Source organism: Enoplosus armatus, chromosome 17, assembly GCF_043641665.1.
Source record: "Enoplosus armatus isolate fEnoArm2 chromosome 17, fEnoArm2.hap1, whole genome shotgun sequence".
NCBI lineage: Eukaryota > Metazoa > Chordata > Actinopteri > Centrarchiformes > Enoplosidae > Enoplosus > Enoplosus armatus.
Genome location: NC_092196.1, coordinates 13,979,803 through 14,265,736, shown reverse-complemented (window position 1 = coordinate 14,265,736; position 285,934 = coordinate 13,979,803). Strand labels below are relative to the sequence as shown.

Below are 285,934 nucleotides of genomic sequence, written 5' to 3'. Positions count from 1 at the left end.
TTCATTTCATTTCATTTTAACTATAAGTAATTCCCATTCTCATGTTAGTTATACAGTACAAACAGATGGATAATACACATTGTCAACACTTTTCACTACACCATTAACAAAAATATGTTCAGCATTCTACAATACATGGAATCAAATATTTTATTTATGGATAGAGAATGCCTTTAATGAATCTCTGACCTGTGATATCGTCATATACAACAGAACAGAACTGCACATATTTCAAGAATATATTGGCTTGAAATGAAGTTGGAGTAGTCTAGATATAACAGCATATAGAATATCTACTTCTGGATGGATTTTGGAAAGCTGTGCTCAATAATGCCACAAATTCATGGGTAAATCCAACAAAAAGTGCCACAATAACACCATATGCTTTATTGTATCTGGACAGTCTTCCAGTATCCAATTAGTGCTAAATATGAAAACTCTGCTCTGACAAAATCCACAATTAGTTTTTGAAAGTTGTCAGTCAGGGTAATCCAGGTGAGGAGCTAACTAAAAACTGTTATTGATGTAAGACTGTTACAACCCTAAAATGTCTAACTTGTTGCACAGTCAGTCCTTGTAAACTACAGTAAACCAGTTTAGTTTATGAAATTACTGTCGAAAAATCAGAAATGTTGCTGTGATGATGCTCTAATGATCTGTGTGAATATACTAACTTGCATTCTGCATTTCACAGCAAAAATACCAATTGCACAGTATATAGTTAATTTAGCAACAATCACAGAAAAACAAGAAAACAAAGCCAAAACATCTGCAAACATCATCAAATGCTACTTCAAACACTTACTGTACAAAGAATAAATTCTAAATCCATTGTTTATACACATAATTGTATCTCCCTGGAAGTAAAACAGGACATATAGTTGTAGTTAAAACAGAAGTCACACATTTCTGATACTGACTAAATCAGCCAACTACGCAGGCATGTAACACCTTATCTACCACCTTATTTGTACAGAAGTCCCTGTCATTAGGTTTATGCTTACTGACACATGAGGCCAGGCTTGCAATGCCTTTCTATTTTTAATCATGCTGTACAACCTTAACCTTATTGAAAATGTGGGCTCATCAAATACAAACTCTAATATATCCCTCACAGCATACCTCATTCCCATTTTAAGAGTTAAACATTGAGATTTAAAAGTTGACATACCTTAATATAGGGAAACATTAGACACAGTTACAGAGAATGGGTTTCATAAATAAAAGCTAATGGCAGGCCCGCTTTTATACACTAATACTTTTTCAGTGTTTCACTAAAATCAAACAATTTTCACTTTCACTTCACCTTCCTGATTCATCATGCTTTTCAGTTTTTAAATACGTGGACCATTTCAGCTTCAGCCTTGCTGAGTCCCCACAACATTTTTATGCAATCCATCCAAACTATAGTGATCCACCAAATGTGAGTTATTGTGAATCTGATTTAAACTGGTTTGACAGTTGCTCCATTTGGTGAATTACATATTTTTTAATTACATTACATTACGTATATTTAGCTTGGTTTTCTAAGTAGAATGTAAGCTGTTTATATAGAATTATTATTCATATAGAATTTCTAAATATATAACGGATGTTTTGCTCCGTGTCTTCCAATTACAACTCTTTAGTAGTTGAGAAGGACGTGTCTCAATAATGTCCTTAAAGTACATTTCTGACATTACCTGACATGGTTCAAGTATGTAGTCAATTAATGAATTGTTGGTAACTCTATATTATGGCCCGCAACATACAGCATGATTCCCAGTTTACAGTGTAATTATTTGGACTAATGTAATTAAGTGTTCCAATATAGTATGTACCAATACATAAATGTATGGTACAGGTACAAGGGAAAAAGATGTGAAGTTAGAGAATAAGGGGGTAATAATGTGGGAATTTATACTATAGATACATTTCCTATTATAATATTATGGGGTACAGTATGGCCCACAGTGCAATAATCTGGCATTTGGGAGGAAATTAAACAGAACTTATCTTTCAACTACCGGGCACATTTTAAATATGAGCCTGATCATCCTTGAGAGCCACACACAGGTCACAAATGAGCATCCACCATCCAAGAGAGACCACCAAGTGTGTCTTCCTTGGAACAATTGGTAAGGGACGCTATAGAGATGTTTTGTATACAGAGAGATGTTTGCCTATGGTATTTGTCAATTTTCACTGGACACCATATTGAACTTATAACAATATAAAAAAAACGAAAAGCTGATGTAAATGATCACACTGGAGAAGCTAGAAGTACAGAATGTTTGGATTCATAGATTATCAAAATGGTTCCCAATCATTTGTCAATTGACTAATTGAGTAATTGTTTCAGCTCTAGCTGAAGGTGTACATTCATCCATTTTCCAGCCACCTTCCAATGGATCAAAGTTACATGTGAGTTGGCTCCGGAAAGTGTATGAGTCATGTCAGTCATTTTGTTACACACATTCTGCCATTAATGAAGTTGCTGTAAGAGTTCTCAGGGGTGAACTGGTGACCTCTCTCCTCAGTACATTTAATCTGTCAGTTGCCTTTGAAAGATGTGCTTATGTGATTGACCATTTTTGAAGCATGCCCCAAATTCACCAGCAATTGTTTTATTCTTTCTTATTATTAATGTATTCAGCATCAATATTGTACCACACTGCACCAGGATTTTGCAACCACCGATGGTCACCAAAATGGCAATAATCACACCTGCATGTACTTTCCCCTGTAGTTTGCATTTGCATTTCTGCTGTCAGGAAAATAGGTTTATTCTAGTCTCGTCTATAATTTGCTTAATTGAGCATTCTAAGAGAAAATTGGGAGCTGGATCAAATCTATCCTGTATGTGTGTTAGCGACCAACATACATGACCTAGGTTAGGGTACAATGGCCATTTACACTGTGTGTTGAGAAGCGTTGGTAGATCCATCCTGATTGACCCACAAATTTCACTGTCCCTCTCCACTAAGAAGAGCAAGCCAGTGGGATCTAAGGGAGCTCCATCTGTGCTCATAGAACCAGGGCTACAATGCAGAACCTTCATTATACTTATCATTTCAGGACTATAATAATTTTAACTACAGCAACACTTGATGCTGCACACCTGGTAAAGCACTTCATCATTAGACATTATCTGTAAAATACTCTAGTGTAATACCAAAGCTAAACCCAAGTAGAGCAAGTTAGTCATTTTCCTGTTTTGGTTGTGGCCCCTGCTTAATGCTGTGTGTCAGCTCAGCACTTTTCTGGCAATTCTACCCGACTGTAGGACAACTGCAATAACCATACAGAATACATTGTACTTAATATATCCCTGGAAATGGCTTTACCATACCTACACAGTCATTATTCTTTTTACTGAAATGCATTTGAGAAATAAATATTACATATTAATAATTATATATTATCATATAAATAATATATATAATATAAAAATAAAAAATTGGGATATGGTGTTAACAAGATATCTAAATGTGTCCTATAAATATATCCTTCTCTCTATGCCAAACATGAATCACTGCTCCCTCCCTTAGCTGGATTTATTTTTGACCATAGTAATACCTTGTGATCTGCTGGTAAGATGGCAAATAATAAGCCAAGTCTGTGCAAAACTTGGAAATGAAAGTTGCTCCTGGAGATGATCCCAGAATTCATCAAACATAATCAAATCATTTGTCAGCCTGTCAGTATGTCTAACCTTTCCTCTAAAAAACATGAATCTCTTTCATTTCGTACAGCAAAATATTAACGGTATTTGTGAGGAACATATTTCTGGTGTTAAATTATCTAAGTTGGCAATCCTTCTTAAAGTCTGTTCCCAGGAGATATATAACACTTCTACAGCGTTAATGGAAAGACCATCAGCCTGAATTTTATTTCAGATATCTGAGATTTCCATGCCCTGTAACCATACACCAGTGACATTTCAGTTCTTCTCCAAATTTAAAACCTATTACTGGCTGTGATATCAAACGTAACAGGACACAGCTGCCTACCATTAACTGTGTCAACTTAAAATGATTTCATCCTCCTTTTTGGAACAATTAATCCACAAATGATGCAGTGAAATTTACTACTGGGTATACTGTGGACATTATGTGTACAAAATATGTCAACCTAATAATATTATAATAATATTGTCATAATGTTATTGGCTACTGAGTGCAATGTACAATGAATAATTCATTTTCAAGATTGTGTTAGAGGTATTCATGTTGTGTTAGAATACAGGAATTTGAGTTATATATCAACAATGTGGATATAAATGTAATATAAAAATTACAATATTTACATCTTTAGAGTATAATTCATTTGACACTATACTTTGGTGTATTTTGGTGCACATCATGAGACTATTCAATTAAATCCAATATGCCTAAATATTTAGATGGAGTTATACTGTATTTGTTATGTCATAAAAAGTACTAAATGTTAACATATGTAGAAAATGAAACACGCTTATACATTTATACGCACAGAACATATCACTATCAAGCAACAAGATGTCAAGGATTCCTGACCAAATTGAGTAAGGCACTCATGCAGAGGAAGCAGACTCGCTGTGTATAAAAACAGCAGCTCAGGACATCTGCTCCAACTGATTGGCATTTAAGATGGGTGAGTGTGGTCAACTGTTCCTATAGCATGTCTCTATGACATTGTTATATTATATCACTGTTAATTACTGTAATAATATGCTGCTTCAATGTGTCACTTTTCAATTACTTTGCTTAATTTAATACAGGAAATATCTTGAGACTTTTTTTGTTGCTGAATTACAAAAACTGATGTTATTGATGATCTGGCTGTACAGGGTAAATTCATCAGGATCCACTTTGGCTCTTCAGGCAAGCTGGCTTCAGCTGATATTGAAACATGTAAGTTTCAGCAAGTTGAAAGTTACATACAGGTTTGGCACACTGAAACTTAGGGGTTGCATTATGGATGAATGAGGGTGATTGCAATTTAAGTACTAGAAGGAAGAACGTTTTATTTGTTATTTATTTATGTTTACAGTCTGTCTATAATTTTGTCATTCTGATTGTCCATACTGTAATTTTGCTATGTTGGTCTATTCTGTTCACACAACATCTATTGCATGTCTGTGCGTCCTGGAAGAGGAATCCCTCCTCTGTTGCTCTTCCTTAGGTGTCTTCCATTTTTTTCCCCTGTTAAAGGGTTTTTGGGGAGTTTTTCCTTATCTGAATCAAGGACAGAGGGTGTCGTCAGTTATACAAATTGTAAAGCCCCTTGAGGCAAATTTGTGATTCGTGATATTGGACTATATAAATGAATTTATTTGACTTGACTCATTCAGATATGGTATTATGTTAGAGATGGTACAGCTGATGCATACGATTATACATGTTTATACATGTATAATCAGAGCTATGATTCGGTTTTGTTTTGAGAACACAAATTGTTATGCTGTGATGAAGCTTAAGCATGGGTATAGTGTGGTTGTAGCCACGGTTATATATATGAGCATGCAGCTAGAAAGTGATATATACTGTACATTTACACAGTAACTGACAGCCATCTTTTGGTTGGCAGCATTTCCTGCCATAATGCAGAGGGATAAGAGTGTAAGGCAAATGCAAAGAGACAAGTGATACACTGGTTTTAAATATAAACAGTGTTATTTGTTAATGCCATAATTTTACAATATCCAATTTAACTTGTTATTCCTAGATCTGCTGGAGAGGTCCCGTGTCACCTTCCAGTTGTCTGCTGAGAGGAGCTACCATATCTTCTATCAGCTGCTGATGACTGGCCACATCCTGGGTATGTTAACAGACAATTTGAACTTAAAAATGTAACAAATCTAGGCACAATGTGCTACCCAGGAGTCAATGTTGGAAATGAGATGGTGACCAAAGGTCAGACCCTGCCACAGGTAATAAAAAGAAATGTTTGAAAAAATCAGGGAAATATTTGAATTTTGATATGAAAAGATTATTCTGATATACATCTGTTTCTAGATCAACAATGCTGTCAGTGCTCTGTGCAAGTGCCAAGACAGTTCTTCATTGGAGTGTTGGACATCGCTGCATTTGAGATCTTTGATGTGAGTAGTTGAAAAATATCTGAGCAGTTTTAAAGTTCAACCATATTTTGCCATGAAAATAAATATTTTTATTTATTGGTATATATTTATGAAGGTATTGATTGGGAGTTCATTGACTTTGGTATGGACTTGGCAGCCTGCATTGAGCTTATCGAGAAGGTAAGTAACCACTTTGGTAGACGTGATTTCTTGATTCATGTACAAGTGTTTTCTCAGTTTAATTTTTAACATGAAATGTAAATTCCTCTCAGCCAATGGGCATCTTCTCCATCCTTGAAGAGGAGTGCATGTTCCCCAAGGCCTCTGACACAACTTTCAAGAACAAGCTGCATGATCAGCATCTGGGCAAGACCAAGGCCTTGAGAAGCCAAAGCCTGGAAAGGGCAAGGCTGAGGCTCACTTCTCCCTGGTTCACTATGCCGGCACAGTGGACTACAATGTCACTGGCTGGCTGGACAAGAACAGCTCTACCAGCTCTACTTCAGCTCTACCAGAAGTCTTCGAACAAACTGCTTGTATTACTGTATGCAACCCACGCTGCAGCTGAGGGTAAGAAATAAAAGCTCTGAGTATCCAGTACAGATGGTATGCTTCATTTTCTTCACTTTTTTCATTAACACTGTCACTACTATTTTCTACTATTAATGGTATAAAATATGGAGTAACGTGGTTGAATTGCTATTAGCAGTTAATTAGAAAGTGCAGTTTATAATGCTACCTGATATGCAGCATGAAGCTACTGCAGCAGCTCTCCACAAGAAGCAGGCTGACAGTGTTGCAGAGCTGGGAGAGCAGATCGACAACCTTCAATGTGTCAAGCAGAAGCTGGAGAAGGAGAAGAGTGAGTACAAGATGGAGACTGATGACCTGTCCAGCAACATGGAGGCTGTTGCCAAAGCAAAGGTGAAAAGCAGTTAAGTGTTTGTGTTTCTTAAATACATATTTTTTCAAATATAGCACATTTATTTTTGATAGGGCAACTTGGAGAAAATGTGCAGAACTCTTGAGGACCTGTTGAGTGAACTCAAAGCCAAAAATGATGAGAATGTCCGCCAACTGAATGACATTAATGCACAGAAGGCCAGACTGCAGACGGAGAATGGTAAGTCACCTGAAATAAAAACCATTCTGTAGGTAGAGTTTGTCACATATGATACATTAACACACTAAATTGCAACATGTATGTTTAATAGTGTCCTGTATTGTAGAAATAAATACTTAAATGAAAATGATCTTAATTAATAACACATGAACATTTTGTCATTCAGGTGAGTATTCCCGCCAGCTTGAGGAGAAGGGAGCTCTTGTTTCCCAGCTGACCAGGGGCAAGCAGGCCTTCACTCAGCAGATTGAGGAGTTGAAGAGGCACGTTGAGGGGGAAGTGAAGGTATAACAAGTTTATATCTTCTCTTATTTTTTTCCAAGGTATGACTCAGCTTAGTTAGTTACATCAAAATATACATATACAGTATACAGCAAAAAATTCCACTCACATTATTGTCCTTGCAAAACTGAGAAAGTCGAATTACATATTTATTGTTATTACAACATAAATTATGTATAGACTCTATTTTAAGGTCATGAATTTATCACAAGACTTATATTAATGGATCAATTAAGAGTTGTCATAAGAAAGTAAGTAAGAAGAAGAGTAAGAAAGATCATCAGAGAAGATGTTCTCAACCACAGCCTCCTTGAGAAAAAAGTGCTTTAGATCTGATTTAACACAGACAGGAATACTGTTCAAGAGCTGGGATGATAATAAGGAGAGAGATGAAATGTAAAACAAAAAAACATTCCTCTGCATACCTTAATACTAAGAAGAACAAAAAATAGTATTAAACAATTAAGTGAAGGGAGTCACTAAGAGAGAATGCTCCCTAATATGGCTCAGTTTCACTTATTCACACAGCATTTGGATTACATACATTAGGTTGATTAAAATGTCCCCCTGACATGGATCGGGTGCTCAACAGGCCAAGAATGCCCTGGCCCATGCTGTTCAGTCAGCCCACCATGACTGTGATCTGCTCAGAGAGCAGTTAGAGGAGAAGCAGGAGGCCAAGGCTGAGTTGCAGCGAGGAATGTCCAAGGCCAACAGCGAGGTGGCTCAGTGGAGATCCAAATATGAGACAAATGCTATCCAACGCACTGAGGAGCTGGAGGAGGCCAAGTATAAAACCCTTTCTACTTTTTAAGTACAAGCAAATTCATCTCCACTTCAGGAAAAAGCTTGCTCGGCGTCTGCAGGAGGCTGAGGAATCCATTGAGGCTGTGAACTCCAAATGTGCCTCTTTGGAGAAGGCCAAGCAGAGGCTGCAGGGTGAGGTGGAAGACCTCATGATTGATGTGGAGAGAGCTAATTCTATGGCTGCCAATCTTGACAAGAAGCAGAGGAACTTTGATAAGGTAAATGGTTAAATTTGTAATCAAAACCAAGATACACACACCTGTATAATAAACTAACCATTTAATTAACCTGTACAATTCTAGGTCCTTGCAGAATGGAAACAGTATGAGGAGGGTCAGGCAGAGCTGGAAGGAGCCCAGAAGGAAGCTCGTTCTCTCAGCACTGAAGTGTTTAAGATGAAGAACTCTTACGAGGAGGCTCTGGATCAGCTGGAGACCATGAAGAGAGAGAACAAGAACCTGCAGCGTATGTCAATCTCACTATATTTTATGTGCCTATCATAGCAATTGTAAGGGTTCGTCTTTGATTTCTAGTAGTGTAGTTTATTAGCTTTAGTGGTGGTAAAAGCCTTGACACCATTTGCTAGATATAATGTATAATGCATAATCTAAGTTACTCAAAATATATTTGGCTTTGATCGCTCTATAGAGGAGATCTCAGACCTGACTGAACAGATCGGTGAGACTGGAAAGAGTATCCATGAGCTGGAGAAAGCAAAGAAGACTGTGGAGACTGAGAAGAGTGAAATTCAGTCAGCGCTGGAGGAAGTTGAGGTTAAATCTTGATTACAATTGGACCACTTATATTATATATTACAACAGCATTTATACAACCATGTGTTCATTTTAATATTGTTTCTGCAAATGGTAAATGTTCACCTCGAGCTCAACCAGATCAAAGGTGAGGTTGACAGGAAGCTGGCAGAGAAGAATGAGGAGATGGAGCAAATCAAGAGAAACAGCCAGAGTGATAGACTCCATGCAGAGCACTCTTGATTCCGAGGTCAGGAGCAGGAATGATGCCCTGAGAGTCAAGAAGAAGATGGAGGGAGACCTGAATGAGATGGAGATTCAGCTGAGCCATGCCAACAGGCAGGCTGCTGAGGCCCAGAAACAACTGAGGAATGTCCAGGGACAGCTCAAGGTGAGTTTTGTGCAATTGCTAAATGACGAAAAACAGTAAAGAAAGTTGAGATTACCTCTTTATTTTATATTGGCAGGATGCCCAACTGCACCTTGATGATGCTGTCAGAGGACAGGAAGGCATGAAGGAGCAGGTTGCCATGGTGGAGCGCAGAAATGGCCTGATGCTGGCTGAGATTGAGGAGCTGAGAGTCGCTCTGGAACAGACAGAGAGAGGACGCAAAGTGGCTGAGCAGGAGTTGGTTGATGCCAGTGAGCGTGTCGGACTGCTTCACTCTCAGGTGTGTTTTCAATAACTGACATAATGAATATACATATGGGCTTTGTTATACATAACAAATAAATATCAAATTAAATGTGACTCTTTTTTAACATTCAGAACACCAGTCTTATGAACACCAAGAAGAAGTTGGAGTCTGACCTTGTCCAGGTTCAGGGTGAAGTGGAAGATTCTGTTCAGGAAGCATAAAATATGAACCAACTGTTGAATCATTTTTACACTGTAACATTTCAATAAACATTACGCATCTCAATACCATTTACTCTGTATTTACTCTATTACAAAAACGTGCATACAGCTAAATGAGTTCAACATGGCCACAATTGATTGTTACATTGTTACATTATTTGCATTTCATGTATTTTATGTATTTTATTTCTGGTGGACAAGCTCCAGTCCAGGCATACAAAACACATGCTGATGAGACTGTAAGTCAACTACATTAATGTGACTGCTAAGTTACAGCTGTAATAATAATGTCACTATTAACTGTCTTCTAGCTAAGTAAGTATAACTAAAGTTTAAATTGTATACCAGGACACCTCAAAAATAATTCCAGTAAATAGTTTGACCACTGATCTAAATAAGTGCGCAAGGTATCCCAATAGTATGCACTGAGGTGTACTGATTGAAAAAAAAAAAAAATGTCCACGACTCCTTCATTATTTAATATCTAGTCTATCACTATGATAATATACTATCTACTATAAAGATGTATTATTATTATTATTACTATTATTGTTATCATCATCATCATCATCATTATTATTATTATTGTCATTATTATCATTATTATTATGCTACTATTCATTAGCCTACTGTTACTACTGGTACTGTTACTACTTACCTACTGGTAAGAATAGGCCTATATGGATTGAGGCAATGTGTAATGTAAAACTGAAACCACTGGCAAGTTGCTGTCTGAGATTATGGTAGGACTTAACAGTGAGGTAATGACACTTGTAACAGTGAGACACACACTGTTGTGGAATGACAATTGGCTTAGTAGAAGCTCAAAACCATTGCAGGAATTGAAGTACTCCCCTGCGGCTACTTGTTGGCTGTGTTCAGTGCTCTCAGTGTTCAGAGAGGCTACAGTCAGTATAAATTAATAGGAATCCTAATGGCACTCTAAATTTATGACCAGCCCTACTTGTTGCCAACAGGGTCCATTCATACACTGGCTTATTAGAAATCAAACCAAGATGATAAAAGTCACATCCGCCAGCAGCAGTTACTCAAGTGTTGCATTTCTCAAGTGATTTCAAAATTGTCATTGACTGACACTGTTGATAATAAAAATAGTATTTTCTTAATTTCAGTCTGAGAATGCTGATTAAGAGACAACATCTGGTGGACAACTTTTGATCATAAAACATGATCAACCTGTTGTGACATGTACAAATGAATCAAAGCTTTTCTTGACTATACTGTGTCTTTTTTTCCTTAACTGGAATAAGACCAGGTTTAGTATGAGGGAGAAGCATCTGCCAGGAGTGTTCAGAGGGTAACACAAGGGTTTTTCTAAGGGTTCTTATCATACCAGATTAAAGCAAAAAAATAAAAAGCAAAAAAAATAAAGAAAATAATAATAATATATATAATTATATATATAATTATATATACTGGATTGTTCATTTAGACAGACAAGGTATTGAAACTTGGTGGTAACTTGGTTGTGGTACCAAACCCTCACAGTCTGCACAGGAAGCACATGTGTTGTTGGACCTTGGGGCAGATGCTATTTATGTGGACACTTCACACTAACTGGTTGTCCATTTGAGTACCAAGATATTTTTAGGAGTTGACTTGGCCTTTCTTGTGCTTATTGACAACTGCAGGGGAATGGCCACCAAGGCATTTGATGTAGACAATTTCCCTTGTTTAAAATGACAAAGACAGTATCATATGACCATAAAACACAGCCATTGTTGATGAATGATTGACTGATTTGACATGCTACAATGATATCCTTAAACTGTGAAGAAAATAACTTCTGTTTAATATTGTCTCAAGTCTCACTCTTAACACAGTTGTTAAGGAGTTTTTGATAGAGCTGCTTCAATTTATGCCAGACATTCTCGTGATCAAAGTGTCAACTAGGAGGCGAATGCAATTTATTTAGGGTTCACAAAAATATTCCGGTTAACCACTGTGGCGCATATGTAAGATAATAAATCAAAACACAACAATGAAGATTATTTGAATGTAATGTAAAGTTTTGGTTACAACATGCTAATCAGCAGTAAGCTTTACTGTTAGGCTCACTTCCAACTCTTTCAACTTTCTTTTTCCTCCTTGTTATTCATTATCTCTTCACATATTATTGCATTTCATTTTTGTTGTCAATTACATAAATCCTGAAAACTCAACCTTAAAAGGTAAGCACACCGGACCCCTGTTCTGTCTGTGCCCTTTATTCTAATAGCATAAAACAAGAACAACTAAATGAAACAAATAAGAACAGAGAGAGCTTAAAGCACACCACCTTTGGTTCTCTCAGTGTTACTACCCTGTTATGGAAGACTCTAACACTCTTTTAAACCCTCTCAGGCTCCTCCTCGCCAGACATATTTGGCATGTTATATTTCAGTTCAAGGGCTTCATGCAGAGGCTCATCTATAAAAATCTACTTGACTCAAGGACATACAAAGGAGAGGGTCAGTCGGGACAATCTGTCCCCACTTGGGTCCGTCTTCTCTCCACCTTCAAAATGTTTAGTTCACTTGCATTATAGCCTAATTGATAAACAGACTCATATTTAATTTTACAGTTTACATTAATACCACATAATGCAAAATATATTTTAACTCAAATGCTAATATGTACATGCTGCATTTGAACCAAAATGTGCTACTGTGTTACTACAAGTAAAGGTAAGCTGAAAGTATCGCCAGAAAGTACGTTGCAAGTTAGTGAAATTATTTTTATTTTTAATGATATAATTCTGTATCTCTTATACTTTAATAATTGTATTGTAACTATCATCCTGAAGCACAAAATACATAATAATTTATCAAAGATTTTTCTTTGAGGTTGCAACTGGACTAATTAAATGGCAAACTTAGTTTGGGATATCATTGTTTAACCACTAAAAGGGTTAAATACAATTCAAATCAGCTGAGGCATTTAGTCACCAGAGATGAGACTGTACAATAATGGTCCCTGTGTGCACAACATGTTATGTATTCAAGGTGACACAGCACATAGCCATACATAGCGTCTGCAACAAACTCAGCCTTAGAAAATGAACAATTTCTTACTACATTAACGTTCTTCTGTTGTGCAAAAATAGCATCTTATGTATTTCAGCTTACCAAGGCTTGCCTCAAACAAGCTGTCTAGAAAAACGACTGAAGACCTTTGACCTCACTTGAATAGCTTGTGTGCAACTCATGTTTGCACAATAGCCCACCTGTCTAGTGAGGTCACATGGGTGACATTCCTCAAGGTCATCTCCTTTTTTGAACAAAGAAGGATAAGTAAATATAAAAGGCAATAATACAACTTTACTCAACAATCCAGATTTACAAAAATACATCAAAGTAATTACGAGAAAGTATTAGTAGATTTTTTTTTCCCTTGTATATTATACATTAAAATTTTAACTTGGATACACCTTTCATTCATAGTACTATTACAGTTCTGGCATCTCTAACATCTTGTTTATTGGTGCAGGACTTATTTTGGGTCTTATCCCAGCCTAGATGGCAACTGTTCATCCACTCTGTTCCAAGGCGATATGCAATCCCTCCTCAGCTTTTATGGAATGGCGGTCCAGCTCCATTTTATTTCAGACATCTGAGATGTGTGGTTGTCCTGCAACTGTATACCAGTGACATTTAAATGCTTCTCCAAAACCACAGCCTGTGCCTGCCATAACATACTCCAGTAAGATTATTACTATTTACACTGAAGATCATTAAGGAGGTGACAGACCTGTCTGTTAATGAAAAGCATATATTTTCTAGTGTGCAAACACTTAAAATCTGTGCTCAACAAATGTCTTACTAATTACCGAGTGATATTTGATGACACATACTTGTCCTGTGACTTGTACTGTGAAATAATAAAATCATCAAAATAAATAATTAGTAATACATTAATAATACATTTTAGAACTGTACCTGTGACCCTGAATGGAATGACTCTGACTCTATTCTGTAGAATAGTACACTCTGTTTTGTTGGACTAAAAAATCTGACATGTGTGAATATCCTGCAACCAGTGACATTTGGGTGCTTCTCCAAAACTGAAAAAAGAACAACGAAAATAATCATAATAATAAATCCATACCTCCATATTTTACATCAATTTACAAACGGTAATCATGATTGTAATCATCATTCATCATTCAGTTTGTGCACAGAGAACAAATACTTACTGCAACAAATGTGAGTACAAGGCAATATCCATCAATGTAAATGTCAATGTCACAGGATTAGCGACATGACAAGAATGCATGACCAAACTGAGCAGGGCACACCTACTGAGGAGACAGTCCTCCCTCTATAAAAGAGTCTGCTTAGGACTCAGTGGATAACTGGTAGGCTTCCAACTCAGGTAAGTACATCAGCTTTAATTAATTAGTATTGTGTAAGGAAGTAATGTAATTTTATTTCATTTTCTATCATTTACTTATTTCCACTGGGTGTGCTATACACAAATATGATGCCAGTTAATAGTTTTTAAAAATAATATATAGTTATTTTAGTGATGAATATACAATATTTCTCTATAGATTTATGTACTCATGCTTGACCATTTATTCATAGGATCAAAAGAACAGACCTGACTGTATTTCATCTTCTGCTGGGACCAAAGAAGGTACATTATAGTTTATTTCAGATGATATCCACAATTTCAAAACACACCTCCCCTGATAGGCCTACCAACAGCATGTTAACATTTATTAAAACAAATACTAGAGAAATGTAGTATGTATGACCTCCCCTTTTTTCAGTCGCTTAAGGTGCCATCATGAGCACAGATGCAGAGATGGAGGCCTATGGGCCTGCAGCCGTTTACCTCCGAAAACCAGAGAAGGAGAGGATAGAGGCTCAGACTGCTCCATTCGATGCCAAAACAGCTTTCTTTGTGGCTGATCCTGAAAACATGTATTCCAAGGGTAAAGTCATCAAAAGAGAGGGTGGCAAAGCCACAGTAGAGACACTGACAGGAAAGGTAAGTGTAATCATGTCTACAATGAAAGTCAAATGACCCTAGGAAGGAAGACAAACTGATGACAGTTCTCTAAAACATTTAGATATTTGCTTTTTCACTTCACAGACTCAGCAAAAGAAAATGTAATTTCTTTAAACTACTTTATGACTATGTTTTTTTCTTTATTGTATTTCCTATTCAGACTCTCACTGTAAAAGAGGATGACATCCATCCCATGAACCCTCCCAAGTACGATAAAATGGAAGACATGGCTATGATGACCCATCTCAATGAGCCTGCTGTGCTGTATAACCTCAAAGAGCGTTTTGCATCATGGATGATCTACGTAAGCTTCAATCTTATATAGTGTGTAGTGTGTGTCTTGTATCTGTAAAGCCTGTGCATCAAATGTGATAGTGTTTCTCTCTTTCCTGCAACAGACCTACTCTGGCCTGTTCTGTGTCGTCGTAAACCCCTACAAGTGGCTTCCTGTGTACGAGGCTCAAGTTGTTGGGGCATACAGAGGCAAGAAGAGGATTGAGGCACCACCCCACATCTTCTCCATCTCTGACAATGCCTATCAGTTCATGCTCACTGGTAAGATCAACGTTACCACAGAATTTGAGGGGATGAGACAAAGAAAGCTCTCAACTATAGGTTTAACTTGAGCTTGTATGCTTATATTACAGATCGTGAGAACCAGTCTGTTCTCATCACGTAAGTTTGACACAACTTGTCAAGACAATTCTTAAGACTCTTCTTCATGACTATCTTGCTAAAAAAATTATATTTTCATTACCCAGTGGAGAATCTGGTGCAGGAAAGACTGTCAACACCAAGCGTGTCATCCAGTACTTTGCAACAATTGCAGTGGCTGGAGCTAAGAAAGAGACTAGTAAAATTCAGGTAAATTGGTTGTTGCTAAAATTCTTTGCCACAGTTGATTGTTGTTGAATAGTTTTATACAGCTTCATAATGTTTCTATGTAGGGTTCACTGGAAGATCAAATCATTGCAGCCAACCCTCTGCTAGAGGCCTATGGTAATGCCAAGACAGTAAGGAATGACAACTCCTCTCGTTTTGTAAGTATTTATATTATGGACCTTCACATAACTTTCTTATGCTTATTGTTACTTAGAGTCAAACTGACATTTTCTGGTAAATGTTTAGGGTAAATTCATCAGAATCCACTTTGGCTCAAGTGGCAAGCTGGCCTCAGCTGATATTGAAACATGTAAGTTCTAGTTATTTTCCTTTCCTGTAGTTGGCAACATTGACAGCATTAGTAGTGTACATATGTAGTGTCTTGGATTCATCATCAGTTCTTTATATCTGACAAATACTCACAGATCTGCTGGAGAAGTCCCGTGTCACCTTCCAGTTGTCTGCTGAGAGGAGTTACCATATCTTCTATCAGCTGATGACTGGCCACAAGCCTGAGCTCCTGGGTATGTTATGATACAATAAACAAACAATTTTAAAAAAGCATATGTGCTCACTTATGCATTTCCTCTACTTTCTTCCAGAGGCCCTTCTAATTACCACAAACCCCTATGACTACCACATGATCAGTCAGGGGGAAATCACTGTCAAAAGCATTAATGATGTGGAGGAGTTCATTGCAACCGATGTAAGTTAATAGTAGTCTGTAGAATAACAGCAGATGAATGTCAGAATAACTGATTTTCTAAAATAATTTGTTGTGCATGAATTTTAGACTGCTATCAACATCTTGGGCTTCAGTGGTGATGAAAAGATTGCCATCTACAAGCTGACCGGTGCTGTGATGCATCATGGCAACATGAAATTCAAGCAGAAGCAGCGTGAGGAGCAGGCTGAACCTGATTGCACTGAGGGTAATTGGATTAATAGTGTGATATAACATCATCATATTATATCATATTACATCAAAGGGCATTAAGCAGGTAAACTAAAAATACAAATACCTCACATCACAAGTTTTTTGCATAAACTTACATAGACTGCAAGAATGTAATCACAACTTAAATACAATGCTACAACAGTGGGTTATATTGGTTAAATGCCAATTAGCATCACTCACCTACAAAGAAGGTCTGGCAGTCAGCACTGTGATGTATTAGCTGTCAGAGCAACATGAGATAACTTATAGAGCAGTAAAGAGGCCATGTCATCAAACTGATAACCAAACGATATATGACAGACAAACAGTACAGAGTGAGTGACAAATTAACTGCCGTTAACTGCCAACAAACATTCTACATACAATACAACTTGTAGCAGCAGTGTTTTCAATGGTGATTTTAGTAATGTTACAGTTAACATTTTTGCTTCATAATGTTAACATCGCTTTGTTAGATCCTGCGCGTTTCTTTGCATTAATGGACACATTTTTCTTTCAATCAGACGCTGATAAAATTGCCTACCTCATGGGCCTAAACTCAGCTGATATGCTTAAAGCTCTGTGCTACCCCAGAGTCAAGGTTGGAAACGAGATGGTGACCAAAGGTCAGACCGTGCCACAGGTAATAAAAAGAAAATTTGATGTCTTAAAAAATTAGGGAAATATTTGCATTTTGATATGAACTTATTATTCTGAGAAATCAATCTTCTGTCCTAAACTCATTATTTCTAGGTCAACAATGCTGTCAGTGCTCTGTGTAAGTCTGTCTATGAGAAAATGTTCTTGTGGATGGTCGTCCGTATCAATGAGATGCTGGACACAAAGCAGCCAAGACAGTTCTTCATTGGAGTGTTGGATATCGCTGGATTTGAGATCTTTGATGTAAGTAATTTGAAGAACATTTCAGTTGCATCACATATCATCATCATCATCATCAATGTTTTTCCATGGGACTGATTTTCAAATTACAGTACAACAGCTTGGAGCAACTCTGTATCAACTTCACCAATGAGAAACTGCAGCAGTTTTTCAACCACCACATGTTTGTTCTGGAGCAAGAGGAGTACAAGAAAGAAGGCATTGATTGGGAGTTCATCGATTTTGGTATGGACTTGGCTGCCTGCATTGAGCTTATTGAGAAGGTAAGACAATTCTGTCAGGTAGAATTGAAATGAAACCTGTTTTCTGACTACCTGCTAAGTTGTTGATTCTTTTTAATATGACATAATGTCCTTTCAGCCAATGGGCATCTTCTCCATCCTTGAAGAGGAGTGCATGTTCCCCAAGGCAACAGACACTTCTTTCAAGAACAAGCTGCATGATCAGCATCTGGGCAAGACCAAGGCCTTTGAGAAGCCAAAACCCGCTAAGGGCAAGGCTGAGGCTCACTTCTCCCTGGTTCACTATGCCGGCACAGTGGACTACAATATCACTGGCTGGCTGGACAAGAACAAGGACCCCCTGAATGACTCAGTTGTTCAGCTCTACCAGAAGTCTTCGAACAAACTGCTTGCTCTTCTGTATGCAGCCCATTTTTCAGCTGATGGTAAGAAGCTAATACTGTAAAACCTGCGTGGCAATTCAGTTTCACTTACTTAAAGCATGTGGTTTCCTTTGGGAAATAAACATGAACACTGAAGAAAGAGTTAATTATTTGCTGGCACTATGTTTTAAAAACAGATACTGCTGGTGGTGGCAAGAAGGGTGGTGGAAAGAAGAAGGGTGGTTCCTTCCAGACTGTGTCTGCTCTTTTCAGGGTATGTTCAACATCCACAAAAGATCCAATTTAATCTGATTGGGTTATGTTTTGAAGTTTGTTTGTTGTTTTTAATGATAATATTTCACATCCCAGGAGAACTTGGGCAAGCTGATGACCAACCTGAGGAGCACTCATCCTCATTTTGTGCGCTGTCTGATTCCCAATGAAACAAAGACCCCAGGTTTGGTGTTATTGTGTTGTCTTTTTAAAAAAGACTAGCCAAAATGAATCCCAAAAATACTTATTACTGTTTTGTGCAATGTGCAGGTCTTATGGAGAACCACTTGGTCATCCACCAGCTGAGGTGTAACGGTGTGCTGGAAGGAATCAGAATCTGCAGAAAGGGCTTCCCCAGCAGAATCCTCTACGGTGACTTTAAGCAGAGGTGACTTTTCAGTAGGAGTCATTCAAGCTGATTTCAGTTGAGTTGTTATGGTGTAAAACACCAGGGAAATGGGAGGTAAATATAAGTAACAATATCATTTTCTCTTGCAGATACAAAGTATTGAATGCAAGTGTCATCCCTGAGGGACAGTTCATTGACAACAAGAAAGCTTCAGAGAAGCTGCTGGGCTCCATTGATGTGGACCACACTCAGTACAAGTTTGGACATACAAAGGTTCATTCTTATAAACAATGTTAACAGATTTTTACTTGTGCAGTTTTTCTGTTGTATCTATGTGTCCTGATGAGTCATTTCCTTCACTTGACAACATAGGTGTTCTTCAAAGCTGGTCTGCTTGGCACCCTGGAGGAGATGAGAGATGATAAACTGGCTACGCTGGTGACCATGACTCAGGCTCTCTGCAGAGGATACCTCATGAGGAAGGAGTTTGTTAAGATGATGGAGAGGAGGTAGGACTATCATGCAGTATACTGCATGGCCTCTTAAATTCCAGTGTGATGTTAAACAAAAGCAATACTGATACAATAATTTATGTTATTTTTTATTAGAGATGCAATCTTCACCATCCAGTACAACATCCGTTCATTCATGAATGTGAAGAACTGGCCATGGATGCATCTGTACTTCAAGATCAAGCCTCTTCTGAAGAGTGCTGAGACTGAGAAGGAGCTGCAGCAGATGAAGGAGAACTATGATAAGATGAAGACAGACCTGGCTGCTGCCCTGGCCAAAAAGAAGGAACTGGAGGAGAAGATGGTTTCCCTGCTGCAGGAAAAGAATGACCTGCAACTGCAAGTTGCAGCTGTGAGTAGAATGCAAGAGCAGCAAAATGTTCTATTTGCAGTCAGATGTTTCGCTTTACCAAAGAAATCCACTGAATATAATTTTTAAAAACATGTTTTAATCAAAATAATACCATGTGTATGTTCAAACTATAGGAAGGTGAGAACCTCTCTGATGCTGAAGAAAGGTGTGAAGGGCTCATTAAGAGCAAGATCCAGCTCGAGGCCAAACTCAAAGAGACAACTGAGAGACTGGAGGATGAAGAGGAAATCAATGCTGAGCTGACAGCCAAGAAGAGGAAACTGGAGGATGAATGCTCTGAGCTGAAGAAAGACATTGATGACTTGGAGCTCACTTTGGCTAAAGTGGAAAAGGAGAAACATGCCACAGAAAACAAGGTTCACATAACTTGAAATATACACTGATAAAAAAATAATAAAATGTTTCTACCGAGGTTTCAAACATGTATAGGCATTAAGTCAAAAATCCATTCATTCCTTTTTCAGGTGAAAAACCTGACAGAGGAAATGGCATCTCAAGATGAGTCAATTGCCAAGTTAACCAAGGAGAAGAAAGCCCTCCAAGAGGCCCATCAGCAAACACTTGATGATCTCCAGGCAGAGGAAGACAAAGTCAACTCTCTGACCAAGGCCAAGACAAAGCTGGAACAGCAAGTGGACGACGTAAGAAAACAAATCTTTTGATAGTGTGTTTTTATTGTCAATTAGCTTGTGTTGTCAAGTTGACAACCTATGAAACAAATGCAAAACAACATATAATGTCAACATTCATTTAATGTCAACAGCAAGTAGATGATGTGAGAAAACATTGCTTTTGAAATTATTAAAGTATAAAGCAGTTTGAGTCTCAGGATTGATGTTCCATTGTACAAATAGATTATTTTTTATTAAAAAGCTTGAAGGATCACTGGAGCAAGAGAAGAAGCTTCGCATGGACCTTGAAAGAGCCAAGAGGAAGCTTGAAGGAGATCTGAAACTGGCCCAGGAATCCATAATGGATCTGGAGAATGACAAGCAGCAATCTGAGGAGAAAATCAAAAAGTAAGTAAAAAATAAGTTATTGATGAAATTCCTGCCTTCACATACAGAAAGAAAAATCACAAATTTAACATTTATTTTGTTGAACACATTAAGGAAAGACTTTGAGACCAGTCAGCTCCTCAGCAAAATTGAGGATGAACAGTCCCTTGGTGCTCAGCTTCAGAAGAAGATCAAGGAACTCCAGGTAAGTATTTGACATGAACAGTAAACTCAGTGAATCAAAAACAACATGCTCAAGTTAATAAGCCTTCTTGATATTACTGTCATCAAATCTAGGCTCGTATTGAGGAGCTGGAAGAAGAGATTGAGGCTGAGAGGGCTGCTCGGGCTAAGGTAGAGAAGCAGAGGGCTGACCTCTCCAGGGAGCTTGAGGAGATCAGTGAGAGGCTTGAGGAAGCTGGTGGAGCAACAGCTGCCCAGATTGAGATGAACAAGAAGCGCGAAGCTGAGTTCCAGAAGTTGCGTCGTGATCTTGAAGAGTCAACCCTGCAGCATGAAGCTACTGCAGCAGCTCTCCGCAAGAAGCAGGCTGACAGTGTTGCAGAGCTGGGAGAGCAGATCGACAACCTTCAGCGTGTCAAGCAGAAGCTGGAGAAAGAGAAGAGCGAGTACAAGATGGAGATTGATGACCTGTCCAGCAACATGGAGGCTGTTGCCAAAGCAAAGGTATGCACTGTTTTTCAGGAAAACTTAATTACATAAGATTTCAGCAAATATCCAAATAATAAAGGTGGATAATAAATACAAAGTACCTGATCAGTAAGTAAGTTCCATTTCCTCTGCATTTAAGTCATGTAAATTTCATGTTAATTACAGGCCAATCTGGAGAAAATGTGCCGAACTCTTGAAGACCAATTAAGTGAAATCAAGTCCAAAAATGATGAAAACGTTCGCCAGCTAAATGACATGAGTGCACAGAGGGCAAGACTGCAAACAGAGAATGGTGTGTATCCAACGATGTGAAATGTGTAATACTATATTAATTAGTACCTTTTTTTAAGTTAGATATGACATATATGATTCATTCCCATGGTCCAAAATAATGATTGGGTTGTGTGTTTAAAAGGATACAGTATGATTTATATAGGTATACTAATTATTATTAAACTGACAATTCCTTATGTATAATTTGTCTCTTACTTGAGTATTGTGCTATCATTTCAAATGATTTGTTTTCTTTTTAATGAAAAGCACTTTCAGCTATATTTCAGGTGTGAAAAAAGCCATCCAAATCTTATTCATACTCGTATTTGTTTAGGTGAGTTTTCCCGCCAGCTTGAGGAGAAGGAAGCTCTTATTTCCCAGCTCACAAGAGGCAAACAGGCTTACACTCAGCAGATTGAAGAGCTTAAGAGACACATTGAGGAGGAAGTGAAGGTACAAGATATCATTTGTGCATTGTCCACTTTCTAATGCAATGTGTGCTTGGGCTGTCTATTTATCAGGTATGATATCTCCAGTTATAGCTCAGACACGACTATTTTGAGTTGAGGGTAGTTTGTTTAAGAAAAGATGTTCTGTATTTTTTGTATGTACTACAGTATATTAACAGAATCAATTAAGGCTTTAATGATTCTAATGATGAATTTATAGGCCAAGAATGCCCTGGCCCATGCTGTTCAGTCAGCCCGCCATGACTGTGATCTGCTCAGAGAGCAGTTTGAGGAGGAGCAGGAGGCCAAGGCTGAGTTGCAGCGAGGAATGTCCAAGGCCAACAGCGAGGTGGCTCAGTGGAGAACCAAATATGAGACTGATGCTATCCAACGCACTGAGGAGCTGGAGGAGGCAAAGTACATAAAAACCTTTCTACTTTTTCATAAATAAATAGGTTTATAATTTAATATTTCATATATTATTGCAAAATTACATAAAAAAAATACTTCTTCACCACAGGAAAAAGCTTGCCCAGCGTCTGCAGGAGGCTGAGGAATCCATTGAGGCTGTGAACTCCAAGTGTGCCTCTTTGGAGAAGACCAAGCAGAGGCTGCAGGGTGAAGTGGAGGACCTCATGATTGATGTGGAGAGAGCTAATTCTCTGGCTGCCAACCTTGACAAGAAGCAGAGGAACTTTGATAAGGTAAGTAGTTGTAGTGGAAAACAAAACAAGGCTCAACACAAGGCCAGGCCAATCTCAAACACAATTCTATCTTTGTGATATTTTTAATTCCTCTATATGATTCTAGGTCCTGTCAGAGTGGAAACAGAAGTATGAGGAGAGCCAGGCAGAGCTGGAAGGAGCCCAGAAGGAGGCTCGTTCTCTCAGCACTGAATTGTTCAAGATGAAGAACTCTTATGAGGAGGCTCTTGATCAGCTGGAGACCATGAAGAGAGAGAACAAGAACCTGCAGCGTATGTCAACTGCTATCTACATTAAAGGCAAATAATTATTTGTTATCAATTGGCAAGAGTCTAAGAATGTTTATCTTTCTTTAATTAACTCTGCAGAGGAGATCTCAGATCTGACTGAACAAATTGGAGAGACTGGAAAAAGCATCCACGAGCTGGAAAAAGCCAAGAAAGCTGTAGAAAGTGAGAAAACTGAAATTCAAACTGCCCTGGAGGAAGCAGAGGTATTATCTTTTATACTTCATTTGTTTTTTTATTGCAACAATTCAGTTAACTGTGTTCTATACCATTATTTAACTAATTTCAAATGTGTTTTGTTAAAATGATAGAACAGTCATTTTGGTTCTTAGCTATACTCAGCTGACTTTTCTTGCAGGGTACACTGGAGCATGAGGAGTCCAAGATTCTCCGTGTTCAGCTTGAGCTCAACCAGATCAAAGGTGAGGTTGACAGGAAGCTGGCAGAGAAGGATGAAGAGATGGAGCAAATCAAGAGGAACAGCCAGAGGGTGATAGACTCCATGCAGAGCACTCTTGATTCCGAGGTCAGGAGCAGGAATGATGCCCTGAGAGTCAAGAAGAAGATGGAGGGAGACCTGAATGAGATGGAGATTCAGCTGAGCCATGCCAACAGGCAGGCTGCTGAGGCCCAGAAACAACTGAGGAATGTCCAGGGACAGCTCAAGGTGAGTTTTGTGCGATTGCTAAATGAAAAAAAATGTTCAAGAAAGTTCAAATGAACTCTTTATTTTATGTTGTCAGGATGCACAACTGCACCTTGATGATGCTGTCAGAGGACAGGAAGACATGAGGGAGCAGGTTGCCATGGTGGAGCGCAGAAATGGCCTGATGCTGGCTGAGATTGAGGAGCTGAGAGCCGCTCTGGAACAGACAGAGAGAGGACGCAAAGTGGCTGAGCAGGAGTTGGTTGATGCCAGTGAGCGTGTCGGACTGCTTCACTCTCAGGTTTGTTATTAGTTTGTCATTAATTCACAAGAAACTGGTATTTTGAAAATACATTACAAATATCATATTAAACACGGCTTTTCTTAAACATTCAGAACACCAGTCTTCTGAACACCAAGAAGAAGCTGGAGTCTGACCTTGTCCAGGTTCAGGGTGAAGTGGATGATTCTGTTCAGGAAGCAAGAAATGCTGAGGAGAAAGCCAAAAAGGCTATCACTGATGTGAGTTTACATCTCTAACTGATCAATGTTGTGTTTTTCGTCTACCTCAATGCACTGATAATGTTAGGTTTATTATAGATTATGAATGAATTAGAGAACATTTTATAATTTCAGGCTGCCATGATGGCTGAGGAGCTGAAGAAGGAGCAGGACACCAGCGCTCATCTGGAGAGGATGAAGAAGAACCTGGAGATCACAGTCAAGGACCTGCAGCACCGACTGGATGAGGCTGAGAACCTCGCCATGAAGGGTGGCAAGAAGCAGCTCCAGAAACTGGAGTCCAGGGTATGAACTGAATATAAATGGTCAGATGGTCACAGATCAGTTTAAGAATAAAAACATCACTTCAAATGCATCAAATAAACTTGACTTCTGTCTCTGCACTCACATCCTCATACAAAACTTTGATTATTTATCATTACAGGTGCGTGAGCTGGAGGCTGAAGTTGAAGCCGAGCAGAGACGTGGAGCTGATGCTGTTAAAGGAGTCCGCAAATATGAGAGGAGGGTGAAGGAGCTGACCTATCAGGTACATTTTATTTAATAATATAATTTAATAATTACTCCTTGATTCTAGGGGTACATTTACCCATGTACTGTACTTAAGTACAATTATGAGGTTTTTTTTGGTAGTTTATACTTCTGCTCCACGACATTTCACAGGCAAGTATTGACCTTTTGTATTATCCAGTTATAACTGGGTAGGTTGCCCTGCCCTGCAGCATAGCACTAATTAGGCAATATAAGTGAACACACCTGTATGGGTGGACTATGAGTGTGCAGGGTCTTTAAGATTTTACATACAAATTATGTAGTACCTTTATAAAATAAGATGCATTAAAGATAAACCTCCAAACCCAAGCAGTATAACAAGTAGTTTGCTTTTGCTCCTTCCTGACTAGCTACAATATTACAGTGCTGCTTCTACTTAAATGCATCAGTAATAAATCATAAATATGTAATATAACGTTGAATAGGTCCACTCTGCTTAATGTGTTATTTTACTTTTGATACCTTTGATATTTCTGATAATACTTTGACTTTTACTTAAATATATATTTTGAATGCAGGACTTTTACTTGTAACAGAATATTGTTATACTGTGGTATTACTACTTTTATTCAAATAAAACATCTAAATACTTCTTCTGAAACTGCTCCATTGTGCTTGCAACACTCCATAAGTTACCATTCTTTATCTGTACAGACTGAGGAGGACAAGAAGAATGTGACTAGACTTCAGGATCTGGTGGACAAGCTGCAGCTCAAAGTCAAGGCTTACAAGAGACAGGCTGAGGAGGCTGTGAGTGATACATTAATGTGACTAATTATTTGCAGTTGAATGAATAATGATATCAGCATAAACAGCTAAATTAATATAACTCTAAACCTTTCACAGGAGGAGCAGGCCAACACTCACATGTCCAGGCACAGAAAGGCCCAGCATGAGCTGGAGGAAGCTCAGGAGCGCGCTGACATCGCTGAGTCCCAGGTCAACAAGCTGAGAGCCAAGAGCCGTGATGCTGGAAAGGTGTCTTTTTCATTCTCTTTGACCGTGTCATGTATTATCCATATGAATACAGTATACTTCATCTATATATCCATGATTTTTACATTCCAATGTTAAATACACTTGAAAATAACTGTATACATAATGACCTCTGAAATGAATGACCAGTTGCAGTATGGTATTACACAAGTTATACTATCTTTCTGAAAAAATATCCAAACTCTATTGTCATTCCATAAAATGTTGCACTGAATGTTATTGTATTCCTTCTATAATACATTCCTACAAACACAGTATATAAGAACTAATTATCTTTCTTTTTTCCAGGGAAGTGACTCTGCTGAATGAGATACAAGATCCAGCTGAGGCCTTTTAACAGAGTTCATACAATATGAGCCCCTGAGAATTTTCTTCTGCAAATCTTCAATAAATGTTATACATTTCTCAAGTGTTTCCTTTTCTTTTCACATCTTGTTTTCATATTCAACCTTAGATAACCAATTTAGCTTAGATAAGTTACAAGAAACTGTCTTAGAACACTGTGTGTCAATATGAAGACCAAACTGGCAAATCATTGCTCATATTAATTGATTAATCAATTTCTGTTAAGATCAAATGTTACACCTCTTTTTCATCATGTGCTGTAGTTGAGATGCACCTATGATTTATTGAAAACAGTTGTTTCCAGTGTAGCGAATCAATAGCTCTGTAAAACTTACTAACTAAAATGTTACAAGTAGGCTCTAGGCTCATTTGTCAATTATGTGGTTCAACTAATCAAGGGAAAACATGAATTGGCAATCAGGTTTAATTTAGGTTTGTTATACGATGATTTTCATAGTTTCATACAGTATGCCAGAGTACTGGGTTTAATTCCAACCAACAATTTCTCTCTTTGGATAAGTAGTTAAAACAGTATTACTGTATCTTTAACTGTTCACAATGCATTTACATTTGAAAAGGACACACATATATACTTATGTGTGTGTGTGTGTGTGTGTGTGTGTGTGTGTGTGTACGAAATATTTAACTGACAAAGAAGAAAAAAAATGCCTCAACAAATAACCTGTCCTGAAAATAAAAACAGAATAAACTTCTACTCCAGCACGAGCTTCTAATTAGTGTGGGCATATGAAAAATACAAATACAATTTCATACATTGAACATCATAACATTGTTCAATAAATTATTTTCCAAGCCAATTACTGAGACCTCATATTTCATCTCTATTGAGGGAAACAATAGAACATTTACAATGTGGTATGTGTACCTGACTAGTGTTTATTGCCACCATCCTTCTTATCTTTCTTTCCACCCCCCTTTCCCTTTCCTTGCTCTGTCTTTTCCTTCCCTTTTCCAGGATCCCCTTTCCCTTGTTGTCCTCCATGAGCCATCCCCTTCTGCAGCTGGGCTGTGTGAACCTTCTCAATCAGAGAGAAGCAGTCTTCATCTGGAGTGATAGGGCTGGTAGGGTTGGGAGATGAAGGCCTTGAGTGGGCTTTTCTGGGACTTGTATGGCTTGGAGAGCTGTGCCTGGACTTAACATCTTCTTTTGGGACAAGGTTTAAGTTGAAGGACAAGGGTCTGCCAGGTTCTGGGCTCAGAGGGATCACAAAGTTATCTCCAGGGGCTCCTAGAGTGAGGAAGACTTCTGGGAATGTACATGGTTGGTCGATATTCTTCTGTCCCTTTGACAGATAAGAGTCAAATAAGCATTGATGATCTTTTATTGAGACAATGACCTTGTGCAATTAGCTCAGAGTCTATACAAGCTGTGATACAGCTTACCTGCTGTGGTGTGAAGCTCATGGACACCCTCACTGTCACCTGTAAGTAAATAGCATGTCATTGTTCTATACAAAGTGTTTGTGTGACTATTGCTTAGCCTTTCATTCATTGGTGGCCAAATGCAAAACAGTTCAAAGACTAAACTTAAAAATCACTTCAAGCAGAAACTGGCAAGATGTCCATCAGTGAAACTCACACATGGGCCTCTAAGAAAGGAACATCACTTCCTCCCTAACTGAAACCCTTAACTGGGTGACTTTGTATACATGAAGTAATAATTCAAATCATTAAAAGCTGGACTCGCCTCTAGATCTTTTCACTGTCATCAATTTCGTGTCCTTCAGTGCAAGCCATTACAGAACAACATGATTGGTAAATGCATGCAGCAGTACCACTTCTAATGAAATTAAAACACAGTAATATTTGAGTTGAACAATTTACCTGTGCTGGGGAATTTAGCTTCTTCTGATATTCTGTCTCTGGGGTAAATGAAGCAGATTTGGGTAGGGCTCTGGGGGAGCCAGATTCTGCATAAGCCATGTGGGGTTGAGAGGTAGGTCTGGAACAGTCTTTCCTTGATGTTGTTGGTGTACTTTCAGCCACAGTGATGTGTGGTGGAGAAGTCTTGCAGAAGAAAAAATAAAACAAAAGGCAGTTGAACCTTCAAGTATTCCGCCATAATAGCTGTGATTTATTAAATCATAATCAATTGTGGGTATACAGCTGTTTATTGAGCAAATATTACATTTCAACATATTTTTCTTCTTAACATGAAATGCAGATGGTACAAATATGCTCCATATCTTGAATTGAGAGCCATATCTGAAGTTGGAGCCATAATGGTGCTCCAAAATCTTTTCAGCTCAGCTATTCAGTAGGGGGAACCTGTGGTCCAAGTTCATCAATCCTTCAGTATGACATTTCTGGCATGAAAGGTTCTTGAGTTACAGTATTGTAGACACAAGAGTGTGTCTGCACACTGACATACAAACATCATGTCCTGCATTTCACTTTGTGTGAAATAAAAATAACAAGGAACTAAATTTAGCAACATTTTCTTCATGTTCACACCACCAATAATTTGAAAGTTGTGTTAACTTACTGGGATTCTAGCCTTTGTATTTCCACCATTTTCTTTTCCTTTAGAATTCCCACTTATCCCTGGCAGGGTAGGAAGTGCAACACGCTGACTGTCTAGCCGTCCTGCCTGACTGGAGGCAATCATTTTGAAGAATGCGTCAGCTTCTGCACCTGTTACAGAGAGTCAAGAGTTATTGCTGTGACGTCTCAGAGACAGAAAACACATACTTGACATACTCTGTATGTTTTTCTGACCTTTGGGTGCATTATTTAAAGCACTTCCATTGTGTGTGGGTGTAGCAGGTGTACTTCTGCTGGGTTGTAAAGAGCAACGCTGCTCTTCCATACGTCCACCTTGTGCATGACTTATCATTTTAAAGAACTGATCCTGCTCAGCTGGAGATGCCTCCTTAAAAAGATTTAAAGAAAGAAAAGCAAGGAGAAGTGAAACAACTCAGAAACAACTTAGCCAACAGAGGTTGCCACTCAAATTAATCAGGAGGATAACCACATCTTTTCTTCAAAAGACTGTGGAGGATGAACCTCCCTATCCATCAGTGATATAATTTCAATATCTTACTTGAAAGAATACAGGATTACAAGACAATAGAAGTATTGGCAAAACTAAAAGCTGTGTATTGTGCAGCATGATATCTCACCTGCTGATGTTGGTCAGTTTTGGCACGGTTTTGGGGAGGTTTATCCGATGTGTCTGAAATTAGATGATCTTTGCGCTGAGTAGATGGGGTACCCAGATTCTGGAGGATTTGGGGTGCAGAACATCTCTGTTCATCAATCCTTGAGCCCTGTGGGACGAAAATAGGATTCATGTTGTAATGTTGGATCAAAGCTGTTGGATGTATTGTTAAACATATTCTATATATGCAAAAAAATGTCTGTGTGGAACACAATGACAAAAACTTTCAATAACTTCTCACAATGGTCTTTACACCATATGTGTGGGGCCAACCTGGACTTTGGAGACCATGTAACACAAGTAGCTTGCATCCTTCTCTGTAGCAGTTGATGTTGATGTGGTACCTCCATTCTGTATCCCTGGCAATGAAGGAAGAGACACTCGCTGGTCATCAAGCCGTCGGCCCTGAGAGTTGGCCAGCAGGCTGAAAAACTTTTCAGAATCTGGACCTGGGAAGGTGTAAGAAAAGACACATTAGTTTATGATCAGATATGTAAATAATTATTACATTATAACATGTAATAGTATTGAAATGATCATTGTAAAAACATTAAATAGAAGAAAAAACAGGAAGGCTATATTCAGTATTCTAACCTTTGGGCACGGTGCTCTGACTGGGCTTTTTGGGTATGGACTGGGGACTAACATTTAAGACACATCGCTGCTCGTCCAATCGTCCACGCTGAGAATGACTCATTAAGGTAAAAAAATCTTCCTGTTCAGCTGAATTCGCGACCTAGATGTAAAGTACATATTTAGGTCAGTAAATAAATAATTTGAAATATAAATTACATGCAAACCCAAACGGGCATTCAGATTGCTGATTGATATCTAAGACCTCATTGTTTTAAAATGTTGTCATTTAATGTAATTTGTCTCCTGGGGTTAAAAATTATAGCAGTAACTTGATCATATACCTGTTTTTGAGATACTTCATCTTTACTCTTAGGTCGTTCTACGTCTGAGCTGGGGCTGAAGGAGGCTGAACGTGGAGGGCCTAAACCAGACACAGACGTATCCTTTTTTGGTGAACACTGGTTCCCCGGGGTTTTGATTTGAGGTAGCGAGCATCTTTGGTCATCCATTCTGGAACCCTGAAAACATATTAGGCCAGCATTCATCAGTATTTTTGATCAGGAGGCACATTACTTTAACACATACATTTCCACAGAACATTAAAGTAAAGGCTTCAACGCCATAGAAAGCCTCACTGTCACCTGATTTGAATTTTACAAATTACATATCATGGTTTTCAAGAAATGTCCCATGATGATGGCATGCGTTCACATGACATTTCCATGAAAACAGACTTTGAAGAACTATATATTCCAAACAGTGAAGAGTGAAACTGCTTTCTGTGAATTTATGGCTGTTTGGCTTTTTGTAGAATCCTAAAATCACATTTTATTTGTGTAACATGTTGTCCACATTCTAGTTTCATGTTTGTGAAACATTTAAAGACAGAGCCGACATCACTCCAGTATTTTGGTACTTGAATCAATTGCTGTTAAAAATGTAAAACATTTTGTTATTTGAAAAAGAACTAACCTGGACTTTAGAGACCATGTAACACATGTAGCTTGAATCTCCTCCTGCAGCAGGTTTTGCAGAGGCATTTTCATTTTTTAATCCTGGTAATGACGGAAGAGACACTCGCTGGTCGTCGAGCCGTTGGCTCTGAGTGTTGGCCAAGAGGCTGAACAACATTTCAGAATCTGGAGGTGAAATTGCCAACTATTCAGACAGTGAACTTTAAAATAAAAATGGAAGAAAAGTAAGAAAAATGTTTACAGAGACAGGGATTTATGAACACAGCTAGTTTCAATTATCACCTGTGTTTAATGTACTTGCAGCAGGCTTTCTGTCTGTGTGTTTGGGTGTGCAGGGAGCACTCTTGCTAGGATCCAAGGAACAGCGCTGGTCATCCATGCGTCCACGCTGGCCATGGCTGATCATATTAATGAACTTCTGTTTTTCATCGGGTGATTCTTCCTATTGGACAAAAACAGTGTGATATAGATTTGACCAAATGAAGAACATTTAACAACACATGGTCAAACAAGTCAGTAGAAGACACCTGATCATTAAGGCAACCAGAATGACACAGTAGGACAAAACAGACCTTTATGGAATTGGAGCTGTCACGCTGAGGGGGGACCTGTAATTGGTTGGCAGGTACCAACAGAAGTTTCCTGTTTCTATCTGGAGTACTCTCTGTCACAGAGATGTGAGGTGCAGAGCCATGATGGTTATTACTCCCAGGTTCCTGAGAAAACAAGTCACATTTGGAGTAGACTTCAGTCATTTACTCATCACACCACCTGTGCAGCACTAAGCCCTTTACAACCTGTAGTCTCGTACCTTGTAGTTAAACCCTGGCAATGACAACCGCAGTTCATCAAGGTGTTGTCCCTGTTTGTTGTTCAAAGTATGGGAGAGCTCCTCATGGTTTGAACCTGTAGGGAGCAGGGATGAAACTATCATGAATCAATCTACAAAAGGATTCATACAATGCAGATGGTATCTTTGTGTCTGCTGTCCCAACCTGCAGGTGTAGTTTTGATTTGTCCAGTTTTAACAGGACTCAAGGCGCAACACTGTTCATCCATTCGTCCACGCTGTGAGTAACTCATTATGTTGAGGATCTGCTCATGTTCTGGGGTTTCCTGTTGAACGTCAGCCAAAACAAAACGCAAATAGTGTGAACTATCACAACTTATAGTCAATGTTCTCCTTGGCACTAAATCAGTTGTCCTAAACCTTTTTACGTAAATCTTAACATGAAAATAATTATTCCTAAAAGTTCTTCTCTTTTCACACTCCACAGTAAAGGTCCTGGAACACATCTTGGGGATCAATGTAATATCAAAATGTTATCAATTAATTACATTGCCAACAAATAATATACAATAAAATAAATGTATAATAGCTTAAAATATTTACTTATTTTGGTCACTTTCGAGAATTAAATAAAATTCTATAAACAAATATCTCAACAATGCAATACAATACTTTATACTATACAATAAGAACCAAAATATCAATCAGTAATATAAGGCATCAAGGCAAAAATGCGGGAATGTTACAAAGGTCTTACCAGCACAGCGTCGGTAGCTTCTGATTTGGAGTCCACCTCAGCAGCTGCCATCATGAAAAATAATACAAAAAGTGAAACTGAAAACTAGATAAAATGTGAAACAGTAAAGAAAGTTACACAAAAGCACTTCCTGTAATTGATGGAGAATCCATTCAATACTTTAATGGAACTATTGTATGTGCAATGGAAATGATGATCCTGACTGATGCTACTCCAAATGTGTACTGGATGTGGCTTGATGGCAGGCTTTTAAATAGAGTTAAGTCCTGAGTATTAACCCATTAACTTTAAGACCCCAGCCAGTGCCCCGAATTTAATATTACCATCTGTAATCCCAGATGAAAACATAATCCTCAGCATGGAGGGATGATCTTTTTTACTGGTAGGTGTACATATTCTCCCTTCTGACCTAACACTGTACTTAAAGTTCATGTCTGTCAAGCATAGTTGTGAATATTCAGATTAGAGACAGATACAACACAGTTGAGTGCATTTTCTTAAAGGTAAGGATATTAGGAGAGCAAATTAAAGGTGGCTGAATAAGCTACCAATGTCAAAGGACCTCAACTATGACTTAAAATAATTCTGAGCATGAAAGTTAATTCTTCATTCTTTTGGATCAGCATGTGTGACAAAGCTATAGGTGAACTATGAGTTGAGATTGTTTTGTCACACATTTAAAGTAACTTTTTATGTCGATTGAAAGTCCTCTGGAATACTACACACAACACACAATTTAAAGTGAATATTATGTTTCTTTTATTTCTCATTTTAACTACAAAGAAACAAACACCCACAACACTTGCTCCTAGCAATATATTAAAGTACGTGGTAAATGTGCAAGAATTCATAAGACAGCAGTTAAGACATTTTGTCTGAGATGAAATTTCAGAGATAAGGAGGAAAAGAAAAAGGTACCAAGAAAAAAAACCAAAAAAACATATCCCACGCTTACAAAACATACTTCTATTGAGTTACATACATCTACAATAGACTTGAATAAGATTTTTGGTGTGAGATGATCCAGTTTGGTGAGAAGGATGCAATTTTTTGTGTACAAAATTAGGGAAATCAAATATCTCATAGTAACAAAAATAAGAATTTTAATGAGAACAGTAAAATAATCAAAATATTAATAATGTCTAATTAAATATTTTAATACAATTTCAATCACAGCAGTATACATAACCCAATTAACAACAAACACTAAAAAGAACATTCTAAAATAAAATAAAGAATCACAAATGTTTCCTTCCATGGCTACATCTGAAATTTCTCTTCATGTTTCACTTCAGATGTTGGAGATGCTGAGACAGTCCAGCAACCTATCATCTCAAATGAAAGACTAAACCCTTATTCCAGTGTGCTCTTCCCAGTTCAGGGCCAAACTCTCAAACTCAACAATCAGGATTAGGAACTTGGTCCAGACTCTTCAGGTCAGTAAGGAAGCTGGTTGGGGTCAGGATGTGAGATGACCCTGTCAAGAAGAAAATACTATTTATAATAAAAGCCTCTTGAATTCTGCATTTTTGGGACAAAATCATGGCCTCATCAACAGTGATTGCTTACCAATCAGCACTTCCCATTTTCCATCAGTGGCTCGAGTGACTTCATAGGCAGAGCGCATCTCTGATAGGGACACCCCGCCAATCACAAATATAATAAGCCGAGGGCCAGAGCGATATTCTGTTGGAGATTTATTCTTGTGCCAGTGTCCAAAACGTGCACTGCTGTAAAAGAATTGAAACAATAATTCAGCAACAAGTAATTAAGACTAAAACTAAGGCCTGTTTGTGAGCAGCCAGTTTCATTACACTGAAATGATCCATCAATAACCATATCCGTTTCCAATAATAGCAAATACTTCAAATAGTATGCAATGCTTCTCTTTGATGTGGTACTCACATTAAATTGACCCTGGTAAATAAATGTGAATGTAAAGATCCTATAAATCATCCTATTGGCAGCATGTCAGAACTCCTGTCTTTTTCCAGTCTGGATGCAAATAGCTCATTAGTCACAATCAGCTGTGAATGTTTAGGGAATAAGTCAATGCACATGTGGTAGAGCGTAAGCAGCCCTGCTGGTCAAACAAGTTTATATTGCATTTATATTTTATTGTAATGCTTTGCTTACTACCTCTGCTAATCAGTTTCATAATGTTACAAAAGAGGCCAAATTAAACTCTTCCAAGTGCCATGTCCGGTATTATATATCAAGCCCTATATAGCCAGCCTATATTCTAGTGTTAATGACTACTCAATTTTAATTCTGTACTTTGCTAAAAAGGAAGGCATTGTGCATTATGCAGATTATGAGTGAACCCAGGTCCGTGAGAGTGGTTTGTATAAGCACTATCATCATGATAGGAATTCCCCGGAGGATTATTATTGAGTATTCAAAGCAAAACTGGCTTAGTTTCAACTTTTCAGCTCACTTTGTGAAAGCTTGACTCCAACTCAGTTAAAGGGATAAAAGCTTTTATTTGACAGCATTAATCTGTCTGATATCCCAGTTGATATTTTTGTTGCTTTATAAAAAACAAACAAAAAGGCAAAACAATAAATTTTTCAAACTAATATTTCCTTGGAACATAAGAAAAAAAGCCCCTTGGAAATGTCTTTCTAGTTGTCATGTTTTTCCTTTTCAAAGTGCCTATTGTGTATTACTCATTAACCAATTATTTTGTTATATACATTGTGAACTCTAATGAAGTAACAATGTGCTGTTCATACATGATAAAAAAAAAACATATTTTCTGCTTCCAGCACCCACCTGACTGCAGTCTGAGTTGTGTTGATGGGAGCAGGATCAGAGATGAATGGCCACTGCCTTCTGTCCAGTTTGTCCTCTATGGCATTCTGTGATACAGAAACACAGATAGTATAAAAAGCTGAAAATAAAACTGAGCAGGTGTACCAACAACATCAGAAACCTCATTTTGGCTTTAATACCTCCATGACATCTTTGATGATGGGTGTCCATCTCGAGAGCTGATATGTGCTCTCTGTGCGCTCCTGCCGTTCTGGCAGTCTTATCCCAGCATTGCGGCCCTACCAAACAACATGACGCATGTAACATATACTGAGGGAATACATTTCTATTACAACAACATTGAGACTTTAACCAAACTGCAATGAAGAAATTTACCCCATCTATAATGTTACAACCCAGGTTCTGCAGGTTGGTGATGATGTTGCTGTCGGCCTGTATGTTTGCATGCTGGATGAGCTTGGCAAGGTTCTCCTCCCCAATGCCTGCATGAATAATCATACTCTTTATTTAAAAATGGTGAGGGCAATGATAAGACTCGATTCTCTGCTATTCCGCATCAAAGTTTCTGGTCATGTTAACCCTTCTTATTAACGGTGACACACACACACACACACACACACACACACACACACACACACACACAGTGTGCAAGTATGCTGTGCATAAGAACTTTTGTTTTTAAAATGTTAGTTAAGACAGAAATATTTGTGACAAGGGTGCACCTCTTTTCTTGTGGAATATGTACAGCAGTATAATGCGGATTTTGTCATACGCCTCAATTTCATTGTTGAGGAGCACAGGAACAATGCTCTTCATGGCATCCTTTAGAGGTTCCCCTTCTGCATTTGCTCCCATTGCCAGGTCCTGTGGAAGACACCCGTGGTTAACCATCAACTGCAATTGGAATCTGAATGACAAATTACAACTTAAGTCAGCTGAGTCGCAGGGCAGCTGACACAGGAGGATGATTTGCCGTTCAACCTTTTCCTATTTCTTTTCCAAAAACTTCTTGTCTTTCATGACCATACTATGGTTTTAAGAATACTGCATTAGCACTATTGTTCTGATCCTTTCACTAAACCACTTAAAGATTAATGGTGGTGTTACATATATTGTAAAGTGCTCTTTATAATAATCTCAGAATATTTACATTTTTATTTCACTTCAGAAAATACTCTTATTAATGGCAGAAACAGTCCTAAAGTGCAGAGTATACTTCCAGAGTTGCATTTGTAATCCATTAACTATAATCAAAAATAATGACAAATATTGGCCACTTAACTTGGGCTTTTATACTTATATCTAGCTTTGGGATTTCCCTTTAATGCAATCCTGGGCACTGTGTGACCTCCCCAAAAACTCTTGCTAAGCTGTATGATGAATTTGGGCTAAGCCTTGTTAGGGCCAATCAACAACAAAACTTTTTGTGAGCAACTGAAACTAGAGAGTGGCTAGAAGAGCTCATAAAAATACCGTACATCATTTTGCTCATAGCATAACACAAATATATTTGTATTGGCTTGTCCAAACAATGCACAACAAATGACAGCTGACAGAGAGCTGTTGCTGTTTGCATCACACTGTCTATCTTAGAGCCAAAATATGCCCATTGGATTAAAGAGGCAGCTTTCAGACATGTTGACAATCCATTAGTACAGTCGAGTGATTCACTCATACAAAAAGGCCCCATTAACACTTACAATTCATAATACCACAACCATGCATAGCTTATCATTTCCTGTGTGCTTGTGACTGATCTAAATGTGGCAGAATACATCTCTTCAGGGAGACAAAGCATGTCTTGCATATATAAACAACACACTAGAGCTAGGTACTGGTTGAACCGAGCTTTATCCCAGGCTCATGTTGATGGAAGGATTTCTACATTACCAAGTAGTACAGGGATGTGTTATTAAATGCCTTTACACTCAGTAATGACATGACAGCTTCTTCTGCATTTCAGCAGATGTATGGATGCTGATGTCCGGTTCCAAGCTTCTTACGCAATATTACGATTAAGATTCTCCATTAAATATCACCAGACTGTGACAGTGGCATTTGAACAAACCACAGAGAAGCTATAAATAAAGACGCCATCATGTCGAGGTCACTTAGTGTGTGGAGTAAGTGGGACAGAGTAATTCCATGTCAGACATTCCCTCTAAGATACTTACTGTCAGTGACTAACACAGTGGAACATTTTAGTTGATCCCCTGTGATATAAAAACTACAGACTGTCAGGTTGCACTGCCAACAATGCATGAGCAGACAAATTCCAAAAATATTCAGTTAAATGGCCAAATGGTTATCCACAGGTGCCTTTTCTTCAGGGAAAGAAAGAACATGATCATGTTTCTATTTATACCTCCAACTATAGATGTGCAGGACAACTATAGCTTCTCATTTCATTGCGATAATACATACTGTAGATGGATTTAACTGTACCTCTACAGCATACTTAAAGTCAGAGTACAACAATGTTATTATTTGTTTTAATCTATCAGAGCTGTTTGTTGCTCCAATGACAGTGCTGTTTGTGTCCTAATTGCTCTGAGTCAAAATGTTGATGATACTGATTTATTTTAATTGTACACCCCACAAGAGTACTGACCTGTTCCACTTCACAAAGCTTATCAAGAGAGGCCTTGAACTTCTTCATACAAGCTTCAGCTAGGTGCAAGTGAGTAGAGTACTGTGAATGAAAATAAAGATAAAGATGAATTATTATTAAATAATTTGTAGTTATAACAAAGACAGAAACTTTGCGGAGCTACTCCACTGAAAATAAAGGGAGATTCTTGTCATAATGGACAATCAATGTATAAGCAAATGAACTAGAAAATGGGCTTTAAGTCAGACTCAAATTAAAGCTAAGCAAAGCAAAAGGAAACGTGGTGAATCTAAATAATAGTCTAATTTACTGTCAAAAGTGTCTCCTAATAAAATGTTCTAAATACTGATTGAGGGAAAATCCACTGTTGTCATTTGTACAATCCTAATCTTAAACATTTCAGAGAGTACTCCCTTTACAACAGAAAAAGTATCAATAGATGATGATACTAAAAAAGGTGAAGAGTTGGCTTTTTTTCATCCCACTCACAATGCTGAGCTCCTTCTGATACTGTGGCATCTTCTTTAACATCTGAGAGAGATCCTTTATGTTGGCCTGAAATGGAAAACATATTTACAAAAATTGCACTGAATAGTCTAGACTTACAGACATCTGTAATAATAAGTGAACCAAAATGAGTACAGCACATAAACACTCACATTGTCAGTGCACATTCTCTTGCTCTCACAAAAGGTACGAAGAAGCTCTGTCACTTTCCTGCAACAATGGGTTTTGAAAATGATTAGTCACCTTTAAGTTATTTCAGTAATTTAATTAGTTATAATAATATTACTGAGCAACCAAATTGTAATCTGGTTTGATGTTTTTTTTTTAAGTACCTTACCAGGGTCAAAATTTTACCCAACTGTTAAATAAACACATTTATCATACATCCTCAAAAACATTCCACTAACTTTTGCGTTTTAACTTATTGTAAAGAGCCAGATTTTTAGAGGCAGAATGCATTTAACACCACCTTTGGTAAGTGAGTTTCTTACTGCAATCTTACCAGGGGCTACAATATAATTATCATAGATTAATTCATTATTTGCATTACTCTCAACCAAATATGATGTTACAATATAACTTATTACTTAAATCTATTGACAAGGTTTAATATACAATTTCTAACTTTGAGAACACACACAAAGCAAAGTGTGTGTTTTGAAGTTGTAACACAAAACCAAGTGAAAGCAATGACCAGAAGGATGACAGTGAGACACAATCATGTGGAGATATGACAGACATATTCATCAAGTTGAGAAAGACTTACTTAGTGACATCTGCAATGTGCATATGTTTGAGCTGAACCCAGAGCTCATCATCTTCATCCAATAACACTTCTCTCTCTTTTGAATCCCCAATGCCGGTTGTCTTATAACTTAAAAAACATAGAACAAATATACATGTACAACACAAATGAGTATGGAGAAACAGACAGCACAATGACTTGGCAAAGCAAATGAAAAGCAGCCGATAGATATAATAAGATGTTCACTCACGTATAGATGTCCTGTTTGATATCCAGCAAGTCGTAGGCCATTGCCTGGAAGGTCAACTCATGTAGAATAGGCGAGATGGGATCAAACCCACGATCAACAATCAGTAGCTGGGATCGCGCCTTGTCTGCCCCCTAAAAACAATAAACATAAGGGATATAATCTTCTACTAATGAAAGATCTACTTCACAGATGCACAATAAATTAGGATCTAGTCTACAGTACGCATGAAATATAAGGTCCTTCGTTATTTTGTGAATCTGTCATGCAGTGAAAGTCTTTTTATCTTTAAGAATTCAAAATCAAATTAGCACTTTAGCAAACTTGCAATGTCAAGTAAAGTAAAAAAATACAGAGAAAACTGCACAGCATGGTAATGCACTTCAGATGTGTGGGGGCAAAAAGAGAACAGTAATACATGCCTGTTAAGACCCATCTCGAGAACAAGGAAATGTCAGCTAAGAAAGACAGAAAAGAAGAAGGCAAAAAGAGAAAAGGTCCAGCAAAGCGTGAGAAAAATAATCAACAGGAAATAAAACCCAGAAACCACAGAAACGTCTACAACCTGTGAAGGTGAATAGCAGCAGAATCCCAAAGGAAGTGTAAGCCCTTATACAGAAAAGTTGGTTTAGCAGAAAAAAGCAGTATAAGAATTCAGTTCACCATTTTTCTTCAAAGAATTGTATTAATACAGTAGAGCACATAAGAATTGTTTTAGTTGGTGGTCTAAGTAGTTCCTAACCTCTCCCATGCTTGGGTTGTCAGCCTTGTGAGCAGTAAGTCGCTGGTAGACCTCATCAGCCAGTCTAGCATTCTCCTCTGGTCCCCTTAGAGACAGAGGGGTATACAACTGAATCAGCAAATTCAGTAGCAAACTCATTTCTGTGTGCTTTTATGCAAGGCTACCATACTTGCGGTAACGGACTGCAGGGTACTCCTTCAGTGTATCACACAAGGTTGCGATCTGCTCCGCCAGATTTTCCATCATTTTGTCTTTTTCTTCGTTTGGCTTTGAACTATAGAAGGAGTACAAGGAGGTCGGGTCATCCAGGGAGAATACCTGCAGGGATGAGAGGGATTGAGGTTATGTTATGTCATTTTATGTTCACAACAATCATGCAACACTATTCATATTTTTACATTAACAAAAATAAAAAAATGACTGTGTGTAATGTAAAAGGTGTCACTCGTAGTAATAAACCCACTGAGTACTATGACCCAACTCTACAGTTCCCCACTGCTCTAGGGAGCATTTCAGCATCTTCTAGCTCATTGTTTTGGTTTGGTCATAGCTGAAACAAAAGTGAATAAGAACTGTGTGGCCAAAAAATCAAGTTTAAGTAAAAGAAGAGATAGCTACCAACCTGAGACTCATACGGCAGGAAAGCAACGTTGATCTCTTTTAAAGTCTTGACAACCTTGGAAACTCTGGATCTCCCTATCTCAGCAAAGAGACCATCTGGACAAGCTATGAAAGCAAAAATAAATAAATGAATTACAAATGGCAATAACTTAATGTAATGATTAGATATATTTTGAAACTTTAAAATGTTTTGCACAGTACATTTGAAAATAATTGATTGATAAATACGTTTCCAAGGTTTAAACACTGTTTTTCATGGAATTTCGACAACATGAAATGAATGATGCACATATGCACAGTATACTGTACACATACACACACACACACACCCACACACACAAAGACAATCTTACTGTCAGTGAAGAAGATGTGAGCTGCTTTGTAAGTAAAGGCAGCGTCTTTGAAGTCGTTAATGAGAGCACGAACTGACTGTAATTGAAAGCAAAAAATCACAATGAGCAAGGATTATCTCAACATGATAGAGGGAACTCTGAGGAAAAGGCGACAGCTAACCTTCTCCACAGGTGAAATCAAATAAATGGCCTCCAAACTAGAGATGGGCTCCCGTCGTTTATTGATGTCCTCCACAACTGAAAAGGAGAAAACAGAGGACATTTATTTCAATCTAAACAATCTGACTTGATCAATTTTGCGTGCAACTGCAAATAAAACATCATCATCATGTAAAGTGAAACACATGGCATGAATTACAAGTGTGTGTGTGGAACTCCGAGAAGGATATAAATATAAATATAAATATTCCATTAAGAGACAAAGTTATTGCTTTAAATCAGGCTGGGGCTGATCCTCAGATTGCTCTAAGATGACAAAAGTTAAGGAACACTTGACAAATGTGTACTGCCTAACTGTTAAATTTCATCCCTCATGTATACAACTGATCCATTGGATGCAAGTCTATTAATTATCCGCATACTTACTGGTCACCCCCTCTGCCAAAATGTCAGACATCTTGCAGCAAGACGACAGAATTCGCATGCTCATGTGATCCACAATAAGAACCTGAAGAAACAGTGGTTATAAATTCAGTGTGACAAAATCAGAGGATTTCTTCATTCTTACTGGGCAACTGTTACCTTCCATTCTCCATCCTTCTTCACACTCTTGATGACCCCATTGAGGATTTCTGTAGAAGAGAAGAAAAAGATTCATATATGATTACAGACCTATCAGTAACATCTGATTAAACATTTCCTGCTCAGCACAAAAAATGTTAGGTAAAACAGGTAGTTTTTTTTAGCAAAGACTCCTATACAGCAATACTTGGCAATGCTGTTTGTAAAACAGAAGTAACATAACACCATAACAATATCTTGTGTTGTTATTGCTATGATTTACAAAACTCCCAATTTTTGTTACAGCATTCATTCATAGTTTATACAATTATTTTTCCACAGAGTAGCATTTAATCTACTGTGCACCAGTGGCTAAAGAGTAAAATAATACATGTGTGGCTTAAGGTTTTTCTTGATGTCAAAAGTTGAATCACTATTAGTAGATACAAGGGCAAGTGAAATATCAAATTGAAATCTTGTGACAATTAAATAAACATAATGAAAAATGACAGTTGTGCATCTAAATCCTCTAAATCAGGAACCAGGAACCTTCTTGAAACAAACCTATATTTAGCACTTGTATTTACCAACTCAGTCGGTTGGGTGCAACTTCCTTGTGTTATACTCTTTACACTGTATGAATCAGACAAAAGCATAGTTGTTCCAGTGACTTCATAGGCACAAGAGCTGCGGCGTGGTATTACTGGTGAAACAAACTGCAAAACTGAGGGCTTCCTGCTGTGTTTTACAGTGGAGGTGGGCCACCTTTCCCAAAATGCCCTGAAATATTAACCTTCATGGAAAAAGAGCAGAGGTGCTATTTCACATAGAAAAAGCCATTATATGTATTGCTATTATTTAGGCCATCATCGACTCACCAGGATCTCCTTTTAATAGTGTAGAGAAGGAAAGAGAGCATGGGAAAAGACATAAAAATGAAGAACTATGTTGATGTGATATCATGTTCTTCACTAAACACTCAACTTCCTTGTTAAACACAGCAGTGACTCCCTAAGACATATAATGCATTGTTATAAGTTGTATTACTACATCAATTCACATGCTAACTGACATGATAATTGGCTGGTTATGGGAATGACACAAGTTTAATTCAGCAGTTAATAAAAACATTATTGCTCTTCACCTTCTGTTAATGTCCATCGTAATCACTATGTTATTAATTTTTTTCAAAATAATATTTGGTGTTGGTGAAGTTACTATAATCTAGCCTGTACCAATATACATTCAACAATGTAAAACCTATGCCAGAATCACTTAAGAGTAGCTGACAACAAGTTATGTAAATGTAAATACAAAAAAGTGAGGGATTTTCATGTTTTTTTCCATAAAAAATTCCTCACTGATAAATGCCTTGTCTTGCAACGCCCAACTTATTTCCATACAGGGAACTGGAAAGTATGACTACTTGTAACTGGGGTTCCCCACATTAAAGCAGAAAACCATCAAGCCATTTTAGCAATCTTAATCTTAGCCTTTGTATTGGTTAACTTTTAAAATGTACATGTAAAATGTGCTTTCACTCAACGTGCGTCGACAACCCAAATTCAAAGAAAAGAAGGAGCATATTCCAAACTCGCATAAATAAATAGGTTATAGGCCTAGTACAAGCCAATAGCAAGGCAATGTTGGTGTGATTTTTGAATCCTGGGCAAGGTCAGTGTTGCTTGTATTACCAGTACACACCTGAGGATTTCAGCAATTCTGAGTGACAGGTGTGTTCACATTACACTCCTACTCTATACAAGAACAACCCTTGACATAGTGAATAGGTTGCATCAGTGTTCAAAGAAATTTACCTTTAACGTTATAAATTGTTTAGAATAACTGAACTACTTAATTCCACTACTCCAAATGTTATTGGTTACATATAACAAAAGTGTGTAATATAATGTTAAATAAATATTACCATTACATAACGCCATTTGCCTTTGTAGAGATTTGAGTATACATGTGTTAATTAATCATTATTCTATCTAACGTTAGCTACGTTAAATAAATAGCCTAACGTTAAAGCATCATTAATTCTATGACGTTATTTAAATAGTTATTTGTCAAACGACAGAAAACACGAGTTAATATTGAAATATCAGTTTCATTAAAAACATTTTGTAACAAAAGTTCTTATTTAGTTTAGTTTAATCGCTTACAGCATAAATGTACCAACTGATTTAGTCCATCTCAAGCGACGTAGTCTCGCACAGCCAGACCCATCTCCACACTTCCTTTTAGGCTAGCTGGCTAACATTAGCTTAACTATATAACTTGGACTGACACATTTCCCAGTCATTTTCCCTAACGCCGCGACAACAAATCACCATTCCCCCTCAGTAAATGTTATTACTAACACAACAATACTACTTTTTTCCTCCATTGCTTGGTTAGCGATGACATTATTTCCGTCGGTAATGTTAGCATTTTATTTGGGACTGGAACAGGAAGAAACCTTTGGTGGACCAACGTCCCCTGCAGTGTTTTGTGTTGAACGTCAGTATATCAAGCTACTACAAGATAAGTTAAAATAAACTACTTGGATGTTTTAGTTGTAATAACTTCTGAAAGCAGACAATGTTACAACGAATGTGTCACTTACTTTCTCCAACTATCGCTTTCAGCCCACTTGGTGCCATCTTGACAGCAGTCTGCGGGCTAGTCGGTCACTTCCTTGTTGTTAACGCCTGTATGATTCAAGCAGAAAACATTTGACAGGGAAATATTGCCCCCTTTTGTCTGATACTACTTCAGGAACCAATGTCATTCGTTTTTTTGTGTTGTAACCAGTCTATGGCTTTAACAAATACCAAACGTGGGAAATATCGGTTTACATTAATTTATTTTACTATTAAACTAAGCCAAGTGATGCCTGGTCTTTTCTAAAGATTCACTGTCACCAGTAGGCTACCTGTAGTCGTTTTATGTGGGTAAAATATAATCACTTGGCTTCTATCACTTCCATCATTTATCACAAGAGGAATAGTATTTATCAGCCTATCACATCGTAAAACAATATAATGCTATATTTTGAATCGACTTTCAAAATGAATGGCAACCATGAAACAGCTGCAAGAAAGAAATAAACACTCTAATATGCCAGTGCCTCAGGAGAAAGGCTGAGACATCCAACTGACTACTATTTATTGCCAAATATATTTGAGGGTATCATCTGATGAGCCTTGGGAAAAACATGTCATCACTTCATCATGATGGATGAGAAGGTCAGCAGTTTGTTAGGTGTGGTCAGTGCCAGGACACATCCAAGACTTAAGAGTGTCTGGACAAGCCAAGCACAGCCCTCTCAGACATATTCATACTTGAGAGATCATAGATAGCTGTGCTGGTCTGAAGAGACTCATGGTGTAATTTTCTGTTTGATATGACATGTTCAAAATGATTTATGAACTGTTATTCTTAAGCATGTGAGAACAAGTGTTATCTCTTAAAACAAGCATTACCTTGCAATTGTTTCTTTTACACTCCAATCAACGCATAATTGCAGTGACACTCAGTGCCAAATTCACAGATAAAGAGCTTGAGAATCAATAGCATCATATACTATATCATTTTGAGTTACTGAAGCACATACAGAATATCAGTCATGTATATTTTCTGCCTTGTATCAGGAGGTACATTTTGATCACACTACATTTAGATAGCCAATGCCTCTGCTCAAGTTAGTCTTTCACATCCCATTCCTGATTGAAATATTGGCTGCTGGTCCAGGGCATTAAACCAACAATCCTCTGGTCACATGGTGACATCTTTAACCTGAGGTTAAAGAAGTGGCCATAGGATGCAGCACATGAGATACATCTTCATATCCAAACACAACCACATCCAATGGGCAAATAAATGTTTATGTTAAAATAGGTCCAACAAAACCAACAAATAACAACTTTAATGAAAAACAGCATTAAAATAACATCTTAACAAGTATACACATTATCAGTGTCAATTGTGTCAGTTACTTTGTGTTCTAAGTTTGAGCTGAATTCAAATGAGTTTATGGAGATTTGATTTATGCTTTAGTATTAAGATCTCTTTCTGTTGATCATTGTCAAAAATGCCTTACATCCATTATGAATGTTGTAAAACACGGACATGGAAAAACTCCTAGGGGGTGAACACATTTTATAGGCACTGCACCACACCAAATAAATCATGTTAATTACATTAGATCCAACGGGACATAGAATTCAAATAATTATTTTATGACAGTGCAATCACAACAACTCAACTAACCAGGCATTCAAACAAAGAATTCTTGCATTTGAAAAGTCTTGTGTGCAAAAGTCACACATAACATTTGACATAATAAATCCCTGGAAAATGCCCAGCACACCTGTAGGATGTGTTATCTTGTCATAGATTTCCAATGTGTCGTGTTCTTACTCCAGTCTGACCAGTTTTCTTTTTCCCAAAAAAACATTGCCAGATAATCCATTGGTGGTGCTGAGCGCATTTCTCCAACACATAATCCTCAGTTCTCAGACTCCACAGAAATCTCTTTTAATATCCGCTGCTCCTTACGAACACGCATTCGCTCTTTGAAGTCCTCCAATTCTTTCCTCTGGAAAATATAGCACAAATATATGCTGTGCTGTACAGCAGTAGTTCTAAACAGACATAATTAAAAACACTGTTATATATATATAGATATCTATATATAGATATAGATATATACATTTAAAAAAAACCACTCAATTTGAAGTATGGGCTTCAGTATGATCTGAAAGCAGCATCACAAGGAAGCGCTCTAACCTCTATGTGGTTTTATTGTGTTGTTACTGTGTATTGTTTGTTTCAGAATGATATAGTGAGGAAATAATGGCAAAAAAGAATGAGATGCTTGGAACAGTGAGATGAACATATACTCAGATTATACATAGGCTCACTACCAGTCAGTACCACAAACATTTGTGGTTTAATTTTGTCGTCTTATTGTGGTTTTATTTTTCATGGACAGTATGGACTTTATAAAAACATGAGCTCTGGGCATTACACTTACATGCATTCTCTCGTCAGGGGGGAAGATCTCCCTCTGGGTACCATAAAAGATGACGTCAAAGAACAGAGAAAGAGACATTTGTTATTACATGAACACCAAGCCTCAGTGAATGGATCACCATGTATGATCAAACATATAAATAGCATTACTAACCTTTCTCTTTACTACGTACTCTTCAAAGTACTCTGCTTGATTCGAGATCCAGAACATGGTCACAGGAAAAGACAGATACAGCATCATCTGCTCAAAACAAAAACACCAGCTAGTGAGTGATAGTGAAAAACTGTTACATCATGACCACAGTTAGCCTAATGATAATGACTAGCTAGATCGAACCACGACACCTAGGACGATTTATACGATTTCACACCTTAAGACCAATATATATTAAATGTCCACGGACGTTGTTTTAAAATATTTGCTACTTACTCTAAACACCTCTATTTTAACACCCATTTTCACATCGACTCCAGGTCTGCAACAGTGAAATGTTATCTAAACGCCAACCATCACCAGAGACCTTCACTCTACTTCCGGGTGCCTAGAAGGTCCAATCACGAGAAAGCCATGACGCATGCGCTAGGGTTATCAGCCATAAATGTTTTTTATCAGTTAAACATAGACAAACATTTGGTATTGTGTTTCTACATTTTTTTTGTCTCTTGGTGAAATAAAAATTGGAGATCTCAAAATCTAAAGCTTACTTCTGGATCGCAACTGACCTTGGCTTCAACATAAGCATTTTGAACAGTGGTCGTCCACTGAGGGGCGCTGCAAACCATTGATTTTGTCCAGACATTATTCCATCTGTGCATTAAGGTAAGATTTGCAATAATTACCTGCAAAGAACCCCATAGTGGATGTTACCTGACCCATTAATGTAATAAAACATCAACAAACATACAGTAATCTCAGTCAAGTGAGTGAGTGATAGTAACCCTATCTTTCAAATAAATATTTAAATACAGTGGTTTTACTAAACCCATTTTTACTGTATCTTCCAACTCTTTTGAACTCTGATCGGGGTTTTTTTTTGTTTGTCTTTACTCTCGCCCACCTTAGGTTAGATTATGTCTATCAAAAATAGAGAAGATATTCAGCTTCTTAAGGCAAAGGGGTCTAACACTGGACACTGACACTTTTGGGAACAAAATAATATAATAGAAGATAGAAGAACAAAACGGTGAGGACAAATACTGTTAATACTGGTATTTGCTTGTGTGTAATGATGCACAGTGCAGTAAGTCCATAGCAGATTTGTCCCTAAACGTCCCGTCGCCTTTACTTTAAGTTATTTGCGGGTTATCCTGGTGCATAGATATAATTTCTCCTCTCAGTTGCCGCTAAAGTTGCAGTCCGTGACACGCTCTTTACGTCCTCAACGAAAGACCTACGCGTGACGTCATCGACAACGAGAGGTGTTCAGGATCCTCGGAGAGAAAGATCCCGCGCGCCCTGGCAACCTGATAAACCCAGGTAAACGCCGTTGTTTCAAACATTATTCTGCCAGTCATGTTGTCTCGGTAAACCGAATGAGTAGACAGCAAGAGACACGGTAACAGAGATGTAAAGGTTTAAGAGGTAGCGCTGATGCCCGGCGCCCACTGAGACCGTTCACTTGCACGGCGGCCTGCTCTGGCTAACTAGCTTGCTAGCTAAAGCTAGTTGGCAGTTGTCTATTAAAAGACACAATAACCGCACCTACATTGTGTGTCTATCTGACATCCCTTGCCTGTCTCACCCACTGTTGGCCACAATTACGCTACAAATAGTCCAACAACTGCTGCTACGACCACCTTGTTGGGCATCTATTGCTAGTTGCTCGTCGACTGTCTTGTGTTGTGGGAGACGGTGACGCCGTCACGGTGATGATGGCGCACACTCAGACTGAGGCTATTTAATGAGAATGCAGTCAATGGAGCAGATAACACAAAATATAACTGTAATGTTCATTTTCCTAAGCTTGCTGCCATGATCTTGGAGAGAAAATATCTTCGTGCGCTCTCAGTTCTGCTATGCATAGCACTGACGTCCATTACGAAACCCAGGCAATAATCTATGCCCTGTGGCCTAACGTCAGGATCTTGGCTCCTCGACGATGGTCGCTCGCCAGCAGTCATTACATTGCATTTTAACGTTTTATCCACCACATCTGGTAATGGTCAATATCCCAGACAGATGTGTTTGGGTCTGTAGCGTTTATGTGACTAATATGGCTGGGTATTATGTACACAAAGCAGTGGCATTCAGCCGACTGGTGTGTTCAAACAGATTACTCATGCAGAGGCCCGTTACCTAGCATACTATCCCTGCTGTTTTCCTTGTAAGAGGAATCCTCAATTTTACAGGCGTGGAACGAGTGATTTGATTTTTAATGGTTGACCATCGCTTTAGTAGTTGAAAGCCCAATGAATAACAACATGCATATCTCTAATGACAGACACAAGCCTACCTGCAGTCACAAGCTTGTTTGGATATGCTTCTTTGCCTAAAGGTGTAAAAAGACTGAAACAGTTTAACGCTCTAGGCCTACTGCTACCTTTGCCTTTTCTTCGCCATCTTCCTTAAATAGTATAGAACAATAGTCTGTTACCCAGACCTGTATATATTGGAAATGAATGAAAGCCATGGGTCAGTTTTGTGATTAAGTTTTGTGTATCGCTGGTTAGGTTTAAAAAGACTTATCACTGTCTACATCTTCTTTTTAAGTGTGTAAATAAAGAGAATTAATTAGGTTAAAGGGCATACAGTTACCAGTAAATCAAACAAGCTCAGAGGCCTGAGCTATTAATCACATTAGTGCAAATGGATTTTCCTAGTTGAAATTGATTGATCAAGTACACTATAAGTTTGTAAATGAAGACAGGGTCAAAATGCTTGCCGATACCAGTTTAGGGCTCACAGAGCTGGCATACATCAAAATACCAGTATGTAATGATTGTTGGTTTTCCATTTGCAATTATATACTACCCTTAACATTGTGTTCTGGTGTTCTTTTTGCCAGCCAGGTTAATGCGCATGTGTGCTGCTTAATGTACAGACTTAGGTCTGGCTGCCATTTTGGTCATTATCGTATTCTATGCTAATGGACATACCTTTCTTGTCCCTGTATTTCTTCCCTCTTCTTATTTTTTGAATTCCTTTTTTTTGGTTCTGTTCTCTCTGGTTTAGTTTCCATGGTAACACCATCCTTGGCCTAGTTGTGAATGACCTCTGAATGAAAAGGAGAGTGTGGTCAGGGAACAAATGAGCGAGCAAACAAAATCTATTATCGTGTGTGTGAGTGTATGTGCTTCATTTATCACTTTTGAATCATTGGCATGAGTGTCATGAGGTTTACTACAACTGTGTTACTGCAGCTACTGCAAAAACAATATTACAGAGCATGGAGTATTTGGTTTCTCTTCAGCCACATGAAAACTGCATTTTTTTGTGGCATGTTGGAATGTAATAGACGATATTGACTATTTTACCAATAACTTATTGCTTTTTCAGATAAGCAATCTTATCTTTGATAACGTTAATGATGATCTGCTTTCATGGCCCATATTGATCAAGTCTTTAATGTCATTAGAATCAGCCAGTTAATGCCAATCCTCATTCTTTTTATAGAAAGCTTGTGCCTAATAGTTACTTTAAAAACAAAAGTTTCATTTTCAGAGGTCAATGACAGCCTATTCACACAATGATTTTGAAAAAAAAATGCTCAATATAATCATCCTATGTTTATTTAGAGGAAATCCACTACATAGGCTCAATAGCTTTCACTATGAATAATCACAGAGAGCTTGAAAAATTAAATATATTACAGCCATACTCTTGGTTGCCAGGTTATTAGGTCAGGTCCTGACTGCATCTCAACTGCCACTGTTGTCTGCAGTGCTAGGCTGCATGGAATAAGACAGCATGTCTTGTGAAACAGGGTTTAGACATAAGTCCATCAAGTCTGGAACAGGGACTGAAAATTCTCTGTGTTTTACTCAGAATTATGATCTAACGCACCCACTCATGAAGTAGGCCCAGGAACATAAACATCCTGTGTGAATGCCTGTATGTTGGAAATGCTGGATTGGGCAGTGAAAACACTATTTGAATATTACGTTTATATATTTGCTAAACAAGTTGGGAACACAACAACACTTTTGTTGCTAAATGCTCCATGTTTGCCAGCTAGTTGCTAACTGTGTCTGTCTGCTGTTTGGTTCTGAGCAGGTAGTGTACAGTGGGTTTTTAGAGCATTTTTGATCTGCCGTAGCTTAAAATGATGCTATGAGTGAACCAAAACAGTAATGTCACGGGCCGGATAGCTAAACAATGAGCTGAAACTCGCTATAAAGATCCGTAAAGCCGAGGGCAGCTGCAGGTGTGGGTGATAAGTCTCTGTAAGTTCATTGCTATGAGTGACCCCTTTCATTTTGTCATTTGATACATTATTATAAAAATATTGATTCTAGCTGCGTTAAGGACTACAGATTGACTTGTGTAATGATGACTTCCTGGCAATTTCAGGCATTGTCTGATGGATTTGAGCATAATTTAAATATTCAGAAGATATACCTATATAAAGTGCTATCTGAAATGTTTGATATCTCCCTAAATTTTTGCACAATTCTTACCTAATGCTGCTCAGATCAAATATTCAGGTTGGAAAATCTCAAAACAAATCTCAGTAAGAGTAGAGTTCAAGGTATAATGAAGTGAAATCCTTAATCTCTTCTATAATGCATAGGTAATAAGTGTGATGATTCTTAAAGGGGTACTCCAGTGAACTGGTAAGTATTGCACTTCAATAAAGTTGGAGAACTCACAAGAGAGCTTTTAAAAATGAATGGTCAAAATCACTTTTAGTCTTTAGTATATGTCAAGCTTTCTTTCATTGGACCCCCCTACCTCCTAAATTCCCAATTCTTTCAAACACATGCTTTCTGTTTAGATTTTTTAAGTCGCAAGTCCAAGCTGAGCTGATGAAAAGAAACCTGATAATAACTTGTAAAAAAGCAACATTTTATAACGACAGAAGCATTCTTTGTTATATTCAGTTAATTCTCAAATAACAAAAAAGCCTTTGGTCATTATTACTATGACGTACCTCTTTCACCACCCTTCTGTCTATTGTTTTTTTTCCCAACACATAACTGAATATATGCAAGTGCATACTACACCATGTCAAGTTGGCAAATTGCCTGTACCCTGTTTTCTCCACTCTGGGTCCCTGTAGATTTCAGCTGCTCCGGTGCTCTGATGATTAATGGAAGTTCCCTCCGACTTTCTTGCAGAGTCTCATCTCTGTGTGCACTGCTGCCTCTCTGTCTGACCCAACCCCCAGTCTAAATGCAACCCTTTCCTTCGCTTTCCCCCTTCCTCTCAGTATCATCCGTCCCTCCCCGTGTCTGAATACGACCCCCCCACCCCACCACTACCACCACCCTTCCAGTGACAGGGCCATCGGTTTGGCCTCCTTTGAATTGCCGTAGGTTGGAGCTCTGTCACTCTGGCAGCTGCTGTATTGTCTTTGGGAATGGTGCATATGGCACGTGGACAGGGAAGTGGGTCTATGAGGACCATGTCTGTGTCTGGCTGCTGCTTGTGTCATTTGGAAAACCAGTATTGTGTATTGCACTCACTAGTCACCTGACAAGTATACATGGCACAGGATGGCTCTTTACTTACCTGATCTCTTGGGGGTTTGACACCTAACTAATCTTGAAACTGTGTGGGTATGTGCGTATTTGCATGCACATGAGACTTTGACAAGATTGATTAAGAGGTGAGAGGTCAATGATCAACTTGCCTTGTAGTGTACATTAGGTACATATAATACTCTGGTGGACACTCAAATTCAATATTTTATGGTTTAAGGAATTACATAAAGTTGTGAAATACCCATTCACCATTGAACAGTCGTCTCTTGCTTGCCCTTCTTGCCCCTTGTTCTCTCTTGGTGAGTAATGAACAGGAGGTTAAAAGTGTTAGTGTTACTTTAGCAGGGTTAAGAGGCATTATTGTCAGGCGTGTTGGATGATTGGTGCAGAGTAAACAGGGTCTCTGTATGTCACATCTGTCTCTTGAGATTGTATCTTCAGTTATGAATCCTGCCTGGCAGCTATGCCTACATGTTCCCTGATTCTACCATCATCACACACTGTTCCTTTTTTTCCTTTTATAGGTATTAGGTATGTATTATGAGGCAGCACATCTTTATTTTGGATATTATGGTACAAAAATGTTACTTGATATTTACCTGACCTACTAAGAAATTGATTTTTAGTCATGTGAATTATTTATCAGTCATATCTGCTGAAAAGATCTGACTGAACTAAAAGCATAATGCCACAGTTCAATCCAAAGTTGAATTTGTCTACAGCAAAGCATTACAGATTAATATTGGAAATAATCCAGTTCATCTGATTAAAAGAGTTCTGTTCTTCCTGGCGCCAGGGCTGTGTGGTCACTGTACAGTCAAGGACGTCTTGCTGGAGGCTGCTCTGCTACAGGAAGTGGGTGGTCTCACTCTTTTGCACTCTTTCTGTCAAACTCTCCGTCATTCTCTGTGATCACTTTTCCTTCATGTCCCCAGTTTGACCCTTAAGCTGCCCTATGTTATGTCCTGCATCCAGATGGTTCACATTAGTTTACCTGCAGCCTTGAGCTGTCCGATATGCAGCCTCTGCCTTCATGAAAGTTGTTGGTGGCGCAGTGCAGTGAGTTTAATATGTCTATATGGCTTTGTGGTGATGAGATACAAAATGGCTTGCTTTAAGGGTGTCACAAAAAAAATTCTAATTGAACCAATTTCATTTTCAATCATTTGAATTTGTTTGCTCACAGCTCTGCAATAACAACATTGCCCATGGATTTGACCCTATTGGTCAAGTGGTCATTGTGGTAACCCTGATCAAGTTCTCTGGTTGAATTAAATATGATTTAGAGCTGCTGGTTTTTCTGGGTCTGCAGAATTTGTTATTGATCTAGCCCAATATCGGACGTTTTCTCCTCAACAAAAAAAAAAGAACTGTTGTGCAGCTTATATTGTGTAGGGGTATTTCAGCCACACTATGAATGCAAGTGGTATAAGAGGAGAGGATGGAGTGCAGATAAGGGATTCCTTAAATTGGTGGGGGAAGGCATGTATAAGATCATTCTGAGGGAAGAGAGTGAGTGGGGGTGGGGCATGATGAAATGGACGGAGGAAAAGACAGGAAGGGGGTGGGGTGTTAAAGGTGTAACAGAGAGTGAGGAGAGAGCAAGGACCTCAAGCTATTGATGGGGAAAGAGGGGAGGGGTGGAATGAGCAAGCGCGTAGGAGAGAAGGAGGGAGGGGTGTGTGGGCTGAGGCTCCCCTGAATGAGGAAGCAGCAGAGCCATTTTTACTGTTGAGTAACTGCATGCTGGTCTGCCTGTGCTAGAGAGAGGGTGAGAGAGCGAGCTAGAGGAATAAAGAGCTCCTCCTGGATCTTATCGGAGCCCTCTCTCCCCTCTCTCGCCTTCCCCTCTCCTCCGTGTACACTTCTAGCTTGCAGCTTGTGTCCATATAAGTTGGGGAGGCCCTGGAGAGGACACACAATGGAGCGGAGAGCCTGTGGCAACTGGGCCGTTGTACTGCTGAGAGGGGGATGGGGTAGAGAGAGGACCGGTTCACACAGCTAAACAGCCTGCCGGCTGTAGGCTTCCACAGCTTTTCCTCCCCGCCTGAACCCACTGTTTCCAGGCTGGGGCGTTTTTTGTAGAACAGCCACCCTCAAACTCCGCTTGGACTACACTAAGGATTACTCACCGTGTTCTGTGGGATTTTAGGATACATACTGGAGCCTGAAGAAAAAATCCCTCTGTGTTTTGGATGAGAGAAAAGGAAAACAAACTTCTGTGTAATTCTTTTTTGCCTGTTTTTGGTTTCTGTTTAGTGGAGTTCATAAATGGATTACAAGATGCATGCCAAGTCAAACGATTTGCTGGATTTTCAAAAACTGGACGCCCTTCTGGAAAAAATTGCACATTCAGTCTCTGTGAAAAGGTAATGTTATCTTGTGAGATAGACTCTCCTACAGAGTTTTCAGATATTTAACAGAGTCAATGGAGTCTTTACCATTATACATATACAAAATAATTTCAATTGAAATACATGGTTAAAAAGTTAAGGAGAAGGTTAAATTAAAGGCAGCCTGGAGTAATGGTTCTTGGGACCATCATGTGGTTAGCACTATCTCTAGTTTTACATGGCCCAGGGCACAACAATCTAGTTTAGATGTCTTCTGTGTTGTGTTGAGAATAGTATTGTTATCCAGATTTCATCCAGAAGCCATGAACCTACCTCCTGGTGAGAGGGGGGTGTGGGGGAAGGGGGACTACAGAGGAAGAAGGGGGTTGTGTGTGTGGCAGTAGTAGAAATATCTCCTGATTCCTGGTAGGGATTGGCTTCCTTATCCTAACCAGCTGGACGTTTAACTTGAAAGAGGTGGCATGATTCTTGCCTTTTCCTGTTATAATGTGCCTGACTCATGGTTAGTCTATTTGAGTCAGTTTGTGTGCTCATGCACTGACTCATACAGTAAGTGCTTGTAATCAATGCTTTAAGTTTGGACTTTGCAATGAATGATTGGAAACAATGAATCTTGTTAGATTATATAATTTCTGGTTTATATACCTATAAAATAGATGTAAACAAAGGTGTCCATATTTTCTGTGTTTTATAACTGGTACAGTTTTACTTCTCTTACATTTGTCTATAACCACACTCATGTAGCACAGGTCATGGGTGGTTACTATTGAATTGGTAAGCATCCAAAACTAGGATTTGTAACCATCAAGAATAAAAATACACTGGTCAAGAAGAGGAGTGTTACCATAGAAACCTTAGCAACATTTGTTTTTCTTAAAGTTAAAGTTTCAGAGGTACTCGAATAAGGTAGCAACAGACCAATCGCACATGGTACAATGTGGACAAAGAATAGTTAACTCAACATACTTAATGTGCCTTGGAATTATTATGGAATTCCTTTTGGCAGTATTCAGTCCCACACTGTACAGTTTTGAGAAATGTTGGGAGCTTATTATTATACTAATAGTGTACATCACCTTGATACTGTTTTTTATGATTTCTGTACCGTCGTGCAGGGTGTTTTCCAAAACATTACTTTGTTGTGCAGCTATGGATGTTTAGATTGAATCGTTAAATTACTAGTAATAATCTCCCTAATTGTTAAAGATTACCCTAATAGTAGACTGGGACTCTTCTACTTTGAATGGAGAAAGCAATGCACCAGGTCATCCTTTAGCGGGCTGTATGCTCAACACAGTGTCCCTCGCATAAGGGCCATACTCCATACATGAAGGCTCCGCAAGTTGTAGCGGCACTTGGTCGTGCAAACACGGAGCGTTTCATTTAAACATGGACACCTTTGAAGCTAGAATGGCCGAGCAGGTACGCCTTTACAAGCACCTCTATGACCCTTCCATGTGAGACCACAGGGACAGCCAAATGACTCTGAATTCATGGAGAGAGATTGCCACCGCATTTAATAGATAAAAACAGATCAATTCTTCCTCAGCAACAACAGGCTCTAGTGCAGTGTGTGTAGCCATGTTGGGTTATGACAATCTTCCCAACACTCATTGACTTCTTGCTTATTCACAGAATGTTTGCTTTTGTACGCCCCCTGGATTTTCAGAAAATACTGCAACGTATAGCGTGTTAAGCATAATGCCTCTGTGCCAGCTTGTGTCTCGTTCTCAAGCTTCTTGTCACTCTCTTCTGCTGCTGCGGTTGGCGTTGCATTACCGCCACCAACTGTCGGTCTGGTCCTACTGTTCAAATCACGCTACCTTGCGAGTCAGCAGAATTTCCGAGATCACTATGAATCCAGCCCCGAATATTTAGCAGAGACGGCTCCCGCGGTGGAAACGGTATTACTAAATCTTGACCGGTGGACATATTTCTACCATCGCACTGTATGTACAATTTCCTCCCGGGGATCAATAAAGTATTTCTGATATGTACCGGCATAGCTCCCAACCCTAGGCTGACCATTGCCATAACTTTTGGTGTGACTGGTACTGTTGGCACTATTTTACCCTTAACTGGCAGACAGTAAGCATTTTGAATAAGCGGCAGAGACAGTTTGTGTAAGACAGCTCTCTGACTGGCTGTAAAGCCTACCAAATCAATGATTTCACTCATTTAGTGCAATTTCTTGTTATTTTTTCTTCATCTGCGCCTCTTCTTTTCTTATGCATTCTCGTACACAAATCAGAAGACCACAAGATGACAAAGCCACTGCAAAGCAAAACACCACTTTTTACCTGGGTGCTCCTGTCATATTGAAAACATATTGTGGTGTACCCATATCGATGGTTCTGATCACAGTTCTTTATGCTCTGCTCAGTGCAGCTATTTGCTGAATACACTCTGGTAATTGATGTCCCAGGGATACATGACAAGTATTATACCAACTTTGTACAATGTCAGTTTATGTTTCCTAGATCGCTCAATTCCTAATGGAGATCAATCAGTCTACATTTGATAAGGAAATTCAGTGAAGGATGATGTCCTTTGGCTATATTCACTTCATTGGTGTACTCCAGGAGAAAGTGTCCTCCAATATTTTTACATGCAGAACAATTTTTAAATCTCTCTTATTGGAACTGAATGAGCCCAGAACCCATTTGAGTTCATAAAAAATATCTGCAACGTTCCTCATCCACTAACCAATCTACAGGAAAAACTAAAATAGAAACATTTAAAGACATTAGTGCAATTAGACCAATGGATAAGGGCATAAATAGAATTGATACATTGCTGTGTATTGGCAGACATAGTTGCGTTGGAGTAGAGCTGCTCCTTGGAGAGTGGTTGAAGGTGGTTTTATGAAAGAGTAGAAAAGCTGGTGAATAAGCAGGGAATGGTGTTCTTGGCCTTGTCCCCGTGGTCCCATTAATTATTTATTCCCTTGCTTTCAAGCAAAACACAAGCCACCATTCTGACACTTAGTGAGGGCCTCAAGTGGAATCTGCAGGCCTATATTTTTGCCAGAATTCGACCCCCATCTCCATACATGAATGATTAATAGTTTACTTTCATGGGGGATGCAGACCTCTTGCTATTATGGTTTTCTCCCCTTTCCGTGCAGAACAGTCACAGTGATGCTACACACAGGACCAGATTTCCTGGTGTGAGATGTGCATCCCCCATCCCAGTAACAAGAGCCACTTCCTCAACAGAAAACATTCCACAGCAGCTGCAGTAATGTATGTCCAGGTCAAAGGTCAACTGTTATTCCAGAGCTGAGAGCGATGTAGGACATGCAGCAACAGGAAGTAGACCTCTTGATTGACCTCTGTTGTGGGCTTCTGCAAACTTGATTAGTCTCACATGACAACATTGCTCTTACACCAGGACAGCACGTCATTGAGAGTGGTTTATACAAAATGATTATATAAATGAATATCATGTCACTATTGACATTAACATCAGGTATAACTCAATTTCAAAATGAGTTCCTGCACCCAAAAGTGCCTGCTCCTGAGGTAGTGCTGACTTGGCAGCCATAATGTATTTTGGTTTGAGGTTTGTAGTTCTGAATAGCACTAATAGGCCAAAAAGCGTGATTTTGATTTCGTCATGGATTTACTACTTTGACATTTTATAGACTAAACAATTAACAGATTAATCAAAAAATAATGGACAGATTAATCGATAATGAAAATAATTGTGATTTGCAGCCCTATTTGTGTAAATATTAGACTAGGGATGGTTAAATGTAATGCATGTTTTAATGATAATTATACAATTGACTACCATTGGGGGGAAAAAAGAGATAAACCGAAACTGAAACTTCACAGTTGGTATTAAGTTCATTAGGCTTGCCTTTTCACACAGGCCGAACCAAGGCTTGCATTTTTGTTATACATTTGAGCCTGTTAGTTTTGGTTTCACATTACAAGCACAAAGAACTATATATGACATACCTACATCCTGTCGTCATCACCTATGTGAGCTGCGTCTCCCTATACTTGCAATTGATTGGTTTGTAGACGAGTGTGCATCTGATGCTGGCGTCAGTTCAGCAGGTAGCCTTATATCGCAGTTTGAATGAATGGAGAAAAATTAATGAAGAGATTCATTTTGTTGCCCCTCTAATAATAATTATAGTAAATAATTTGGTCTCCTCCTCTCCCCATGTGCCACCACAATGTCAGAATATTCTTAGGAATTAATAGTTAATTGCTCCTTGAAAGGATGTACTTGCATTATTATGCTATTATTATCGGTGGCATAGAATGGTCTTAAAATGACAATAATATTGTTTATCGCAGTTATTTCTGGGACAATATATCGTCCAATAAAAGTAGTTATCGTGACTAGCCTACCGGGGAGGTTTCATACCTCTCGTTTTGGTACGGATCAAACTGAAAAGTCTAAATCTGGACTAAACGAGGAAGGTGTGGAAGGCTCCAAAACATAAAGGGAACAAGAAAAAACAGGTTCAGCAGGTTCCCTTTCCAAATAGTAATCAGTTGTACTATTTTTTAAATTACAAAGAACTACAACCATTCAACATGTTTGCAAACCAAACCGCTGCATTGTAATCATTTAGTATAATCGATAATGTTTCCTGAGGTGCAGTGGTAATGCAAACAAAAATGCACTGAAGAAGCTTTTAGCTCTTGAGTTCTTCTCCTGAAGCTTGTTGTTCCCTGGGACTGTTTGGGGTAAAAGTGCCTAAATGACATTCATGCCAGTAGACTGTCCTTGTGTAATATTGCCACATGATGCACTTACAGTCTATGAGGCTATGCGAGAGGCTATGCCTTGACAAACCGCAATACCTAGATCTGACAGAAAACAATAGAGCAGGCTGTGTACTTGCTGAATAGGCGAAATGTTTGACTCCAGCATTTATAACCCACCAGCAAAATAATGCAATGTACAGTTGTGTAGTCATACAGAAATATAACTATGTTAAGAGGTCAACTGCCTTTCGCCTAGCTTAGCAGGCCCAGGTTAGCCAACTGCCATCATAATAATTGTTGTATAATTGTTGTAACACATGCTCTTGATGACGTTAACATGTTGCAAGGTGATTGAAATGTGTAACCTGATAGCTAAACCTGTCTCCCTCTTTATGACAGGCGATGTGGGATTGTTTTGCACCTGAATTGTTTTCACAAATGGCTTCTCTCTGCATGAAATATGGATAAAGAAATATCAGAATGATAGGAACAAAAACAACGTGTGCAACATGAACACGCAAATCACAAACTTGATGAGTTGGACCAGAGCATTCATGTGTTTGTGCATGCGTGTGGGAGGCCAAACTACTAGCAGCACCACAAGATAGACTGCAGGGAAGTCTGACAAAGTGGAAACCTAATGAGTCATTTGGAAGTATTGCCTCTTTAGATATATTCCTACTACAGATGCCTGAATCCTACAGGAGGTGTTGTTCATGCACCCTCATCTATTACATCTGTCTCTGTGTTCCCAGAAGTTTGTTTACACTTGTCGTTGTTGCAATGCTGTTATGTCAGTGACTGTCATTATGAGTGTGCTTGTCGCTGATGTTAATGAGCTGTTGAGGACCATCTGGCAGTATTTGTGTGTGTGTGTATGATGACTTTGCTCCATGCAGCACTGGAGGCCAGCTGGACCAGGCTCATATTGGTACCTTTTTTTTTTTTTTTTTACTTTGTCTGTGTGGGAGACTTCCTGTAGTGCTGGCTCAGGACCTGTTAATGCTGTAGATGTGTCTGTCTGGTGCCCCTAGCCATCTGTACTGTACCTGCTTGTATTTCTGGCTGTCTCACTTCAGACGGGTTGCTTTTTCTGTGTCCCTAGTAGGCTTTGATTCAGTTGCACAAAACATTTCCTTCAACATCTTCCCTCCAACTTGTGCCATTAAGTCAGCATCCTTCCAGATTTTGTACACAATTATAGCAATAATGAGGGATTGCAACTGGAAGATTACAATTCTCAAGTCTTTGTTTCCTTTTTATCACAGAAAAATCTTCGAAATGTGATCCTTATGAGGAGATTATGCATCAAAAAGATGCATGACAAATTTTCATGTTATGTAGAGAAGAGATCATGACATTCAGGTGTGCATTGCAGTCATCATCAAATTATGCAATGCCAGCCTTATCCTGTACAGTTTCGCCTAAAAAGAATATTCTCATATTGGTTTGAGAAACCATATTAGTCTTCATCTGTAGTTTGCTGTGAGAGACAATTAGATATCCACCTTGTACCTTAGTAAAGCCATTAGTTCTGTCAAAGCATTTCAGACTTTACTGAAGTTATTAAAATGTCCTCACTAATACTTTTAAGATATTGGATTATTTAATGTTAATCAAAAATTACAATGGGTTAAGCATATTGATGGAATAATAAACAAAACTCTCCTTTTTATAGTTCTGATTGCAAGCTTGTCATGTTAGCAATGAGAGTAGGTTATCTAAGTTCATCTTCTTTCAGATTTCCTGATAACTTGTCCAAATGTTGTTAGACTAGTTTGGCTAGGTCAGTTATTTTTGTGTTGCCTTATACTAAACAAGGGCTTTCTACTGACAGGTGCTTTGAAGAGCCAAATGTTCAAGCAAAATGACATTTGTTGCAAGTTGGCTGGACGTTTTGAGTGAAATCTCGTAGGCTATGACTTCAGACATTTTCAGTGGTGTAACAGGGAAACTGGGTATGCTTGTCATCATAGAACTACATCATAAGATAATGTTTATTTCAACTTCAGCAATATCAGATTTTTCTTTTGCTGGAGGACCTGATGACACTTTTTGCCACGGGGGATACTGACATATCAGTGGGTTGAACGGAGATGATGTGCGAATGGACAGATTTGAACGTGTTGCCCTAATTAGCCCCAACTTTCTTCAAATAGTGCACACAGCTTTGTCCATGTTGGCTGGCTCACCGTTATCATCAGGACCAGAGGTGTAGTGCTTGTAATTAGCATGATATTAAGCAAAGGTGGCACTGGCAGCTACCAGCAACTTTTAAGGTGGAATGTCTCTTGCATGTTACTCAATGCATGAGTTGACGTTGTGAATCAGTCAACACACCATAAATATCAATATGACAACTTTGACCATTCCATTTGTTTTATAATTAGTGATGATTGGATCTTCAAATGCTTTAAAAAAAAAAAAAAAAAGTATTTGAATTGCATCCGGATTATGCGAACTGCGAATATTCTATTTCCTCACTTGGAGAAAAAAACTGACTGATGGACATCTGATTGAATAGATGGTTAGGATGAAAGTTGTTGGACTAAGGCTGGTTATTATAAATTATTATCATTTGTTTAATCTCTTTGTAAAGCCAATTCAGCAAAGCTTTGAAATATAAATTCATTAATGTTACCCAGTTTTAAAGTTTTGCTGTATTGAGCCATGGACGGTGCACATTTGTGCTATGGGCCTAGACAAGCTCTGTGCTTGTTTATTTTGGTCTTATTTGTGAGGTCTTTTTGCCTCCAGCCACAAAAGTACCATCTGTATTCGACCGATAGTACTGTTTCTTTTCATGTGTTGTCATTCAACATATTGGTCAGTTAGTCAGATTCTCCACTGCGTTTGAGTGCCTCGGGGAGGCCAAAGCAGCGATCATGTGGTGTGCAAACTGTTTCCCTCTTTTCAGAAAGTGACTCATCAAGAATGAGATTAGTCACAGATATATACAGTGGTGTGTGTTTTATCTTTAAGGCCCTGTTGTGGGGGGTGCATTTCAGTGTGTGAGACTAGAAGACTGACTTGTTTCAAGTGGAGGCTTGAATACACAACCTTATGATCAGTGCTCATTTTCTAGAACGTTGTTGTTCCCCACTCTATTTTTATTTGGCCTTGTTGTGGTCTTAACAGCCTTTGTGTGTATCTTGAATGTGCTGTCCCTGACTGCTTGGGAGAGGACATTATGTAGGACTGAGTGCTGCGTAGTGGAACACACAGTCCCCCAGCTGCCAGATGACGCTAACTCCCCCACACCCTCCACCCCTGTCAGCCCACATCCCTAAACACTCCCAGGTCCTGAGACAGAGTGGGAAGACAAAGATCTACTAAAAGCACACAGACACATGCTAGAGCCAAACCTAAACAACCTCTGAGCTCTTCAGAATACAGTGCAGATCTGTTTTGTCTTTTGAATTAACTAATATCAGTAGTGAGATAATGTCAACTTTTATATCTTAAGTCATAATTAAATGCATGTGATTGGGATCTTTTTGTGAGCTTTCAGTGTGTGTTGATTGTTTTTATGCAAAGTAGAAATTCAAATGATAAACACACTGTGTTGTCTCCCTTTTACTTTTAAGTCCAATTTCTTGTTCTAGCACACACAGTTCCCCATACTGTCAGCTCACTGTTGATGTTTTGAATTAAAATGTGCATCAGTAAGCTGAGAGGAAGTTTTGGGAATTGGGGCACTATAACATAATCCAAGTGTGTATCTTTACTAAAGTAAAGTGAAGTACAGTACAGTGAATGACATTATTGCACTCTACCAGCTTCACTGTTTTCTGTATCGGAACACCTCAGAGTGTATTATCACTGGGGCTGTCCTCAACCAAAGATTATACTAGTTGACTAGTAGTCATTAGTTCAAGCCATTAGTCAACTAGTTGTCGCACATTTATGATATTAATTTCATTATTTAAATATATATTTTTGCTGCATCAGAGCTGAGAAAGTTCTAAGTAACATTGTTAACACTATGCTTCATTACAGAGAAATACAAAACCATAATCATTTTTTAAAATAGGAGTAGGAGCCACCTGTTAATGACAATGCTAACGTCAAAATTGGTAATGATTCTGAATGTGTCGGAACAACCAGCAAGGCGACTGAACATTTTGTTAATTTATTTCAACAGAGTATAACATAGTTCCACCCCTGTCTCCGTCAGCTTTACCCTGGCTAGCACCAGAGATATGCATAATAAATTAAGCCTTCACTGATACTTAGCCTACGGGTAGATCTAACAGATGATATACATTTACAATCTTGGACAAATAAACATTTCCTTTAAAAACAGAAAACACTTCTTTTGTATTTTTTACTTAACAAGTGAAAAAAAAGTTCTGCTGTAACTCTGATAAAACGGATCGGGCTGATTTTCAACTGCGGACTTTTCAACTGCTCTTTTGGACTTCAGTGTTATAAGAGAAAAGGTCTGTGCTGCAACCGTCCCCCTGATACTTCAGTCTCGGCCCTAACAACAAGGTGCAGCTCCAGAATGGAGTTTGAGGTTTTTGTTTTCCTGTGACTGATCAACCAATGAAAACTTGGTCAACTAAGACTCTTCTTATCTCACTTATGGCAAGGGGAATGCTCCAGCAACACTTGTAGTTTACATGGTGTTGTTGGAGTTTTTACCTCTTAAGACTTTTCCCCCATCTCCATGCACCTTGGAAGTAGGAGAGTTTGTGCAAGAAATCCCTACACTTCTTCTACAGACTGTTTATAAAAGTTACAGAAATTAGCCCCACCAGTAAGAATTAGTACTGAACTTGTCCGCTGGTTTACAATAGTGGTTAAAGTGTTGACTAGAATTGTATTTGGGATGTACCTTTTTATACAAGCCGTTCGATAGATAAATAGCCATAGATTGCCAGTGCGTCAGCAATAAGTTATTTTAAGATTTTCTACATGTTGCATGCTTAAGTTTAATAATTGATGTGGGAATAAATTAAACCAGCTTCCCTGAATTTGTGCATTTGTTTTAATGATGCAGGGCTCTAGTCTATCAGGAGAGATGGATTTACATGAGTTTTTACTCGTAAATAAACTTGATACCATTATAATAATCTCCACCAAATACATCTGGGTGGACAGTACAATGGCTGCTGGAAGAGAAAAAACACTAATCTACACTAAAACAGTGGTTAAAGTAAAACTAGTATGATACTATTACTTTTGCAGTGTATCAGAGGTCTGCTTAACCATGTATTGGTTAATGGTTCCAATACACTTTTGTTAATGACTATGTTAACAAAGTGAAATGTTATTGAAGACTGTGTTTATAGACATGCTAATGACAGTATGCTATTTTTCTCTCCCCAGAGAGTCCGGCGAGGAGTGCAATGGGATCAGTGGTGCTCTGTCAGTGGAGTCTGTGCCGGGGCCAAGACTGAACTGGTGTCCTGCCAACACCACTACCCCTGCCCCTGCCCCAGCTCCAGGGCCTGAGCCCACGGCCAACCCTGTTAGAATGGGGGACGGCCTGGATGCAGCGCAGATGTCGGGCAGCAGCAGCAGCAGCAGTAGCAGCAGCCAGGGGCAGGCCCAATCAATGGGCAACCCCCAACCCCCAGAGTACATCAATCCTGACAGGCCAAAGCGCCAGACCAATCAGCTGCAGTACCTGCTCAAGATGGTGGTGAAGGGCCTGTGGAAGCACCAGTTTGCCTGGCCCTTTCATGCACCAGTGGATGCGATCAAACTTAACCTGCCTGTGAGTACCTTGACTCTGTGTAGATGATGCTGCATTCCTTTAAAACTTTCATGGACATATTAGGTATCACATACAAATTGCCACCAGATTTTGTGCATTTACACATTCCAGCTGCACATCTAATACGTTTTTTTTACAATGAAATATTATTCTCCAACTAGGTCACCCCTCTCCTGTTCTGTATGTGTACACATAGCATTGTTTGAGATATCAGGGTTAATTTAACTCCTTTTAGAAGAAGTCAAATGGCACTCATCCTTGTACAATGTAAAAACAATTTTCATATAAATTATATTCTGTGAATGTATCTTCATTTCATTGTTGCAGAGTTGAGTGTTTTTATATCGGTGTGCACATCGATATACCTCCTTTTTTACCTCCTCTGATTAGTCTTGGTTGGTACTTAAAAACACCTTACAAACTTTGTCATACATTTGTTGGAAAAGACAGCAGTGGATTTCAAGGTGGCACTGACAACATTTTTATCAAAAGCAATATTTATCATAACAGATGGTATGCATTGCTGAATGATGAAATGGGTGAAATCCGAATGTTAGTTACTTCAGTTAATTATAAAATTCATGATAGAAAACATTGCTTAATTGCTGAAATTGAGTTTCTTTTTTACTTTTAATTTTATTTTCAAAGCTAACTTCAAATTGAATCACAGCAACTACATCATGCCGACAGAGAATGTCATTCTGAAAAACAGTTCCTTTCTTGCATTGTTGACACACTTGTATGCAACCTTTTCAGGACTACTACACAATAATCAAAAATCCTATGGACATGGGAACAATCAAGAAAAGGCTTGAGAACAGTTACTACTGGAATGCCCAAGAATGTATCCAAGACTTCAACACGATGTTTACCAACTGCTACATATACAACAAGGTAACATAGTTGTACATTGGAGCCATTGTTACCTTAAAGTGCCAAAGATTCTGATAATGCTAAGAGTGTTTGTCTCCCCCTGCAGCCTGGAGATGACATAGTCTTAATGGCTGAGGCTCTAGAGAAGGCTTTCCTCCAAAAGGTCACAGAAATGCCTCAGGAAGAAACTGAGATTGTTGTCATGACAGGCAAGGGACGTGGCCGGGGCCGGAGAGACGGAGGTATGTTATTTACCATTTTTACACTATTGTGCACTATCTTGCAGTCAACACATGTTGAAAATGTTTACATGATGGGATGTTTATCCAAGTGTCTTGTTCTCTCATCAAGGTCTGAACTTGAAACCAGGGGCTATCATTGATTCTTCGTCCACGACTCCTCAAACGCGTGGTCTGTCAAACCTCTCAGCAGCACCGCAGACCAGAGGACCAGTGCAGGGCCCGCCTTCACTACCTCCCCAGCCTTTGATGCAGGCCCTGCCGTCCCACGTGCCCCCAACGTTACCCAGCCATGCACCACAGCTTGGAGCTCCCTACTCCCTCGGCCAGTCAGACTGCGCTCCTCAAGTTCCCATCATGACTTCTGTGCCTCCCCCTGCTCAGACCTCCCTTCCCCCAGCGTCCATCCAGAGCACTGCCCCTATGCTGCAGAACCCTATAACCATGACCAAAGTGAGTGTGATTGACACAGGGAAATATGCTTGGGCAAGTGGGCACATTTTTGACCATGCTTGGTAGCATTAGACAGGTGTGGTTAAGTTTTGGCATCTCATTCTAATCACTTATTCCTTGTGCATTTGCCCCATTTCTGTGCTTTTTTTATATTCACTTCTATCTAGCAAAGAAAGAGCCAGAAAAGAAAAGCAGACACTACAACGCCCACAGCAAATGACCAACTGAGTGAGTCTTCACCAGCAGAGTCCAAATCTGGGAAGACACTACCCAGGCGAGAGAGTACCCGACCTATGAAACTGATGAAGAAGGATGCTCCAGACTCCCAGCATCACATAGGCATCGGGATGGGACTGAGCGGACCAAGTGGAGGTCATAGCCCCAAACCACAGGATCAGCTGGGATACTGCGCTAGTCTGGTTAGGGAGATGCTGTCCAAGAAGCACGCTGCTTATGCTTGGCCATTCTACAAACCTGTTGATGTGGATGCACTGGGACTACATGATTATCATGATATCATCAAACATCCAATGGACCTCAGCACCATCAAGGTGTGTTGAAGACAGCATAGTTTATCAACAGTTCCATACGATATTGAAGAGAGAGGTGTTGTGGCATGGCAAGTAATTCATATCCTTGATGTGTTTAATAGGCCAAGTTGGAGAACAGGCAATACCGGGAACCCCAGGAGTTTGCTGCAGACGTACGATTAATGTTTTCCAACTGCTACAAATATAATCCACCAGACCACGAGGTGGTGGCTATGGCACGCAAATTACAGGTAAATATAGTCTAACATGCAAACAATGTTGCTTAGATAAATAAACGGACAGGCAGTTCATTAATATAGACTTTGATTAATCATTTTAAAAATCAACCATGATATCCGCCATCATACAAACATACACATAAGGTTTTGCTTAGCTTGTTTTTCTTTTTAATTTTATAGGATGTCTTTGAGATGCGCTTTGCCAAGATGCCAGATGAACTTGAGAGCAAGCCCCTGGTTTCTGCCCCAGCTCCTACACTTCACCATCCTGCCCCTGTTAAGCCCCAGCCTCCTTTGGCGCACGTTGCGTCGTCTTCAGACAGCTCCAGTGACTCGTCCTCTGAGTCTGAGTCTTCCACAGATGACTCTGAAGAAGAGAGAGCCCAGAGGTTGGCAGAGCTCCAGGAGCAGGTCAGTGACCAGAAAAGATTTCAAGGTGGCTTCAAATTTGTTGTCATGCCCTTGTTACCCTTTGTTGAGAACTTGTCTCTTCTCTTGATACAGTTGAAGGCTGTCCACGAGCAGCTGGCTGCCCTGTCCCAACCACAAGCCAGCAAACCAAAGAGAAAAGAGAAGGAAAAGAAGGAGAAGAAGAAAGATAAGCATAAGAAGAAAGGAGGCATGCCTTGCCTTGTAGATGAGATCCAGGATGCTACACCTGTTTCGCAGCTCTCTAAGAAGACCAAGACCAGTAACAATAACAACAAAGAGGTTATTCCCAAGAAGAAACCCAGGTGGGTATTAAACTTGTTTGAACATGCTCTATGTCAGGCTGTCGATTAGAGCAATTCCTTGATATTAGATGTTTCTTTAGCCATCAGCTTGGCATTACACAATTCAGTATTACCCTTACTCAATTTCGTATCCCCCCTCTTGCACTGTGTAATTGTGATCATGGTTGAGAGAAAACTACTAGAGGTTTGGTCATCAGAAGACATGTTTTGTATACAGGTGTTTTTCTTTTAAATAAATATTATCCTTAAAAACTGAATCGTTGCATTCCAAGAAGATGATTGGTTGGTATTTGAGTTGACACGGTGGTTTTATGTATGTTGAGAGACCTGTTTCAAGTCTTACAATGCAGCATGTTCCATGATTGATAGGTAATCTTTATTATGTCTTCTTCACCAGTAAGTGTTCAAATGTCTGTTTTTTGTTTTAAAGCCCTTTGAGCTGTGTGACTAGCCTTTTATTTATTCAGTAACCTTCTAGAAAGTGTTAAATACATATGGGTAAATTACACATTTGTGTTTTTCCTTTGTAGTAAAAAGGAAGGGATGAAAATCAATCATCCCTCCAACCTTCAGCCGGTTCCCAGCCTTGAAGACGACCTGGGGGCAGCTGGGTCATCAGCTACAGGGGAAAAGTGCAAGCCTATGACATATGAGGAGAAGAGGCAGCTAAGCTTGGACATCAACAAGCTTCCTGGTGACAAGCTCGGCCGTGTAGTGCATATTATCCAGTCTAGAGAGCCCTCACTCAAAAACTCAAACCCAGATGAGATTGAGATTGACTTTGAGACGCTAAAGCCTTCTACTCTGCGCGAGCTGGAGAGATATGTGTCTTCCTGCCTCCGCAAAAAGAAAAAGGTTCCAGGTAAGCCACTCTAGGAAACCAGCAAGGGGAACTGGTCACTCTCTGTGTAAACACCTGAGTTTATTTAGAAATTGGAATGATGAAATTACTCAAAGTAATCATTATCCTAATTAATGAATTTGTATCAATCAATTGAGCTTTATTCTGGAAATGTATAAACATATAGTTGTTGTTTTGCAGTTGAGAAGCCTGTGGAGTCCATGGCTACCTCCAAAAAGACGGGATCCTCATCAGAGAGCAGTGGCTCCAGCACAGACAGTGAAGCTGAGGCAACAGGTAATTTGCTGCAAATTAGACTGCTCAAATGCCTTTAATCAAAAACTCAGAATTAAGTGCCTAAGCTTTCTTTCACTTTTTTCAGGTATTATAAAGCAACAGAAGAAGAAGGGCCAGCCTGTTAAGGAGGGGAAGAAGACGCACCTTCATATTCAGAGTGGCCCTGCTCAGACTGGGCTTCATTCCCAAGCTGCAGGCCTTCAGTCCAGCAGTCAGATGAAGCAGCATCAGCAGCAACATCAGCCATCTCCTGCAGGCTTCCTTGCTCCCCCTGTAGCTGCTCTGGAGTCTTCCCAGTTATTGGAGAGTAGCTTTGATTCCCTGCCGCCTTTCGGCCAACCCCTCATGCATCTGTCCCACCACACAGGCAACTCCTCCTCACCTGCACCTCCACACCTCAACGCTCATTCTGCTGGGCCAGTGTCCCCCGAGACCCACCCCTTCCTCAACCAGCATCCCATCCTCCCATCTCCAGGTAAGATTGTATGCAGCTTGCTACACTTTTGACGGTCCAATATTAATGGCTACTTCAATTGTCAGTGTTTTTGCAGGTATAACTGCAATCCCTATCAACCAGTCCCCATGCAGTTTTCAAATTAGGCACACATCTGCATAAATAACGAAATAAACATTACAATTCGTGTTCCATTTAAACTATACATAACAAATGTCTGTCTACTTTGATCTTACTCCAACCAACAATTTTACTGTTGAATTTAGGAGAGCAGGCAGAGGGAGAATGGATATTATTATTTACAGTGCACTTTTCTTTCTCGTTTCCTAAATTCCTGTTTTTATCAGTTCCCCCAAAACAAAATTCATATACAAATTTTATTGCTGTTTTATTATTTTTTTATTGTAAACATATTAAGGATCGCAATCACTAAAATGATCTCCTGGAGGTTGTATTAATTATATGCTTTGTTTCTTCTTCCTTTCCTGGAACTGTGAAATCATAGCCTTGCACAGTTCCATGCCTCAGCAGCCCTCTAGACCCAGTCACAAGGCAGCGCCACTTCATCCCAAACTCCCTCAGCAGCAACCAGCTCCTCCTCAGCAGCAGCCAACCCTGCCACAACAACAACAACAACAGCAACAGCAACAGCAGCAGCAGCTCCAGCCCCAGCCCCAGTCAGCAGCACCACCACAGCACCAGCTCTCTTCTCAGATCCTCCACCCTCCTCAGCCCCTGCACCAGCGGCCCATGTCCCCTCCAACACTTACACCCCAGGGCTTGCTGTCTTCCCAACCTCCCCAGATGCTGCTGGAGGATGATGAAGAGCCAGGGTCTACAACGCCTATGAACCAAGTACAATTATACCTGCAGCAGTTCCAACAAGCCCGTCAGCCCCAGCAGTCCATGCAGTCGCTCCAGGCACAGGCTCGTCAGCAGCAGCAGCAGCAGCAGCAGCAACAACAGCAACAACAACCACCACCAGGACAGGCCTCTCTCCTGCAGTCTGTCCAGGCACAATCTCAGCTCTCCTCTCAGACAACGCTGCCTCCTCCCCAGCTCCCTGTTCAGACCCAGGCTCAGCCAGCCCCATTACATCAGGCCCCTCCCCAACAGATTCCTCTACACCAGGCCCGCCACATGCAGCATAGTCAGCAGCAGCAACAACAGCCACAACAGCAGCAACTGAACTACCAGCAGGGTCCTGGACTAGCTGGTCAGTCCCAGGGATCACAACACAAGGTATCCATGCCCACCAACAAAGCACAGCAGATCATTCAGCAGCAGCAAGAGCAGCCCTCCCCTCGCCCGACCAAGGCTGACCCTTACAACACGGGTAAGTCTGAGAAGATGAGATAAAAAAGTAATGTGTAACTGGTTGTACAGGCAAAAATTGTTGCTGTTCAAATTAATTATGTTGGCTGAAGTTTTACGCCCCTCCCTTCTGTTGACAGGTCACATGAGGGACAACCCATCCCCTCTCATGATGCATTCCCCACAACTTCCCCAGTATCCACCTGTGTCTCACCAGTCTCCACCTCACAACATGCAGCCCAAGAAGGTGAGAAACCTGCACAGGTTGGACACAGTATTTTTGGGGGGTTTAGTGCAGGGCTAACGTTATGTCTCCACATACCTGTGTCTGACTTGGAATCCATTTCCTTGTCATGCAGCAGAGGGCCCCTGGGAGTCAAGGTGGGATAAAAGAGGAGAAACTTCCTCCATCACCAGTGATGAGAGGAGAGCCATTTAACCCTGCGATGAGACCAGACCATCACAAACATCCTGATATCAAGTCTTCTCAACCAGGCCACGGCCAACAGAGTGAGTACCCAGACTTCTTGTTTTTCTTCTGGCTTTCTGTGGTTAAAGTGCATAAGAATAAGAAGCTACACAAGATATTGAGGCTATGTGTGCATGTGTGTACTTGTGTTGAGCAGATGTGAAGTCTATGGACAGCTCGCGACCTGTCATCCGCTCCTCTGAGCCAATTGGGCCGCCCTCCTCTCTGCAAGACAAGGATAAGTTCAAGCAGGAGTCCAAGGCGCCCAGTGCCCCCAAAAAGGTACAGGTGGGTGTAATAGTCACTTTTTTAAATCATACAGTCATACAACTCTTTAACATTTCAGTACATGAACTTAATGTAAGATTGCATTTTGCAAGATTTTTGATTTGATCCTGATTGATAATTCATGTGGCGCTTCTCGTCTTTGTGTGTGTTTTCTCAGGATGTGAAACTGAAGAATATGGGCTCATGGGCCAGCCTGGCACAAAAGTCCACATCTACGCCCTTATCTGCAGTGAAGTCATCGAGTGACAGTTTTGAGCAGTTCCGTCGTGCTGCCCGGGAGAAAGAGGAGAGGGAGAAAGCCCTGAAGGCCCAAGCCGAGCAGGCGGAAAAAGACCGACTACGCAGAGAGCAGGACAAACTACGGTAAGGTTGTCCAGAAGAAGACTAGAGACAAAATACCTAGATGTACCACTGGCAAGAAGGGCTCACTTATCATTTAAACTGATAGAAATTGACACACACCATAATGAAGTTGACTGACTTTTTTGCCTGTTGAGTTCATGTAATTACAGATTTGTAACAAAGCTTCAAAGAAGAAAATCTTTAAAGAAATCAGATATTGTTAAGACAAAATGTACTTGGATGGGCAGCCTGATGTTAAATAAGACACATTATGCCCTCTAGTGGCCGTATTATAGGACCACAAACGCCACGGAGAGTCAAGTGTAACTAAGGACTGCAGGAGGGGTTGTTTCAGATGTCAACATATGAACCAGAAAAGATTATAATCACTTGTATCGGTTGGTATATCGGCTAAAACATCTCTATACAGATCCTTATCCATGCTGTATATCTTTCTAAGTGATCTTGTTTTTCTGCCCTTGTAGTTTTATATTTAGCTCAGCCATTTTTCCTGCGAGACATCCAGGATGACACCAGATGTAGCTGTAAGGATATCTCTTTCTCAGATGGGAACCCCCCCACAGCAATGTGAAAAGTATTTGATTTCACCTGGTGTGAATTATTGGTCTAAATGTTTTCCAGAGGGCGAGATGAAGAGGACGTCATGGAGCCAAGCAGAAGGGTGCACGAAGAGCCACGCAGGCGTCTGGAGCAGCAGCACATCCAAGCTCCTTCGCAGCAGCAACAACAGCAGCAGCAGCAGCAGCAGCAACAGCAGCAGGAGCCCCAGCCGGCTGCTATTCAGCAGCCTCCTCAACCCCCAACACCGCCTCAGCCCGCCACACAGAACCCACTAGACCAACAGAGGGAGCTAGCACGCCGCCGAGAGCAGGAGAGGAGGAGGCGAGAAGCGGTGAGATGATTGTCTTTAGCATTCTTTAGTTTCATGGAGTTTAATATGATGCTAATTGCCATGTAATACAAAAAGATGAATTGTCAAAGATGTGTACCGTAGATGAATAGCTCAATTTGAACACAAACAGAAGCAATAACAAATTAGAATTGTGTTTATGTTTGTAGCTGTAGGAGCACTTTTCTAGAAACTGAACATGCACTTTCAGGAGGAATGAATGTAAAAGAAATGCTTACTTGCTCTTTTCTCTCTCCAGATGGCAGCAACTATTGACATGAATTTCCAAAGTGACTTAATGGCTATCTTCGAGGAGAACCTGTTTTGAGGAGAGGAGCAACTGAAACGTAACTGCAAAAAACGAAAAAAAAGAAAAACACTTGGATGATGTAAACTTCCTCTAAAAAGAGATTTGGCGACCACGCACCACAGAGGGACAAGGACTGTATGTAGATGTGACGGGCCCTCGGAGACTGAGTACAAACGCTAGACGGGCAGTCACAGCTTGCTTTGCCCCTGTGGACTGAACACACACGACACATGGGGATAGTCTCGTTGTTTTGGATGTCATTTCCTGGGAATTTGGCATTGCCTGCCTGATATCTCATTACAGGAGAAAGAGGACCCCTGTTGGCACAGTTGCCTTTGTCACACTTGCTTCTTACAGTGTGCGTGGGAGCAACAATAAATTGCAAGAGTAAAGACATCCCATTATGTATGAAAATGCTCTGATAATGTACTGACAGACTGCGCAGAGGCGTTTTGAAACTGCCAGATGTCTGAGGTGGTGAAGAAGACTGGTCTTTTTTTGTTTTGTTTGTTTTGATTGTTGTAAGTGAACACATGAAATGGTTGGGGGGGCAACTTCCATACTGTAAATCATGTATATTTCTCAGCAGAGAAGGTACAGTTTGCCTTACACCTCTTTCCTAAACAGACCATTATGTTCTGTGGCCTGCACACATGGACAAACCAATAACATTTACAACCAGGAGTAGGAGCAGTGCAGACCTTTTTTTCATCATCTAGTATCTACTGTAAAGAAGTATTTTCTTATACTACAATAACTGTTTATTTTGGATCTTTCTTTTTTCCTCTTTAGGTCTTTGAATCTTCAAACCAACACACTCCGCCACCTCTGTCTATGCCAAACAACCCATTATCTTTTATGCTAAATTACTTGTCCTAAAACATGGTAGGTAGCTAGTGACAAAAAACCCTGAATATATGCATTATCATAGTTCCAGCAAGTATTTATCAAAGACGGAATCAGTTGAAGTTTTCATCCTGCCTTGTATTTTTCATTTAAAGCTACAACAGGAACTTGTTAGCAGAAGAAGGGAAAGGTCTGGTCGTTTCTGAGCTTTAGTTGGAATATGATTTCACTACAAGTGTCACAGCATTATTTGTATTACACTTTGAGACATAATGTTGGAAATATTCATATCATTGGCCTGTTCAGAACAGTCACACTACTGGATCAGTTAAGGAATGAGAAGATTGAGGAGCCCCTTGCTGTTCCCTCTGTGTGCTCTCTGATCCTCCCTAAAGGTTTTGATCAAATGTCAACAGGCAGAGTGCTCGAGGCGGGAAGGGGGCAATCAGGTGAATAAGACAAAACACCTAACACATTTCTGTAGCTGTTACTTGAATCAGGTTAGTAAAAATGGCTCAAGGGACTGGAAGGAGCTTCCAGTTGATTTTTGCATCAAATCGTCTTCTAATTCACTGAGGGCACACTGTCGACAGTACAAAATAAAAAGACAAACGATAACAAAAGTTAAGAAACGGAAAACGCTGAAAACAGTTTTGATTTATATCTTTGTTCTTGTTCGATAATAGTGGATGTGAGTTATAATTCTGTTCTTGGAGACATTGTTTGGACCGGGGATGGGTTGAAATCTGAATGCATCTCGTCCTCTTCACTTGTCTCTTATGGTGTTTTTCTCCAGTGCCTGTATTGTATTGCAATTCTCGTTGGCTTATATTACACTTAGAGGGGATTTAGAAAGGGGCGAGCCAGGACTGCGTGGTGTAATATTTGAAAGGGGAGGGAGATTTTTGAAAGAGTTTGTGTAAAAAAAAAAAATAATTAAAAAAAAGGAAAAGACAGCGTTTTATATTTTACCCGTTGTCAATATTCGGGTTTTAAATTTAGTTTTAGCTGGACTTCTATGAGTGTACACACCTGACAACTACTTTCTCATTTTGTTCAATCAGCAGATTTTAGGTAGATACGTTTCAGCGTTGCCACACTAGCGTTTGAGTCTGGTCTGTGAGTGTGACTGTGTAAATTTGGACGGCTGTGTGACTGTGTGTGTTTTTGTTAAATTTTTTTAAAAGTGTGTGGCGCAGGGAGGCATGTTCCCCGATGTAGATAAGCATTCTATTGATGAGGAGAATAAACAGATAAACAGTACTTCAGGAGAACTTGTTTCTGTGCTTAAGTCACCTTTTTAATTTCTATGAAGTCCACCATATATGAATATAGAATTTTTATTATTAGACTGGTTTTGAAAGGGTAAAAAAAAATAACTTCATTCCTTTTTAGCCTTTTTTTTTCCTTTTCACAATAACTGTTGGACATAATGTGCCATGAGTTCTACAGAGAATGTGCTGACCCGCAGCTCAGCCCAGAGTTTGCTTTATTCAGGTATTTTATTTTGTGTTACATTTGTTCTGTTTTGGGGGTTTTGTTGAAACGTTTTCCTCGATTATCGTTTGGTATGTGAGTGGTCTATCGAGGTCTCTGATTCAGTCTGTTATGATCATTGAATAAACTCATCTCTTTTATAGAAAATAAAAAAATAAACAAAATTCTGTCTGTCTTTTTTTATGTGAAATGTCTCTTGGAGCTGGTATGTAGCTCACTCATTTTAAAGAGGCAGCTTTTTTTGTCATTGTCCAGTTTTACACATCTTGCCAGGACAGAAAGTAACAGGAACTGCAGTTCAGTTCATAAACTAAGATCTGATCTCCACTGGGTCTGGTTTTGAGTGTTTTGCATCCATAACACTGAGTGTCCTTGTTTACTTTTAGCAGGATTCATTTATTTGGTTTTGTGTCAGTACAATAGTACAAAGACAAGGTTGAGGACACTTGACTGACAAAAAAGTCAGATTTACACTCCAGTGATCTGACAAACCATCATCAGCCACATTCCTCTACAGAAACTGGGACTGCTAATGTTGTGAGGCAATTGGAAACAAACTACATAAATTATGTTAATTTTGTTCTCTGGTGGTGACAGCTATAGGCTACAACTTCCTATTCGTCAGTAGGAATAATGCAGATATTTAGATGTATCATTATTATTATTCAATATTGCCATAGTTCATTTTGTACAACAAGTAACGTACACCGCAGCACTATGTGTTGCGTTTCAAACAAATGTTTTGACCGCCTCCATTTACATACTTGGACACGGTTTTAGAAACGCTAAGGTACTGACGGGAAGTGTTAGTATGGTATTATGTCTGACTAGAAACTGACAGGTCTTTGCTGCCCTCCAGTGGTCACAGCAACGAACTGCGACACTAAAAATGGCTAACGCACAGTGTTATTTTCAGTATAAAATCGTTATACTTATCAAAATGAAAAAGTCGATATTATATTATTATATTATATATTAGTGTGTTGTCACAAATAACAATTTTGGTAATAATTGTATTAGTAAAGAGCTGCTGGTAAAACAGTACAACCTGGTGATCATACCAACGTCATAGCAAGTTTCAGTGGTACACAGCACAGTATTAGCACCAGTGCTAGTGTAAATGGTACTGTGTGTGTGTCTGACCTGAGAGCATTTAGAGTCATGAGTGTTTACTGCCCTCTAGTGGCCACAGCGGGGAACTATATTTCCTTAATTTGATTAATTTTAATTTAATTATGTCAATACAAATATGTAGGCATGCCAAGACTTCCGGTAATTACTTCCAAATTAAGGTGACCAAACTGAAACAACCCGAAACAAAGCTACGGCAACAATTATAAAATTGTAATTTCAACACTACATTAAATTCATGGCATACACACACAGTTAATATCTGTATAAACGTTATTAATATTATGTATAATATATGTATCACCCGTATCACTATGTACAGTCATTCTTGGTGTAAGTATTATAAATAACATCCGTTTAGGTGTTAATTGCATTAAACCTGTGTTAGACAGATAGACATTTATAAATACACGTACTTAAAAATACTTACCATATTCTACTTACCGCCACCGTCTCCTTTTTTGTTTTTTTATGTTGTTATTTATAAACTACTGGTTGTCATGTATTATCCTTACTATTAACATCTCTTTATTTTATTTTAACATTTCGTCATTTAATTTTATCATCAGTAGATTTTATTTTGTTATCTATGTAATAATGTATAATTTAATTCCTTAACATTGTCTTTCGAAGTGAATTGAATTGCATATTGTTGCAGTTCCTCACTGTGACCACTGGAGGGCGGTGATTTTACAGTGTGGAGCCGAGCTAAGTTGCCGTTTTATTTTGATCATCCCGATGGCTTCCACTACTCAACACAAAAAACACATAATGATAAATATCAGTAGAAGTACCACTGAAGGATGTTACAAACTCCGACTTGACAATAATTTGTATTAGTTTCTGTCGTTTTAAGATTGGTTACTTTATTTCGAGAGTATTCACAGGAAGTATTAGGGTTTTATTATGTCTACATTGACGCACACTTGACAAGTTTAATGTTGCAATTCCTCGCTGTGACCACTAGAGGGCAGCGACCACACGTCCACGCTATATAAATGGAGGTCGACAAGACATGCACGTAGCAGATCAGTTCATAGGAATGCATTACATTGTGTATTTATATTGTTTGAAGAAAAAGTGTACATTAGTAATAAATATACTATGAACATTAGTACTAATTTGAATATGAATACAAAGTCTAATACCTCCATAGAACATTAATATTTAGTATTATTGTCTGTGCTACTCCTAAAGAAGAATGTTGAGTTGTAGACAAATTACACAGATATTTATACTCTATGTTGTTGGGGGGGGGGGTATCATTCAGAGGTATCTGTACAGGTAATCACAGTCATGTTAGTACAACACTTAAACAAACTCCACCTAGTTCAACATAGACATTATACCTTATTTATACTCCTTGCAAATAATTTCGAGATAATAAAACAAATAAAAAAAACTATACTAGTTTACCAATACTGACGTTTCTGTTGTTACTTGTAATAATCACAGTAATAGTGTGTAGTAATGGATCACGATTAAAATGTATTGGCAACTAAGCGAATGTAGGGTTGCAGTTCCTCACCGTGGCCACTGGAGGGAAGTGAACACTCATGGTTCTAAATACATTCAAGTTAGGTCTGACACTTCCGGCAAATACTCTCAAATAAAAGTAACGAAAGACACTAAAACCTTCGGAATTTCAGTTGGTTTTTATGTTCTGTCATGTGATCCTCCCACGATACTTTGGACTGCTTCTGTTCAAGTTCCCAGTGAAAGTAATTTTTGCTTCATGCCTTATTTTCACTGTTTTGACATTTCATTGCTTACTTCAATTGTAGCTCCGAGTCTTTAACTGCTAACTTTAAAAAAGTGTTTAAAACAATTATAATTTAAGCTGAAGCTATTTGAGCAATAACTCAACTTTGGTTAAAAGCAAAATATCTTTTAAAGAGGCACAAAAAGGGTAAAACCGACTGTGTGTGTGTTTTCCCCCGATATTTCAGGCTGCATTTGGAGGCAGCACCTCTACCTGTCCGACGCGTCCAGCTGATCTGAGTGAGAATAATTCAGAGGCGTCGACTTGAAACTGTATCCGCATGGACAAACAGAAGTGAGAACACCTTTCTGTTTCATCGGACGGCAGCTAGCAACTCTGGTTTCATATCGCACCCGTCTGAATGGAGGAGACCTTAAAAACGGCGGTAGGTTCAAAATAATGAAATGTTTCCCGTGTGGAGAGTCTAAACTAAAGTGCCATCAACGCAGTTACCGCTTAAAACTGGGTGAGAGATTCAGTTAAAAATGTTTTTATTGGTTCTCGTGTATGTCTCATATTTTTAAATGTTAACGTTGCCGTTACGTTCCTGCCAAATATTACTCGGCTAAACTGTTTTATCGCAAACGGAGTGCTACGTGTTGGACTGCTGGCTGGACAAAACGAGCAATTTGAAGATGTCAGCATTTCTTATACTATTTTCTAACATTTTATAGACAAAACAATTCACAAAGAGTTAATTTACCTAGCTGCTTTATCAAACCACCCCTTGTCACAGTCTGTACACTACCACTATCGTACTGATGATGGTTATCTGTCACACTGGCAACCACAGTGTTGAGTTTATCCAGTTATGTGAAGATGACAAGTGTCCTGTCCACAGTTCAATATAAAAATGTAGGAACACAACTGAATGCATTTTCCATACAGTAAATAAGTAAGTAAAATAAGAGCCTTATATTACTGTATTCAAGTTGTTATAGCAGTCAATTTGTATAATATTTGAGATAAGTGGATGAAACCGATATCATGATTCTCTTATGTGGTGAATATTGATTGTGTACTGAATGGAAAGCCTTATATTGTACACATACAGTATGGTACATCACCTGTTGTTGCACCTCTTGACTACAGGTGCTGCTTAAATCCTTAAATGTGTGTGTTTTATGTCTGCAGTTATGGCTATGGAGAGCAGTGTGTGGAGTACCTGCAACTACAGCCACAATGTCACTTTCTTCTACGACTGGGTGGGCAAGAAGGTCAGTGTGGAGTGGACGACGCGGGACTTCGTGGTGATCGGGCTGGGCTTGACGGTATGCCTCATCGTGGTCCTGGCCAACCTGATGGTGATGGTGGCCATCTTCATCAACCGCCGCTTCCACTTCCCCATCTACTATCTTCTGGGCAACATGGCTGCAGCAGACCTGTTTGCAGGTATCGCCTACGCCAACCTGATGTTGAACACGGGCCCCTGGACCAGCATGCTCACCAAGGAGCAGTGGTACATCCGCGGGGCTCTGATTGACATCAGCCTGACAGCCTCTGTAGCCAATCTGCTGGCTGTTGCCGTGGAGCGCCACCAGACCATCATCACCATGCAGCTGCACAGCAAGATGACCAAGCGGCGCGTGGTGCTGCTGATAGTCTGCATCTGGGCCGTGGCCATCATCATGGGCCTGGTGCCCTCGACGATTTGGAACTGCGAGTGTGATCTGGATGACTGCTCCACCGTCGCTCCCCTCTACAGTCGCCGCTTCCTCATCTTCTGGGCGGTTCTCAACCTGCTCACTTTCTTTATCATGGTGGCCATGTACACTCGTATCTTCATATATGTGAGATACCAGAGCCAGTACGCATCTCAGCACACCTCCGAGATGCGGCACAACCAGACTGTTGTTAACCTCATGAAAACTATCTCCATGGTTCTTGGTGAGTTTGTGTGCGACCATCCACTGCTGGACGTTAGTTGTGGGTCAAAGGTCAAGTTTGTATGGTTTGGTTTTTAATTAACCACAAAATTAACAAGAGTACTAGCACCAGGTTAAATGGCTTTTTACCTGAATTGACCTCACCACTTCATGCGAAGAGAAACTGTATTTTGAAGATCTCAGTACTAAGTGTGGTTTGATGACCAAGAAAGCTGTAGCGTGTTGTGATGCTTCCTGCAGCTTCCACTTCCCCCACAAACCAGTTTTGCAGCTCTTGCCTTGTTTGTTTGTCAGACCTTATCTGAGTAATAGTATGCGTATTTTAAGTTTGAAAAAAATGTTGTTAGGAATTCCCAGTAAGTCAGTAAAATATAATCCACCTCTTTGATTGCTCAGGTGACTCATCTCCTGGAGGTACATGTGTTGTAACTGGCAGTTAACTTTGATATTAAGCAATCAAGGTACAATATTATCTAACGTAGCTGCACTTTGAGACAACAGGTGTCATATTACATCGCTGCTTTTGTGGAAGATTTGAGTTTGTTGTTGACTCTTTTCTGTCCTCATGTCTGCAGGTGCCTTTGTAATCTGCTGGACGCCCGGCCTTGTGACTCTTTTACTGGACGGGCTGTTGGGTCAAGCCAGCCATGCAAACGCCTTCGAGAAGTTCTGTTTGGTGATAGCGGAGTGCAACTCTCTGGTCAATCCTATCATCTATTCCCTGCGAGACGACGAGATGCGGAGGACGTTCAAGTGGATCCTGTGCTGTCTGTGTCGGAGAAGTGCTGACCAGCAGAGGGAGCTGTCACCTGTCGAGATTGCCTCACCACTGCCAGAGGTACAGAGCTATATTACAGATACAGAAGGTTGTTGACCAGGCAGTGCAAGATACAACCTGTGAAATGTAAACTTTACAACCTCAAAGCACTTTAAAACAGACTTTGTTCCATTTATATTGGTACCTGTGTCCTAGATTAAAAAGAAAAGGCCCATATTCTGATTATTGCCGTTCCGTTACTCCAGGATTTTTGGTTTCTCACATTCCCCCTCAGTGTGTCATGCAGGTTCTCACTTTCCACACCAATGCACATGCTGATTTCCAAAGTAACATATTAAGTACCTGGCACAAGAAGGAACCAGGAAATTCCTCCTCTTGATTTCTTTGTTTTATTTTGTTGATCTTGGAGTCGAGAATACTTTTCTCCTAAAAGTGGCTCGATGGAAAACAGATTTTTTTTTTAGTCACTGTTTGAAAATGGAATCATAACTGAATTTCCTTTATGTCCTGTCACATTCAGTAAATTATGTTTCGTCTCCAGGAAACTCTTGGCTGTGTCCAGAAGTCAGAAGATCAGGCCGTCTGTCCAGAAACAAACAATAAAGAAGACAGTTGGACTATGCGGGGGTATGATGGCTGCAGGCCTGCAATTTAAAAAAAATCTTGCCTTTTACTGTCCTCTAACCAGCACACACTGCAGCTTAATTCTGTCAAACTACCTCTCTTCCATGTTTGCATTTGTGAATTGAATTAAAAAATAATAATTATAGATGCATCTGTTGAAAGGGATTTTATCTATGTAGGACAAATGTTTTCCTCAGTCTCAATGACGCTGACAGATTCACATATTGAGCATCAGATGGTGCAATCTCTCCTTTTATTACATTTGACTATCACAAGAGCATTTGTGACAAATTATAAAATGAAACACTCCTAAATTCTGAAATCAAATACTGAAAAATCACACTAAATCATTTTATTAATTTTCTAATAAGAACACTACAATTTGTCATATTCTTCCTTTTTGTTTTACTCTTTCTAGAACAATTCTAAAGTTGAGGTATAAAAGGAGTTCATACAGACTCACAAGTCTGAAAACAGTGGGGGTTATATACAAGAGAAATGGAAAGACAGAGGTAGAGAGAGGGGTAAATACAAGGGAAAGAGGGGAGATACAAATATACTAATAAAAACAAAGAAATCAAAAAAGGTTTAAGAAGCCATTTGGTGCCGTGGAAGTCATTTAGTCACTTGCAGAATCCAAACAAGACTTAAACATGATTAACAGTAAAACATAACATGAAGTTTCGTGTTTTAGAATTGCAGAAATACAGGTGACCACACAATGTATACATTGCCTCACTTCCTGCAGGCCTTTCTGTTTCAGGATGTCACAAGAATCAAACTAAATTCAGCATTAACTTCCTCTCAGTTGTATGCAAATGTACTGCTTGCATTGTCTCACAACATTTCTGCATTAAAATGATGCACTTGAATACATCTTACTTTACATTTAGTTGTCTGATAGTTGTCTGAAATTTGTATCTCCAAGAGTTTGAATTAACATGTAACTATTAAACTGTTTCCAAACTCCTTTTGCTGCAGACATTTCTGATATAAAGGAATAATTTCAGCAGGTTTCAATAAAAGATTTAGAATTAAATGAAGCACAAATGGGTGAATATTTGGGGAAGTGTCTGTAAGTAACAGAGGGAGTGTGGAAAAGGTAGAAACAAATCTATAAATCTATACGGCAAAATACACCAAATAATGTCCATTGGAGAACCTCAATTGATACAATTATTGTTCCACAGCACCAAATGTTACACCTGTAAACCTTACATTGCCACCCGGGTTATGTAACAAAAGACCTAAATAATATTCAAAATTGATACAGAGTTATCGTGAATCCTGTGACACAAAGGCCAAATAAAACTGGCATCTCAAACAAACAAAGTTTATAAAAGAAAAAAAAAATACTGAAACATTACACAAACTGTACAGTGACATCCATTACAACAGGTAGAAAAAGGGGAGGGGCGGGCATGATAATTTGGTGTGGTGATAACGTTATTCATAAGATACAGTCATATGAACTTCGATGAGTAACAAAACAAGTAATTAGATGCGGGAAATCACTTGTGACCAGCTTATAAGCTCAAGTTTTGTTCTGTAACATATGGTTCAACAAAGTCTTGACTGACACTTAAATCTTCATAAGGCTTTACCTTACTATCAAAATGCTTTGTTATTCACATAACAGTTAATGTATAAAATAGTTCCAAAGAATGAAAATCCCCCAAAAAACGTTGCAGGTTTGTCTTAAACACGAGTTAAGAGTTTTACTACACCCAGTGCTGCCTCTTTTTTTGGTAACAGAGGAGAGAGAGAAGCCCTTGCCCAATTGGCCATATAACTAAAAACAAAAGAGTTGTGGTTTTACCAGAAGGTATTAAAGGATGGGTAAAGGGGAGAGCATACCTTTCTATGCTCACAATCAAATTACAGATGTGATATGACAGTCCTCACTCCACCCACCCTCCCATGACGCCCCACAACAAAAAAAAACCCAAAATATCAAATCAACTTGAGGCATGACAACACCACACAGAGAGACACAGATACAAATATAATTCCCTCCTCTCCTCGAACTGAAAAAGGTGGCTGTGCACCAACTTTAGAGAGACACAGAGTAGCATTATTACATTGCTGAACGTGGTATTTTTGGTTTTGTTACAACAGAAGGTTGTAGTGTGTTGCCTCGGGCTCACAAGCTTACATGTTTCAAGATGGGAGGAGATCTCAGTTGAAACCCCACCTGGTGTGTCATTGGCTGGTGGAAGCACCCAGTCTCTATAATGCTCACAAAAGGTCAGAGGGCGCCAGCCAGTTTGACTAAGACATCCCAAGAACACTGTACACACGCCCACACAGAGACACACACATCATAGCAATACATGATGCACTTTTTCCTTTTTGGTCTGACTGTAATAATTATACCCTTTTATTTTTTTTGTTAATAAAAACGAAGCTAAAAACTCGGAAGGTTAAATGAAAACAATAATATCACGCCTAGAAGTCCTACATGCATGGAAGACAGTCACGTTTCTAAATTCATGTCACGCTTGTCCCAATAACACATCAATGCCCCACAATCTTTCCACCCTTCTCCTAAACGTCTTTAAGATGCTTTATTGAGCTCATTTTTGGTGGTGGCTGGTGCATTCTTGGTGAAACAGCATTAGAAAATAGCCTACAATCAAATAAACTAGTGGACAGAAAGCAAGAAGTTAAGTCTACCAAGCCATCTACCAACACCCTCTATTGGTTAGCAACAAAAAGGGCTATTAGTTACATCCACTCAACCAAAGATATTCTCCTCTCTCTGCCCTTTCCTCCTCTTCTCACCAGCCCTATTATCACCTGTCCTGTCTGGGTTAGAACAGTGATCCCCTTAACTACCCTTTTACAGGTAGAGACACCCATGACAAGGATGCTAACGTTTGTGCTTGACACATCTTTTATGTCAGCTCACTATGAAAACGACTGAAAAGTTGTGAGGTGTGTGTTATGGAAGGAGGGTGCATGCACACTTGTGCATATCTCAATTATTCACCTTGAAATCTCCAACAGAATGGAACATCAAGCTATCAGGACTGGAAGATACAACAGTGTCGAGTGTTGAGTTGGCAGAGGGTGATCTCGGAGGAACAGATGTGTTGACAACTACCGGGGCAGCACTTTGGTACGAGCGAGGTGAGCAGAGCTCCCTGGTGATCCGTATCAACAGTTTGGCTGTCAAACGCCAAGGCTTCAAGAGATACAGGCAATCACACACAGTTTTCCAAAGCAAAGGGTCGAGTGCAGAGGTCAACAGCACATGGACAAGCTGTGTGAGTACTGTGTGAAGTTAACGTGCATATACACATAATGTACAGACATCATGATCATCTACACAGCTGGGTCAGTGGTTTTCAAAAAGTCCTTGAAAGTAAAGATGTTTTCTATCTGTCTCAGCATCAGTAAGCTCCATCCCTCTTTTATTCTGAGTTAACGAGCTTCTAGCATGGAAGTGGAGCTGTGGGGTGGAGGAAGAATTCCTCCTAACTACTGTTCGGCTGTCCTGTGTTCCAGCACAGTGTGTGTTTATGAAATGTGAGTACGGCCTTGTGTGGCTGTCTAGTTGAGAGACGAGGGAATAGTGAAAAATGAGGACAGAGGATGGTAGTCAGAGCAGACCGCAGTGGGAATGAAGAGATGGCGGGGAGAGCCATCGAATCAGTTGGAGGTGTCGGAGTGGACGCTGCCAGGAGGACCGGGAGGGGAGGTGACCGAGGGGGGGTTGGTGGTGTCCTGCCAGCTGTTAGCCTGCAAACAGTCAGAGAAGAGAGTATTCTGCATGAAGAAGGAGTTTTTTAATTAGTAGTTTATATCAGCTATATTTGTGCTTACTAGCCAAATGATGCAGCCTCATGATAGCTTACTGGTTGCAGACAAAATGCTATTCACTCTAAGAAGTCTGTTAAAACATGACGGCAGCTGATTACATTCAGTGTGTTTTCATGCACTTAAGTAACCAGGTTACACAGAGGAATCAGGTTACGAAGATAATCTGAGAATGGTTTTACATGCATTGTGGTAACCTGCTGTAAACATGCAACAGAAATCAGTCTCAATCAATCTCCACTACCCCTGACCATACTACTTTGGGAAGAATTACTTTAAATATGAGGAGGCATGGCCATGTGAAATGATCTCTCCTTTTATCCACCCTCTCTGCTGTGACTTTCCCTATCTTAGTCTTTATCATGCACTTGCACACTTTACTTTATGTTACATGTATACATGGCAGAGAAATTGGATTTCTCAAGGAGAAAGCTGGGGAAATCTGTTTTGTTTCTAATCCCCTACCCCGACAACAGATACCAGGTTTCTGGAGAAAGTTAAGTGCTTAAGTAACTTAAATACTTTCCAAGCAAAAATCCACTGCTGATTTATTTTCACATCCAAGAAAGCATTGACTTGGAGATTTGCAAGTTAAAGACGTCCAGATGTTGAGATTAAAACTGGCTTAAATTTGTTAAAAGTAAACCATGATTGTTTTTTGGACATGTAGGTTACATATAACTGTTGTTCAAAAGCATTTCCATGACAATATTTTAATGTGTAATTAAAATCTTCTTCCCATTGAAAAACAATCATTAAAATGTTGTTCAAACAATTGTTACGCATAACATAGATGGAAAGACATGGAAAAACCTAAATTTGCCTCAAGGGACTTTAGAATCTGTACAGCATACGACCCTCGTTAATGTCAAGCAAACTGAGCAGAGCACAGCATAGCAGGTGTCTTGACTAACTGCAAACCTATTCATCAGCTACACCACAAAATAAGCTTTCAGTTGGTACTCACATCCAGGCGATGAGGGGTGTAGAGGCCACTACCCGACAGCTCCTCATAGCCGCCCGTCAGGTGTGTAGCACGGTGCAGGGTATCCACCTGTCAGAGACAAAACACACCCACAAAATTCAACACAAACTTCAGCATAACATTTAGACAACTAGCTACCAGCTACTGTTTTTTTAACTAAACAACCACAGGCTAAACAGAGTGATAGCGTCCACAAACCTCTACTGTATGCGTCAGAGCCAGTCTGTATTACTCATGGCTGCCTTCCTGCTAGTGAACAATCACGTTTAAATAATTGTTTTTCAGTCGGTGCAACCACTAAACATTGCGGCTCACCACATAACTCTCCACCGAACCACTTCTGACTTCAACTGAAGCCAAAAGCCAATCTTATACTTTTGTTTATTTATTAAATTATATAGCGCCTAACAGCAGAAATCTGTGGATCCCTCCAGAACAACAACACTGTACATGTCTATTAACAGACAACAATCACAAGGTCTTCTTGGTCTACACAAGGGAGTGAACATATGGAGAGATGGGATGGAGGAATGTGTTGAAAGGCGGGTAAAAACGAGGACTAAAAAGACGGGACTGTTGAAGTGTTGGAGGTGCGGGACAACCTAGAGGCTGAGAAATTGACTGAAATTGATTAATCAGAGGGTTCAATGGGAATATTTCTGCCCCATTTTAACAACTACAAGTCTTAAGGGAGGCCGTGATAACCCTAAACTGGTCCAGGGGTTCAGTGCTGAGGCTGACCCTGTGCTCTTTTAAGAAATACTTGTGGATAAGGACTATGTGTACATGTAACTGACATTATTCCTCTCGGGTGAAGCCATAAGCTTCTCAGGGGTCACTGTACAGGGTCAGATTGAATGTGTTGGGGGAGGAATTGATGGGGTCAAAGGTAAAGTCAGGACGGGATCTGAGGAGAGGTCGAGGTCGAAAGGAGCTAGGCTAAGGGTAGGTATCCAGGGATTCTGGGTGGCTGGGTTAACGGCATTGAGGTCAACTCTGCAGCTGTCCTCAGTGCATACCTGCGGCTGGAGAGAGGGGGCGATGTTGAGACCCTCCCCGTTGAGTGAATGCAGGCCGAGGTAGGCGTCGCCTGTGTGAGACAAACTGTATGACCCCGGTGACCCTGCAGGCAATATATATAGCCAATATCCAATCAGCCCCAACACAGTGCCATGGGGTCAAAAGGTCACCATTGGTCATGGACAATGATGGGAAGAATTCTAATAACCAGCTTCAATATGAGGGTCACAGTTCTCAGCCAGTTTATTCTGAATAGATAATTTACAAGTCTAAAAGCCATTGAAAGGTAGATGTAATTCCAATACTTGCAAACACACATTTTATAGCTGCAAAAAGCATTTTGTTAAAAGTAAATTTGGTTTCGTCCTTCTGACTGGAATACAGATTGGGCTTTTGAGAACGGAATGGGACACATTTCAGTTCCCAGGAGTTAGTTCGTCTGTCATCGTGGGCTACAATCAAGTGAGGGCAGGTGGGGCGGGGCAGTCTGACAGTAGTGGAGGACGTGAGGTGTTTCCCTTTGTGGATATATAAAGGCTACAGTACACTTCACACAAACTGCTGCTCAGAAGGCCTGACAGTGATAGAAAGCTACTTTCCAACAGTAGGGGTCATTGCTTGTGTTGAGATCTGCTTTAACCACATTTGAATCCCTCTCCACATCAGGAAAGTCTTGTTGGAAACCTAAAATGTTTACTACAGTTTTGACAAACTGTGTGACATTCAGATTACATAATTATATACATGAGGTGGTTTGTGGTGTTCAATTGTATGTCTTATGGTACAAATTTACTGAAGTAAGATATAGATATAAGATAATTAATTTGGTGTCTGCCTATAGACGTTGCAGTCATATTGCATTCTTATCCAGTATCTCACCATTATGGTTTAAAATTGTGAAATTTGGTTTGGAACATTGCACACATCTGCTCATTCTGTGACTTATGCTATACTCCCTCTTACTAACTTAACATTTTCCTTTTTTCCCCCTCATCCAAAAAGACATATCATCTCGTCAATGCAGCTTGCTGCAACAATGCCATTGGTAGCAAAAAAGAAAATAGTGCATTTCTGACACCATCCAGTCTGTCATGCCTATGATCACTCATTTATAACATACCCCATCTCTTACAGACAGCTTCATGTCCCATCTTTGAATTTAGTTAATCTTATAAAGGTTTTAACAACCTGTCCAAAGGTGTCACCATTTGTTCACTGAAGCTGTAAGAAGGGAACTGACTAACTTAATCTGAATCATTACCTACCTGGTCCATTTCGCTTCCTTAGCAAATTGGGGTTACTACTACCATCACTATGTGCTGTATGTTAAATAATTATTTAAATATATAAAATAGATACAAAGATTGGGGTAACTCACACAACAAAATCAATTAAACAAGCAAATAAATAAATAAATAAATAATGTGGATGATTTGTAGAATGAGATGGACAGAAATCCCTTTAAGTAGGCAAGTCCCTCTAACTGATACTAATGAATATCACAACAGTTCCAAGATATATTAAAGTGTTTCATAATACAATATGGTAGAAAAGCATCTGAAACACAAAACATAGCACAAGATGAATGCAAATCTTAGCTGACAGACAACCAAACTACCACACTGTACATTCCTCAGTTGTCTGGTCCTAATTAACTGTCCTGCACACCACTTTGACAAAACTGAAAACCAAACGAGCGAAACCAAACATTAGCGACTTCATGGAGATGAAGTTAAGAAAAAACAATGCAATCAAATGCTTTCTTGTAAAGTAATGAGACTAACTAAGCCTCCTTAGAAAAATTAAAGTTGACAATACTACATAGTATTGTCTGAATTTTCTGAATCTCTCGTTTTCTTCTTTCGTTAGATTTAGAATAATTGATTTGATGCCATGTCTGAAGACAAATTATGCAGCCAGAATGTAAAAGTGGGCACTACCCTTGACAGCTGGCTTGCAGCAGCAGTACCGAATGAGTAAAGATTGTGTTTAGGTTTCTGATTATACACAAGTATATTATATGCTGTGTTGGCTGAAGATGTTTTTACCAACAATTTCATGCAAAATAAACAGGATAATTTCAGTGTGGCAGCTGGCTGAGAGCACATTTGCAGTGTACAGTGTGGGTTTTCCTTTGAACACTCAAGTCAGCCCTTCATACAATCACAGTGTGGTTCAATCAAGGTTAGTTATGTGTAAGAACAAAAGTGTATGTAGAGGAAGTGAAGCCTGAAGTGGCAGGGATTGTGGTTAGATGGCATGGAGCATGTGGTACCTGAGTTGGGTGTTCCCGGAGAGTTAGCCTGGCTAGCCTGCGCAGACACATTGGCAGCATCCACCGCTGTTTTAACTGCGTAGAGGTTTGCTTCCTCCTGGAACTTACCAATGTTCTTCTTATAACGTATTCTCTTGTTGCCAAACCAATTAGAGACCTGAAGGGCAGATGGACATCAGATATTTGAATGTTGTGTTTCCTTTGCATTCCACAATACCAACTACAGTGTTGTTTTACATAGAGTCCTAGATAATAGTGGTGTAAGAAATGTACCTGAGACACAGTGATCCCACACTTTTTGGCCAGTTCCTCCTTGGCTTCCTCACTAGGGTAAGGGTTAGACAGGTGGGAGTAGAAATACTCGTTCAGCACCTCTGTAGCTTGCTTGTTGAAGTTGCGCCTCTTACGTCTGACACACAGAGAGAAGAAATAATGACCAACATGCTAGGAATGTACATGTCTGACACAAAGTCAACATGCTCAGATCACTTACGCCATCTAGAAAGTAACCACCCATCAACACACACACACACACACACACACACACACACACACACACACACACACACACACACACACACACACACACACACACACACACACAAACACACACACACACACACACGGTGATAATACCAGCTAGACACCCGCAGACAGACCTGGCGTCAAGGAAACGTGAGCGCAGAATCATGACAGCCTCGCAGGTACTCTGTTTGAGCTGCATCTGAATGGAGCTGAACTTGCGGTGGATGATGGCCACCATGCGCTCAATCTCCTTGGGAGAGATGGGCCGTGTGCGAGACTGCTCTCTCAGCAGGTTCATTACATGGTTGGTGAACTCACTGCAGGCCTGGACCGAGAGAGAGAGACAGGAATTGAATGCTATTGTAAAAAAAAAAAAAAATTGCCCAAGCACCGAGTCTGTCCAGTGCCGTGACATAGTTTTTATAAAGACATGTAGGCCTCGGCTGTCTGACTCCTCTGTTGATCAGCTGCCTTCATCTTTTTTAAGTAATAATATGATACTTGGTTTGACGGTTACTAGTAGCATTTGAATCATAAAACACAGTTCTCAAAACTATATCAGTGAAACACCAGGAAAGAGCAGCCTGGTGCCATAAAGTGTGCAGAGCTGAATACCAAGAATGCAGGCTAACAAAATGTATCCATGCCAAAATAAATGTTCATGCTTTATAATTAAGCCATCATCTTTATCCACCCCTGTTATTTTAGCAGTTAAATTTTAAGTAAAGCACACTGTGAAGGACTTAAGTGTACTCAAGAATTAGTTTGAATGATACCTGCAGACTCTCAGCTGCCTGAGGCATGTGGTAGCCAATCCCTGCAGTTTTCATTCCAAACAACACCACAGCAGCTGATAATAGTAATTAAAATACCTCCAAACATGGAAACAGAAGTAATCAATCTTGTAATGTTGCATACTTGGAATAAAATCCTCATATTCTAACAGTACAACAATTTACTGTAAATTTACTTTTATTTAGCCTGATGATTGTAACCCAGTTACAGAGGAATGAAGTTTCTCACTCAAACTGACTGACCTATTTTTTTTACATGTTAATATTTGTGGAGTATATGTTTAATCATTAAGGTCCTCTTTTTACACACCTGCTCGTACTTCTCCAGCTCAGAGTGATAGATCTGGCGGATCTGGGCAAGCTTGGCTCTGTAGTCGGAGTGTTCGATGCTGCTGTCGGTGGGTGAGCCCCCTGCTGCTGCTGCAGCTGCGGCCGCTGCAGCCGATCCGCCACCCTTCTCTGGTCCTGACACACCCTCTGCTAACAACATGTTGTCCAACCGCATGATCTGGGGATCTGGGGGGTCCTCCTCCTGCACACCTCGTATACTCAGCACTGGACAGGAGAAGAGAGAAAGTAGAGGAGTTAGGCAAGCAAGATTAGTATTTACCCATTTAGAAAAAGTTTTTGCTGCACTCTGTCCAAGCTAGAATAGCTTTCTAGGGCTGAGAAAACCTGTTGGATAAAAAGTTTTTGTAAACTGACCACGTACACATTTCCCTTCAAGGAGAAGGCTAATACTGTGGGTTCTAGGGGTGCATAGGAAGACGCTTTATCACTGCTAAAATTCAAAGAAGTCCTGTAGCCCTGTCAAAACCCAGTCAAGTTTCTCCCCTGAGTCATTGCTATGAGAGCCTTGCTGAATTCTCAATGAGCCTGAACTTCCTCTAAATCAACAGCAGAGGGCAGTGTGGTCCCTCTGTGGCAGGCTGCCAGAGATAAGGGCATGAGGCATGGGACCAGTAATGGGAGTGCATGTGCTGTCACTATGAGCCCCAGTGGCCATAAGTATAGTTATCAGTTGCTGCTCTCCACCACTGCATTATACCAGGACCTCTGTCAGCCTGCAGCCATGCTCTCATCTCTCTCTCTCTCTTTCACACATACACACTCGCACTCCCTTACAGATACCACTCTGTTACTGAAAAGTTTTAAGTACAGACAACGATCTTTTCTTCAGAGCCTGAAGCTTTTAACTTAACTAAACTTAACTAAATACCCCCCTTGCTTCTCAATCATTCAACTTCAGAAAGTAAGAGTAGAAACTTGGTACCACAATTCAATGTTTTGGGCAAATCATACGTTGATTAATCAATTAGCCAATCGACAGAAGATTAAACAGCAACTTCTTTAATAATGAAATGTTTTTTGGATTGTTTGTTAATTTTAAACATTTTTCAAGCAAAAATGCTTAACATTCACTGGTTCCAGTTTTTCAAATGTGAAGATTCCCTGATTTCTCTGTTTCATATCACTGTAGACTGAATATCTTTAAGTTTTGGACTGTTGGTCACACAAGGCTCTGAGGAATTGTGATGGGCATTTCTTCTTTTTGTAGACTATACAAATTAATCGATTAATCTAGAAATGACACACTGATCATCAAAAAAAAAAAGAAATTGATAATTAAATTAATAGTTAGTTGGAGACCTACAACATATGTCCATTTGTCAGGAAGAAAACTAAACTAAGGAGACCAGTGCAAAAATGTTAAAATGTGTCATAATTGTGAAATATTGGTTGTGTCACAAATAAAATCAGTGATGTGTCCACATTCATATTGATCTTTGTAACTGGAGACTAAATTAAGGAAGTAAAAGCCAATTTAAACAGCAGTGAAACCAGACAGGATTCTGAAGGAGACAGACGCTAACAATATGGATGACAAGATTAATCCCAGTGGAAACTGGGTTAGGCGCTTGTCCTCTTTAAGGATTACACTAGCTAATCAAAGCTCATCATCAAAGGTTAGGGGGTGCATGAACTCACTCATTCATAGCTTCTCTTGTTAGCACAACTTTAACAATCTTATGAGTCTTTATGTTGCTGTCAAAGTTTCCCCGTAGAGAGTCACGCTGAAAAACAAGTTTGCAGCCATGGAGCAGTCAGAGCTAACAAATGAGTAGAGCTGTACTGTAGGGCTAACAGATGTGAAAGAAATGAGGACAAAAACAGTTTTGCTTAAAGTTTCCAAGTGCTATGGAGCAGATGAGTTTTTGCTTTTTCAAACTTCACTTGATAAATGAGTCTGTTCCACCATTTAAGGCCTCTCGTAGCAAAGCGTCCAAACCCCCCCCCCCCCGCCTTTTTTCTTGTTCCTTCTTGCCTTTTTCTTTCCCTCTGCTTAGGTCTCTTCTCTCTCCAAGGCACATTCCTGCTCTGCTGCTCCCCCATCTCAGGGCTCAGGAATGCAGCAGACCCAGCCGCCTGAACTAATGACCCTGATTCGCCCATCTCTTTCCCTCCTCTTTTTCTTTCTTTTCAGTCATTCACAAACTGAATTCTGCACTTCCTAGCCTGATAACCTATAACTAATTTATTGACCAAGGACCAGAAGTATTTGTTTTGTACCTGTTGAATCTACATGATCATTTGGATACTTTGCCTATGTTCTGATGGTGGTTAAAGTTTTGTGTGTACTGACAAAATTTAGGCCATGTGTGGGGTTGATCTTCACTGTCCATTCACTGAGAAGTACAACTGACCTACAGTAAAGAGGGCAACTGTGGCTCTTGAAGCTTCTCACCTCTCCCCCCTCCCTTTTGCCCCCACTCCTCATTATGGCCCCCAGCTGTAGCCTAATGCCCCTACATTCCCCTAATTACTCCAATTAAGCTGTGATTACCCACAATTGCACTCATGCACAGTCTAGTGGCCTACTAGTATTATAGCAGCTGTTGAGATGACTTAAGATGCTGCACAGAAAAGGACCATATGACATGGACGCAGGTAAAATGGAGTTTAAAAGTCTTGCACTCACAAAACCAATCATAAGACCCCTGAAAAACACAAATAACAATAATAAAAAACCTAGTCTGAGAGCTGGCTGGCTGTTTTGCTCAGTATTTCCTTTTGATCGACTGGCTCCTGACAACACTGCTGGGCTGGTTCTGTTACTGAGAGACTAAAACTCAGAGTGCTGTAAGTAATGACACTTAAATTCTCTTTTTTAAATAGGAAGACAGCTTAAGGCCCACAGCCTGTATCCACAGCTCTTGGAAATCACACCATTATGCACACGTTACCACCCTAGCTGGGCTGTGTGGCATTGAGAGACGGAGCGAGCAACACATACTATGAAATATTCAGGGTATCCAGCTGGGCTTTCACTGCATACATAATCATTCTCATTTCTGCACAGCCAATGTGGAAACGGTGTGCTGTGCAGACACAACACACAATATATGAAGCGGTGCAGGTAAGGGTGAACAACCTAACCAATAGTGTAGTGCTGTACATTAACTATAATGCCTTCCACACATAGGGCTAGATAAGACTTAAACGCAGTCAGTATATCATTGCTCAGCTCACAACACAAGCTTTATCCTTGTCTGTCTTTTCCCTCGCTAGCATCCCCTTTTTCACTCTGTCTCCCCCCAACACACATCCCCTCCCCCCTCTCCCTTTCAGCGCACCCCCACCCATCTCCCCCAGTGCCCCCCCCTCCCTCTGTTCTCCATTTCAGTCGAGTTCTCCATGTGAGCCGCAATCCCTCATGCTGTCAGCCCCCCCTCTCCCTCTCTCTGTAGACAGACAGGATTAGCATTTTAATTGCATCAGCTCCCTTGGGTATTCTCAGCCTTTCACTGGGAGAGAGCAAGGGAGCGGGAGAGAGAGAGAAGGATAGAGAAGGAAAAAAAAGGGGGGAAAAAAAGGTAAGGAGAGGGAGAGGGTAGAAGGAGAACCAAGGAGAATTGAAAAAAGGAGTCACAGGAGAAGATATGTGTGCGAGAGGGATGTGTGCGAGAGGGGTAGAGACAGAAAGAGAGAGAGAGAGAAGCAACAGAAATCTACAGAATCCAGAGTACAGACGTGCCAGAGAGCGAGCAAGCCAGAAAGAGTGAAAAGATAGGACTGTGAAAACATCAGTTTTTCCTTTCATTACAGAGAATTCAGATAAAGAGAATGGGCCAAAGAAAAATGGTTTTCACAATGAAAAAAGGCTACATGAATATATGCAAATTTCCTCGCAAAAACTGCAAAAAAACAAATCTCAACTGCAGCTCTGGATATATGATGGGTAAACCCCTGTATAAGGATTAAAACTCTTTGCAGAATATAAAATAGTGTCAGGGCAATACAAATGTAGCTAGGGAAAATAATAACTGAAGCCATTCTGCCTGTATTAAACTAATATTATGGTACCTTAAGTGGAAGTTTGACAAAACCAAAACCTGACCAGACCTGACTTTTTCCTAATTCTCATGTTGGATCAGTTTGACTTCCACTATGCAGAAAAACAATGATGAGTGGGGTTATAGAAGCGGAAAGTCCTTGACCTTTAAATCCATGCAGTGAAATACAAACTTCACCTTCATTATGTCCAGTTAGTTTCCCAGTTAAGTCTGTAAATGCAAAAGCACATGCTCATATCATGACTAGTGGTCTTTAGTATCTGAGTAGGAGCCTGATGCCAATGGCCCTTTCTTTAAAAAAATATATATGTTGTAACAATTGATTAATGTCAACTTTCATAAATAAGTTCCTCTGTGCATGTATCATTTTGATTTACCATGCCATTTCAGTGGAATATAGGTTGCTCAAAAAAGGGCTTGGGTGAATAAAATGTTGCCTTGGGCAAGTTGTAGAATATGGCATTAAAAATGAATAATTTCCCTGATGGGCTTTTTGCCAAATGGATATTGGGAAATGGGAAATTTTCTACAGCAAATTCAACATAAAAAGCGTGTACCCCATTCTTCTAAAAGGGTGTTTTTTGTAGAGTACAGTCAATTTAATGATCCTAATCCATATGTCCATTCCTACTTTAAGCAGCTCACGCTAATCAGCATCTGTTTGGGTAGTTCACCAGAGTCTTGTTGCACGCAGCCCCCCACTCTGACACACACACACACACACACACACACACACACACACACACACACACACACACACACACACACACACACACACACACACACACACACACACACACACACAGGTAAGCATTCAGGGTAAACGCAGTGTGCTCTGATTAAGGTGTGAATTGGAGAACTCACACCTTGGACAAACACAACACTTCAGTCCAACACATCATTAATCAGCCCTTAATTAACTAAAGAGAGAGAGGCTTGGACACCTGAGCGATGACTACGTGTACCCCCCCTTGAATGGTCATACACAAACACACTGTCACACACACAAAAACACACAAACACTAATGATCAATTTGTGTTGTCACTTAATCAGCACAAATATAAGGCAATAAAGGATCTCAAATGTCTTTTCCCTATGCCAACCATTTATATTCATAGTTTGAGCAAATTATTAAAAATATTTCCCTTTTATATTTTTTTTGCAGGTCAAAAGTAAAAGTAGGCTGAAAAACAAATGTAATTAACTAATAAAAGCTATATTTGAATGTGAAAATGTTGACAAAATGAAAATATTGTTAACAATCATAAGAGGAACAGCATTAATATGAGCCCAGAGAATACAATTTATTAGCCATCTACACAAAAGTAAATTGGTGCACATGCAATTATGATCAGCACATGCTACATTCCTTAAAACAGTTTTGAGTCATTATTTAATTTAAAACTTAAGTCATCAAACATGGACATCTTTTTTCAAAGTTATACTTCAAACAAAAAGCACAATATTTTCAGAAATATTGTGAAAGGGCCCACAAAATGTGAACTCTCATCATATCAAAATTAAAAATACAAATAAAACCGACTTAAATCCCTTAAAATAAGACTGACAGTATACTCAAAACAAAGTCATATTTTGTGTGTTTGCATGGTTTAAATGAAAGGCTTGTGACCAAAAGCACGTTTGGGCAGGCTGACCAGCTGAGGTGGTTAAAATTTCAATCAAACTTGTTTACTAAACTAAACATAGTATATCTTTTATAACATACTATCCTTGTGTTTTTGAGGAATTTGTATGTTATATCTGCTACCACTTTGACTTGGAAGCTCATCCAGATAGCATGGACAGCATTAAACAAACAGACCTTGGGTTATAGCGAGTATACTGGTATTTGCTCATAGCTTGTGTTCAACAGTAATCTGAGAAAACATGATTCAATTTGGAGCATACTGTCAGCCTAACTAGTAACGGATCATACTTTGATATGTTATTTTAGGTGACAGAGCAATATAAGATATTTTTCAATATGTCAATATGGCACAAGTGCTAAAATGAATGGTGTTTAAAATGATATATAAAGCACTGTTGAGCACCTGTGACTAAATCTCTAACATGATATCCCCAGTCTAGTACAGTTCTGCACACAGAGAAAGACAGAGAGACATGGAAGAAAGAATTTGAAATGTCACAGGAGGAAGAGGAGGATGACGAAGAGCACCTAAGCAGGAGGCTTGTTAAAGCACTGCTAGGATCTTCCCCCAGTCAACTCTCATCAGGCCAGCTGCCTCCTGTGCTCATTAGCACAGACTCTTAAGGAGCTCCTAAAGACTTTGTGAAAAATGAACGCTCATTTGAGAGGTCGTTAATTTGCACTGTTATGCAAATTAGGTGGCAATTAAGCGATAGATCAGAAGAGCAGTGCCCATTTATAACAAGTGAACAAGCATTATGACACAGTCAGATGGTGCCAGAGAGAGCTGAGGCTACATGGTTTGTCTGCACAGGTCCAATGTATCAGTTTAGTAAGGAATAAAAATCACTACGCCACTAATATGTGTGGCTGGTCAGGATAACAGTTTACCAGTGGTTTTACAGGAGGGTATCCTTAATTGGCCAGGCTAAAATGAAAACACATATTACAAACTGATGGAAACAAATCCTCCCAGAATATGGATTTATTCTGGATTAGCAAAGAGTAATACTACATCAATCCATGCATCTATACTGATGAAGAGCACCACACACTTAAAAATGAGCAAGGGCTTCCCAGTATCTATAATAACCTAATCCGTTCTGCTAATCTTGGGGTGGCTAGTAAACCCCCCCCTCCACCAGCCCTGATGTTTCCATCTCTCCCCTGCATTTATGACATGGTGTGAAATATACAAACATACTGTCTGGGACAGCAATGTGCACTGCAGAGGGGTGGAAGGCTCCCATCAATTGTAATTAATCCTTAATTAGTCTGGATTAGCAGCTAGGCTTCGACACTCTCCCACCCCACCGCCACCAAACTAATGCAATCCAGCTGAGACCACATTTACATATCTTTAATTAAAGAGCTTCCTTTAAGAGAAAAGCCTAAAAGCAGTGTGAGAGGCATAGACATGCTGAGAGGGAGGACAGATGAGATGAAGAGGTAGAAGTCCGCCCTGTGGGTGATCCTCGACCAATACTGATGGGTCACTCAATGTTTCCTGGTTGCTTGTTGTTGGGCATAAATTGAAGGAAATTTATGGATCCAAAGTAAGCTGTAAGTGTGCAAAATATGGCACCTTGCCTATCGTGTCACTCTGGCCAATTAAATGTCAGCAGTGTCTGTCACCAGTATTTTTGTGCCCAATTCCTGAGTGTTGCTGAATTTTATTTTCTATATGCTTGCTATATTTATTAATTTAGTAAGTAATACATTTTAAATTTAATTTTCTATTTAAACTCCTATCACTAGTTTCAACTTTCAAGCAAATGGGCAAATGCTTGGTCAAAGTTGACCCATGTTCTTATCTTCACTTAACTTCATTGGATCAGACAAAAAATCCTAGAGTGGGCATTTGTCCTAATATAACAATTCAATTAATTATCACAATCCATGCTGTTATTTGTGAGCTATTAGAATTTGTTGTTCTCAGGTCATCCATGATCCCCCTGAAATACTGTGTCACAACACAGCCAAATCACTGCTCTTTGTAAATCATGGCCAAAATCATGTTGCAGCAGTCTTAAAGGTGAACAATTCCACTGAGCTTTTCCCATCCTACAGCACACTCCAGACAACAGTCTCCCTTGTCAATATACACAAGCCCAATTCCTACAGGAATAATACCACATGGGGAAATCAGTTGGCCCACACACCATTAGGCCTGGGCTGAAGGTTGGGGTGCTCTGCCTCCCCAGTTTGAGTTGGGGGGTGGTGGTGTGTCTGTCAGGGCCAGGGGTCTGTGTGATATTAGCCGTCTGCCAATCTGGCTTGGGGAATGGACACCGAGTAATTACTCCTGCTCTTACTGCCTCATCAATCTCCCTGTATCACTCCTGCACCCCCCACCCCAACACACACACACACTATCTTTTTTCATTCTCTTCTGCAAAGGAGCTAGGGAAAGAAAAAACGATTGAGTGGCAGGACACCACAAAACACAACAGAGATTGCTGAAAAGCCAATGAGACAATCCACCATCACTGCATAGTGAGTATAAATACAAAACTGACTCTTTAAAATAGTGGGAGAAAAAAAGTGAGAAGCTGGCATGACTGTACAAAGGTGGATGGGCTATTCTTGTTTTAGACCCAAATGATAGTAAAATGGAAAACACAGGTTTGGTACAAACTATTCTTATCTTGTTACTGCTTTTGGCTTAATAAGGCACTGTATGCTTCGCTCATGAAAATATAATAAAAAGACTTCCCACAGGTTCCTAACAACTCATAAAATTTTAGGGCTCTGTTACAAATTGGGCTCTTTGAAAACTAATAATAATTAAGTTGCTTTAATGAGCCATGTGATTCCCTAGAATTCATGTACTGCACTCAGTCAAAGTCGGAGGAATACAAACATCTAAATCAATCATGTGATGCTGAGCGTGTTTTTCCTAACACAAATTGAGTGCTACCAACTGGATGACACTGGTGTATGTTGTTTTGTTGTCAACTTTCATGTATGGCCTCTGAAATAAAAAGATAAACAAATTAAAATGAGATTTCTAAAGGCTCTAAACTGTTAAGTGTTTATTCTAGCAGTGAATAAACAAATCGCAACTACGTGTGACTTTTAATAGTGTTGTTTTGTTTTGTCTTGGTGTTTTTACAACTACAATCAGGCAGTAATTCAATTATCATGTAATTGGGGCTGTTTGGCTAATGAAATTGTATTGCAATGCATACAGACAACTTGAGTGCTGTGAATACTCAGGTAAGGTAATAATTTGATTAAGGAGCTTGCATGATTTGCAAAAACATTATGACCCCCATAAGCTGATTTAACATACGTTGTGTAATAGTTTGGTTACTCTCTGAAAAGGTAGGTGTGGTAGTCGACAGGCTAACAGAAAATAATATAAGGATCCATCCAGATAAGCCTTACACTACAAAACAACACAAAGGGCTGCACTGGTGTGGGTGTGTTGCTACAGGTTACAAGATAGATAAAATATGAACCACTTTGAAGGCTAATTAATTGCCAAGACACTGCATGGTGGTTTATACTCCTTTGAGATAGGATTGTACAACTCTGGACAGTCAACCAGTCATATTTTTGATGATGATAACATGATAATTCATGACATAATGTAAAATATACAGCAACAAATCCACAGGAAAACAAAGAAAAGGTTTACTCTGAATATATTTGTATTTTATGAATTTTAACAACATTGTTTAAATTGGACCTTGTATTCATTGATAAGTTATCATAACTAAACCAGAGAAGCTTTTGTATTAAATGTAACCAGAAATAGCACTGAAAAAACATAAACCAAAGAGCGAGTTCATTGAGTTTGCTAAATCTCACCATTCATCCATCTCGTCAAAACATTATTAGGATGTGATGATGGGTTGTCAGCTAGCCGCTTTGGCAACATACTAGCTAAGTGCTGCTGGCTGTGAGATTTTGGTGCTTGTAGGTGGTTAGAAAAAGAAGATACTCCCAACATAGGTAGATATCACAGTCAAATTAAACAAACATTACATGGCTGATCTTCATTTTCAACCAAATAGTTAAGTATCTGCTGTAAAAAAAAAAAAAAAACTCCAACTCAAAGGCTGGTCAGAAAATGCACAGAGAGAAGGGAGTGGGCCTGTGGCAGAGGCAGACAGCAAATACCCAGTGCCCCAGACACATTGTTAGGACACTGGCACAACTGGGCACCAAACAGAGCAATCAACTGGCTCAAGTTAACATCACACTGGCTATAGGCCATCAGGATGTCCTTTTTGTCAAACTCACACGGTTGTTGCCGAGGGACACATGGCCCATATGAGTGGTGGTATGCAAACACATGCACAAGAATGGTGACAGGGACATTAACTTTTAATAATAAGAGGCAACACAGAGCTGGGTAGGCTGCTAGCCACCGCTATTTCTACACAGCCAACTAGCGGCATTGTCCCAGATGCATTTATCAGATCAGTTATCAAGATGAGTGGCAAGTGTTGGGAGGTGAACTTGCCATCTCAATGCTAAAAAGACTGTATAGCTTTAATTCCACATGAAAAACTATTTTTATTTTCATTTAAAACCTGTCCAAAAATAAACAACTGGAAATGTTCATGCTTGAAAAGGAGGGACTAGAGCAGGGTGACAGAACAGAGTGAGTGACAGATTCACTGTTGTCATGTGTAAAGCACAAGAAATGCATAAAAGTAAGGAGAAACACCTCAAACATGCCCAAACTAAATGAAAAACTTCTGAGAGTAACTGCAGTGGCTTGTGAGAGATTTTGGCATAAGCTGTCCCATTGCACCAAGAGCTATTTTTACAGCAAATACCCATGAGAGCGAGGGAGAACAGAACTGAGTTGAAGCAAAGCCACTGGCTCTCAACTTTGATCATTTCCCGTCTCTCTCCAAGTGCTTTAATTTCTTTTTTGGAGTGTATCTTTAATAAAGTATTAACAAGAATCAAATTTCACGCAGATGGAGGTCACGTTTAAAGTGAGAGCTCAGGACAACGCAGGCACTGTTGTAAAATGGGGGGTGTTTTGGGGGGGTGGGGGGGGGGTACTGGCATTAGCGCAGAACATTTCCTTTACAATGAAAACAATCTAACCAACTGCAGCACTCAGAGGAATTCACCTCCCATCCCCCACACCCACCTCCCCTCCTCCACCACCACCATTACATTACCATATCAAAGCCCCGAGTTCAGAGCAAGTCTTCTCTTTCAAGAATGGGAGCGAGGCATAGGGAGGGAGGGGGAGAGGACAAGACCGAGGCAGTAGGAGTAGACCCAAGACCGAGTTTGCTTTTATCCCTGTTCAGTGTGTGCGTATGTGTGCAAGAGAGACAGAGTGTGTATGCGGGTGTGCATGTGCATGTTTGTTAGTGAAAAAAGACTGCAGAAAATCTGTGGAGATACTAGAGGACTACTGATTGGGTCTTCCACAAGCTGCACTGAAGAGAAGTCAATTCACATTCCAGAGGCACATAATGGGGCCTGCAGGGGGTCTGATGGAGTAGCAGAGAAATGCCAAAGCAGGTACACAGTGCAGTTGGGAGGGCACTATGTGGCAGATGGCCAGCAGAGTACAGGCAGAGCCAAAGATCTCAATATCTCATGGTTGGCATATTCACCTCAAGCATGAATCTATTGTTAACCTTCCTCCACGCCTTGTCTGTTTTTCTGCTCAGCTTACTGTATGAGTACTCACAGACCCTCTCTCTAGTTTGCTAGGAGACTAAATGTGAAAATCAAAGTGAATGGCATTAGGGTAAATAAGACCACTGGTTGCCTGGGAAACAGTGTACCCTGCCCCACTCACTCAAGCCTAGCCTTTACTTTAGTCCAATCACTGGAGAGCAATAATGCATTATTGACAGAGGGCCACAACAGGCAGCAGTGCAGCATTTTCAAATTGTATTTGAACAAGAGAGGTTTGCTGTTAGAAGATACAAAAGGCAAGTGAAAGAGAGAAAAGCACATAGAAAAGCACATAGAAAGACAAGAACGAAGAGAGACTGGCAGAGGGAGAGGATTCAAAAATGCACCCCATTTACACTACCATAACCATCAATCTGCCATCCATCCCAGGCCTGTTCCTTTGAACCACACTAGAAACTGTCAGATAGCTGACTCGAATAGCTAACAAGATGAGAATAAGCAGCGTGTTTACTTTGAATAATTTTACAAGTATGAGCAAATCTGAGATATTTACATAGGCAATAATTTCCATCAGATCATGTGTATTTGAAATTCAGCATTATTTGTTAAGACAGTGTCAGAATAGTTTCTTGTTGCTTTGCATGTTGTGTTTGGATGAAGGTACTGCATTGATGTGCATAGCAATTTATTCCCAATACACAATTACCATACACTGTGTGGTGTAGCTTTTTTAACAGTGAGGGAGAAAAGAACACCTCTTTGTACTGAAATAGCATAACAGTTTGACTGTAAAGCAATAACCCCTGTGGAGTTTTCCATATCTGCCTGCTGTCAACAAGCTGTGCATGAACTTTCTGTCACGATCAGGTTTGATTTTTTAATATAATAAGTTGGATATGATAGTTTGTAGTTGTGGTAATGTAGCAGTAGGTCTTCCCCTGCCATAATATAGTAAATATTGCCTGTTGGTTGCACCATTCATACATTTTGTCACAGTACTGTTCATCATTTGAGATGGAAGTTGACAAAAATGCAAAAGTGTCCAAGCAGAGTATATTTCTGCATTCAGATACTCGAGGTCAAAATTTAAACAAAAACTGCAATCTGATAAATAAGTATGTGAGGTCAGAGTTGTTTGCATGTTCTGAAGCAACTTCTGCTGTCTGACTCAAGTTTCAAAGGCACCGATCCACTAAGATTAGTTTCAGCAGGTCAGTGTGAAGTCTGGACAGTGGCCAAAAATAGGTTATGTTTCTATAATTACTGGTCCAAAACAACAAACTGTAATTCATATTTAGCGTGATCTTGAACCAAAGCATAAACAATACATGCAGCTAAATCAGTTCTATAACAAATACAATCAATATCCAATCAATAGAGACCTCTGCAAGGCCAATAAAAAAGTAACTTGGTGCCAGGAAAACAGGAGTAGAGGCACACTACATCTCAACACTAGGTTACAACCTGTGCAGACTGGAGAACACAAAGAACGAGTGAAGTAGAAACTCACCCGTCTTCTCTTTGATCTCACAGAGAACGCTGAAGAGGGCTGGCTTCATTCTGTGACAGTTCAGGGCATGCTTCCTGTAAGAGAGAAGAGGGAATAAGAGAGGGAGAGAGCGAGGAGGATTACGATAAACAGACCTCCATCTCAAGTCATTCCATGTCCTCCCCCATAAAACAGGTAGAAGAGCTGTATGTATTATGCATATAGCATTTCAAGAGTGTAGTGCAACACAGCAGGACAGGGCCATGTTGTTTAAAAAGCATTTTCAATAGCCAAATACCTTTATCAGTGTAGAAACATCCCTGATGCGTCAATCTGAACTAGCAAGAGTAATGTTGTCATTTGGATGCTTTGCACTGTGGGACAGGTAATGATGCCAAACCTCAAGGTCATCATTACTGAGCACCAGATTCCTGAGTTAATTCACAGTAATCTAATTTCTACCTCTTACAGAAAGACTTGTTCCATGAAAGTAGATGGTGAGTTGATAGAGAGGATTAGGATTAAGTTGCAATTTTAATTCAATCAGAGATGTTTTCTTTATTGCCACACAGGCTAATAGCAATTAAAGGAGAAAAGGCAAAACTTCTACAGTTCACTGTAATCAAATTAGAACACCTTAGCGACAAAATTTCCTGCTAATACATATCCATGCACCCACACATCCATATAGCTTACTTGTATATTGAAACTTGTAAGACTGGAATGCTGTAGCAAAGCCTTGATCCTAATATGACCCTGAATGACTTGACACTATAGTCTCTGACGTGAACTACTGTACTGACAGTGCACACCAATTGCATCACAGAGAGGGAGTGCCTTAGTATCTGAGCACACATAGAATTGCATTTTAAAAGCCTGTAATTTTCTTTACATTCAAAAACATGAAAGGCACACATAACAAAAACATGTAACTTAGTATGCAATACATTATACTACACCCGTGTAGCTCATAATGTTTTGCTATTGTTATGATTGTCAGAGAGGTGTTGTTTAACTGTATGGTAACTATGTGGTCATAGTTTGCAGTGCTGTTGTAATATTGCATTATCTTGTAAAAATGTTTCTGTAATTTTGTGCACCCCCTGTATATTTAATGAGAAACAAGCATTTGGATGTGTTCTATGGAGAGTTTTACAAATCACAACAAGCATGATTCAATGCAAAAACAGGTTTCAGTGGCAACAACTTTAATATGTAACTGAAAAAGTGCAACATACACTTCAACTTTAGGTGAAAAACAAAAACAAAACCAGCATGAGGCCTCCGTTTCTGATGAGCATGAATTGGAAAACATGAAACAAGAAAAACCTGAAGATCACCCTGAAATAAAGCATTAATTTTCCAAATAACATAACCAACAACACATTAAAAACAACCACAGATGAATATGATTTGGCTACACCTGACCTCAACACCAATTCCAGTTGTGAATGCCCACTGCAGTATTAATGAGGGGACTATGGGGACTAGCAAATAGTGCGCCTACTGTATATGCCACGAAAGACTGTCTTTCTGTGAGAATATTGAGGCAGTATGATGTAAAGAGTTATGTGTCTAGCATTAAATATGTCATTTTGTCCACCAATTCTGTCACTGCTGGATTTGAGTTGGGGGGAGTGCTGCCTTCAGCATGGAGGGTATGAGCAGGAGGGGGAGAAGGAGGTGCTCATGCGGTCCTGTACTGACCTGTGCTGGAAGTTGAGTGGCAGGCCACCCCCTGCCATGCCCCCCCCTGCTCTCCCTCCCTCTGTGGGGTCGTCTGATCCACCCCAATGCGCCGGCGATTCCTCTGGCCAGCATCTGAACATATGGCGACAGGGTGAGAGGATGAGGGCGGATGGTGCGCAGGAAGTGTACTCTGCTACACCGAGTTCTTGCGCTGCCCTAACCACTCCCCATCCCAACACACTGCCACCCTGCACGACAAGGGCGCCATGCTCACATGTGAGCCATCTCACACATTAATTTGTAGCTCATGACCGAGGGAAAGATTGATGTGTGGGTGACAAACTTGATCAGAGTTAAGTATGATGCTGATAAAGACTGTACATTTCAAGACATACCAACTGCTATATATTAGAAAACCTATTTATAACAACAGACCGCGTGTAGTCCTAAAGTCTGGTTCTAGTTTTTGGCCTTTTACGTTAAGTAAACCTGAGAAGCAAATTAGCAAACGGTGTAACGATTCCACACTTAGTGCAAGCACGTCTGTCAGCTAATGCTAAACACATACGCTTCAGAAGATGAATATTTTATCATAAGAATTGCCTTTATTGATTATATACATAATATGCATAGCATGGAGGATTTAAGATGTACATGCCACACAATCTGAACCACTGAACTAACAGTAGGCTGCAGTCTTTTTAGTATTAATCCCGCACATATATGGCATGTCGAGGACATGCTCAGAGTGGGAGTTTAGATCAATACAAGCATACAGCAAGGACACCTCTGGCACTTCCGAAGCAGCCACACCTTTAATTAGTTTTTCAGAATAGCCTGTTAACATCTAATATTAGCCTTGCTACATGGTTTCCTAAACTATAATTGGCCCTTTAAATCCAACTAATTGTAATTATTTCATTCACCATAGTACAACCTTTTGTAAATAGTCAGCACAAATTATAAAAAAGGGGGGGGGGAAGACTTGGTAAAGAAAAATAAAATTGACTGTAAGAAATATTACAAAGCAAAAACATTAGCATTTGTACATTAAATAAGGCCTGATTAAGTCCTCAAACTTGTACTGAAGAAAAGGTAATATCGCAGTGTTCATAGGCTGCTGGTATAGCATCATCCCTCCCCCTCACCACCATCTCATTAATAGAAACTCGATTTGCGGACAGCTGCACTCGCGTACACATTATAGGAGAATTGATTGCACCCAGCACACAATGAAAAGGATGAACACCAGGGAGGGAGGGAGTGAAAGAGGAGTGAATTAATTAAGAGAACCAGGTGGTCAAATGTTGGGTGGAAAATCACTAGCTAATGACACATCACACTGTGGCCACAGTCTTGCAGTGGACGGTTGTCTATTGTTGAAATACTGACGCTTCATCTGAAACTGACCTTATGCTCCTTGAGCCACATGGCAAATGAGTGCGGGTCAGTCACTCACTGCAGTGCATACTCCCTACAATAATGATAAGTAAAAAATACCCCTAACACAAACATTAAGTGAGGAGTCATGTGGATGAATGACTGCTGTCATCACAGACAGCACTGGGCTGATATGTGGGACAATTGAGTAATCCTTGCCCTTATCCCAATCTAACCACTCATTTGCATTTCAATGACTAATGTTATTGACACTCATTTGATGTAGAGCAGCATTTCAGATACATGTTGTTATAATTAGGCAAATCTAATTTGGCATAGTCTGATAAGCAATATGTGAAAGCTTTGGTGACATGACCAGAAGACCTGATTTCACTCAAGTAGCTCTGACTACCGCAACTTAAACCATGCATCTTAGAAAGCATTTTGTATGTTGTTCACGTACTTCTTGATAGTTCTGATAATTGTTGTAAAAGGGAAATTTGCGTCACTAACTTTATATTGTCCTATGAGCAATGGGAAGAGAAATTAACTCAAGTATACAGTATGTAAGATGAGTTTTTTTATGCAGGGGGTAATATAAGCCTTAAAATGATCACTACTGCTGTGGCCTAATGAAACTACATTTTTTTAACCAAAAGATCCATGCAACGCAAATACAGTTATAGCATTGGGCAAGTGGTTATGTGCATTTTATACGGCTACCATTGTCACAGACTCGATAGGAAGTTGAAACTTTTTAATTTAGCACTTATAAACCATTTAAGATTAACTTCATCGCCATATTTCAACCTAGTCAGCATGTTTACAAACTACAGTTTACAAGAAAGCACGATGAAGTAACAAAGAACCACCTTTCAAACTACAACAGCACTGTAATGTGGGTGTTCAAGTTATTCTGTAACTAAATGTATTGGTTTAGCAGCGAATTACAATGTAACGTACAGTTGCATTAATGTTGCAATTAGGCATTATCTTACGTGGCCGTTTCACAGAAACGCCTTAAGACCTAAAGCAAAAATAAGACACATACAACGCACTTTAGCTTAGCTATCTTGTGTGGAAAATGGCTCTTCGCCTGTCTTACCTGGCCTGTGCTTCGTCCAGGCTTTCGTCGGTGATGGCCATTATTTGCTGTAGGATATCCCCTATGTCTTGTTGAGGTTGACCGAGGGACTGCTGTTTCCTAACCGAGTCTGGATCACCGACATCGGCTTGTGGTAGTCCACCGAGTCCGGTGAGACCCGTCATCATCCTGGTCTGGTCATCCATACTTTCAAAGAAAACTCGCCGTTTTCCTCAGTCGAAGAATACACACAAATAGCTAGCCTGTTAGCTAGCCAGCAAAGTATTTTCTACGACAAATCATACAACACTTCTTACCGTACCCGACAGCAACGATTAGAAAATAGTTAAGGGGTGTTGTCATAAAACAGATCGCACTAACACGCTTTACATTCGCTTGTGTTTTTCCCCCTCAAGTCAATAAAAGCGGGCAGGCTAACGTTAGCTAACCACCGAGTGAAAAGCAGCTAGGTTAGTAGCTGTAGCCCAGCAGAAAAGCAGCAGGGACACACATGCACAGACTGTGTGAGCTTGCCAACAGCGCCTCGCACATTTTCGGGAAAAAAAATGTAAAAACGAAGAATATAACAATGGACGAACACTCTTGTCTAAAAATAAAACTCGCCAATTCAAAAAAGAAATAAGACGTGAATACAGCGACTAAGCTTTCGGACCGTCTGGCTCCAATCAGAAATCTCCTACCAAAACAGACTACGGTTTGCCATTGTTATTGATGTCGCGCGAGTATGTGGGATGTTCTGGGCTGCGCGAGCGGTGTGCGTCGCGTTGACCATTGAACTCATAGCACCACAGACGGCGAGCTTACAGGCGACTTAATCAGTAGACTACTATAGAAGAGACATCTACTTGTGTAGATGCATCTCTATATTAGCTGGTGTAAGGTTGGCAACAACGAATAAAATAAAATGTTTTATAACACAGCGTTCTAGACTCCATCCTGTATTATTCCTCCAGGTGACAAGTCGTGTACGGCCCTTACAAATGGATAGTCCCTTACGTCATCAGCATTGCTTGTCCTATTATAATTGGTTAAAGCAAGTTTTCTCATTAATACAAGGTGAGATCACCTACTAACAAAATCCATTTCTAAACAAAACCTTGAAGTGAATGTTTGTAGACACTTAAAGGACTGGGATGGTGTGCTATTTGAGCTAATAACGAACTTCACACACAGCTGTAAACATTAGAAAACATTGTGTAATAATAACTAAGGTGTTATAATCACTGCGATTTATTTGAGCAAGTGCAGCCGTGTACATATCTAAAAAGCCACAACATGTCCCAACTCATCAGTAAGTGTGTTGAATTGGAAAAAAAAAAAAAAAGATTTGCCTCTTTGGTCTCAAGTCAGTGTCATTTCATAAATTGTGCCTAAAAGCCGATTCACTGATATCCATGTGTGGGCAAATTGCGGTAATTTCAAGAGCAATATTCAATATCAAAGCAAAACAGTCCAACCTAAGAATATCATTCTGTCTTAAACCCCCGATGAATGAAACATCTCATCAGTTTTCAGTATGAAAATGTTGACAGCACAGATTGAAAACAAGTGTCCTTGTTTTTTGCAAACTGGGCAATTCTGCTGTAGTTTATCACTCAGATCAGAGAGACAGCTTTCCAAGACGAATGGCTGGCTGAATGGATGTGGAGGAGAGCTGCAGCCAGCCTTGCTGTACTGAGAAGAGATGATGGGTGTGCATGAGAGAGTAGGACCAAACTGGCAATGGTTTATGCTGACTCTCCACACATCCATCTACTACAATCTGTAGCTAATCAATCTAAAGTTAGAGACAACAAGAATAGAGAATACAGTAAACCTAAACAGTAATTGTTCTTTGCATGTGCATATAGTACAAGTCACAATTCAGGTTTCTCGGTTGTTATACCAAGCAGTGGATTTTAACCCTTTAAAAACATTATCCTTACCACAACTAAACCTCCAATCTTATAAACACAGGGTTTAAGTAGAAAAACACAAAGTTCATATATAAGCCAAGCAAAAAGAACCCTGCTTTTCTTTCTTTCTAATAATACTCTACAAACACGGAACCCAGAGAGCCTGGTCACACCCAAGGCACCTTTATCCAAATATGCATTGCATCCAAATCAAACACTTAACGATTGACCTCCAACATGCCATTTGCTGCGGTCATTGAGGTTGTTAAAAGCGACAGTTTATCATACATTTGTGAGTAGCTGCAGGGGTTACCATCAAACCCCAAAGTGTCTCACTGTCAAGAGACACCTTCCTCGAAAGTAAAAAGACTTTGTCAGTGGCTTTGTAAACTTCTTTGTTTTGTTGTTGGTGATTCAGTTAAGGATCATTTCTGTGAAACTTCTATTCATTTGGATGCTAAAGCTGCCCTCCTCACCCCACAAGCATCAAGCCTCATTTTCATCTAAATAAGAATCGATCTCTCCTGCTGTGCACCATCCTCCCTTACTCACGACTCTCACGGTCACAATCCCACTTGTCTTCTCTTTGCTTGTCCCTGTGCTCTCTAGTCACTCTCTTGAACAAGGAAAATTCACCATACTCCATGTTGGAAATCATAACTGCATAGCACAGAAAGTCATTCACTCTTTTTTATGGGGTAAAAGGGCTTTCTTCTTGCTGTAATCATCAGAGAAACAGATTATGTATGAACATTAATGAGTGAATGGGTCCAAGAGATAGGGGTGATAGCGAACAAAGCTTTGACTGACTGGTACAATGTCAAAGCTTCGTTCTGCATCAGTGACCCAGCCAAATGCAAGAGATGGGGGTGAGTCACCGTGGGGGAGGGGCCTCCTCCTGAATGGTCAGGGGACACTGATGAAGTGAAATAGATGCAGCACCAAAAAGAGAGTAAATATGACTGAGGGTGAGTACATAAAAAGGACTTTACATAAATTAAAGACTATAGGCAAACTGCAGAGCAGAGTCATTCTGTATTCAAACTCTTGTTTTGCCCACAGTTTCATAATTGTTATAGTTAATGTTTTCCTATTGTCTGGTCAATTCCAATTGAAAAATTGGCCGACTTCTTCACAAGATTAATGACACTTATTTGAAAATGACACCAGGTACACTAACAGGGTTGTGCTACTCTTTGCATAGTCTCGTTTAAGGATATTTATAAAATAGTGGCAATCAAACCACTTAAAAATGACACTACATCCCATGACTTCAAAATTTAAACCGTGCATTTTATAGACAAACCAGTTTTGGTTTCCGATACATCATTACATTTGAACATTTCAAGACAACAGATCACTTTAGACAAGCTAATAACCTGTCTTAAGTGTCTCTCCAAGAGGTGAGGAATTTCTTTGTTAATTTTATAAATGACCAATAACATTGTTTTGCAGTTTTGCCAAAGTTTTCTGAAACATTTGTTTGTTACTTAAGTTCTAACAGCTGACAGTCTAGTCTTAACAGTTTCAGGTTTTACAGGTGACAACGCACTTAAGGCTGAACAGAAAAATCCACTCCGGCCATTCACAAAGCTTGTCACAATTTTATATAACCAGCTACTGCCACCTGCTGGTCAAACACATGGATTACCTGAACTAGCTGCTGCGGAGAGAAATGGTTCTATTCGACACAGAAAACATAACATTAGAGCTTACATTGTTATAAAACGAGACAACAAAGACAGATCAAAGAAATTATACATTTCCAAATCAAATAACAGCGAAATTACAAGAAAGGACACATTTATGAGCTTCATATACAAGTCATAAAGAGACATGGTCCACCAGATGATTGATTGCTTGTGCTTGCCTCCCGCCAGAGTGACTAGGTCGTTGCAGAGGATAAAGGTGCTGCCATAAGGTTCCTGATGAGGTCAGGTGAAAGATCCTGGAATCCGGCCTCTGCCGCTGGTAAGAAAAAGTAACATTAAATGCCAAATTACGACATTGTTTATTCCATAGAAAAGATTAAAGACGAATAAAATCATTACCCAGTCGTCCACTGGTCTCTTTCACCAATAACTGTGACTGCTCCTTGATGGACAGAAGCTCTCTTACCATCTTACACTGAGTGTCCATCTACACATAAAAAAGGAATAAATGATTACATCACATGATGTAGCATGAATAAATTCAGTACAGATGTTAATTGTTTTTCAACAGGTCTGATGATAGGATGATCAGTGGACTAAAAGCCCTTAAAAACGTGCCATTTCCTTTTGCAATAAACATTCATGAAAAAAATAACCAATGAGAGTTTGATAAAAAAACAAACATCCATAGTTATTATTAAGGGTACAGCATGGAAATATGTGACATCAACTTGGCTTTTTTCAACCAAGGAGTAAAACAGAAATCTCTCGTGTGAAAAAAACAAAACTGTTCTGACTTTGGCAGAAAATTGTGTTCTTGTAGGACTCCATCACTCATAGTACAAAATAGAAAAATATGTTTTCAGTGCCTTTAAAAGCACTGAACATACGTTGCTGCAATAAAACTACAGCAAATAAGGCAAAGAAGTATAGATATTGCACTACTTATGTTATCTCACATCAACTTTGTTATTATTATCTAGCAAAGTGAATTGTGATCGTTTGATCAGATAGCTTCAATGTGAATTTATCATTTAATAAATTGGCACTATCACTAAGCTGCTAAACATTTCTGAGCCGCAGTGGATAGAGAATGTCTCAAACCCCTCAAATGTGCCAACTTTGGTGCTGTCCACAAGAAAGGGAATGAATTCCCCCCACCTAAAAAAGTAAGGCAATTATTTTGCCTTTCTTGTGGACAGCATTTAAGCTGCCCATAAACATCTAGTAGCATCTGCTTTGTGTTTCATCACTGTCACAGCCAAGTGGAAATTCCTCCATTTTTTTGTTATATAATAATGATAGAGTAATTATAAACAGATTTCAGCTTTTGCAATAAAAAAGTGACTATTGATATGTTTATGATTGTTTTAGTAATGATCTAAAAAATCTAATTTCAAACATACAATCATTGCCATTGTGTGAAGCATGGGCTGTTGTCTGCAAAGGAGACCGTGGTAGTCAGGTTTACTCTGTATGAACTGGTACTGTGTGGACTGGGCCACAGATGTAGAGTCTAATGATACGCTTCTCTCCTGGCCCTGCTCCACTTTCCTGCAATGAATAAAGAAGACATTATAAAATTAAGAAGACAATATTGACATACTATAACAGAGTATTGTAACAGTATTCCTCAATTCACCTTTCCAATTCCTCTGCTTTACTCTGGTGTTTGTTCAACAGTGCCTCCCAAGATTCACTTTCAGCCTGGAGCCTAAAACACAACACAGACCAGTAAAAAAAAAGAACTCGTGGTAAGTCTGAATGTATGTCTTGTATGAATACTTTGTATGCACTATAGTGATATTAACAACAACATGCCTGTTGATGGCTTTCTGGACCTTTTCCATGGCTCTTTGCACTGCAGGACCACTAGAGCTGAAAGTAAATAATAGAGGCTTAATGCAGTATAAATATCAATTTGTAGGTAAAACAAAGAAAACAATCATTATAATACATGCAGAGTACTGAAAAAATAAAAAACTACAATACCTGGCTGCACTAGCAGGGAGTTGATGACCCCGTGGTTCACTGCGCATGGTTTTGGCCAGACAAGCCCACTCTTTCTGCATGTGCTCAACTGCACCAAGGAAGACACAGAACAGAGACAAAGAACTATAACTGAATACTTCTATGACAGCTATTCAATTAAAATAAAGAGCTCCATGAAATATGTACCAAATTAAGCAGTGCAAGTGCACTAACCTTGTTTTTGAAAAGACTCCAGTGAGGTGTTCGGCACTGACTGCAGTGAATTTTGAGTTCTTTCTATTGCCAGCTAGAGAATAAGCAGAGGTGATTAGACACCAGGGATTTTAGTTATGTCTAATTAAAATTAACTGTATGTTTCCCTCTAACCTAATGCAACCAAGAGCCCTTACAGTCTACTCATAATGGCTCAAACATTATGTTCATGAGTAATTCATTAGGGCATCTTACGCACAGTAGGTCGGTACTCCTAACTAAAACCATCACATTTGATATCTCTCTTAAGTTTTATTACAATGCAAAATCTCAAGTTATTACTTGCAATTCAGTACCAGAGCACATGCTCATTTATTTGTTAAACACCAACGAGTTCCTTTTTTAATTCATCATCTTTCTAAATATTGTCAGTTAAGTGAAAAACTATCTTTAATTCAAACAGCCAATATCAATGAGAGGAAAAGTAACCTACAGTACCCACTTATTTACTTGTTCAAGTTGGTCACAATTAATTTACCATAATACTTTCTACCACACTCACCCTCATTGAAGCCTCCATTAATTTCTCGAGCCTCTCTTGCTGTGGTAAGGATGTACTTATGCTCCTGCATAAAACTACAACACATGAATAAATACATGTACATTGCCCAAAAAAACCCTTTGACATTTTCTTCCTAATTACAAGGTAAAAGAAAGCCAGACATCTCACCCTGGTATGGGTTGGGAAGGGCAGGGAGAGAGCGTCGGGTTATGGTGGCTCTCCTCCAGGATTTCCTCCGTGCAGTGGGCCTCACAGTGGGACTTGAAGGACCCTCCGTGTTTTCTGTCAGCATTTCTTGTTTGTCTGTTTCTGAATGTACTTCCCCTGTATCTGGCGTCTGTGTAGTGGGTGATATGAAGTCAGTACGGGGAGATTTGTGAGGGGGACCTGTGCAGGGGCTTGTGGAGCATCTTTTCGATGTCTGTTTCCCTGAGTTGACCTTGGTATAAAGAGATAGAACACAGAGCAAAGTAAATTAGCAGTGACACAGTAGCATGGTTAGCTTATGGATGTAGGATTAGCCGTCAGTTAAATGTACTCATACCTCATACTGGGTATCAGCAACGGCCACAGTTCCGCAACTGCAAGAAACGTTTGTGAATTTCATGCTAACGTTACGTACATCATGTACAGAATAGCATTAATCAGTACTAATAAAAATTAAGTTACTACTGTGTTTCGCTAACACTGTTAAGCACTGCAGAGCAACAATAATTTGCTTTGACAAAAACTCGGATAACAATTTAGCGTTAGCCGAAAAATGCTTTATTGAATTCTTCTCAATAGCAAACTTTTAATGTTAAATCGTTTGTCGTAAAAAAGAAAAGCATACAAACCCGTCTTGTCCATCTTTAAAATGTTTTTCCGCCATTTTTTCTTTCAAATGTTTTTCCTCTCAGCGCGCGCACAACAAGCCAAACCCATCTACTGACCTGAGCACTATGGGAAATGTAGTGTATTGTAACACAAGCGCAAGCTGCAAACAAGGCATAAAGGCATGGTGACTATGTATGTATATATACACAAAGGCAAATCGCCTCATGGGAGCGGCTTTGACCTCCTTTATGGCGTTTCCCAACTGCTGGCTATTTGTTGTAGTTTGTAGCAAAATAGCAGCGTTATCTGCTTAGTGTAAGTTCAGTCATGAATACTACCTAAAATGGCCCTCTTCTCAGACTACTTGTCATTCAAGTGTTACAATACAATTCAAATGAAAGAGGTGAAAGAAAAGGTTAAACTGCTTCTTTCTTCTTGTTATTCTGTTTTGAAAAATAGGCTTGTTGACAGTAAAACACATGCTCAAACATAACAACCCTACTATTTTTTTTACATTCTTTAACTGTAAAAGGGAGGCTTTGGAAATTGGATGATTCATAATAAGTAGCTAAATGTACTACTGAGAAGTCAGTAAATTCTTATCGTTCTTTCTACAAGAGATATACTGGTCTTCAGAGATCCTATTATATTAATCACTGTATAATTTGGACAATGAGAAAATTACTATGCACCAGGTTTTTGTCTAAAATGTATGACTCAGCTTCTTTTTATTAATTGAACAGAAAATAGCAGTCCCAACGATTGCTAATGAGAGGCTGGAGCCCATTTCTCCAAAAACTACTTTGACTGACAGCCTCTTGAATGTGTGTATATGAATATTTAGTTTTTCTCTTTGTAATCTTTAGGTTGTTTTCAACAAATCATTAAGACTCCAATTGATACAATTTGTAGCAGCAACACAAAGCTGCTCTAGTTTGTTCATCAAACAAAAGTTTATGTAAATTCATATCAAAGACAAATAGCAAACTGATCTCCTATGGCTGATTTCCTGAGAAAATAATGTTTGGTAGTTAAGATCAGAAACACAAAGTTCACAAGTTTCAAGTCTTTTCTTCGGTCCACTGATGCTTAATGAAATGGCACATTTGTTTGTTTTGGGCCAGCGTCAGGTGTCCCATGAGATAAAAGGTTTCATTAGATGAATGTCTTTCTTTGTACAGTTACACTATATTGTTACACCCTGATCAAGCTTTACTTACCTTTTTCTGGGAACAGAACAGCTCATGACCAGTTGGACATGCTCATCCTGTCCATATGCAGACATATCAGTACTTGTACTTGAGAAAACATTTGACAGACTTCATAATTTGTATCTGTAAGTCTTTATAAGTCTGTTAGAGATGTTTTTCACTTTTTACAAAATCAAGGAGAGGAATCAAAAACAACCAAAAACACTTTTGCAATTCTCTTGGAGAATGCCCCTTTTGTGTGCCTGTATGTCTCACTGGCTGGCACACAGTCTCGCACTCCACTCAATACTGCTGTCTTCATGGCCTTGTGTAGCAGCGAGGAGGGACAGATGAAGAAAGAGAGATGTAGAAAAAAATCAAGAGTTATGAAGAAAAACGAAAGAGAATTGAAAAACAGAGCTGATGAAAATATAGAAACACAGATGGGGGCAGAGCAGGACGAAGGAAGGGATACACAGAGTGTACAGTACTGCACACCATGACTGTCTCAGCTGTCTTGTGTATGTCACAACAGCTTTAATTCTCTTCCTCCCCTAAAGTCTTCTCTCCCTTTACAGTTTGGTTGGTAAGGGCAGCGGTTGCTGTTGGCACTGAGTTCAAGAAGGCAGCCTGAGAGTTCCTTTGCCTAGAAGAAACTGCAGGACACGGTCCACCAGCAGAGCGGCGACAAAGTCCACCACCAGAACCTGGGCAATGATTAATTTGAACTGCAAGGAAGTAAACAGGAAGCAGGTTACCTCACAGGGTACATCATTATTACAAGGCTATTATAACAAAACAATTCATAGTAAAATAATGTCAGCTCACCTCAGTTGGAATATCTACAAGAGCAAACTGTTCGTTGAATTCTGGTGAGGAACCAGTAAGAAGTCCCACAATCGCTAAACCTGACAGAGCGATACTCCAAAGTAATGGTCGATTCTCGCTGAGAGACTCCATGAAGGGGTGACCCTATAGGACACAACAAGAAATGCTGTGAGTCTAATATACTACAAAGAATGCAGAGACGACAAATACTACTGGTATTAAGAATAAATACCTTATAGTTAATGGCAAAGGTGGCCATCTGCATGGCCATGGACATTATATACACGGTGCTGTTAATTAGACTGGGTTCAAACTCTTTATATAGATCTGCAAACTGCTCCACACTACAAGAGAGAAAGGACAAGTGAAATGTTATTATAGTGGTATTAATGTAATGTTATTAATGTAAATATTTAACTTGTAAAGCAGAACTGCTGTTTGTTCTCTCTCTCCTTCTGTGTTACTGTGATTTACCTGGGTGGACTTCTACTTTGTGCCTCTTTGTAAAGGTACACCAGACTACAAAAGTGAACAGCAAACTGCAGCAGCACAGTCAACACTGTGTAAAGATTGAAGATGTTTGGTAAGGGCCGCTCTTGAGACAACGTTTTCAGTGGCTGTATAAATGTAGAAAAAAAGATCATTAATTTGGTTTCTGTGAAAAACAATCAACATGTGTCATGGTAGAAGAAAAGCGTTCAGTAAAGATTACCTTGCTAGAAGAACTATCAATCAGGAACATGTAGGGCCTGTATTTTCTTACATAAATTCTCACCTTTGATCTAGAGATGAAGAGGAAGCATCCAGCCAAGAGCAGGCCCTGCAGGGTCGCCTGGAAATCGCTGAACTTGACCCCCTCGAGGTAGAGTACAGACTGGCTGTAGGCCAGCACCAGGGCATTGAGAGCGAGGATCTTGAACATCTGGAGTGTTGTCACCAGAGTGCAACGGCCTTGCTTTATTACATGGCAGACTGGGGAGAGAGACAAAGTGACAGGTTTCAGAGGTGGGAAGCAGCTTTATGTTCAGGTCTTTGTAAACTGTGTCAAGAGCTGAAATTATTAACAAGAGTTACTCACTGCATTGTATGGAGGAGAGTTTTGAGGTGAAGGGGGCAGCAATGGAGGCATCACCCAGTTTCACAACTTGTACCTGATCCTCTTCAAGCTCACGTAAGACTTGACTGATCCTTTCCTGTTACAGAATAAACCCTGATGTTTAGACCATTGCACTACAACTCTACTGCACATTTATTCTCTTTTTTGAGCTATAAATAGATGGTTTTGTTAATGTTGGTAACTGGGGAGGAGGCTAAAGTGAAGGACTGCAGGCTAGCATGCTACATTCGGTCATCCTGTGAACATTACCGAGTCTCAGTTGCTGTACGGAGGAAAAAAAGATGGAATTTAAGTTATTGGTACACTATTCCCTTAAGAATCAGGAAGAAGGCTCTTCCTAAAGACACACACCTTTTGTGCTGCCAGCTGCTCTTCTCTCTGGGCCATCACCCTCTGCCTGGCTGCCCTGGAAGTCAGTTTAACTCCTGAACTAACAGGTGGTAACGGTCTTGATTCTGCTGGGGACGGCTCCTTTTCTCTCCCCCGTTTCCTTTTCTCAGGCATGCGCTCAGGCGCGTTGGCTAACAGAGCAACACCTGAGGAAAAAACGATCATCACTACACACTGTTGGGGTCATACATAGGGACACATGCTTTCAGTCTTGAATGTTGGTTAATCTTACCTATGTGGGCGTGTTTGAGAGCTCCAACATCATTTGTGCCATCACCACACATCAGTGTCACATAACCCAGCCCCTTTAGACTTGTGATCACAAATTCCTGAAACAGAACAGACCATCTTTATAGCTAATAACTTCTAAAACACCCTGAAAGTTCACCTTTAGATACTTTTACAATGTTACATACAGTACCATCTATCTGTCATGCTCAAAATACTGATTCCCTATATTTCCCAAAATGTTTCTCAACAACCCCCAGAGAAACTTCACTGAGTTTGTTTCAATTACCTGTCAGACAAAATGAGTGGTGTCCCATAGTTGAAATACAAGTCTTTTGCTGTTGTATTGTAGATTACTGAAGTTACCATCTGTCTAAACTCTGTTTTGTCTGTGATGGATCTCAAAAAAGCCTTTGCTTTTTGAAAAAACCCACAACATCTGACACTGACTATTGATGTTTGAGATAGCTAAACATTTTCTGTTGTCTAACTCCTTCATAGCTGTGGTTTATAAACCTCAACATACAGTCATGTTGTATATGTTCAGCCAGTTATCCATGGCTATAGGAAAAAACACATCACACACACTAAATGGGACCCAGAAATGCAATGTCTGTTTCTAATTGTTGATTTTTTAGCAGTGCAGTGAATTTCCTTAAACCAACCAACTTAAGCCAAACACATAACTTTCAAGAGACATACAGCTGCTGCTTTGGGACCTACCTTCTGTTTTGGACTGACACGGGCAAACACTCGTATGTGAGGCAAGAGTGTGTGGAGTAGCCGAGGGTCACAGCTTAGTCTGGCCAGCCCCTCCCCTGTTACACACAAGTCAAACTGACGCACGAATGAGGGAACAGAGGGAGGGGGCAGTGGTACACGCACACTGCCATCAATGGACTCCCACTGCCACTCACCTGTAAAACAAAATAACATCAGAGGTGCATGATTCTGCACTTAGTCTATGTCCTTGGTCAAAACGCCCATTGCAAATGGATTACTACAAGAATCTTTATGCCCTTAACCTTTATTACTGACATTGTTCTCCATTGGCTTACTTGAGTAATACATGTAATTCTGTAAAGTGATTACTCGTCTTACCCTGACCGGAGCTTGGCTGCAATATAAGAGTGTGTTCTTTCTGGATGAAGTGGAGTTCTCTCGCTACATGGCAGGCCGTTAGAGGGTTGTCACCTGTGATCATCACCACCTGAAAGCAGAGGGAGAGGAATTATCCATATTAAAACCATGCAGTTTGAGTATGTGTGCACAATTGTGTGTTGTCAGCTTATTTACATGATGAGATGCTTCCTGGATCTCTCTGATGACAGCCTTGCTGTCACTCTTGAGGGGGCAGGACACAACCATGAAACCGGCGAAATGCAAGTCACACTCAAGAGCATCGCGACTCATCTCCCGGACCTATGAGACCCAAAAAGATCAAGCTTAGTTTCTAACTAAATCTATTATTGTTAGACAGATCAGGCAATCTCTGGTAGTTTTGAGTACAATGAACAAATAACCTGCTGATGACTGAGGTGTCCCATCTCTTTGTAACCCAATGCCAGCACTCTTGCCCCTTCCCGAGACATTTCTCTGTGGACTTCATCATAGCTCTCTGGACATTCTGCAAACTACAATCATAGCCACATTAAAACACCAGTAGGTACGCTTGGTTAGGCTCGAGCATGTATGTGTAAAGGAAGGTGTCCATGTTTACCATTCCTCTGAGTGTCTCTGGAGCTCCCTTGACAGTTGAGACGTAGCAGAGGTCAGTGGAGCCCAGCTTCTCAAAGGAGGCCAGGACTGACATCCTCTTCAGAGCACTTGCAAAGTGGAAACGCTGGTGGATCTTAAGTCCCTGGGTTTTGATGCCACGTGGGAACACCTTTTCATCTGGTCAAAAAGGCAAGAGTCAATGTGCCAAATTAGACCCCCAAGCTGAACATAACACAAGCAATGTTTGGTGCAACCTGAAGGATTGTACTGCAAGTCAGAAACAAATGCAAATTTGAGAGGGACACGTGACTGTATGTAGCCCAACACAAACATGACCATACACATGTTCTCTCACACACCTGCCACTGCCCTGCACTGTACATTTAGTGGCGGTCATTTCCTTGTACCTTTAGTGAGGGTCCAGTCAGCAGCAGTCAGCATGGCCTTCTCCAGTGGATCTCCGACCAGCTGTCCGTCATCCAGAGTGACCAGTGAGTGACAGGTGGCCACCACCCGGTGTGTCTCAACTGGGATCTCAGATACAGGCATCACCTCTTTGCCTTCTCTGTCATAAACGCAAACATCAGTCGATACGCTCCACACAGTGCAAATGTAAATATTAACCTAAACCATAGGATAGCATGCTTTGTGTTTGTGCTTCACAAATGATGCTGTTTAAAACGTAAAACACAAAGAATGGTGGGAAGGGTTTACCTGAGTCCTGCTACTCCTCGTACCACCAGACTGTCACTGGTCAGTGTTCCTGTTTTGTCAAAACAGCAAACCTCCACTTTCCCGGCAAATGGTATCCGGAAGGGCTCAGTACAGAATACATCTAAGCACAAGTAGAAAAAGAAAGCTCAAATGAACCACTGTTACAAGATTTGTAATATAAGCTTTGTCGAGGTCTCTCAATATATTTTCTACACACATGCAGGACAGGAGCACACACAAACATACAAAGTTTAGCCAGGGCGATAAGAGATGTGTTAACTGCCAGAGAAAGCTCTATGGGGAGTTCTGGTGGAACCACCGAGGTGAGGATTAGTGTGCACTCCAGAAACAGCTTGTAGCGGTTCCTGCTGACATCCTTGGTCCCTGAGGGAGAAATACAAAGCACAGAGATAGTACTTAGATATTATTTATGCCCTCACCTTCAGCTATTAGCTGTCCCTTTGCCTATGATAATGTCTGTGTTAAATAAGAATGACATGTTAAACAATTGATTCTGTGCACCTCACCTTCTACCCACACGTAAACAGCTGCAGCAATGGCAAACACAAGGAGGAAGAGGATGAAGATGAAAGTCTCCAGGTTGTTTGCCGTCACTCTCTTCACACCAAAGAGGATGGTCCGTAACAGTTTACCCTGGAGGCAAGTTTGTACACACAATCAGTACACTTTCATAGCTGACCCAATGTGTCCCACACTGGCATGTCAAAACTAGAATTAAAATGCATGACAAGAAAAAGGGGAGTGTGGTGATATAGACATACGAAGCAACTTCCTCACCTGAGACGTGTAGAATCCTGTTCTTAGTACATAGGCCACACAGCCGTTGTCAACAGCTGCACATAAAGGGAGAAAATTAATGAGCTTTCACATTGTTTTGATGATGGAGATGGGTGATAGATGCACTGTTGAGTTCACTGACTCAACAGACAGTATATGTTGTTGGTAGCAGATAAATGAAGTTAAGAATTAGCCCTTACATTTGAGTCCAGCACTGGCCTTTAAAGGGGGGCTATGTTGGACTACTTTTGTGCCCCCAGAGATGATGTGGAGTCGAGAGTCTGTCTGAAGGTCCAGGATTCGCTCTGGGTCCAAGTCCTCCACTGGCTCCTGCACACCCCACATTTTCAGCAGTAATTACGATACCCCAGAATAACCCCATGCCCTTTAGAATAATTGAGGCCTCCAAAGTCTATGCCCTCAGCTCTGTTATCATGTGTATATTAGTTTGCCTCTAACCTTCATCTGGGGAACAGACTCTCCAGTCAGCATGGCCTCATCCACAATGCAACGGCCCCTGAGTAGCAGCACATCACACGGTACCAAGTTGTCCTGGGGCGAACGTCCTGTAAAGCACAGAATACATATTTTAAGCACACACTAATACAGACTATCTGATGTTTGGGTTGAAAAGACATAAAAACGTTGACAGGACATTTACCTATTGAGACGATGTCACCAGGGACAAGCTCATCACTTGAAATAGGTCTCCACTTCCTGTTACGATATACCTGGCACAAAATACATCAAATAAATTTGGGATGCTTTAAATACATGGGAAGTACACTGTAGATAATGAATTTTGAGATGCAAGACAAAATGTTTGTTAAGAACTTTAAAATTGTATACAACAAATTTTAAATGTAGTCAAGCCCACCTGGATCATGTAGGGCTTGTTTCCCATGCGGCGGATTTCCGACATATTCCTCATTTGCTGCTGGACCAGAGAGGCTTCGAATGCCACCAGCATGAACAGTGTGAAAACACTATAGTACCAGTATTCGTCAAGACACCACAGCCCCACACAGAACACCTGATGGATGGCAGATAACATAACTTCACATGGATACAGACACTATTACAGTCAACAACATCATATCTAAAGCAAACAAAATTAAACATTATAAAGTCAATTTTTACAACAAAACCAGTCAAATTATAAAATAACATTCACACACACATACCTGGAAAACAAAAAAGGGAGCAGTGGCCCTCTCTCTGAAGAGCTCCAGGAAATCTGGAACCATCATCTCAGCACGATTGGTGCCGTAGCGCTTTTCTGCAGCTCTGAGTTCGGCCTCCTCCTGGTAGCCACGACAGGACTGAAAGTAGCCCATTGGGTGGCTTATGGGAAATGCTATTGGAAGGAAACATTTCTTCTCTCTGTGGTCAAATATGTACCGGATCTTTTGAAACTCTAACGAAAGAATGCCCTCGCCATTCTCACCCTGTTGGTCAGAACAAGAGAAAGAAAGTAAATTTAAATTCCAGTATTCATTAAAGAAAGGCCAATTAGTATTTTTTCAGATTTTCCCTGAACACAAGATATTGTCAGGGATTGTGTCATAAAACAAGTCAAATCACAAATGAGAATAGAAAACAGTGAGAGTTTTACAGTATGCCTTGACAGAAGTGACTGAGCTGATGTGGATTTCAAACAACTGGCAAGATAAAATGACGTGTCAAAACAGAGAATGTGAGATCTGGGTAATTTTTCAAATTAAGACAACTTGGAGCATCCTGAGAGTAAATGTGTGAACTGACCTGGTCCCTCTGTAGTGCCACAAGCTCAGCAAAACCGTTGTTGGGGGTGGGTATGACCTTTGCCAGTGTAGCCTTGTTTGGGTCCGGTTCCTGTGTATCCAAATGAACAGGTGACAAGTTCACACACTGTGGCAAGTCAGTGTTATTTTTGGTATAGTGTGTGCCTCTGGAGCTTTGTCCCTCTCAAACGAGACATGACCTGACATACAGCTGCTTGATCAATAAGAAGTTAAGGCCCATTCGTAAGAAAACATAGCAATATTCCAATGTAATATTCCAAATAAAATATTCAAGGACATCATGTCCACAAGTCCCAGAGAAATGTTCAAAGCTTAAGATGAAGATAAAAATGTGGCAGTGATGATTGAAAGTTACATTCAATTAGAGATTTGTCATTTCTAATTCAACCATGAACCTACAGGCCTTTCCTAAAACCATTAAGTCAAACACCTACCCTGCCATAGTGTCTTTAAGCAAGGCATTGATTTCGTACATGCTCCTGGGTTCATGCTGACCCTGACCTTTGACCTCCAACACAATGTATGGTGGAAACAGTGGGTTCCCTAGAGATATCAAAAGACTGTCGCACTATTATTGTTGTTATAACTTATGTTTACCTTGGAACAAGTGAGCCAACAGTGCGCGTGCACGGACCAATAACCAGAAAGAGCGGTGAGGACGTGCGCGATCCCGATAGCGGCTAGCGCCAGGAGGCCTGCCTCCGGATACTCGGAGGCGCCGTACACTCCTAACCACACGTACAGCCAGCCTGGGTAGAGAAGAGCTAGAAACGGGAGGACAGTGCCGTGTAGCAGCCGGGGCCTTCGCCTGTACAGCGTCACCGAGCTCACCAGCTCGTCGCCGGTAACGTTGCCGCTGTCATGCTGGTTGTGGTTCACAGAGGGGGCCATTTGCAGCTCACCCGGTCCCTGGATCCCGTCTGCAACCATACTCTCCTCTTTCTCGGCGTCATTCATTGTACTTTGCTCACTCCTCTGCCCCCCTCTATCATCCACCACCACCCCGTCGTGCTGTAGCCGGTAAAAATACGATTCTACACACGGAGCGGTGCTCGTCCAGCTTTCAGAGCCCGTTTACTGAATCGCTCGTTCTCTGACCGTTGCTTCCGCATACGTAAACACGCAAAGACACGTAATGTTCTCTTGGCACAACACGATTGAACCGAAAACATCAAACACGTATTATCTTCCACACTGTTAAATTCAGTCGTTTAGGTTAAACTTTATATAACATGTGAATAAAGAGGTTTCTTTCAGAAAATGTCGATTGCATTTGTCGTTTAATTCTTCAATTATGCGATTAAGTCGCTACCCCTTTAATAAATTTGTCGTCATTGTAGGGGTGTAGTCACAGTGAGATATTGACACAAACCTGAACCAATAATATTAAAGAACTATTTCATAATTTTGGATTTCCATCCAATCAGATAGTAATGGGTGTGTACGGTGAAGTTGCCGTACAGACATGGTTCCACATGCCGAAATACTACTGGTGCTATAACCTTGATTGATCAGTTTCTTCGCTTGAGACAAGCTTACAAGAGGAAAATGTAAGACATTTAAATATGGCTCATAGCAACATTACATTTACTATGTTCTAGTCTAGCTAGAGACACATGCTGTAAATAAAGACATTTGCTAACGTTACTTTGTGAATCAGGCTGCATCCAACTACTTTATTTCGTTAGCTCTGTTGCTTACACATGTTAAAGCAAGTTTGTCAGGTGGATGACCGCTGGCTCATTGGAATTGTCTATAATCACTGACTGATTTACATACATCTGTTACCTTTCAGGCAGGCTGCTATGGATATCACGGCAAAGTATTGCCATAAAGAAATGGAGGCATATGGGTCATGTGTGGCCTCCAACCCATCAACATGGCAGCATAAGTGTCATGAACTGAAGATAAAGGTTGCACAGTGCACATCATCACAGTAAGGCAACATACTTACATCCACTTCCATATGACTCTTTTGTCACATTTGTATCTAACCCCTCCATTTGTTTTGATAGCCCAGTGATCCAGAAGATCAGACAGGACTGTTCCAAGGACTTTGTGGAGTTTGAGCGCTGTCTGAGAGAAAACCAGGACCAACCTACCTCCTGCTCACCACATGTGGCTCGCTTTCTGGGCTGTGCAGAGACAGTGGACCTCAGTGGTGTAGGTAAGTCTTTGCTGGACTTGGCCATATGCAACTCAAGGTCACATATAAACAATTGTGAATAGAAGTTATTGAAACATAAGAGATAGATCTCTTGAAGAAACACAGGTGTGTGTGTATGCTGGTTATTCAGATTATTCAGTACTGCATCATCTTTGAGAGGTATTACTTTAATTACCTATACATTCCTTTTCTTTCCCCAGATACAAATCCAGTACCTCAGCCATCGTAGCATTCAGACATCTTCCATCACCTTCAGATTACTTCTGTCTCCCCAGCAGCACAGATGGGCTGGTTTCACATGTGTCTCAGCCATGTTACTGTATGTACAGCAACTGATATCTGTTTTCCTCTGTGTAACTGTGTAAATGTGACTATTTGTCTTTCTTCAATAAAGGTAAAGGAGATGAATGTAACAGCACTGTGAGTTAGGCTGGTTGTGTAGAATATTTAATTAACGCATCATTCTTTTACTTCTCATGAAAATGTTGTGTTCATGTGAAAATAACATTTATACTTGCCTATATACAAGGAAGTCTGGTTTTTACTGAGTTTTGTTGAACCATCTCATTAAAATTGATATCATACTTATATTACTCATTCGGTGTGGTCATCCTCTGTTGTTTTCTGTTGCTTATGTCTGGGCCTCCCACCCTTGCCCTCTCTTGGTCTGAGTCAGAGTCAAATATTAAACTGGAATGTATCGCTCCCACACAAACTGTCCTGACTACTCAATGACTGAGAAATAGGGAGTCTGGGAAGAAAGAAGAAGGAGGAGGCTGTCCATTTCTAATCAGCAGGACTACTGAGAGAGATAGAGGGAGGACGTTGAGTTACGAGCCCTGTGACCACTAAGCAGAACAGACCTTTTCTGGTTCAATTATTTAAGCTTTGAAGGGGGTAATGAAGGGGGAAAGGATTCCTTTCTTTCAAGTGTAATGTCTTCGGTTGATGCATCATAATTTATCATGTTTAGGACAATAAGGAAAGCACACTCCAAAGATGAAACCGCAGATTGTATTGAAGATACGGCAACATTACATTCAAAGCACATCACCTGGCAGTCACTGAACAAAAAAGATAGGAACTCGCCTAATACCGCACAAATAAGTTACATTCACAAAAATATCACTGTAAAAATACCATGAGTCAGTGATCAGAGTCAAACATAATGTCAAGAAAGAATGTCACAAGCTGTAGCCGATCACTGGCACCTAAATTAAACAAGTATCACCCTAATCCTATTTTATTCTGCACCACATTGTGAGTCCGATCCTGATGCTTTCTGCAACACTTGCTATGCAACTTCAGTTTGGAGGCTATTCCTTTAGACCTACTTTGTGACACATAAATATCATGCTACAGTTTAAATATTTGCTGATTATCACAGAAGAAGATACAAAATATCTACCTAACAACATCTAATTTGAGATGTTTGATAAAGAAATTCTTACAGAAAGTGACTACAACAATTAATTATAACACAGTCATACTCACATTTACATTTGGAGCACATCCTCATGTACCCAGTGTCCTAACTTTTGGGCATTATAAATCTATTGGTTGTCATATACTGCACTGCTTAGTGATTATGTTATAAAAGAGAAGGGAAAGCTAAAGCAATAATCGCTTATACAACCCTGTTTCCGCATAAGGCTCTTCAGATGACCCTGTAGTGCTGTCTAAATGCTAAAAGAAAAAAAGTGATTTAATTTTGGTCCATATTATACCTGTCATGCATTGTCAAAAACTACAAATGTAGTTTGAAATGATCATTTTCTACATGGAGAGTTTATTTCTCTTTACAATCTACGTTCTTGAAGTCATTGGGCAAGTGTAATTGTAGTCCTATCCAGCACAATATCCTGAGTTATAGCTCAGGTTACATAAACATACACACTAACCTGAGAGCAAAATTGTACTCCAATCCATATACAGTATTGTATACGCTGCAGTCTTTCACGCACAATAACTAATCACTAGTCCTGTCAAAATTATGCAATATACTAATTTAATTTAGACCCCCAGCTGCTCATAAGACCTGCCAAGACTCCTAAATACATGTCAATTGATTGGTGAATTCACTTTCAACAACCAATTATCATCTGTAATTCATGATATACATATTAATATGTTTGATAAGTGTCCTCTGTTTGTCGGGTTTTTTGTTGGAAAGTGCCATGAAATGTGTTTCATTGAACATTAAATAAATACAACAGGAGAAATTGAGGTCTTTTTACATATCTTGGACATTTACAGTGTCTGTATTTCCAGCATGTGATTCTTATCGAGGAAAGATAATGGGAACATTATGCTAATCTGCTGCAAAATGATATTATGATCATGCCTGACTTGTGATGATTTTGGCCTGTGATAAAAGCTCAGAAGTGTGTTTGGGTGTAGGCTGTTTCATGAAAAGTGGTCCCACAGGCATGTTGATGGACAGACTCCATTAGCTGCATCTCTGAGGTGAAAAGTGGAACAGGAACGGAAAGGGTGAGAGTTTATAAGGGTCAGGAGGTGAAGTAGGAGTTCTGCATGGAGTAGAGACGGTCAATGGGGTTTCCCACTCGCCCTGGCAGGAGACTGCCGTCCCCTGTTGCTAAGAGGCAGTCTCCAAGGTGACCGAGGCTTCCATCGCTGTCCAGGTCATGGAACACTGTCTCCGAGTCTGCAGTAAAAAAGTAGCGAGAGTGTGCACAGCTGAAGTGGAATGTCTTTAATTAGTACTAGAGAGCACAGAGGAATATAAAAAGAATATGAAAGTAAGCACTAATTTTTTACTCAAAACTCAAAAGCTGATGAAGCTATCAATTAAGCTATTCACAGACCGTGAATCAGCCTTGGAAGTTTAATCTCAGCCTTTTCTTTACATCCTCACATCTTTTTACAACTGGAAAAAAAGCAAAGAATGTCCTCCAAACATCCTCCTATCAGCTAATTCAACATGAAGCAAGTCTTTTGAGTTCAAATATTACATTTTTGCCTCACAATCGCCCACTGCACATTTTCTAAGGAAATAATGAAGAACATATTGGGCAGTGCAATTGTTTGACTATGTAGTAGTGTATAAGGCATTTTTAAACTCTGTGGTTTGGAAGAAGGCTGACATTTACTATAACTAGAATAACTTGCTGAATGGCTCCATGACCTTAAATTGTGGGTTTGACTGCCATGAGGGTGGGAGACATGATGGCAAAATGTTAATTCTGAGGGGACAGTTTCTTTTGAATTTGCTACTTTCTTACCATAGGAGTGGAGCTGCTCGTTGTTCAGCTGGGGCGGTGTAAGCCCATGTCGAAATGGCTCTCCACCATAGATGTTGGGGTCCAGAGCGAGTAGCTGCTGACGTGGCAGAGAGGGATACCCCAGTATCCCATCCATGCCATGGGTACTAGAGCCATCTGTGTAGAGATGAGAATCCCTTTAGTCATACAATTTCAAAATCTATTCTTCTAATCTTTGCTTAGTCTTCTGTTCTTCTTGATCCTGCATTGGCACTTTAAGCTCTTACCCTCACTGTCGTCATTGCTCTGGCGGCCCCCTCTACTTGGTCCTCTCCTGGTCCCTCCCAGCTGCTCTTGTTCCTGCTGCTGCTGCTGCTGCTGCTGCTGTCTGCGAGCTATCTTTTTCATCTGAGGCACAAAAACAAACACTGTCTGTATAAATTTCCTCTGTGTGCTGTTGCGTGAGACAAAACATGTCCTGAAATGTATAAAGTCTAACCTTGGCTCTCTGGTTTTGAAACCACACCTGCACAACACGCACTGTCAGCCCAGTCTCAGCAGCGAGTGTCTCTCTCACCTACAGGTTAGAATTGTTCATCGTTTTACAAACTTTACAGCATCAAACACTGCTTGAGATTAATTGCTATGCAGACTGACAAAGATGCCCAAGAACAATAACGTTAGCAGGGCAAGGGAATATTTTCTGGTGGACATTTCCATTGATAAAACAAACTGGTCCAGTCACCTTGCGGCAAGGCTTAGCGGACACTTCAAAGGACGCCTTGAAAGCACGGCGCTGCTGTGTGGTCAAGATCGTGCGTGGTCGTTTAGAACGTTTGTGTTCCTTGCCTTCATCACCAACTTTCCCACCGCCAGAGCCTCCTCCACCTTCCTCATCCTCACTTTTCACTAAGCAAGGTAAGCAGACAACAAAACAGTCAGAACAGCATGTAGGATAAGGTATATTTTCTTAAATGAAAAAAAGTATGACTGTGAGTAAAAGCCTGAGTGTTTCTTAAAGTGGTCCCTGGTTCAGTAGGTTGTGAATTTCTGGAGGAGAAAACTGTTTCTAAAGTGTTCAATGCCAAATTATTCCAGTGCACTGGAGGTTCAGCTCCATATGCTCTAGAAAATTCACAGAATGCACTAAAAACCAGTCAACACTTTTATAGACTATCCTCACAGATCAGAAGTCAAATCACTTCTGCTACACTTTCCAAGCAGAAGTAACATTATCTGAAAATGACACATGACTTAGCAAACTTTATTTTAAAATGGCTGTATTATTACTGCTGCATATCTAAAACAGTTTGAAACATATATTTTTCAAGACCTTTTGCCATTATGATGTGCTGTTTCGCCAAGCAGTTGTGTTGTATGTCATTGACTCAGTATCCCAGAGTCCGTAACCTACTCAGCACCTGAGATCCAGTTCACTACATACTATTTCCTACCTACTGAACAAGGGAGCAGCTTGAGACTTGGCCCCTCAAAAAGAAAGATCATTTTGCTAAGATGTATGCAGAAAAGCCAAGCAACTTGAATTGATATAATTCAGGCAAAGCAGCCTTGTAACAAACTTTACCTGATTCGGTTGGTGTGGGACTAATAGCGGCCAGCATTTCCCTCTCCTTTTCATAGTCCATGCGGCAGAGCAGCTGGCCTTCTTTCAGCACAAACTCATCACCTCTTTGCAGCCGGCGTTCACACTCACAGCAAGTGAAACAGCCCAGGTGGTACACCTGGCCTTGCACGCGCATTATCAGCTCCGTACGTCCAATCACCTGCAAGCAGGCGCTGCATTTCCTTACAAACAGCCTGGAGGTGTAGAGAAAGACAGAAATATGGGCTTACATGTGAAGGATACCCACATAAACTGTAAAACATGGCATTATGGGAGTCAAGGAGTGCAGAAAAAGAAAGGTGATGTAATTAAAGATGGAGGCACAGACAAGGAGCTCTGATACATTTGCCCTCAGCTCAAATGATTCTGGAGATTAGCTTAGTCTCTTAATTAAAGGTCGTATAAACATTACACAATTCACAGAGCAACAAGGTGAACATCTGCTAAGAGGAATTACAGTAGTCTGCATTTTATATTGTATTTTCTTTCCTCCGTCATTACAGTAGGTGGCAGTAGTTAGCTTATGATAAGAGAGCTGCCTGTTGTGAGTCTTTCTCTTTTAAATCCTGAAATGTTGAGATCTGTTTGATGGGGTAAACTCCAGTGTATCCACATCCCACCCACAATCTTAAAGTACTTATTTAACACTATGAATAAAGCTTAATACAGAGTCTTTCTCAGGTCCATTGCTTTCCCCCATGACCACTTTCCTCCTTTTGTCCCTCCATCTCTCCTCCTGTGAGATGTTATAACCCTTCAGTTTCTCTCCTGCCTCATCATCTCTTCACATCCCTATTTCCATTCACAGGGCCTAAGTCTCTGCCATTAAATTCCTCTCAAATCCCTGCTCTCGCACTTGGTTTCCTCCCCCTCCCTCCTCAGTATTTTCTGCCAGCATTCCCAGTTCTCCTTCACGCCCTCCCAGCCTGCCTCCCCAGTTCACTGAAACTAATAAAGACAGGATTAATTAGATTGTTGTTTAAACAGTGCGATGGCCAGACAGACGCTGTAAACTCATAACCAGGGATTGGGGATAGCATGGGGTTAATCTCTCTCCTCTCACTTATGCACACTAAAACACACATACACACACTAACATAGACACTCACACACACACACACGTGCATGCGCACGCACAGGCATGCACACAGACATTTGCACCCACCCACCCACTGAGTATCAGTATACCTAGTCTAATATTGGCTAGTTACCCATGTTCATCATCACCTGATGCTGGTGGTGTAAGCTGCAATCAGGAAATAGTATAGATATGATCGATCACCAGAATATCTCAGGAGGAGTTACCAGGTAGTCAGAGCATAAGTGTAAGAAAGAGAAAGGTCAGTGGATGCAGAAATATCAACAAAACACAAACCTGGACAAGAGGGAAGGGAGGATGAGAGGGGAGTGAACAGGGGGAGGAAGGGACGAAGGCAGAAGTGTTGACGCTCCCTGACTGAGTGATAGGAAGGTGTTGCTGCCCAAATCTGGAGTGTAAAGAAGGAGCCAGGTCTGCACATTAGAGCTCCTAATCTGTGATTCTGTCCCAAACGCAGCTGCTACGGCTAATCTTTCTCAATCCATCTGCCAAACGCTCCTCAAATTCCCCAAATGACAGTGTCGCTAACTTAACATCACAATGCAAACACAAGTGTCCCTATAAACAGCCGTATGCAGATCTATTGTGACAGGACCTTGTGTTTAATTAAAGGTTGCTCAACCTATTTTCTTACAGAAACATTATATTGCATCTTAGAGAGATGCTTTTATGGTAAAATATCTGCAAGAACCTACATGTTAATCATAATATCCAGCATCTGACACATATTCCACAAAGGAGAGCAATCACCACCCTGCTCTGTGCAGGCTTACTCAGCATCCAAACACACACTTCAACACCTTAAATACATCCTTTCACTGTGAACAAAATACAACAGAATATAATTGTCAAAGGATTGCTTGACATAAGACTGATGATGTTGGTGGTTAAGTCCCACACTCCCTAATCGGGGTGTACACAGCACGGTAGGAATTTACTCAACATGGCAAATGAAGGCAACTTGGGGCAACTGCCACAGAGGGGGGTCTGTAAGTAGATCAGTCTAATCCCTCTAATAGAAGTATCATTCACACTGGCCCTGACCAGGGTGTAGCTTCCAATAAAGCACTATGCACGTGATGGTTTTAGAGCAGCCACACGAATTAGGTAAATTTAGGTTCAACACCAAATTTATACTATCTAGTGAAACATGACCACACACTCATTTTTTCATGTTTTGTGTGGAATTATATTTAACTTTACCTATGAATCTGAATTTTATTTTCACATTTTCTATACAGAAACCTTCTGTTCAGAAATTGTATTAAAATAGATTGCTGTCTTTTTGTGTCTTTTTCTTTTTAAATTTGTCATACTTAGTTAAAACCAGATCATATAGGCATGTGTTTTTGATTATCTTGTGTTTAATGCAGAATAAGAGTGAAAAATTAGACTATCCAGTTTTTTATCGTATTATGGAACCACAATAAAAAACATCACTGATATAGCAGCAGTATATTATTGTTCGCATCAGGAATCAATGAAAAAAAAAAGCTGTTTGCGTTTGAATTTTTGCTAATAAAAAAAATGGAAATTAAATTAGAATTTAAACAGCTGAGGTGTAGAGTTTAGACCAGCTGTGAACAAATCTACAAAAAAATATATTTTGAAGACGACTTTGCTTTGGATTTAGAGGGCTTTCCTTTAATGAAGCGATGTGTGTTATATTCATGATATGTACAGAATTACAAAGAGGAGAACTGAAGACTGTCTGCTTGTCAGCTTGTGATGTACAAAACCTCAGGAACTTTGGCTGCAGGCACCTTTATGTTTAGTGCCATGGATTTCTGAGGGGTTAGGAGGTACAACTAATTACAAGCTCACTGATTATGAGATCAAATGAGAAGCAGAAAAAGGTGATGTGTTGTAAGTGGTGGTTACATTCAGCCCTTTTCTTCTTGCTTTACTGTAGATCCTACGCATACAAACAGAATAACAGAATCTTCATCATCTCCCTAAGCTGTGTCATGTGGCATTGTTTTGCCTGTGAGCTCTGACAAGCACGACATTGTGTGGACCACAACACAATCATTCCATAAATATGTATGTGTCTCAGAGCGATTACAGTTGTTGTGCTTGCTTTCATAATTGATGAATATTTATACAGGTATGGGTTTGCTTATACTAACTCTAGGTTTGGAGTGCCTCCTATTGCACTAGGTTGCATGTAAATGAGCCCAGAAGAACTTTGACAGATTAATGTTTCACTCTGAAACTGTGGCCCCTAACCTATAGTTTAAGATGCATTTCTGTCTCTAAACATGTAATATGCTGAAGTATCAATGTATTAGCTTGTGAATTCCACATACATTATGTGTTCAGAATGGCCGTGTGTTACACAGATGGGTATTTACACTTTCCCTGAAAATGAAGGTACATCCAAGGGTTCATGTGAAAGATGCAAAAAGAACAAATGATATGCAACAATCTTACTTTTAAGTTGTTTTCTGTTTAGTATCCATTTCTTGGATGTGTGTGTAAAGGTGTGTGTGTGGATGTGTGTGTGCGTACTTTCGGCGGATATTGCTCTGTGAAGCAAAATGGCTCAGAGCCAGGGTTCAGTAATCACATCATCTCCTTTTATTAAATCTCCCTGCGCTGCTTCTGTGTTATTAAAATCTCCCAGCATTCCCCACGATACTCGCTACCCCTGCCACCACTCACTCACACTCACACAAATACACACATGTATCTATATATATATATTTATATATATATAGTCACACACACACACATGGGTATATATACTGTCACATGCACACATAAACACAAATATGCACAGTTTGTGTAAATACAGATAAGGTGCCTGGGTACAAACATCAATAAAACACTGACAGATGCTATCATTTCTGCACCGTATCCATCCATGCATCAATAAAGTAACATCTTAAACAGTCCCCCTGCTCAATGAACACTCTCCAAAATTTGTAAAAGCTATGTAATAGTTATCTAATGGCCATGAGGGCCTACAGCGTATGAAACACATCTTTAGAAGCATTTCTGCACAAACCCTCAGCCAATCTCACAGTTATACAGTTACATGTCATGACTCTGTAAATCGTTCACACTGGTAATAAGACCAGCTCTACATGAGAGCACCACTGAAGCCTGTAATGCTCAAGACCTAATGTAATGTACCTGTGTAAAGTAACAACAAAAAACCTGCATGCCGGGCATGGCCCACATGATATGTGTCTCTGGGTGTGTGCGATTTACACCGTATGTTACCAAGAATGAATGCTATGTGTGAGGAAAAAGATGTGTGTTTGCGTGAGTGAGTGGGTGTGTGTCTGTATGTGTGTGTGTGTGTGTGTGTGTGTTAGTTTAGATAAAACAGTTAATCCCCAGGCCACCAGAACGCAATATCCTGTCTGCCCGTTTCTCATTTCCTGTCTGTCTCTGGCGGAGTGGGAAGCAGCGGGGAGGGGGTGGCGGGGGACAGCGGGACCCGTTGCCCCAGAAACAGGAGATACAGCCGGTCGATTTGAGAAAAGTCTACGCCGATCTCCCTATCTCTCCCTCTCTGGTGCGACCCCCTATTCTCTCTCTCTTTTTTCCTCTCCCTCTCTGCTTTTATTATCTCAGATTTAATAAAGCCAAGGCGAGCAGCTTGTTCTGCCATGAAACATTTATTAGCTGTCTGTTATAAAATTGTTGTGGGGGAGGAAAGATGATGGGGTCTCATCTCACATTATGCAAAAACAGTGGCAATATCACCCCCTCCTCACACATATGCACATGCACCTAGACAAAAATCTGCCCCTCCATGTGGCTGTGTCCCTTCCTAAAACTCTCAGACACCTCGTCTTTACCTTCTTTATCCCATTTCGAACCCTCTCTCCATCACTGAGATCACCTGATGTTCTTACGTTTACACCTTAAAATCGGACTCTTCTTCAACAACACAAAAACTCCCCCATCCCCACTTTTCTTTCCTCTGGCACACCTCCAACCATCATCTGTTGAGTTGCAGGTGTAGCTAATGTAAGGCTCTTGGGTAAGGGAGGATTGTTTAAATGATTCACCTAAACCTACACTGACCCACAAACTTTCCTTTCACTTACAGAAAATGGCAATTACTTATTTAATTATTTCCACTTGCCTCTTATGATTTCTAGAAGTGCAGATAGTTTGGGATTTATTTGCCCAGGTTTTGAGAATTTCTGAGATTTTTGCTGCCACCTTAATACATTTTTCTGAAAATGACACATTACTGTTGATTTGTTTTAAAATGTAACTTTTCATTTGAGCACCACAAACTAAAGTCCATTCACCTCCTCTCCAATTTAAGAGGTGAATATCTCAAAGCCTGAGCAGATAAAACAAAAACTATCTGCATGGTTAGACCACGAGAGTAAGAAATATGTTTTTGTAACTTTGTTGAATAGACTTTTCAAACTGTAATAGTTTCGCTATTTAAACTTAATATATTAGAAATAATTCATTAATAAGTCATTAACTCATTAACCAGCGTTGAGGTGCTAGCTGATGGGGATATGGGCTTGTTGTCCTTCTGATGTGTCATTGCATAATTCTCTCTAATAGTATTTCCCTGCAGCCCAGTGTCAGACCTGTCATCACAGAACAGCCACAGAATGCTGGGTAATTAGCATCGTACCCAATCAGCCTCCCCACCACCTCCTCCCATTCCCATCCCGAGACACAAAGAGGCGCTGAGGGAGGGGAGGCGATTAAGAGAAAACAAGGGATAAACGGGGCGATAAACTGTTTGGTGTCATCGCTGCCATCAATCTCAACGTGAACGAAATGAGGTTTGGAATAGAGAAATATTATTACAAAGCAGACAGTGATGAATGAGGTAACGGATAGAGAGACAGGGAGAGAAATGGTGGGTGGGGTGGGGGTATGGAAGGGAGAACAGGGGTAGAAGATGCAGTTTCTGTCCTCAGTCTCTGTGTTTTAGAACAGCAAGACTCAGAAGCTCACTCAGATAAATGCATCGTAACTTGAGAGGATACTCTGTCAGGCCGTTAGTGTTACACTCACATATAGTTAGCTACCTGGTCAGCAGAGGGAGATTCTACTGTGATGGCGGGGTCTCCCTCTCTCTGTCTGCAAAGAGAGGGTTTGTAAACCTAGATGTAGTCTCAGTGCCTTCCACCCCACAGAGTGAGGTATTAAACCCAAGGTTTAGTGAATATCAACCCTGGTGACCTGTTTTTCACAGGGCTGAAGCTGCCTTTATGGGGCTTACAAGGGAGCTCGCATGCAGGCTCCGCACAGCCAGACTACCCTCCATTCTGTCTGGGCTCAGCACTATTGACCAGGGAACGCTGGCCTTATACTGCTCAGTTTGGCAAAGAACCATAATGTGGAGCCAGTGTGTAAAAGACAATGACTGTGAAAAGGTGTGTGTAGGATACTGAGGATGGTGGACATTATTCATGCATGCTAATCAGGTGGTTTCATTGTCTTATTTTCAATCAGAATTATATTTAATCATCCTGTAACTTTCATTCAAAATATATATATATGACTTTATAGTAAACTGAATTAATATACACTAAGAGACCACATTTCTACCATGGTTCATTTAGAGCTTCAGAAAAATGTTACTCATTACTACTCAAACTTTCTGATGTAGCGAACGTTTTCCATCCAATGTTTTATTATTATCATTGCCCATCTTGCCGGTAAAAAAAGTGTGGAGGGAAGTCTTGCCACAAAATGATTCTAAAGCCTCATGCTGAACATCTGGTCCATAACAGGATGGAGTTCCAGAGAATTTCTTGAGGTTTCAAAACAAAAATAAATCCACAAGGAAAATCCACAAAATGCACTTACGTTTATTGTGTCTAAATCCCCTCATTTCCATAACAGATTGGGAGCAGGGAATCTTGAAACTGAAAGCATACCTCCTGTTTTATTACATAGATAATGAAGTTATCTATAGTTTTAAGAAGTTTCAAGGACTGAACTTGAATGTGACTTACAACCGAACCTATTTTCTATATAGTTCTATATAGTGTTTCAATATTTGGATTAGGATTATGTGCTTCACCCTAAAAAGTCTACTGTCATGTTGAGACCTGACATGAGCTTTTTGAGCATCGGAGTGATCAATTTAGAATCACTTTGAAGCAAAATATCCTTCAAAAACATTAAACATGCAAATGTTGAATAAACTTTTGCCTCGAAGGCAGATTAGCCCAGATGAATCAGGGTGGGGGATGGGTCACATTTCAAAATTAGATTTGTTTTCTCATTGGAATAGATAGACATCTACATGGCTTTATTTTTTCACCTCAACAGAATAGATTAATTATGAAAAATTCAGAGAACACATTTTGTATTTATTTCTAGTTCACCGTTTTCTTTTAGGAATACTAATTACAGAAAACACGCACATGCAAACAATTGCACAGGGCAACAGTACTGTACAGTGTGGCCTTTGTGGCGTATGCTGATGGAGAGCCAGCGAGGAGAGTACTGCTGGCTGTGTGTGCTGGGTGACGTAATCAAAGCAAAGGATAAATTACAAAGTATTTGGACAAGCCAGAGATACTGCATGAGGGCGAGATGGAAAAAAGCCCAGTATGAGCAATAAAAGCCTGCAAGATGTCATCTTACCATGCATGTATACATTTCATCCACACACTCTTCAAAAGTAAATCAATTACGTTAATATCTGACAATCAATGTAGGGAACAAGCAGTTGATCTATCTCTGCCTCTTTCTGCCAGCTGGAACGAAAAAATGGAACCGAGCTTCAAGTAGAGGGTTAAAAGAAAAATAAGCATCCCCTAATAATTGTATGGACTCCCCTAAAATCCGTATGCATGTCCCAAATTCTTGGACATAGTTATCTGTTACAATGCACACACCTGCTCTGGATGTAGTGTAAGGCGCTGATGGACAGACTGCAGGGAAAACAAGGAGACATTGTTGCTGATCCACTGAAGGTCACAGGCAGTACTATGTGCCAAGTCTGGCACCGACTCACACAACAAGGCAACTATCCATATGCAATGTATAGGGGACTAAATCAACACCATAGTGAATGAGCTGCTGACTATTAATTTGGATCTACAACTACAGTCATTACACGAGGAGAGCAAATACGTTTTTTTCATTCCATCACTGAAAATGAACCCAGTGCTTCATTTATGATAAGCTATTGCCTCCATGTTTCCCACTCATTTTTCCAGATAAACGTCACACAATGGGACTTTCATCAGCCAGTTCCTCTCTCTCTCTCTCTCTCTCTCTCACTCTCTCTCTCTCCTCCAGATGTCAGGTACAGTGGGAGAGTCTGTGCTGCTGGATGCCGTCTGACACTTTTCAAAACAATGATAACAAGCTTCAGGCTCGTCCTTCAGCTGTCTACCCCTGGAGCTCCCACCACAGGCACACCCTCTGACCGCGGCACACACCAAACAACCAAAACAAAAAGCACACACACACACACACACACACACACACACACACACACACACACACACACACACACATACACGTGGTATGGCCTCAAAAATTGCAGTACTGTATTAGTGTGTCCAGATGGTGTACATTGCATTACTACGAAGCATTGTGAACATGAACACTATGGGAATGGTCCTATACATTTAAATCCATAATTATATATGTATGAGCAGCAAACAAATCTGCAACCCAGAACCTCCAATTAATAAATTTAACTGAAATAGTTCCTTAAATCACCTCAAGTGGCCTCACAGACGCTTGAAACATTTCACTAGCTGTCAACACCATAATATTTTATATCAATGTGTTATAGAGCTTCATTTTAGCTGTGTCTGTATCACACTTACATTCAGTGAAATTTTCACATTTACTTTTGATGTTTTGTGTTGGTACAATTGAAAAAAAAAAAAAAAAATTCTAAAATGTCCATTAATTGTAGACATTTCACACTTTAGTCTGACATATTCAATATCTTTTGAAACTTTAGGGATCTTGAATGAAGCTATGTAGGTTTTAGCTAAGCTTTTGTACACACCCCTCTTGTTTGTAATGATGGATGTAAGGGGTCAAACATGAATTTATAATATTAAGTATTTTTTGTTAGATATGGCTTGGTAGGAGTGATTGATGTCAGCTGAAATTTTCTTAAAATGTTCTCAAAGTTTTATTTAACAAGCACGTTATTTGACAAGGTTTTTCATCAGTTAATCTCATATTAAATGTGGCAGAGAGACTCTCACTCTCAGCACACAGTTCTTGTCAAAGCCCCTAACTCTCACTTATTCCTCATCACCCTCTATTCAGTATTCTCACCTGTTCTTTTTAGTCTAGTAGGTTTTACTTGACTGAGAAAGAAAATTCAGTTTAAACTTATTGGTGGGTTAGGTTTCTTTGTCTGTTACTTCAGGCTAACCACATTATCATGCAACCTGGTAAATAGTGATCACATCTATATCAAATTGATGTTACTAAAACCTGAGAGAGTTTATTTTCAACATGACATAAACCCTGAAAGAGAGGTTAAAAGGGTTAAAAATATACATCTCCAAAGTTCATGAACTCTGAAAAAACAACCTTGTTTCAGCTCCATGATGAATACATGTATTTTTGATATAGGAAACTTTTCTCAACCTGTAGATTAGCCTATGCTTCTTTAACTGATCTAAGAGGATGAGGAGGCTAATTCTGCTTGTATTGCTTTAAGTAGAGGGTTTGAGTACTTCTTCCGCCGATTCTCCCAAATACAGTCAATGGAGCAACAGTCAACCCTACTGAGTGTGCGTGCTCTTACTTTTCATAGTCGTGCTTGCAGTACAGCAGGCGGTCCCTGCAGTAACAGGTCCCGGTGAGCGCGCTCAAACACACGGCGCACTTGACGCAGGTCTCGTGCCAGGAGCGCTCGTTCACGCGCAGCAGGAAGCGGTCGGCGATGGGAGACTCGCAGCCCGCACACACCTCTCCCCCTCCCCTGTACTCCGGACCTGGAGGGAACAAATCATTGCGTGGAAAGGGACAGGGGCAAGGCCGAAGCCAGGATATTTAAAAAACACTGGGGTCATGAGTCCAAGTCTCCCCAATGCAAACCCCACCCCATAAGGAAATGTTGACTCCCTCCAAAAATCCCTCTTGGCCATCTGTAAAACAGGGATGTTTTTTTTTTTTTTTTTATAATACAACACACATTTGTGTGTATATTTTACATAATTTAGCACAACTGCTATCCCCTCCAACACCTTGTACCAGGTGTACTCAATAGGCAAACGTTTATGGAAACCCACTTTTTGATACTATTTTTTTAATCCCAAGATTTAAAAAGTCCATATTCATTTAATTTATTCCTAAATTGACTAACTCCTTGACTTAAAATTCATGTTGTTATTTCTTATTCCTATTAGACAAAAATGTCTTGATACTACATGATAACATTGTTGTTTTTAACTCTCGTTTTCAATTCTCAATTCAAGTCAATTCTGAGGATATAGGCTGTATGTATAGGCCTACACACACACACACACACACACACACACACACACACACACACACACACACATATAGGTCTGTATATACATATAGAGAAAGATATGCTATGTATAAAGTTAATCGTAGCTGACGCAACTTTTGTTTTTGGCATGTCTTTCTTCTATTGTGTCCCTCTAATATTACTATATTTTCGCGCAGATAGTGAATTCATATAAGTAATCAGTAGTGATTTTATTCATATTGATTTCATCCTGCTTTACACACATTTTCTCTTAACATACACATAATATTCCTACAGGGATTTATACAGCATCAATACTCAACAGCAAGCTTACAGTGAACTTGATCATGTTGATAGTCTATGTTATGGTATTTCTTCCTTGTGGTCGTCATAATGTTCATAAATTGTATGTTTATCACGAGCCTTGGTATCCTAAAAATATTTTTCTATGGGGATAATATTTTATGTTTTATTATGAGTTTATTTCGTTTGGGCCTTATGCAACAAATTACCAGCTAACACTCACCAAAAGGCGTTGAGGATGGAGGCTGCTGCAGACAGGACTGCTGACTTTCCTCTGTTTTCATCCCTTCTCTCCTTCCCTCAGTGTGATCGCTACAGAAAGACGAAACATGCACCATCTATATATATCAGCTGAACCACTGCAGTAAATCCATTTGAAAATAAGGAAATAATACAAAATGAAGACCGATGCACGCAGATGAAAATCATCAAGTCATTTTTTTTAAAGTATTTCTTAAGCAATATTTTAAGTTACCACAATATAGATCCCACATTAGATTGAATTCGCACACACCAACGTACACGCTGCTTGGATTTAATTCAAGTTATTAAAGGCAAAAATGACAACGATAAAAAAAAGAGCAAACATAAAAAATCGACACATATATTTCTGATCATTTAATAAAAATTAAAATAAATGGAATTACATACGAGCATCAAAGATTATCCAAACCTTCATTTTTTGTTAATATTAGATTTCAGGGCCCTAAATCCAGTCAACGGATATTTTAAAAGTGCATGTCAGTCTTTAAATATCACTCAACATGATAAGTCAAAATTAAACAGAAGTTTTTTAAAAAAGAGGATAAAATTGTGAAAATACTTAACAGTACGTTCTTATATAATTTTACGTTTAGATCATCCCCGTATCATTTTAGACATTTTTGTGAAAATATGTATGTTTTAAAGTTTTCTCTAAAAATCAGGGTTAGCAATTTAATCATATTTTCAGGTTGTTCTCCTAATTTGTACAATTTCATTAATGTGACAAAGGGACTATTACAATAGAAGCATTGAAAGACGCGGACGGCATTTTGTGTCCTACAAAGTCTTCTTTAAAAATTAACAAATACAGAGAAAAATTAGTTGGCTGATGAACCATTACATTTTTCTACAGGCACTTTAATGTAGATTGTTTGCTGTGGCCTTATCAGACTATGTGGTATTTTTGTATTAGGCTCGCTAAATTAATAGGTCTATCATAATATTTATAGCCTATATTCCAATTAGATGTTAAATTACATTTACATGTTTTTGTTGTGTTACAGGTCTAGGTAAAGAATCCTAATTCGTATAATTACGTTTGGGAGGCTTAGACAGTAGGTTTGTAAAATCCACAAATATAAAATAGGCTATTGAATATCGGCTTATTCCCGCATTGCCACAGAAAATGAAGTAATGAAATAAAACAAATGAATTATGTAAATACAGCTAATCTGATTTGATGTTTTGCCTAATTGCGGGTTGAATACATTACTGGAATATTTGTGTAATGCATCGATGATTACATGGTGAGACTAACAGCCTGGCACTGATAATGATTACCAGAATTCAAATGTTCAAAAATATTTTGATTAACTTTGCTGCAGGTTACCTGGAGCTATAATTACAGGAGATATAATTGTCATCATATGAGGATCAGCACTATCAATGACACTGACAGTCAAAGAAACAGGAAGAATCTTGAATGGAAGATATTGACCTTTTTGTGTTTAGGAATTAATATCATAACAACAGAGAAAATCTGGTTGTTGTGATGGTTTAAAAAGCTGTTGAAATGGCCAGGCAGCTTCGTGCTATCAAAAGTAAAAGTTGAGTTGTTATGTGTCTGTTTTGGTCCAACAATTGGATGTGATGGCTCATATAACAGCTGTAAACTAATGTGATAATTAAATATTATCCACGAGAAGCATCAGAGAATCTCCAACGTATTTGACAATGAAACCCAACCTGTAATAAAATCTGAGCTACTCTTCTACATTATAGTTGTTTGGATGAACAGACAATCAAACATCACAATATATCAGATAGCAATGTCGTTTTTTACATGAACATTTAAAAAAAAACCCACACCAAATAACGTTAAAGATACGCGCTGCTGCAGGAATGAGAGCCACCTTTCGAGTCAAGCAGCGAATTATTTGGAAATCACAAGTCTGCCTTGGATGACAACCTGTTCTTGAGTTGCGGAGTCCTACCTTGAGGTGAAACACACTCCTCCTGAAATCTCGGTTGGCAACATTAAAACCTGGTTTAACTTTCGACCAGTAAATGAACAGACGCATTTACAGATTGTTCACCTGTATATCTCACAGTCCGGCTCGCATGCTGCCTACGGTAAAAATCCAAATACCATGATGACCCAAACTATTGTCTATTGTCTCTCCTGTTTTCTGCTCCAGCCGTGTGTGCGCTCTGACTTGTTTTGTGCGTAAAGAGGCGCAGAGGGAGGAGATGGACAGACAGGGAGGGAGGGAGAAGGTGCGGAAGATGATGAGGGAAGATGAGCGATGATGCAGCCTATTGATAACTCAGATGAGGATGATCTTTTGCATTTGTGTTCAAGGTTAGACGGAGACTTTAAAGGGCGCAGTTGATACGTGAAAAGACTTGCGGCGAGACATTAATCCCCCTCTACATGGGAAACGATCTGTTATGACCACAATATTTCATTATGTCTGATGCTAAACTGCCTGATTCTGATGAAATGTTATCAAAAAGACAAAGGCAAATGAAGATGAGCAGTTACAGTCAACCATAATTCCATCTAGACATCAGAAAACGTTACCTCACTTTAAATGCTATTACACTCTAAACTTAAACAGCTCCCAGGACGAAAAGGCTGATGTGGAAGTAGGAAAAGTGACATCTCAAAACACGTAATTAGAAATAAGTGGTTTATTGCCCTTCTACTATTGTGTCTGGCATGATTTCCCCACACACTGGGAGAAGACCGCCCCCTTGTGTCAAAACATGAAAGGTGCATGAAACTAAAAACTGTATATCAGTGTAGAGATATGTTCACGACAACACCAATGAAGGCATATCTTTGTTTATGTACTAGAAAAATGTCTATCTGGAGCCTATAAAACATTAAAAAAGCACAACAAATAGATAGAACAAAATCATCTTAAATATACAACACTTCATGGCATTTGTATTTTAATTTTCATTATAATTTGTTGAGGACAAACCCTGAAAGAACTTGATACTTATGTGCTAGTTTGCATGTCTTAACCTGCAATCTCCTGCTTGTTGCATTCAAATACACTAGAAATACTGATTTACATATTATACTGACATGTACATGAACCTCTCTTGTCCAGTCTGGGTATTCGACAGCTGGACGGTCAACAGATCAAAATCTTAAAGAGGATTAGCGGTAATAAGGCTGTGGCATCCAAGTGAGTATCAGGCCTGAACTTTTCACCTGCGTGTCCTTAAAGAGTGACTCGAAAGTGAGTTTGAAACATTTCACGTTCTGGTAATTGAACCTTCATCTGAGTATGTTTTTTGAAGACAGTTAAAATTTGTGTTATAGGTGAGATATTCGTGTGTGAAACATGGGACCATTTTATTCATGAAAACTGCATGAATCTTGACAGTTGTAGTAGTTGTTACACACGATAAAGGTGATATTAATGATGTTACATCCTCCAGTGTGTGTGTGTGAATGTATTCCAGTGAACTGTAGACTGGAGATAACGATCTTTCCTCAGACAAAGAGCTGTTCGTCCTTCCCTGAGTGGCTGCGCCTCAGCTTCAGACCAGACAGGATCTTGTGTGCTGGTGAGGTCACGTTGTGCTCAATAGGAAGTTTCTTTGGTAACTGACACAGAGCCCGACTCTGTCCAGCACTCTGTCTGTTATTGGACATATTTATGTTCAGATCAGCTTGACACCCAGCTGCCACCTCCTGAGAAGACTCCTGTGTTGTACTGGATGATGATGCAGTTTCAGCTGATATAAATGTTGAGTCCAGTCCCAGCATGTACTGCACAACGTCGCGGGGGCTCAGTGGGACGTCCACTTTACCCTCTATGGCCACGGTGGCCTGGTGGGGCTGGTGGGTGTTCTCACAGTGGACATCTAAGTTTTGGGAAAGTCTCTGTGTCCCTGGCTCTGGAGAGGAGCTGCGGCTGCTGTCTGCACTCCCTGGACAGCACCTCGCTGGGGTCGCAGACTGTCTGACTGCACGACCTGGGTTGGGGAGTCGGGTTCCTGGGTTATGATGCCGGTAATACTTCACAGGCTGTCTGGTGAAGCGATAGTGTGACTGGGTCCCCAAATCAAAGTTTGGTGCCCCCACCGGCTCACCCTGAGGATTGCTCGATGCTCCTCTCATAGCCAGGACTGAGGCAGAAGAGGGAGAACAAGCATGTGATTCATAAAAGTAGTACAAACACAGGCTATTGAACAAACTTTTCCTGCATACTGTGGTTTGAGCAAACACAGAACCTAAACTTAAGCCTTGAAGCTGCTTGCTGTTGTTGAAGCTGAGAGCACCTCAGAACTACAGCAAGAGTAAAGCAAGCAAAGAAGAAAAAAACAAAAAGCCCTTCTTTTGTAAGTTTGTTGTCAAAATTTAGACTCAAAGGTTACACCAAGCTCTCTGACGTGAAAGTGAAATGATCTCATTATCAACATGGTGGTTAAAATAACACATCAATTGCTTGATTCCATTAACACAATCAACAACAGCTAAGCAATCTGACTCACCCAGTTTTACAGAAGAATGCAACTATATGGTGTCAGCGAAAAAAATGGAAGGAAGTCTTATTTCTAAAAATAACTGGAGTCAATGTGTAACGTGAGAAAAAAGGGAACCACAACAGACCCTTGAGGCACTCTGCACCCACTGTATCTGGTGCTTAGGAAGATACTGAACAAACCACCTGTCTGAGAAATAAAGTAAACAACTTGGGAGCTGTATGTGTAATACCTACAAGATCTCCAAGAGGATTAATTAAAACATGTCCTCAAGCAGCAAAGGCAACAGCTGACACAATAATCTATAACTCATTATACCACCAACTAAAAACCCCAACATACACAAGACATCAACACTAGGAATTAAATTCTATCATTATCTTGTTCATCTATTCTAGTTAGGAGTAACTGCTCTATCACTACGTCCCGCCTACCTGCTCTCTCATTGGCTTCAGGGCTGAGCTGGTCCACTGCCTCATTGGATGAAGACTTGTCAGATATATAACCCTCGCTTGACTCTCTCTTGATTGTTCGACTCTGTTGGAATGACACAAGTTGAGTGGTGGATTTCTGTAAATACTTACAGACCACGTCTAAACCTGAGATACTGCAGCACTACTGAATGTGATAGTGATTCTTACAGGGGAAGACCATGAAATACTACTGGATGATTTTGATCCTTTTATATCAGGTACAAATCGAAACCTAGTCCAGGACATTTTAAACTGTGAGCTTAAGTAGCTCCCAGTATTAACCCCCTGAAGGACATGTAATTTGACTTTTGTGCCTCTAAGCCATCTGGTACAGCCACTGTAAATGTCTACAGTGGGGTAAACTCTTTTGCTTCTAAGTAATAGAGGTGAAATGTCATATAGCCATGCAGATCAGACTCCAAAGAGCAGAAAAAATGCAGCAGCTGTCCAGCATGTTAAACCTGAGAGAATAAACTTGAGGTGAAGGTGCCAGGTGTTTTAACAGGTAAATGAATCAGGAAAAGTAGCTCAGGTACAAACTATGTGTATGCCAAGCAATTGTTAGTGATACTTAAGCAGCAAATGCTACTATTAAAACATTTTGCATTTGTGAAAACCTGTACATTTGGATACAGCAGCAACCACAAAGTCTGTGTTTGAGCTAGAAGTTTCATCACTGAAGTACTTACTTCTAGTGAGTGTGGCCGCTCTCTGGAGGAGGTTTCATGTTCCGAGCTGGCGTAAACTTCCCCATCCAGAGGACAGGAAGCTCTGGGAGGGGTGTCTGGAAGAGGTGCAGTGGGAGGAGGGGGAGGGGGCGTACTGGGTCTCCGCTGAATGCCAAAAACCTTGTCATGGTGTGTGATGAGGAACTCAACAAGCGCAGCCTGGTAACTGGTCTCCAGCAGAGCAATCATTGACATGTCCGTAGACACAAGAGGGCGCAATAGTGTTGGTCCAAACACAATACCCAAATTACTAGGGGACATCTTATTCTCGTGGTTCTCTGAAACTCTGTGAAGACAGAAATTAGACAAATTCAAGGAAAGATTCAAGATAATTCAAGAACAATCTACTGGGAGGGTTGGGTAAAATGTAACTAGAGAGGTCTGTAACCCAGCTGCATGCTCACTTTTGCAGGTGAGACACCAGGTGCTGCAAGGTGCTGTAACAATATGGAGTGAGTTTCTGTAGTAGCTTTTGCAGGTTCTGAATGACGTCCATTATCTCGTTAGTGTCTGGACTCTGCTCCCTTTCACTCAGGTTCTGGATGGTCTTGCCCACCCCGATAAAATAATTGTACAGGTCAAAGGTCAGTAAGGGCTCTGGGAGCTAGGAGAGAGTGAAGTATAGAGAGGTTACTCACTGAGATCAGAGAGAACAGCTATGACAGAACAGTTCATTTTGGCAACGACTCCTGTACCTCCTTGAAGAAGTGTTTAAGGATTGAGGTGATGTCATGCGGCGAGAGGTCAGAGAGGTCCACCTGCTCCTTTTGCATCTCAAAGGCCTGACAGAGCTTCTGGATGCGAGGCTTGGACCCACTCACACGATACACCCCCTCAGAGAAAAAGAAAAGCAGGAAATAGTTATTAGACCAGGACTAACACTTGACCATCTTTTCTCTACATTTCGCTCACTGTGATGGTAAATAATACCTGGATCGAAAGAGCACGACTCTCAATCTCAGACGTGCAGCGCTGCACCACAAAGGGCACCTCATCTGGTCTGTCACGTGACAGCAGAGAGAGGTCCACTCCGAACACAGTCCCCTTCCTGTGCTCACACTCTAACTGGCACACCTCCATACACTTCCTGTGCAAAGCCAGCCCGCACTGATGATGGCACAGGAACAGGAAAGAGAACATTAACAATCTTACTCAGCACCATTCATATTCTGCTGTTCTTCTCAAAATGCCCTGTAACTGTATATCTCTCCTTTTTGGCCTCATACCTCCTCACATTCGACCCCACTGACAACGATGTAGTTGTCGCACTGCTTGCATTTGACCATCTTGCTCTTCATCTTCCTGAGGTGGTGTGTCAGTGCAGCTCGTGAAAGTGTGCGCACTTTGACTGGCTGACCATCAATGTACTCTGTGGGGAGACGGAGAGGATATAATCATGCTGTTTAATAACCATGGGGGGTTAGGTAAGAACTCTGTTTATAGAGGCATAAAAAGGGAGTAACAAACCTGATTCTGACGCCATGTCCCGTTCATCCAGGTCGTCCGATGACACTGTCAGAGTAGATGCGGTTTTAGGCAGCCTCCTATTAGTGTGAGCTTCGATTATGCATTCCCATAGAGCAGAGACACAGACGGAGAGATCAAACATGTCAATCTTTGCATGGTTTTCATATGAAAGTGAAAAAAAAGTCCGGAAACAAATGCAGGCTTGTGCTTACCAGGGCTGGACAGAGATTCCATACTGCCTCCAATACTCTCACTGTCACTGTATCCTGTTTTCCCTAAAACGCACCAAAACACATAAGAAAATACAAATAAAATTAAAGCGGATTATGTTCATATAATCATGGTGTGATCATGGGGAGTCTTTACTGCCGTCGCTGGGTCGTCTGTAAGGGCTGTCATCTGTCATAGGTGAAGAGTCCTGCAGAGAGCTGGCAGGGTTGCTGGTTTTTCGTTTCCTTTCGAATAAAAAGGATTGTGACATTTTAATGAATAAAGAGTTAGTAAAAGTACATAAAAGTTGTATACACTTTTGATATCCATATATATATATATATATATGTAACAGCAGAGACAGTCAGTTTATTGTACCCTTTGCCCTGAGGAAAATACTCCTGGAAGGTAAAGACTTGGAGAGGTTGTTCAGGGCGACGCTTGCTGAGGACGTAGAGCAGGTAGGGCTCGCCAGGCTCCAGGGATCTGCATGTCAACTCCAGGTTGTGATAGCCGAGGGGAACAGGCTCTGTCTGCTGCCGCTGGAAGTAAAACATGTTGACTGTGGCCTGATGCAGAGAGGAGACATGATGGGGGAGACAAAGCTGTAATTTTAATGTGCTAATTTACCAACAGAGAGCGTAATATAAAAAATGCTGTTGCTAATGTAGTAAAACATGACTGATGAGTAGAAATCTAATAACAAATATGCAAACGTGTCATTTTATGTGCAAGGGGAGGTGCTTTAGAAATGAACTTCTCTTCTGAAACAGAAAATGATTGACTGCGTCCAAATGTATCATTAGCTGATGCTGCTATACATGTATATACAGTGGCCCAAGTCATTGAGATTTACTTTGTGAAAATAAATGTGTGACATTGCTACTACGTGTCCTATATTTATAGTTCAACCATGTATGCTTAGAGACTGCTGCAATGAACAAACTATCTAGAAGCATGCTGACAGGAAGACAGACAGTTTCCTCGATTTCATACCAACCTCCTTGAGCACAGTGTCTCCCTGACAGATGAGCTTGCGAATGTGGGAAATAATTCTCTCTTTGACCTTCACTAACTCATCCTGGTGGATCTTGGCATCACTCACACACTGTCTGTACAGAAGCTCTGCCTCCATCACCTGGAGGAGACAGAGAGACATTTTTCTTTGATATTGTTAAACATAACACATAAACATACATAATAATATCCAGTATTTTTTCTGTACTAAACTGTTATAGATCTACAGGTTACATTAATGTAGTGCATTAAGGGGACCTTCACCTTAGTCTGAGCTTCATCCTTGGACTTGCGCCTCTTATCCAGTGTTTTGAATCCAGTCGTGTCGTCCACAGCTTTAGCAGAGACAGCTTTAGCCTTTTCAAACTCATCACAGCGCTGGAAGTATTGCTGACGAGCCTTTTTCAAAGCTGTCACTGATTCGTTCTGAAAACAAGCAAAGGAGACACACAGAGGGAAAAAAACACAGATGAGTTTGTTTTTACTGGTGAGCTATGTCCAGTCCAACATGTTTTTAAGCAGGTATCAACAAGGCCATAACAGACAGATCATTCTTTCACAGAGGGAAATATTTTGCTTTAGATGCTTCAAGCATCCAGTGGATTGGAATGTCTTGAATGAGTTTTGACAGGGCAATAAACAGAGCTCAACTTCAGTCATAAACAAGATTCCTAATTCACTTACCATCCTCCGTTGTTCTCTTGCCCACTGCTCCTTAAACTCTCTGCGCCACTTGTCGATCTCATTCTTCTTGGCAGCCAAGGCCTTTGGGACAGAGATACTAGATTAAACACAAAGTCATAGCTACATACCCCCTGTCTAAAAGACAGAAGACTTACTACTACTAAAACTTTCTGTATGTGTGTGTGGACTTGTGTACTTGGTAACAGCGGCTTTGTAGCAGTTCTGAAGTCTTTCTAGAGGTCACACTGTTCTTGATGTCTTGCTCTAGTGCCATTGTGTAGATGTACTGCAGGGGCATCATTTCCTACAAAGGCAGGGACAACTTTAGAGAGCTTTTCTTTAGTAAATATAACTAAGAGAGGTTCAGAATGTTACAAACACAACTCTATTGTAGGAAATCTATTTCAATAACACACTTTGACATGTTGTGATAGTCACTAAAACATTGTCTTTGGATACATCCAATAAACAAAGCTGTACCTGCTGGGCCACATTGGCTTTTGCTCCTTCAGCTGTCTTCATTACAGTTTTTGCAAATTCTTGTTCTGTCAACAAAAAGATCTCATTAAGTTTTTCTTCAGCTTACATTACTCACAAGATACTGTACATCAAGACAAGACAAGCACAATTGGACTAAACTGGATCTCAATATTGATTATTGCTATTAGTATGTAGCCAATATGATGCTTGGAGCTCCATTCCATATCACCTAGCCTCTGTGTCCCCTCAGATAACCCTTCTACTTAAAAGCTCATCAAACCTCCTGGAGGCCTGTCAACCTGATCTGTGTCCATTTTGACCTTGCTTAAAACTACCTTTGGTCCCCATTTTGCATCAGCTGTTGATATTAGGAAGAATTACAACAGGAAATGAACTCAGACTCATTCATGTTCAAACTGTGAAATAGTTTGTAGATAGTCTGACTGCTCTTCAGCATTAGTGGTCATAACCTGATACTAGCACATCTCTGACAGCAGTTCTCTATCTGACTGCTCTTTTTAAAAATGGACACTATACTGTTGCTATTAGGGATCTCACAATGTTACTCTACTATGTGTAATCCACAGTAGTTTAGAGCTCAGCTCTAATCTATTTCTATTGCCTAACAGCTGGGAGCAGGGGGACTCTCCTGTTGCTCTATATTTTGATTGTTGGAAATACACTTGCATGCTTAGCATCCCAGTCTGGACACTGGGCACCTGTGCAGGCTGATACGAGGGTAATCACTGTCTATGTACTCCAAAGGCACCCCGTCGCCTTTATTACCCAGCTCTGCCTTGCTAATCTGCCCTCTAATCCTTTCTCTCTGTGAGTGCAGTGTTTAGCTCACTGGGGTGACTGCACCACCCGCAGATGCCCTCACAGAATGAAATAATACAGTCAGGCCATGCTATGGCAGGCTACAACATGGTGCTCCACCATGCTAGTCAACGCTCTGACAAACCTAAAGTACTGGGTCTTTATTGATGGACACAAGTGTAGTAATGTTTTGATATATATGACTTTTCTAGAAATATGTGTTTCTTCTACAAGTACAATCCCACATTGAAAAATCTTCTTGAATCCATAAACAAAGGCTCTAGCTCTATAAGAAATAATTTGGAAAAAGTTGCACCTCCTTATACACAACAATAAATAGCCCACACTTTAAACAAATAAATGGCAGGACTTTTCTTAGACTAGTAACTGCATAGTGGATAAGAGGATTTTCATGCACTGGATTCTCTGTTGTTGTGACAGCGTATTTGCATTTTGTAAGCACCCCATATATATCTGCTTTTGTGTGCAGTTTATGTTCAAATGCATTAGCATGGAAGACACATGTGCCTTCATAGAGGCATTACAGACATGTGAAAATAATTTGCATGTTACGCTACTGTTTCCTTTTCTCAGCTGCATGTGCACTTACCCAAGCTGATTCTCTTCTCCATCCAGGCCAGGAGGTCTTTGGCGTAGCGGCACCACATCTTGGCGTACTGCAGTGCCGTCTCCACTCCATCCTCACAGCGACAGAGGGCCAGGTCTGCATCCTGGGCTGAGAGGGAGTACATCAGCATCACTGCAGGCTCCAGACAATTGGAGCTGTACCCAGGGATCACACAGTGTCCACTGGGCTACACCCCACAGCTCATCTCTCCTGGAGGACTCAAACAGCCTCCAGCCTCAAAGAAACACCTATCTACTATAGAGTAGACAACCCCCTGGCTCCTAGACTTTATCAGATAAAATAAAGATGATCAAAAATCAAATGGCACTTTGAAAAAACTATACACAAACCCAAAACAGGAAACAACGACTGCATGGGGTAAGTCATAGATGCTCCTCAGAAAAAAAGGTCCTGTGGTTTCCAGCAGGTCTCAGCACAGTGTAGGTCTCTTTTACATGTAAGCACAATGGATATATTAGTCGGCAAAAATCTCTTTAATCAGTCTCCCAGTTGACACAAATGGGGATGTGACCTGAGAGAGGAGGGTTTCTATACACCAAAGACAAACGGCTTTAGCTAAATAACTTCCCTCCTCTCCCCTCTTCCCCTCTCTGCCTGGCCCCTCCCTCTCACTCCTGTTCACTTCCAGTCAGCTACAAAGAGACAAACCGTGCCGTGAAAGCAGAGTCACCGAGACTGCTCAGTGCCAGTGTGCAGTATCAGATACCACCATGTCACAACTCTACTGTGGTCAGGAAGGCAGGGTGTTGATATGACAACTCTAGTTCTTCCTCTGTGACTCACACCAATACAGGGTGGGTGATGTATACGTGACAATCATGTGGTCCCTCAAATGCTTTCCACTACACTTTCTCCTTTCATCTTTCTGTCTGTGCTCTACTTCCAGCACAACATTTGCAAATAAATGTCATGATCCATTGGACCACATATTAATTTTCTCCTGTAGCCAAAGGTTAGAGCACTGACGCACTTCAATAACTTTCACTTCTTCTAACAGTCCACAGTGCAGTTCCAAGTATTCATCAAGCAAGCACGCATTGCCAGAAAGAGTGCAATGACCTCTCTCAAGTTTCTCTCTCAGACATGCAGATTTTATTCTGCTCTGTTCTTTTGCACAGACGCCAAATCCAGTTAAGAGTGGTATAAAAATCCAAGCAGGGGGATCTTTTCTTTTTTGTCTTCAATTCTGTCCTGCAATTCCAGAAGAATGATGGATTTGTGGCCAGATTGTGTGCCAACGTTGACCTCTCTTAGCCTTTTCCGCTCTGTGTTTTGTTTCAGGGAGAACTCTGAGCACTTTCAGAAATCAACCTCCGAGCAGATTCTGTGCTGCCCCATGCTATGGCTTCCTGCACTTGGATTGGGGATTATCCTAATCAGGTCCAGATTGCGGAGTGACAGGCTTTAGAGTAGCATCGAGTGAGGTTTACCTCCTGGTGTGTGACCAAGTGGGGGGGTTAAGGGGCTGGTGGGTATCCAGTCCCAACCAATGGGAAAACATGAAACCAGTTTGCCAAAGAGCATGTTCTAGTAATGTGCTTGGTGCCTATAGAATGATATGAAATGTACCCATACACAAACTATCTGGACTCTTTGAAGAGTGATATCAAAAATTACATTAAACGGGATGCAGCATCAGTGACTGCAGAGAGGTTTGGACATGAAACCAGAAGAAGACATAAAAAGACATTTATAGAGATTTCAGAATCAGTTAGCTATTGGTTAGCTTTTTCTACATTTCTATTTCCACTGTGCTCTTTAAACACTGTTTGTCTCTGTAATCTCTAATCTCTTACTGTGTGCGGTGACGTGTAGTTTGAGTCAAACTGAGGTTGTACTTGGCAGTGACTCCCTGTTTTCTCTGCCTCCCCTGTATTTACTGCAATAGCCTGCATAGCACAGACACTTCTGTCACCCCTCTGTCTTCTGCGTGTGTCTAAGGTAAAAACTGAGAGCATCTGTCTCCTGCTTTAATCCTCTCCCTTTATCCTAATCTTGTTACAACAAGGCAATTACAACTCACGGCTAATAATAAGAAAACAAGTAAAGATTAAATAAGATACTCTATAAGTGTCACAGCCTCACATCATTACTAATGATCTGTTGGGATGTTGGATGTCGGTCACATAGTGGTCTATACTAAGGTAATTAAACCAAAGACCAAAAAGTCTTTGATTCACAGACTGGTGGTGACGTACAGTATTGAGGAGCCTTCTATTGATTCTCTGTGAGCAGGGCTTCACAGTTTATATGAGCAAGACATACACTGACTGAGCTGCACAGGACAGCATACACACACCTCTGCACTCTCTTTGTTCGCCCTCCGTCTCTCTCACACAAATCATACCTGATTGGTTTCCATCCACTTCATTGGCCTCAGCGGGTCTCTGTGGACAAAACATATATCAGACTCTAGTTCTATAAAAGCATCAATAATCCAGCCAAAATATGCCAAAATTCTGTAAGTGGTTTCCTAAAAACAAAAAATAAAATACCCATCAACACTGTTTCTAGCGTCAGTGAGATCATAATTTTAGCAACCGAATCCAAGCTTTAGCATAAACAACAACATAAGTAGCAGACATAAGTATTGATTAAATCAATTGGTTGCTTACAGATACATCTTGCTGGTCTGTGAGGTCTGCGCTTTGTGCAAAGATGGATTCTGAGATGGACTGTGTGTCAGTCTCTGCCAGCAGATCCTCCCCTGCACTGAACACAGAAAGAATGTATTGAGAGAGAAACATACACCGTCAAATAGCAATACCAAAAAAGGCTCAGGGTTTGTGGAGGGACACACTAGGTATAAACACTTAATTTACCTGCAGCAGTTTCAATATGAACAACTGCCAGACAGATGAAGGCTGTATTGTTGTATTGTTGTGCTGATCAGTATTACACAAAAAATCCTTAAGTACATTTTTAAGTCAAGTACATACCCATTTACTTAACTGCACCTCTACTTCACAATATTCAAATATTATGTTTGTTTAATGTCAATGCCACATCAAAGAAATGCTTTGCTCTTACAAAAGTAGCTGCTTCCAGTGGTTGTCATAGAATGAGAGTAGACTAAGAGTTGCTGAGTTGCCCATTGCCGAAAAGGGCATTGATTAAACTTTCCCCCCCAAGAACTTGCTCCCATAGCATGAACTGATCTATATTGAGAGATCATGCATAGCTGCCCGAGTTTATGGATTATGGCTTTGAACAGACAAATATATCTGAACAGTTGTCCTGCATGGTTTCCTATAATCAGCCAAGCTCACAGCATCTTTGAATGCCACCTCACTAACCACTGTTTTTGTCCGTCACAGTATTCAGGTTCAACGGAACAAGCAGAGTGAAACAGGAGACAAAAGAAACAAGTAGTAGCACCGTTTGTAAATGTATAATACTTACGAAGAGATTAAAGATAAATCAAGATTATCAAAGTCTCTGAAGATCTCACTGTATCGCTTGGTTTCAGATTTATGGTGCACCTTCTTCACATCTGAAATGAGAAATGGAAAAGCTAAAAAACCTAAAATAATAAGATGGTCTTACTATTTATGTCATACTCTAATGCCGTTGTAGATTTGAGATTCTGAAAAAAATAAACTTTAAGGCCAAACCAGAGTCTTTAAAAGCTATTGTGAAGAAATGAAAGCATATGGGAACAGACTGCAGATCCCCAAATTATGTTTTTTTTATTTCATAATGCCACATCACAAGTATATAGCAGTAGCAGTACAGTGTATAAGTCATGCAGCTCTGACTTGCTTTCTAGTGGTCACTTAAAGTGTCTTACTTCTGCACTACTTCTTAGCTGCTCAACAAAAGGTATCAGCTAAACGCCTAATGTAGAACATAATAATATACTTTAAGAGAAAAACATAAAAAAACAAGCAGATAAATGATTGTGCTAAAAAAACAATTAATTAAATAAATAAATCATACTTAGTTGCTGAAGTCATATCTAACAGCATTTCCTATACATTTCTGAAATTAAAAATAGTTCTTTGACTGAATGTGAACTAAAATAAAATGAGGAACAATGTGATGCATTTTCAATACAAAACCTCAACCTTTTTGTACTCCCACTGTTTAACTAATGCTTAACCTTGGGTCATACCAAACGGTTTGAAACTGATGATTTACAACAGATGCAAAAAATGAGAAAAAGCAATCTCTCTCTCAGAGACGTCTCCATTTTGGTCAACCACATCCTGCTTGCAATTTGTGTCACATCCTATGATGAACATAGAGTCCTCGTTTTAACACCAGCAGTGTTTCAGTGTAAGAATGAGAACCGAGAGGCAAGTAAGATGTTTCAGCAAAGCTAGACGTTTTCCTGTCAAATTCCACTTAATCAGCGACAAACCCTTTACTGTTTTTGTTTGCTGTATACCTGCAATATTACTATTTTACAGTCATGAATTTAAGTCACATTGTGAAAGGTTCCTTAAAGGTCACACCAATCTCAATGATATTTTAAGTTAATATTCTTGGCTTATTTGTAAAGATTAAAAACTGGCAAATCCTGTTAAATAAAAACACAGAAGTCACATGAAAAAGACAGAATACAAGAACAAGAATATGTCAAAATGGAGACAGAGTTCAGGAAGTTCATCAATCTGGCTTTGACTAGGAGAATGCCACACAGCACCACAAACCCCCTGACAGACACGTAACAAAGACATCCAGGCACATTGTGCATTCAGCACATGCAGGCACCCACATATAATACCCATGTCATATTGGCAATACAGCCGTGTCAAAGTTTTCAATCAGCACGCAGAATCCATTTTAAAACAATCTTAACGAGTGAAGAAATGTATATCTCGATGACAAAGAGTTTTGAAAACAAGTGAACCAAAAAAGATTACATATAAGCACGATGGGTAACATTTCCTATACATGAAGTGAAAGGTGACACTTCCTCGAAATGATTTCATATCACATTTTTTTTGGGCTCACCTGTGGTTTGAGAGGAATCCCTGTTTGGCACTTGATCTTCTTCCATTTCTATACTATCACCACAGAAGCCGGACCCTACCAACACCACTCACACATAAGCTGCCATTAAGGTCCCACTACAATACATAATGAAGAACACTACACTTGAGTGGGCAGGAAATCTGCACTACAGTGTGTACACACACAGACACACTTGTGCTGAATTATTAACGTGCAAGCTTTCTGCCGCTTGTGCTCTCAAAAGGATCTTTCTCTGGTAGAGTGGAGGTTGGCCAATGTTTTCACCATAATGGGAAGAGGAAGTGTATCTTGCTGTCACTGTAGGCCCCACCTACGCTTACACACCACACATAGTGAGAAGGTGCCACTGTGTTTAGATTGTGTTCTTAGTAAAAATAAAAAAAGATTTCTGACCTCAGCAGCGTGTCATGGGTAACGGTAAAGTTTGGATAGCATATATTTTCTCAGATTACAGATATGTGACATTCATAACAGATATTTGACCTTGATATTGGCAGGTATTGGTGTAACAAGACAGTTGATACTTCATCTATATCTATATTCTAATCAGAATATATAATTTGGTAAAACCAAGTTTTTTACTTAATTTACAAATGAGTTCATACTCATAGAATTGGGCTGTTCATATTGGGTTATATTGTACTTCATCTCTGGTTAAGGGTAACTTCAAAAGGAGTTTTGGTGGATTTAAGCCACCCCATTTGGCCTCATTTGACCATCCAAGGACCCTTTCAATAATGTCTAATGGGGCCATGGACCCCACTTAAGTTACAACTGAGTATTTAAAAAAATAGTTTTGGTAAGTGAAGTGGTTCCTCATGTCTTTTATCTTGTTACTAGCTACAGCATTCCACTTTCATAAGTTAAATTTGCACAACCAACATGAAGAGAGAAAAAAGGTTACACCAGCATGATAATAGGCATCCTATCACAGTAATCACAAATTCAGCTTTTTTAAAAATAAAACATTTTATTTCTTGTTGGCACAGTGCACCCATAACATTTTTGTGCTAGATCCACTGGTGAATGGCTCCCATTAATACCCAACAAAAATCTACTTCCAAGGATATTTAGTGTAGCCATGTAAAGCAAAACCATGACAGAATAAATAATCTGCAAAAGGTAAGATGATCCAAACTTTACATGTTCTCTTTTGCAGCAGGCTTTTATCAAGTCAAATTGCTCAAATTCAGATTTAACTGAGAATGATTCAAAGATGGAGAGACAATGTGGTCAGGTATTTTTTTTTTTAGGGAACTTTGAGGGCATTTACAACCACGTTCCTCCAAAACCATCAAGTTTGAGACGTGTACAGTGGTTTGTCCCGTCTATAACCATGTCAACAGCTGGTTGACGGCTGGAAACAATTCAAAAGTGTCGACAAGAGACAAGGATAGCATTGGTATATACCCTACAATAAATCTATGATTCTGAGTTGACTGCAACTGTTGCTAGTGTGCTTTGGTAAAGCTCTGCTGCAAGCATCTTAAGTTTTGGCTAATGATTATTCAAAACAACAATAAGAAGTTTAAAAAGAGAAAATACTAAAGATCAAAGCAAAAGACATGCAGATGTTTCTCCTCTTGGACTTTTCACAACAGAAACCAATGAATTTAGAACGATTAACGGTTGATTTAAGACATGAATGTCTGCGAAAGTCTTGATTTTCCTCAGTGACATACATTGTGGTTTTAGCCTAATTAAACTGTAGTCTTTTCACAGTGTAATGTCAAATTAGGACAAAGTTAACTGCCTGATAACTGAAATGTAACAGTCCAATTGCATTCTTTGCTAATGTATAGGTTCATTTCTGTATGACAGACAGAATCTGGGTACTGCAAATGCCATTCATAATGGCAAGTCTAGTGCCTTTATAGAGTAAAAACTACAAACATGACAGAAAACATCAGACACACCTGATCCCTTTTTAACTCGTCACATCTGGATAAATTAAATCTTTCTACAAACTCTGATGTCACATCCCTGCTGTGATGCAAAATCAAAAGTGTCAAAGATGAAACATGATTAAAAAACTAAGGGGGTCTGTTCTATGCAGCTAAAAATGTTTCCAAGGCCCTCATTCAGTTGCTCTCATAGCTCGTCCCGTGCTGTACTGTCCAAAGGCGACTGGAGCACATCTGAGTTCTGGGCCTCTGTGCTGATCTCAGCCTGCTCCCCAGTTTTTCCTGAGCGCGCTCTGTCCCAGTCTGTACGGACCTTGTCATTGTCCCACACTGTGGAGGTCTCGGTGTCGCTGATGTAGCCTTTGTCGCCCGTGTAGTGTGTTGGGTACACTAGAAGAGGCTCGGCTGAAAATGCCTTCAGGTCCCTGGCTTCAAACTGTTCCATATAATCAGACCTGTGGAGGAGAAAGTAATGTCAAGAAAAACAAAAAAATGTATATGTTATGTTTGTGTTCTTGTACTAGGTAGGGTACAAACACTTACACAGGGTGTTTATTGTACATGATAGGAAGAAACTCGTCCACTGGCAAAATCCTCTTTAGTGGTTCTGCTTTCAAAAGCTTCTCTGCACCTTGTAATGATATCATATAACCTAGTGTCCAATATGAATAGTCTGCTTCCACTAAGTTGTGTATATTAGGGACAGCTTTCTCTGGGTGATCCACTTGCATTCTCTTGCGACCAATATAACTGGAAGAAAGAAATAGAAAAAAGGAGTGAGAAGCTACTGAAAACTTAGGACAATCATAGTAAAATTAAATTTGTGAAGGAAGAACAAACTCACATGAGATCCCAGTCCAGTCCTTCCTCCTCCAGCTCACTCATCAAGTTCTTTAAGCGACGTTTGAAGAAGACCTCGAAGCGCAGGTCGTCTTCAATCACCAGGGAGGTGTGCAGGCGTCTCTCCACAATCTAAGGCCAGACACAGATTTAGCAGTAAGTCACCCATCTGGTTCACAAATGTTCAAATGCTTGGCCTCTGGGGTTCACCTCTTTCCAGATGTTATAGTGGGAAAGGAAGCATCCCAGCTCTCCCTTTGTCAGTGGGCGACCATGATAGGGATCACTGTAACCAGGAAGCATGTGGATGCCCATAGCCTGAACTTCACTGACATTCATTGCTCTGAAACAGAGAGAGAACAAACGTGACCAAATGTTAATGAGAAAGGGCAGACAAATGTGATTACCAAGTACTACATAAGTGTAAAGTATTCAATAAACAGAGTGAACTTACTTTCCATCTACAGCTGCAATGACCTTACATGTCATCTCCTGCTCGTATAATGCTCTCAGCATACGTTCTCTGCGGTCAGTCCGCCTCTTGAGGTTTATCATGAACACCTTCACATGTGCAACAGTGGATCCAATCATTGTAATTACAGATTTCTAACAGCAGGGGGAGGCATTCAGCACAGAAGTGGAAAGAGGGCCATTTTTGCAGACTCCATCTTCACATCACTCGATACTCACCTCATCGAAGCCCAGTTTGTCAGGTTGTTTTCTAGGAACAGGTATGTATTTGGAAGGCATCACTGGGGGATTTCGCACTACACAGCGAGAGGGAAGATGGATGCAGAAATGGTATAAATGATAAATAGAAACCCATGCTGATAGTTATCATTAGATAAAGCAGCAGAGAGTAGAATACAGACTGAAAGTCAGAGGAAAAAAAGGGCGTTGGATGCAAAAGTAAAGCCCTAAGTCTGAATGCAAACTACTCACCATTAACCTCCAGCACGGAGTGCAAGAAGCTGTCAGCTTCGTCTTGCAAAGTATTATGGGATCGCAGTGGCACAGGGAAATAGCCATAGGTCTCTTTATTACATACAAACATTTGAACATCTGTAGAGAGCAGAGGATGCAAATGTTTTGTTAATCTGAAGTTACAACATTTAGGTTAAAGACAAATGTGTAACATCTCAGTGAATTGTAAAATACCTGCCATCCGCGCAGAGTAGGCAAACACAATGATATCATCAAAAGCCCAGCTGTATTCTGGGTGTGGAGGGTGAAAGGCCAGCTGCCTGGAAGCCTCTTTCCTGAGGTCTATCAGGAAGGTGGAGTGGACCATAGGAACTGCAAAACAGCCCTTCCGCACCTGCTTCCTCATGGGTATGTAGGCAGGAGTGCGTTTATAGTAACCCTGAAGAAGCAGAGTGAACAGTTGAGTTAAGAAGAGGATTTAAGAGCATTCAATAAATCATCCAAACCCTGACATACATACAACATACACAAGCATGTAGATCCAATCATCAACACAGTACCTGGGAAGTCATTCCACACCAGAAGTTTGAATAGGCTGCACGGGATTCAAGCATTGGAGCAATGATGGTCTTATTCTCTTTCATGAGCTTCCAGAGCACATTGGGATTGGTGAGGAGGTTATCACAGTCCACCAACTACAAACGGAAGAGAAGGTAAAATACATTTGTAACAGTCAAAGACGTATATGTATGGTACAACATAAACTTATTCAGGCATCTTCAAAAACTCCACAGACTATTCATTTCGATTCTGTTTTCAAGGGAGAAGGCAAAGACACAAAATTATTGCATTGGATGTACTTTGCTTCAAAATTATACCCCACTGAAGCAAGACAACGTGGGCTGGGCCGGGGAATACAAATAGAAATGCGCACAGAACTCCATTTTAAAATATGGTTCATGGTGTGTCAAGCCTTGTGTCAGAGTAAGAGCCCAGATGAACCAGACCAGATAAACTTTAACCATAAGAGAGGGAAAATATAACTGGACCAATTTTCAACACCCTTCCTGGTGCTTCAACTACAACTGTGGTGGTGCTTTGGACTCTGTGCTGCACTTATCCTTATGCTGCTATTATTGAACAATAAAGACAGTCTGGGTAGAAGCATTGGCTCAAAGCTTAAAATGGAAAATTGTTCAGTGTTATTGTGTGTTCTTTTGTGCCTGTAAAGAGTAGTTTTGTTGACTTACCATAAAGTAGTCCGCCCACATCTCACGAGCGGACTCCAGTGCTACTTGCCGAAGCTTCATAACATGCTCATAACGGAGGTCTGTCCAGTGCTTTGGACCATCTTCATCCTCATAACGTCTACAAGAGACATTTGGATACTAATCAGACTGATTTTATCAGCTCTGTGAGCCCTTAGAGCAACACAAAAATACGCCAGAAACTTTAGTAAGAAACCAACCTGGGTTCCTCTTTTGGCCTCCACTCCACATAATGGTAAAGGTTCTGCACCTTGACAAGCCAGTCACGCAGAATGACTGTGGTGTTGTCCTCGTTATGATCAGTTGCTACCCTGTCAATATCCAACAAATGTAAATGATTAGAATGAACTGTTTTCAACTTCAGAGGGGTTGGACATTATCAACAATGAATGTAGCACTAGTGCCAGACTGGATTCAAGCTGAGACAAGAGTTGAAAGACGATACCACGACTCAAATAACAATAGCCCAGTGTTCACTTTTTGTAAGCTCATTGTCTGCAGCTGTGAGAACTGACACACGTGTAAATGATACCAACATCACAAAACAAAAACACTGTACATCTAGTTGATATAATTCAGAGTAGCATATCACAGGAACTGTTACAGAAATATAATGAAGAAAATCATACCAAATTCAAGAAACAGCATTACAGAAGTGAAACCTTTGCATGCAATAGATTAGAACAGAAGGAAATGATTCAAACTGGCCATGTGTGAGACAAATGAACACAAGTTAGACAGCTTGCATGTTTAATCAAATCTGAGAGTGATGAAATCAACCCACACGTTAATCTTAGGAGTGAGAAATCATGCCACCACACAACATCCACATCCTTAGTCATGTTATGTATTGTAGGTCAAATGTCTTTGCTGCACTAAAGACAACTGAGTTTGTATTTTGCTCAGAGGGACGACAGCCAAGCTGGGTTGTCTTGAGAGATTTCACATGGATCTGTGAGAACACCGCAGCTCCATGCTAAACCATTTCTTCTTTCACTCCCGCTGTCCATCCTTCCTTCTCAAACTTTGAATTACCCCGACTCTTCCGTCTCATGTTCAGCTCAAATAAATATTTGTTTACAGCATAGTTTTGAACCATGAACTACTGCTGCTCACTTACATCTGGTCTATTGTTGCTCTAGTTTAGCAGAAATGCAGGGCTAACTGCAGATGGCAATTCTAACTCTGAGTCTTTGGCATGCTCACAAGCAGCTGCAAAAAGCTTCAGCAAAAAAACATACAGCATGTAGTGTTTACAGTATCTCACAGCTGTTTGCATTTTCCAGATGTAGCTTAAAGTGCTAGCAGAACATGTCAAAACAAAACTGTCCTTATCCCAGTATTTTTATATTTAAAGAGTTTTATGACCACCAAACAAAAGAAGGAGAAATCAAACCATTTCAGCCATATAAAGCCCCTAAATAAAGTGAAACTTGTTGGGTGAGTGAAGGGCATACCTCTCTGAGCCCTCCAGGCACTCATGCAACCTGCTCTGAGGATATAAACATGAGGGGCTGTTGGAGCATGTTGTTAAGTTATTATGCAAGAAACACCTCCCTTTCAATCCCCTCCACTCTTGCCTGAGCACTGTAGACAGATGTTTAAATGGTGTATAACATCCATTTGCACTTCCCACAAGATAATTGCCTTAGAAAGTTTGTCACAAATGATAGACAGGGTGCAACTGTGTTAGGTCTGGAAAATGGCCTACAGAGTGAGTTTAGTGAGCCATGATACTGCATACAACAAGGTTTTAGTCTCCATGATCACTGAGCATGCAGAGCGAATATTCAAGGTTGCCCTGTCCTAAAACAAGGAATGTCATGTTTTCCTTCACACTCCACTAATGAACATGAATTACACAAAAAGGTCCTTAAAAGGGCTATAGGTTAGTGCTGGTAGAGAATATCTATGTTATTTATCTTTTTTGGCTACATGCTTTACAAATCTTCACAGATGGGGTTTCCTGAGGTTAAAGAGTAATCACGTCACTAGTTAATAACATAGATGCTTAACAGGTAGTCAGGAGTCTTTATGGCTGGGGGCAGCGGTTTCTGGAAGTGGCCTAAAGGTGTGTGTGTGTGTTAATGGCCAGTGAACAGACACTATTTCTCTTTGTTGATTTGTATGTTAAATCATACAGCTCCCCTCGTGGCCAAATCAGTCCTGTCCCCTCCCCTCCACGTATGCAGATCAATGCATGGCCACCGCTCTGATGAGCACAGTGACCAGATGTACCGACCTCTGTCCAACTACCAGCAGCTGCATGAGGTTACTTATTATCTGCATATTTGTGATCTGGACTCGGTGTTGGTTCTTCGTTGTTTTCCTGCTTGTTAAAATGTGTGGGTCATTTTCTAACCCGGATTGCACCCTGCAACCCAACTTAGCTACATTGTTAACATTACCCTGTCCCACCCCTTTCCACTCTTCCCCCCAACTCAGCCGTGCAAAAAGAATCGGTTTTATGCAAATAGTTACTTTTAGGAAGAGCCCTTTGGCAAAAGTACCCCTAAACTTTTGACTTTAGCTAGCAACATGGACGTTAACTTTACTTCTTAGCTGCTTATTAGCTTGCGAAAGACCAAACAGGTCCTGGTAGCAACTTACCACAGAGCCATCCGTTCTTTGGGATAGTTGAGACGCTCAATACTACCGAGGAAATACGGCAAAGAGTGCTCGGAGTTCCTGCAGATGAGGGCGACCAGGACCCGGGGAGCGAGGAGCGGAGACTCGGGGCTCCAGCGCTCCTCTGCGAAATATCCCCGAGCAGGACTGCAGCAGGACAGGAGCAAGAGCAGCGGGGCAGCGGGGAGGCGGGCGAGCCCGTGCATTGTAATAATTAAAGAATATAACAATTTAACAACAAATCTAAGTGGGTGGTGGTTGTGGCTCGTGATGAGACACTGCTATATAAGACTCGTCTCTTTACTTTGCGCGGTCATCACGGAAAAGCAAAATCTGCAGCAGCTCCTGATGTGTCAACACTGCGAAGTTTAGCTTTAAAGGGGTGGGGTGTGCTGTGATCTTAAAGGGGATGGACTAGTGACCATGAATGCACAGTAAACACAAAAGTCAAATGTTTTATTAACAGTTTATTTTTTTAATTTCTAATCAAAATAAGTACCAAGGGAATGCTGCTTTTCAGTGTCAATGACTGGATTTGATATTTTACAAAGGGTGTGATGGTAACTCAGAGCTGAGGAATGTGCTGCACTATTTTCCAGTTTCTTCATTCAGGTTTCCACACGAGTGATGACTTCCTGTGTTTATTCTGTAGATGGAAAGCTCTACAGTTTGGCCCCTGATCCTAGACGCTCTACTTGGATACTTAAGGAGGCAGCTGCAGCGTCATCCACAAGCCAGAACAGCTCACCGTTGGTTGGGACAACACGGGCCGCTGGGAAAGCTGGACCCTCTCTACCCTCCAGGACCTCCTGCAAGAAAATAGTCACTAGTCCATTAGTCAACGTTAAGTATTGAATCATGTAATTGAACCTGCAGAACTTGGTTCAATAGCATTTTTCTGCATTGTTCTATTCTATCTCTGTCCCATATTTTGTGGGTTTTGTGTCTGTACCTAGTCTAAGCTGATTTATTCTGTCATGGAAATAGCAGGGTTTTAAGATGCTGAATTTGAAATGTGTATGTTCAATAAAAGTCTTTAAATTTTACCTTCAAAACGGGTGCTTTGCTTCCTCCTGTTGATACAAAAGCCACACAGCGTGCAGAGTTCACCACTGGAAAAGTCATAGTTACACGCTGTGGCGGTGGTTTGGGAGAGTCACTGATGGGGGCCACAATCTTCTTGGTTTCCTAAATATAGAGTTCACCCATCTATCATGTGTAATACACACAGTTACCAAAAAATGCCAATGTGAGAACCACAACCTAAGAGTATACAGTAACTGTCAAATACATGATGCAACATGAGCCAGATTGCCTCACAGAAATGGAGCAAGGGATGACTGTGGTCTTCTCAAAGTCCAAGTTGTTACTTAAATCAAAACCTATCAATGATCCATACACAATCATGAGGTCGTCTTTATAAACACAGACAAAAAACACATTGTTCTTTTAGACTAGAAAATCAGGAACCACATCAAAAATCCCAACATGCTTCCAGACCTTAATTAATAGGCTGGCCAGAATAAAATAAAAGAATGTGTTTCAAATGCCTACTGCAGGAAAAAAAAATCCATCCATCTATAAGTGAGAGGCAATATTTTTAGAAACATTTGCAGAATGCCCAGAACCTTTCAATGTAATGACTGGTGGCAATTTTTTAGACATTCCTAAGATAGAGTAACATTGCCCAACATGATTCAACATCAAAACATGGAATGATGTCTTTAGGATCATAATGAAGGTACAAAACATAACAAATGTGTGTTTTTAAATGAAATATGAAACATACATTTCAAACTAAACTATAATCCCTAACTGTTTTACTCAACTGGATCCTCTTAAGTCTGCAGATGTGAATGGTGGAGAATCAGAGTAGGGGCATCTTTCTGCACTAATCTTTTTTCATAAGAATTCAACACACATCCAGGCAAACAATTCCATATTCTGCCTATATGTCTGTCAAATTCACCAAAGGATGGCCTCACCTCCAGAAGAGGGTGATCTGGGAAGAGGGAACAGGTGTGTCCATCAGGCCCCATCCCCAGCAGTAACAGGTCAAATACAGGGAGGTCATCGCCTGGGAAGGCCTGTGTGTTTGAAATAAGCAAAACAATCCTGTAAAGAAGACACCTGTGTGACTTTACAACCAGAACTGATCACAGAACAGTAACAGACGTCAGACCTCCTTCAGTTTGCGGGTATAGTCCTCAGCACACTCGTTCACTGGCAGAGAGGAGTCGATGGTTAAGATCCCGCTGTCAGGGATGCTGACCTTGGAAAACAGCTGACTCTGGAAAGGAAACAAAGGGTTACATTTGGCCCCAATGAAATTCATGTAACCAGGCCACACTTCTGAACACATACCTTGTACAGCCCATAGGTGCTCTCAGGATCATCAAAAGAAACCAATCGCTCGTCACAGAAACCAACCACCCACTTGCTGCAGTCCAGGTCTGGCAGGGCGAGCAGCTCCTTGCTGAGCATGGACACAAGGCTTCCTCCAGAGAGCCCCAGGGTGAACCTGCCATGGGAGATGATGGCCTTCTCTGCCCGAGATGTCACCAGATGGGCCAGCACCGGAGCAAGCTCCGCTGAGGAGGGGAAGACCACGACTCTTCTGCCTGCCATGGGAGAGCTGTCTGAACAAAAGAGTTACTGGGAAGAAGAGAAAGAGAAAAAACAAACAGGTTTTGAGCAATGTATAAGGAAGTCAGTTACAACACCGTTTCGCAAGTCATCCTGATGCATCTGTAAATATTCTCCACATACAGTGTTTGTGTTGGTATATTAAACCCCTAACGTTACTTTTCAAATATGTTGGCTGCAGTTAGCTTAATACTGTAATGTAATTAGACTGTGCAAAGACAGGACTGGAAGCTACAAACCCCCGCTGATGCTGCATGATATTGCATTAACGTTAGTCAGTATCGGACACATGCGGGAGAAGCGATGCGCATTTCTTGACATCTTAAACAAACCTGATGTTTAAGCTCCAACCTTACAGTTTTCCGAAAAAAGAAGTTGCTTTACCCAGTGAGAATCTCAGGGGCAGGTTGTCATGAGGAGGATTTTCAGTCGGCAAATGTAATTCGATGCACTACTTCCCGAAACGAGTTCTTATCAGCCAATCATATTCTGTATTTAGACCGCATTGCATTCTGGTCAGTGGAGTCCCCGACTAAGTAGTTACAACATGAAAAGGACTAACAAGTTGAAAACATGCAATTAACAAAACACCTCAGATGATTTTGCAACATTTCACACAACATTGATATGTGCTGAAGTCAATAGAGGAAGTTGCGGGAAAATTACAGATCGATACTTTAATAATGAGTGTGGGTTTAATACGTCCTCCCAACCGGTAGATGGCAACACTGTGTCCAATTCAACCACTTGAGTTTTGAAGAGACACTCACGCGTATCATGTGAGCATGCACACACATCTCTTCTCGTGTATTACGTTGTAACTACATTTTACAGTGAACAGTGAGACCCCTCGATTGCAACAACTCGTCTGCGTGCATCCAGAAACCTTAAAACCATGTCGACAGTCTTCTCTTTCCAGACGCAGCTCGTCAACATCATGGACGCGCTATCCAAAACAGCTGTAATGGAAATAAGCAAACTCGTCGAGATCGAGTCGAAGATGCTGAAAATAGAGATTACTCGAGGGCGGAACGAAATCGCCTCGCTTACAGAGAAACTGCAGCTGATGGAGAAGCTGCTTTATATTGCACAGGGAGGCAGACAGGACGCAGCAGCATGCTCAGTGGTGAGGGATGGTTCAGAAGACGGAACATTAGAGCCTGACAGGACAAGACCTGCCATAAAAAGGTAGGCTTGTTGATTCCTGTGTGTACCCTGTAGGTAGATAGTGTGTCTGTGTTGTGCTGGCACCATAAATACGTCAATACAGCCTGGTGTATTAAATCTAAGTTCATTGCATCCTAGTGAGAGCCCATGGGAATGCATAACTTCGTCCAGTGAGAGGAGCAGTTTGCATCAAGGTGAAGAGCATGCGGCAGCTGAAGTGAGTCCTCAAATGATCATGTTATGTCACTATATAGTACTGTGTTCTTTATTTGTAACAAGTGCAATACATATAATGTTTTATCATTAGCTCCCAAATCCACCTAAAGACCAGCCAGAACTGATAGTGGTAAAGGAAGAGCCATCAGAGTTTGACAATGGAGACACTGAACTAGACAGGACAAGTGAAAACAGTGAGTACTAAATGAAAGTTTGGTTGCACAGCAATGTTTGAATTGTATGTACAAATTCTGACTGCGGACAATACTTTTTTTGTATCATAAAATGGACCTTGAGTCAGGGTTATCGAGGTCAAAAATGTTTTAACATGCTCATATGCTGTCAACAGGGAGGGAAGTGGTCACAGACACCCAGAGGAGTCCAGAAGTGATGCAGCGTCCCAAACCCGTCACAGGCCGTCAGCAGCCTCTGTTTCCTAACAGCTTTGTGACTCTGAGCACCCAGTCGTCTCTCGCTGGACCAGGGAGGAGGGAAACACAGTGGAATCCACAGCTTACACCTGCACACTCTAATCTAGAGGCTGGGAAAAGCTTGGCTCAAAATGTCGCCTCCCAAAGCTTAAGTGTGCTCAGGAATATGAAGCTTCACAACTTGAGGAACTCGGCTGCTAAGAGGTTCGGCTGCTTGCAGTGCGGAAAGAGCTTCAGATGTTTTAGCCAGCTTGAAATACACCAGAGAAGTCACACAGGAGAGAAACCGTTCAGGTGCACACTGTGTGGAAAGAGATACGCACAAAAGGGGCATCTGTATACACACCAGCGCACACACACTGGGGAGAAGCCATACCGCTGTCCTATTTGTGGAAAGGGCTTCATTCAGAAATGCACTCTTGATATGCATCAGCGCACACACACCGGAGAAAAACCTTTTGTTTGTATCAAATGTGGCAAGGGTTTTACAAAGAACTGTAATCTGAAAAAACACCTCGCAGTACATCTAGATCCTAGTTTGAACATGTATGGTAGTGAATCCAGTGCGCCAACATTTAGTGGGACATTCATAAACGGAACCACTTAAATCAGCCAGTCAAATGTAAATTCTCCTGCTGTTAGATTGAAATATTTTGTGCATAATAAAGTTATCTTTGCTCCAGATTAGAGTGTATTGCCTGCTTATACTATCCAAACGTTCCGATGGGATGAAAATATACATCAAATATGTGTGTTATCTGCTGCTTACCCTTCATATATCTTAAGTTTCAATCCCCTTCCAAACTGTCTAAGCTTGATATTCAGTAACAAAGCTGAAGATAGGTAAAAATAAACATAGAGCTATTTTGCACATACAAGTAGGTGAAAAAATGTGTATATAAAAATATATATAAAAAGCAATGTATACGTAAGAGTCAAGTATTTCTCATATTGACATAAATAACAGTTATGCTGATATTACTTGTGAGTTACCAACTATTTTAATGTAGTGTTGTAGTTCCTCCCTGTGACCGCTGGAGGGCAGTGAACATTCATGTTTGTAATTACACTCAGATCAACTGTCAGTTCCACCTAACGTCAAGGTACAAACAGTAACATACTGACATTTCCGATAAAACCTTTAAAAGTAAAACAAACAAAAGACACTGGTGATGCTGTGTGTAACTTCACAAGGGTAAATGTAATTTCAGGGCTGTGTCAAAAAAGTGTCTAATATTACTAAAGATACAATAGTACTGACATGACTATAAATACCCTTGTTCATACTAGTTTAGGGATAAGAGTGACAAAGCTCCAAGCTGTCTGAAGAGATAAAAGATAAATGGGGAGAACAAATGTGAATGAAGGCCATGAAAGTTTATCATCTTCTTAACAGGCCTGTAGAATGTGTTATACCTGGTCGAGTTCAAAATGTTAAAGGGGTGATATATATTAGTCCTAAATGAAAGTGCCATTGCAAAGTATTAAAGGAAGCTGAGATTGAGTCTGGTGGGTTTAAAGAGTCTGGCGCAGCTGCTTTGCTAACATTCAAAATAGAAACAATGTCACCAAGAGTAAATCTGGGATGCACAAGCTTTCAAGTGAGAGAATACATATGCCCTCCACTGCTTTGTTACAAGTGTGAGTGCTTTGGGCATGTAGCTTTACTTCAATATGAACAGCACTTTTGTCAACTTGTTTTAAAACGTGCTATATGAATAAATTTGATTTGATTTGATTTTGATTTAATCCCTGCTTGCAAATTAGCATCTGGGATTTGGAAGAGGTTATGGAACAAATAGAGACACCAGTCATTTGTGTAGGTGACTGTAATGCTCACAACCCCCTTTTTGGGCAGCAGTATAAAAGATAATAATGGGAACACTGTGGAGGAATTTATGGATAGCTATGGTTTACTATGTTTGAACGATGACAGACCAACTAGGTTTAATATTAGAACATGTGCAGTTTCATGTATAGATTTAGCTTTAGCACAGAGTGAATTGGCAAGGTTTGGAGAATGTGACTTCATAGACAGGTACACAATGGGCAGTGATCACTTTCCAGTACTTTTCAGATCTGGGAAAACCTTGTTAACTGAAGAGCAAAAAAGATACTTCTCTGATATTTGTGATAAAGAGAGTGTAAATGGGGACGGAACAATAGATGAATGAAGTAACAGCTTATGAGCAATGGTCTTAAGTGTACCGTGATGGAATAAAGCATGTGATAAAGCAGTCAGAGGAACCGTACATACACAGCACTGAGAAAGTGGCCAACAGAGAACAAAGGAATATGATATAGAAGGTTGAGAGCTAAGGTTAGGAAAGTGATTAAATCTGCAACAAAGAGTGCTGGAGAAGATATTGAGGAAAACTAGGCGTGGAGACATCATTTGGAGAAATATGAGCAGCAGTTCACCGCATGTCAGAGTTTTGTGATTTGTGATTTGCAGAAAACAAAATTGTGTGAAAGGTAAATGAAGATAACGCTGATGCTATTAATCCGTATTTCTCATTGGAATAATTGCACTGAGCTATAAAAAAAAGGGGGACAGCTCCTGGAAAGGATGGTATTAGCTATAAGTTCTTGAAGAGATTAGATGATTCAGTGTTACATGAAATACTGGCTCTCATAAATACTAAATTGAAAGAGGGAAGTCTTCCTGGAAGAAAGCAGCAGTGGTCCAAATTTTAAAACCGGGTAAAGATGCCTGGCAGGCAAGGTCATACAGGCCTGTTGCACTGACATGGAAAGAATGATCACTGAGGAACTTTGGATTCTGTGCTTTCCCTGGACTCTGAGAAAAAGAAAGCCATAATAAATAAGAGGGAGTAGTGGCGGTGCTTGTTGATATTGAGAGGGCATATGACATGCTATGGAATAAGGGCCAGTTATAAATGAAGCTGTAATACGGGGGCTTATGCGTAACTGGATTCAAGACTTTGAAGAACAGGATAATAGGTTATGGGGCTTACTCTGATGTATTCCATGGTATTGACAATGGAACACCCCATGGAAGTGTAAAGAGCCCGGTACTATTTAAAGTTAAGATAAACAATATCTTTTAAGACATTGGGGCTGGTTTTGGTCTCTGCCTGTTTGCTGATCTGGAAAAGAGGGAGAAATATTAAACATACAACTGAGCAAATGCAGGAAAATATGTCATATTTGGTAATAAGAAAACTGAATGTCAGGGTTTATTTATACATGGACAGGCAGGCAATTGAGACTGTAAAAGAAGTCAAGCACTTGATGAAAGACTAGCATGGAAAAAACACATAGTGTGTGAAAAGGTGATAAATGTAATGAGTACATGGGGTGCTGGCCAGGATACACAATGAATTATTTACAGAGCAATGATAAGATCAAGATTAGATAATGGTTGTTTATGGAACAGCAGCCAAATGTAAACAGATCCAGACAAACTGGAAAATCAGGATTTGCCTTACATTGCAAACATGGAAATTATAAAATACAAACAAGGGTTTCAGTCTTTACAGCAGAACTAATAGCTGTGGGTTGAGGAGATGAAGGTGAGGCGGGCAGTCATAAGTTGCGATTCGGCTTCAATTCTGATGACAATAAAGCAAGTTAAGGGCCCAGTCAGACTGGAGACTCCGTTTCTTTTTCTGCCAGCCCATGTTGGGGAAGAAAAGGCAGCAGATATGACAGCTAAAAAGGCACTGAAGAGAGACATACTCTTTGGGACATCAGAGTATAAATCTATTATCAAGAAAAACACAACAGTTGTGTTGTGTGGCAGAAAGAGTGGGAAAAAATACAAAATATTAGGCCTACAACACCTAGGCCTACTCACTGAATGCAACTGTTACATGGAACAAAGAGGAAGGCTGCATGCTGCATTATCACGCATGGGCACAAAGAAGAGTCTGTTTGATCCCAACGAGAACCAGTCAAAGAGTGAAAGAAGTCCTTGAAAACTGCAACCTACTCACGAACTGTGGGAGGCAGCAACGTGCCGCAAAGCAGGTAGTCTGCCGGAAATGAAGAAGAAGAAGTAGAAGGTGCTGCGGGACGTTGCCGTTTTCCCACAATCCTTTGCAGCACAGCGATACCACATATTTGATTACAGAGAAACGTTGCTACGCTGGGAATATTGCCAAAATTTCGAAATATTCAGCCTCCCTGTCGAGATGATGTGCGACACCACAAACCGAAGTTTTCGGACGCAGTTAGCCGCTGTCCTGGACAAGCTAACGAAGGCGGCTTTGGTTGAAATATGCAACCTGGCTGATGAATGCTCCTCCGTCCTTCACACGGAGATATCCCTGCACAAGACGGAGAACGAGGCGCTGAAGAAGAGGTGTTACTCACTGGAGGTCCAGCTGAGAGCTGCTAGGGAGGCACAGACCTACCCTTCGCACGTCAACAATGTCAGCCGCCGGCACCTTGCAGGTCAGGATGGTCAGAAATCGGGACAGACAGGGAGGGGGTGTTACCCAGCACATGCTAGCGTTAACTGTTAATATTTGTCAGTGTTATAGCAGGATCGTTAGCTTTAGTGTACAGCCTCAACTCAGTTATGTCCATTGACCATTGTCAGCACTTCACATTCAGTCTAAACATTAATTCTGTTGTAGGTTTTAATTGATTTTGGTGTATATTTCCATTATGATTACCATCTAGAGGAGGTCACAATTTCATATCTGCTTCTTCTTCCAGAACAGCAGCAGCTTGCTCCAGCCATTGATGGGGTTTTTGGAAAGGACTGGTGCATGGATCTGTGGAGAGAAGAGAAAGTCCCCTCTCAAAGGAAAGAGACAGCGGAGCCGGCTGCTATGACAATCATGGGGACGCAGGTCGGTGAATCGCTTACCAGCTGGTTTTGTTTTTTCCCATGCAATAATTTCCTTTGTGAGCTGAGATGACTGAATGGCCATTGTGTTCAAAGCTGTTTGTCACATGTTGTCACATGTCTTGTTGGCAGGAAATGGACTTAATGGAGAGAGACCCTGATCTCATCTTTGTCAAGGAGGAGACATATGATGATCATCCCATTAGTCTGCAGATGAGGCTCACCGATAACCGAAAAAGTAAGTTTGTATAAGAAAAAAACCCCATACCAAATCATTCTAATCTTGATCCTGATTTCTGTGATTTAACTGCGTTTATTCTCATTTGACAGTTGTTGGAATATTTGAGGAGGACAGCATGCTTCATAGATCTGTTGATGAGCTGCAGCTTCACTCAGGGGAATTAAACAACTTCTCCATGACGGCTGACAGTCAAACACAACAACGCACACAGCCGACAATTATGGACAAGTTGATAGATGATGCAACAATGAGCACCCTGATTGACAACACAAATCCTCTTTCAGCAACCGCCGAATACTCGGAGTACACGAACAGTATCCACGTGAATGCAACCAAAGAACCCACCATTCAGCCAAAATCTGTGAAGCCACCAAAACAATTTGAGTGCTTATTCTGTGGGAAAATATTCAACTACTTGAGCAGTTTAAAAGTCCACATCAGGCGACACTCTGGTGAGAAGCCGTTCAGCTGCTCAGTTTGCGGGAAGCGGTTTGCTCAGAAAACGTACCTGAAACTGCACCAGCGCGTGCACTCGGGGGAGAAGCCTTACAGCTGTCCAGACTGTGGCAAAAGTTTTTCCCAGAAAAGCTCTCTAAACATCCATCTTAGAACACACACTGGTGAAAAGCCTTATAGCTGTGTGGATTGTGGGAAATGTTACGCATACAAGTATGGTTTAAATCACCACCAGTGTTTCAATTGACTGATCAAACCACATGGTTATTGGTAAGAAGTCTAACTCTGATCAGAACTGCAACTTCTACTAAAGTGCTCCCTTTGTTGCTCAAAGTGGCTCAACATGTGCCAAAATGTCTATATGTGAAACTCAAATGTGGATGAAAAATGTAGATTTGAAATACTATCATCTATATTAAAGAAAAGCACATTCACACACAACAGTGCTGCTGTAAAATCTTAGGTTGTTTGGTGGGTTTTTAGCTTTAATGCTAACAGAGATGCTGTACGAGGGTACAGAGAATATCTGTCCTTTCTAGTGTACAATTTGGTTTATTTGATTGGTTAGGGGGTTCATTGAAATGTTTGATGCCCTCAACAAACCTTTAAAGTTAGTTTCACAATACTTTCATTTTATTCATTGCATGTTGTCATATGGTTGATGTTAAATGTTATACATACCTCAGTGTCGTATTTCAGACCACAAATGGCTTGTGTCAAATAATGCCAAAACAATTACTTAGGACTTTTTAGTGCTCCAGTGTTTGCACACATGTAGCAGAAACCTTCAAAACTACCTCTTCACAACAATGTAGAAGTAAAACAACTCGCTGTTTGCTTCATTGCCCAAGCCTCACCACTGCTTCGCATTTCCCATATGTCATACCTCATTTTGTGGCATTAAGCTGGACAGAAAATGGGTAGGCCTATCTCTTTCAAATCTCTTCTTTCAAATGAGTTCAAGGAATTGTTCAGGTCTAACCGCCATTACTGTTCTAAAATGTAATTGTATGACTGGTTATAGAAGACAAATTGTGTTGTCAGTGTGCAGTCAAGCCAAACTCTATTGTTGTTTTCTAAATGTTAACCATTTCTGTTCAAGAAACCACTTTTTTTTTTTTTTTTATTCTGTACTGAACTGTCATCACACCTGAACAGAGCAATTATCTGTACTAAGCACTTATTTTGCCTGTAATGAGATGATTCCCCTGAACAGATCACACTGACTGAATTATCCCTGTCAAAGACAGAAATCTTGTGCTCTTGATTTTTCCCCGTTCACTCATGCCTGCATGCCCCTTACAAAGCCCTATCAGATGTGCATTGTTGAGATTGTCAAAATTGATTATTATTTAAAGTGACTCTTCAAGTTCAAGGCAACTTGAGTTTAGATTAGACAAAATGTAATTCATACATTAGAAGGAGAGTTCTAACAAATAAAATTTTAATCAACAAGTGAACATTCATGACTGTTTTATTGTAACGACAGAAACAACTAAAACACTGAAGTGCTAATTGCTTAAATAAAAATAAATAACAGGAAATTATGCTCCACACTCGTGATTTGTAAGCACTATACAACAGACTACAAGTCATTCCAAACATGACATTAACTGCCCTCACACTAATGTGAGAAGTAGTACATAATGCATTCAGATAACATTGCCACTGATCTTGCTCCACAATCAGTCACTGACAGGTTTCAGCCATTAAGTTTTTAAGATGTCTCATAGCTATGGGATTTTCTCCCACAACCTCGCGATTTCTGTGCGCCATTAAATGATGATTGAGGTTGACCTTTTGCGTGAATGTCTTCCCACATTTAACACAGCAGAACGGTCTCTCTCCAGTGTGGATACGTAGGTGACATTTCAGGTTGCCTTTCTGGGTGAACCCTTTTCCACATAAGCTGCACCTGTAGGGTTTCTCTCCTGTGTGGACAACGTAGTGAATCCTCAGAGCTGATGGGTTTGCAAAGCTCTTCCCGCACAACTCGCATGACTTACTGACTCTCTGAGAGGGAACTGGAGGCACGCAGGTGTGCAAATTTAACTTGTACCTGTGAGGGAAATGCTGCTTACAAATGTTGCAAAAGTTTGACTTGTGTGACTTCATGTGGTGTGTTAGCGTGCCCTTGTGGAAGAATGCCCTGCTACATATTTGACAAGTGTATTTGCCTTTGTTTGGATCTCTGCCGGTTTCTACATGAAGCACATTCAAGTCATCATGTGAATCTTTATCCAGAGCTGTGCTGTTTTCATAGTTGTTTGCAGGTAATGTTTGCTGCTGGTTGTGGCTGGGCCCACCTGCAGCATTCATTGGTGGCTCCTGCTGACTTTCTTCAACAAACTGCACATCATCATCATCATCATCATCATCATCATCATCCTCCTCCTCTTCAATTGGAATGATATGAGTGCTGAAGGCCTCCTCTGTGTCATTGATGGACATCAGCTGCACGGATGGTTCTTCAATATCACCTGCAGACACAACCTGTTCTCTGTCCTGATCAAATGACAGGCTGCAAGTGCTGACATCAGCCGAGTAACCGACTGGCAGTGGCTCTGATTCCTCAGCCATGCTTTCTTCATGTTCTGTTACATAAAAATACAAAGTCAAACACTCAAAGAGCATCTAAAGCTGCTAAATCTGCAGTGGCTCCTACCTTCTGAGACGTGTGTCTCCTGCTGGCAGCTGCTGGCAGCATCCTCCACACAATCCTCCTCTTTGATCTCAGTCACAGTAATTTGGTCAGACAGCGTCGCCACAGACTGCAAAATATAAAGTCCAAATGTTAAACTATAGTTCAAAAGAGCAACATTTTCTGTGACAGGCAATTCTTCACCAGACTAGAGCTGAAATGATTAGTCGAGTAATAATTCAACAGATTAATTGTTTAAATCAATAATCAAGGAAAAATTAAACCTTCTCTGGTTCCAGCTTCTGAAATGTGGTGATTTTCTGCTTCTCTCTTCATAACAGCTTTGCAATTATATATCTGTTTTGTACAGGTGGTTGAACAAAACCCGCAATTTGAAAACATGTTATTTTGGGCTCTGAGAAATTGTGTTTTATTCAACTATTTGACATTTTATAGACAAAAGGATTTTTAGAATGCATATCAATATTCCATTATTATTCCAATGTGTACTGTATTTATATCCTAAACAACATGGTTCAGACATGTATCAGGGCATCTATACACTCCCTTCCCCAAAAACTGTTGCTTTTCAATTTGCATATGCAGAGTTTTGCATTGCGATATTAAGAACATGGATATTTGTGCATTTGACGCCTATAAACACTGTGTTTATTGCTCAAGGCCATAAAGATATCAAACATCTCTGTAAACCTTCCTCTTACTTTCTCAGAGGACTTTGGTGAGTCTGTGACTCTCTCCAGACTGTATGGGTCTCTGTCTTTCCACAGATTCATACACCAATCTTTTCCAAAGATCCCCTCTATGGTGGGAGGCCCAGACACTGAGGAAAAGTCAAACAACAAAAGTAAACAGGGAAAACACACCAGTAAACACATAAGCAATGCTGATGCTATGCGCTGTGAACTGTGAAACTGAAAGTACCATCAGCGTCCCCGTCTCTGTAGCGGACAGTTTGTACACCTACGCTGCGAAAACTTTTACACAACTTGGGGGCGTCGCTTCTCACTATCGTCAGCTCGCACTCCAGAGTGTTGACTTTCTCTGCCAGGGCGGAATTGGCAACCAGAAGCCGAGACAACTCCAACCGGAGCTCAGCCGAGTCTTCATCCACCAGTCTGCAGACCTGGCTCAGGGCAGACCTGGCCATCGCCTCCATGATGGAGGAGAGCTGTGAGTGAAAAGAGAGACAGTTCGCCATCGCTGATGCAGGCTGTAACAACCCTCCTCACCAGCTGAAGAGACAGTATGAATAAAATCCAAGACGCGAAACTGTCAGTTAGTTTAAACAATGAAAACATGCAGTAGCTTTATAAGTAGCTAATTTGAGCTAATGGTATTCACAAAGCGGGACCTAAATAAATGTAGCAACCGTGACGTATTTCCGGCGGATGTAACCGGTCAGCTGCTTTGTATTATAAAGCTTCCTGGTTTGCGAGCGAAACCATTTTTCTCTAATAAATGATCATAAATGCAGACTGCTTTCTCTCGTATCGACGTATATTCCAGTAGACAGTATCCGGTACAGCCGCAGCTACGAACATGAACACGGAGAAGGACTTTTCGCCTCTGACGCCCAACATTGTCAGGGCTCTGAATGATAAACTGTACGAGAAGAGGAAAGTCGCAGCTCTGGAAATTGAGAAACTGGTGCGGGAGTTTGTGGCTCAGAACAACTCTACGCAAATCAGGCATGTGATCCAGATCCTGGCCTCGGAGTTTGCGCTTTCCCAGCATCCCCACAGCCGGAAGGGGGGTCTCATAGGACTGGCAGCTTGCTCCATCGCCCTCGGCAAGGACTCAGGTCTATATCTGAAGGAGCTTATTGAGCCAGTACTCACATGTTTTAATGATTCAGACAGCCGTTTGCGCTACTATGCCTGTGAGGCCCTCTATAATATAGTCAAGGTGGCCAGGGGAGCAGTGCTGCCTCACTTCAACCTGCTCTTTGATGGTCTCAGCAAGCTTGCAGCAGATCCAGACCCCAATGTGAAAAGTGGATCTGAACTCCTGGACAGACTGCTGAAAGACATTGTGACAGAAAGTAACAAGTTTGACTTAGTGGCGTTTGTCCCCCTACTCAGAGAGAGGATCTACTCCAATAATCAATATGCTCGGCAGTTCATCATTTCCTGGATTCATGTTCTGGAGTCTGTGCCAGACATCAACCTGTTAGACTACCTCCCAGAGATCCTGGATGGGCTCTTCCAGATCCTGGGAGACAACAGCAAGGAGATCCGTAGGACATGTGAGGTGGTGCTGGGAGAGTTTTTGAAGGAAATTAAGAAGACACCCTCCAGCGTGAAATTTGCAGAGATGGCAAACATCCTGGTCATCCACTGCCAGGTTGCAGATGAAACAAAAGTCACAAACGACCTCATCCAGCTGACGGCTATGACATGGATGAGAGAGTTTATCCAGCTTGCAGGCAGAGTGATGCTCCCCTACTCCTCTGGCATCCTAACTGCAGTGCTGCCTTGCCTTTCCTACGATGACAGAAAGAAGAATACTAAAGAAGCAGCCAGTGCCTGTAATCACAGTCTGATGAAGCTGGTGACTCCTGAGGATGATGAGGATGAGGATGAGGAGAGAAGTGGAAGTACAGGGTCGCCGTCCAGGGAAGACGGCCAGCCTAAGACGGAGGCAGACAGCAATGATATGCTGAATGCATCACAAGAATCTGTTGGTTTCAGTAATATCAGCTTCTTCACTCCAGCGAGTGCTGACCGGCCTCAGGTGACTCTGGACCTAGATGGTATTGTTCAGGTGTTGGACCGGCACCTCCACGACTCCTCCACTGGCATGATGACCCGCATAGCTGTGCTAAAGTGGCTCTACCACCTCTACATCAAGACACCACGCAAGATGTTCCGCCACACAGACAGCCTATTTCCCATGCTGCTGAAAACACTGTCTGATGAGTCTGATGAGGTGATACTGAAAGATCTGGAGGTGTTAGCTGAGATAGCATCATCCCCTGCTGGCCAAACAGACCAAGTCGGCTCCTGTGACAGCACTGACAACAAACTGGAGCTCAAAGTCCCTGAGAGTGCCAAGCCAGGACAGCAGCCCAGCACAGGCTCCAAAGCAGTGGACTCTTCCCCCTCCACTCCCAGTATGAACTCCTATTTTTACAAATTCATGATCAACTTGCTGAAACGCTTCAGTCTGGAGAGGAAGCTTCTGGAGAACAGAGGAGCTTTCATCATCAGGCAGCTCTGTCTGTTGCTTCATGCAGAGAACATCTTCCACTCCATGGCTGATATCTTGCTGAAGGAGGAGGACCTCAAATTTGCCTCCACCATGGTGCAGACGCTCAACACCATCCTGCTCACCTCGGCTGAGCTCTTCCAGTTACGCAACCAGCTGAAAGACCTGCGCTCTCAGGAGAGCTGTGCTTTGTTTTGCTGCCTGTATCGTTCCTGGTGCCACAACCCTGTGGCCACTGTGTCGCTCTGTTTCCTCACACAGAACTACAAACATGCCTATGATCTCATCCAAAAGTTTGGAGATCTGGAGGTGACTGTAGACTTCCTGATGGAGGTGGACAAACTGGTACAGCTCATTGAAAGCCCCATTTTCACCTACCTGCGCCTGCAGCTCCTAGATGTGGAGAACAATCCTTACCTGATAAAGGCACTGTACGGCCTGCTGATGCTGCTGCCACAGAGCCAGGCCTTCCAGCTGCTCTCGCACCGCTTGCGGTGTGTCCCCAATCCAGAGCTCATGAGGACTGTGGATGAGTCCAAGTATATGGACTCTAAACAGCAGGTGGTCTCCAAACGAGCCTCTCACACTCAGATGGATTACAATGAGCTGCTCCAGCATTTTGACCGCGTTCAGAGCAAACACCTGGAGGTGCGACACCAACGCTCTGGACGTGCCTCTGACCACCCTGACAGGAAGCTGATGTGAAGTCACTGAGCCATAGTGATCTATGGCCCCTGAGGACAGTGAGAGGAGGTGAAAGAAAAATGTTAGGGACAAGAACAATAAATATATGTATATATATATAGTTGTACTGGAAAAGATTATTAAGATGCTACTGAAGCCAAAAAGTATTATGTAAGTTTGTTTAAAAACTGTCTTACATTTCTTTGCAAATAATGAGGAGAATGTTATGTAACATAAGACACAAACATTTAATACACTTCAGACTATACACAGACAGAAGAATAGTTACTACTTTCTGTGAAGAATGTACATAAAATCTCATAAATCATAAATTGTGGTGGTGATAATATGGCCATATCCTGAGTTTCCATCATGCCCTGTCAGCAGCTGAGATTTCCTCCAGCTAAATTAAATGTTCACTGTGCTCCAAGTGAATCTGACATGCATTTCAGTGTTAAACAGCACTTCTGTCATTTAATGTCCATGTGAGCCACAGTATTTTCATGGTGCATCCTGTTGAGCAGTATGAATAGAGTCTAGGGTTGCCTTAATCTCTTGTCAGCCAGAAAATAAATCTTGTGTAGAGTATTGACCCAGCTCAACTGAGATTTTAAACTTTGGAAGCCATGGATGACTGAACTAAAAATAAATTCTGGGTAGGCCTATGTTGTTTCACCTCTTGCCATTTCTTTTTTAATTCCATTTTCTTCTTATATATTCTGTGTGTTTCTCTCTCTTCAGTGTGTTTGTCTTGCATTCTTAAAATGATTCGCACTGTTGGTGTTAATATGTGAAAATCAATAAAGTGGACCATGTGATTAAAAACATGCTTTTTGCCATATCCATATATTAAACAAAACCAATGTCATTAGAAATACTGGTGTGAATGTGAGGGGAGGAGAAGAAAGCAGACACATTAGTGCCACTACTAGTGACCTATTCTCTCTTACATCCTGCATAACCTTCAGCCTTTTGAAAATGATCTAGTCGATATTTTACTCTGGATTTATTATGATGAGGCTCATTATGCATCAAGCTCCAAATGTCCATTATTAAATTAACTTTACTTCTTTAAATTGTGTAAATGTATTCTGCCTATAGGTTTCTATTGTGATCATGAGCTTGTAATACAGACAGGACTCTATTGAAGCACATGAATTGTAGCAATGAATAGCATTTAAAAGGATGTCCTCTAGATTTTTTATTGAGTAGTAAAAATGATTTTCCTTTTATCTGTTTAAATGCTTCTTAAGACCAAATGTTAATGTACCGATAATTACATACATATATGTAAATAAAAAGCAATTGTATTTTAGACTTATTATTTTTACTTAATGAGAAGCCCCAAAAATTGCATTTACAATAACTGAAAACTGCACTTTAGTTATTTAAGGACAAAGAGGCATAACAATATTTTAACAACATTTAAATCTCTTTCCACCATACTTAAGTGAATATTTTCACTGAAATCTTTTATTAGCTTCGAAACTGAGCTGGAAACCTGTCTAATGGACACATTATTTATGGTGCAACTAGAGGAGCTGGCTCTCTCGTCTCTCCCCTGCTGCAGGACTGTACACAGTTAATTGTACATACTGTACATGCAGAGTGAATATAGGTATCACTGCCTGGTAGAGACCCATCAGTGCTGCATTGCATTTCACAGATGGAGGTTGACATCTCATGTCTGGGTGTGGACGAGTCGTGCTGCACTGTGTGTGGGGACATCTTCCTGACTCCAGTTGTCCTCTGCTGCATCCATTGTGATCTAAGCTTTTGTAACTCCTGTTTGGAGCAGTTCTGGATACAACATCATACTAAAGAGTGTCCTCTCTGCTTTAAAGAGAGCCTTGGACTTCCACTTAGATCATGGAGTGAGATTGTTTCTCCTCTGTGTAGCTGATCTGGAGCCTGTCTGCTCAGTGTGCCACATATCAGGCCTGCATATGAATCACAGAGTGTATCCCATAAAGGAGGCATTCAAGGATTGTAAGGTAAGCTGAATAAAAAATAAATATTTGTATTAAAAAGTGTAAAAGAGCATAAAATTGATAATATGTAACCCCACAGAAGTATCAGATATCAGGTATCACATATGGATACAGGGGACATGCTTGATGTATCTATAGGTCAATCGTGTAGGTTATACTTAGACATGAAGAATAACCTTTAGAGTAGACAATGATTATTCCCAGCCATTAAAAAGAAACACACTGAAAATTTAAACCTGTACAATCTTGCAATGAAAAACGTGTCATAGAAAACTTCACCAGTACTCCCTGCTCCTCCCCATGGACTAGGCTACTAGTAGGGTAGGCACTGTTGTCAAATGACTGTTAAGAGAGTGTCTGCCTCTGAATGAGATACTTGCACACACACACATGCAGATGTGTGTGTAAACATGTAAACCCACATAGCAAAGCAATCCATCTGTCTTTTCTCAATTAATTTCATTTCAACCAGAAACTATTTTCAGTTTAATAAACTGTGGTTCAACAAATTAGGAATTTTAATGTTAAAACAACTGAAACATTTTACCAAATTAAGACAGTTATTACATTTGGTTTAATTCTACTTTAACTAGAACAGCTTTTCAACCATAACTTTAAATTACATTATAGCAAATAAAAGAAAGGCATATTAAAAGGAATATCTGTTATCAGTCCAGTGACCACATGCAGAGACACTACTAATCTGGCATGGCTGTAGTGTGTATATGTGTGTGTGGGGTCTGTTGACTGTTACTATCAATGGCTCTGAACTGCTGCCCTGGCACTGGCATGGAGACAAATCAAATTTTCACTTTGGCATCCAACAACACAGTCACTTATTTGGTCAGGGATTGCTCACAGAATGCATTCAAGACCAAATTACTCTTATTGGACTCTTCAGCTGTAATTTCTGTAATGGTGAAGTAGTTATAATTATACCTGACTTTATTATTCTAAAACGTATCTTAATCTAAATGAATGTCAATATACAGGACAAAGCTTAGCTAATGTACGGAACCATTCACTATAATCTCAATTGCTACATATATAGTATACACTCTAATAATCGCCTACCTGCATGGTTTAAAGCTGGCTGTGAATCCTAACATAGCCTGTGTGAGACGTAAAGGCTACAATACAGTGTATTATACACAAGAGTTGAAGCAGCACTGGGCTACATAGTGTTTTCTAATGGAAGGATTGTATTCACTCTCTATCTACACACTCTTGCCCTATTTTTGGCACAGCATTGATTCTAGTAAACTCACTCCCACAACAAAATACTGGATTACAGTACAAACAAGATCAGCTTACTGTGAAATACTTCTGAAGATGACAATGCTACTGTGTGCACTCCCCACAACTTATACTAAACTAAAAATGATCTGTCACCTTGCCTCGGTCCTCAGATGGGGGATTTGACTCTATGATGTTTTAAAAATAACCATGTGTCAATTATCAAAACGTTGTTGCCCAAAGCTAAACTTGACTGTGGAAAAAAACTGTTCCAATGGTCAGCAGGAGGATATTTCTTTACCCACATAACTTACTTCTGTCTATTTATATCCTCACCCTGAGTCTTATTTTGGACATTGTTTCTCCGTAACTCTTTCATTACACTGTGACAGGTTGTTTCAACAGACCTCTGAAATAACTAACATAGAGGTGATAATAACATGACTGCAATGAAAAGACCATATTGAGTGCAAATGTCCCATAATCGCCATACTCTCTTCTGCCATGTGTTATTCAGGCTACCATTTGCTACACATCTACACAGATACAGATCTCTGAAATGTAAAGTCAATTTGTTTTATTCTGAGGTGTGGTGTTTATTTGAGAACGCGCAATGTGCATGCTCAACGCAACACAGTGCAACACGGGATATGCCTTTGGGAGCTGAGGTATTAACACTTATTTCTGAGGTTAAGATGAGGTAGCCTCGAGAGACATGGGAGGGGCATCAGATCCTGCCTTGTCACCAAAGCCCTGTGAAGAAGAATGGCCACCAGACGTGCTCATCTTGAGGATGACCTTTCCTGTCCAATTTGTGGACATATTCTCAGTCAGCCAGTGGTGCTCACTTGCAGACACAGATTCTGTAAAGCCTGTCTAAAAGACAGCTGGGAGACACAAGGCAACGGGGATTCACATTACTGCCCTCTGTGCTGGCGCCGTTCCTCCATGGATCAAATGGTGGTGAGCACTGTGCTGGAGAAGTCCTGTGAATCCTTCAAGCTGGACAGAAGCAAGAATGACCCAGAGGCTTGTAAGGAGCATGGAGAAAAGCTCACGCTGTTTTGCTTGGAAGACTTGGAGCCAATCTGTGGTGTGTGTGGGAAAGCAGTTGCACACACTGGGCACAGACTCTACCCCATTGGGGAAGGTGCTCATGACTGTAAGGTAGGCAAGTTAAAGTGATCATAATTGATTAGCTTTTTGCTAATTTACAAAAGAAACCTCAAAGGCTATCCATTATTTCATGAAAAGAAGTGGTACCGTGTTTCTGGACATTATTTTAATTTACAGCTTGTCAGCTTTTTGAAAGCATATTGTTTATTGTGTTTTTCACTGGTTTTGATTTTTATTTCATCACCTTTGTGCTTCTCCAAGCTTGAAATGCTGATATATGTGAAGGTGTTTGGCAGAGTTCATTAACAATCTAATAATAGATTCATATTTTTGGTTTGCCGTTGCCGCCGGGGTCCCGAGAGGCTTGAAACTTGACTCCCACAAGGTCTCTGTGACGCTACATTAATTCTACTTCTGCCCTCCTCTGCCTTCTCTCGAGAACGGGAAACCCTGAGTACTAATGTGAAATTAATCTATTGGTTGCCATGTTGTGTCCCGGTCTTGATTCTATGTGGCATGAGGTCAGTTTTGCTTGTTTTATCAGGGCATTTGATCCTTTCCCATAGATTTGTCGCTTTAATTTGATGCTGCCTTTGTGCAGCATTTACAGTGAATGCTGTCAAAGAAGAGTATGTGGCAGCTGAAAGCCCCATGTTGTGCTGACAGCTTGGCCACCAGCCAGACTGACCCTGTGTTTAAGTGTTGATGCCCTGTCACTGACTTTATAGGAGGAACTGAAGAGTGCACTGCTGCCTTTGAAAGAGAAGTTGCAGCTGTACAAGAAGGCAAAAATGGCCTGTGAGGAAATGGCAGAACATGTCATGGTACTGTCAGTTCCTTCATCATCATGTTACCTTGAACATACTAGAGAGCAAAGGTGTAGAGGCAATGATTACCCATCAACTGTGTCTCTTTCCAGAGCCAAGCTGAACATACGGAAACACATATCAAAGAGGAATTTGAAGCCCTTCACCATTTCCTGAAAGAGCAGGAGGCTATCAGACTCTCTGCTTTGAAGGCTGATGAGGATCAGAAGAATCAGATGATTAACCAGAGGATTGAGGAGATGAGCAATGAAATTACGTCTCTGGCCAACACCATCAGATTAGTGGAACAGGACATGCAATCTCAAGATATCCCATTTCTTAAGGTAGATAAGACCGTTGCTTCAGACAATTCGAATGACAAATCATGCACTTGGTGAAAGTTATTCTCTTCAATTTTGTTTTCAGAATTACAAGGAAACAGTAAGGAGGTAAGTGTTATTGGCACATCTAGGATCCAGTTAAGCTTATTTTCAGGATAATATAGCTCTACAGACACAATTTTCAACAACTAACTGAAGTTAGTTTTTTTCAGAACCTGGCGACCTTCCCTTGACCCACAGATGATTTCTGGTGCTCTGATTGATGTGGCCAAGCACTTGGGCTCTCTAAAATACAAAGTATGGGAGAAGATGAAGAGTATAGTCAAATATAGTGAGTTCCTCAAAAAGTAACTTGTCACATTTTATTGATCAGCTCTTTTCCTGCCACGAGTAACTTCTGCCTCTTCTTTTCTCTCAAGATCCTGTGATTCTGGATCCCAACACAGCAGCTAGCTGTTTCATCCTTTCTGAGGATCTCACGGTTGTGCAGAACTGTACCCAGATTTTCAAGCTGCCGGACAACCCAGAACGCTTTGACATCAGTGCTGAGATGCTGGCTGCGGAGGGCTATTCCTCTGGACGCCACAGCTGGGATGTGGAGGTGAAAGACAACACCTACTGGGTGGTGGGAGTGGCCAGCGAGTCCATCAATAGGAAGGGCAAGCATGTGCTGACACCAGCAGAGGGATTCTGGACTATAAGGTTTCGCAATGGAGAGCATAAGGCCTGCACAGCACCATGGGAGCCGCTGAACATGACTAAGAAGCCAGAAGCTATTAGAATAGTTTTAGACATGGACCGAGGCAAGGTGACGTTTTACGACCCCGGAGAGAGAACACCTCTCTACACCTTCACTGAAGTCGTCACACCCAGAGCCTTCCCCTACTTTTGCACTGCCTGCAAAGAGCATCCACTGAAAATCCTGCCCTTAAGGACATCCTTGTCAATAGACCACTAATTCACATTGGAGAAATATTGCCAAACATTGTTAGTATAAAAATCCAATGAAAGAAATGAAGGGCTGTTCAAGCTTGCAAAGGTGTGATCATTTTTTTTTCTTTTGGAAGAGATGACTGTTGACAGCACTACATGGTCAAGAAAGCAAAAAAAAAAAAAATTCACCTCTAAAATGTCTTATGAATTACATGAAACAAACACAGACATGTTTTAAAATATTTAATTTGAGTTACAACAAAAAAACTGTAATCTGGGAGATCTGAAATTGTAAATAGCTTCACAATCTTTAACACCTATATATTACTATACTGATAAGATTTGTTACATGAAATGTACAGTCACTATGTGTGACTCAGTCTTGCATAACACAAAATCATGATTGTGATTTTCACAATCTTTTGAGCTCCTTTCCAAGAAAAGCATACATATTATTTTTAAAACAGATCGGAATTTTCATATAAGGCACATACAGTAACAACTTTGTGTATTTGCAAACCCGTGCCACTGTTGTTCAGAGGTTCCAAATGACAAGTGAGATTAGTTTTCCATTGCATTAAAAAAAGACTCTATGTTAGTGTTTGATCTAGTAGCCACATGTACTGCATGCTGAAGTCTGGTCTTTCAGCCTCATACAAACACACAGCAGTAACTCCATAGCTTCACACAGTATTGCTTAAAACTACACAGACTTATTCTGGCAGCTTGTTCCATAAATGGGTATATACCCTGTAACAAAGTTTGACATGATACTCCCCCTTGCTGTCCAAACCACATTACTGTAACATGTATCTTATTTCTAATGGGTTGTGGGAGATACCCACTCTATGTGCGGTGATGCTCAACGGCTTTCTGAGGTGTTCATTTAATAATTAAAAAGAAGTTATTAAAGGTAATAAATGCCCTCACATTATGTCCTGGTATGTTACTCCTACAGTGTTAAAACATCATCTGTAACAATGCTCTGCCTATGTAAGTAGTCCTCTCAACTCTGTTCCCTGAATGGTTAAAATCCAGGCAGGTGGTGCACCAAGACTGACTGATCTCGAAACCAGCGTATGAATACGCTATCCTCCCTCTACAGCATCTGTTTAACTGAGGCACCATGACTGCTCTGCTATGGCCTCCATGTCATAGAGACATTCTTCCCTCTGCTATAGCATTGTATAGCTCCTCGTCTACAACCTCATAACGTGCAGCTCTAGTGTTCAAAAAGTAGATCTGGTCAGCGGTGAGACGTGGGTCATATCCCTCCCTCTGCAGCCTGGTTTTCTGTATTTTAAATGTACCTACGCAGGAATGTGGAGATACATAAAATAGATGATTTACTGACATGAAATCATCAGTGATGTTAACATTTTTATAAACTCAGGAGGGATATTATAACAGTTTACCTGTGGTGTCTACATGTGGGGAGATTCGCAGGAACACGGGGCGAGCATATGGAGGAAGAGCTCGCTGGACTTCCTGCAGGAAACCGTTGCAGTCAAAAGTCCCTGTACTGTCTGCAATGGCAGCCATTCCTGCCTTACCTTCCACACCTGGCATGACACACGGAGATAAATGCTTGTCAAGTAGTGAGTGCAGTCAAAAGCAATATGCATCAAAGAGAAATAATGTGATGTCCTAATGTGATGCTGAAAGCAGTAAGTATACAAAGTTAACCATCACCTGTCACTGCCACACCATACACAGCCACATCAGTCTGGCCCAGAAGACTGCTGAGTATGCCCTCCACCTCGGTGGTGGAGACATTTTCTCCCCTCCAGCGGAATGTGTCTCCACCACGGTCACGGAAATACATGTAGCCCAGGTCATCCATCACCAGCACGTCACCTAGGGTAGACATACGGAAAGCAAAATAATTGCCAACCTTAGGTCAAAAACTCAAAAACTCTAGTCAAAGTATGGCTAAACAATCACAAAAGATACCCCTACCGAGCACTGACAAAGGATGCTTGGAAATCCATTACCTTTATTTCTCAGGGTTTCAACTTTCAAGTTTTAGGAGCTATAAATACCTTGAACTCTTAAAAGACTCATTGCACATTTTTAAAATGAGTATGTATGTATTTTGAGAAAAAAAAGGATTGGTAACCTGATATATATGCAGAATCATTTTTCTTAAAGACATTGTGAGCTATCTTCTTCCTTGTAGCATCCTGGTTAGCATAGCCATCAAAACGCCGTAATGGGTCCTGCTGGTTGATACGACCCACCAGAAGCCCTGGCTCCCCTGTAAAACACGGACAAGTCTAATGGAGTGCTTTCAGAAGATCAACATAATTAACAATCACATACTACATGTGGCAGAATTCATTTTTGTAGCATTAGTAATATTTACCAGGGCCGCAAGGCACACAGAGGCCCTGGCTGTTGCGAACCAGCTCCATGCTGTCCTCGTCCACCCTCACCAGACGGATTGGGTATACGTTGGGAAGAATGCGACTGTTGAATCCACAGGCTCCAACCTGGCAGGAAAAAATAAGTTAAAATCTAATCCAATTCACATTTTATTGGTGAAGACACAAGTAACACTGTGATTACTAACCTTGCCATCCATGTTGGCAATGCTGCAGTTGCACTCAGTTGCTCCATAGAATTCGCCAATCTGCGCCACCCCAAAACGTTCTGTGAAGGCCTCCCACACACTGGGGCGCAACCCGTTTCCCACTGCTAGCCTGACTTTGTGGCCTTTTTCTGATGGCCGTACTGGCTGAGAGAGGAGGTAGCGGCAGATTTCCCCGATGTACTGCACCACCTTTGACGGGAGAGCAGTCTTGTTATTGTGGCAGCACAAAATTAATGTTTTATAGTTATTGATTTCATTAAATATGGCACTTCTCAATATTTTCAAAGCATAAGCTCTTACGGTGCAGTTGTACTTAATGCAATCTTCCCAGAAGCGGCTGGCAGAGAATTTCTTCTTCACTACCACAGTGAGGCCATGGATCAGACACTGACCAACTCCCATGATATTACCTGGCAAGAGGAGAAAGCTAACACTTTGGTTATGCAAACCTAAAGCAGAAAACTGTATTTATTAAGAGCCGGAGGCTACCATTGCATACCTGCCGAGTGATAGAGAGGCAGACAGTCATAGATGATGTCATCACGGCGCATGCGAAAGGCAAAATACCCAAAAGCAGCGATTCTGTAGTAACTGTCGTGGGAACACAGGAGAGATTCTCAGACATCTATCATTAGCTGTGCAGCAATTTTAACAACTCTGGAGAGTGATGCTTTTTTGTGAGTAACATACCGACTGTGTACCACAATGGCAGCCTTGGGCAGTCCTGTGGTGCCGGAGGTGTAAATATAAAATAGACGGTCTGCAGAAGAGAGTACAATAGAGCATTAAAATTACACCCAGTTAAGATCCATACAGTTGTAGGTGTTTTCACATGTCCATTTCAGTGACTGCTTGAGTACCATACCAATACCAAGAATTACAAAACAGAAAATACCAGTCACTGTTTTCATTCCGCCTCATGTTTTGTAAGTTATATCTTGGACTCACACCTTTAATGCTGACATATATGTTCATTCATCCAAGACAGACTCACGTGCGTGGGGATATGATTTGTTATTCACATAGTACACATCTCAAGTCATTCATACCTACTCCAGACAGCTGTCCAGAGAAAAACGTCAATTTCTGTCTCAGATTCAAAATGACTCATAACTCTCAAAGTTCCTCACAGCCAAGTATTCACCTCATCACGCCTACGTTACATAATTACTGGGAAGCAATTTCAGTTTAAAACTAGACAGCAGGGTGAGAAACATTAATTACAGCAGGACATTCATTTTACGAATTCAGTAAAAAAAGGTCATCAGCCAAACGCAATGTAAGGAAAGGGTATTTAAAAGGAAATTACTAATGAACATACAGATTAAGTCTTAAATATAGTCAGTTGACTTCAGTGATAGATAAGGTACTCACCGTTCATGCCTTTGGGGGGAACACAAGGTGAAGGGGGATGTCTAGATGCACTGGCTAAAATTGGGTCCAGAGGTTGAGCACCCAGACAAGCCAGAAGTTCTGCACTGAGATCTCCAGTACAGAGCCGTACCATGGACTGGCTGAAGGAGGAACTGACCTCCAACATGGCTGAGATTCAGTAAGAAGAACAAGAGCAAGATGGAAAGAGATGACACCAGTCATGTCTAATTACAATAATATAAAACTGACAAATGAAAACATCACAGACTGGTGTAACCACAAAAAGACAAAAGCAGAACAAATCAAATAATAATCAAATAATGATTAAATGATCAAATATTCAGTAAACATAGTAAAGTCACACACGTATGATATTACAGAAACCACAGAGACAAAGGAGTGAAGTGTTTGTATTGTAACAGAAAACAAAGAGCATCAAATGTTAACTAACTTCAAGAAGAAATAGCGTAGAAGGAGTTTTACTGGCAATGTGATCAGCGACAGCATGGTCTAACCACCTGACATGTTGGAGGCAGTCATTATATTCTGCACACAAAATTACTATTAAAGTGTGACGCCACAGGGTGAAATATTGACCCCCTCACATGATGTTACACACTCAATGTTAGTTAAACATGAAATTTGCTGCTGAGGTTTTTCAGGACCTCTGCTTGCAATGACAACGTAATCACAATTCAAACCTAAATGCTAGTTTCTTGATCAGCTTTTCCTACCATTTTTAACACTTTCTTACCATTAGCAAGCTCAGCTCCGAACACAATAGCCCGTGACCCTGACACCCCGACACAGTGCAGGAGGGAATCGTGGCGGAGGTTGAAGTTGATGAGTGCAGCTTCCACCCCAACCTTTGCAAGGCCCAGCCAAAGCGCCACCTGTAACGGCCTGCTTTCCATGAAGAGGGCCACCACATCCCCTGAGACCCATCCCTGACCTCTAGCCCAGTGGGCCACTGCATTAGACAGCTCGTCCAGCTGTGTGAAGGTCCATGTTTCCCCTGTGGCCTCATAGATCAGTGCTGGTTTATTTGGGTGGAGTTTTACTGTCTGTGCGAATATGGAAGGAATGTTACTTCCATTGCGCATGAAGCGCCATAAAGCCAGCTTCACTCTCAACAGCACATACAGGCCACTGGTGAGGGTCAGAGGAGGAAGACAAGGAGAAATGAGGTAAGTAATGATGTAGAACCACAAGCATGATCAGAACTATGTTTGGACATATTTAACTTACTTGAGGTCTCTCTTGGCGGTGCGTGCTGCGATGTAGAAGTATTTCCAGCTTCTTGTGCCCAGATACACCCCAAGGCCTGCTACCAAACTCCAGGACCAGGACACCCCGCAGAGACGCAATAGTCCAATGGACCCCAGAGAGGCTGACACACTCGCCGCATTGTGCATTCTTGTCAAGGAAGGAGGAAAGGGAGAAAGACAGGCTTTTAGGACAGAATCAGCATAATTTGAAGCCTTACATGGGTTTCACTCAGGAAGTTGAACTACTGTAGTACAGACTGGTAACCACAAGCAGCCTACATAAAATAAACTTTTTTTGGGAAATAGGTAAAACAAACACTTACGTGACATATGTCAATCAGCATACGAACAGACATCACTCCAGACGCAAAATCTACATACAAGTACTGCAAACAACTTACCTACGAGTCAATGGACTGAAGCGATGTCACCTTTCACCCGATAACCCCGCTGGTCGGCACAACTTATAACTTAGTTACTTTCGCGGACACTTTCGATTATTCAAATCTTCCTCCGGATGTTGAGAGCGTCGAGAAAATGTACAATATCGCGTTTTTAAGGAAACCAGTAGTTTGTCAGTGTTACAAACTACACACAGTGTTACAGTTCAATGCTCGTCAGCGCGGTTGTTGTTAAGTAGGCTAGTAAACATTCAAACGATATTTGGAAATACGTCAAACGTACGTGAGCGAGTCCTGTAGGTTGGCAACTACGTGGAGTGGTCATAATTTGTGGCCGACATTCAAAAGCGACCGAAATGGGAATGAGAAAAGTGAAATGTGGATGAATCAGGCTATTTTCTGTACTCCATATTGAATAGGGTCATTGCCAAAGAAGCACCGCCCACACCGGGTGTGAGCCTTCCTCAGCAGCTCAGCCATTTGTTAAACTCGGCGCTTGTCAAGCTTTTCTCAAATTTTATTGGACAATACTAACCCCGCCCAATTACCCAGCCACTAGATTTGCAGGTGGCTGCTATTGATAGTAGCACCGGCACAGACTACTAACTAAATGTTGTGAAATGCTGTGGAAGTCTGTTTCCATCCCTTATTCACAGTGCTGCCTTGAAGACTCTTGGCCTGCTGAATATGGACCTCACGAGGCCCTGTTGAAAATAACACAGCAGAGCTTGCATTCATTTCTCACAACACACATGAAAGAAATAATTTATTTCAGCCCATAAAAGAAAAAGTCCAAGAGCAACATGGTCATTGCAGACTGAAGACCTGCCTGCGTGTGTCTGCACAGGAGCTATTTGCTGTCACTGTGGCCCTCTGTGTATAGAAAGCACAGCAAACTCTGGAAAGCACTGCCCTCCTCAGTAAGATGTAAACCCAAGGGTCCAAGATCTGATTCCAGGAGGCCATACGTAAGGCCAGAAGAATGAACCCATCTTTCTCATGTGTTGAGGCTCCGTGGCTTTGGTTTAACTGCATCACAAGAATGTGGATCTATATTGTAGGAGAGACACAATCACTCATGAGATGAGTCTATTACTTTATCATCTACAATATTATTGAAAATACCTGACCACTAAAGGTGAATATAGGAACAAATACTGCACTCTAAAAAAAGTAGTACTCACAAGAAAGGGGCTCCAGCATACACAGGAAACCACAGTGATTACTGCCAGTTGCACCATCATTTCCACATCCAATGAACAAAACAAGGAGGAAGATGAAGCGGACGATGGATGACGAGTACAGCGATCTGATGAATTTGTATTAACATCATGGGACTTCATTCTGGCCTGCAGCAATGCCAGACCACTCAGGATGTTGCAGAGTAGGGAAAGAGTGAGTGCAGTGAGGCCCAGACACGAGAAGGCCAGAGCCAGATTTCGGTCCGCTGTAGACTGTGGACCATGGATAGACAAGAAACACCATGTCCCGGGAGACTGGGTAGTGTAAGTCCCCACAGCAAGTAAAGGTAGAATTGCCAGCACAAGTGCAAGAGAGGACAGAAATAACACAACTCGCCGCACATGAGCCAATGTGATCATAGTAGTGTGGAAAAAGGGCTGGGTGATGGCCACACAGCGCTCCACTGCCATGGCACAACCCAACAGCAAGGGGCATAAGCCAAAAAAGACCATACTAGCCCCAAAGATCTGACAGAATTCCTTGGTGGGCTGTGTTTTATGCCTCTGATCCATGTGCAAATACAAAGCAAAGGCTCCTGGGATCACATGACCTCCCAGGTCAGCCAAAAGCAAAGCCACTGTTAGTAGCAGAAATGGTGCTTTGGATTGGCGGCGGAATCGGACACTGGACTTAGCCAGTATGCCCAGAGCCGTGAGGTTGGAGATGGCGCCAAATGTCATTGTGAAGCAGGACATCCCTAAACCTGAAGATTTGGCAGGGGGCCAGGTGCTGTTCAGCCAGGGACCTGGCTGTTCAGAGGAGTTGATCTTCAGGTTCTGGTGGAGGATGGATGGTGTTGAGGAGGTAGAGAATGAAGTCATGAGTATAGACGGTGTCCTCATCTTCAGTGTCATCTACAGAGAATTACAGGCAAAATACTTCCATTAGTTCAAACAAACCCACTGAGTGATACTTTTTAACAAATGCTTTTATGTCTTCCTGTTCTGCTGTCTAAAATGTGTCTCAAATAATTCATAGACAGCAGGACCACAGAGAAGTCTTAAATGCAAAATCGTGTACTCATGAATGCTATGATATATTCTTCACTGGGCCACTCAAGTCTGATTACAACAAGTGGTCTGACCTAATTCAGACTTTAATTAGAAGAGCTATAACTGCCCAAGGAATAATGAAGAGAAGCGATTAAACCCTGTCAGAGTGTTTTTAGTCTCTGTACCTATCATGCAAGCACTCATGAATAGATGTATTCTCACAAATGTAAACTTTCAAAAACATGGCTGTTCATGGAAAATGCACATGACAGATCAGTGTCCATCAATGGGTTTATTGCAGTCTTCTTATTTGGGGGATATTTTAAGGAGAGAAAAATATTTGAGAGAGGAAATATTTGTAGTGAGACATATGACAAAGGTCCCTGGCCAGGTTTGAATCCAGAACATACTGTGATTGGGTCATAGCCAAGTGGATGCCCTGAGGAAAGGATTATCAAACAATTAACTAACTTTTACTTTACCAGTGTAACGTGGAAATGTAGGACATTTGTGTAGTTTCTGCTGATTTTATTGGTCGGTTAGCACAACAGGCTCTCGGACCAGACATTGTATATGCTTGTCTCACAAACTGTTCTTTTTTTCAACACAATTCTTTCCTCTCTTCAGACCTCTCACCTGCCATAAACATACTTTGCTCATTTGTCTTTTACCCTCTGTGGAAGCTCACCATACCTGCTCCACAACTCCTCGCTTGACAGTTTCCCTAACTCATTACTCCCTTTCAGCGACTAGTATTTGGTTTTGGCTGAACTGTCATTATGCCTTGAGTGTGCCTCAGTTTGTGTGTTTGTGTTGTAAAGAGAGAGCTTGAGGTTTTAAAATACGGGATACATAACAACTTAGAATCACTCTCCTATTTTCTGAGGTAATCACCATTTATCATTTTTAACAGCTGATTTTGGCAACAACAGCGTTGTCTTTGTTTTGCAACTTGATATTGATGTCATTAAACCTTAACCAGCAGGATTTGCCAATTTGCATAAGCAATTTTCATCCTATTGTGATACATAATGCATCAAACACTAGGCTTGATATTTGTAACAGGTTAATGGATCCCCACTTTCCAGAATGACTTTAATCTCTTTGGTACGTGGACGTAAATCTTAGAAGAGCAAAAGGTTCCAGGAGCAGACATGGGTTTATATAAGAAGAAAAGAAGAAAGTCAAAACTGCAGCTAAATTTGATCTGGTTCTTTTCCATCTTCTGGCGAATAGAATCCTTTGAATCTCGATAGCTGCCTGCTTTGTTAGCAGCATCCACAGAAACTCTTGAGGTTACAGACCTCCAAAGCTTAAAAAAGACAGTCAGATCAAAACGCTCTGTGCAGAAATGCATAAGCGCTTGACTATTAATGTAATGTACGTAATGTATGTATGTAATGTAAGCCAAATTAACAAGTGAAATGTGTACTTTGTACTCCTTGACCTGGACATTTGAGGTGTGCTATGTTTTTTTTTGTTGAAAAACAAACACTTGGAGCTTCAGAGAAAATTAATAAACTCCACTGCTTCTTCTTGTGTCGACACCAGTAACTTACAGCTGATCAAGCAGTTGCTGTTTTTTCTTTCTTTACAAATTATTTTGTTTTTGCATTTCTTTCTGTTACCTCACTCTTACTTCATCAACAGTAAATATACCTACACAGAGAGAAGCAATTTCTTTGGAGAGTGGGAGAAAATGACAGAGGAACAACATTATTAAAAGGAATCCAGGGGTTATATTCAGGATTGGGAGGATGTTATCAGCTACAAAAGATATATGTCTTATCAACCAAGATATAATTTACCATGGAAATTATTGAGACATGTACTGGATTCTGGATCTTTTCTCAAGCATCAAGGCTGTTACTCCAAATATCTTGTTTAATTCTTCTATTACTGAATACTGTGTTCTTTAAGCAAAATAAAACATTTCTTAACAACTCAGGCATAATAAAGGGGTGGTGCTCCCCTGCATTATCCATGTCTTACCTACCTTAATCAGGATGTCTGTATAATGAAAGAGGGTCAAATAGATGAAATCAATGAGGAATCACAGCTTTCTTAGAGATCCAACTCTTTAGTCATGCGCTAATCTTATTACTTATATTTAGCATGTATTTCAGCTTCACTTTCGCTAATTTGCTTAGAGTGACGGATGTTGTAAGTATGTTATCTATGAAAGGACTTACCATTAAAAGGTTATGAATAATAAATGAAACTTACCTTCAGATCACTCCGGATGAACACTGTTGTTTGGGATGGCTCCGAATAAATGAGAGAGTACGAATGTATCTCTCTTGTCTGCCGAGCTGCCTGATTTTCCACTTTCAGACATCACTATGGTTCACAAGCATTTGCTCGTGACCTCCTCCCTTTCTTTTCCCCTGCCTCTCTGACAATTTCTCTTTCTCCCTGGTCCGGTCATCCCTCTCTCCAGAGGCTTGGCAGCTATTTTATCTCTGCATGCTGGACCTGCATTTTCCATCCTCCTTCCCCCACTGGATGTATTGCTTCCATCTATTCATCTCCCCTGCTGATCCTTTGAACCAGAGGGGATCTCAGCCATCGCTTTCATTTTGTAGTATTGATCGAGTGTTAGCTGGATAGCTGAACAGTGAAAAAAGTTTTCTCATTTGCTTTCTCAAATTCTCATTGATACTTCTGTCAAAACAAAAGAGATCTGAGTCTGTTATTCAACTGGTACCATGATGATTATCACCCACCACATAAACATAAGCACAGAGGCAGACATCAGAGGAAAAGCATGATGATGATGATTAGATGCCTCAAGGGTTTCTGGTATACTATACTGGTATCCTGTTTGGAAGAATAAGATACTCTGAACTTCACACTGACAGATATTAGATTTTAGAATATTTTAGACATAAAAAACACGTGTTGTACAATTTCCCCCCGGGGATCACTAAAGTATTTCTGATTCTGATTCTGATTCTGATGTTTAAAACATAATTTTCAGGAGGTGAGTTTAAACTAAAAGATACATAGGAGTGACTCTACCAAGGTTTGTGAATGTTTAAAGAGGGAATACTCAATTAATCTGCTCTGATATTTTATACAGTAAAATGTATTTTCAGAACTACGACTACAAAAGGATTGTTTGCTTGTTAAAATTCAAGCACCAATTTTAAGACTTCAGAGTTGTTTTTGAGACCATTATGTCTGTATCTCACATAAACAGGATGGAAGAGGCACAAAGACGAGAGGATCTTCTATTTCCTCTAACTGTTCCCATGTTTTAAGTCAACCAGCCAGATAAGTGTTCCAGCAGTAGACATGAAGGTGGAGAGCATGCATGGGTTTGGCAATGACTTTCAAAACTTACAAAAGTGCTAACTTAACACTCTTGCTGTCTTGTTGTTGCTATTTCTGCTAAATCTGGGCTTCTGACATAAAGAACTTAAAAGATGTCTATGTCCTTTCAACACTAATTTATTCTATATTTTGAATGAAATGATTGGATGAAAAGGCAAGTGGTGGGAAGACCTTCACACAGAGCCCTTAAGCAGGAAGTATATCAGAATATTTATTCAATTGAAAGCTTCCAGGGGAGGCATGAAAAGACTGAATTCACTTAAAATACAATCAAAACATAATAATTCACACTGTGAAAGACAGAAGATGTAAATTGGAAATACAGAATAAAAGATAAATATTTTAACCAAACATCTATCAAAAAGTCCAAAAATGTGCTAAAACCAGTGCTTACAACAGTACTAATATTCTAAAAGACAATAACAACAAAAGGTATATTTGACATTCAAGTTGAACTGCGTAAATAAAAAACATTTTTCAATTATTAGATATAATACATTTAACATGTTACAGCATGCTGAATGGAGCAGAAATGCAGTCACTTCCTGTAATACATACTGAATTGCCCAGCAATATATACACAAACAGACATTTAAAATCCGTTTCTGTCTCATAATTGTCCTAATAATTGGTCATATTTAGATCATATCAATTTAAATATGGTGAACAAGTTATACAGAAAAAAAGTATTTGCCCCAGAAATATCTTTCAGATTGTCTTTAATGGTTTAATAAAGTACCTGAATGACACAACAAGCCATTTTAGATGTACCTGATAAAACAGGTCTTCATAATATAATTTTTTTCCACATATGAAAAAATCTAAACATTTGGAGATTTATTTTTCCAAAACGAGTAACATTATTTACCATTTGATAAATACTCCAATAACATACGTGTTGGTATGAAAGTAAAGCACCCTAATCATGGGTCACCTTAACAGCTTTGTTTAAATATACAGAATACAGAATAGTCTGTATTATAGTAACTCTCACTGTCAAAAGTTATTTCTCATTTTGAAGGAAATCCTTAATTTATATTAAATTATAACAATCAACAGCTCTATTTCTAGGCCAGTTCTATATATCTACCAACTCAAAAACTAAAGACAGATCCAATTTACAATATTTTGCAGTAAAGCAAATTGGTGCATTGGCTACAAATGGCAGGGCAGTGGTTGGCTGTGTGTCTGAAACAGCAGTCCTCAAGAAATAAATTAGACTTTGCTCTCCAGCCACTGTTTAGCCCCTCAGATGTGAGACTCTCCTGTGTCCTGGGTGCTCTTGGAGGCCTGAGGACCCCAGAGGGGAGAGACAAGTCAATCAGTCACGACGCATATTCTCAGTACTCTTTCATAATCAGGACAGGCTCTGCTCTGTCACCAACATACAAAGCCTCCTATATAATATAAAACTTCACCATCTTAAAATCCTGGTAAAGAATTATGTGTTTGCTTTTGGAAGGTTTCCAAAATGAAACTTCCAATGACTTAAACCCCATTAAATCTCTTAAGCAATCATTACAGATCAAATGTTAAATTATGCTGTCCACATGCATCATTTACTGTTGCTTGGGGAGCTAGTGAGGCATCTCCTATTTAACAAGGAGTACATAAAATAATTTCCTAACCTCCTTTAGATAATATGTGTTGAAAATAGATATGGTAGTCTAATAAATTACAAATAGATATCATACTGTATCACATTTAATTCAGCACATTGCTGGTGAAAAGATTCTGGTGAAATTAGTGAATGTGGACTGCAAAGTTATTGGATAAAACAGTTTAACTTCACTGTCATTCCACGTCAATCGGAGACACTGCAGTGAAATATAAATAACTACTTACATGAGCTTTGCTGGAGTGCGAGGAACTGAACTCTGAGTAGCTCTTCTTCCTCGGTGCACAGAATCTGGACAGGATGTTTGCATACTCTTCCCTCACCTAAAATCAGAATGCAAGTTGAGTTTTGACACCAAAAAACACCAGAACTTATTCTTTATTTTTGAGAGGACCGTTACTGACCTGTTTAGAAAACAGACAGTGCATAACAAAGAGCATAACGCCCTGAAGGCTGCCAAAGATGGTGAACAGGTAAGACATGGCTATTGTGCCCTCCTCAAACTGGAAACAACCACAGATCCACATGGTGCCTAACACACACAGCTGGGCCACTGCAGTAATGGTAAATGCCCTGCAGGAGGCAACAAAGATACACACGGGAAAAAAGCTTACTTTTTTTGAGCAATCCTTTTTTTTTATTTCTTACTCTTTAGTGGGAGAAGCAGTAATATAGAAAATGTGTAGTTCCACAAAGCATATCTACACACATACACACCTTGTCCATACACACATATAGGATACGCGTGCCTGATTGTTGCAGGCAGCTTGTGGGTTAGTGCTGACTCACTTTATTTTCTGCAGATTGTCCAGGTCAGGGTTTAAACTTGAGAACTTCTGTGCCAACTTCCACACCGTGATGAGAAAAAAGAAAATGTTTATCTGAAAGGCAACAGAGAAGACAATGTTTTAAAAAAGCAGTGAAGTCAAGCGAAGGGATTTCTGAGATCATTTTCTTACTCACAACGATGATGACACAGGCTGGGCCAAAGAAACTCCAAATGAATTCCACGTTTAACCAACAACTGCAATGCATATTGAAAGTTTATTGAGCAGACTATAAGTCAACATAACCTGGGATTTGGGTATACATTAAAGATAAAATAATATCAGCATCTGTAGAGGAAACTTACTATCTCTCAGTGCCATATCCTTTGGCATTAAATATAGCTGAGACAGCGACAATTACAGCTGGGACTCCATAGCCACCTGCCATCATGTAGAGGGTTTTGACGTTGGTGTTAAAGACCAGGACTACCATCCTGAAGAGTTGTATTCCCTCTAGACACATCCAGCAAAATGCTGCCAGGTAGAAGAAATGCAGCAGCCCTGCTACCACTGCACAGCCAACCTAATGTGTTAGGGAGAGAGATGAGGATCAGGATGACAGCAGTGAAAAAAGGACAAAGGATGCTGAGAAATGGGGAATGGGGAAACACTTGCTGATTTGTTGTTTATAAATCTTCAGCACCCACATTAATCATTCAGTAGCTGTGCTGTTACTTAGTATCTATTCCTCTTCTGTATTCAAAGGTGTCAGAAATGTTTCTGCACTCATATGGACAGTGCAGGCATTTTGACTACGCAACATGTTTGTATTTACCCGGTTCTCTGTACGAGAGATCCCTGCAAGGAAGATAAGGATGGCAATGAAGAGGCTGATGCAGAGGTGCAGGTGGATGCTGGTTCTTGGGCTTTGGATGGAGCGGATCAACGAGAACGTCAGGATGCAGATCAACAGGCAAATTAGTGAAAGGGACAGACCCACCCATGTGATCAGCTGCAGCTCAAAGTTGTCCTGTTAGGAGAGAGGGACAGGTTACAGATGGACTGATGTTTCAACTACAAACTCTGAGCGTCATGATTTACTATGTATCATCATGTATATCACTGAGAGCTTTAACCTCCATCTCATAGAGCGCCATAAGCACAGCAAAGCTGCTCAGGTGGTTGCAGGAACACACTGTGTATTCAGGGTTGGACTCCACCACACTGCAGCCATGAGCAGACCAAGTCCCTCCTTCCTCCGAGGAATCCCAGAACACACAGGTGTGGCTAGATTCATTTGACTGTGAACCAAAAGAGAGCATTGTAGAAGTAATATGTTTCTACAGAGATTGCAGGGATTATTATCCTTAATAGCAAACTATACGCTACCTGTATCAGGTGGTTGAAAGTTAATTTGACTGGCTCTTTGAGGTGGCTTGTGTTTCTGTTACTGACGCTGACAGTCACGACTTTAGAGTTGATCTTAAAGCTTTGGCCCACTCGTGGTTTCATCCCACTAAAGAAGCCATCGGCAGAGTCTTCCAGGTTTGCATAGCTCAGCAAGGACACTATTGTAAAGCCTTTCACAGTCATAGCAGGATAACACTGGATTAAGTGGACATTTATTACATTCAACATAGTCATCTGTCTTAATGAAAGTGGTTTACAAATGTGTTAATTATAGGCATGATCATTACCAGGATAATAGGAGGGATCTCCAGCAGCTGTCTTCAACTGGATGTCCAGATGAGCTTGCTTAGATGATAGATTCACAGCTCCCAGGGGTAAGTCAGCCCCCTTATGTGCCAGTAGCTCCAGCTCTGGACCCAGATACAAAGATCAGCTTTTTATCAACATGCATCGCTTGTTTCTTGATACAATAGATGACTACAGCAAAAGAGAAATCTACAAGCAAACGATTAAAAACAAATGATACATCTGAAAAATTGTAAACCTCTTGAAGGAACAAATTGTCTTTGTAAATGAACAAACAGCTCTGCTGAAATGCATATATCTTTGTGAACAACAAAAGCAAAGACAAATTTAGCTGCTTCACTATGTGTCAATGTATATTTAACCTGTGTGAGTGGAGGATCTTGTTGTCCCAGGGGGCTTAATGAAAGGTCCTATGAGCCTCAGAGCGTTTTCCACCAAGTCCAGAAAGGTGGAGACCTTCCTGTTATCCTTGAAGGCTCCACTGGACAAGAGCTTGTCGATCACAGACAACAGTCTCTACAGCCACAGGAGAGGAGGGGTAGAGGGAGAAACATAAGCATGTACAGGGAGAAACAGGAGACAGAGTCAGGCAGAGGCAGACTTTCAGGCTGCATACCACCTCAGGTCAACATAAACAGTCTACAAAGTTGTGCACAGATATCTGAACACCATGTGACAGAGTTTGAAGGGGGCTGAACTTCCTGTTTCTGTGCTGGCTGTGAGAAACTGAAGGTTTTTTTTGCATAATTAAGTTGCATTTCAATTTATTTATTTGCAGAAATACCTTTAGTGTGTCCTCTCCATCCAGCTCTGTTGGATCCTCACTTTCTGTAAGCTCCAGACAGCTTTTTCTCAACTGCATCATAAGATCATGTGCAATGTGAAATTTCTAGGAGAGTGATTTGGGGAGAATGAAACACAAGTATGAGGCACATTTTAAACATATGTTGACCTGTGATGAGACTGTTTCTGGTGTGGCTTTACCTCTTTCAGATTGGTCACATCTTTGAAAACATCACAGTTTAACTCTGAGGAAACAGGAAGTTTTGTTTAAGTAAATGTGCTTGCTGATGGCCACAGTGCTGATATTATGAGGATACCTACACTCATGAAAATGTTCTCTTTATATATTTACTGAACAAACACCGGTCCAGTAATGGATGTTGGAAAAAGTTGAGGGCTGCTGTGTTCTTACCAGTGCAGTGAGACCCTTTGTTGCCATAGTTAGTGAAACCTAGGTGACATGCACAGTAATGGCCGCTGGCTCCACGATGGCAGGTTCCATTTCCGCAGATTGTCTTATCAATCATACATATGTCTAAAATGGAAACAAACCAGGGAGAGGAAAATGGTTACTCTGTGTGTTTCAGTCTGTGCTAATGGAACAATATATATCCTGGTCCACCAGAAGGTTAATAGCCACAATGGTGCTTGAGCAGATAATATATAAAAAACATGAAGCAGACCAGAAGTTATGTCTGAATAAAGTAAACTATTTTAGGTATGTTAGAAAACAATGTGAGAAAGTATTTTGCAGCATCATGTCATAGCTCTCACCTTCACATTGCTCCGGATTCCCAGAGAAGTAAGATTTGCCAGATTTCAGTCCAAAGCCAGCGTTACAGACACAGTGATAACTGCCTGGTGTGTTGATGCATGTTGCATTCTGACCACAAACTTTTTCTTCTTGACATTCGTCAACGTCTATTTGAGCAGGAAGTAGACATTAAAAAATAGCTGAGAAAGGAAACCATCACTCAGCAAAGGTTTTTTCTAACCGTAAACACATAAAGAAATCACACTAACATCATGTCACTGCAGTACATGGGGAGAACAATTACACATACATACCCTGTAGATAACCTACCACAGTATTTTCTTATGGTGAGACCGATAATGATAAGCATCTTACCTCTACATGTAACGTTGTCACCGTGGCGAAAACGTTCCACTCCAGTAGTGGAAATGAATCCATCATCACAAATGCAGGAATAATGTGGAATCGTGTTAAAACATTTGGCATTAGGTCCACAGATGTCTTTGTCTTTGTTGTCCAAACACTCATTGATATCTTAATGCAAAAGATAAAGACATGAGTTTTATATTCAGATATTTAGATTAGATGAGTGCAGCAGTAAAACTTCAATAAAATTGGTTTCAGAGTCTGTGCCATCACTTACAATAGGCAACATAACTTACCTTTACACGTTGCAGATGTTTCAGCTGAAAAATTCACAGTCTTTGTTGATGATCGGAAGCCATCAGCACATTGGCAGTAGAAGCTGCCATTTGTGTTGAAACAGACGGCATTCTCTCCACATGGCCCAATATAATCAGGGTCGTCCTCATCAATAGCACATTCATCATCATCTTAATTAAAGACACAGGAAAAAGATGGAAATCATGTAAAGAAGTGCTTCAATAAAAATGTGTTTGAGATAGATCTAAACGTATGAGTATGGCCTGTAAGTTATTTAATTTCACATAAACAATTTAGCAAACCATATTATATATTTTCAGTTTCTAATTTCTAAATGCAAAGATGAGCAATTCATGATAAACGGCCTAAAAACGCACACATGCCACAACACGGAGGGCTATATATTAGATAGATAAGTTTGCTTTTCTTACCAATGCATTCTTGCACCACAATGTTAAATCCTTTAGGGCAGGATGGTTTCGACATGACCACAATGAAGGAGAGGTGCAGAGCTGGAAAGCAAGCAGGCGACTGTCACTCTACAGTTCCCAACCATCTGAACATTAATGCAACATCTGCTACACCGGCACCCATGCTTTATCTACTAACTCCTTTGTATTAATCCGTATTTCAGTGTCGCAACAGCAACATTAAAGGATCTGTTTGACCCCATAAACAAAACCAGAAAAGTTCTGAATTTTAAAAGGGCCTCTGCAGAAAAAGTAGAGTCCCTCATTCTCTACTCTCATTTCCTCAAATTGTTCCAACAGCATCTGCACCATAATTCAAAATGAACAACACATGGGTGTCTGGAGAACTCTGCTTCCTATGTGTGAGGAAACATCAGCTGGCATGGCACAAGCACAAAATAGCATTACATCCTGAGGCTGTAAGAGTGCATAGTCAGCCCTCTGAGGTCGCCTAAATGACACCAGGTGGGTGTAAAGTACAGTATATGGAAACAGGAAGAAAGAGTCCAGTTACACTTTTTTTCCAATGTCACTTCAATGAATTCAGTATAATCCTTAATAGAAGCATCTAATTCATTGTTAACTAAAGGGTCAATTCATTGAAATCACAAAGAGGCATATTCCCTCTTCAGTAATCAGTAATAGTATTCAGTAATCAATAGTGGTATCCAGCCATGCATTTTTACATTATTTGTTGACATTTTAAGATATTTGCTGGAACACTAATAAATTGGAGGTGAATAAATTTTTTTACTTGAAAAAAACCTCCATGTCAACAATTTCACTATTTGTTTTATCTTTGGAGGAAAATAGTTCCCAATAAAAATTGTTAGATACAGTAGATATTAAGGGTAAGTAAGTACAGCATGTCTTTGAAGAACTAATTTACATAATGTAGAAGTAACTTCCGAGAGCGATGTCAGATAACTTTTTTTCACTCCCTGGATAGCTGATATTAAGATGTAGATCAAGTTCTTCATATGGCTTTCTAAGATTGCGATTATGACATTATGAAATATTTCAGTGGTTTCATTGGTACAAGATAGAATCTCATGGCAACACACAGAGTTTCTTCCTCTGAGGGCAGATGCAACTGTGTTCACTATCAGGCGACAAGTAATGTGGGTGCTGTGCGATGAGCTCATAGTGTATGAATATCACTTTAAAAGCAGAAGAACAGAGGTCCTCTGTGCAGTGGGGCCCAGATAGCAGGCTGTTAGAAGAAAAGCTGCTGTGTTCAGCATCATTCTCCTTCCTTTACTCCTAATTTATTTGGGCTCTTTCCCACCCTTAGGCTTCAGGCTCTGACTGCTGCAGAGACGCTCTCATTAAGAACTGTGACAGTTTGAGTTTCTCACTATTATAATTTTGCAGGTGAGACTCAAGATAAGATTGCTGGCAGATTTTATCTTAGTGGAAAGTTGTTAAACAAAGTAATAAAACTTAGAGTTAAAATTAAAGTTAAATTGTTTTCATTTTGTCTGTTACAGTTACCTTTTTATTCTTGTTTTAATAATGTACTTGTATTTTAAATCTGTAAATCACAACAAAGACAAAATGTATAAGTTTAATTACAGTATATAGTATGTTTATACTAAAAGTGTTGTACAACATCTGTCTAAAATGTCAGAGTGGACTTCAAATTACCCAGAAAACAGACACAGATATGAATACCTACTGCATCTAGTTAGTTTCCCTCCTTGGAGCACAGAACATTTTCAAACTTTCTCAACAGATGATTTTCCATCCCAACTACTCTGCAAATGGATGACAGATGTGACTCACCCAGTATCAGGAGGTTCCACCTGACCGCCATGGTGAAGAGGGAAACACTGTCCAGATCTGTATAAGGAAAGTTAAAACTACCAAAACATAAACCTGGGAACTCGCTTCTCCTCTTTTTCCAACGTTGCCCCAGTTGTTTCTTTAACTTAAGAAACGTAAAGGAAAAAAAATCTGTATCCACCAGTCAAGTTAATGGGTGGGGAAAAAAATAGCTACAGTATATGCTGATACCAGCAAATACAATATATATAAAAATGCTGGAATCAGTAGTCTCTCATCTCATACAATGACCTGTCCTTTCTCTCACTCTCCCTGTTTCTGTCTCTTTCTCCCCTTTGAATCTTCATCTGCTCTCACTACTGAGGTGACATGCTGAGATGACTAGATTTTCTGGGGAGGAGTTTCTTTTTCTCTCTCTGAGTCACGCCTCTGACACAGAGGTTTGTAGGGGAGTACAGCCAGGAGTTACTTCTGCTGCTTTTGGGGTGGGGCGACAGTGAGAGGAAATAGCTATGCCGGCTCACCCAACTCTATTCCCATGACAGCAATGTGTTACTAAACAGTGTTTTTGCACAGGTAATTTCTGTCTCTCTCCCTGTTTTTGATCATATCTCTGTATTTCTCTGTTGGACTCTGTGATCAGGGGACAGACAGGGGCTCAAGTGGAGTTTGGACTATGAGACTGGTCATTGTCTTACAAAACCCAGCTATCCCTCCCATAGGCAGAATTTTAGGGCACAGCCTGCTAACTATGGCAATGACATATGTCTTTTGTCTTTGAGAGTGTCTGTCTGAGACAATGTAACTATGGCAACAATGTTGAGCTTAATTTGGAAAGAAGTGAACAAAGAACAGGCAAGTATATATATATATATATATATATATATATATATATATATGTAATTCCCCATTCCCTGAAGGCAGACCTACTGTACTTCTTTTCAATTAAAGGGCAGGTGAATCAAATTACTTCGGTCATGGATTAATGTTTTCTGAAAAACAACAAAAAATAGTGAGAACTGCGACTATAAACCAAGACCTTTATTACCACGAGTTTCAGAAAGAGTCTGTCAAATGAATGTAATGTAAGAGGAAATACAATTCTGAGCCGTATTGCGTGAAGATGCATGATGTTTTTTCTTCTTCAAACATTTTTGATGTTCACTACTACTTCACAGTGAACAGTGTCACACGGCACCACCCCTGCCATACATGACTTTGCAGACTTGTGTGGGTTGTACTGGCTTGAGCTTTAAAATAGTGAGGAAATGCCGACGCGCTGTACGCATTTATAAGAGCAACCTAGTGGAACAAAACAAATTGTTACATTTTCAGCAACTTTTCTTTTTTCCAGCTCGCTGTGGCAAGGTCATTTTCAGGTCTGAACACACTGTCCCAAGGCTCACTGACAGGCAGGGTGGATATTGCATTATTTCACACTTCTAAACAATGAGGTGGGCTTTGGGCATTGTAGGCCTGGGAACATGGAGGTGACAGATCGCAGGCCTTAAGGGACTATAGCTGTGTTACAGAGCATGCTCACAGAGGGACCTTGAAATGTACTGACTTTAGCATGACCTATAAAAAACCCCCTGCCTGTAAATAGGCCTATATGTATTCGGAGAGAGTCTTTTTTTTTATTTTACAAGAAATGACTAATTTGTTCCTCCAGTGACATAGTCAAAAGGTTTCTCCCTCCAAATGAATAATAAATTAAACAGTAATCGATATTGTATTTAATGACCTTGGAGTAATAAAATAAGTTCTGAGACATTACTGTAAGAATCAAAGCGCTCACGTTCAATCTGGAGGAACTATTCTATGTTTTTAAAAATTTTTATCCTCAAGAAGTTCTTTCAAAGTTACCATCATACAAACATAAAACAACATTTGGTGACCATGTGGTTATACAGTATGTGACAGTTTTGATAAAGTAATGAAGCTTTCTGTCCCACAGCTTGGTCTCTGTGTAGTTGTAGGGTTGAGTAGATATTGGTGGATGAGTCCTTGGTCAGAGTAAAAACAAGATGAAACACAGACTGAATCAAAAAGCAGACTGTGAAGACAGGAAACCTGAGCCGTTTTTAAAGGGGGCTATGAATAACAACACAAAACAGCTGTAACTCTAGCACCACTTTCATAAAGACAATATTTATGGGGACTCACAGTAACTTACATTACAGCATATGTAATTTCCAATGCCCTGTTCTCAGGTGACAGCTTAAGCCAGGAATGGAGTGCCTGAGATAAAATATACATTACTGCACTCTTTTTCACACAGTTGAATCATAATCAAGTGCACAGTATGCAAGTCTTACATGAAGGCAACAAAATGCAGTTTATTTATAGTATAATTACAAATGATTGAAAAGGGGTCACACATAATAAAGAAATGTACTTGAGTCAGTGCAACACATGAGCACACCCTTTCTGGTAAGGTGGCTTATTTAAAATGAGCAGCAACTGATGCCACTGGCCCACACACCAGAATCCATATTATAGTCATTGTAAGGCTCTGTGTGTGCTAAGCTGTGCTAAACTTGATGATGAATCCTTGCAAGGAGTGATGAGGTCAGAGCCCAGACGCCAAATATCACATTCTCTATAATCCACTTGAGTTGGCTAACTGAACTGTGGTGTCTTGCTACAGTTTAATTCTGGCTTCTTTTTCAAATAGTGATTTCCAGCCAATATGATCATGGCAAGCATCCAGGGCTTATCCTGTTATCTCAAGACCTTCTTCCTGCCCATATCAAGATAGTGTACATATAGAGTTTTGGATGTTTTGTGTTGGCTGTGTTTGTTTTGTTTTTTGTTTCTTTCTGAATTCTCAAACAATGAAGGGGGACCTCAGTGTGGCCCAGCTGTCTCAACAACTTCCTGACAAACCCTGAACAAAAAGGTCAGAGTGGAGATTGAGTAGTCTGGTCAAACCACTTGTCTTACAGTGATGACTGAGACTTAGTCATTTCAAAATGTTCTATTTTCAAAGACAGCTGCTGTCTGAAGTGCATCAATAAATATTTCCAAAGCTGCTACGCTGATGATGTAATCCTTATGACTGCTGCAGTGTGGAATAATGTTGAAGTAATTATAATAATGGCTTTCATATTTTATAATAATTTTGCTTGTACCAGCTGCCATAATCTGTCCACCTTGACAAATATGTTTTGAAAAGCTTGTGTGTGTTTTGGAAATGACTGGATGGCACACACTGGATAGTTTTGCCACACCACACCATGTTTGAAACATTCACTACAGTAGGTGGCTGTTGGTTAAGCAAAAAGCTGGTCTTTTACTTTATGAACCACATGAGGATGATGCTGACAGAGCTATTAGATCCTGCCACCATACCATACCATTCTTGTTTTTATATGGAAGCAGAGAGAGAGAAAAATATGGCCTGATAGTCAACTTAAGTCAGAATGTCAAACTTTCTTTCTTCTCTCCTACTTGTCTGTGTGTGACATTTCCTCTGTTGGAAACCTTAAGTCAGTAAAACCATAAAAATAGTTTTACTGTCAAAATTCCATTTCCCCTTTTTTCCCTTCTGCTTCTCTTCTTTTAACAAGGGCCAGGAGCAGAAAGACGGTTCATTGCTTTATATTTGCCTAAACTAAAATATAGTTCAGAAAGCCACAGCTAGACTTTTCACAAGGGAAGAGGATCAGCAGGGTGAATTTAACACTAGAACTGTGTGTAGTTGAGTTTAAGATTGTAATGGTCACATTCATGGCTGGTATGAAGTTAGCTCCTGACCTCATGCCACATTATTTTACTTCAGAGTGCAGACTGACATCCTCTGGTGGGTCTTTGCCAGTGGTCAAAGCTTAAAACCAGGCGAGAAAAAACCTTTGCCTGTCTTTATTAATAGAACCAATTTATTTAAGTGCATGATGAATGTTGAATGTTGTGAGAACGACACCAATAACCCAGCACATGCTTTTGAATGCAGTGTACAGCACCTTGCCTCTCTGCACTGAATGCCACAATATGTGCAAAGTGACATTTCCCTTATATAGCTGTGAAAAAATAGTTTTTCTGCATACAGAGGAACTGGGCTCATGTTGTTGCAACTCTATCTCACGCCTTTATTCGCAGTGGAGGAAGTGGTGACAAACTTGTCACACTTACTGAAGACTTTTTGTGTTGCTGCTTGAATTATGCTGTCAACTTTTAACAATTCTATGACTTATATAGTTTGGCGGCAATTCCTCAGTGAAATACGTCAAATGTTGATGATCTTTGTTGCTCTTCAGTGAGATTCTTTACATTTTTAGGAGAAATATAAGAGTTGCGTAATTATTCCTTGTCAGTCCCAGTGTCCAAATCTTACTGAAGATTTTGCTGTGTCACTTAAAAACAATATTACTGAAGCAAAAAGAGGATATAACAACATGGGTGGAGGACGATGGTAGCTTTGTAGCATCTTTTTGTTTGATGACTGGTGTGTGGTCTTCTGAATGTGACACAGCAAAAACACATCCAGAAGCTTTCTGACACTGAATAATGTTGTAAATGTGTAGCCTCTAATTTGAACACAGTGTGTTTAAAGGGCCAATCAGACATTTTATGACCATATAAATTAATATCTTCACAATGTATAATTGAAGGCTTTAATTTATAGATGAAACACTGGCTGATTAGAAATACAAAATAAATGAAAACAAACTTTTACAGCAACAGAAAACAAGTTTAGTTGTTGCTGCTCCTGTGCTTTGTAATTTTGTTTTTGGTTGTGGCTACTCTTTTGTGCTTCAAAAAAAGTCTCAAAGAGGCTTTTAATCCACTATGTTTTGGTAAGAATGTGCCTCAAAGCTACACTCAAGTTAGTGCCAAAAGTTAGTGCCAAAAGTTAGTGCCAAAACAAAATGGTGTGTTGCTGCTCACTGTGAAGGTCTTGTCATAGTGAAATAGCATCATCTAGTGGAGAAAAGTGAGTATTACACCATCACCCAACGAGCTCTTCCTGTAAATTAAACTGCAAATGTTGGAAACATCGGATGTCCATTGGATGTAATGATGTCCCTTTTGCACCACCTTGTTTTTTAATTCTCACAATCTATAGCTGTAGATGCAATAGTGCATCTTTCGCGTCAAGTGCAATTTTCATGTTTGCTTATCTTAAAAAAATGTATTTGTAAAGATTCTTCTTGGTGGTGCAGATTAGGGCAGGCAGTTTGTCAGTAGGGACGGCAATAGGTGTAAGATAATTTCCAGTGTTGAGAATTATTCTTATCAGGTGTAATGTGGAACAACAATTTGCCTCCTGTTATTGGGTTGGAAATTAAGGCGGATCCACTTACTCAGCAAATTCGCCAAGTTTAAGGGAAACTCTTAAAGATGCTGATTTAAGCATTTTGAACACGATGCTGGTTTACATGTACAGTACCAAAGCCAGAGGGCCGCTCCAGGGCAAATGATCAAACCATGTTTTACATTAACAGAAAAATACTTTGCAATACCGTCTCTAACCTCCCAGGTCCAAAACCTGAATTTTTTAGACTGTGTTAGTTTTAATCATATAGGACTGGATTATTAGATGGTATGAACAGAAATTCTCACAAACACATGGTACACACAGGTACATTTTCTATCATCATTTTAAATCAACAGGTAAATGTTATTCAATTGAATTGCTTTATAATTGACATGTTTACAAATATTGTGAAGTCTGCATTACAGGTACACTTTTTGACAGATAACAGCAGCAATCGTTGACCACTCAATACAAACGTCTGCGTGTTTCAGACGTTCAGACTGTGTGTTGCTTCCTTTTGCACTCTTTCTGTGCATATTGGAGATTTTCTAACGTCTTCTGGACTGTCCTGACCAAGGACCCAGTTACCAGCTACACTTTATGATAAACCTGATGCAAACTGTAACACCAACCAAACACATTAAGTTGTGCAACCTGTGTCGTTTCATGAGTGGTTGAACAGTTTTCTGTAACGCGTCACCCCGGTGTGTGTAGGTGCACACCCACAATGTTGCGTGACCAACAGGTGCATGCTGGGTCCAGCTAACGCACTAAATGCTAACATGCACATGGTGGATCCTCCGGCAGTAACTTCCACGTTCACGTAGGAACTGTTAGGTGTAACTTTCTGCTGTTTTTGACAATTCCTGTCACTGTTTTCAGCTCAAAACTTTTTGGATTTGAGGAGCGCAGCGTGACAGAGAGACTGGAGACTGGTTATAGTGGGACAGAGAGGCTGGAGACTGGTTATAGTGGGACAGAGACGTTAGAGACTGGTTATAGAGGGACAGAGAGGCTAGAGAGTGGTTATAGTGGGACAGGCTGAGTGGACTGGTTATAGTGGGACAGAGAGGCTAGAGAGTGGTTATAGTGGGACAGGCTGAGTGGACTGGTTATAGTGGGACAGAGACGTTAGAGAGTGGTTATAGTGGGACAGGCTGAGTGGACTGGTTATAGTGCGACAGAGAGGCTGGGTGGACTGGATATATCATGATTTGAATAAACGAGCAAAGAAGTATACCGTAGAGCAGATTGTGGAGGACTTCGTGGTGCACAGTCTCTGAGAATGCCTTCAGACAGGTGAGAACAATAACAAACTCATTGAGACTCTGTTTCAACAACCGCTGCGTTGCATAGCAACATTGCTGTTGTGCGTGCGCGCGCGCGGTTGTGTGCACTACACGGGGTGTTAAAATTGTTGCGGTTCTCTTTTTGCTTCACTGTGTGTTTGTGGGCTGGAGCTGCTGTGGGGTTATAGGCTCATACATCTGCTGTCCGCATTGGAGATGCTTCATTCTGCTGTTAATTCTATAAGAAGATTATTTAATTTCTGCAGTTCATTAATGTTTGTTGCAGCCACCATGGTGTCCATACGCCTTTTTATTTATTGTCGGCCACTTTTGTTTAATTGTCTGGGTTTTTTTCCTCTTTTCTGGTTGATTGTATTGAGGCTACACAACTGAAAGTGTTTGTATATTTGTAATTGACAATCGGTAGTACACACGGCTAATATCATATACATTATCATCATCATATAACATGTTTTATTTACCCCCTCCCTCCTTGTAAAAAATTAAAGCAGTAACTATTACTCAGACTATATTTTAACTTACCTACTTTTACCTTTTATTGAAGTACATTGTTTACTTTATTTTTATTAACCACTTAGTTAAGAGTTCTCAACAGCCTACCATATTCTGAAAAATAGGTCTTTGGCCTTTTCAACAGTCTTTTTGATGTGAACTCCTGCATGCCAAGATTCAACATTAAAGACTGTCATTTTGCTGCTAATAGAGAGCTGTGCAGAGTGGCAGATGCCCTTTTAATTCCCCATAGAGAGATTGAACTGGACTCGTCTAATTTGCTCCAAGGCTCGCGGCCACCCTCTCAGAAGTGGATGTGGGTGAATTTTGAATCATCTTCCAATGCAATCTGGTCTAAATAATCAGTTCAGTCAGACCATGAATTAGAGGCACAATGCAGATATTATCCTGCCCTTGTACAGATTTGTACCAATGATACTCAGGAGGGGAAATTCTGCATGATACCCACCTGGAACAATACATCTTAAAGTTATAGCAAAAGCACCGTCATAGTAAGTCAAAATAAGTGTCAGTCCTGTTGATGAATCACGAAATGTATTTGGTCTTTATACCTTTATCATCAATTTTCCCAAACTTTTATCACAGCACAAAACATAACATTTTCTTAACAAATGCTTTACCTTTCCTCACAGGCTCTGTTGATCTATGCTATTCATAAAAAGTCTATGAATATCCGTACGTTTCAATGCACTTTGCAGATTTTAGGCACACTAGTTTGGACTATAGTACATTATGTTTTTGGATTTATCAGTAATCATGTTAATGGCCACATTCTCAGACATTATAACAGCCCCATTAAAGCTGTCACATCCTACTACTGCACCCAAGTGTAATGCATAGTTTATTGTATTGCATTATATTTGTGAAGATATTTCATGAAATACTTTTTACTAATGTCTTTGAGGCTATTAGCCAGATTAACTTTGAGAAATTGATGCTTTATGAGGTCCGTTTGATGCCCAGTGGTTGAGGGATGGTAGTTTAAGGCTTTTTAATGGTTAATAATGAGGATATTTACGTTCTCACTGAGCCATCTGAATACTGTAACCACTGTGTGTAAGTAGAGTGGTGGCTCTCAGTAGGGCAGATCCTTTTAAAGAAATTGTTGTTAGGAGTTGCAAGATTCTATGCGAAGTATGAAGTAAATTACCACAAATTAATTACATTAATGTGATTATTGTGTTAACATGGTCATGTTACTGGGGATCTTTGTGAATAAGTGCTGTATATGAAGCCAGACTGAACCACTAACAGCTCAGCAGTTGCACACTACAGAGCACTGATGTCTGCGGCTAATGTGGATTTAAGCATTCACTACTGTCAGCAACAAGCCCTAGATAGCCCATTTGTCTTAAAGTGAGCCCCTCCAGACCCATTCAGCATCACTAAGTTAATAATAATAGACTGATGTACTTCATATTGTATGAAACACATTTGAACTTGATTATGCCATCATTTGATTGCAAGTGTTTACAGTATAAATGTAAATGTGTTTTCGCTTTTTGGAGAGCATGAATAAACAAGAAGCTGCGGGGCTGCTTAGGGGATAAATGGTCAAACCCTTATACATAATAACATTAAGATAATTGCATTGCGCTATCCTCAATAGTGTTCATAACTTCATACCATTAGTTGTGTCCATGCATGCATGCATGTGTAAAGGGAATATCACAGAGTTGCACTCATAGGTCTTTTAGGAGTCATGAGTGCAAAAGTGTTTAGATCCACTAGAGTGCTTAGGCTAAAAAATTCTGCTTACACTATAGAAATCGAAGTTCTTTGGAATTACAGTTGAGTAGGAAAGTCAAAGTCAAAATAGTGCTAAAAGTTGGAATTATCCAGAACTCAATGCCAAAGACTTATGACCCACTTTATTGGGCCATTTATTTATTTTGATTATTGCAAATCAACAAAAAGTTTTTAGGTTGTGTTACGCAAAATCTTTTTATTAATCAAAAAAATGAAACTGCTACTGCTGTAGGTATACTAGTTGCACTCCCAAATCCCAGACCTCAGTTTGGAAGCTGTATTTGAAATCTGTTAGCGTAAGCATTTCTTTGAAATCACATCTGAGATATGAAGATTTGTTGATGTTTCTTATGCTTTGTACATTTGTGTCTATCGCTCCAACTGCTATCCAAGCACTGCATGTATAAGTATTTGTCTGTGTAGGATTAATAGAGAATAATTCACTTGGACATGCACACTTGTCAGAGGAATTGCTTTAGGAGATGTCTCAAGAATAGCACAGTTCTAAGTCTCATCAGTGTGTTTTATCTGAGCTCGGTGCAGCGGTAGGTTAGTCATGTGATAGCAACTGATATGTTTGGCAACTCTAAAATAACTCTTAAGGCTGTAAACTCTTCAAGTCAAAGTAACATAACTTCAGAGTTTTATCTGTCCTGCTAAAAAATCAGACTCTGCGTTCCAGTTAAGCTTCAATCAGGAGTGAGCTTGCAGAGAGCTCCTGCTGTAAATGACAAACTAGATAAAGCAGGAGTCGGTCAAGTGGCCACATACAGTAGGGGAGGGTGTGAGGCTTGTTGTGCTTGTGCTCAACCAGCAGGATGCACTGCAGCCCTATTACGCACCAGCTTTAACGTCAGGAAAACTATCAAGCACCATTTCAGTGAGTCGGAGATGAATATTTATGTATGTGGGAAAATGAATACTATTTTTCACATAAATGAATATCTGCGCTCAAATTAGAGGTTGGAGAAATGGCTGAGATTATCTTGTTGCTTAATGCTTAATTGAAGCCAGCTTCTAATTAGCTTGGCTATTATCATCCAACTTAGGAACAATTCCAGATTTCTAAAACTTTTCAACATGGTGTGAATAGAATTTGGCCCCTAGAAATAAATTTAAAGTTACTGCATTATGAAGAATTCTAATCTGTGTCCTCTTGTCTCAGCTTCACCCACTGTGACCTCTTTTTAATTCTCATCCTGCTCAACATTAATTTAGCTAAGAGCAAAATCTCTGAATTAATGTCCCTTCATTCCTTTTTCTTACCGTGTCACCCTCATTACATGCTATGTAAGTGCCGGGTGTCTTACCTCTCGCAAGGCAAATGGAAGTTCACTATGCTATATTTGCAGCAAATGTTCTTCACTGCCATTCTGAACACTGTGCTGCTGGAGACAAATGACACTGTGTTTGCTATACAGAATGGAGTTGTGCATTGAGTGTTGGGGCCCTGAATGGATCCCTGTGGTTTTCATAAGAGTATAATTCCTTTGCTGGTGTCTGCACTGCAGGCTGGTGGCAGCTCTGATTGTGGCCATACTGCGCGGCTGCCAGTGTGAATGAATTGTTCCAAAGTGATGTCCTGCACAAAAAGCTTACCTGGGAACAAAGCGCGACAGATTTCGTTGCACTGCAACTGCGCCAGGAATTCTGCCTCTGGACCACAAACACTGGCACACTTGCAAGGTGTTTTCTGGCACGTCTGACGTCCACATGCAGCCTGAGGGGTGCTGGTGTTGATTGATAATTTCTGACCTGTTGGTGATCAACACTCACCCTCTTGCCCTCTAAATACAGTATATTCTAAATGCCTGTCAGCCAGCAACTCCCATTCTGTCGCCTCCTTCTCCTCCACTCTCTCTTTTTCCACCTCCCTTTGAATTATTGAGCTTTTTCTTTCAAGGGGACCAGTTCCTCTCATCAGATGTGTAGGCCATCAAGCTTGCTTCACCGCTCCTTCACCCGTGGCTGCAGCCGCCTCCATGTTGCCTCATGACATTGAGGAAATCACTCACATGCCCCTCACTTAGCCTACTTCTCACTCACTCCACCACTTGCTCCCTCTCAATCTTTTTTCAAGCTCCCACCCTCCTAACCTCTTCTTTAAATATCTCCCTCTTGCCTTCACAATTTCTATACCTCTTTTTCTGCAATGCCCCCCTCCCTTTCCTCTCTTTCTCTTGCTCTGCTTTTCTGTAATGTCACGGCCCACTGCTGGGTGTCACTGAGTTGATGGAGGGAAGAAATGGAGGACTGAGGCAAGGGAGGGGCTTGACAGGAGTGTGTGCGTGCGTGGACGTGTCGTATGAGAGGCGGTAGACAGACAGACAGACAGACAGAGAGGTAGAGCGACAGACATTATGCCTGCGGGGGGTATCTTGTTTAAAATGCTCCATCCTTGTGAAAACACACTTGGCAGTTAGTGCGCCACCGCTCGCAATAAAGCCATACAGACTGGTGCTTGTGACTCCTCTAATGGTGTTCCATTACTCTCTCCCAAAGGACCTCTTTCTGTACATACACACAGACTTTAGTCAGTTTCCACTGCCTTATGCAATCTTGTGCCACCTGAAGCCAAGTGCGTTGTCTGGCACTAACGTTTACACATGGAAAAAACGTAGAATACTGATTAAACTGTTTGTAATACGGCTAGTCATGTTTACCTTGCAGTCGACTGCCAAATCACCGCCTCTATCTGGCTGTGGAGGAAGAGCGCAGTGCTCTCTGTAGAAAGAAAGAGACCAATGGCGCCTTTATTCTCTGCTCCGTTGTTGTAGGTTCATTTTGTGCCACAGAAAGCACTGAAGCGAATCTTAAGAATCCCTTTTAAAAGCTATGGTAGCAGCGCATGTGATCTAAAACCCAATCAGGGAGACATTTCAGCCTGGTGCAATTGCAACATTATGAGAGTCGATAAGACCTTGCTGTTTAATACAATGATTTTCACGTGTCGTCTCTCTTTATCGCTCAGGTCAGTCAATAGAATTGATTCAATCAGCAGCACAGCACAAAACACAAACTAAAAAAAAAAAAGAAATCACCCATTCAGTGGGAAACACAATTCACAGTAGCAAACATCTCAACCCCACAATGCACAAACACACATGCATGCTCACATAATTACTGAACAGGGATTTGGGGATTGGGGGATTGGAGGTGTTTATGTGCGTAGGATTTGGACTGTGAATTTGGGTGTGAATTCTGTTTGAGGAAAAGACAGATGTGTGCTCAGCCACCAAGACAGTAAATTCAGCAGGAAGTGCTTTTGGAAAGCCCCCCACAGCTATTCAAACAGATTAACGGCAACAAACAGCCAAACAAAGCACTATAAAACACTGACAGTGGATGGTCGCCAACTGACCGATGGAAACAATTGATTTATGTTTTATGGGAAGTATGCAGTGTATGGGAGGTTAGCAAGAGAAAAAGAAGACAAGTTTGTGAATGTGTGTGTGTGTGTGTATTTCTATGTGCTGTATTAGGGTTGAGAGAGGTCTCTGGCATGAGTGGGTGGTAAAAATGCCCCAACTCCTGTGATACGTGATGATCTGAGGAGGAAGTGGGAAGTGGCTGATCCGGTCCATGTTATTAGTCGAGCTCTGTTAGACCATGTAATAGCCTCACAGCGCAACAGGGAGTCGCTGTTCCAAGAGTCGGCTCTGCCCAGTATGACATCCTGATATGGAAGATATTCGTAACGGTGCTATAGCAAAACTCGCTGGATGGCTGTGTACAGGTGTGTGTGTGTGTGTGTGTGTGTGTGTGTGTGTGTGTGTGTGTGTGTGGCTAGCTCCTTGGAGTGTTTGCATAAGTGCTGATTCTGCTCTTCCAAACCCTTCAACTCTGCATTTTTTCACAGACTTTCCCCCCTCTGCCGTGCCCTCATCTCCTCTCCTCTCTTCATCGCCACACAGCTTGCCTCCTCGCCCTTTGCCTCAATTCGTCACACATACCTTTTCATTACCCCTTCCAACCCTGCCAAAAAACAGAAAAAAGCCCTCCACCGCCTTCTCCCTTCACAGAGAGTTACAAACAACACGAGGTAGCAGGCATCAAGCAATATCCTACTCTGGAAAAGTGAGAGCTTGACATTTATGAGACAGCTATGAACCTTGGTGATGGTGAAGGGAACGAGTGTATGCGGCGTGGATGGAGTACAGTGTGAGAGTGGAAGGAAGCTATAAGAGAGAGGGACATCATGTAAGAGCCAAGTGGAAGGCAATTACTCAGGCAAAAAAAAGCACGTTAAGAGGGGATACAGATTCTCCTGACAAAGGAAAAAAAGTCCTACAGTTCTGGTGATCAAGTGTAACTCGAGGAGAAAATGGGTCTGTATTATATGAGAAAAGTAAATAAAAAATACAGGCAGATTGTGTTTATGAGTCACTCCAGGTCTGACCTGCCGCCCAGGAGAATGTTGATCTTATTTCTCTGTCGGGCACCTCACCTGTTTCCTGTGCTTCAGATAACAAGAGGTTGCCAAGTAGCAGAGAAGCATTATCACTTTTGAAGATTACACTTTGAAATATCTACCTGCGGATCTTAAAAAGGAGCTGTGTGCAGTTTAATCACAGACACTTAAAACTTGCTACTATGCTGGTCTTTCAACTTTTTCAGTTGCTGCATTAGAGAGAAAATGCTGGAACGGTTACGTACACAAAGAAGCTTAGATACACATCGGAGCATAAACACACACACACACACACACACAGTCCACACTCCACAGTGTGTGCATGCTCATGCAAGCATACAGCATATTTAGCTAAGTAATAAAGCAGCATTGTTTAAAGAGAGAAAATACAGCAAATGAATCAATATAGAGCCCCCATGCCAGGGCATTTTATGTGGCATCTGTTTTCCATTCCTTTGCTCGGCACAAAGAGCTGGCCGGGTGCCGCGGCACTGTGGCCAATCTCTCTCAGCCAGGGTTGAGGTATGCAATCTGCATTGGGCTCCATCTCATTCGAGCTCACAACAGCCTGGCTGAACATGACTTTGTCTTTTCCCAGGAGTTTGGATGTATATCTGTCAGAACGGCTGCAGAACAAAGTGAAAAAGCAACTGTTTGCAACTGCTTTACAGGAGAGCTGGAATGCACTTAACAGGGAGCTGGTGCATTATGGTATCATTACTCCTGTCCTCTTTTGCCAACATTACACTTCTGTTGTTCTGATCCATAGCCTTTCTTCTTCTCTCCTCTTTCTTTACTTGCCTGCATCCCTCCCTCCCTCTTTTCCTGAGATTATTTGTCTCCCATCTCTCTTGTCTCTCTCTCTCTTTTCCTCATTCTTAGCTATTGTAGTACCACTGGGATCTCATTAAGCCACTAACTTCAAATAAATAAAACATACTGCAGAGACAAAATGAGGGATCTCTATATTATAAAAAAAATCTGGATTGTAATGAGTTTTCCTTTTCCCTGTTCTGACACCTTTCTCCCCTCTCTTCCCTCTGTTCCCTGTCTTTGTCTCGCTGGCTGCCTCTGTCAATTCAATTAATTTCAAACAGGCTTTATTGGCATGACTGAGGCATTTTGATGGTGCCAAAGCTTTACAAAAAAGAGAGAAAAAAACATGCTGCATTATATCTGCCTCTCCATGTCTTCTTTGCTTCGCATCCCCACTCTCTCCCTGCCAGCATGCAATCACTGCAGCCAGCAGAAAATGCAAACTATGTCCTTCCTCCTTGCTCATCTTCCTCTGTTTGGGTATATTCCTCTATTGTCCACCTGTAAGAGCTCTGAAGCAGAGATATTCTATTTGTCTTTCTCATTAGAGATGAAAAGACACCAGTATGGATGGATTGGAGGCTATGGTGTCTACGTCGCTTGTTTCTCCTCTCTACCCTCTTTCCCCTTGTTTCCCCCCTTGGCCTCCCTTCTTTTCTTTCTCTGTTTGTCCAGTGTGTGTGCGTGTGTGTGTACGTGTGCGTGCGTGCGTGCACAGTAGCAGGTTTGGGTATTTTACCATCTTCAGTGGACTTCAGTTTCAGCACATCATTTGTGGCTGGATTCTTTGTCCTGGGGCAATGAGAGAGCTGGAGCTGATCCAGGAGTTCCTTTCAAACATATGTAGAGGCTGGAATAGGGAGGCTTGACCTACTGCTGCAAGAGTCGACTTTGTTACACACTGGACTGGGCCAGGGCAGAGGTGTGGGTCACGGAGACGAGATGAGCAACCTGGGAAAATATCTTATTATTTTAATCGATCAACCTCAGAGAGTGAGTACCACCAAAGATCTTCCAGTGGAGTGACTGGTGCCTGATGCTCCAAGGACTTCCATTGAGATCAAGAAGCTGACGATGTCGATTGAGGGAAAGGGAGGGGGAGAGGGAGAGAGGAAACGGAGTGATGGGGGAAAGCCAAAGAGAATAAATAGAAGGATAAAAGAAATCTTGATTTTGTCTGAGAGAGTATTGATTTTTTCCTCTGGGTTGGCCATGTGCGCACAGCCTGTTATTAGTTTAGAAACAAAAAAAGTGGAATGTGGAGAGAGTTGGTGTGTATGTGTGTCTTTGTGTGTATATGTGCACAATGCCTGGCTGCACTGTTTGCATGTGTTTTTGTTCTGCGTGAGAGTTTATGTTACCTGAGTGGCATCACGTTTGTATGAGGGTTTGTGCATGAGTGTGTGTGTGTGTGTATAGAGGCCATGCTATTGGAATGGTGTATGGGCCCGCATGGTTTGGAGCCCCTGGCTGGTTGGAGATGTTGGGATTAGGGGGAGATTAGAGCGGTGATTACACAATGTCTTCGCTCTAATGATCCCAACTGTTTGTTCATCTTATCAGCCGCGCTGCACTGGATTCCACGACTGCCGCTGATATGAGATAACACACGCATTACTCCCATACATCCCACCCTCCAGTCCCTCAACTTCAACCACCCCACTGCACCAGTCAGAAAGTGGAGTGACCTGGGCAGAGTGGGCAAACAAAACCTGAGGGAAAGAGTGAAAGAGAGAGAGATGGACATGTTTTGTAGGAAATTCATAGATGGAGAAGGTGACTCACAGGGCTGACCTCTCGAGTCCACAGAAGCATTAGCCAGAGTGCTCATTGTTCACTGAGACAATACACTGACCCTCCGGAGAGCCCTCGGTCTGCAGTGCAATGTACCCGCAGAGCCGCAGCATATTACAGAGGGAGCAGTGGGTGGAAGCAGCGATAAGGTATCCAATGTACTCTGCTACACTGTGTGGTGGGAGTGTACATTTTCTGGCTGTTGGGGAAAAGTATGAGGTTATTAGTGTGTGTGTGTGTGTGTGTGTACATATTTCTCTGTAGAAGGAAAAGGTTGCAGTTGGTTTCAGTCAGTGCGGTGGCCTATGAAATCAAGAGAGTGTCTGACGACGATGTGTGTTTTTAATAAAGTAAGGATGCGCAGATTTGTGTGCTTAAGTGTGTTTGCCTAAATATGACTGTGTGTGTGAGAGAATACAGTATGTGTGTGTATCAGCATGTGTGTGTGCACTTCTCTCCATGCCTGCATGCCACTCTGATCTCCCCATTACAAGGTCGATTAAGCCACTAATCCCCAAAATACACGCGTCCAACAGCACGACACTGGAAAAAAATTCTCTCCCAAGGAAAAAATGGCTGAATCTTCCCTTCCCTGTTGCTCAGAGCTTAAGCCACACACCAGTGCAGCGTGCTACAGAGCATGAGCACGAAAATGTGTTTTACCTCCATAACCACACAGGCAGGGGATTAACAGGGACCCTAAACCATGGAAAAGCAGCTACTTTTACACCTCTATAGCCTCAGAAGAAAAAACATTAATACACAGCCACAGTGACACAGCAGGACTTTGAATGCTTTACGTTAGGTATCGTTCATGTTAACTGAAATTCACAGGTTCACTAATTTTCAGGCCAGTTTTGTTACTGTATGGGTGACTGTCACACATGAAGAAGAAACAGATGAAAAAGCGCAAAGTTAATGGTGCGAAGATAAAACTCTCTTAACATGACATCTACAGGGTGGTGCGTGTGCCTGATGCTTTTCATATCATCTTGTCCTCATGACTGCATACTGAAAACCAGTAATTACCGTGGCTCTTTACCTATGTGTCCCTGTTGTCCTGCCCTGCTCACTAGATGAGATGTGGAGGAATCTGCCTAACCTTTAATTAGAGCGCTGGTGTTCGGAGCTCAGGCTCCGTCAGGGAAATGGACCAGAGCAGAGGACCAGGGGCCCTCAGAGCTGTCCTGATTCCACCATCTACTGCCTAATTTGGCCTGATTCACCGGGGGCTATACTTTTGCCCTCAAGCCTAGGGTGGCCCAACATTTATCCTGCTCCAGTCTTCTCTGTCAGTGAGGTTGGTTTACATGGTGCAGCTTGAATGCTACTGATGTTTTGGATCTGTTTAGAAGAGTAGTATCTCATGATTTGGGTTTATATCTTCATTTTGGTTGTTCAGGTTAAGTTGTGTTTTGTCTGCAGCTAGTTGCACAAAGGTTGCACTTTACCAGATTAAGGATCACATTTGGGTCTGTTACAATTGATAGTGTTGCTAATCAACAAAGAACAAACCAATACAGCTCCTTTATTATAATGATATGAAATTGTTCCTGCTCCTGTGTCCAACAGTTGCTCTTTATCCCACACCATGTTGCTACACATGCTGAAGTAAAGAATAGATAATCTGCACACTCTGAACCTGACGAATGTTTTATTTATTCCCACGGATGTTGCTCAGAAAGAGTCCTTCTCAGTGTGCTAAATGTTAGCATTCTGTTTTCATAACGAATGCCAGCTCGCTAACCTGAATGACCTCAAATATTTGTACAACAAACAGTAGCTGGACTTGCTCAGTAAGGAGCTGCTGTAAACACAAATATATTCATTATTATTAGAATGAATCATTTTGTTGCAACCAATCATAATAAATCCACTATGATAAATAGCCTGCAATGTTATGTTACACTGTTAGACAGTGCTTGAGTTGTGCTTGCACTATAGGACAAATATTACAAAGGTTTTGGAAGGCAAAAAATTTGTCCCACAAAACAGGTTTATTGAAAGATCTGAAACTAACCTGTTAAATGCAAAAAACAAGTTTTGTGTGTATCCACATTCTGATGTGTCTTATGCCTCCTTGCTGTAGAACCCCATCATTGTTCAAAAAGTATATGAAAGAACCATGCCATTGTACTGGATGACATGTTCCTGCATTGTGATCAACATGGTCAGAGTAGTTTACTCTATAACAGCTCGACCTCTGTAGCTTTGTGCTGGGCAGATGTCTCAGTGCATGCTTGGGCCTCCATGTTCTCCATGTCCACCACCTACATACTGTGCCAACACACGGAACACTAAGTCCCTGGGTGCAGTAGTAGCATATAGTATATTGTCTGTTTCCGTGTCTGCTGTAGTACTTGAGTCCTATTGTAGCTGGTGGTCTTTCAGCTCGCCTGCAGGGTATAGATCTGCTCTGCTCTCCAAGGATCCAGTTAACATGGCTGACCTCTATCTCTGCCGGTTGTGTGCTCTTAGAGATCCCTGTCTGGGAGTCTGTCGCTGGCTGACGTTTATTGCGCCACCAGGAGCTGCCCAGGAGAGACTCTGTCATGACCCCGGCTTAATTGAAATGTGATGAATCAGAATTCTTGTTTCAGGCCCTAATACATGCATGTCTGTATCCATTGCTGGAAACAACTTTTTACACGTGATCTTGTAAGCATATATATTGTAACCAAATTAGATCAGATCATGATGGCGAAACACAGATTTTGCCAGTTTTGTTATACGTTAAAACTTAGCATATGGATGGTGATAAAACTAATTAGCAACTGGCTTACTGAGGCAATTAGTATGGAGCAATGCAAGCACAGACAGTTCATTTGTCCTGCTTACTTATGGCCTATGAATGCGTAATTAGCCATGTTAAGGGCACAGGTGATGTATTGTAGCTGTACGGGCCAATCATTAATAATGGATATGCGTCACCTCTTCTAAAATTCTCAAGAACTGCAAAGTGAGAAAATCCACCAGAGGTTTAGACACATTAAAATGAAATTACATGTAAATTATCCAACTCACCTCACAAAAATAGACATCAGTATCATTCTTTCTTGTTGTAATCCCCCTTATGTAATGATTAAAATCTGCTGTGACTTTGCTCCATTTTAAATAAAAGGACTCCCTGACTCAAAGGGCTAATGTTAACAGTATTAATTATGGTAATGATATGTTTAAAGTGTTGGATGTATCCCCATCAGTGCTCGATTTAAGCTAAATACCTGGTTTATCCTTGATTATCTTCTAATGAGAAAATAATTAGTGTTTTTCAAAAACACAACACAAGAGCACAGGGTCCCTCAATTATAATCTCCCAGTTGGTTGTGACAACCTCAAAAAACATCCATATCTACACCATCAAACCCAAAAAGAAACCATAAAATACATCGCACAGCACTACACACAGTTCCAAAAATATAAAATAAAAAGGGAAGGCTCCAAGGAGAAGCATTGTAATGGTACCTACTGTGACAGATGAGCACATTGTTTCTATTCAGATAGAATTTATTCAAACACTTAACTGCATTTTTTTCCGTCTCTCTGTGCTCTCTCAGGAAATTTCAGGTGTCGCCTGTGGGTGTATGAGTATGTGTATGATTTTGTGTTTGTTGAAAGTATTATTTTTTTGTAGTGTAATTATATAGTGCACTTTGCAGAATGGTGCTGCTGCTCCAGGTGACCAATCAATGAGTAATGAGAGACCCAGAGACCTGTAAGAGATTGACTGCAACTCACGACCCCTCCGTCTCATTCAGGTCTTAATCACAGTGGTCCCGCAGGATCCCATGATGCATGCCTGGAAATGTTTGGGCCTGTTTGACTCAACAGGGGTACGCACTCCCCAGACCTCATCCTTCTTTCCCCTCCTTGCTGTCCCTTTTCTCCTCCCCCTCCACCGTCTGATGGAAGTGGAGGGATGGAATTGAAGCCAAGAGCTGGACTGTAGTATACCTGAGGGGGCAAAGTGGTTCTATAAATGGAGAAGTGAAACGGCTCATGAATAGCATTTTAACCTGAGGACAAAGTCTGCAGGTTGAAATGTCCACTTTCAATTGGTCAGGGTCAAACAGAGAATAGTGGAGAGATTCAATGAAATCCTTAATGAAAACCACTGGTATCTACAGGCAACCTAATTAAGTCAGGGCCACTGTTTAATTGCATTTTCAAAATCCTTTTCATTTGATTGGTATATTTCGACTTCTTGAAGCAGCATGGGGCTAGACTGTAAATGCTGTTCCGCCCTGTGTCATTTCTTATGTATGATTAATATTCCGTGCTGGTTCTCCTCTGCTTTTAATCATTCTGGTCGTTATGAATGTTTGGCCTTGGCACACCCACACGTAGCAAACCTCAACGGTCCAGTCAAGCCATTGTGGGATTCCATTCGACTATTTAATAACTGCAGTGATAAAGTCTGTCACTGTCATTGCTGTCAGCGCTGAAGTCCCCAGTTTTGCTACTGATTTGATTCATTTGGAAGGACGAGGAGAGCATGTGGGAGGAAATGTGTTGTTGTTAGCCTGCATTATTCAATGTAAAATGTTAGGGTCAGCTCATTTCATAATGATAATCTAGAGTACATCTACACAGCAAATGTTACCACAGTAACAGCAGATATCTGTTGAGTGGTGAGAAATAAAGAGGGGGAGATAAGGAGAAAAGGGAGGGAGAGACATTGTAAAAGTTACTTTAAGTGCCCTGGAAAAATTAAAAGGCATGAAATATTCAACAGTTAAGGGCTGCAGGCAGTTTTTAATACACAGAATTAGACACCTGCACCCTGAAAAGAGAGTGAAAGAGAGTGAAAGAGAGAGAGAGAGAGAGAGAGAGAGAGAGGGGGAGAGAGGGATGGTGATTGAAAGGTAGACGAGGAAGGGATGAATAGAGTCTGCTGCAGTGAGCCAGTCCCTCAGGAGCACATTAAGTGAACAGTTCTTTAGTGTGTAGGTGTGTAATGTCCCTTTGTAAAACCTGCCCTTGCTTCTATAGCAACACGCCTCTGTGGCTCGATGCACCAACGTGTAAACTCAGCTTTCCGATGGCCACCATCCTCAAGTGTTCCCACACTCCTTCACTTAACAGAAATAATAACACTCTACTCCATTGTGCTTCAGCCACTGTTGCCACATTGTTGTCATTTCATTCTGACACTGAAAGTGCTTACACAAGAGCTAATTTGTAAGCTAAGTTCTTTTTTCTCAGACTCACTCATACCTGTGCATTTACAATTCGAACCATTTGAAAAAAAACATTCCAAAAACCGCAAAAGAACTCTGCAGTATTATGATAAATGTTTTCCCCTCAGGCAGCAGTAGGCTGATTTAAAGGTCTGTTAAGTAATCTATGACCTCTATCGACCTCTATTGGCAACCATCAGGAATTGCAACAACATTAATAGAACTCATCTCCTACACAGCCAACACCCCCCTCCACCCCATCCCAACTGCTCCCGCTCCCTTGATCCAAGGTGGTCTGTAACTGAAACAAACAATGAAGTCATATATTCACAAGTGAGATGAATTAGATGGCTAATTAGACCAGAGATCCAGCAGAAATAGCCTGTAAAAAGGTAATACATCACCATGCAAAATACAAAACACTGCAATAATAATACTGCTGTGTCATTTGCTTTTTTTGGCTTGAGCACGAGGCTCTCCAGCCTTTGTAGCTGAAATGTTAAAACAAATGTTAAAACATTGTTCGCTTACTTGTAGCACTATCCTCCATCATTTAGCAATTGCAAATGCGAGTATAGATCAGCGTAAAACAGGAGCTCCTGCTTCAAGAGAGGGTATAGACTAGAAAGTGAGGTTTGAAAATGAGAGATAATAACACCAGTGGAAATGATCAGTGAGTCATTTGTATTGATCAAAAACCATATAACCCACCTGTGGATATATTATGGTCATATTGTATATATTGTGGGAATAAGACTGCACGTATTGCCCTTTGAAAGTGTGTCGCGCTTCAGTTTCTCTCGTGGAAAGAATTAGGAGACCCCTGCTACAGCACGCTCGTGTTGCACTGTGACATCAAAACATCAGCTCACTACGTGCATTAAACAAGTCCCACAGTGGAGGATGTTTTTTTTTTCACTGGAGCTGTCAGATGAGTTTCCTGAGATCCACCCATTAGACAGCTTGCATGTTTGGTCCCACTGCCACATGGTCAGTACTACAACTTGAATGTGTAATATGACAAAATTTTAAGAAGCGCATTGTCTGTTTATGGCAGATGGGCAGATTTTGTACACACAAATTCTGTCTCTCTCCATCACACATGCACACACACACACACACACACATTCACAGTTATTTTTGCTGCTGTGCATATTTGAAATTTCTGAGCTTCAAGCAAGGAGCAATATGGGGGGAGAGCTGGTTGAGTGGATGTGAGTTTCTGCAGCAAAGCCTCTGATAAAGCCACTAAAATACTTCCTAAGCTTCACGTTTACCCCAAAACATGTCATCTGGGATTAATTTATAAGCCTTGGTAGCTGAAAAACTATTACGAGGCTCAATTTAACTCGCACTTTTAAATGCCCATATTGGTTCAAGAAGGCAAACAAAGTTAGTTGATTCAGTAAACAACTGTGAAGGGACTCATAAGGACTATGTCCCATTTGGGCACTCAACACCTGTTTTTCTTCCCAAAATGACATGATTCTAAAACGTTGTCTCTCAAAATTAAGCAAATCCCTCACAAGAATAGACTAAGTTTACTTTGAATCCCTGCTTCCAGGGAAAATAAACTGGTCTGCGGCATCTGTTACCAGCCTACTTGCCAGAATAGTATCACCAGTGTCCATATGGTCACTGCCACCCGGAGTCAGTCCCTTCATAACTTAGTTTTCTTAATTAAAAGAAATATTTTCATTTCTCTTACTGTAATTGTAAGTAAATTGGATAAACATTAGTGGTGAGAGAGATGATGAGAAAGGACAAGCGAGAGGCAAAAAGAAAAGGCTGGTAATGAAGGAAAAGTGTAAAAAGCTGAGAGAGCACTTATTGGGTGAAGTATGTGTGAAAATTATGTCTGAAAGCTTTGTCTGTGTCTGGCAGATGTGTTGAAAGGGAGCTTGTTCGCCATTCTAATAGACTAGTCTAGTTTTTTTGGGAAGGTGAAAAGGACCATGTCACAGCCTGAACATGTAAGAAATTAGGATATTATACTATCGTAAGGTAGGTTTGTTTTTACAGTATGTACTGCTGCAATATAACTACAGATAATATGGCCCTCTGTGGTGACATGGACCATTACATGCATTCATAGATTTGTAATTGAAATGGAATACATGTGTCTACTTACCAGTTCTTTGGGCGGCACAAAAAGGTCAGATTCATTTCCATTGCTTTCAGGGTTAAGTGCTTCTCTTTTCATGCTTTTCTGCTGTAGGTCTATGACAGTTTTGCCAGCCCAGGAAAGACATCTCAATTTCCCCTGCTGATGTGGACAGTTTTATCTTATTTTGTACATTAAGGCAGAGTATAGCAGAAAGGAAAAAGAGAGTGAGATGCACTGACACACACACACATGCACACATTATTAAGAATGTGATCAGACACCTTCCTCCCGTCAGGTGACAGTACAATGAAAGGCTTCAGATCAGGATATTCCGTGTATAAAGATTTCTGTGCCTTTCATTATTATTAATTGCTCTTGGGGATTTTCAGTGCTTGTTGGTTCCCTGTCAATTAAGTGCACAACAATGGAGACAAGCTCACCTCCATTGGCCCTCTCCTGCAAGCACAACTGCTTTTTTTCCTTTTTTCTTTCCTTCCCAGGAATCAATTCTCAATGGTAGACTTCAGTAAGCTCATTAGGCTCTCACTAGGCACCGACTCCATTACAGCTGCATAATTACCACAGTTCTGCCTTCATCCCCCACTCTGAAAGAAACACCTTCATTCTGGGCCTGACAGTGATTATTGTTATGATACATCACTAGGGAACGGAGAGCTGAAAACATTCTTTACATTGAACCATGCCATATTTATATGGTGTGTGCTTGTATACTTGGACTCGCCACATATAATAGATGTATAACAAAACCTAGACCCTTTCCAAATCTGCATTTGCCACTGTTGCAAGAAGTAGGTACAGTTATGTTTGAATCTTGTGATTGTCTTTCCTCTGTGTAGATTATGTCCTTGTTCATGTTCACTGCACACGCCTGATGTGCCTGTCTTATGTTCATCAGGTTTTCTACCATGCATAAACTACAATAGATATTTATTTCATTTACATATGTTCCTCTGCTCTTGTATAGGCAATTGTGCGTGGTTGTATGCTCACATGAAAGTTTCTATTTCCACTGCTTGTGTGTGGGCCTCGTGCAAATTGTGCATGTGTGAATAAATGCGCAGATGGGATTCGGGTGGCTAGAGCAGGGAAGGCTGCAGTAGGAGTAGCAGCCATGCTTTGCCTGTCTTTCCTCTCACAGGCGGTGCAAAGGAAGTGTAACATGACATGAAGATAATTAAAAAAGCAGATATTTATATATTAAACAGCAAAGCCCTCGGTAGTAGGACTGGGCCAGGGATCATTAGGATTCTGTCCATAATGTAAACTTAAACTGGGCCTTAGCTAACCACCCTGAAGGCAGAACAAGCCTCTGAGAGAGCTGATATTTCATTACTCCAGTCTGGAGGGACTGGGTGTGCCCCACCTCCCTGGCTCCCTGCCTTGATCTGTACCTGCCTGATGGAGAGCTGGGGACTCCCTGAGGGAGCAAAGCCCATAGCTGTGCAGCTCCTCATTGGACTCTGGACTGGAAAATGACATTTTCAATCCAGCCCACACATGTAAGGGTGACTCAACCAGCACTTAGCACTTGAGTCCTGTAGATGCTACCTCTCTGAACATGTAATATTAAATGTTACAGCTTGCCAGAAAAATAAAAAAAAGATAATCTTATTCAGGCCAGCTGCTATGAATATCGGCACACCAAATTGCTACCAGGTAGATTTTATTGCTTTTAGCCCTGAATTCGCATGAGAGAGAGAGAGATATGAGCTTGGAAAAAGGTGTGATAACTGACATAGTGTGTAAGTAAAGCTACATCGGCTGTACAGCATGTTGCTAGCATTGAGATGTCAACACATCTGTGCCTGTATTGCACATGTGCTGCTGTGAGCTAAGCTGCTGTTGCGCTCACACACTTTAAATAGGTTACTTCCTACAGTATGCATCTTTGCTCTGCTTTGTGTGTGCATTTCCTGAAGTGGACTGTTTACATGGCAGCCCCTGGCCACCCCGAGAGCACAGGAATTGGCCATGATAACAGCTGTAACAACAGAGTATATGATCTAATAGGAGCACTGTTGAACGGAGGTGAATATATTTCTTGAGGGGATGATTAAATGAGAACATTGCAGAGGAGGTGATAGATGAAAAGAGAGAGATAGAAATGTGCTGGTAAGGAGTGGGAAGGCAGCAGATAGTGAAAGAGAGAAAGGCAGAAAGACGTGAAAATTAGCGGGTGGGAGTAGAAGAGCTGAAATAAAGAAAAAGAGAGTGAGGCAGTCTGAAAGTAATAGACATATCACGGAGCAGGAGGGAGGGAGGAAAGGAGGCAGAGAAGGTATAAGTATATTAGCTGTTTCATTACACAGAGCAAGAGAGCCTGAATCTTTCCACACAGAAAGGTGTAAGTATCTTCCATTAGAGAGCTCCGGCTCCCAAAGTACCCCCAGAACAGAGCTCTCCGTTTGGCCCTAATTTTCCCTTCCATTCACCATGAAAGCAGGGTCACGGCACAGCGGTGAGCAGTCCTGCCTGTGTGTGTGTGTGTGTGTGTGTGTGTGTGTGTGTGTTCAGCTTTAATACATGTTTACATCAGTCTATTTTGAAAAAGATGACATATTCTTCTGTGCAAGCAATGTTCTAGTTATTGTGAATGGGTACAGTTATCTCTGATAGACAACTGATCTTAAAGTGTTCCCTGCAGGTTGGTAAACAGGGCAGAGATCACGCAGTGGAAGGGAGAGAACGTGTGGTTTTCGCGGCGGGTGTGTGTGTTTCTGTTTTACTGTATCTGTGAAAGAGAGAGGGAGAGCCGCAGGTGACTTCATCAGTCAGAGAGACGGGTGGGTTCCGTCAGTGTGACGGCCTCGTCAGCGGCCCATATTAAACACATTAAACACTGGGCCGAGCTCCTCATTAATCAGCCCAGAGGGATGACAGCCAGCTCTGCTATCGGCCCCATACATCCACGCATGCCCAGGGCTGTCTGGGCCCCAGGTAATATACCTCTTCCGCAGATAACACCATGATAGATCGACTGCAGCCTCTCTGATTGGGGCTCGCAAGTGTAATACCACCTTGTCTGGCTTTATCAGAGAATCCCATTGAGCAGTCATGGCAGATCAGCTTTTCAAGAGCTTCATGATTCAACTGATTTTTGACTGGAAGGGAGTGTCGTGATGTTCGTGTCAGCTGATTTAGTGTCAGACCTATAAGGTGAGACAGGTATTTTAAAGGTACCGTCCAATCATAATTGTCATGTCTGCCCCCTCTTGGGGAGAATAATGACATCCTGTATGCAACCTGTCACATTAATTTTAACAGTGTTATTTACCCTTCAAGAGACCCTCTACCAGCATGAGACGTGTGATTGATTAATTCTCACAGTTCCCTGCAGTTCATATGATGTAAGGTATTTTTGATTTCACTTGGATATCCATGGTGTATGGTGTGTGTGTGTGTGTTTGTAGACTTTGCATATAGAAGCTGGGATTTTTGTTAAAGCCAGAAACCAGAAATCATTTGGTGTCTGTTTACTGGCAGAATACAGTAAAGGCAAAAGAAAAAAACTGAGCGCTGCCATTATCAGGCTTCTCCAAAAGCAATCTTTTTTTGCATTCTGAATTTAATTGATTTCTAATTACACTGCCTACCTGAAGGTTGGCTTTAAATCATCCTTGGTCAGTAATATGAGTCTCATTCCTCCTGTATACACACACACACACCAAGCTGATCGGCCACAAAAGCTGACACCTCATCCATAACCAACGGGTCTCCATTTTGTCTTACCTCACAAAAGCCCCCCCGACACCCCCACCCCCACCACAAAAAAAGACGACCTCATTCTTTGGAAAAGACGTCTGAGGCAGAAAGTGAGCGATGTGCCAATCACACCAATAATTGCTGTAGTTAGTGGTTCAATTTGATTAATGTGACTTCGTTAAAGTTCTTTTAAGAGAGGAGAACGGTAACAGTGATGTGCAGTTAAGTCAATTGGGATAGAGAGCGTTGTCAATGTAAAGGGGTGGATGGGGTTTGGTCTACACCACTAGGTGTCTCTCTTCAGATAGGCTGGAGTCCGGGCTTGGAGCTGACGGAGGGGCTGAGAGAGGTCAGACCCAGAGAAGAGGGTGGAGAGGGAAAAGAGAGGCGAGGAGAAGAATGAAGCGAGGGCAACTCGACGAGTTCCTCTGCTTCTCTTTGTGCCCTTGTTTGTACACAGATGTGAGTGTTTTCTCTGCTGCCTGGAGAGCCATAAAGGCTTAGTGCCTAGCTGTCGAACTGTGCTTGTTGTTTTTCTGAATAATCCTTCAGGTTCATTCTGGTCACCTATTTGCCTCAACTCATTTTGTAATGTAAAATGCAGAATGCAGAACTATTGCCCATAAATTCTGCAGAGATAAAACGTTCCTAAAATGCTGAAGCCAGTGAATGAAATGTCTCTCTTTCATGTATTCATTTACCCAACAAGTGCTTTGTATTCATTATTTATCTTCCCTTTTCACCTCCCCAGGCCTTTCGTTATGTCAAATGCACATTTTCTTTCTCTTCCTCTCTGGTTTTGTTGAGATATGCTGCTCTGCATCTCCATTCCTTTGTCCTCCCCCCTCTTCAGGAACTCACACATTTCCTCCATGCTCTTTATTGTCTGCTCTTCTATTCCCTTGTATCAAATGCAATCCTGCGCTACAGAGGTTATATCGTTTTGTATTGGAGGGTCAGAAGTGCAACAGCATGTTCGCCCACAGCTTATCTCAGCAGCGCCATAAGACTAGATTCCAGCAAATCCCACAGAAACCGCATAACATATTCGAGCTCGGTGAAATACTTGCAGAATGAATAGGGAGTGAAAACTACAGCACAAAAATATCCATAGGCTTTCTATCACCTCAGAGACAAACACCATTTTATTCCGTGGTGTTTGTGTTTCCATGTGACAGTGTGCAGGGCTTTCAACTGTGATTCTCCAGAGTGTGTGAGGATGTGGCTGGGCAGCGGGCGTCATGGTGCCTCAGCCTGCCTGTGCTGCTGCTGCTGCTGCTGCTGCTGCTCTGTGGAACAGACATGGAGCCAGTGTAATTACTTCCATTATCACCGGCACACAGCACAGAGCGACAGAGACGTGGAAGACGAGAATTGAGGGGACTCACAATGGGGTCATATGAAATCTCGAAATAAACAAATAAATAAACAGCTTGCACACTGCAGGGCTCCAGTGTCCACTTATTTATTGCACCAAGGTGACGTTTCGAGCACAACTGCTCTTCATCAGACTAAAGTGACAATGCACGACGCCATCTTAAATGGGGCTCAGCACCTGCCCTCTTTGGTTTGGATGTGCGCGCATACTCCAATTTGTCATATGAAATCTACCTTTAACTCGCGCACACTGGCAGATTGAGAGAAAATGAGGGAGTCACAGAGAGAGATATGGTGGTGAGAAGAAAGAGGATGAAAAAGAAGATGGGAAGTAAAAGAGACTATTCCGGGTTTGTTTGTGTTGTGGTTGTGTGTCTCACTGTGCATGGTCTCTGTGCAGTGTTTAGGCCTTTTTCTTTTTCATGTTTGCAAAGAGAGGAGCACTGTGCAATCAGTTTCTCTCCCCAGCTTGTAATCAGCAGGCATGTCAGTAAACACTGTTAATGGGGGTGGACACTCTCTCCCTTCTCACCCAAGACCCCTGTCGTAGCTAATTGGGATAAATGCAACTCCATGCTTCATTTACCCGTACCCTCTCTATTCCTTTCTGTCCCCTCACTTTTTCTTCCTCCTCCTTCGCTTCCACTTTAACCTCGTGGTTCCCCTCCTCTCTGTCTTTGCTTGTGCTTGTTAATGGCTTCCCGGCTCATTGATACCCCAGATGTTTTTTATAATCAAAACACGAGGAACGGCGGAGTGGACACGCTGCCGTCTCCTCCACCATGGGTGATTGAAATGAGCTGTTTGCTGTGTTCAACATGGGCACAAGACAAAAAAAATGTATTGGGTAATGAATTAGATATAAGATACCGTGAACAACTGTTAATACAAATCACTTATTCCAATTTTCTGTGATTAGTGTAAGAAAGTTTCTGCACATATGCATACTTCATGTACCTCAGAGTAATGGAATAACTAGTTGATTTGATATTATTCATTATGATTTATTATTTTGTAGCTACCTTCCGCCCATGCTCTGCGTATATATATGATAGTTTAATGTATTCATGGGTCTTGCTGCACCATCATTGCTTTTGTGATGTAATCTCTTTTCCCGTGGCTTGGACCCCACCTGTGGGAGAAGGAGAGAGAGCTGTAAGTGCTTGTGTGATGTAAAATGCCTAATTTGGGGGGTGATTGATGGTTTAATATTGCAGCCTGCAACCTTGCTGCCCCCACCTACCCAATGAAGCTGCAGGCAGGCACGAAACCGTAGCACTGTGTGTGTATAATGTCACTTTCTATTCTCACATTCAAACTCAGCTTGTGGAATTAAACCAATTCTGAGTTTGTTTGTTGTGTGTGTGTGTGTGTGTGTGTGTGTGCGTGCACTGTGAGCATGCTGGAGCATTTCTTCTATCGCAGCACAGCAAAAATCCACTTAGATATATTGACTGTGGTCTAGAGTCAGTGGTCAGTTATTGCCGCCATTTCTGTTTTCCTCATTTTAACCAATCTTCCCTCATCTCTCCTGTCTCCTCCGTTTTCCTGAAATACGGAGAGAATTCTCAGTGTCACTCATTACCGTTCCCTTAATGTCATGAATACCGTCAACCCGTCTTCCTTTGTTGTCGTCCTGTGACTCTCCTTTTCACTTGTCTGCATGCTTCTCTTTCTGTATTTTGTTCAATGTGTGCTTATATTAGGATCCTACATATTTTCATTCAAATTCGTGATGCACCAATCTGATGCACTGGATCAGTATTGAACCTATATTTCTTTTAATAAACAAACAGATTGTCTTCTCCAGAGAAATGACAGCTTTGGTTGTTTGTTCAAATACCTAAATGGACCCATGGGGTGGCTTAGTGTTTCTAAACCTCTTAGGTTGGGGTGCATGCTCAACAGAACGTGTGACTTTGACACGAGCGACTGCTGTTCTTATCCTGCTTCCTACTGACAGTCAATGTTGCTGTTTTTTTTAACCATAACAATATTTCCCTAACTTTGACAGAGTAGTTTTTGTGCCTAAACCTAACCAAACATTAGACATAGAGATAGCCGATTGTATTATCATATGATCATTTTGTAACAGTCAGACCTGTATGCAACATATTTTCTTCTTCGGTTGAACAGATTGAGTATCGGAGGAATGTGTGTGAACCATATTGATGTTCGATTAAACACAGTAATATATTTTCATGTTACCTTACACATAGAAGAAAGGTTCCAAGCATTTCCACAGTGATGTTTGCAGATTTTAAAATCAGTCAGTACCAGGTATTCCCGAATGTACCCCAAGTTTTGGAATACGTTTTAGGAGACAAAAAGTGCAGTCATTACATTACTAAGGGGGAAGACCCACTACAAGGTGTCTGCTTCTAACTATTTATCCAAAGAAGTGCCTGGAGGTGCTGTTGTGATTTGTCAAACAAACTGACAGAGAGGTTTGCCAGAAAGTTTTATCTTTGCCAGATGTGGAGGAACAGGGATTTCTGTTTTGTATGACCCTTGCCATGAAAAACAAAAATGAAGTGCTGCTTGGCACAAAGGCATGCAAATTCCGAGAGAGTGGTGGGTTACTTATTGACTCAATACACGCTAACAAGCATATTTTACTATGGCCTATGAGTGTTGATGCGCCCACAGCGACAAGCGAGAGGTGGTGACACTCAATTGGGTGTTCATGGTAGTGCAAATCATGTAAGAATATCGTAACTCTTAAGGCCTTTTACTTTTGGCGTTTGTTGATCCTTTTGTTTGGCCAGCTTGCCATTCTCTCTACAGGTTTCTAGTTCTGCATTTTCACTGGCTGACCTTGCTCCCATGAATCCTAGCTTCATGTGAAGATGAACGCTACCCGAGCAGCAGATAGAAAAATGACGATCAGTAGCTATTTCAAAAGTTAGACAAAGTGCCTTTAGATCCTTCTGGATGTTTTCATCACCACGTCGATGTTGTTGATCTGTATTCTATACAATTCTCTTTGGGGAAATGAATCATGGCACTATGCCTCTGAGTCATCTAGCCGTGCAGAAACTATGGTGTCATTATGTTGATATTTTCTCTACTATTAGCCATAAGGAACAACTGCTCACAGTGATATGCATAATGCCAGTTGGTGTGGACAAGCCCTAAGAAATACACTGAGAATACTTTTTCTGAATATGAAATGCAGACACACACACACACACACACACACACCACATGTGCATGTGTGTGGACACAGTCTCAAATGGTTGTTGTGCTAATATGTTTTTAATGTCTTTGGGATGCAGTCGACATCTCTAATTTGTTTTTGTCTAAGCTGTGTGCTTATGTGGATGGGGGACATCAAAGCAGTAAAAATAGCATTTCTCATTAACCAGCCTTTCCCTCTCATTTATTTTCCTCATGCTCACTTGCCAGTTTGTCCACATGAGTGTTTTTTTAGGCACAGCTTGTGAAGTTGTGAGGAGAAAAGATAATGGGAGGATGCTTGGTGTCCGTTTACTGCTTCCTGTATTCAGTCCTCAGCAGGCTTTCATCAGGAACTCATCGTCATTTGGATTACCAATTGTAAAAAGCTTGTGACAAATCAAGTTACATAATGTGAATAAAACAGCCAGTTTAGTTTTTCAAACTGACAGTTCCTGGCTTGGTGCGAGTAATGTTTGAGACCAAACAGAAGTAACAGTTTACTGCAAGTGGTTTTAATAAACAAGGTGGGATTTTCATGACACAAGCACAACTTTTTACCAAGTTCATTTATACTGTTGACTTAAGTGGGTTCTGACTTTTTTTTTATGAACTTTAAATTATGGATTTAAATAAAAAAACAAAACAGTAGGCTAATGACCTTATTTATGTCAGTGGGTGAAGAAAAACACAAAATGACATTTACTTTACTTTAGCCACCAATGTAGTCAGGGTTCAGTTACGTCTTTCTGAAAGATGACAAAGCATCACTAGTCATTTTCATTGAATTAGCATAAAATATTTAATATATATATTGATATTTTCCAAGTTAATTTCAGTTAGTTGACTAACTGTAGCAGCCACTGACACACTTTGTAACAACAACATCTCTATCTGACACGTTGGAATCCTTGGCTTTACATTATTTTGCTAAATAAAACATCGTGGATGTAGCAAATCCCACATGCAATGGTAAATCGATGCGTCTGTTTCAGTGGAGCTGCAGCCTTTGGATTTTAAACAACATAGTTAGCTACATTCTAGCTTTCGTGTCTTCTGAATGAGGCTTACAAATAGATACCTATAGTCACAGTCTCGTGATGGCACCATAATGTGGGTGTTTGTGTCTCTGTGAGCTGAAAGATTACGGCTTCATTTCTCAATTTAGGCATTTCATGTCCATAAATGGCAAAAGGAAGAAAGGTAAAATTATACTGGTGTTATCCTTTTAGTTATTTTTCAATCGTTCACTAATGTCAAGAAGAACAGATATGCTTCACATATTTCTATGCCCCTTTATAAGTTAACTGTCTGTCATTACCACAACACAGTAGCCTGTTAAATAGCAGTATGAGCAAGGATTACTGAATATAAATGGACCATCCTGCCCATTTTGTCGGCAAACCAGTTTTCACCTCTGCTTTGCTGCAGCTGTAATCATAAATCATAATGAAATAACAAATATTAAATATTTCTGTCAAATAAACAGTGAGGTGGGGAGGGAGCTGCATTTGACTGACTGATTTAACTGCTGATGAAAAGTATCTCACCTCCACAATCTATATCAGTCTTATTATTCAGTTCATTATGACATGTCTCCACTTCTGTTTATTCTGTTAGTACCGATCTTCTCAAATTCATGATTTGGCTGCAGATTGTTAATAAGAAGAACATCAAATTTCCTCTGCACTCATCTTTTTCTCATCTTCGTCATCTCAAACCGGTTTGTTTGGCCAGAGTTTAGCAGGGTGTGGTGTCGCATGCACCTTTCTGCCCTCAACTCGGCTCACGTTGCATTGTTTTCAATTTAATTGGTTTTGGTTTGAACCCCTCATCTGACACATGTTTTCATAATTTCATTGGGAGAGCTGGTGCTATTTATGTGTCATTATGGAAAATAGTTAGACCATCAAGTCAATGCATGGTTAAAATCTTATAATAGATAGTTTACAAGAATTAAATTTTAATGGATTAATGTTACAATTAAGAAAAATTAGGCCAGTCAGTTACATTATGTTTCAGTGAAATTGTGTTGAATCAGAACCAAGAATATATGCAAATATTCAGTGGTTTAAGATAATGTGAGGCTGCTGGTTTGCCAGTGATTGGAAAAACTATTTATCATTCTGCTTGTTACTCATTCAGCCTGCTTGTGAGTTACTATCATTATGGTCAAATGCTGTTGCTGGAAAATAATCAATTCTGAAAGATGTGATCTTGGCCTAAATTTGTGATTTGGATTGGATTTGGTTTCCATAGTAATGGCCACAGACTAGTCCGTCCAATGAATGGTGCCAGTGGACATGCATTTTTATGACTACTCAGCCAGTCTGTATAGTTTGCATCCCTTCCCCCTAAAATCACTATTCAAGCAAAACTGTTGCTCAGTTAAATCATGTAGCTAACCCAGTGCCAGGTTACAATCACTTCTGATGTGCCTTTAAAACATTAGTGTGAGACAAGGAGTCTAACGCTGATGTTGAAGCAGAACAGGATAATGCTAATCATCCCCAGCCATAACAGAATACATTATTCTTAGCCACTTCATGTTGCTGTGGAAACTGTTTAAGAGTCAGTAGGTCTGCCAAGGGTGTGCAGATAAACATGTCAGTGTATTTGTGTGTGTGTGTGTGTGTGTGTGTGTGTGTATGCATATTTGTGTGGCTTGGCATGCTATGTGTTTTAGCAATTGAAACTATCCGGTGGCAATGCATGTTTTAAGGGTTAATTTGAAAAACAGATGAACAGATTCAAGGAGATTCGTGGTGGGTGAGAAATAAATGAAAAAGTAATGGCGGAAGGAAAAGAAACAGACAAATGACGGGGGAGAAAGAGTGTCGAGGGACAGAGAGCGAGAGAAAGAGAGAGAGGATAGAGTCTGGATCAGAAGAAAGAGTGAGACAAAGACAGATTAATGGACAGAGCTCCATTACAGAAGGAGAAAGCTTGAGATATAGAGAGATTCTGGTTGTGACATGTATGTACAGTATATATAGATTGTTATGGAGGCGTGTATTAAACCCTCTCTGCGAGGTGCGATGAATTGACTCTATTAATGAAAGTGTGAGGCACTATGCACACGCACACATAGACACACACTGTGCTCCCTCTCCAGGCTCATATCATTACCCATCATTACACCCCCCATTTGGCATCAGCCGGCCAGATCGATCATGGCCGATAACTCTGTCTCACTCCAGGCCAGCCTATCTATCTCTATCTCACCCCCTCTCATATCTTACTTTCTCTGTATCTCTCGTTTTCACACCATATCTCCTCTCTCCCTGTCTCATCCTCCTCACACAACTCTCTCCTGCCTACAAACTGTATCAGTTTCAAAATTACTTAAATCGTCCGCCTACCCTATCCTCCTTTGCTTTTTAGCTTTGCTCTCTCTAAAGTATCTCTTCATCTCCTGTCGACTAAATCTCGCTATCTAACACTCACTAATCTCCCTCTGACTCCTCTCTAGGTTCTGTACCATATTTCCCTCACTCATATTTGTAGCTTTTTCCACTGTGACAGGCATATCAATCACCTTGTATTTCCATTTGTCGCTGACCTGCTTTCAGCTTCACTATAATACGCCTCTTCTTCTTCCACTGTACCCTCCCACAGCCTTTCATCTTTCTCTCAGTCTCTGTCACCCATCTTGCTCTCACTCGGCAGCCCAGTCACACCAGCTGTGTCTTTGCACATGACTCACCGTCTTCCTCTCTTCTTTGCGGTGCCCTCCTCTTCTCCTCCTCCTTCTCCGCCACCACCACCTTCTTCTGCTCCTCCTCCTCCTCCTCCTCCTCCTCCTCTTCTAACTCTGCACCCCTTCTTGTCTGCAGAGAGAAAGTGGTGCTTACATCAAGACTTGAAGGCTCAGGGCTGGGCTCAACAGTCACTTGGAAAAGTTGTGAGTTTTTTCGTGTGTGCGTGCATACTGCTTGTGAGAAAGCAACCGACAGCCTGATGCGGCGATGAATACTTGAAGAACTGAAAAAAAGAAAACCAAATTTGATTCATACTGATCTCATTTGGAGGCTTGATAACATGGCCCGAAAAGGCGGAGAGCGATCAGCTGCTTCTCCTCTCCTTCTCCTTCACTGTCCCTCTCTTTACTTACATCCCTTGATCTAATGATGCTCTTGCTTGTGTATGTTCCACATTGATTCTAATTCAATTTGGATGGAACGGGTCTTTCAGACAATTGTCTGCAGCAAGGGCCCCAGATGGATTTTTAGCTTCTTCTGCAGGCATGAGAGATTAATGGGAGGAAGGCCACACTGGGCAGAAGAGAGCAACAATCAATTTCTCAATAATTCCATATTTACACATTCTCATGTAAAGAGAGTAATACAGAAGGGAGAAAAAGGAAGGGGAATATTCCACATGATACTGCAGAGAGTGGAGCACCTCCATCTCCTGGGAGAAAAAACAGTATTGCCGGAAGAAATGAATGCAACATTGCTACAACAAGGCGAGTCTGTGCTGTTTTATTTTAATGACATGCTCTTCAGTGTAAAGAAATTTTTGTGTTAAATCAATGGACACATTAAACATGTGCATCCGCAAACAAATTGAAGCTACACGCAGACAAACTCAAACTTAATTGCTGAGATTTACAGCTCCAGATCTCAACAAACAAGTCTCTAAATAAATTGTTGTAACTAATATAATTGTTAGGCAATATAAACCAAAATAAGTCCCAAGTTGTAAAAACACTCATCTGGTGTCGTGGCAGAGTCAGAGTCAGAGCCGTGGCTATGGTTTCATTTGAACGCTCTCATGCAGTGACACACAGCCTTTGTACTGTAGATTTGCTTGGACACATTCTGTTTTCATGCCCACTGTTGTGACACTGTTGCCACAGGGAACTAAGTGTGTGTGTGTGTGTACCTTTTTGTACAAGTGTGTACAAGCGTGTTAGCATGCATTTGTGTGTGTCCTGAGGCGTATCACTATACTGCACTCGTCTCACGTCAAAACACTGGTGACTTGCCAGACGTGAGCTGTGTGGTGATGTCATATAAAGCAGCCTAAACGGCACGGGCCGACAGTGCAGCATCCCTGGCTTTCTGTAGTGGCTATTGTTTCCTGGCTTTCCAGCTCTTTGAGCATCTGGCTGAGATGGTCTCTGGAGGCCGTGCTATAAGCCCCAGACTCGCTCCCTGCAGGCCGTCTCACTGACAGGAGATCAGGCTACATCAGTATGTGTGAGAGGTACAGCGGGATCTGAGGGATGGATCCTCTTTCAGCTGATCCAGCACACTGAGGTGGTTGCCAGAGACTCACAAAAAACTTACTTTGTGCACCTGTATGTGTGTGTGTGCGTGCGTGTGTGTGTGTGTACTTGTGTTCGGACACGTGTGTGCTTGGTTGGGTGTGATGTGAGTGGGTTTTAGAAAAAGACAGCAGTGAAAGACAGTTGAGACAGTGTGAGAGAGAGATAGATAGATAGATAGATAGATAGAGAGACAGAGAGAGAGAGAGAGAGAGAGATGGAAAATATGTTTGCCCTGTTCACACCGATCTGTTTGTGTGGGAGTGCATTAACATCTATGTGGGCTGGAAGGGAGGCTGAATATGCAAAACAGTTGGAACAAAGGCTAATAACTCTGGAGCTGCTGTGCAAAAAGATGGTACATTTCCTTGACTTTTGTGGAAGCCAAAACAGGCTTTAGTATCGTTTGTAGGAGGAACACAGATTTCTGTTATTCTTTGAGTAGTTTAGAGAGCTCATCTGAACCATAGGGTGAGATTTGCAGTTTCAATGGCAAACTGACACGTGTGAATTCGAAGCTACTTAGCCTTCACACTTTTGCATTCCTTCTCTTTCAGCAGAGCTCATCTGTTATCCTGTAAAATAAGTTTAAGTAATGCCAAAGATAATACAAAATTGTATTTAACAGCCCAAACCTGATAAAACAGTGTTAGATCCAAGCGTCTATAGCGAGAATGTCGGGGGAACAAGAACAAATGGAGTGAAGGTGATAACACTAATAATTGGAGAGAATTTAAGTGTGCAATACAGAAATCTAAGGGCGCAAATTATTAATTCGAGGGAGCAAATGACTAAATTCAGGGAATGAAAAAGACTATTGAGTGCACAAATTAGTAATTTTAGAGGATGTTTTGTACTTTAACGGCACAATGTGCTCATTTCAGGGAACAGCTACCTGGCTCCTTCAGAAAACAGTTCATCCAGCCATTGAATTGTTTTCACTGTCGCTTTTGAGATGCCTTTGTTATCACTGAAATACCGTATTTTCTCAGTCATTCAGCTGAGGAATGTGAAAGGCACTGATGCCATTTTTGTATGAGTGCGAGCTAAAAATGTCAGGGTTATGTTGCATTTTGTAAGAGTGTGTGAACGAGGATCTGTGAGTCTATATGCTCATGTTAGCCAGAATACACACAGCAGGGTGTAATAATGGGTGTGTGTGTGTGTGTGTATGTGTGTGTGTGTGTGTGTGTGTGTGTGTGCTTTCTTTTTTTTCAGCAGTGGAAGGTTGCTGGCTGTAAAGGGATTTGAAAAGTGCGGTTTTGAACTTCTTCATGTTAGAAGTCAGTTTGATCAATGTCTGCTGCAGCTCTCACTTGCTTCAGGGCACAGTGAACCACTGATATTCCTCTGTGTGAGTCCATGGACTGATGTGTAGGTGTACAGTGGGAAAAAGACAACAAAAGCAAATCACAGAGTCTAAAAAGTGTGTGTCTGCATGTGTGTGTGTGTACACATACCATAATATCTACATACTGTATCTTTTGTCTGTATGGAAAAGGTGTGGGTGTTGTGTATCTGTGAGCTTCTGCATCTGTGTGTGTCCACTGATTGAATCACATATTCAAAGTCTCTAATTAGTATCATCTTACTCGTAGGCTCGTAGCGGCTAACAAAGACACCAATGAGTCTCTGGACTTTATCAGCCAGTCCAGCCACGGAGTCGGGCTGGCAGTCAGGCCTCAGTGCCCAGCCTGGCCCTGGAGCCCAGCGGCCTGCAGAGGAGCCCATGTGCAGAAAACCTTTTAGAGCTCCAGAAATCCGATTAAGGGAGCTCTTTTTTTCTGCAGCACTGTTGATGCTGAGATAAGTGTTCTAGTGGGCTCCTCAGATCAACTCTAAAAGCACTCAAATTTCTGAGTGGATCATTTTGGGTTTCTTCATACATTTTGAGGAGGTGAGATGGGGTAGAGAAGCTTGCATACATGCACACATGCAGACATACAGCAGTGAAATAATAATGCTAGATAGCAAGCGGTGAAGCAGCTGCCGGCAGAGTGAGGAGCAGTGGTGGGTAGTAAGATTAGTTGTTTTGCTTGTTACTCTTGCTTGAGTACATTTACAATAAAATATGTGTACTTCTACTGTGTTCATTTGGGCTACACACTTCTTGCTACTTTTATTTTTACCGCTACATGGTAGCTAGCATTTCGAATTGAATTGGATCTCACTCTGCGCCGGCGGTGAGGATTTGTTTATAACACAATATTGCAGACTTTTACTTGCCTCACTCAACACTATTATTGGAAACCCCAATGAGGAACGAATTAACAAAGTCTGAATATTTAAACTCTCAAAAATAAATACTATTGCCCCTCTCCATGCACATATCCTGTTAAACCTAAATGCAAAGTTACTGAGAAAATTACCTGTTAAGGAACGTAATACATTGCATCTAATGAAGTTACTCACTACTATTTTTTTTTTAACTCTTACTCAAATACTTTTACTTCCACTTGAGTCAATATAATTATAAAGTAACAATACTTTTACTTGAGTACCTTTTTTGTTTACTCGACCCACCACTGGTGAGAAGCAGCTGATGAAAAGGCACAAGAAATATTTTTTTTATACATTTGATTTGCAGAAATAGATAGGAGTCTGTGTATCCTTAGTCTATGTGTGTTTATGATTGTGTGGTTTTTCAAAGACAGGTACAACTTGAAAAGCCTCCATATTTATCACTAAGTGTTCTGGCAGAGCGTCAGTAGGATGATGGATGGTGTCTTCATCGGTGGCCAATTCTCTGAAGTTGTGGTTTGAGCGCTGGACTGAAAAACAAGATTACATTTAATGGACATTCACTCCCATCCAGAATTAACTGCAGGCTAAACACATACAGCTGCGCATAACATGGCGTCCAACAAACCAATTCAGTATCCAGTGTTTAAAGAAGTGGCTGAGAAGCACACAGCTAACAAAATGACTTAAAAATTCCACAATAAAGCCTTTGGTGAATATTGTTTTTATGGAGTGATGAGGAACATATCCTGGACTGTCAGCTGAATGGATTAGAATATATTTATTAATCAATTCGGCATTTTCAAATAACAGGTTTATAAAGTTTTTCTAAGATGTGCAGAAAATGCCAACCAGACTATGTGGGACCTCAGTGAATTAGATAGAAAATGTTTTTTCAGGGAACATTGTATCTCCAATACAAATTATGATGCTATTACCATGCTGTGTCCTTGTTTTGAACTGAGGTGGAAAAAATGTGCTTTAATATTAACTTGACATTTTGCTTGTAACGTTGAAACATTAGGAACAAAAAATTGTAATTGTTAATTAGAATTTATAATGAAACAGTTTTTTTTTTTTTTTTTAGAGGAACTGGTGCCTTACATTTAGCCATTAGCAGAACAAAATATCAGTCTCTAAAAGAGGACTTGTTACAGGAGCATCTTAAAGAATGGGAAACTATGAAAAAGTGGAATACTGCAAGTGACAGAAAAGCCTTGATAATGCATCAAATTAAATTCATAGCTGAAACGAGCAATAATTGATTTGAATAATTACTGGGTAACTACAGTACTTAATCAACAAGCTCCTAATTGTACTTTTTTATATTCTGTAAACAACTATTAATATACTACTATAGTCTAGTCATGCTGTTTTTTGTTGTTCTTCCTCCTTCATTTTCCACAGAAATGTTAACAATCACTACACATAACTGCTGCTTTGTAATGAAAGTGTGTGAGAATGTGGATTGACTTACTAATAAGGTTTCAAGCCAGTTAAGACACTAAATAGGTATGCAGAGCCAGATGCAGCTCCCTATCTCCATCAGAGGGTGACCTTTAGCATGGCCTGTTCCTGTATAGTTTTCCTCAGGGTGCGAGGGTGTGGGCAGAGCTCGGCTATATACAGTAGGAGTACTCAGTAGGATCAATAGCTCCCTCTAAAGCTGTTCCCAGACACACCTGCTGTACCCGGGGTGGCCTTTGTGACACAGAGATAAAGAGAAAACACTCCCCAGGCTGTTAGTGTCTGCCGATCTCCTCCTGTCCCTGCTTTCCCTCCTCCTCCTCCTCCTCCTCCTCAACCTGCGCAGAGGAAGATGGATAAATCAAACTCGCATGACAGAGGGGGAAGTATTGCTAATATTTTCAACATCCACCACAATATTGTCGTGACTTAACCTTTTCTTATAGGCGAGGAAGAAACCCCCCCCATCCATCCATGCCAGGCTGTGCTGAGACAGCTGAAAGAGCTGGAGGGCGGGGTCCATGTATATTTACTAACTCTCCGCTCCATTAATCAAAAGACACAGCGTGTTGGCTCCACCTGTCTGTCAGTGTCCTCTCACATTCCCTGGCCACTTCCTCTCTCCCGGCCACTCCATGGTCTCCTACACTTGATATGTGCATGTTTAAGGAGAGCGCGCTCCTCTTTGTCTGACTCTTTTCTGTCCCTGGTCTTTTGTTGCTGACTCCAATCTTCCACCTTTAACTGTCTTTTGCTTCCTTTTGATGCCCACCATTCGTGTCCAACTCCTGAATGCAATTTCCCAAAGCTCCTGGAACAGTAGTAGTGTGTAGTATGAGTGTGCTGTCCAAGCAGGTTAGAGAGGGTAATTTGAGCCTCTGAGGGTGCCTTGGGGCTCGGATCTAGTTTTGGAAGGTGTGCTGACAGTCAGCAATCCGGCACTGATCACACCAAAGTCACATAGATCAGTAAGATGTGTAAAGTCCTGGTGGGAAGAGGGTAAGTGTAAATGAGTTAAGGAGAGAGTAGCAAAAAGAAGTGATTGTAGTTTTATCCACAAAGACAGAGTCGACAGAGATGTCACTTTCCACCGTGGGCCATGTTAGCTTTTGAGCTGAAGTCCATTTGCACCTGACACGATGGTAGAGCAAGTTTTCTTCCTGAATCGACATGTGTGCTGGATAAAGGGCATATTCTTTGTGCTGTGTGTGTGTGTGTGTGTGTGTGTGTGTGTGTGTGTGTGGGTGCAGTGTGAACATATTTAGAAAAAATAATTCTGATGGGGTCCACTGTTTAAATGTGTTTAAAGAGAGAATTGTATGTCTAAGCTAAGAGCTGATCTTAGTTTCGACAGAACAATTGACACTCAATCGAACGACACACAAATACACCCAGAAAGAAAGATAGTTGGAGTTGAAGTTGGAGTTTGAGTGGAGTAGACAAGCGTCTGGTATAGAAGCAGTTTTAATATGTTAGCCTGTCTCCCTGCTGGCCTCCCCTCCCCCTTTCAGGGACGGCACTAATGCCATTAAGTGTGGGACAGATCTGTTCCATGTCTGCAGGCCTGCCAGTCTACTGGTCTGCCCCGAGACCACTCTCCATCTAATCCTATCCTCTCTCTCCCTCTATCCTCCGCCTCCCCTCCACGCCAGAGACAGGAAGAGGCGGCTGGGAGAAAAATCTAATAAATAAATGAGAGGATGCAAGAGGAAAAAAATATATAAATTAAGTTCTCCGTTCTCGTAAATCATGTTGCCAACTTCCAGTAGACAGGAGGGCGGAGCTTAGGGGAGAGAGAGAGAGGGAGGCCATAAGAGGAAGAGGGAGGGAGAGGCAGATAGTAAGAGAGAGAGAGGGAGTGAGGGAGAGATCGTGAGAGGGAGAGAAAGAGGGAGAGAGTGCGGGAAGCGTTTCTGTTCCACCCTCAACCTAGGCTCGGCTCTGGAGACTCAGCGGCGAGGTGTTTTTAATTGATTTTTGATTAGATAGACATGAGGAGGGGGGGTTGTCCATTAGCATGAAGGGAATAAACCTCTGAGAGGAAGTGAGTGAGAGAGGAAGGTATAGTGAAGGAGAGAGAGAGGTAGAAAGAGAGAAGCTGAGATAAAGAATTATCAAAGACACTGTGAAGCGAATGACAAGTAAATAAATACATATGCATATTTGATATGCACCAATGGGATAGAACATTTTCCTTTCATTCAAACTGTTTTGCAGCTTAATTGACTACATTATTTACTTTAATTATACCTTATTACCCATGGGTACCCAGGTTTAAGGTTTCCACCAATAAAATAACATTTTTGAACCTGGAGATAGATTCATGCCAGATGCACAGACCAGAGTTTAGTCCAGGATAGTCCTGATAACTTGTGAAAATCCAAGTTCTTCGGTTTCTCCTGGGCCCTTCCTGCTCAGAGATGTGCTCAGAACAATGCAGATAGACAGTGGTATCCATATCCCAGCCAATGGCAACTCCCACCTATTTCCCTCCATCTAAACAGTGAGAAAAATGTGTGTAAGTTCAAGTTCATGAAGAAGACTCCATGACTCCTGGTGCCTGAAAGCTTCATATACAGAATTACATTAGACGTGTTGATCCAGAGTGGAATTGACAGGTAGTGGGTCTGTAAGTCCACCTAGCCATGCTATCCAGCTGTTCAGGTTGGATCTGAGTCATCATATGACAGGAGGATCCATGGGGAACATGAGATTGTCTTAGCAGTTATATCAGCGAGTAAGACAGCCTAGCTGTCTTAGATTGACTCTCTGTATTAGAGCTATATTAAGTTACTGCTATTGCAAACCAAACATTTCCTACTTATGCTGCTTCACATTAAAAGCATTCAACTGGCCAAACGTGGAGTGGCTTTTATTACAAGGACATTTTTATTTTTGACATTTCTTGTCTGCGGCTCATATTTAGTTTTTGCAAGGGAGTGATGGATCAAGAAGGAGCAGCCACAGTGAACTGTTAAATGAAGTGCTTCAGGCAACAAGCTGCACACCTCCAACTTCTCAGTAAGGTAACTAACTCTTTACTTTGCCCTGCTGTCATGTGGAAAACTACTTGCGCCATGGACGGTGTGAAATCACATCATGGTCGCAATTATATTTGACTTCTTTTGTCAAACAACGTGGGTTGTTTGGCTGCACTGGAAACAGCTGCAGCAGTTACTCCTCTGTGGTATTTCGGACAAATTAGCAGCTCAAGGAGTGTTTGCTGTAGTTTGAAATGGCATTTGCTGATATCACCATGGGTGTCGCCAAATCTACCAGGACTGAAATCATAAGGATTACAACTTTAAACATAGTATCCGTCATCATTTGTAAAAGGGTGTAAAAGAGAGCTTCACTGTGTGATGCAAAGTGAATCATCATCAATAAGACTAAAGAGTTCGTAGTCTGTTCTCCAGTCTGTACGTGTCAGTTGGAAGTGACTAGCCAGTTGTCTGTAGTAAACTGTGAGAGCCTACAATTGTGCAAGCTGAGATCATAAAGAGTGTGTCCTTCTATGCCCTCCCTTGGTTTCAGCGCAGTTATTTTCTGTTATTTGGAGATCGAACTGCATTGTTTTAGCTTGTCTAAATGAAACATAAACTGTTCCACAGTTTCAATAAACTGCTCCAAACATGTTTGGTGTGATCACACTCTAAGTGTCCCCAAATGCCGACTGCAATCGACACAAAAACTCCTGCCTCAGTCTCAGCCAACTGAGAAGATGCTGAAGCTAAAACCTGGTTGCACTATTTCATACAAATGATGCATGTTCTTGAGCAATACATGTTTCTAGACATCCATCCTTTTGTAAATCTGTGATACATTTATTTTGATGTTTCTCACTTTCATAAACCTATATAAATACTCATATCATATCATTAATTGATAAAGATGCCAAAAGATGCATTAAGGTCTATTTCATCTGACAAAACCCTAACCCTAACTCTTGCAGTGGTTACCAAAATCAATGTAATCTATTAACTGCAAACTTCCCAATCTGCCAAAGGTCAACAACATTTTTAGCCTTAAGAACTATTAAGATGATAATGACATTATAATTACCATTATTTCCATTATTTCATTAATTTATTGCATTAGTGTTGATGTCAAATTACCTAATTTTCCCCTCAGTGATCAGTTGGTAATTTTATGAAAAAAAGAAGGGAATTTACTGAAATTACAAGAAACCCTTATAGGAGAACTGTGTTGCCTTAAAGAAAAAAAAAAGAACTATCCTTGCACAGAAAAAGGCACAGACAAATGACCTCTCACATATTGATTGCTGTTCATCCAGAGCCTCACGCACGGCATAATAGCAACCAACAGCGAGCACAGTAGCGTTGATATTTGTTGTGGGTTTTTTTATATTTTCTATTTGTCCTCAGGTTTAGTTTTAATGGCTGAGCAAACCAAGGAGAGAAACACAACACGGTATTCTCCAACTATAAATTAGATTTGCACCTCCAGCAAACTTTTGCTTTGCTACTTGGTAACTTGTCTCAGTTCTCATAAGTTTTCTAGTCTCCAGACGCCCCCCCCCCCTCTCCCCTCCCCAACTCTCATCCTCCTGGTCAGTGAAACCGGTCCCAGCTGCACTTAAACAGAAACCCAGAGCTGCGGACGTAGACACATTCACACACTCCCACTCCCTCACCGATTCCCTCAGAGGCACATAGGGTTAGAGTAATATCCAAAGTGCAGGTGGGACCTCGCTTTCGTAGCGAGGCTGAACAAAGCAGGGCGAGAGCATGAGCCAAGTAATGGAGTGATGATCACTGCAGAGATTGAACAATCAAAGTGGGGAGGCCGGTGGTGGGGGCACTCATGGACTTAGGGAACTTGCACACTAATTGTATCTTATGACTAATTGGTAAATTAGTGAAACCTATTTCAAGGCGCCAGGCTTAGCTTTGGGGGACACCCACAGCTCATTATAGACTCATATTCTGGGCAGAGGAGGAGAAAAATAAAGGAAATTATACAATTGCTCAGGTGAGAATGGCAATTAAGCAAGTGCTTAAGAAGAGGAGGAAATGAAGCCTCATACACGCATAATTTACTATACTCTCTTGTGTCTGGCTTTAAATCACCGTCGATCCAGGGCATGTATTTATGGTGGCATGGAAACAGAACTAGCACTGTATGTGTTTTTGGTTGCATACCTAGTTGCATCAATGTGTGTATGTTTGTGTACATACGAACGTGTGCATGAGTTTTCTTATGGTGCGTGGATGTAAATATGTATAATTATGCATAATAACTCAGGTTGATGTGGTTGTACTGCGAGTTTTAATCAATTACTTAAATGCAAATGACTGAATTCTTCTCTAATGTCACTGCATGGTCCATAAGCAGTAAGTCTGCTCTCCCAGTGAAACCATAATAAACCTTCCCTGAACAGCATTTTTACATATTAATGTTATAAATTCGAACAGTTTAGGCCTGATTCTGTGAAGAAGTATTCAGAGGTAAGACGATGTCACCAAAGACCAATAAGTCCGGCAGGATTTAAGAACGGAGGAGGCAAGAGAGATACACTGCCAAATGTAATTCACTGGAGAAATGGCCATATTTTTAGATTCAGGCCAGTTAGCTTTACAGAAAATAAACATTCTGAGTCCATGAAGATGGCTGCAGAGATGAAAACACTGGTTTAAGTGGTTTCCCATCTTTGGGAGCTATCTGTTCGTTTTCTTAAACATTGATTCACCTGTTGAAGATCACACAAATTAAACCGCAAATTCTGTTTAAGGGTAGATTTTCACAGCCCCAGAGAGAGTAGCACTCACAAACTGTGAGCCAAGTAATATCCAAAAATACATACAGTACAGAAGTATGAGGCTCTAGCAGTTCAGCTATTGGGAAGTGGAAGTTAGAATTGGTGGAATGCAGATCGGGCAATCATGGGGTGAGATATGTGTAATGGCGTCATCTATATTTTTCTGTGTCTTCAATCTAAAGGTGTACTCTGTTCACACAATCACAGTGTGTCTTCAAAAGCTGTGGATGTGAGACACAGAGTTGTTCCGGATGAGTACTTAACCTTCAGTCCTGCTCATCTTATCACTTCTGCTAGTGTGTTCCTCTTAACACACTATCGCTGCATGTTGAGTGTTTCTTCACCTGGCCCTGCCTCCTCTTATGCTTTTGTTCCATCTCTTCATCACCATTTGGAGGACATTTGGGATATTTCCACAAGGACACCATCGATCCCTCCAACCCCCCCCAACCAATTTGCCAGCAGTAAAACTAATATTGTCTTTAATCAGATGCAATTAGGCCTGCAAGTTAAGATCTCCTCCCAATTAAAACTCATTAGGCCCATAATGTCATTAGGGGAGTCTTGAGTAACCACTGCTTGCATAGGCGGCTCACTCGTCACAAACAACAATGCAAGTCAGCTGTGGCCCACGTGAACTCTTTCTTGCAGGGTAGCACAGAGGAGAAGAGGTTCAGGTTTGAAACATTTTTCATCCTGTTCAGACAGTTTTAGTGAAGAAATCTCAAACTAGAGAAAACCAAAAAGTTCAACCTTACATCTGTGAGAATAACTTAAGATGGAAATGTTGGCTATAGTAGCAGCCAGGACAACTTTAGAGTCAAGACTGTACAGTTTTTCTTTTCCTGAGACCATAAAGTGAAGCTATCTATATGTAAACGTTCAAACACTACACGAGTCAAAGTGTTCAAACAGAGAAGCTTTGGTAGTAAGATCTCAGAATAACCGTGGCTATCTGTCCCTGTTCATTACATATCACTCATGAAATATGAATTCAGTGGTGTGACCCTTTTGTACATTCCCCTCAAATATACATAATTTTTGTTTTTTGTTAAGGCAGAATTTGGTATATGAGCAAAAAGGTATTTGGAAGTGGAGCTTTCTAAAATCTCACAAACATCATCAAGCTACTTTTATAAACTGGTGTCATTTGAAACTGTGTTACTTTGTGACCTGAAACAAAATGCCTGTGATTATCACAGTGTTTCAACAGTGATGATTCAGTGTTCAGTAAATACATCACGGTGTTAGTCATTTTAGATATTGTATTTGCCATCATTTTAGTCATTTTAGTACACTGCTTTAAAAAGGTGATAATACAGTTCTGACATGTGATCTGTAGATAGAGCCAAGCAGGCGTGCATTTTCCAAAGTTGAATTGACCCAAGATGAAACTAAATTAAGCTAAATTAAAGGAATGTCCATTTTAACACGATGGACACTTGGAACAGAGTAATTTACAGCATTGTTTTTAATGAGAGTACAGTGGTGCAAACCTGTAATTCTGACGATTTTGGGGAACTGCCATGACAGTTAATAAAACAAAATTTAACGCAACAGTGGTTAAGCAATGACCATCACCTGTGTAGTTTGGAAACCTGACCCACATATGTGCACGTTAACAGTGTTATGTGTATTTGTCTCTACTGTATAAATTTGCTCAAAGAACAGACAATCAATAACACGGTCGACTGTGGTACTTCTGTAACACGACTATAAACAAAAGCAGTAGCAAGGTCAAATTTAAAATTTTCATTACAGACTGCAAAATAAGGAAACAAATGGATTACTGCGTACAAAACCTAATAAAACATAAAATAACCACAGATGCACAACAACATGAAAATATATGAGGTAACTGATTTTTTTTATTTTGCCTGAACTACCCTACATTAAGCTACTAAGAAAATGTTGAACGAACCCAGACAGCAACCCTAGCTGAAGGTATATTGAATTTGTGGGTCTCTCTGTCGTGCTCAAAAGCAGTTCATCATTGATTCTTGTGCCCACTGCTGAAGAGTTTTTCTAAAGCCTTGAGACAGCACTACCTTGAAGTTAATGTGCTAAAGGCACATAGACATGGTGCTCTTGGTAGACAGAAATTCACACTTTCTCAACGCTCCCTTTGAAAGCTCTCACAGTACACGGTTTTCCTTGGGCTTGTATGCAAGTAAATCTTGAAGCATATCATTATGTAATACTGCAAACTTTAAAGTACCCGAGTAGGAATCCATTTTAAATGTACAGTATGTTGCTGATAAGGCAAGAGTGGCAGCATGGTGAAAAGGACATTTATCAATACAAGGGTTTCAGTTCTGTGGGTAGGGCCTGTAAAATGTCTGTGTGACACCAATCAGCAGTAATTACCGTAGGGGTTTGAGTTTTCATCCCGCTCCTAATTGGCCTTTGCTGTCAATCAACAAGTGATTTCTGTTCACAATTGAACTAAGGGGAATGATAGAAGCAGCGATGGCGGGATAATTGAAAATAATTGAGCAAATTGCGGATTTGAGAAGTTGGCTTCATCAGCACTGCGGGGGCTGAATATGAGCATGTGGAGAGAAGGGAGGTGAACAGAGGAAAAGCCAGATCTTAATGATAATGAACAAAATACTCGCCTCCATTTTGCCTCCACCCCCGAGGATAGATCTGCTTATCTGAATAATCAGCCAGTACATGTCTCAATGTCACATGCATGGGAGAAGATGAGCACCTTTGATCTCTGCATCCTGAGCTTCAGCAGCTATTCACCAGCCTGAGGGCTTACATCCTGGCCCTGGTCTGAAAAGCCTCTCAAGCACAGAGGAAGTGTACCTCTGTGGTGCAACTGTGTTGGAGTCTCCTCATATAATTAAATGTGTGAATTCAGCACTGGGCATGTGTGAGCCTGAGAACGAGAGGGAGAGTGAGTGCGTCCATGTATGGCACATTTTTACATGTCAATTTGATTTAACGACTCTGAAAGTATCCAATATCAAGTCACATCCGTAAATGTAATATCATAGCTAATGTATGCGCTTTTTATGCAAACTTTGTTTGGGCTTCGCAGTGTGTGTGTGTGTGTGTGTTGCAGCATAAATCAACCTCAGTCTACTAAATTTTCTTTTGTGGGTGGATTTGTGTATCTGATAGAGTAGCAATACTGACAAGCTATTGGGACTAAAGGCAGTCCCTCAGTTTCAGTTGTTTGTCATCCCTTCCTTTTCTTCCTCCTACTCTCCCCATCCTCAAGAGCTGCTTACCTTCCACAGCTTTGAAAAAAAAAAAAAACATCTCGCCTGCAATTTACATTTCCATATGCTGCCAGTGGCGCCAGGGAGAGTGGATAATTGGGTTGAAAGTGGTGACGGTGAGAGCAGCATAGAAAGGGATACAGAGAAGGCCAACTGAAAAAAAAAAAACCAAGCCATTACAGGATGGTTTTCTTTTTCCCCTTCACTCGTCATTTTGCCATGCTGCTCTTAACCACTTGTGTAGCTCCTTGGCCTCCCATTCTCTCTCACTCCCGCAAAATCACTCTTACTTGCCTCCCCCAGAGCCTCGCTCCCGCCCTGCTTCTGCCTCATCCATATTCATCCTGCGACTCTCTCTCTCTTTCCCTCTCTCCCTCTTTCTCTGTCTCTCTAGCTCTCTCTCTCTTCCTCTCTCTCACTGTGTCACCCACAGCATGGCGTTAATACACCAATTAGTACTAAGAGCAGATAATGGACTATGTCATATTGCAAAAGGGAAAGAGAGACACAGCGAGTGAAAAAGAGAGCAAGATTGAGAGGGTGAGTGAGAAAGGGAGAGCGAGGGAGAGACAGACAGAGAGAAAACGAGAGAGAGAGGGGTAGTGGAGGTGTCTTTATGGATGTGGTCTCTGAAAATGTTGAAATGCTGCGTTTGCTGTGAACATCCATCCAATGGAAAGAGCTTGATGGGAAGAGCGCTCCGGTGGTCACAGGGTTGCTATATAAAAGCTGAGGTGTTACACCAACGCTTTGCTGGCTCCAAATACTGATGTCTGTTTGGCTTTGTTGGACTTTTTAAACCTTTTCATTGGTTTCTTCCCCTTCCACTACTGGAGATGCCATATAGTTTCCTTTCCTGCCACTGTGTTCATAGCTACGCCTACAGGCCTTCTACTCCACCACACTGTATATACAGGGCATGCATGAAAGAGTACAAAGATTTCCTTCATGTGATGGTGGTTCTGTAGTAGTAGTATGTTTTTATAAATAGGATATTGATTATTTTAAAATAATGGAAAAAGATCTTTATTCATGTTTTAACAACATGGCAACATGATAAAAACAAATGTAGGTATTCAGTCAATTAATGTGCCACCAACACAATACAAAGTGCATAATAGTGATTTGTATGAAACACATTTACATGCAGTCATATCAGTCCTTAATTCATTATAACAAATAATTGTGTTTCAACCAAAAAGTACACATTTTAAACTTTTGTAATGCTTATTTCATACAGCACATTGGAAAATGCAATTTACTTTCATAACAAGTCTTGTAACAAAAACAGCATCAACAATGTGATATTGTCTTTTGTGGTAAAGGAGATAATTTGTCAATCACTGCAAAACAAGAAGCTGTGTAACTGTGAAAATAGGAGCTATTTGCAAATAGGCCAAGGTGTTATGTAAATAATGGTTCGGCACTAAACATGAGCTCTGACTAGGAAAAATTGGCATTAATCAAACATGAGCTAGAACAAATTAAAATATGCCAGCTGTATGAGTCCATTTTCTTCTCCTTTTTTAGAAGAAAACAAGAAATGTTCAGGCAAACAGCACTGATGCTTTGTTGATAAAGTCTGTCTTATCATGCAAGACATCGCTGCATTGAGAAAATAAATGCAACATGGAACACAAAGAATTATTATTAACAATGACTGAAATTTTCACAGTCATGGTCGAGCCTGAATGAATTTATTCAGTGCTAGAACGTCCCCACACACCAGAAAAAAACCACTACAAAGCTACACAGTGGCAGGCTCTTATCTTGGATTTCCTTTCATTTTTTCCCATCCTCTGTGTATTTTAACCACTGCATTTATCGACCCTTATCTGGATCATTTTATTTGGGAGAAAGCAGCAAAGTAATTACGATGTGGTGTCTAAAAATTGAAGTCTATTTTGAATATACTCTGGACTTTTGATCAGTATCCCATCCAAAAAACAGTTTCCTGTGTGAGCTTCTTCAGACAATGCAAAATGAAGTGCTACTTGATGTCATCTTTGACATTAACTTTGAATGCACATTATACTCTACTATCTATTTTGATCTCCCTGCAAAGTGACAATCACAGTCATCCGCTTGAAAATCTGAGGTCAGTGAACTTTGTAAAAGCTTTAAGGGTAGTATATATATATATATATATGTATATATATATATATATATATATATATATATATGTATATATGTGTATATATATGTGTGTATATATATATATATAAGCTAATCATTGTATTTGTATTGTATTTTAAGACCACTGCACTGACCTAAACGCAAATGTTGAGCCTGCATTACCAGAGAATACAATTCAGTCTCACAACCACTATGTATGTATGTATTTCTCTTTTAGACCACTTGACATTCTAAGATGATATTATTCATGAGTAAAGTGATCAAGCAGTGAGGGCTGCAGTATTTGTAACAAGGGACCACTGCTTGTGTTTAGTAGGCCAATCAGCACTTACCATGTGTAGTCACTACTGTTGTTGGTAAGAGGCCGGGGTGTGATGAACAACTGCTCAGACGATGCAAAGCATGACTTGATGCTGTAAATCTGTCCACATTTGGTTCTTAGTTGTCCATTCAGGACAGTAGGTGATGAGGTTTGCCTACAGTCTCTTCTGATTACACAGAGCACTGTGACTTTGCATGAATTACATCTGATCTTGAAAAAAAAAAATCCTTAGAGTGTGTGACTGCCATGAAGCACAAACCACATTATGCTAGCTGTTTATTGGCGCAATGAGTCAGGCGGCCCATGAAGGTCAATTGACTGGATTTGAGAGCAGTATAACAGAGTAGGTACTGTGTGACAGAAGGCTAAGTGGCAAAGGCGTGTAGAGCCCATTCAATAGAGCCCAATATTAGCTATCATAATAGAAACTGACAAAAGCCTTTTCAGTGGGGAGTGAAAAATTGCAACATACACTGTGCACTGGTGCAATTATTGCATGTGATATGGAAGTTAAATAATTTCATCTGGCAGTGTAGCCTACCCTGTGTTCACTAGGAGACCAAAGACTGCCTGGGATTAATCCAGAATTATTAGCTCTCCTGGCAAGGATGAGCTAAAAACAAAATGAAAATAAAATAAAATAAAAATTATATAATCTGTATTCAGATATTTTTAGTCATAGTGTTCAAAAATCAATATGTATTTAGTGGGTTCAAAACAGATACAGAAAAATAGTTTCCACTAAAAACATATACCAAGATGCATAGAAAAAAAACAATTTAAACAAATCTGCCTTAAAGCGAGACTATATAACGTTTGCTGAACAGCGAACAATGTCCACAAGTGATGATTGGGGGATTATAGCACATTAAATTTCCCTTCAGTGTCCAATATTCTCATGTTTCAGTTAGAAGACATCATCATCAGGCGCCCTGACTGAAAGTGAGTGGAATAGGACCACAAATAGGGAAAGGTAAACATGTGTGTTAGCTTCTTTTTATTTAATGTTTGTGATAAATGCTATGCTAAGAGTCTTGATGCAGTAACTTCTGACGCAGTAATTTCAGTTAAACTGACAGTAACAGTATCTACTTAAAGTTAGCTAACATTAGCTGACATTTGCCATCATAAGCTACTGGTCATATATATATATCTGTTATGGGTAAAATGTTGCTTTAAAACATTTTCTGTATGTATTCATGAATGTGTAGATAATTGAATATTGCTGCATGTGTGTATGCACTCTATACTGAACCTACTCATCTAAATGTCTGTTGTACAATTTCATCATAACCTTATATTGCTTCCCTCTGGTGCTGCACTTTCCTCTGTGCTGCGATGATGATGTAGTATGGCACTGTATATTATAGCATAACACTGTACATGACTTATATATGATATAATGTGGTGCAATATATAACACAAATGATGCCGTGGATATGCAGTATGTACCCTGTACATACACAACAGTGTATCATATAATGTGGTATAGTATATGGCATGTAGAGCTACTATTTTTATTTATAGTACTTATGTAAACCCTTTCAATGTGTCTGATAACTGGCTAGATAAGTAACACAACACAGCTAATTACTAACAAAAACTGTAAGTAAGTGAATAATTGATTTGTCAGTTACTTTGCTGAGTATACTGTAGCACCTGCCTGCTCTGCCACTGGGTTTTAACATTGACTTAAGTGGCTTCTGGACAGTTTTCTATTTATACCTCCAGGAGAAAACTGCAAGTGAGAAACCTGACTACTTAGTATGGTGCAATGCTGGTAGTTGAGCAGGCTGAGGAGTAACATGTTCCTCCAATGCGAGGAGTTTCAACTCTGCTCGAAACTGTTGCTGTGTGTCACCCCTGACTCACTCTCTTCCCATAGAGCATCTTGTATGTGCTGTAGCTAAATCACGCTCCAGTAAAGGCTTTTAACATGTTTTTAACTTTGTATTCCTCTGATTACTTTCCTTTTTTTTTTGCTCTCACCTGTGAACACCCTGAAAAGCCCCTGAACTGCCAATTTATGACACTACTTCAGCCCAGTGCAGCACTCCATCTCAGTTCTTCAGCAACTAGTGTGTCAGTGGAAGTACAAAAAAATTGTCTCCATCTGTGCCTGTGCACAGGGGTAACAAACTGCTGATTTTGCCCCTTTTGAGAAGCAGTGCTATGACATTAGTCAGACGCGTTGTCTTTAGTGCTGTTAAACTAATGAAAATAATATAAAAGGCCCATTGAGTTGAGATGCATTTAAATTCAAGATGGTGCCCTTCAGTGAAGAATCCACAAGTCTCATAATACAGATGAGTTGTAAGGTTGCAGCCGTGCGATTCCCTCACAATGTTATTACGGCTTTGTTTATTAATTCAGTATGAAAATTGATGGATGTTTTAAAATAAATCATCACTCACTTAAAATATTACCTGAAATACTCTGTCTTCACATCAAACTGAATGAGTTTGAGCTCTTACACAACAAGGTTCAATCATATGCAGATTGAAATGTGAACTTGAAATGTGAAATGTTCTATATAAATGAAATTGCCATTGCCATGGAAGAATGTTTCCAGTGAAACACCCATTTAAAGTTAATGCATTGAATGCCCAGGCAGTGAACAGTTGTATTAGAGCATTGGCTATATTTTATATAAGATATATCTAAAGAAACCACATTGAAGAGTTAAGTTGTTAGAAATCACTTTATACAGAATGAATAAGTAACCTGTGTCACAGTGAGTGGAGAGATAACAGTCAATGTCATCCAGGTACTTGTGGAGAATCGCACCAGTGAATTTAAACTAATCTAATTTTGCAGAGCAACCACTGATGACCATTTCAGGGACCTCTGGGGGTTCCTGAACCCCACCTTTGGAAACCACGTGGGTTAGGCAACTTAAAAAAACAACAACCAAAAAAGTGCTGGTGTTACACAGAGGAAGCAATTTAACTAGTGGGCGGGCAGAAATGGCACATTTTTCCTGCCTGAAGTCAGTGTTGGTTATAAAAACTGTCCTGACACTGTCTCTAGGCTACCAAACTGTATGTGAAAGGCAATGATGAATGCGCTCGGTTGTAATAGGCTTGATGCAGAACTGCAGTGGTCGAAAATACCGTGTGAATGGTCCTGATGAGAGTGTGCTCTGCCTGCCGACGAAGAGGGAAACTATAGACGAGTGATCCGGTCGGTGCGTCAGGACGCACAAGATAACCGCAGATGGCCTGTGTAGACTATCCTAATTCCAACGGGTGATTTCACACCTCAGATCTTTTTTTTGCGACACGAAGGTGAAGGTGACCAGTCGACAGAATAGAAGCGTCCTGTGAACAGATACACATCAGACATCCAAGCGTCTGATTTATCTTACGCGGACGTTTTGCGACGGTGGCACATTTGCTCACATGCTCGCCATCTAATCAGCGACGGACGGACAGCACGATTACAACTTCAATATTGTTAATATTTCCACCTCACTTTCACATTCCAGTCACCGCTTGACGTTGTAGAAACTCGCATGTTAATATTGTTTTTAAGCAGGACAATGGTGTCGTCGCTGTTATTTATTTTGATGCCCACACGGGCTCATTTCGTGAGAATCTGCTCTGTCCGGGAGGATTTTCCACCGCTGCCTTTATCATACTCTTAGTCGGGTGGATTTTTCCCCTCTCCCGTTTTTCCTCGGTTTGTCTTTAAGATAGCAGGCTATTAATTTTTAATTCTTATGTATCCGCACGAAGACGGGACCAGAGAGGAGAAAACGAGTGATAACCAGAAGGGGAGAGAAGGAGGCAAGTGAGGAGCGAAGCGAGAATGAATGAGACACACGGCAATTAAGAAAAAGGAGATTGGAGGAATCAAGGTAGGAACGAAGCACAGTTTTCATGTTATATGTTCTTAACACGTGTGATACCAGTGTGACAATAATAGCATGTGATGTGCACTGTCCAGGCTTCCAGTATCAGCCTGCGTGATGTGTTCAGGCGTGTAAGCCGATTTATTTATTGATATTTTATGCTTTGACAGATACGAGTTCGTGTTTATGGTGCGTCAACAGCAGTCGCTTTCTTTTGAAAATGCGTGCTGGATGCTCTAAATTAGTCGGAGTTGAGAGTAGGACTCCCGTTTGTGGGCCTTTATGCATTGCACCATGGCCTGCACACTAATAGATTTTTGGTAATTTTAATCAATGCATACAGTCCGGGAGCAGGGAAAATGAATGTTTGCTTGTCCTATAAAAGGAAAGTGGCTGAGGAAATTTACAGTTCTGCAAATGTAGGCAGGTGACACTGGAAAAACCCTGGCGGATTATGAGGCTGTTACATTATCAACAATGTAGTAAGTGATGAACTAATTCTCTCCTGGACGAATTGTTTGGTATCATCCTTACCAGAAAAGAGATGTCCTGGGATGTTGGATACATATGTGATTTCAGCCAACATCCCTCTCACACAGTTTCTTCTTTTTTTTATCTGGACACAAGTTCTGTCAAAGAGAGAAAGAAATTAAGTACTTCATTGACTATTCGAGGAATAAATGCATCATAGCGACGTGTACAGCCTCAAAATAAACTATTCTACCCAAACCCCCATGTCCCAGACTACACCATTAATCCTGTACCTCATCAAATCATTACCCATAGGCCAGCTGCTCTCAGAGGGGTCTGGGGAGCCCCAGGAGTCCTTGAGGAATGTTCCAGGGTGTCCCCAATAAAATGACATGTGATTTAATTTCTCTCAAATTTAACTTGAACTGAAATCCTGAATTAGGTAATGTATAGGCATGGCCATCCCTATAGGTTCAAGTCTTAAATAATACATGTATCGCCTCACTACAGCATAAAACAACTGCATATTCAAGTGTGACCCCATAACGTTGAGGGGTTCATATGATGAAAACTGAGGCGCCCTCATATTGTTACTATGCTGAACTAATTCCCAATTTAATAATAAAACATCTAATAAAAAGGCATCAACAGCCTACATTGTGTTATGATGGAAGAAATTAAACCTTTTGTCTTTGTGTGTTATTATGATAAAATTGTACCTAAGGAGGCAGACAAGAAAGACCCTGAAAACAGTTATTTTCTGCTGGTAAGCCTTTTCCTCATTTCACCGGGTTGCATTGTGTTTGTCCTGCCAATTCTTGGGGAAAAATTGGCATGTCTACTATTCTGAAGGGGCTGAATGAAATTTAAATTCTTCAGGTGGTAAAACAGCAATATTGCAACTGTCTGATTGCGTTATCTGGGCATTCAAGAAGCCAGACTTGGAATTGGTTTACTGCCAAACACTCTCCCCGGGAAGACAGAAGGATTTATTTCCCCCTTGTCTGTGTGTCACATCACCATCAGAAAAATTATTCTTGGCTTTCAATGGGTGAATAATAGTCATACATTAGCATGGTATTAATGATAGTCAGACTTTTAATAAGTCACTAATCATAATTAGATTTATTTCAGTGCGAGTTCAGAGTTTTGGGAGGCTCTGCAATACTGTGGTCAGGTTTCGACGACCATATTATTCTGTTGAAGGCTCCAGTTGTGAAGGAAATACTGTACACAGAACCGGCCCGACGGTCTTTGCACAGAATGATTATAATTTACCAAATGCATTTGGTAAATTATAAAAACACACGACAAATGCACAGACTCACACTTTCATATACAGTATGAGTGGGTATGCACACACACACACACACACACACACACACACACGCTTTCTATGAATAAGAATAACAGTGCTCTGTTCCCAAAGCGAGAACTCTTATGTTTCCTTTGCATTTGTGTTCCTCTCTCCTTTTTGCAATATGCATGTACCCCCTGTAGCTCTTTGACAAGGCTGACTAAATGAATATGTTAATAGAAAATAAGCAGAAAGATACTGCACTGATATGAATTTCAGAAAATGACCTATGATGTTTCACACCCTCAGGACAGCTAAATGTAATGCATCTGGTTCAAAGAATAATTTGAGAATAACATTCACTATATTTTAAAAAAGACATTGAAAGCTTCTGGTATCATGATATCATTTTGCAAATTACAGCAAGGGACACGTATTGAATGCTACATGTCAATAAAGTATTGTTGATTTTGACACTGACTGGAGATTTGTCCTTAACCTGTGAAGGACACTGACATCGTTTTTACGCAGTAGTTAAGTGAACATTTTTATAGCAGGACATTATTCTACAGTTGACAATGGGTTTTGTGGTAACAAATAACATAATTCAAAAGGCTGAGAAAAACAGACTATATACAGCGGCTGTAAAAATTCACCAAATCCATAATTGAGTTATGTTTTCTATTATGAGATTCAAATTGTCTTCAATCTTCTATTTTGTCCCTCATCTTCAATTTCTTACTTGATTTCTTTATTGCACATATTCTTAAAACTGAACATTTGCACACTCCTTAGTCAGTATTTTGCACACTTCATCCTCTGTTTTAAACACTGTGCAGCTTTCATTTTTTAATTTCTTTTTGTAAATTTCTATTATGTATTAAAGACTCTTAACTTGCTACTTATCTTTCTTCTCTTTATATATTTATTGTGACCATTATGCACCAAAATACCAAAGCAAATTCCTTGCATGTGAAAACCTACCTACATAAACCTGATTCTGATCTCAACAGATTAAACTGGAGCTATTATTGTTACCTTATCAATTTTGATTTATCAGAAAAAAAAATAAAATGATAGAAAAAATAAAATTGACTGTCGGTCAAGTTATAGGATTCTCTAAAATTCTTATGCACAACAATGTCCAAAACCTGCTCCTGGTAAATTTTAGCACACGATACAAAAGGGACAATGAATGATTATGAACCTGAAGTACAACAACACAGCTCAAAATATGTAGCCAATTAACTTTTTCTTCCATCACGTTTCCTTTTTTTTCTTCTTCTTGCAAGAAAACTTGGACGAGTTGGTAACACATTGCAGTTGTTTTTTAACTCAGACACAAAGCATCGATCCTGTGTCTGTTTAATAGTAGATATCAAATAATTTTAATATTTCGATGTGAAATTAAAATTGTTGTCCCCCCCCCACCCTGTATTTAGCATATCCAGATGTTTGCTGATGTAGTCTTAACACACACACACGCTGCCACAGTAAGCTTGTTCAACTTCCAGGAGGGAATGATTGGAGAATCTTTAGAGCCAGTACAGAGGACTTCTACGCTGGCTATATTTTGATGATAAACTTAATCTCATTGTTGTCTCCCAGATAGGATAGGATATCTGATTAGAACTACAAGATTAGAACTACAAGCCATGCAAACTAGTCTGCTGTCCCTGGCTTGCCATGGTCCATTGTGTAGGGGAATTTATTTTGCAAAATCACGTTCATGGTCCATATGGATTTATTGTAATTATGAAGATTATTTGAAATTACAATCCATTCAAAACAACCGTTTGCAATATATACAATATAATTGTGTCTGGATGTCCGTGTCTGACCTTTTTTTCCCCCCAAAATGTCATTTTGACATTGCACTCCTGTTGATTATGTTGATAACTGGGCTACTAGTTGAGACCTTTACCACAACTATTTTGGAACAGCATTTGCCACCCCATCATTACATATTTGCTGACATTTGCAACAAAATGGATATGCATTTGTTGATGCTATTATCAGAATGGGTTGAAGATTCATCAATTGTCTATTGTAGTTTCAGTTTGGTGGATGATCAGTGGGCTCTCTTCAGCCTATTCCATCTAATTAGGGTGGAGATATACAGTAATGAATGTGGCAGTACTGGGATGCATGCATTTCTGTTGTCTCATGAGGTGCTGATATGTACCTATGTACCCCTTGAGCATAAGCAAAGGCTAATCTTTTATGCCCTTTTCAGTTCTGTCAAAATGCTATGTCTCCATAGGGCAGTTTTTCACTGGACTGACCTAGAAACAGTTTATTGTGTAGTGCCAGGTAGCTTTTCCTCGCTGCTTCCCTTCATAGGCAGCACTGTTTACCTGGCAGAGGCAGCTCTGTGTCACCAGCCTGATAAGACTTGTCCTGACAGGAAAGCCATTATGATTATAATGACAGTTATTGTGGTTCAGTGTTTTGCCACTGCTGACAAAACACACTGAAAATGGTTTTAAACAGCTGTTGTTGGACTAATTATTGCAATCAAAAATACCCTATTATGTTTTCTAAGGCTATTCGTAATGTGTTGGCTGTTTTCCCCTTAAATACTAGATTACATTTTGGGAGCATGAACATGCAGTAATGGATTGGAAAGAGAGGGAAAGAACATAGAATAGAGTGAAGAATACAGAGTGCAATAGCAGAAGAGGACAGGTACATAATGGGCAACAAGCAGAAATTGTCTTTGCTGTGGTGCCGAGGTACAAAAGCGATGGGCAGCGTGCGTCCATTTTGAAGCTCATGGCCTTTGTGCTGTGGAGTCCTCTGTGATTGTAGCCAAACACGCAGCAGCCTGTAACTGCAGGCTCCCGTCTCTGTGGTCTGTGCTACATCTGGAGAAAGACTGAAGGTGTGGGCTTTGAGGAGCCAATCTTATAGGAACATTACGTACACTAATTCTACTCAATTGCTGCCAGCCTTGCGCACGTGTAGGCGCCGGCATGGCGAAAAAAGCAGGAGCAACAAGAGCACATGAACAGAGAAAATCGATGAGGACTCTTTTTCATAAATGGAGTGGGTGTTAAATTAGCTGGATGGGCCCATGTAGCAACACATTGGATTGAGTGCCTGGTGTATTTGGGTTGTGTCTATCGACTGAGAGGCGACTTGGTGTACAGCAGTGAAAAGACTCAGTGATGCTCAATCAGTGTGACAATCAGCCTACTAGTAATTCACTGGGTTTTACACAGATTTGTCAGGGGGAAGGGGACCCTGAATTGGTGTTTAAAAAGTGTGTCACTGCAGTTTTGATGACCAAATTCTAACCGCTGTTTGTAATGGTCGGCTTTGATTGCCCTTTTGAGCTCGCCTGATTTTCCTATTCATGTTGTTTGAAGCAACTTCAAATACCAGTTATCAGCTCACTCTGTGTTTGTCAGTATTCATTTCTTAACATGTATTTAATGGGTTGTCAAGGCCCTGTGCCAAGATGCAAATTTGAAGGCACTTGAGAATAATGATCACAAATCAATATAATCTTGACCTGTTGGTTGTCTGGCATTTTAGGAAATCAGTTATGGCAGCTCCTGCCAAAGGTGTATCTTGACAATGGTGCTCTTAACACTGTGAGATCGATTCTGATCCCTCTGCACCTATAGCAAACCACATATCAGAGAAATGTGTGAATGCTGATATATGCCAATAGAGATATAGAAAACAAACACAAACACACGTTGAGAGCCAGAGAACAACTATATTTCTGCAGGATTATGATATCTCACTGAAGAATGGAGCTTCACACACAAAGACAAAGATGGAGAGAGGGTCCATCAGGCCATCTTAGTTAAACCCTTGTCCTCAGGTAATTGGAGTAGCTTTCCACGTCCAATCTGTCCATCTGAAAAAGGGGGAGCACATGAAAGGAAACAGGGATCAATTGACCTAATAGCTTGTCCAATCAATCCTTATGTTTTTGCAATAGCCTGATGGAGGGTACAGGCCAGAGTGGCGGATGAGCCCCTCTAATTGGCCTGGCCAGAGAGGCTGAGTGGTAATAGCAGGAATAGTCGCCGCTCCTCCTCACACCTGGCGCTCTCACTCTACCAGCGTCAATACTGACACCTTTGTCCTCATTACCTTCAGCTTAGTGCCATGTACAGACCCTTCATATGCTGCTGCAGGACTCCAATGTTCCTTCATTACACCCCTGTTTACACGATCCACTTCTCGCTTTCTGCCACTGACCCCTCACACTCAATGACTAATATAGGAGTTACTCGACGTCGTCTAAGCTATCAACGCATTCGGTCAGGCAGCAGAATTAGGGGAGACGTGTATATAAACAGGAACTCCGTCTGTCAGTGCTTGTGTGTGTGTGTGTGTGTGTGTGTGTGTATATGTGGTGGCTGTCTGGCTCTTACAAGCAGTGATGTTCACCTGAGACTCACCTGAGTCATTCCACAGAGGACGGTTCTGGTGGGTTTGTATTTGTGTCAGCAGTACTCCCCTTGGAGCATATGGTGTTGGACTGGTACGAGCATGTTTGTGTTTGTGCGTGTCTGTGTTTGCGCGTGTGTGTATGTGTGCGTCCGTGCTGTGAGCTGTGAGAAGAGGCAACACCAAGAAACAACACGGGACCAAAAGAAGCTGTTTGTTTGCTTGTCTGCCAAGATGGGAGTTGGAGGGAAGCAGGTAGAGAAAAGAGAGAGGAGGTAGGGGAGGAGGGGGAGGGGATGGGGAGATGAAGCTCCTAGACAGAGGTGTGAAAGGGCACGTATATTCATAAACAGCTGCAAAAACACCTAGAGCATAATACATACAGTAGGCAGATGCCAGATGAGACAGAAAGGGGGGAGCATGCACCATGATGGAAAAAGTCCATAAGCACCTAGAGCAATGAACTCCAGGAGAGAGAGAGAGAGAGAGAGAGAGAGAGAGAGAGAGAGCATCCGGAGTGGATTAATTAAGGATTATAATTATGTTGGGACTATGCGTGTCTCACCTGAGACTGCCCTGTGCCGCTCCTCTCCAGTCCTCATGCCCTCTGCTCCTCTGCACATATGGATGCAAACCACAGGAAAATACTACCCACACTTGCAGTATCATAGGTTCACCTCTCTGACACTGTGCAGGAAAGTGAATGAGCTCAACAGCGTATTAACCTTTTTGCTGCCGTTTTTTAATCAATCCACTACAACACCGGTCTTATAATGTTAGTCTCTGTGTTCATGCTGTAAATGTGCCAAGTTAATCTGTGTGCTGCAAATTGTCAGACTTACCTTGAGCTACATATAGGTTTGTAATCAGATGAACACTGGCTCAAATCATCAATATTTGGTTGGGGAAATTAAGTTAGAGGTTTTTGAATACCACTAACTGGTGTTAAAGAGCAAGTTCACAATTTCTGTTTAAACCTGCATTGATAATTTTTCAGCCATTAGGGGCAGTGGAACAACCTGTAAATACAACATTTATATAATATCAACAAAATTGATATGGTGATAACGTGTTAGCAAACAGTTGCCTATTTACACATCCAGCAGACACAGAGTAATAGCATTTATTTCGAGACATGTTCCTGGCCACCTGAAAAAAGTATAATATTCACTCTCTTTTATCTCTGTTTTGGTCTCCACCAACTAATGAGGGAAATAGCTGGCTCTTTAGCTGCTAAATGCTCCACTATTTTCATTAGATAGTCACTAACTTTTCCTGTCTGTCGTTTGCAGCTGAGCAGGTAGTGTGCAGTGGGTATATCAGATCTTTTTCACATAAACGGGTTCCTGCTCTGACTGGACACGGGGGTTTATGAGAACAGTGAGACTAAACCAAAACAGGAAAGGTGCGGTACTGCAGAGTCAGGTGACAATTCTCTGTGGGTTCATCACTTTGAGCAACACCTTTAACATTACACTTTGTCATGTGAGCGACACCTTTAACATTACACTTCGATTTGCTGGGGAGCTCTGGAGATACAGGCAGCAGAGAGAATTTTTATGTCAGATTTTCTCCTTATATTACAAAGATAAGACTGAGGTTTTAATGTCCCACAGCAGTAAGGGGATGGAGCCTGGTGTTTTCCAGTGAAGTTGCACAGTGGTCAACAACTAGCACCCAGGTGTTGATTTAACAGTATTAATGTGAAGATGCTGCTAAAAGTGACCATGCAGGCTCAGCAAACCTTCCCTGGTTAAGTGAAGTTTTTTTTCTTTCTAAAAACTACAGAGCGGTGCAGCAATTTTTAGCAACTGAATGCTTTGCTACTTTCATTTGAAACAGGGACAAAAATGAGGAATGTTTTGTAAAAGAAAAATCTAAATGATGGGCACCATGAAAATCTACATGGTGGTTGGTGAAGGACTTATTTCTAATAAAATACACAGGCTCGTCTGTCAGGATATAAATGTGCTTATAATCCAATAACTGTTGCTATCACACCACTTGTGCTCCCATCCCGTAGTGCTATTAGAGTATGAACATGAATTACACGTCATATGTCATCTGACCACAAAAGACACTTGCCAGACCGCAGCCTAACCTCTGGTCACCTAACAGCCCCAAGGCAACAGAAAAAGACACAAACACGACATAAACTGACCACCAAAAGCACACACGCACACACACACGCACACACACTCACTCTCACACACACACACACACACACACACACACACACACACACACTCACATTTGCTCTGCAGCCACAGACATGAGGCATTTAGGGAACAGAATGGAAAAGGATTTAATTGAGTCTTTGATCATTATAGAATTACCATGTGCCTTCTTGGCACCCTGGTTATTGTTTCATGGATTAATCGTTTTCATTCCACAAATTGTGGAATCCACATAGCAAATCAGTGTGCTGCCTGCTTGACATAGATATGCAGTTGGAGCAAGGGAATTTTAATGTGTTCTTGCCCTCCAATTGGCTCTAGCCATCCATGGGACTTGATTTATTTGAAAGATTGGTTTTATTGATTTACTGAATTAATGTGGTGCCAGTTTAATCAGTGTGCTATGGAACTATGCAGAATTTGACATCTCTGTGAACTCAGATGAATTGAGTGTACAATATTGATCTGGTTATCCACAGTATTTATTCAGCTATTTGTCTAAGAGCTGATTAATTCAGTGTGTACGAAATAATGTAGGTATGTGTATACGAGGCTGTGCGAGTGTTTATGTTTATGTCTGCCTCTCTCTCTCTCTTTGTATATTTGTGTAACTGGTAATTGCATCTGTTATAGACCGCAGGTTTCACCCTTTTATTGAAAAAGCAGCAATTACAATTCATACTTTTTCTTCTCTGTACATGCAAAAACATGCTGCTACTGTATGTTATAAAATGACCCATCACATGCAGACTCAGCACGTTCACATTTAGCATTAATGCACATGTGAACATGCATGCACACACAAATGCACACACAAAAGTACAGTATATTCACGTATGAGTACTGTGCTTGGATGTGTGCAGTGCGTGAGGTGTCATTGTGTTACAGCAGCATGCGTTGTAATTGCAGATTGTAGGACTGGAGCAGCACTGGTGTGGTGATTGAGCAGTATCTGTCAAATAGGGCCAGAGGAGGGAGAGTAGTTCTCCAATTAGAGCTAACTCAGGATGGATATGAATGCTTTCTGACAGCTGTCTCATCTGATTCAGCTGCATGTGGAAGAAGAACATTTGTTTGGAGATGTTTGTTTAGGCTCATTATGAATAAAAGCAGAAGCCTCACACATCTCTTTCCTCCTATTCCATGTGTAATGGAGGACCACTGATTTTGATATTACATGGAAGAGAATCTCAGCTGTCAATTGGCTGCCCGCATTCATAGAGCTAGTTCTGTTCACAAGATATTGTGCAGCCCTAGCTGTAATCCTACAAGGCTATTTGAGTACATAGGGGTAAAAACAATTGAGTGGATTAGAGAGATCATCAGCAAAGAAAATGATGAATTTCTGAGGCTTGGCTTGTAAGTCTACAGTAGCATCCTAATACTGTATGCTATTGTGTATACTATTGTAGAGAAAAGTCCAGCGAGAGCAGTGCTAGCTTGTTACTGAAGGGTAAACTCAGCCATGTAATAAAATTAAATGAAAACTCCTACTCCATGTGTTTATTTAATCATGTGACATAGGCCGCAGCTCAGGTCATATTTACCAGGGCAGCACTCTGTATTCTACCGTCCTGCTGTCTGCTGTGCATTATATTACACTGTGTATAGTTAATGAGATGAACCACTCAAGATACTCTGGGAAGGTTAACAACTTTATACCATTTTGTAAGACATGTCATTGAATGCAGTTCATTACATTTTGTATTGTCTGTGGTTTTCAACAAGAGCAGTGTAACATTGCTCGAAAGTATACTGTGTGGATGCCTAAAATTTCTTACCAGCATTTAAAGACACACAAGGAAATGCTAACCTTCAGTAGAAGCATTTTCACAGAATGTCTCTTATACCACAGACCTACTTTACACTAAGAGAGGTAGCATGAATTCCAGCAACTTGATTATAACCAGATTAAGGCAGTACTCAAATTATTGCACCTCTCATGTTAACATGTTAACTAGATTCTTTGAGTTGAATTAAAGCCTGAATTGAAGAAAGGATAACTCAATTGTCAGACCCCAAACTCAATCTTTTGCTGTACTCTGGCGTACACTTCCACTCTGAATTCTTTTGGTGTTCAAAATTCAAAGCAGTGTTTCTGCACAAACAGCGGCATGGCTAGCGATGGAAAACAAAGGAAAATGCACATTTTTTTCGTTGGGGTGGCTTTCATGTTACAACTAACTCTGCAAGTGACAGAGCCTGTGTTAAAGGGTTCTGTGAATTCATCATCACAACAAAACATATGCACATAGTCTGTTTTCCGTCTGGTGCTAAAAGGATGTTTTGCTCGGCTACTTCGCATCAACCAAATCATGTAAACAACAACCGAGCAAATGGAGTTACTGCAAACCATAATCGTACAATTGCCTTGAGGTGATTATTCGGAGTAAACAGGTAATAGTGTGTATTTAGATGAACTGTTTCACACAGATCTACTACTTTTGGTCTCTGCAAAGCTGCTAGGCTGCATATTAAACTTCCTTTTTCCATAAACGGGTTGTTTTTTCTCTGAGCTAACAGTCTGAAAGTATCTACATTAGCCTCTTTTTCTGTGCTCTTTCTGTTACCCTCCGACAATTTGTTCTGCCCTCATATACTCTATTTGTCAACTCGTCTAAATAATTATGGTGCTTCTACCCACATACATACCTGTGTGCTCATCTATCATTTGCAGTTTACAGACCTAAATGTCTGTGTGCTCACTGGTTCTCCTAATATGTGCCTGTTTACGCTCTCTTGCCCCTGCACTCTGCACTTACATGCACCTGTGTGGACTCCCCTTCCTCTGCGAGTGTACTAATGTTTGCCCTACACTCACCTTCTCTCCTGTTCATGTGTCCCCCTCACTCACCTTCTGATGGTAGCAGATATGGATGGAAATACAAATGACCCCTGATGAACCCAGATATTGAGCTGTTTTAAAGCTGGAGGCTTTAGACAATATCCCCTCCTTGCGTCAACGTGATGGAGAAGGAGGGGCTAGGGTTTCTCACTACATCGGGTTTTATGGGATTTATGACCCCCATCCCCAGCAGCTATCTATCCCTTTGCTGGCACTTCTCCCACTGGCTAGAATTAGCAGGCGAGGAAAACAAACAAATTACAAGGAAACAAACATAACAGCTAATAAGCATGTAGTGACATGAAGAGAATGCTTTCAGCAGGATGCAGGCTGAGAGAGGGAGAGGGAAGAGAAGGGCAGGGTATAATCTTCTCTCCCTCTCCCTTGTCTTCTGTTTCTGCATTTCCCTCTAATTTCCTCCTGCCCCGCCGTCCCCTCCACCCTCTGTGACTCGCCGATGGGGCTCTCCGAGGAGATCATCTCCAAGCATGGGCAGTGTGAGACAGATGGGCGGATGATGGATCTGACGTGATAGACAGCGGGGTGATGGATGGCTGGCTGGCTGATAGGGGATTAATGCAGTGCTGAGGCCGCTGCAGCACAGCGGATGGCTTAGTGATAGATAGATAAAACTGACGAGCAGATAAACAAGAGACTGCTAATCCACGCCCCCTTGATGGACAGAAAATCAAAGCGAGGGAAAAGAACCACCGAGGGAGAGGTTGGACCTTTACATTGCCATCGCAGGGTGTAGAGCTTTCGAAGGAATGTAAGTGGACACAAGGTGAGATGAGGTAGAGGGTTGAGGAGAGTTAGGAAGGAGCATTGTGTTGTAGTACTGTGTAGGCATGGGTCAGTGATACCACATGTCTGTTGATCTGGGCTTGGTGCTGGATATATTGGACGAGGGTGGGAGTTTTGGTGATATGGCTTGGCGGGTGACAGCGAGGGCTGGTGATATGCTATTTCGAGTGATGGCGAACAGTGTGACTGCGGAGGAGAGATTGGGCATAGCGGCAAATTGGCCTTAGTGGGATGTGATGGGATGATTGGACAGCAGAGAGTGTGCTGGTAGGGGATTGAAGATAGGAGTGATTGTTGTGTCTGTTGGTATTTTTTAATGCACTTCCCTCAGCGCCACAGCTTAACCTTCTGTGTAATATACGAAAATAAAGGTTTTGGGTCTCTATGTTTATGCAATTCTGCCAACTGGCGAGTTGAGAAGGCCTGTCGTGATGAGAGAAAAAGAAAAAAAAAGCGTGGAGTGGAGGACAAGCCCAGCGAGAGTTCCTCTGAAAATAGGGAGCAAGCTGCCTATCCCTGCGTTATTAGCGAGCGCTAAGCTTTGTCTCTGTTCACCGTTTCAGGGGACCCCAGGGGTTCTGGCATCGATCCGGTGTTCTCAGAATGCACTCCGGTGTCACCTATTTAAACACAGTGAGCCGCTAGCCAACAGAGACAAGCCTTTATTTATCAAGCCTCTGATTTTGGCTGCACGGATGACAACCTGATTAGCACTTAAAGGAGCTCTTAAATCTTTTATTGGAATGGGTGGAGACAATCTATAATGAGAGGGAGACAACAGTCTTAGCCAGAAAGAGTTATGGAGGATGAACAGAGAGGTGAGGTGAGGGACTGTGTCATCAAGGGGGTTAATGAATGGATGTGCAGTGTGTGACAGATATAGCAAGAGAGGAAGAGATAGAGAGAGAAAGTGTGTGACTGGGAACAATGGGTGAGAACTAGGAGCGAGTGGGTGAGAGCAAGCGTGTGCATGTGACTGGGGAGTGGTGGCAGAGATCGGGGGACCAGATGAGCGCACAAGTGGCTGGGACCATGAACGCATGTCGAATGAGTGGGTGAGAATATTGTGATCAAGTGAAGGCCTGAGCAAATGAACAAATTGCTGAACAAATAAGTGTGTGGTGACTGCGTGTTTGTGCAGATCGCGGGGGCGTTGGTGCACATGTGCGCATGTGGGCAAATGAATGAGTGAGGCATGGTGGAAGAGACTAAGTGAGCGAGTAATGGGGGTTAGTGATGGGTGTGTTGACAGAAAGTGTCAGCTTTAACCACACTGACCCACGAATACAGGCTGCATGCACAAGTGGCTGAATTTGAGTGCTAGCTTGGACGTGAACTGACTGTAAAATTGGATGTGAATTTCGAGTTGGATGTGAAATGAATGCAAATTTGAAAAGTAGGTGGATAGTGTTTGCGCATCTATCTCTATGTGTCAGTCTCCTGTTGTTTCTACATCATTTTAGATGAGCCCAGGGGATGAGCATCTCTCCAGTCTCTTTGGCACATAAATGTAGCTGCATTTGAACACCTTTTCAACATTTCATGTTCTGTGTAATTATAGCAAGTGAGATTGCTCTTGTGGTTTTATATTTTTAGGGAGGGTCCTCTATCCTTGTCTCTTGTCATCATCAGGGTACCAAAATGAAGGTTTGTATTTTTAGTTCAGATTTCACTCTATTAAATGATAATCTCAACCTTCTTGGCATTCTGTAACTGGGAACCATTTTGTTTCATGTAATAGATGAGTATGTTTTCTCTCGTTGGGAGAGGCACACTAAGCGATGCCAGTGCTCGATTAGAGAGGAGCTGTTACTACAGAGCAGGAAGATAATTTATTATTGCTCTCTTTCCCTTGGGATGCCAATGGCCGATTCACTTTCAACACCAAAAAGTGTGTGTTTAAATGTTTGTTTATGTGTGTGACAATGTTATTGTCAGTCCTGCAGCCTGTGCTACAACCCCCCCCCCCCCCCCCCCCCCCGTCTCTGTCAGTAATGGCAGCAGCAAAACAATACTGCCCGTGAAATGTCAAGAGAATTAGCACGGCATAAATGCACACACATTGTTTACCGTCCCCTCTTCTCTCCCAGCCTTTTGCCTGTCTCTCTCACCTTCTTGTCTGGCATGGCTCTATCTCATGCCCTCTCCACCACCCTGGTCTGACCCTTTCGTTGTCTCCTTCAGGTCCCGTCTCTTGGTGATCAAGCTCCATTATTTATGCTGTATCGTGTTTCACCATCAATTCCCGCAATGGAACAATTGAGACAGATTTCCTTGACTGTCACAATAGCAGTGAGACTCAGCAGAGGTTGGAAATGGGATTAGCCTTAAATGGAATTTAATTTTCACCGTTGTTGTCTCCGAAGCCTGTCTACCACCCAGACACCATGACGCGCTTTGGTAGTGCTTTCACCATTGTGTGTTGTGTGTTGTGTGTTGTGTGTGTGTGTGTGTGTGTGTGTGTGAGAGAGAGAGAGAGAGAGAGATTACTGCTGTGCTGGCAAGTGTAGCATTTGTAATGTGATGCACATGTGCAACAGTTTTTTGTTTTTTTAAAGTACTGTAATGGAATTGTTCTGCAGTTTCGCTCCGTTTTATTCCAGAAAGTCTTACATTGACAACTTACAGTGAAGACTGTAAAATGTCAGTGCCTCAATCCATAAGACAGCAGGAGATGGAGAGTGCTTATTTATTTTATTTTTTTTGATTGATGGAAAAATACACAGGAGCAGCACAGCCTTCAATAACAAACAATAGAAAATTTCCTCTTATTTTTGTGATTTGTATGAAAAGAAAAAAACATACATGAGTCAGTCAATTACCAGACTTCAGCCACAGCAGCTGGCACTTCTTTGATGTGAAATGTATAAGCAAATGAATGAGTAAATAGATAAATGAATAAGTACTGTCGAAGTGTGAATCAATGTTTATGGATCGGCATTCAAAGACCCACTGTGCTGCAGATGAAGTGAATGTGGTGGTGGTTGTGTGTCAGTCAGTAAGATAGGGTGGGAGCTAGGTTTGGAGGCTGCTTTGATGCTTTGAATCTGTCTTCAACTATATATACTTGTGTAAGTATATGTATGATGTGTTCATATCTTGGGAGTTGAGGTGTGTGTGCAAGCAGCGTTTTTGTTCCCTGAATGGCAATGGTGGCTGTTGAATTGTTGATGAATTCTGTTTGGAGTTTTTCTGACTTCCCTTCTCTCTTTTTCCCTCGTGCTTAACACAGACATAGTCAATACTTGAATTAATGTGTAAGTAAAGAGTCAAAACATGTCGCACTGGCCTTGGCACAGGAAGCCGCCCCGCCCCCACCCCGACAGCCTCTAACCCAGCTGGGCTGAGAGAGAGGAGTGAAGAGGAGTAAAGAGAAAGAAAGAGAAAGAAAGAGCAAGAGAGCGCGTGGAGGAGAAGAAATAAGTGTTCATTTATAATGAACACATTATGGGGGTAAATTAGAATGCATTCCGCTTTTAGAATCTGTCTTCTTTTGCTGCTGTATTAATTTTAGTAATTATTAATCGAGAGGTAATTATGTCTTGCTGCATGAATGATGCCTCTTGTCAAGGAAGGCAGCGGTGTGGTGAATGACGTGTGTGCTCGAGTGTTGGTTTTGTATGTAATATTAGATATAAAGAGCAGCGACTATAGAATGGCTAGACAGGCCACAGGTGTGGGTGTCGGCTCAGCGGAGGGTGCGAGTTTGTGTGTGTCCGTGTGTGAGAGCGAGTCAGCGTTCGTGTGTTGTGCTTGCGTGCGAGTGACAGGGTATGAGGCTCAAGAGGCAGAACGGTGATTTGTTAGTATTGTATTCCTGTAATCTGCTCAGATCAGATCAACCAGAGCCAATAATGCAACACTGAGCCAAATACCAAACTGCTCTTTCTTCATCTCTCACTTCTCTTTCTCTCTCTCAGTCTCTCCATGCCCCCCCACCCTCTCTCTGCCTTTTCCCTTTTCACTGCAGTGGGAGTCAGCTTTGCTGCAGAGGGAAAGATGGAGTAAAGATGGAGACAGAGAAAGAAAGACAGACTAGAAAGAGTCAGGAAGATGGATGGTTAGAAATGGCGATAGGACTGAGAAAGAACAGAGGAGGAGATGGAAGGTGGATGGGATTGAACAGTAAACGATTACTGCTCTGCTTGTGTGTGCTCCTGGTAGAGCCTGATACCGAATCAAACAGTGCTCTTTCTCTCTATTGACACACACACACACACACACACACACACACACACACACACACACACTAGCCACAAGCATTTGAGTTTGTTTTTGGCCAGTGCTGGGTGGTGCTTGGCAGAAGAAATTAAGCCTAACAACCGTGGCATCTGTCTCAGCAGCAGGAGAGTCCCGCCTCCCCACCCACACATGACCTGCCCTGCTTTCATTCACTGAGCCGCCTGCTGCCAGCCCCAGGACGGGCCGCTGCCTCCGCCACTGCCCGCCACCCCCCTCCATCCCGGCCTCTGTGCTCTGCCAACCACTCTGTGCCCGCGCCCATGTTTACCCCCTCAAGCAACAACCAGGAGCCTAGCGATATGGCTGCTTCAAATATTCATAACAGCCACGCTGCAATACAGAGCTCTCTGCTCTGTGTAGCAGCCTCTCCATTTTGAGAGGCAATTCTCATGCCGTAGCTGCTGTTTTCCTGAACATGGTTTCTGTGCTCTGAGTCAACTACTCTGTGGTCACTGTGTATTAACAGTATGTACTGTAAGTAGTAAGCAGCGCTTTGAATCTTCAGTCTGGCCTCCCAACTGAATGTGCATGGAGCTAAATATAAATCCTTTCTGTTTGCCGCCATCCCTCCATCCACCTCCAACCCCCCCCTCACCCAGGGCTCAGCACAACCACCAGCCTGCTAAAGGGGTCGTGCTGCTTTACACTACACTGAAACCCAACCGGAGCCGGGGAAGAGCAAACTAGCACACATGCAAAAGCGACACTGATGCTATACTTAGACAGGCGCAGGCTCACCACAGGCACACACACTGGTCCAGTGCGTAAAACATGCAATGACTATTAAGCACAGAAATGTATCTGGACTTCTCTGCACACACAAACATGCAGACCCACAGAGTGATGTGAGAGGCGGCTTCTGGGAAGAGAAGTTCTACTATGTGTCTCTCAGGAAGCCACAGGCTGGATAAACATCCATGTGGAGCAGCAGCAGATGCCTCAGTCTCCCTCTAATGCCCGCTCCTCCCTTCCTCTCCACTCTCATCCCCTCACATCCTAACACCTACTCACTCCCTACATCATATCCCTCTCTCTTGCTCTCTCCTTTCTGCCTCTTTTAATGAAGGCTACCCCCCACTTGCTCTACCCTTCCCTCTCAATCTCGCATTCATTCAGCCACCTCCCCTTCCTTTACTCACTCCCTATGTTGTCTCCAATTCTTTTTCTCTCCATCTCTGTCCCTCTGTCTCCCTCTTTTATTCTCCTCTTCTCATCATGCAGGCCACCTGCTAGCCCTGGGTCCCGCTGCTTATCCTCCGTATTCGCTCGTTGTATCTCCAGATTATTTCTCTGGGGGGCATCCTGTGTGTGCTCTCCACCATACTGTGTTATCTAGCTCATCAAGTGTGTTGGAGTGGATCAGGATGGGTGGGGGTTGAGGCCTGGTGCCCTGGCCAGTGGCAAACAGGTAGCCCATAGGGACGAGCACTAACAGCGATAACTATGAAGGCATGGGAGGATGGTAGTGTTTTTATAGCAATCTATTGCTAACTGGCATTGTTTCTAAACAACAAGCCATTATTTGTTAAGGTGTACCATTAATATCATGAAGTTGTGAAGCTGCACAGTGGGCCCACCAACCGCTAGCGAGCTACAAGATGGATGAGATGGCTGCTGGAACTAATGTGGCAGCTGAGTCTCAAGGCATGAGCTTGAATAATGTCTGGCTTAGCAGCTAAGTTCTAGAGCTGGCCTTTATGTGATTATTTTAACTGCATTGGGGCACCCGCAAATTGGCATTGATCATTGTTGGTTGGCTGGCTTTTAACAGTTGGGCCACTGTTTAATGTTCCTGTCAGGGAGGGGTGATCATGTAACCTGTTCCTCCTGTCTCCTGTCCTTGCACCTGCTAAAAGGCAAGCCATCTTCCTAAGAGAGAGGGAGAGAGAGCATGAAAAAGAGAGTGGTGCAGCATGGAGCCCTTATTAAAGCTGTCCTCCAAGGCTGCCCTCTGACTGATTCCCCCTGTAAATCTCCCCTTTAATTGGAGAGGGCACAAGAAGAGAGGTGCTGCCTCAATCACAAATGTATTCTGTGTCTCTAAGGATGGATGGGAGAGAGAGTGAGACAGACAGACTGAGAACTGAGTGGCCCTCAGAATGTGTGGGTGAAGACCAAACAAAAGTCAGAGATATAAACACAATGAGGGTTTGAGAAGTGAGATGACATATTTACATTCGCCTGGGAAGTGTGAGGCGGGAGGTGCGAAGATGAAAACGTAGCACAGTAATGGAGAGAGACGGGCAGAGAAGTGCGCCAAGGGTGATGCAAGGATAGAACGAGAAGGACAATGGGCGAGAAAGAGAAAGTAATGGAGGGAGACAAATAGAAATGGCTGGCAGTGAAAGAAAAGGAAGGTGTGTGTGTGTGTGTGTGTGTGTGTGTGTGTGTGTGTGTGTGTGTGTGTATGTGAAAGAAAGAGAGAGAGAGGTAGAAGAGAGACAGGCTGATTTCACCAGAGTTGCAGCCTGAGTGTCCTCCCTTAATGGGGTTGCCATGACAACAGTGTATAAGAGAGTCAGGCTCTAGCAGAGTGTGTGGTATGTGGATGTGAGTGTGTGTGAGTTTGTCTGTGCCTGTGCTCTGCTCCTCAAGTGATTGATTGTCTGTGAGACAATATACAGTACGATACCGTAACACAAGTAGACCTTGGGCATTTTTTTGTAAAAAGGTGGGCGGGAGTTTATTTCCTTTCACTGTTTGTTTGGTCGTATATGTCCTTGAATGACAAAGGGAGGGATGGTGGGAGGGAGAAGGAAAGGAGCAGCTTCTCTGTCTGTGTCATTGCCCTTCCTAGCAGAGCCAAGTGGGTGTGCAGTCGCTGTTATGTGCTGGCCATGTCCCATGTACCACTGGCAACCATGTTGAACGAGGTTAGGTAATGTCATGCCGGTCAGGTGACGTTGTTTGGAGGGCCCAGCTGTCACGGAGCAGAGGCAGTCCCACAGGAGCGCCAATCTGTCATCATTATATTAATGACACGCATAGCACTGCTAGCAATGTCATCTCTTGTGTGTGCCAAAGCTAACGAGCAGCGCCCTAATTGTAAAATTAATTGAAAAACATTTTGATTAAAGACCACCCTCCCCACTCCGGCCCTCCTCCATCTTCATCAGCTCCCCTTTCACTTTTTGCTGCCATCTTTCTATCCCCTTGGTTATGTCCTTTTGAGTTTCCTTCCAGGCCCAGCAGCTCTCACATTCACACTAATATATTCCCCTTATTCTCACTTTCTTTTCTTCGTCTCCTCCTGCATTCGCATCGCTGACCTTCTCCCATTTTCATCTGTGCTCATTTTCCCCTTACACCTTTTCTAACCCACCAACACGCGCCTTAGCCCATCATTTTCTCCTCCCCTCAACATACTCATTTTCTACGATCTGTCACTCTCTTCTTTCGTTAGGCAAATTACAACTATTTTATGTGCTCCATCTCCCTCCTCATCCCTCCCTCCCTCCACTCCTCTTTGTCTTTTCCCATCAGGCTCCCCTCTGCGTTGCTGTCTCTCTTGTCTTTTCTCCTCATGTCTCCATTACTGTCTATTTTACGCCCTCAATGTGTCAGTGTATGAGTTTGTATGCAGTGGTGAAGTTATAAGGGGAAAGAGTTGGTAAGGTGGTCATCTGTGCCCAGCTTTGCCTTTTTACTGCACCCCCATTCCTACTTAGCCATTTGTAGCCTCTGAGACTGGTCAGTCTCTCGTCTCTGACTCTCATTCACTCACATTCTTTGTCCCTCCCGTCTCTCCAGCAAAGCTCCAGAGCCAGAGGGAAAGAGGGAGAGAGTGATATAGCTAGTGTACATCTCCACTGGTCTTTTATTCTCTAGCCTCCCCTCTCATCTTGCCTCTCCTTCTGCTGCTCTCACTCTCCATCTCTCCCCTGTGTGGACAGAGGTCCAGTTTATCATTCTGCTACAGACTCCACGGCAAGATTTCTGTCTTTTGTCCAATCATGCAGGCATGCGTGTGTGAGATTTCTTGTGCATCGTGATCTGATTAAGTAAATGACACAGTAGGTATTGTTGTTCCCACTCTGTGCCTGAGAGCAAACCGTATGTGTGTGCGCGCAATATAAAAGGTGTGAGAGAGTGAGAGTACATATAAGCCGGGTTAATAGGAGCACCAGGGCTCATTAATGTCACTCGTTGCAATAATGATACAGACTAGGAGGAGACATTGATCATCAGTGACTGATCAATAATGTGCCGTATCGATCAGAACAACAGTTTGTCACCATGCAGTTCGACGTCCCTGCAGGACACCAGACTCCCAGGGGAGGGTGTTACTGCCTCACCACGGGCTCCTATGTTCATTTATTCAAGAGGAAACATGCACAAACAAATGCCACTCTGATGAATGTCTGTTTTGTGCATAATTAGGTAAACATAGCTCTTAGTCAATAGCAGAATGGATTCATGAATTAAATCTTCCTTTGTGAATAATAAGCTCTAAACACGGGTATTGAACTGCACGGGAGCATCCCCAAATTCTCCTTGTTAGCCTTAATAGCTGCGATGAGAGAGAGAGCAAAACATTTATGGAAAATATACTCATACAAAGCAATATCAGGTGCGTACATGGGAGCCTTGAGCCTGCCCTCTTTTAGAGTAGCTGGCAGTGAAAAGAGACAGCAAAGTGACTGTAACACCGGGTGGAGTGTTGCCATAGAAACGCAGCGTCACAGCTCCTAAGCAGATAACACATTCGGTGCCATTCCCTTCATCGTGATTCCTACATCCAAGGATGGAGCAGGGAACAGGTGTGATCAACAGCTTTCTTAATATTAGAGGGGAGGAATGAGGGAGTGTTTGGCACCAGAAGGGATGGTTTCTCTCTGAATTTAGAGCGAAGCTTGTTCTGTTGTAATGACGACCTTGGGGAATGAGTGTGAGACAAGTCTGAAGCCTCACCAGCATGCATTGAAATGCAAAGCAAGGTGGTTGAGATGTAGGTACAGTTGCAAAACACATTGTAATAGTTATAGTTTCTAATCTG

General features: G+C 40.8%; 19 protein-coding genes, 1 long non-coding RNA gene and 1 pseudogene across 29 annotated transcripts; 8 read left to right on the top strand and 13 right to left on the bottom strand.

The window, feature by feature from the left end:
• The first annotated feature begins 6,775 nt into the window (after positions 1 to 6,775).
• On the top strand, positions 6,776 to 9,866 carry LOC139300001 (myosin heavy chain, fast skeletal muscle-like; annotated as a pseudogene).
• Positions 9,867 to 14,657: 4,791 nt separating this feature from the next.
• On the top strand, positions 14,658 to 26,120 carry LOC139300503 (myosin heavy chain, fast skeletal muscle-like). The gene is made up of 39 exons (XM_070923620.1): positions 14,658 to 14,861; positions 15,043 to 15,186; positions 15,281 to 15,437; positions 15,530 to 15,557; positions 15,644 to 15,746; positions 15,830 to 15,922; positions 16,011 to 16,074; positions 16,190 to 16,288; positions 16,367 to 16,470; positions 16,558 to 16,696; positions 17,226 to 17,344; positions 17,455 to 17,604; positions 17,694 to 17,864; positions 17,962 to 18,268; positions 18,403 to 18,479; positions 18,575 to 18,662; positions 18,749 to 18,866; positions 18,977 to 19,100; positions 19,200 to 19,336; positions 19,436 to 19,691; positions 19,826 to 20,068; positions 20,177 to 20,353; positions 20,586 to 20,731; positions 20,825 to 20,915; positions 21,008 to 21,397; positions 21,548 to 21,674; positions 21,990 to 22,108; positions 22,325 to 22,521; positions 22,625 to 22,808; positions 22,915 to 23,080; positions 23,177 to 23,301; positions 23,454 to 23,762; positions 23,839 to 24,042; positions 24,138 to 24,263; positions 24,378 to 24,548; positions 24,688 to 24,792; positions 25,470 to 25,565; positions 25,662 to 25,793; positions 26,100 to 26,120. The coding sequence occupies exons 1-39, from the start codon at positions 14,658 to 14,660 to the stop codon at positions 26,118 to 26,120; spliced, it is 5,811 nt and encodes a 1,936-aa protein (XP_070779721.1).
• Positions 26,121 to 33,205: 7,085 nt separating this feature from the next.
• stxbp2 (syntaxin binding protein 2) lies at positions 33,206 to 44,425 on the bottom strand. Of its 6 annotated transcripts, none has more exons than XM_070922434.1 (19): positions 44,367 to 44,425; positions 41,777 to 41,826; positions 41,621 to 41,702; positions 41,196 to 41,272; positions 41,036 to 41,111; positions 40,684 to 40,787; positions 40,226 to 40,379; positions 40,062 to 40,138; positions 39,323 to 39,453; positions 39,094 to 39,201; positions 38,480 to 38,537; positions 38,310 to 38,375; positions 37,821 to 37,901; positions 35,932 to 36,073; positions 35,585 to 35,691; positions 35,389 to 35,487; positions 35,210 to 35,295; positions 34,004 to 34,161; positions 33,206 to 33,911 (listed from the first exon to the last, which is right to left on the bottom strand). In XM_070922434.1, exons 1-19 carry the CDS (start codon positions 44,401 to 44,403, stop codon positions 33,832 to 33,834), a joined length of 1,773 nt encoding a protein of 590 aa, XP_070778535.1. In that variant the 5' UTR covers positions 44,404 to 44,425; the 3' UTR covers positions 33,206 to 33,831. The 6 variants fall into 6 exon arrangements, with proteins under 6 accessions (XP_070778535.1, XP_070778532.1, XP_070778534.1 ...); XM_070922431.1 differs by having other exon boundaries at positions 34,004 to 34,164; positions 40,062 to 40,146; positions 40,231 to 40,379; XM_070922433.1 differs by having other exon boundaries at positions 40,062 to 40,146; positions 40,231 to 40,379.
• Positions 44,426 to 45,725: 1,300 nt separating this feature from the next.
• Positions 45,726 to 47,314, bottom strand: pet100 (PET100 cytochrome c oxidase chaperone). Its single transcript, XM_070923781.1, has 4 exons — positions 47,208 to 47,314; positions 46,932 to 47,018; positions 46,779 to 46,811; positions 45,726 to 46,340 (listed from the first exon to the last, which is right to left on the bottom strand). Exons 1-4 carry the CDS (start codon positions 47,232 to 47,234, stop codon positions 46,251 to 46,253), a joined length of 237 nt encoding a protein of 78 aa, XP_070779882.1. The 5' UTR covers positions 47,235 to 47,314; the 3' UTR covers positions 45,726 to 46,250.
• Positions 47,315 to 64,986: 17,672 nt separating this feature from the next.
• On the top strand, positions 64,987 to 76,002 carry brd4 (bromodomain containing 4). Its single transcript, XM_070922695.1, is given in 19 exon segments — positions 64,987 to 65,229; positions 65,986 to 66,123; positions 66,209 to 66,344; positions 66,454 to 66,794; positions 66,962 to 67,345; positions 67,447 to 67,575; positions 67,744 to 67,974; positions 68,068 to 68,297; positions 68,828 to 69,203; positions 69,348 to 69,435; positions 69,521 to 69,910; positions 70,395 to 70,810; positions 70,856 to 71,225; positions 71,344 to 71,450; positions 71,566 to 71,713; positions 71,824 to 71,960; positions 72,118 to 72,323; positions 72,945 to 73,215; positions 73,472 to 76,002. Coding segments are annotated over 19 exon segments (4,410 nt in total). The 3' UTR covers positions 73,541 to 76,002.
• Positions 76,003 to 79,119: 3,117 nt separating this feature from the next.
• On the top strand, positions 79,120 to 82,317 carry lpar2a (lysophosphatidic acid receptor 2a). Its single transcript, XM_070922579.1, has 4 exons — positions 79,120 to 79,143; positions 79,893 to 80,645; positions 81,220 to 81,482; positions 81,964 to 82,317. The coding sequence occupies exons 2-4, from the start codon at positions 79,895 to 79,897 to the stop codon at positions 82,075 to 82,077; spliced, it is 1,128 nt and encodes a 375-aa protein (XP_070778680.1). The 5' UTR covers positions 79,120 to 79,143; positions 79,893 to 79,894; the 3' UTR covers positions 82,078 to 82,317.
• pbx4 (pre-B-cell leukemia transcription factor 4) lies at positions 82,283 to 109,161 on the bottom strand. Of its 4 annotated transcripts, none has more exons than XM_070922575.1 (10): positions 108,760 to 109,161; positions 106,293 to 106,406; positions 104,607 to 104,680; positions 91,778 to 92,022; positions 90,808 to 90,998; positions 90,422 to 90,557; positions 90,149 to 90,305; positions 87,873 to 87,976; positions 86,836 to 86,922; positions 82,283 to 85,790 (listed from the first exon to the last, which is right to left on the bottom strand). In XM_070922575.1, the coding sequence occupies exons 1-10, from the start codon at positions 108,942 to 108,944 to the stop codon at positions 85,701 to 85,703; spliced, it is 1,383 nt and encodes a 460-aa protein (XP_070778676.1). In that variant the 5' UTR covers positions 108,945 to 109,161; the 3' UTR covers positions 82,283 to 85,700. The 4 variants fall into 4 exon arrangements, with proteins under 4 accessions (XP_070778676.1, XP_070778678.1, XP_070778677.1 ...); XM_070922577.1 differs by lacking the exon at positions 106,293 to 106,406 and adding an exon at positions 88,082 to 88,084; XM_070922576.1 differs by lacking the exon at positions 106,293 to 106,406.
• A 2,784-nt stretch (positions 109,162 to 111,945) lies between these two features.
• LOC139300794 (uncharacterized) lies at positions 111,946 to 113,835 on the bottom strand. The gene is made up of 3 exons (XR_011598853.1): positions 113,713 to 113,835; positions 112,706 to 112,793; positions 111,946 to 112,622 (listed from the first exon to the last, which is right to left on the bottom strand). It is a non-coding gene; the product is annotated as an uncharacterized lncRNA (long non-coding RNA).
• Positions 113,836 to 117,201: 3,366 nt separating this feature from the next.
• atp13a1 (ATPase 13A1) lies at positions 117,202 to 125,593 on the bottom strand. The gene is made up of 25 exons (XM_070923400.1): positions 125,234 to 125,593; positions 124,617 to 124,706; positions 124,037 to 124,300; positions 123,730 to 123,885; positions 123,514 to 123,583; positions 123,312 to 123,418; positions 123,053 to 123,182; positions 122,853 to 122,908; positions 122,582 to 122,708; positions 122,301 to 122,438; positions 122,055 to 122,175; positions 121,748 to 121,905; positions 121,342 to 121,517; positions 121,145 to 121,255; positions 120,918 to 121,043; positions 120,723 to 120,831; positions 120,345 to 120,538; positions 119,626 to 119,722; positions 119,355 to 119,539; positions 118,965 to 119,079; positions 118,662 to 118,858; positions 118,361 to 118,503; positions 118,119 to 118,230; positions 117,887 to 118,030; positions 117,202 to 117,786 (listed from the first exon to the last, which is right to left on the bottom strand). The coding sequence occupies exons 1-25, from the start codon at positions 125,591 to 125,593 to the stop codon at positions 117,676 to 117,678; spliced, it is 3,597 nt and encodes a 1,198-aa protein (XP_070779501.1). The 3' UTR covers positions 117,202 to 117,675.
• A 525-nt stretch (positions 125,594 to 126,118) lies between these two features.
• On the top strand, positions 126,119 to 127,238 carry LOC139300745 (coiled-coil-helix-coiled-coil-helix domain-containing protein 5). The gene is made up of 4 exons (XM_070923927.1): positions 126,119 to 126,186; positions 126,432 to 126,572; positions 126,652 to 126,803; positions 127,004 to 127,238. Coding segments are annotated over exons 1-4 (324 nt in total). The 5' UTR covers positions 126,119 to 126,184; the 3' UTR covers positions 127,033 to 127,238.
• Positions 127,239 to 129,313: 2,075 nt separating this feature from the next.
• lmx1al (LIM homeobox transcription factor 1, alpha-like) lies at positions 129,314 to 144,719 on the bottom strand. The gene is made up of 9 exons (XM_070923376.1): positions 144,676 to 144,719; positions 142,701 to 142,789; positions 141,485 to 141,674; positions 131,613 to 131,845; positions 130,773 to 130,936; positions 130,527 to 130,604; positions 130,315 to 130,435; positions 130,049 to 130,204; positions 129,314 to 129,471 (listed from the first exon to the last, which is right to left on the bottom strand). The coding sequence occupies exons 1-9, from the start codon at positions 144,717 to 144,719 to the stop codon at positions 129,314 to 129,316; spliced, it is 1,233 nt and encodes a 410-aa protein (XP_070779477.1).
• Positions 144,720 to 145,357: 638 nt separating this feature from the next.
• Positions 145,358 to 158,719, bottom strand: gmip (GEM interacting protein). Its single transcript, XM_070923385.1, has 21 exons — positions 158,674 to 158,719; positions 157,117 to 157,207; positions 156,330 to 156,426; positions 156,062 to 156,101; positions 153,676 to 153,801; positions 152,247 to 152,311; positions 151,963 to 152,070; positions 151,767 to 151,847; positions 151,347 to 151,508; positions 151,066 to 151,203; positions 150,444 to 150,634; positions 150,222 to 150,310; positions 150,068 to 150,130; positions 149,856 to 149,945; positions 149,615 to 149,757; positions 149,319 to 149,495; positions 149,084 to 149,221; positions 148,793 to 148,992; positions 148,350 to 148,674; positions 147,622 to 147,724; positions 145,358 to 146,830 (listed from the first exon to the last, which is right to left on the bottom strand). The coding sequence occupies exons 1-21, from the start codon at positions 158,717 to 158,719 to the stop codon at positions 146,193 to 146,195; spliced, it is 3,111 nt and encodes a 1,036-aa protein (XP_070779486.1). The 3' UTR covers positions 145,358 to 146,192.
• Positions 158,720 to 160,569: 1,850 nt separating this feature from the next.
• On the bottom strand, positions 160,570 to 166,464 carry colgalt1a (collagen beta(1-O)galactosyltransferase 1a). The gene is made up of 12 exons (XM_070923132.1): positions 166,241 to 166,464; positions 163,831 to 163,941; positions 163,613 to 163,730; positions 162,923 to 163,057; positions 162,597 to 162,801; positions 162,381 to 162,500; positions 162,129 to 162,205; positions 161,893 to 161,999; positions 161,649 to 161,781; positions 161,443 to 161,570; positions 161,142 to 161,348; positions 160,570 to 161,053 (listed from the first exon to the last, which is right to left on the bottom strand). Exons 1-12 carry the CDS (start codon positions 166,462 to 166,464, stop codon positions 160,786 to 160,788), a joined length of 1,833 nt encoding a protein of 610 aa, XP_070779233.1. The 3' UTR covers positions 160,570 to 160,785.
• A 246-nt stretch (positions 166,465 to 166,710) lies between these two features.
• pgls (6-phosphogluconolactonase) lies at positions 166,711 to 169,339 on the bottom strand. Of its 2 annotated transcripts, none has more exons than XM_070923528.1 (6): positions 169,289 to 169,339; positions 168,623 to 168,913; positions 168,441 to 168,548; positions 168,244 to 168,345; positions 167,306 to 167,446; positions 166,711 to 167,067 (listed from the first exon to the last, which is right to left on the bottom strand). In XM_070923528.1, the coding sequence occupies exons 2-6, from the start codon at positions 168,884 to 168,886 to the stop codon at positions 166,921 to 166,923; spliced, it is 762 nt and encodes a 253-aa protein (XP_070779629.1). In that variant the 5' UTR covers positions 168,887 to 168,913; positions 169,289 to 169,339; the 3' UTR covers positions 166,711 to 166,920. The 2 variants fall into 2 exon arrangements, with proteins under 2 accessions (XP_070779629.1, XP_070779628.1); XM_070923527.1 differs by having other exon boundaries at positions 169,237 to 169,331.
• A 668-nt stretch (positions 169,340 to 170,007) lies between these two features.
• Positions 170,008 to 177,501, top strand: LOC139299998 (oocyte zinc finger protein XlCOF20-like). Its single transcript, XM_070922963.1, has 6 exons — positions 170,008 to 170,092; positions 170,210 to 170,288; positions 170,379 to 170,481; positions 170,637 to 171,242; positions 176,225 to 176,439; positions 177,451 to 177,501. Exons 4-6 carry the CDS (start codon positions 170,678 to 170,680, stop codon positions 177,499 to 177,501), a joined length of 831 nt encoding a protein of 276 aa, XP_070779064.1. The 5' UTR covers positions 170,008 to 170,092; positions 170,210 to 170,288; positions 170,379 to 170,481; positions 170,637 to 170,677.
• A 735-nt stretch (positions 177,502 to 178,236) lies between these two features.
• On the bottom strand, positions 178,237 to 180,094 carry LOC139299997 (uncharacterized). The gene is made up of 5 exons (XM_070922962.1): positions 179,818 to 180,094; positions 179,598 to 179,716; positions 178,900 to 179,005; positions 178,541 to 178,828; positions 178,237 to 178,247 (listed from the first exon to the last, which is right to left on the bottom strand). The coding sequence occupies exons 1-5, from the start codon at positions 180,092 to 180,094 to the stop codon at positions 178,237 to 178,239; spliced, it is 801 nt and encodes a 266-aa protein (XP_070779063.1).
• A 341-nt stretch (positions 180,095 to 180,435) lies between these two features.
• vac14 (vac14 homolog (S. cerevisiae)) lies at positions 180,436 to 183,590 on the top strand. Its single transcript, XM_070923018.1, has one exon. It carries the CDS (start codon positions 180,436 to 180,438, stop codon positions 182,806 to 182,808), a length of 2,373 nt encoding a protein of 790 aa, XP_070779119.1. The 3' UTR covers positions 182,809 to 183,590.
• Positions 183,591 to 186,779: 3,189 nt separating this feature from the next.
• trim35-13 (tripartite motif containing 35-13) lies at positions 186,780 to 189,235 on the top strand. Its single transcript, XM_070923146.1, has 6 exons — positions 186,780 to 187,181; positions 187,859 to 187,954; positions 188,050 to 188,280; positions 188,363 to 188,385; positions 188,490 to 188,608; positions 188,697 to 189,235. The coding sequence occupies exons 1-6, from the start codon at positions 186,780 to 186,782 to the stop codon at positions 189,233 to 189,235; spliced, it is 1,410 nt and encodes a 469-aa protein (XP_070779247.1).
• A 242-nt stretch (positions 189,236 to 189,477) lies between these two features.
• Positions 189,478 to 194,951, bottom strand: slc27a1a (solute carrier family 27 member 1a). Its single transcript, XM_070922673.1, has 13 exons — positions 194,847 to 194,951; positions 194,426 to 194,593; positions 193,932 to 194,326; positions 193,178 to 193,345; positions 192,494 to 192,563; positions 192,303 to 192,394; positions 192,104 to 192,213; positions 191,783 to 191,992; positions 191,576 to 191,702; positions 191,330 to 191,467; positions 190,903 to 191,067; positions 190,626 to 190,772; positions 189,478 to 190,520 (listed from the first exon to the last, which is right to left on the bottom strand). The coding sequence occupies exons 2-13, from the start codon at positions 194,590 to 194,592 to the stop codon at positions 190,363 to 190,365; spliced, it is 1,947 nt and encodes a 648-aa protein (XP_070778774.1). The 5' UTR covers position 194,593; positions 194,847 to 194,951; the 3' UTR covers positions 189,478 to 190,362.
• Positions 194,952 to 195,627: 676 nt separating this feature from the next.
• On the bottom strand, positions 195,628 to 199,362 carry ptger1c (prostaglandin E receptor 1c (subtype EP1)). The gene is made up of 3 exons (XM_070923818.1): positions 199,307 to 199,362; positions 196,031 to 196,942; positions 195,628 to 195,896 (listed from the first exon to the last, which is right to left on the bottom strand). The coding sequence occupies exons 2-3, from the start codon at positions 196,940 to 196,942 to the stop codon at positions 195,654 to 195,656; spliced, it is 1,155 nt and encodes a 384-aa protein (XP_070779919.1). The 5' UTR covers positions 199,307 to 199,362; the 3' UTR covers positions 195,628 to 195,653.
• Positions 199,363 to 201,642: 2,280 nt separating this feature from the next.
• LOC139300474 (adhesion G protein-coupled receptor E5) lies at positions 201,643 to 209,020 on the bottom strand. Its single transcript, XM_070923590.1, has 19 exons — positions 208,973 to 209,020; positions 207,149 to 207,229; positions 206,717 to 206,887; positions 206,430 to 206,588; positions 206,075 to 206,221; positions 205,713 to 205,835; positions 205,502 to 205,545; positions 205,302 to 205,406; positions 204,880 to 205,033; positions 204,499 to 204,621; positions 204,191 to 204,381; positions 203,938 to 204,102; positions 203,637 to 203,831; positions 203,167 to 203,384; positions 202,998 to 203,058; positions 202,824 to 202,915; positions 202,439 to 202,607; positions 202,262 to 202,357; positions 201,643 to 201,706 (listed from the first exon to the last, which is right to left on the bottom strand). Exons 1-19 carry the CDS (start codon positions 209,001 to 209,003, stop codon positions 201,665 to 201,667), a joined length of 2,367 nt encoding a protein of 788 aa, XP_070779691.1. The 5' UTR covers positions 209,004 to 209,020; the 3' UTR covers positions 201,643 to 201,664.
• Between the last annotated feature and the right edge of the window lie 76,914 nt (positions 209,021 to 285,934).

Bases quoted from the DNA above. Each gene is read 5' to 3' on its own strand.
- LOC139299998 (XM_070922963.1), top strand. From the start codon at position 170,678: ATGCAGCGTCCCAAACCCGTCACAGGCCGTCAGCAGCCTCTGTTTCCT. The intron at 171,243-176,224 runs ATCTAGATCCTA...ACATCAGGCGAC, and splicing joins GAAAAAACACCTCGCAGTAC to ACTCTGGTGAGAAGCCGTTC. The intron at 176,440-177,450 runs GCATACAAGTAT...TCCCCTGAACAG, and splicing joins TGGATTGTGGGAAATGTTAC to ATCACACTGACTGAATTATC.
- pbx4 (XM_070922575.1), bottom strand. From the start codon at position 108,944: ATGGATGACCAGACCAGGATGATGACGGGTCTCACCGGACTCGGTGGA. The intron at 92,023-104,606 runs GTGAGTTTCTAC...TCTCCTGTCCAG, and splicing joins TGAGATCAAAGAGAAGACGG to TGCTGAGTATACGAGGTGTG. The intron at 87,977-90,148 runs GTACCACATGCT...TATTGCCTGCAG, and splicing joins TCCGGGAACACCCAACTCAG to GGTCACCGGGGTCATACAGT.
- ptger1c (XM_070923818.1), bottom strand. From the start codon at position 196,942: ATGACACTGAAGATGAGGACACCGTCTATACTCATGACTTCATTCTCT. The intron at 195,897-196,030 runs GTGAGTACTACT...CCTACAATATAG, and splicing joins TATGCTGGAGCCCCTTTCTT to ATCCACATTCTTGTGATGCA.
- colgalt1a (XM_070923132.1), bottom strand. From the start codon at position 166,464: ATGCACGGGCTCGCCCGCCTCCCCGCTGCCCCGCTGCTCTTGCTCCTG. The intron at 162,206-162,380 runs GTGAGTAGTTTG...CTCGCTGTGTAG, and splicing joins CTCCGTGCTGGAGGTTAATG to TGCGAAATCCCCCAGTGATG. The intron at 161,782-161,892 runs GTAAGTTCACTC...TCTCTGTTTCAG, and splicing joins ATTGCAGCTGTAGATGGAAA to AGCAATGAATGTCAGTGAAG.
- pet100 (XM_070923781.1), bottom strand. From the start codon at position 47,234: ATGGGTGTTAAAATAGAGGTGTTTAGA. The intron at 47,019-47,207 runs GTAAGTAGCAAA...TGTTTTGAGCAG, and splicing joins TTAAAATAGAGGTGTTTAGA to ATGATGCTGTATCTGTCTTT. The intron at 46,812-46,931 runs GTTAGTAATGCT...TATGGTACCCAG, and splicing joins AGTACGTAGTAAAGAGAAAG to AGGGAGATCTTCCCCCCTGA.
- pgls (XM_070923528.1), bottom strand. From the start codon at position 168,886: ATGGCAGGCAGAAGAGTCGTGGTCTTCCCCTCCTCAGCGGAGCTTGCT. The intron at 167,447-168,243 runs GTGAGGCCATCC...CTCTATATTTAG, and splicing joins CAGATCACCCTCTTCTGGAG to GAAACCAAGAAGATTGTGGC. The intron at 167,068-167,305 runs GTAAAATTTAAA...ATTTTCTTGCAG, and splicing joins GCAAAGCACCCGTTTTGAAG to GAGGTCCTGGAGGGTAGAGA.
- vac14 (XM_070923018.1), top strand. From the start codon at position 180,436: ATGAACACGGAGAAGGACTTTTCGCCTCTGACGCCCAACATTGTCAGG.
- gmip (XM_070923385.1), bottom strand. From the start codon at position 158,719: ATGGAAGAAGATCAAGTGCCAAACAGGGATTCCTCTCAAACCACAG. The intron at 153,802-156,061 runs GTATGATTTGTG...ACTCCCTCTCAG, and splicing joins AGTGGATGGAAACCAATCAG to CCCAGGATGCAGACCTGGCC. The intron at 149,222-149,318 runs GTATTATTTACC...TTTTTCTCTGAG, and splicing joins GTCGTGCTCTTTCGATCCAG to GGGGTGTATCGTGTGAGTGG.
- lpar2a (XM_070922579.1), top strand. From the start codon at position 79,895: ATGGCTATGGAGAGCAGTGTGTGGAGTACCTGCAACTACAGCCACAAT. The intron at 80,646-81,219 runs GTGAGTTTGTGT...TCATGTCTGCAG, and splicing joins AACTATCTCCATGGTTCTTG to GTGCCTTTGTAATCTGCTGG. The intron at 81,483-81,963 runs GTACAGAGCTAT...TTTCGTCTCCAG, and splicing joins TTGCCTCACCACTGCCAGAG to GAAACTCTTGGCTGTGTCCA.
- trim35-13 (XM_070923146.1), top strand. From the start codon at position 186,780: ATGGCCACCAGACGTGCTCATCTTGAGGATGACCTTTCCTGTCCAATT. The intron at 188,281-188,362 runs GTAGATAAGACC...TTTTGTTTTCAG, and splicing joins AAGATATCCCATTTCTTAAG to AATTACAAGGAAACAGTAAG. The intron at 188,386-188,489 runs GTAAGTGTTATT...AGTTTTTTTCAG, and splicing joins TACAAGGAAACAGTAAGGAG to AACCTGGCGACCTTCCCTTG.
- LOC139299997 (XM_070922962.1), bottom strand. From the start codon at position 180,094: ATGGCGAACTGTCTCTCTTTTCACTCACAGCTCTCCTCCATCATGGAG. The intron at 179,717-179,817 runs GTACTTTCAGTT...ACTTTTCCTCAG, and splicing joins CAGAGACGGGGACGCTGATG to TGTCTGGGCCTCCCACCATA. The intron at 178,829-178,899 runs GTAGGAGCCACT...TTTATGTAACAG, and splicing joins GGAGACACACGTCTCAGAAG to AACATGAAGAAAGCATGGCT.
- slc27a1a (XM_070922673.1), bottom strand. From the start codon at position 194,592: ATGCACAATGCGGCGAGTGTGTCAGCCTCTCTGGGGTCCATTGGACTA. The intron at 192,564-193,177 runs GTGAGTACCTTA...TCTCTTCTGCAG, and splicing joins TCCCCCCAAAGGCATGAACG to ACCGTCTATTTTATATTTAC. The intron at 191,703-191,782 runs GTTAGTAATCAC...TTTTCCTGCCAG, and splicing joins TTGCCAACATGGATGGCAAG to GTTGGAGCCTGTGGATTCAA.
- atp13a1 (XM_070923400.1), bottom strand. From the start codon at position 125,593: ATGAATGACGCCGAGAAAGAGGAGAGTATGGTTGCAGACGGGATCCAG. The intron at 123,584-123,729 runs GTGGGCTTGACT...ATTTTGTGCCAG, and splicing joins ACAAGCCCTACATGATCCAG to GTATATCGTAACAGGAAGTG. The intron at 122,909-123,052 runs GTAAGGGCTAAT...CTTTATGTGCAG, and splicing joins GGCCAGTGCTGGACTCAAAT to CTGTTGACAACGGCTGTGTG.
- LOC139300745 (XM_070923927.1), top strand. The intron at 126,573-126,651 runs GTAAGGCAACAT...TTGTTTTGATAG, and splicing joins GCACAGTGCACATCATCACA to CCCAGTGATCCAGAAGATCA. The intron at 126,804-127,003 runs GTAAGTCTTTGC...TTCTTTCCCCAG, and splicing joins AGTGGACCTCAGTGGTGTAG to ATACAAATCCAGTACCTCAG.
- LOC139300503 (XM_070923620.1), top strand. From the start codon at position 14,658: ATGAGCACAGATGCAGAGATGGAGGCCTATGGGCCTGCAGCCGTTTAC. The intron at 16,697-17,225 runs GTAATTGGATTA...TCTTTCAATCAG, and splicing joins TGAACCTGATTGCACTGAGG to ACGCTGATAAAATTGCCTAC. The intron at 18,269-18,402 runs GTAAGAAGCTAA...TTTTAAAAACAG, and splicing joins AGCCCATTTTTCAGCTGATG to ATACTGCTGGTGGTGGCAAG.
- lmx1al (XM_070923376.1), bottom strand. From the start codon at position 144,719: ATGTTGCCAACCGAGATTTCAGGAGGAGTGTGTTTCACCTCAAG. The intron at 142,790-144,675 runs GTAGGACTCCGC...GTCTTTCTGTAG, and splicing joins GGAGTGTGTTTCACCTCAAG to CGATCACACTGAGGGAAGGA. The intron at 131,846-141,484 runs GTAAGAGCACGC...CTACACCTCCAG, and splicing joins TGCAAGCACGACTATGAAAA to GCTGTTTGTAAGGAAATGCA.
- LOC139300474 (XM_070923590.1), bottom strand. From the start codon at position 209,003: ATGGCGGTCAGGTGGAACCTCCTGATACTGG. The intron at 203,385-203,636 runs GTAAATACAAAC...CTAACACATTAG, and splicing joins TCTCTCGTACAGAGAACCGG to GTTGGCTGTGCAGTGGTAGC. The intron at 202,916-202,997 runs GTGAGTAAGAAA...GTTGCCTTTCAG, and splicing joins CAGCCTGTGTCATCATCGTT to ATAAACATTTTCTTTTTTCT.
- stxbp2 (XM_070922431.1), bottom strand. From the start codon at position 44,403: ATGGCACCAAGTGGGCTGAAAGCGATAGTTGGAGAAA. The intron at 40,147-40,230 runs GTATGGTAGCCT...TCTGTCTCTAAG, and splicing joins CCTGCAGTCCGTTACCGCAA to GGGACCAGAGGAGAATGCTA. The intron at 34,165-35,209 runs GTGGGTGCTGGA...ATTCTTTTACAG, and splicing joins ACAACTCAGACTGCAGTCAG to CAGTGCACGTTTTGGACACT.